Genomic DNA, 288,358 nt, shown 5'->3' on the forward strand with positions numbered 1-288,358 from the left:
TCTTCCCGCCATGCTTCACCCTCTGCTCTGGCAGCTCTCAGCAGTTCCAGGTCAAAGCTCTCAGCTTTAGCCACTAAGGGTAAATCTTTTCAAGCATTTGGCTCTGGTCACCCCAAACAGTAAAGCAAATCACTTTCTTGATTCATTTCTTTTTTATTTGTGTGTGTCGTGAACATGAAATACATGATGTTGCAACAACAAGATGATTGATGACTTAATGGGCTGAATTTAAATTTAAGTAATATTTCCATTAATCTAAAAACTCTCTCTTAAAAGTCTGTGAAATTAATTTATTGGAAAAATTTTAGCATAACTCTACCAGAAAATGTCCTCTGAATAATAATGCCATAGATTTTGTAGCTTTTTCTTCCTTTCTGATCAACTCATACTTTCTTCCTGCAGGTGTATTGCCAAAGATGTGACCGAAAATCTCAACACCTAAAGTTCAAGATACGTGTCTATAAACCTTGAAAACACACAGGGGCGTTTGGAGAAAGGCAGAACACAGGAAAGATAATGTGATACACAAGAGATTGATTGGAGAAGTTTCCAAAAAGGAAAGGCAGGCCATTCCTCTCTGGCCAAGGGTTGAAGGCTGTTTTGGTACCAGAAGAGAGCCATATGCCTGGAATGGAGCAAGGACAAAAAGTCACAGGTCTCACCTCTGCCCATTTAAACTAATCATTCTACCCTATAGACACATGAACATGAATGTTCACTGCAGCACTGTTCTCAGTAGCAAAGACATGGAATCAACTTAAATGCCCACCAATGACAGATTGGATAACAAAAATGTGGTACATATACACCGTGGAATACTATGCAGCCATAACAAGCATTGAGGTCATTCTTCCGCGGGAACGTGGATGGAGCTGGAGGCCATCATCTTTAGCAAACTGACACAGGAAAAGAAAACCAAATACCATATGTTCTCACTTATACGTGGGAGTTAAATGATGAGAACTTATGGACACAAAGAGGGGAACAACAGACATTGGGGCCCATCAGAGAGTGGAGGGTGGGAGTAGGGAGAGGAGCAGAAAAAATAACTACTGAGTACTAGGCTCAGTTCCTGGGTGACGAAATAATCTGTACAACAAACCCCTGTGACACGAGTTTACCTATATAAGAAACCTGCGTATGTACCCTTGAAACTAAAATAAAAGTAAAAAATAAAAATAAAAATAAAATCAATAAATGTTCATTAAAGTTTATCCAGTAGCCTGGGGCTACTGGAACAAATGACCATGAACCTGGGGTCTTGAAACAAGAGAAATTTATCCTCTCACAGTTCTGGAGGCCGGAAACCTGAAATCTTGGTGCCAGCTAGGTCACACTTCCTCCAAAGACTCTGGGGGGGATCTGCCCTTGCCTCTCATGTCACTGTGAGCCACCAGCTTCTGGTGGCGCCAGGTGTTCCTGGCTGCCGGCTGCCTCCCTCCAGTCTCCACCTCCATCGTCACATGACCTTTGCTTCTGCGTGAGTGTCTCCTGCTCTCCTGTCTGTTCTAAGAACACTTGTCACTGTATTTAGGGCCTGCCTGAATCATCTAGGAAGATCTTGTCGGAAAATCATTAACTAATTACATCTGCAAAGAAAGATCCTTTTTCCGAATAAGACCACATTCACAGGATCTAGGGGTTAGGATGTGGACATATCTTTTTTGGAGGCGGAGATGGAGTCTGGCTCTGTCACCCATGCTGGAGCACAATGGCGCGATCCCAACCCACTGCAACCTCCGCCTCCTGGGTTCAAGTGATTCTCCTGCCTCAGCCTCCTGTGCAACTGGCATTAGAGGTGCGCATCACTACACCTGGCTAATTTTTTTTGTATTTTTAGTAGAAACAGGGTTTCACCATGTTGGCCAGGCTGGTCTTGAACTCCTGACCTCAAGTGATCTGCCTGCCTCAGACTCCCACGGACATATCTTTTGGAGGGCCACCTTTCAGCAGGAAGAAAGCACACAGAGAACCTCATCTTCTCCACCTCTCTCCAAACACATTGACATGAGAGATTAAATATCTTACACATAAAGTACACAGGCTCACTCAAAACAAGAACCCCACTATGAGCCCAAACAGATTGAAGTCAAGACCACACAGCTCTCTGGGAGCCAGGAGCAGATCAAGGTTGGCACAACCCATCCTGAAGGAGTGTACATGCCTCCTGCTCCTCGGAGAAACCAACATCTCTCCACTAGTCAGAAACCATGAAACAGTCCCGAAAGGAAGCTGAGAGAGATGCACACAGGAGGAAACTCCAAAAACTACAAACTCTCAAACAGAAGTAACAGACGGTGCAAGGAAATTCAGCTGATGGAAGAAACCCAGTGAGACAGACCAAAGAAATAGGAAAAACAGCGGAGTAACACACGCATAGTGCTAGGGGAAAAGAGCTTCGCACCGAGAAGGCCACGTCCACTTGATTTCTTATTCAAGATTGAGCTGAGATTAAGGCACTTTCAGACATATGTAGACAAGAACTACTACCCATAGAAACCTTTGCTGAATGAAATGCTCAAGGACATACCTAACAAAGCAAAAAATGAACCCCAACAGTGGGGTCAGAAATCAATAAACATCGGCACATCCAAGTAGGAATTTAAGATTATATATACCTAAACTAAAAAAAGTCCTAGTGTCTATATCGATTTGCATCTAAAATTCTAGAAAAGAATATGAGATTCAAGGGTTACATTTCAAAGTGATATTAAAGAGTGGTAAATGTGTGTGTTTGTGTGTGTGTGTGTGTGTGTCTGTGTATTTTTCTGTAAGGGAAATCATAGCTTCCATAAGACTCTCAAAGGGGCCATGATCCCAGAAGAAAGTTAAAGGCCATTGTCCCAGTGACTCTGGAATCAGGCACAACACAGAAAAGCTCCAGGCTTTTCAGAGCCTCCCTACATCCAGGAGATACACTCCTTTTCACTCCATTTTTCTCCTGGTGTTCCAGGCTCGGGGCCATCAAACTCTCAGGGGTGGATGCAGAGCTATGCAGTCAGGGACGGGGCCCACCCTAATATTGTGCACCTGCAACAGGGAAAATAACGACGTCTTTCAACCCAGCCAATATTAGGCTGCTCACAGCCTAAGCCCAAGCCCTAAAAGAAGCTAAAAATGAAACAAATTAGCCCAACACAAATTGTTTCATCTAGCTCTTTTCAAACAGGTGGTATGATTTGTCTTTTGAAGTAACATCATAGATGTTTTTGCCCGAAACAATTCTCAGCTTTGGGGTCCTGTAGCCAGAACATGTGTATCCCAATTATGGTAAAACGAAAAGTCAGTAAATAGAGACTGAAAGGCCCTCTGGAGAACACACACTGTCTGCTTCAGGGATTTGCAAACTCCTGTGAATCAAAAGGAAAAATATCAAAACTACCAGAGTTCAACAACATCATCACCCTAGGGCTAGCTTTCTCCAGCAAGAAAGCAGCTATTAAGTAAGTTAAACTATGCAAATTACCAGTTTAATTTATTTCTCATTGAACTGATCAATTTTTTTTTTAATGGAACTGTAAGACATGGTAAGTTTGACAAGGTAGGTTATTGTTAAGCAAACATTCTCTTCCTCCTTCCACTGAGGGAGCATATAGTTCTTTGGTCCTTTGAAAAAGGCTCTGCCATGAGCATAGCTTGGCCTGGTGAATTCAGTGAGCATGAGGCAGCAGGTGCCTGGCATGTGATCCACTCATTCACCACGAGAAGAGCAAGACCGCAGGTGGCTGCTGCCTTAAGCTGCTCTGCCCCACCCAGCCTATGTCGGCCAGCCTGGGTGACCTGCAGCCCAGACAGTGTGAGAATAAAGCAACTGAATTTGTGGGGGCTTATTGTGTCTCTTTATTACGTCTCGGTGTGTCTTACTCTGTCTTGTGTTCCTATAAAAGAATACCTGAGGCTGGGAAATTTATAAAGAAAAAAGATTTATTTGGCTCACAATTCTGATGGTTGAAAAATTCAAAACTGAGCATTTGCATCTGGGGAGGGTCTCAGGCTGCTTCCACTCATGACTGAAGGCAAAAGGGACCTGGTATGTGCAGAGATCACGTGGTGAGAGAGAAAGCCAGAGAGAGAAGGGAGAGGGACCAGGCTCTCTTTAATTAGCAGGTCCCAAGGAAACTAAGAGTGAGAACTCAGCCACAAGTGAGGGCATTATTCTATTCATGAGGGATCCACCCCCATGAGTCACCTCCCATTAGGTCCCACCTCCAACAGTGGGGATCAAATTTCCACATGAGGTTTGGAGGGACAAACATCCAAACCGTAGCAGGGTATGATAGGCATACTCACTTACGTGCCTTTATTGCAGATTAGAAGAGTTGCCTGGCTAAAAGAATGCCTTTGCTTCCAAGGTGGGCTACATAGAGAAACTGGGCTCTATCGCTGGCGTTATTTTAGAGTTGTATTCCTTTAGCAATAATGGAGAGATTGTCCTCTGGTTGGAGACCATATTCAGAGTCTGAAAACAAAGCTTAATGATAAACAAGAAACCTCTGCAAGCACCTAGTGCAGATGTATAGCAGATGAAGGGCACTCTCGGGACTCCAACAAGTTCTAAAACATTTAAATTGTAAAGGACCCATTCCGTGTACTGGCTTGTAAAGTTTAAGTTCTCCTCCAGATGGTTTAAGGCTGACATTGAGATTAAATCTATCATTCAAGATTTTAAAAATTAAAACATAAGGCACTTAGAATGAAAATGTATGTATGAAATAGACCAATATTTAAATCCATTAGTAATGGTTAGTTATTGTGCTCTGAAAACTTACATTGTATGAGAGAATAGAAAGTTGAAAATAATTGCTTTTAGGCAAAACAGAATAGAAATAATGTTTGGTACCTTTCATTTATCTGAGCCCTCTTGCTAAAAAGAGCAGTCATGCCCATGAAACAAGTATGTCAGAGGATTCAAGTTTATTATTGGGCCATCAAGTACAGCTGCAAGCCCATTACTATCACTACTATCATTTGGTGCCCTGCGGGCTCCACGTGAGGAGAAAGCTTGTTATGATTATGAGAACACTGAGGGATTATAGGAACTCCAAGGGGTTATGAAAAACACTCAGGGATTATGGGAACACTGAGGGATTATGTGAACTCTAAAGGGTTATGAAAACACTGAGGGATTATGGGAACACTGAGGGATTATGGGAACTCTAAGGAGTTATGAAAACACTCAGGGATTATGGGAACACTGAGGGATTATGGGAACACAGAGATTATGGGAACACGAAGAGATTATGAAAACACTCAGGGATTATGAGAACAGTGAGGGATTATGGGAACTCTAAGGAGTTATAGGCACACTGAGGGATTATGGGAACACTGAGAGATTATGGGAACTCTAAAAAGTTATGGGAACACTAAGGGGTTATGGGAACTCTAAGGGGTTATGGGAACTCTAAGGGATTATGGGAACTCTAAGGTAGTTCTCAAAGACCGTGACCAAGTCTGGCTTTTAGAGGCCTCTTTAAACCCCACATATTTGGGGGCTCTAAGATGACACTTCAGGGCACAGCCACTTTTGCTGACCTCATGTGATGTTTGTGTCCTGTGGAGCATGTGGTCCCAGGCACACGCTTCAGAGGCAGACCCACTGGGATTGGAGTACTGGCAAGTTGCTTAAACCCTCTCTGTCTGAGCTATCTCAACTGTAAAATGGAGATAATAAGCACTGCCAGTTTATAGGCTTGTTATAAGGATTAAATTAATTAACGTAGATCAGTGGTTCTCAAAGTGTCATCCCTGAGTCAGCAACACCAGCATGACCTGGGAACTGGTTAAAAATGCAAATCCTCAGGCCCTGCCCCAAACCTGCTGAATCGGAAACTCTGGGGCTGGGCCGTGGCAGCCTGTGTTATCACCAGCCCACCAGGTGACTCTGATGCAGCCACACTTTGGGACACTGATGCAAATGAAGCGCTGGCTCGACACGTGCTATGCACTCAGCTCTTCATGGAGGGGCAACATGTCATCCGTCTTGACGGTGTTTATCACCTTTGTTATTATTAAATAGGATTCTATGTGTTATTATTGTGGTTGTGATGATGAGTATTATCACACAGCAGCAACCTGGGCTGCCCTGAGTGAGGCACGAAGTGGGATTCAGCTCCTGTGTTCACCTGCTCCTGGTGGATTTGGCAGAGCAATTGCTCACCACAGATGGCCCTTGGCCACGCCCTGAGGCGTGTGCATCTCCCAGCTGCAAAGTTAGCATTAGCCTCCTGTCACCACTCATACATACTGCTTTCTGAGTAAAGACAAAAAGGCACTTTCCTGTTCATTTCTCTGAATGCAGGCATGACACCCCTTTTCTCTTGGTCTTCCCTTGTCCCCTCCCGCTTTAGGAAGATTTTATGGATATGGTATCTGTAAAGACCTCATTTCCAAAGCAAGCAAGACTTTTGCACAAGACGTCCTCCTTGTACCCCTAGACAGCCATAGAAGGGGGCTGGCAGGTGTTCTGTCCTCAGCTGCAGGTGGGATGTCAGCTTCATTAGCTCCCGGTGTCTGCACCTGCTCTTTCCATTAATCTATACACTAAATAAAAGCAGCTTTCATTCTGTTTTCTTTAAAAACATTTATTTGTGAACGTGCCTCTTTCCTCTCCCCTCCGGTCATCCCTTCGTCACAGAGTCCCTGGAAAGGCCCTCGAGGTTGGCTGGATGTCCCAGAAGAGGAGAGGCTGCTAGGTGGGCCCTCTGCAAAATCCATGCCCCATGCTGCCTGGAATGAGCCCGCCCATCACTGACGCTGGAGCAGAACAGATAACAAGCAGCAACATCACAGGCAGGGGACACGAAGTTTTGCAGAGAAGTTTGTTTATGCGCTTTCATTCTTGCATGACATTCTGTTTATTAAAGATTTCCAAAGCACGATGTATGAAACCAGCAAGAGAAGGCGCTATCCTGCTTGGCTACCTTCTCCCAGGGGAGCACCCTTTAGGGCAGAAGTGGCAGCTGTGCAGCTCCAATGTAGAGTCCTTCTGCACCTGTGGCCCACCCACACCTGAGGCTCACCTGCACCCATAGTCTCCCCATGCCTGAGGCCACCTGCACCCATAGTCTCCCCATGCCTGAGGCCACCTGCACCCATAGTCTACCCATGCCTGAGGCCACCTGCACCCATGGTCTCCCCACACTTGAGGCCACCTTCACCTATAGTCTCCCCACACCTGAGGCCACCTGCACCCATAGCCCACCCATGCCTGGGTCCACTTGCTTCATGGGCTGCCTGCTCTTCCCGGAACTCTAGGTGTGCAGATCCAGGCAAAGGAAGTGAGGGCTACATACGCTTCCTAGAAGCTGATTCAATTGTCAGTAAATTTCATCTCCGCTAAATGCATACACAGTTTCTCAACCTGAAGCTACAGGCTATAAACAAAAATATGTTTTTTTGGCCTGGCGCAGTGGCTCACACCTGTAATCCCAGCACTTTGAGAGGCCGAGGCGGGCAGATCACAAGGTCAAGAGTTCAAGACCAGCCTGGCCAATATGGTGAAACCCTGTCTCTACCAAAAACACAAAAAAATTAGCTGAGTGTGGTGGCACATGCCTGTAATCCTGGCTACTCAAGAGGCTGAGGCAGGAGAATTGCTTGAACCTGGGAGGCAGAGGTTGCAGTGAGCCGAGATTGCACCACTGGGTGACACCACTGGTGCCTGGGTGCCAGAATGAGACTCCATCTCAAAAAATATATCTATTTTAAACATATATACTTAAATATACACACATATATAGTATATATGTATGCATGTATGTGTGCATATATGCATATATACATATATGTATATGTACATATAATGTACATATAAATTTTGTTTTTGTTATAAGTAGAAACAACAGGAAACAATTATAAAGATTTAAACCCAGCTACTTTCTGTCCTTGAGACTGTTAAAAGCATCAGTGGGCCCCAGGCAGGGCAGAGTTCCCAGGACACCTAAAATGGGCTCGGGGCGGAAGAAAGTTTGAGAAGACCAGTCCTCCCTTCTGTCTGCATTGCAGAGGCACGCGTCAGGTGTATCGGGGGTATTGTTCTCTTTGGAGTACAAGCTCCTCTTCTGGTGCCTCTGCTAATGTTCCTGGTGGCCATGCCCTCAGAGAGAGGAAAGGCTAAGTCCCTGGGGAGAAGAGCAGAGGCCTTCACAGTGATGGTTCAAATGGAGATTGTATGTTCCTATGAAAACACTTCTGTGGGAAATATGCAGTATTTTCATATTGATAAGCAAACAGCTAGTAAAAGAGCTCTGGTGGTTGTTTTTTATAGAGTCGTACTGCAGGGAGGACCCGGCCTGAGTACCTTTGCTGACTGCCTTCCACTTAACAGCTATCCTTGCTGGCGTCGGTAAAGAACCGGCGGAATGGAAGTGAGAAGTGCTGGGCCAGGCACAAACTAAGCCCAGTTCCTTTGACTGAGTCCTGAACTTAAGATGGTGGGATTTACCCTCTTTTCTTCAATCGGGTGTGCTTTTTAAAAAAAGCTGTAGCCTGGCCAGGTGCGGTGGCTCATGCCTGTAATCCCAGCACGTTGGGAGGCCGAGGCAGGTGGATCACGAGGTCACGAGATGGAGACCATCCTGGCTAACATGGTGAAACCCTGTCTCTACTAAAAACACAAAAAATCAGCCGGGCGTGGTGGTGGGCACTTGTAGTCCCAGCTATTCGGGAGGCTGAGGCAGGAGAATGGTGTGAACCTGGGAGGTAGAGCTTGCAGTGAGCCGAGATTGCACCACTGCACTCCAGCCTGGGCGACAGAGCGAGACTCTGTGTCAAAAAAAAAAAAAAAAAAAAAAAAGTTGCAGCCCACACACTATATGAATGATCAGGAGATCACTAAAGGGACTTACCTAATGCTAATATCAGGTGGGAAAAATACGTATCTCCCTCCTGCCTTACTCTGGAGGCGTTTATGTGAGTAATGCAATATGAAAGGGAAAGAAGATGGAATCAGGGAGAAATAAAGATGATTAAGCTTGTTAAAATAAGATCCACTGAAGAAATAAATAGTGCTAGCACCAAGTACAAATTGACATCTTTCTCAGACTCAGATATTCGCTAGAATGGTAATTCCACTATTGATCATATTGAATTATTAAAATCTTTTTCCCAAATGAAATGCAAACTGGTTTTCTAGATGACAGACTGTTATTAACTAATGCTGCTAAATAATTTTAGTGACTATCATGCATGAAAATGGAAAAACTATTTGGCTTTTTATATTAAAACAATACAAGTGAGACAAAAATGCTGACAAAAGCTGATTGTAAAATATAAGATGTAGTTTCATAGTGATGTTATCCTGTGGCTGAAGCTTCAAAGGGGAAGGTTCCAGATGAGAACAAGCAAACTAATGCAGGTGAAAGGCAGTGAACACAGCTGGAGGCCGGGCTTCCTTAGAGACGGTCAGCTGAGCAGGCTTGGTCCCCAGCCTCCCCTTCCCGAAATAGCACCCTGTGCTCAGCCTCCACTTGAAGAATGTCATGAGTAATAAAGATTAAAATATGTCCTCTCCCAGAGAATGCGCATTCTAATGAAAGACAGAACTTGACTCCACAGGAAGGGATCATAGAACAAGAAACTTCCAGAAACCAGAAAACCAAGGTGTTGGTGACGTGGAAATGGCGGTTGAGGTGCGGGAGCCAGAGAAGCCTTCTGGTGAACCACCCAGAACGTCTTCTTCCCTGAGGCTCCCCTCGTGATCCCGCTGCCTTCTCTAAACTGGGGGAAGGGAAGCCTTATTTTCATCTACAGGTCCAACTCGCACACACACACACACAAATGTGCCTGTGCAGACATTGATGCAATTTAACAGTAAAATGACCATGACATCAACCAACAGGAGGCCTGAGACCTGGATTTAAAAAGAAAACAAAGTGTGCTTTTATCATTCTGTGATATACCCCCCAAAATGCATTTTAAAACTTAACAGGATATACTTCGGTCTAGGACAGTCCCAGAGTCACCATAGAGGCTATCTAAAATTTTAATGTATGACTTTAAATATTCAAGGAAATCCCTACAAATCATTTTCATCAAATCTGTACATGAGTGATTCTCACCAGACCCACTAGTCACTACGACCTTGTGCTAAGAGGCCTGTTTCTCAGTGTTTTACTCAATTAACTTCATAAGCTGAAATTCGGCTTCACAGCAACAGCATTAATGAAATGAGAGCTCGTGCCCTGGTTCAATTGGCCACTTCCTGCCTAGACATTGCAGTTTTGCGTCAACCCTTTTCAGAAGCGGGTGACTCTTCAAATACTAACGTGAAACCCCCATTAATGTTATTGCTTGGAGTAATGCTGCAGGGAGTGCCGGGGCCCAGGTCACTCTCTCAGCAGACCAAGTCCCTGCAAAAGAAAATGAGCGATGCCAGCACACAGGGAAATGAGCGAGGAGCCGTATGCTGGCTCCTGCTGAAAAGGGATGCGAAGCTACAAAGCTGTAATCCTCAGAGTGATGGCAGAGGCTGGGGTGTCAAAGCTCGCTCGAGGTCACACCTGTGTGCTCACCTGCCCAGCCCTCTCCAGGTCTATTGCACAAGATCAGTAGCACCCCTTCAGCATCACACAGCTGCACTGAAACATGGCTCCTGCATGAGGTGCCACACCAGGATGATGTCCACGGGGACATAACACAGGTGTCGCACACGCGGGGGTCCCAGATGGCAAGCAGCACCTCCAGGTGAACATCTCACGCCCGTGTCCTGAGTGCATTTTCCCGGCTGCTGCTCTCTCTACCGGCAGCAGCTCAGGCCGCCTGCCCATCCCTGCCCCAGTAGATTGGACAACGCACTGACATTTGTAAGTAGCCTGTGCTCCACCCTTCATTAGAAACTATCTTTAATTAAAACACTACATCAGAATTCTGAGCCAGTTTCATCCTGGCTCTCCTAAGTGCTTTGTACAAAACATTAACTCTGGAATCTCATTATACATTTGCAAGCTCTGTGACAAACATAAATGATGATTTAGCTCTAATGCCTTCTTGAGCAAGCCTTTTTTTTTTTTTTTCTTTTTTCTTTTTTTTGAGACAGAGTCTCGCTCTGTCTCCCAGGCTAGAGTGCAGTGGCACAATCTCGGCTCACTGCAACTTTTGCCGCCAGGGTTCAAGCGTTTCTCCTGCCTCAGCCTTCCGAGCAACTGCCATTACAGGCGCCTGCCACTGCGCCTGGCTAATTTTTTTGTAGTGTTTAGTAGAGATGGGGTTTCATCATCTTGGCCAGGCTGATCTTGAATTCCTGACCTCATGATCCACCTGCCTCGGCCTCCCAAATTGCTGGGATTACAGGCATCGGCCACCGCACCCGGCCGAGCAAGCCATATTTTTAAAGGCTTGTGGATAATAGTAACTTACTGAGGAAAATGTGTAAGTGTTGGATTTAGCGTCTGTTTACTTTTTAAACCAAGAGTTGGAGTTAGTGTTGCAATGGGCTGAACAGATCGTCACAGAGCACCCATCTGACAGCTCTCGGAAGATGCTCACCTGGAAGCTAGCAACTCGCATTCAGTGCGGTTCCCTACAAGTCAAAGTCCTCGGGTACCAACAAGAGTGGGCTGGGCCATCCTCACTCTGGTACGCTGAAGGAGGCTAAGAGATCCTGAACTTCGTAGCTCCATTGCTCACAGGGGAACCTCAAGTTATTTGCATTGCGACGTTAGGGAACATCCTTACTGGAGAGGAAATACAGATTTCTTGGGACTGCAGATGAACAAGAACTTGAGGGTTCATGGCCACAGGGTCCAAATCTTCTGCGTGGCTTCTGAGCTAGGTCCATCGTGGCACTGGTTGTGCCTACAGCCCTTCCCAATGGGACAGCTTTGTTTTGCACCCCACGGTGCAATTCTCTCTGACCTTTGATGACTGGATCAAGGGTGGGCCCTTGACTTGAGCCAAGAAAGTGCAAGTCAGGGGACACAGAGCGGGGAGCAGTGAAGGCTGAAGCTGACCTGCTGTGTGGAGGCCAGGAAGGGGAGAATGAGCTATGGGAGGCATGAGGCAGCTGAGGCCGAGAGAAAACCAAACTCGGCTTGTGACAAAGCCACGAGGAGTGAAAAGATGAAGAGAGAGTGGTGGAACAGGCCCCCAGGAGAAGTGGGCGCCATGAGAAGCTCTGCTATGTTCCTAGAGAAACCAAGAGATACAATACACAAGCTTCTTAGATCCTGCGACCCCCCCAGACCTGGTCCCAGGAGACACGGGTTCTGTTTGGGGGTCTCATGAGATGTCAGCACCCTTGTTCCAAGTCTAGCCTCATAATTTATCACCCTACCTGGAGCAGGCACTAGTGTCTTCCTAAGCCTTGCAAGAAAAGACAAACAGAATATTCCAGAAACACTGGGTGTCAGTGAGGATGTCTTTGATCTTTCTCAATATGGCACTGGGGCCAAGCATGGTGGCCCACACTTGTAATCTCAGCCCTTTGGGAGGCCAAGGCAGGCAGATTGCTTGAGCTCAGGAGTTCGAGACCAGCCTGGGCAACAGAGCAAAACCCTATTTCTCCAAAATTTAAAAAGTTAGCCAGGCATGGTGGCATGTGCCTATAGTCCCAGCTATGCAGGAGGCTGAGGCAAGAGGATCACTTGAGCCTGGGAGGTCAAGGCTATAGGGAGCTACAGTCACATGACTGTACTTCAGCCTGGGCAATAGAACCAGGTCCTGTCAAATCAAAAAATAAATAAATAAGTAAATATGCCTAAATAAATAAATAAATAAGGTGCTAATGAAGAATAAAGACCCATTTGCAATCATAAAGCCATTTCCCCTACTGTCTTTCCCTCTCATCTAGGTATCTATGCTCTGTGTGTGGGTGCAGCAGTTTCAGGAAACACTTCTTCAGAGTTGTGGCTCCACTCACCTCTGCCCAGCCTGTGCTCTGAGTCTGAGACCTCAATGATGCCAACTAGCATCATGATTTCAGGCAAATGACCTCTGAGCCTCCCTCTGCCCTATATGAAAACGAGGAAAGCACTCTCTCCTTGTCTGCATTATTTAGAAGGTCAAATGAGAATAACAATAGAAAGATGTATTAATCTTTCTCACACTGCTATAATAGACCATCCAAGACTGGGTAATTTATAAAGGAAAGAGGTTTAACTGACTCACAGTTCTGCATGGGTGGGAAGGCCTCAGGAAACTTACAAGCATGGCAGAAGGGGAAGCAAACATGTCCTTCTTCACATACTGGCAGAAAGGAGAAGTGCTGAGTGAAAGGGAGAAAGCCTCACTCACCATCACAAGAACAGCAGCATGGGGGTAACTTCCCCCATGATTCAATGACCTCCCACTGGGTCCCTCCCACCAAGTCCCTCCCATGACACATGGGGATTATGGAAACTACAATTCAAGATGAGATTTGGGTGGGGACACAGCCAAATCATATCACTCTGCCTCGGCTCCTCCCAAATCTCATGCCCTCACATTTCAAAACACACTCAAACCCTTCCAACGGTCCCCCAAAGTCTTAACTCATTTCAGCATTAACCCAAAGTCCAAGTCCAAATTCTCATCTGAGACAAGGCAACTCCCTTCTGCCTATGAGCCTGTAAAATCAAAAGCAAGTTAGTTACTTCCTAGATACAATAGGGGTACAGGCATTGGGTAAATACACCCACTCCAAATGGGAGAAATTGACCAAAACAAAGGAACTACAGGCTCCATCCAAGTCCGAAATCCAATAGGGCAATCATTAAATCTTAAAGTTACAAAATGACCTCCTTTGACTCCATGTCTCACATTTAGGTCACGCTGAGGCAAGAAGTGGGCTCCCATGGCCTTGGGCAGCTCCACCTCTGTGGATTTGCAGGGTACAGCCCCACTCCTGGCTACTTTCACAGGCTGGTGTTGAGTGTCTGAGGCTTCTCCAGGAACATAGTGCAAGTTGTCAGTGGATCTACCATTCTGGGGTCTGGAGGACTGTGGCCCTCTTCTCACAGCTCCAGTAGGCAGTGACCCAGTGATTCTCATATTTCTTCTTTATCAGAAATAGAAAAGAAAAAAAGGAAATTTATGGACATATATTCTGCATGCTGTTAAAGCCAGTATTAGTATTAAATACATGTGAGATAGGTTTATAATTAGTCTATTTTCTATAATGCAAAACTTTTATTTCCATTTTCATAGCATTGCTTCCTTTTCTGGTGACCATTGGTCGTACATAGCCCCATTAGTTACTTTGATTTGACATCTTTCAGTACCCAGCAAATTTATATTCCTAAAAATATTCCTTGATTTTGACCTATCCAATTTGTACTTCTTATTTTCCAGAAACAGAACAACCTGGTTGTCAAAAGTCCTGTAAGTCAAATCATTGAAGTGGTTATCTTGGTGCTCCTGTTGTGCTGTGTTGTTCATGTATCAAATATTCCTTGGAATAAGCCATTACTGATTGAAACTCAGGAATGTTTTCATCCATTAAAGATATGACTAAGATAATACTTGCCATACCAAAAAAAAAAAGAAAGAAAGGAGGTCAAAAATACACAAAACAAATCAGGGATGTTTAGCTCTTTGAAGGACTTAACAGGCTAGAGAGAGACTTAGTGGCTCTAGCTCCAAAAAGCAGATCCTGGGCCAGTGGGAAGAAGACCCAGAGAGACAGTCTTCAATGAAGGTAAAGAAAGTTCAAGGTCGGGTGCGGTGGCTCACGCCTGTGATCCCAGCACTTTGGGAGGCTGAGATGGGTGGATCACCTGAGGTCAGGAGTTCGAGATCAGCCTGGCCAATGTGGTGAAACTCCATCTCTATTAAAAATACAAAAATTAGCCGAGCATGGTGGCAGGCACCTGTAGTCCCAGCTACTTGGGAGGTTGAGGCAGGAGAATTGCTTTAACCCAGGAGGCAGAAGTTGCAGTAAGCCGAGATGGCGCCACTGTACTCTAGCATGGGTGACAAGAGCAAAACTCCATCAGAAAGAGAAAGAAAGAAAGAAAGAAAAGAAAGAAAGAAGGAAAGAAAGAAAGAAAGAAAGAAAGAAAGAAAGAAAGAAAGAAAGAAAGAAAGAAAGAAAGAAAGAAAGAAAGAAAGAGAGAGAGAGAGAGAGAGGGAGGGAGGGAGGGAGGGAGGGAGGGAGGGAGGGAGGGAGAGAAAGAGAGAGAGAAAGAAAGAAAGATCAATTTATAATTGGGGCTGAATATGTATTGCTTGACGAAGTCCATTCTGTGTCACTACAAAGGTTTAAGAACAAAGGGAGTGGGAGTGGCTTGTGTTCTCTCTAAAGGCTTCTACAATCCCATACTGGATGAGAGGTTAGGCCACAGGAGACCCCTACATCCCTTGCAACTAGAGAACTTTCCTCATAATGCCATCACTTGGTACATAGCCAGTGACCACAGGCTGCCCCTATGTGTAGCTCAGGAATTCCTGCCACAAATCTTCACTGAAACCCACAGAATTGGCTGAATGGATTAGATCAAGAAAAGCTGGAGAGAAACGGTGGCTGCTGTCAATTCCACCAGGATAATAAGAGCTTAGCACCAATAATTACCTCTTTGTATTCCCACTGGGCTGCACATTTATAGCAACATGCAACACACACACACACACACACTTCCACCAGTTCCGTTTAGGACTCCAAATAAAATCTGAAAACAAGGAATCAAATTAGACCTCCGACCAACACCTGGAACTTTAGCCTAAAAAAGCACCAAATCACCCTCACACCAGAGTTCCGCTCTGAGCCTTCACCCCGGTTGACTCCCCACAAGCTTGTCATCTGTGCTCTGAGCTCTGCCCAAGCTCGGGTCTGGCTCTGACATCCCCCGCCATTTACCCACCTGCGCGGTTCCATGCCTGCCTCCCCAGCTCACCTGCTTCCTGTGGTCCTCCAGTTTCCTTCCACTGGGTCATTGGATCCCCATTCCATGGCAAGCCCACTTTCTACATGAGGGACAGCAGACAGGTTTCTAAGCAGAGGGTGGTCTAAAGTGAGGTCCGGGCGCTGCAGGGGGATGGATTCTGGCCGTGAGCTGGGATTCCAGGGGGAAGGTGCCCTTGCAACGCGATACACGTCCTTGTCCCAGGATGCTCCTGAACTAGAATTCTTTCATTGGTGGCCTCCATGAGAGTACTCTCCGTCTCAAGCATGAGAAAACGGTACCAGAAGGAAAAGAAATTTTTATTCTTAAAATTTTGTATGAATTAAAGAAAGGAAAAAGCTCACAGTCATCTTGCTCTTGGTTCCAGAAAATTTGAATTTCAAGAAAAGAGGATAAAAATAGGTATCTAATTTTTCTCCTAGGGATGCTCTAAGAATTTTATTTTAGGTGCTACTTTTTCTCAATCTTTAAAAGATACTCAGCTTTCGAAGGATCTTCCTAGCACCTGTCCATAGGCACACATCAGATAAAGCCAAGCTCGGTGGTTAGGCAGAGGATGTTCGATGAACACTAGATCAGAACAACTACAAAAAAAGAATTTCTGAGCCTATAATGAAGAGAGAGTAGCAGGTTTCTGTTCTAGAAAGGCAGCACCTTGGGAACTTTTTAAAAATAAAAATCCCATCCATGCCTTTACTTGCTTTTCTATTCTCAACAGGGGAACCGGAACTCGAACTATAAGAAAGGAAATCTAATTTTGAAACGCTTTCTCGTGAAATGCCTTTTCCTGCCCAGAGGCGTGAATGGATATACTATATTACATTTTTCCTCAAAAGTATCAAATCCTTTGCACCTCTTCCTCTTCCTCCTCCTTGTCCTACTCCTCACCCTCTTTCTTCTCTTTCTCAGCCTCCTCCTCCTCCTCTTCTTCGTTTTTTCAAATATTTTTCCCTTTTAAAAATTACTTTTTTACATACGCATACAATTTTTCTTAATAGACAAATGCTGAGGCTTTTTTGTTTTTTGGGTTTTTTGGTTTAATTTCTCCTCCCTCCTCCTTCCCCTCTTTCCCCTCTCTGTGGAGATGGAGTAATGGCTTCCCCCAAAGAGGTCCACATCCTCACCCCTGGAATTTGTGGCTGTCACCTTACAAGACAAACGACTTTGTAGATGGGATTAAATTAAGGGTCTGGGTGGGGAGATGATCCTGCATTATTCCAGGGGGCTCCATGTCGTCAGCAGGGTCTTGATGAGGACAGGACAGTCAGAGTCAGAGGGAAGTGTGATGGTGGGAGCAGGGGCAGGGAGGAGGGGAGAGGCCACAGGCTGACTTTGAACATGGAGGAAGAGGCCATGAGCCAAGGAGTGCGGCAGCCTTGAGATCCTGGAGAAAGCGAGGAGACATTCTCCCCCCAGAGCCTCTTGAAGGAACTCAGCCCTGCGCATTCGTTGTAGACTTCTGACCTCCAGAACTGAAAGCATACATTTGTGTCACTTTAAGCCACTAAATGTGTGGTACTTTGGTACAGCAACCATAAGAAATGAATATACCATCTCGTAAGTCACACTCTCCCTCCCCCAATAAACTATGTGTATTGTCAGGGTTACACCAGCTGTCATATCCAAAACAAAATAATGATGGCTCAAACTACATGGAGGTGTGCACCTTGTGCAACTAACTCAGTGCAGGTGTCTTAATGGGCAGGTGGCTCTCCTCGGCACCGTTATTCGGGGACCCAATGATGGAGGCTCTGCTGTCTGGTCTCTAGGCGTGGTCTCTAAGGCCATGCTCATTGTCACCATTTCAGCCTGGAGAGTGGATGAGCAGAAGCCCAAGAACATGAGACAGGGATTGTGCATCACCCTTTCCCTCACATCGCATTGGAGGAAGCCAAGTCAAGGAAACACACTTAGCTGTTGAGGGGGTGGGGGGGGATAGGGAGGCCTTAGAACACTGTTCCCACCTGGATTTCCACATCCCAGCCATCAGTTATTTGTGTGCACTCCCTTCGTCCACACGTAGATGGCCCTGACTGCCCTGCCCAAAGCAGACAGCCCTATGTCTAGGTCACATTCAGGAACTAGGTCGAACTCAGTGCAGAGGACATGCGGTGACTTCATCCTCCTCCTCAGGCATGGACATCACTCATGGTCTGGTGATCCATAAACTAAAAGGTAACACTGAGGCCTCCCACACATACACCTAACATGTGCTGGAGCAGACACGGGGCACTTCCGTAGAAATTCTCACGCAGAAAACGAGGAAAGAGAAACTAATGGCTGTCACTGTTCCACAGCAACAAGGGGTCCAGCTGGGCAGGAACTGTGATAACAACTGTCCCGGCCGAGGGAATGTGCCTTGATTTGACCTCAGTTTTTCCCTCTGGGAGGAAATCCCTGGTCCACTTTTTCCTGTGGGAAGCCTTGTCCTCAGGAGTGTGCCCTCCCGGGGCCACAGAGCTTGCACAGTCCATGTGGTGTTGGGACAAGCTTGGAATGCCATGCATCCTCCTGAGGCTCGGATTGGCACAGTTCCCTGCACACCCACTCAGCGCAGGCCAGGCTTCAGGTTCCTTTGACAATGTAATTCTCTCAGACTCTTCAGAGGTTTCTAGTGCATTTGCTTTTAGGCCACTCCATGTGCTGATAACTACAACCAATGCTTCACCTATTTGTAGTTCTTAAGTCAGCTTTGATTCTGTATTTTTTCCTTCCTTGTGCACCTGTCCTTCTCTCAGTGTAATGACAGCTGAACTGAGGCCAACTGACATAATGCACAACACCCTTCCCACACAGGACAGGTGAGCCTCACAGCTGGGGCTTAGCCTGGGAGGGTTCTTGGTTGTATCCAGGGAAGAATTAGATCTTTGATTGAACTGCACTGCAGCTTCAAGAGCTGGCTAACTAATATGCAGCAATCCCAGAGTCGGCAGCATATGGGCTATAGGCAGCTGTCTTTATAACCATGTAAACCCAGTTTAATTACATGCAAATTAAGGAGCAGGTCAATGGAAAGTAAGGGGCAGGTTACGTAGAACTTTCTAGGAAAGGGGCAGTGACTTTCAGGTCATTGCCATGGAAAGGTTCAGAAACTTCTGGTTTGCTGCCATGGAAAGGGGCATGACTTCCAGGTCACTGCCATGGCATTTGTCAACTATCATGGTGCTGGTGGTGGTATCTTATGCCAATGAGCAGTGAGGGCAGCTAGGGATCACCTTCTTAGCCATTTGCTGGTTCCTGTCAGTTTCTTCACTTTATCCTGTGTGGACTAGGTTCTGATTTGGTCAGCAGGGTTGTGACCAGAAAACAAATCCTGCTGGTCTCCTGCCTCACTTCCACCTTTACAATAAGCTTTTCTACAAGGATGGTTCCCCCTCCTTTTTTTTCTTAGCAAGAAGCAATTTGGAAAGGTTTTGAGCAATGGACATCATCTTATCACCTGCTGTTTGGGGTACAGACGCAGTGGCTGTTCCATCTGGTCTGGCCCCCAAATCTCTATATTCTGTTTGCTCCACTCCACCTCTTCCTACTCACCAGGTCATTCTTTTCTGAGTTCCCTCTTCCTTTTAATATCTCACTAAAAGCAGTCAAGAGTAGAGCACACACACCCAAATTCTGGTATTTGCCAGTTGCTTTTCCTGGATCTCTGGGCTGGGTAGGCTTGTGGTCCACCTTCCAAGTTCCTGCAGGAATAGTTTACAAATGTTTCACCACAGCATACAGGCCACCAGGTCTCTTGTGATCTATTTCCCAGAATTAGTGAACCTTGAACATGTGCCTTTGACGTTATGTCAGCAAGAAATAAACTCCTACCTAATTTGAGCCATTAGATTTCTTGGTCTCTTTTATAGCAGTTTGCGTTACCCAACCAGTACAGAAATTGTTATCTGGAAGTGCGGTACACAAAAAACTTTAAAATGTGGCATGGCTTTGATGGTCAGGTTCAGATGGCTAGGAAACCAGTGTGGCCAGCTGAGTTCTGGGTACCAGTAAACATGACCATCTCCAACATGTGATGCCAAACAATCTATTATACATATTGAAATATTTTTATCCATGTTCATACATAAACATATTTATGATGTGCATACACTTATACATATATAATGAAGGTCTGGTTATTTTTTAAATCAAAGTGAGATCACACCATAGAAAGTTTTCTGAATCTCACTTTTCCATACTCAACAATATCTGATAAAAATCCCTTTAACTCACCTGTTATAATTCCAATTCATTCTTTTTGTAACTGCTGCCTAAATTTCCAGGTGGTTGCACCATACATTATTCAATGATTTTTCTTATTCTGAAGCATTCATTAAATTTTGCCACTATGAAAAATGTTGTGATAAATATCCATGTACAAATATGCTTACGAATTGATGATCTAGTTTCCATGGGCCCAATTCTCAAGAGTGGGACTCTTACAGTAAATAAGCCATATCCATACAGCCTCACAGCAGCAGCCTCTCTCTTGTGTGCTCTCTCTCTCTCTCTCTTTTGCCAACTCTTTGATGGTTGAGAAAAAAATATCATGGGACCAGGATGCCACTATGCTGTTCCTTTGTTTCGCATTTTCATGCTTTTGACTTGGCCTTTGAATTTGATCCTTTGTGAACTGCGTCTGCAAATCTATTACCCACTTTTTTAGTGAGGGTTTATGCCCTTCTTGCCAATTCTTCAGACTCCTCTGTTTATTATACAGTTCAAACCCCTTTCTCAATAATGCTTATATTTTTATGTGTTTCTGTTCATGTTTAACTTCTTTTCCCATACAAAAGTGTCTAATTTCTACGTATTCACATGAGATTATTATTGTTTCAAAGTTGCCAGATAGGAATATCCCTCACCCCAGACTATAAATGTAGTACCTAGTTTTTCTTGAGAGATTTCATTGTTCTTCTTATTTTTAAAATTTAATTCCTAATTCACCCAAAATTTCTGCTGTGTGTAATATGAGGTCTTACATATTTTATTTACTTCCATTTTCTTACAAACAGATGGCTGGCAATGACAGAATCTGTATTAAATAATCCACTCTGGCTGGGTGTGGTGGTTCACACCTGTAATCCCAGCACTTCGGGAGGCTGAGGTGGGCAGATCACAAGGTCAGGAGATTGAGACCATCCTGGCTAACATGGTGAAACCCCGTCTCCACTAAGAATACAAAAAAAATAGCCAAGCATGGTGACGGGTGCCTGTAGTCCCAGCTACTCGGGAGGCTGAGGCAGGAGAATGGCATGAACCCGGGAGGTGGAGCTTGCAGTGAGCCAAGATCACACCACTACACTCCAGCCTGGGCGACAGAGCGAGACTCTGTCTCTAAAAAAAAAAAAAAAAAGGCCACTCCATCCACTGAATTAAAATAGTACTTTGTTACATATTAAATTCTTACATAATTGAGATCTATTTCTGGACACTCTAGCTGTTTCACTGATACAGTGTCTGTTATTATGCAGTTCCCACTCTGATTTGAATACAGTGATTTGCTAATTTCACTAGTTGTTAGGTCAAGCCCTCTCTTACTATTCTTTTTCTTAAACATTCTCAAGCATATATCTCTTCCATATGAACATTAAGTTCACTCTCCTCAATTAAAAAATCTTTATGGAAGTTTTCTTGAATTATAGTTTTAAACATCTGTTCTATTTCATTGTTTTATTTCTTTGGGCATGTCAATTATACAAATGTTGGATCTCTCTTGCTTATATTTAGTCTATCATTTTTTTTCTTGGATCCTTTTAATCTATTCTTCCCCATTTTCTTGACTTTTCTTATTTCTATCTGTTCTGTCCCTTACTCTTATTTCCATGATATTTAGTCTCCCTTGTGCACTTTGCAATATGAAATGATTTTGCATTTTTCTTCAGATTTTTTTCCAGAGTTCCAGTCATCTCTTCTCTGAATTTTTTCAATGCTATTTCTCATGATGTTCTTCCAGTGTTGCAGTTGCTTTACAGGATGTTTTTTCTTTAAAAATTCATTTTGGAATGTTATATGTCAATTATCCTCTTTTTGTGAATTTCTTGCTTTTTTGGTGTTGATTTTCTTCCCTTCTGCCAAGAAACTTTAATTTTCTTTTTCTTATAGTATCTACAGATGCAGAATTTTTTACTTCTAAAATTCATATTTTTGTGAGCTGGATTTTACTCAGCTGGCTCTTAATAGGAGAATATGAATTTGCTACAGAGCTGCTTTTCTTGGTTTCTCAGTTAAAGAGTTACTTCATTTGCTGCTAAAATGACAAATGTGTTAGTCTAAGGACCCTTGGCTCCATGCAGTTTCCACACTTTTTTCTTCCTTCTCCCCTAGTACTCATCTGTTGTTCTATTCATTCTCAGACCTGCCAGCAGAATTTCCATTCAAGTTGGTGTCTTCTTCTGGGATGAATATTTGCTGATGTTTTCTGGGTTGTGTCTCCCTTAAGCCTCTGGGAATACCTACTTATTTTCTGCCCCCACCATAATGGCTATCTGTATTGATTATTTCTGGCAGTGGTGTTCTTTTTTTTTTTTTTTTTCTTACCCAAAACTTACTGATGTTATGGAGTTTGCAGGTTTCCTCTACCTTCCAGTCTTTCAGAAAGGTGCATAGTATTAGTATTTTCATACATTTTCCTTGTTTCTCTGTACGGTTTTAGGAGGAGAAACATGAAGATGTGGCTGCCACCACATTACCACCAGCTCTGTCATTTGGCCTTTCTTGTTTTGTAATATAAATATCCAAAGTTATAACTTACACTCTATTTACAGCTTTCATTATTGCATACACATTTTAATATACAATTCTTCTGTTATCAATCAGTTCAAAATAGGTTTAATTTTCATTATGGTTCCTTCTTTGACCCACGACCTCAGTAGTGTGTTTGTTTTTTAGTTTCCCAACTTATGAGGGATTTCTAGTAATACATCTGTTAGTAATTGGACTTAATTGGACTATGGACAGAGAACACAGTCTAAATTATTTCAGTCCTTTTGAAGACTTGCTTTGACACAGTGTAAAGTTAATGTGTATCTAGCAGTTGTTGAGCAGTATTCTAAACAGGTAATACAGGTCAATAGTTTTAGTCATATTGTTTAAATATTCTATCTTCTCTTTTTATCACATTTGTGTACATGTTTTATTAATTATTTAAAAATTACATTAAAATTTCTCACAATGAAAGTGGTTTGGCTTAATTCTCCTTATAGTTCTGATAATTTTTTGTTTTATGTAGCTGCCTCAAATTTTAAAGTAGTTAAATACCGACAAATTAAACTTTCTACCATTATCTCGAGTAAATTTTTGTCTTAACTCTATCTTAATGTAGAAATTCTACTTTCTTTTGCTCATAATTTTGCTGGTAATTTTTTCCATCCTCTAACTTTCAATCTTTTTATATCTTGGTCTTTTGGATTTCTTTTTTTTTTTTTTTTTGAGATAGAGCCTGGCTCTGTTGCCCAGGCTGGAGTGCAGTACTGTGATCTCTGCTCACTGCAACCTCCACCTCCATGGTTCAAGTGATTCTCCTGCTTCAGCCTCCTGAGTAGCTGGGATTACAGGTGTGCACCACTACACCCAGCTAATTTTTGTATTTTTAGTAGAGACAGGGTTTCACCATGTTGACCAGGTTGGTCTTGAACTCCCGACCTCAAGTGATCTGCCCACTTCGGCCTCCCGACATGCTGGAATTACAGGCATGAGCCACCGTGCCTGGCCTGGATATATTTCTTATAAACAACATATAGTTAGATTTTTTAAAAGTCCAGTCTGTTTTTTGTGTTTTATCTAGAGCTTTTAGTTCACTTAAATTTATTATAACTGATATGCTTGCATTTATATGTACTACCTTATTTTGCGCTTATTTTTCCTGCCTTTTTATTTCTCTCTAATTTTTTGTCTTATTTGGATTGATGAAAATTTTTCTCATCCTATTTTTTCTTTCCTCAAGAATGGAGGTTATACACTGTAATTATTCTAATTGTAGTTGACTTATCATGTCCTATCATGTTTACAGAATAAACACAAATCCTCTTTGGAGAAATCCTGTTATCCTGTTCCCAAGAAACACAAGAACTTATCATTAGAGGTGTTCATAAATAATCCAGTGCTCTTCCTTTTGGTCTTATGGTAGGATTGTCCTTCCTCACCCCGATGTCTTGAATTTAGATATGGCCATGTGACATGCTTTGGCCAATAAGAGGTGAAGGGGGTCATATGTGTTTAAGAGTCAATGAATTAATTCATCTTATTCTTTTCCCTTTGCCATGATGAGCTTGGAAAGATGTGTTGAGATGAATACTCTGTCACTCTGGGTCGTTGAGGGTCATTTGATTACATGAGCACTGTAGCAACCTGCATGGGCCATGCAGTACAAGGGAAAATAAAGCTTCCCTGTGTTCAGCCACTGACACTTCAGGACTGCTTCTTACTGGAGAATAAACCAGCCTAATCTGAATGATTCAATATCTTAATTCCATTCCCCCTTGTCTAATGTATGCACTATTATTGGGTATTTAATTTTATCTTGCTTTTGGTAAACCCCCAAATATTATTTATATGACCAAAATGTATTTATGACTGTTTGTGAGCTTTACTTCTGTTTGCACATCAGATGTTTCATCAAGAATCACTTGTCTGAACAACATTATTTTTTTAGCATGGTTCCGTTAGCAAGCTGTCTTACTTTTGGTTAATCTGAAAATGTATTTTGCACTTATTCTTGAAATAGTTTGGTTGATTATAAAATTTAGTTTGATAGTCTAGATGTGGATTTCCCTTTATTCACTGATCTTCTTGAAACCATAATTTGGTGTTTTTCATTAGTTCTGGAAACTTCTCAGTCACTATCTACTTATTGCCTTTGCCTAATGATTTCTCTTTTTCCTTCTGGAAGCCTGACTAGGTGTATATTGGAAGTCAGTCTATCCTCATGTTCTTAAATCTCTCATTCATGTTGTCTACCTATTTATCTGTGCTACATTTGGGCAATTCTCTCTTTAGCTGTATCTAATCTTCCACCAAGCCCATACATTGGGATTTTCTTTTCAATTCTTACATTTGTCATTAATAGACATTCTGTTTGCCTGTTATTTATATGTGGTTGGTTATTTTTTATAGCTTCTTGTTCTCCATACATATTTTCAAGTTTGTCTTTTATTTAATTAAATTTATTAAACACAGTAATTTTATATCGGTGTCTGATACTTCTCATAATTGAAGTCTTTGTGACTCTACTTCTGCTGAATCTACATATCTGCTTCTGTATCTGTATCTATATCTGTATCTGTAGTCATATCCACACACATTCTAGTTTTCACTCATGGTGCCTTATTTCCTTGTTGTTTGTTGATTCACTCTGATTGCCATATGCCATTTGTCCTGGAACTGTATTTGCTAATATATTCCGAGGCCTGGGATGAAGAAGGATTTTTTTCCAGAGCAGATTTGTGTTTGTTTCTGAAAGGTGCTAGTAAGGTACTTCTTTAAACTAAATCTTTGGCTTGAGATTATTTTTTAGTCCAGCAAGGTGGTTTGAATTCTGGCTACAAATTGGCGTAAAGGCAGCTCTGGTTAAACTGTTTAATGTTTGCTTTCTTTTTTCTCTCTCTACCATTCAGACTAGAGGCTGCAAACAGGCACTTTCCTGGCAGTCCTTTGTGTGTCTCTGTGGATGGGCAAGTGCCTTCTAATTTGCCCTTATTCTGAGGAGTCCCAGCACTATGGGGTGAAGGCCTCTTACTGGAACCCCACCATGGGTTGACCCCAGGTATTGGCTCCTGTATTCCATGCCTCAAAAAATGATAAAAATTGAAGCTCACACTACACAGGTTGGCTAATACCTCCTTAGCAAAATCCAGTCTCAGTATTATGGTTATTGCTCTGCATTCATGACTTCATCTGAATTTTTAGCCAGAGGATTTCTTACTCTCTTGCTCTTTTGTTAATGCTTTTTAGAAAACTGACAATATATTTTATCCAACAAAACTGACAGCACATTTTATCCAATATTTTTTGCTGTTTTCAGTGGGAACATATTCTGAGTACCCAGTGTGCCATGTTACTCTAAACAGAAGCCACTCATTCACTTTTAGAACAAACATTTGTTAATGATCTTCACAGTGTCAGAACCTATTCTGAAGGCTGAGACATGAAGATGAATAACCCACAGCTCCTATCTCCAAGACGTCATGACAAGGTAGGGGAGAGAGACATGAGGACAGGCAACAGTGGAGAAAGCAAAGTGCTGCAAACATTCCCAGAGTGCTTCATTACAGCCATGAGGTACTTGAAGAGGCAACTAACCCATGTGTCAGTTCAGACAAGACTTTCTAACTAAGTGCTGAAAAACAAGAATCAGTTAGGCAGGCAAAAGGAGGGAGCAAGCAGTGGTCTTCGGAGGAATTAGGTGACATGCTGAAAGCATGCGGGGGAGAAAAGAACGTTTGTGGCCGGGCGGGCTCACACCTGTAATCCCAGCACTTTGGGAGGCCGAGGTGGGTGGATCACGAGGTCAGGAGTTCGAGATCAGCCTGACCAACGTGGTGAAACCCCGTCTATACTAAAAATACAAAAATTAGCCAGGTGTAGTGGCACGTGCCTGTAATCTCAGCTACTCCGGAGGCTGAGGCAGGAGAATCCCTTGAACCCAGGAGGTGGAGGTTGCAGTGAACCGAGATTGTGCCACTGCACTCCAGCCTGGGTGACAGAGTGAGACTGCGTCTCCAAAAAAAAAAAAAAAAAATTTCTCTAACAAATTATTAGAATTGATATGTGGAAAGGATTCTGTTTAACTTACCTAAAAAAATATCAGCCTGGCCAACAATGTTGAAACCCCATCTCTACTAAAGATACAAAAATTAGCCGGGCAAGGTGGCGGGCGCCTGTAGTCCCAGCTACTCGGGAGGTTGAGGCAGGAGAATGGCGTGAACCCAGGAGGCGGAGCTTGCAGTGAGCTGAGATCGCGCCACTGCACTCCAGCCTGGGGGACAGCGAGACTTCGGCTCCAACTCAAAAAAAAAAAAAAAAAGTTTGAGCAACAATCATTCAAACAGGACTGGAGCTTAAAGGGTGAAGGGCAGGGTAGGTGGGGAGAGATGAGGATGGAGAGACACGCAGGGAGGATGTTGAGGCGTTGCCGGGATTCTTCGATAAAATGGCCATGTCTCTGGTTGATTGAAGCCCTCCAAGAGTATGTTTCGGGGGGCAATGATAGGAAGAGTTGGTCTCTGTGCAGTGCTTTTGTTTCGTCGCGGTCATTTGGAGAAAAGCACACCATCATATAAAGTGAGGGCGTCTGGGGAGAGCTGCAGGAGAGGAGTGGCTGGAGAAGTTGGAATAGAGGGGTCTATAGAGGGGATAGGTAGACAAGGCGCCGCTGAAGGGGCTTTGTGGGAAAAAGAGTGTGTCCCCAGGGTCCATCCGGAAGAATGCTGCTTCAAGCACAGGTGGGCACCTTCAGTACCAACGTTTGTCCCCAAAGGGGCTGGGGAATGGCATGTTGGACCTTGCAGGAAGCAGGATCATCCAAAAAACAGGCTCTTTCTAGGCTCCCGACTCAAAAGGAAAGCAGAGACGGGAGTGGGAAGGCCCAAGTGTGAGCCCTGGTGAGTCTGGTAGGAATCCACCATATGGAGGAGCAGCTGAGGCTGCCAGAAGTAGAGCCCGGGGGGCTGCGGTGATTCCAGGCTGCGCTGGTTGAGAAGAGGGAGGAGCAGAGACCAACAGCAGGGAAAACCACAGTGTGTCCAGAGTTGGTTCCTGTCAGTGGATTCCTGGTCTGGCTGACTTGAAGAATGGAGCCACAGACCTTCCCGGTGAGTGTTACAGCTCTTAAAGATGGCACGGACCCACAGAGTAAGGGGCAGCAACGTTTATTGTGAAGAGCGAAAAGACACAGCTTCCACAGCCCGGAAGAGAAGCGAGCGTGTTGCCGCAGTTGGCTGAGGGGATCAGCTTTTATTCCCACATTGTCCCCACCCACGTTCCATTTCCAACCTATCAGAGTGTCCCTTTTTTTAATCCTCCCTGCGATTGGCTACTTTTATAATCCTGCTGATTGGTGTGTTTTAAAGAGCACTGATTGGTGTGTTTTATGCTGATTGGTGCATTTTATGCTGATTGGTGTGTTTCACAATCCTCTCCTAAGACAGGGAGGTTCTTGATTGGTGTGTTTCATAATCCTCTCCTAAGCCAGGGAAGTTCTTGATTGGTGCATTTTACAATCGTCTTGTAAGACAGGGAAGTTCTTGATTGGTGCGTTTTACAATCCTCTTGTAAGACAGAAAAGTTCCCCAAGTCCCCACTCGACCCAGGAAGTCCAGTTGGCCTCACCTCTCAACAGAGCAGAGGGAGGGCAGCTGGGATGGTGGCGGGGAGGCAAGGCTGACTTCCAGGGTTCCACCTTGTCCAGCGAATGGAAGGTGAGGGAGGAAATAGCAGAGGGGAAGGGAGTCTAGATGGAGAGACAGCTCAGTGCTGGGCTTGTTGGGTTCAAGCAATTTTGGAGCTTTGAGGGCACACCCACTACAGGGGAGGAGAAGATGTTAAATTAAATTCTAAATTGTGGCAAGAACGTCACATGGAAACAGCCTCTGGTGATGCACCTGGCAATTGTGACTGTAATGATCTCTTTTCCAGCCTACGTTCATGTCAGCTTCAGTCTGAAGCTCATTCCTTTCTTGTCCCTAAGGTTTCTTCATGACCAGGGAGGAAGCAGTCCTTTAACTTCATGAATGCTTTTAAATCCTGGGTCATGCAAAGCCTTCCTAAGATCCTGAGTAAAACATGAGGTTGCCCGGCACAATTCTGTGGCTGACTTTCAGTAGTTTTCCCAGCTTTATTCTCAATTCAATTGTATTATTCTAGTCAGCTCACCTATGGCATCACTATCACACCTCCATTATTTTAGAAATGGGATTTCCAACCTCAGCACGTCATTCATCTGAGCAACTTCCAGCGTGGTTTCCTGTTCATACAAGCGGCCCTCCTCCACGCCGCAATTCCACTCTGGTGCCAATTCTTCTTTTACAGTCAGGAGCCCAGAAAGCTTCTACAATGCCAGTTACAAGTCTCTTTGTGACAAGCATTCTAATCTACTCAAAAAAATACGTATTTATAGCATTTGTTCAACTAAAAAAGTATACTATATAAAGCCCAAGAATGGAAGAGTTTACGTGTAAAAAAAAACTGACATCAGCAATTTTACCTCCTCCTTATTTTCCTCCAGCTGCCCAGTTAGGAGGATTGTTTTCTTGGTCTATTCCTCTTCCCAGTCTTCTCACTGAATTATATCCTAGGGACCAAATCTCAATTCTTGTCTTCTGTTCATCCTTACTCGTTGTCTTTCTCCTCATCCTTACTCCTTTCTCTTCTTTTAAAGAAGCAGGCCTATGTAAAATTCCAGGGAGTATTACTGTTATTACTACATTTTCTGTCACATTCTTCAGAGGGGCTAGACTCCTCGCAAAGCAAAACCGTGGGCACACAGGCAACCGAAGACCTAGGATCCGCTCAACAGGGTCATGGTGCCCTGTGTGCGGTCACCCCGGAACCAAGTCAACGGTGCTTTCAAAGACTACAGCCAGCCTCTGTCTGCATCCCGGCCTGCGCCCCAGGGAAACAGTAAAGCAATAGGTATCTTACAATAGGGGGTGAGGAAAAGCCCGCCAAGCAGGTGGCATTCAGGTGAGATTGCTTACTCTACATGCCCTCAATTTAAAGGGAGGAGTGGCCCACCAAGCCTTCTAAGTCATCACGCACATTTCTCAAAAGAGGGCTGTCTGTGGGTTGCACACCAGTGTGACCGTAGAGAATAAGGGTGGCGCCAGTCACCTCCTGAGAAAGCGATGAATGTATCCTTGTGAACCGATCAAGGTTCTCCCTTGCAGGTGGCCTGACTCAAGGGCTTTGCAGGACACAGGGACACAAGAAGAAACTTTCAGCAAGTTTTACCATCAGGGAAAAAGGACATTAGGACCCACCGGTCATTGCAAGTCATGCCAGCGGAAGCTTGACCCGAGGGGGCAGGGCGCACGGACACAGCTGTGCTCTAAGAGTTTAAAAAGCATTTTGGCAGATGTTTCTTGGTGATCAGTTGGAGTCTTTGGCACGAGGCTGGCATCTGGCGTGTTTCCTGTTCATTACTGATGAAATTGTCTAACGTGTCTGTGTCTCATCCGAACACAACAGAAAAAAAAAAAAATGCCTGGGAATAAACACCCTCATCTAACCCTTGGAGGAATGTGTAGGTATTGTTTATCTTTGAAATAAATATTCAGGTCACATAAACTGCAGTTCAATGTACAAAGCAGAATTTAATATGAGGACATATAAGGTTTAAATATCTTTGCATAGTAGTGACTTTTTAGGTAATCACAATTTTATATGCCTGTTACATTTGTGGTAGGAGTTTAGCTAGATTTTATTTGAAAACTACAGCTTACTTATAAAGTACACACATTATTATAATCATGTACAAAAATGTGTAAAACATGTTACTATGTAACATGGGCATCCCAAAGTACATGAGTTTCTTAAGAAGGCACATGAAATCTTTTCAAGGCTATAAAGAGAGCGGGAAATGATTCACTTCCCAATGTCCCCAGGTGGATTAAATACACTTTTTTTTTTTTTAGACAGTGTCTCACTCTGTCACCCAGGCTGGAGTGCAGTGGCATGATGTTGGCCTGCTGCAACCTCCACCTCCTGGGTTCAAGCAATTCTCCTGCCTCAGCCTCCTCAGTAGCTGGGATTACAGGTGCACGCTGCCATGCCTAGCTAATTTTTGTATTTTTAGTAGAGACAGGGTTTCACCATGTTGGCCAGGCTGCTCTCAAACTCCTGGCCTCAAGTGATCCACCCACCTCAGTCTCCCAAAGTGCTGGGATTACAGGCGTGAGCTGCCGTGCCTGGCCTAAACACACATTCTGAATTTAGCAACAGGAAACAATTGAGAAAATAATGACCCATACTCACTGAACACACACCAGTTCCAGGCAATGTGCTGAGAGATTTACATTAATTAGCTCAGTTGACCCTCTTAGGAGCCCTGTGACGTAGGTACTTTATCCCCATTGTATAGATGAGAGACCTGAGGTTTCAGGTTGAAGTTACCTGTCTAAAATCTCCAGAGTAAGAAAGCAGTCATATTCCGGAGCGCCTATGTTATGCTGACAGAGAAATATGGCTACATGAGAAAGATTTATGCAGCACCTTAAAATTTGCACCTTACTAATTGGAAATTCTGAGTGTTTCACAAGTACAAGTACTTTCTTACCTCTTCAAAAGTATTAATTTTTTTGGAATAATGATAAAAGCTCAAACCTGTTCTGCTGAACAGGAGAAAGGGCAGCCAGGGGAGCACAGAGGGAAAGCCCCCGCTTTCTGTCTCTACTCCCCATGGTTAAAATGTTACTATTTGGCCAGGCTGGCCTCCAGACATGACTGTGGCCAGGCACAGAATGGGGTTTCACACTAGGGTAAACCCTCAGATCTTCAAGGTCTATTCCCAGGTCCTGCCAGGCAGTGTGGCAGGACTGGAGTGTGGGAGCCACTGCTCTGAGGGCTGCTGCCTAGATGGCAAGCTCCTGTTTGTTTGTTTTTTTGAGGCGGAGCCTTGCTCTGTTGCCCAGGCTGAAGTGTAGTGGTGTGATCTTGGCTCACTGCAACCTCCGCCTCCCAGGTTCAGGCAATTCTCTTGCCTCAGCCTCCCAAGTAGCTGGGATTACAGGCATCCACCACCACGTCCAATTAATTTTTGTATTTTTAGTAGAGATGGGGTTTTGCCATGTTGACCAGGCTAGTCTTGAACTCCTGGCCTCAAGTGAGGCCGGGTCTCCCAAAGTGCTTGGGATGACAGGTGTGAGCCACCATGCCTGGCCTGAATGTCTCGTTATTTAAAAGTGTGTTGGGGTGGTGGGGGGCCTTACTCCTAATACTTACAAGTTATACACTGATAGCCAAAAAGCACACTATCAGGAATGATTTAGGAATTGAGAACTCAAGAAGTTAACTTCAAGCACTTCTCCCCTTCCTAGGTAGAGGAGAAAACCGAACATCATATATATAGAGAGAGGATTCTAAGTTATGGTACAAACCTCCCCAAAGGAATTGTGAGAATCAACTTTTCTTAAAGATCTTAGCTTCCCCGTTTGCTAGCGCTTCTGAGTGATAACCAAGACTATCATTACCGGGACAGCACATGCAGTAAAGTCATCGACGTCATCAGCGCAATTTCTCACTAGACGCCCGGTGCTGAGCGATGCACTTTCAGTCTACGCTGTGCACCTCTTTATTACTGAAAGGTGGTTAAAGCTAGATTACAATAGTCCCCCCTTATTCACATTTCCCTTTCTGAAGTTTCGGTTACCTACGGTCAACTGTGTTAGAAAAATATTAAATGGACAGTTCCAGAAATAAACATTTCTTAAGTTTCACATTTCAAACTATTCTGAGTAGTGTGATGAAATCTTGCACCATTCCTCCTGGGACATGAGTCATCCCTCCGTCCAGCATATCCTTGCTGTAGACGCCGCCCTGGCCCCCAGTAGTCACTTGGCAGCCGTCTTAGTTATGAGATTGACTTCCTGTGTTCAAGTCATCCTTATTTCACTTAATAATGGACCCAAAGTGCAAGAGCAGTGATGCTTGCAACTTAGGACAAAGAGATTGTAAGTGCTGCCTTCAAGTGAAAAAGTGAAAGCTTATCATAGGTACAAATATATAAGAGAAAACATTGCCGGGCCTGATTGCTTACGCTTGTAATTCCAGCACTTTGGGAGGCTGAGGCAGGGGATCACTTGAGGCCAGGAGTTCGAGACCAGCCTGGCCAACAAAGTGAAACCCTGTCTGTATTAAAAATACAAAAAATTAGCTAGATGTGGTGGCGCGTGCCAGTAATCCCAGCTATTTGGGGGTCTGAGGCTGAAGAGTTGCTTGAATTCAGGAGGTGGAGGTTGGAGTGAGCCGAGATTGCGCCAGGAGTGAGATTCTGTCTCAGAATAAAAGAAAGAAAACAGAAAAAAAAATAATGTAATCAGGTTCTGTGTTATCTGTGGTTTCAGTCATCCACTGGGGATCTGAAAATGTATCCCCCATATATAAGCAGGGACCACTGTATTTCAGTTCTCTCAGTCCTAATCTTAGTCTATACTTTTCAAAGATTTATCAATGAAAGCAAGTCAAGATCAATTGATTTTTGTTGTTGTTAAAACAACTGTAGGACTCCCGCTAGGCCCGAAAAATTTTTAAGGCAAAAATTATGAGACACATATTTGGTAGTGTGCTTTTTTAGTATTCTGTAAGTAATTTCAAATATTAGCAGTAAGATAATTTTAAAATTTTGTTTTAGAGAACAGGCATTTGTATTCCCTAGTAATTATTGTTATGGATGATTTTTGGGTTAAATAAACCAAAGCTTGTGGTCTAGGCCTCAATTTAGATGTGATACAGTGTTCTAATAGTAGAAATTTCAGTTATGTTTAGATAGCCAGCTACACTATTTGGAGAAACCCACGTTGGATGTAAGAGATTTTAAAGTGCACAGGCCCAGCGAAGTCACAATTGTGCGATGGAAGCGTTACTATGAATGCCTCCACTAGGACTAAATTGTCAGTCAACAGAACATTGAATAGAGTGAAAGAAAAACCCTCCTGATTACTATGCTGGGTCATATAATCCATGGGGAACTAAATTCTGTGGGAAGAGAATCAGATAATGCTAGCTTCAAATAAACTGAAATCCCACAAAATTCAATGGTAAATCAGGTTACTTGGAGGGGGGGAACCTAGTTATTTCAGCATCATTGATACCAAGTGGAAATCGCCAGTCAACAATCCATATCCCTTGAAAAGGAGATTTGTAGTAGGTAGGGATCAAATAACTAGTTGACCCAAATAGTCTTTCAAATACCTGAAAATGTGAACATTATCACTGCCAAAGGAAGAAAATACACTCGTCTTACTACACTCAGAATGTTCTAAATCTTCAGTACTCTATAGTTTTCTCATCAACGTGTACAGTGGTGTAAAACAATTTTCCAGAGGTCAACTCTTGATAAAATGTTCTACTGCTATGAGTCATTAAGTAGGTGAACGATGATTTATGAACGGAACTTACATGTTGGATACCAAGAAGACTAAAACTCACATCTTGTAGATAGTACCTTATGTTTTCATAGAAAAAAAGATACAGATTAGCATCACTTCCTATTCACTAAAATGGTTCAAAATTTTAAGTAATGAAATACGTGACATTTGTCATATTGTTCTATACAGAAATGGGTAACAATCACGGTTTTACAATTATATTCAACTTCGGTGCAGTCACCTCTGATGCTACCTTTCCACAGAGTGGCGGGGATCCTGCTCTGCCCATTCCCCAGCCCTGGCATGAAGGGTATGGATTCCAAATGCATCTGAAATGTTCAGTCTGCTGCTAGGCCCTGAGCAGCTGCCTCCCGTTATGAGCAGCCTCATCAGTTGACCCCAGCCACCCATTCAAATACTATTTTGCGAGTGTACCATGATTAGAAAACCTCTGGGAAGCCCTCTTCTGGGGAGCCCACCTGACCCCAAGTTTTGGCAGGAGCCAGCACTCTCAATGTACCCCTTTCTTCTCTTTACCTTTCTCCTTTGTGGAGAAAAAGAATGGAAATGGCATTTGGGAGGGTCATAAAATGATGGAGGGAATTTTGTCAGTTGTGCAGGAGTTTGGTGGAAAGCATGAAGATGAATGGACTTGGGACCAGAGGTGGGAATGTGGGTGAGGCCATCGCAGTAATTGACAGGAAGTGACGGAAGTGCAGGCAGGCCCGTCACTCATCACTCACTCAGATGCTATTTATCAGGCACCTCTCCCACGCCAAGCACATTTGAGAAACGGGAAGAGCGAGCTCTCACTTTGCCCTGCAGAGGCTAGACACATTCTGTATGACCTCCAAAATAGTGCAATTCCAAAAGACACATTTTTGGAAAGGTGCCTTTTGAGACAGAGTCTCGCTCTGTCGCCCAGGCTGGACAGATCTGCAGTGGGGTGATCTCGGCTCACTGCAACCTCCGCTTCCTGGGTTCAAGCAATTCTCTGCCTTAGCCTCCCGAGTAGCTGGGATTACAGGTGCCACCACGCTCAGCTAATTTTTGTATTTTTAGTAGAGGCGGGGTTTCATCATCTTGGCCAGGTTGGTCTTGAACTCCTGACCTTGTGATCCACCCACCTCGGACTCCCAAAGTGCTGGGATTACAGGCATGAACCACCGCGCCCAGCTGGAAAGGTGCCTTTTTGTTTGCAGTGTTTTTTCTCTTTCTTTCAGCAAATACTGCCTGAAACAGTTATAAAGTGTGGAGGTGGCAGTACAGTAGAGAGCCACATGTTAATGAAGCTAGAGCCCAGGGAGAAAACCGTGCCTTTCCGTGTAGATGGTTCTGCTCACAGGATGCCAACTCTCAACACGTGGCAAGGGTTTGATACAAGAGAGTCTATTCCCAGTTTGTCAACCATGCATATGAACTTAGGACTATCATTTCCCGATATATCTCTCTGGGCATCTGATTTCTCATCTGTAATCAATAGAGTGTTAGTTCTTATGATCAACAAAACTGCTTTCACATCTAAGGGCTTTTGATCAAATTTTAAAATTCTACATCTTTTAATTTTGGATGCTTACAAAAAGATCCTGGGTTATCTCTCAGATACGGAAACTGGAATAAACCATTTTCTATACCCTACTTCTCCCACAATAACTTAATATAGATATATGCTTAAAGTGAATATCAAAGACAGTCTTGAAGATTAAAATATGAGTAACGAGTACAGTTTCAGTTTCACTTTTGCAGAAAGAAGAGCGGATGACGGGACAGCTAGCGCCGGCACGGCCTTGAGAACATGCACGAACCAGCTCTGGTGCACTTTAGAACCTGTGAGTGACTTGCTGCCCTCACCAGCCTTCCAGCCAGTCAATTGGCTTCTACACCAATTTCAGGGCTGAGTCTATCAGTTGACTTGACTATTCTCTAGGGACAGGTAGGAAACGGGATATAGTGGCATTTATTCACTCAACAAATATTTATTGAGCACTTCCATTCCAATTGCAATTAAACATTAGCGACACCGTGGCGCTCCCACCTTCAGGGGCACTCTGTATACTTTCACACAAACAAAAGGATGAACAGTCTGAAGGAAGAGGAATGTTATCCTAAATTTATAGAGACTGCAGAGATTAAGTGCAAACCTACTATTTTTAGATAAAATCCTTCTCAGACAAGACCACAGTACAAGGGTTAAAGGACAGTGGTTGAATTTCAATGTTAAATGGTATCTCATGGGAATATGAAAGACTTTGAGACTGGTAAAGGCGTTAGTACTAGGACTATGAGGATTGTACCCTTAGGGATACATCACACTAGGACTTGGCTTTGGATAAAGAAAGCCCCCAGGAAGGCCTAGAGGGAGAGGTGCCAGGGCTGGAGAAATGCCTTTCTCAGCAGCAGCCAAAGGTGGGTGAAAATAAATGGTAATTCCTCCTGGTAACCCAACAGCCAAAATATAGTGGCTTTCAAAAACTACTTTTGGAAAGTCATAGATCAATAAGATATGATATCAAGGAATAAGATTACTTCAAATATGGCTATACCAAGAAGCAAGATTTTCTACTAAAGTGTAGCCATCATTCTGAAATGAACAGACTGTGAGACATTTAGCTCCTATCTTCACAGAAGGGAATCATTTACTCAATGTTCTGCATAAAACTGGGGCTTGGAATTCTTCTGTATAATCCTCATACTACTTTTATATTCCATTTCTCTCCCCAACCTGGGACTGTAAGCTGTTTAAAGCAGGAATGGTATCATCACCCTTGTCTACCCAGAGGCCAGGCATGGTATTCAGCCCAATTACTTTAGCACATAAATACTGCTTGAATGAATAAAATCTCTTATTTTGAAAGTTCTTTGACTTGTATTTGGAATTTTGAAAAATCAGCATGAGTTCTAAATTGGATTTGTCTATTGAAACAATGTAAATTAACAGTTCAGTCTCAAAATTCCTATATATTTTTAATCTACTTCCTTAATCATCAACCCCTATTAAATTCTGTGATATGAAATAACTTAGGTGAAATTTACTCTATGTCCAAAAAGCGGAAACACATATACAATGGAAAAAAAATTTAGCTTAACAACAACAAAAAACTTCACCTGAATGACCAGTGTTTAAAAAACATAACAAAAAATAATATCTAGTAGTTTGGGATGTTTCCTATGATGAAAGAAAACAGACAAAAAACTGACATGGCCAGCAACCTTGCTAAAGGTAACTTGTCTCCATAAATACACATGTGCCAATTCAACCTGGCCTAATACACATGTGGAACTGAAATCTTCATTTGGATAGTGACCATAGAGTTTTCTAGCCCTACTGAAAAGCACAGACACTCCTCAAGAGCAGGTTCTGTTTTCCAGTTTGCTTTGCAATACACCAACCATTTAGATACCTGGATGCTTTTGACAGTCAGTCCTTGGTGCAACTGTGGAAAGCAAGCTTATATTGCTCTGAGAAAACAAAAAAACAAAACAACAAAACAAAACAAAAACAAAAACAGCACACTTATGTATACTTATCAAGTTAAAGTTTTTTTGACTTGTGGCTTCTCAAAAATATTTTACGTTGAAATTCTTTAGAGATGTCGAAGAGCATAAAGACGGGTGGGAGTAAAACACTTGGACACTTTGTTTAAAAGAGAGGCTAAAATTGTAAAATAAAAGATGCCCCTCCATTAAAATATCCTGTCTTTACTGTCTACCCAGACCATGTATTTGAACCTTGCCAGTTACAATAGCAATTTCTCCCCAGCAAGTCATTAAGGGAGTATTTTTGAGAACATGTACTCAAGGTATGTTGATCCCCCTTGGTTTCTGATTGTAAGAGATTAATCTATTACACAACTTTATCATATTTGACTAACATAAATCTGATGTACAAGTTTGATTTTCATACATTTTGATATACACAGAAATACTGATTGCATCATTTAATTAACACCAATTAAGCACTCAGAAATTTGACTGTGGTGCTAATTCATCAATATGAGTAACCCGCAAGTGCAAAGCATGCATGATTTCTGCTGGGTGCTTTCTAGTGGTTTTTCCCCCCTAATATTTGATTTCTATAGCCACTGATATACAACAGGGTATCACAACAACCCTTTTCTATATATGGCCTACAATTTTTTCCTCTGGTATTTCTGTTTTTAATTCCATTACAGAATTCTACAGTTTCTACTTTTGAGAAATATTCATATGAGAAACAGGTAGTAATTCAAACTGAAAAGGACTGGCATGAGAGCCTCCTGTGCATAAAACTCTTCAGGCATTCCTCACAGCCTGCTGAGGGCTCTCAGCAAGAAGGCTCATGTTGACACTATTACCAAATTCTTGGCAAGCAACCTGCTGGAGTGGATACAGATCTCACAGCAGGCAGGACCTTCATCACCTTTGGCTTTAGAAGAATGACAAATGAAAAAATACTTAAGAAATGGGAGGGGGGTGTGGTATCCAACTTCAGTTTTCAAGTTTGTATTTAGACTAAATTTACATTTGTCTCTATTTTTCTTTTCCATTAGCTCTGTTCAATGCAGTTTTGAAGGCAGTAGTACTCCTCTTTGAACTGACGGGAGAAAGTGGTAAGGAAAGCAGGAGCTTCCCAATATTCCCCTTAATAACATGAACTCTTCCCAGTTCATTGCATATGTACTTAAATGTGGGGTTCCACAGATAAAAATAAGGTGATCCACCCACCTTGGCTGAGCCCCTGCACCTGGCTTACTTCTTTCTTTTACATCAGGGACACTCTGCTTTCTGGTTCAGTAACTTTTCTTTGTTACAACCTCTCTAGGATGGAGCTAAGGATGGTGGTGGTGATTCTTTAGCAAAATACAAGCATTTTAGAAAAATTGGGTCGCACATTTTGCTGTGGTTTGGGTGGAGTCCGTCCCCAGGAAAACTCCGGTTGAAATTTGATCCCCAGTGTGGAAGTATTGGGAGGTGGGGGCTGATAGTTGGGTTACTGTGGTGGATCCCTCGTGGAAAGATTAATGCCCGCCCCCGGGATGGGGTGTTTTCCCTCTTGCAGGGAATGCATGAGTTCCTGTAAGACTGGGTTGAGTCTGGCCTCCTCGCTTTCTCTCTTGCCTTGTGATCTCTGTGCACCTGGTCCACACTCCCCTTTGGCTTTATACCATGAGTTAAAGCGGCATGAGGCTCTCACCAGATGCAGCTGCCCAATCTTGAACTTTCCAGCCACCAGAAATGTGGGCCAAATAAACCTTTTTTCATATAAATTACCCAGCCTCAGGCGTTCTGCTATAGCAACACTAAATGGACTAAAACACTTCTCTGAAGAATCCAAGGTATTCACACGGCCATCTCGGTATTTATTAGCTTAGCGGGATGTACATTATTGGTGGTGTCCACATTAGTGATGTTTTCCTTGTACAGTACAAAATCTCTCTGCCGAATACACTCATAGAGAATTCAGTGAAAAGGACATAACGTCAAGCTTACACTACATTTTTTCTTTCATGTCTCTCCATACCAGGTTGCTTTAATTCCATGAGTAATGGGAGGTTTCTAATGCATTTTAGAATCAACACCAATACTTACTGATGACAGACCACTTCTGGATGTGGTATCCAACTTTCCCAGTTTGTTTCATTTTAAACTAACTTTACTGCTAGTAGCCCAAAAACTGATGCCTGAATACTAGTTCTGGATGAGGCCTATGTATGTTTGATTTGCTAATCTAGCTTTCTTCCCTGAGAGTCACATTTAACTCTTAGTTTCAGGTGTTTTCACCCGCATTGTATTCCGCCCATGAACTTTAAAGTTTTACATTTTCCCACCACCTACGTAGGAATCTAGAAATCTAGGGTCAGTTTAAATTCTGGACAACTTTTTAATGCTGGTTTCCCTCAGTGAGCAGAGAACAAAAACAAAGCAATGAACAAAAACATAATTCGTTAACATATATCATTTAATTAAAATGTATTCAAACCAACTTTCAACTTGTACTACCAGTATGTCTTAATTTTATAAACCAACTTAAAACAATGAATGTAATAAGGGAAACACTAAAATTCAGGTTTCAAGCATAGTCAAGGCACTTTCATCACTCCCAACCTTGACAGTCCTAAGTTAAAGGAGTGATCATAAAATCTTTAATCAACTCAAATAGTTCTGCAAGAATTGTGGATTCACTTGCAAATATTTTCTTCTCCTTTTGCTCTTAATCATCTTTTTCTTGTCATAACTTTATTAATATTAATATCCAGTTAAGTAACCAATGAATATAGTATAGCATACTTTAAGAAACAAAGACTAGAGATTTTCATCCCAATTTTAGGAGATATTCTTTAAAATTGAAACTGTTGTATAGCATGTAAAAATAAGCACTTTCAGGTATACACTTCACAAAATAGCATTAAACTGGAATAATCTAATTTTAATAAACATTTTTTGGGGAAGATGTGATGTCAAACTTACCATGACTATTATTTTAGATATATGTATAACAACTATTAGATGGTCAATTAGTTTAACTGCTTTCTAAGAAGACCACAAATTATTGTATAAATGAGGTAATCATTAAAAATTACGTTGGGAAGGAAATCCAAATGTCTAGTGCTTCCACTCACTTAATAGAAGTCCTTCTTTAAACAGTAAGAAATACAATATGCATGAATAACAGTGACTAAAATATTCATCTGATTTTTCAGGAGGAAAAACATCAAAACCAATTTTACGTCATCCCTTTTGAAAAGTTGGTTTGAAAGTCAGATCACCATCCTGGACCAGGAGACAAGCAGAGAGATCCACAGGAGGCAGGGAGCGGAGGAGGAAGGATTAAAGCAAGACAAGAGTAAGAAAACCAACAGCCCAAGTGTGACACCAGAGACAGGAAGGAGTGGTGGGCTGGTGACTAACCAGGGAATGCTTGGCTCAAGGGGACAGTTGAATGACTCAGTTTCGGCTGGGGCCCTACTACATGAGAATACACGTTTGGGCTTTCTAGACACTTTGATCTTTCAGGAAGAGCAGATTTTGTGAAGAAACTTTTTTAAAAAAAATTCTAATATGGGCAATCACTTTTTTTTTTTTTTTAAGTCTAGTGTTGCCACCTTTAAATTATGGCAAGTAGTTTAAAAAGGCAAAACACTGTATAAGCCAAACCAAACACACCTTTCGGCTGCTAGTCTGTAGGACGGTGCTATGGATCCTCCACCTGTGGGCTACTTTAACAAAGCATTCTGTTGAGGAAAACTAAGGTTCCAGTGAGCAAGAGGAAAGGAGCCAGAGGTACTTGGAGATGATATAAATAAGACAGACTGGAAAACTTAAGGCACAAGGAGTCATAACGTTTAGATGTTAAAGAATCGTAAAGGTTTCACACTACTGGAAATGATTTTTTTAAATAAACCAATGCTTTGTTCAACAGGTTAATGACACTAGTCCTTTTCACGAAGCTGATGAAATCAAGTTTTGGTCAGCATTCCTTTCTTCTTTCTTACATTTAAAAACTACATAAAAATTGTACCATTAAAGACAAAAAAAAAATAACTATTTCGGATGCAGTCCAACTGTGGAACACTGTAGTAGTCTGTTTACTAATCTCCCTTAATGACTAAAATCGGAGTGAATGTTATGCTCATTTTCTAATGTTATTATAACTCCAGAATGTCAGATTCTTTTAGTGTTGCAAGCCTCAATAAAACTGAAAGTGTGCGTTCTTTATTCTGATATTGATACATGCATTTTCTGGGGGTGAAGGATAAGCAGTTCTTTTCAGCTGAGTTGGCTTGAGAGGATGAAGCACATGCACTTTTTCCAGTTGGTTTATTGCATTTCATGTACAGTCATATGCAGTTCTCCGTTCACATGTGATCTGCGAACACCTATTTCGACTTCTATAGATAGATATATATATACACGATTTCCACAGTAAAATTTTAAATGTTTCATACATACCACTATAAACCATAAAATATATATTTGGTAATAAAAACTTAATAGCACTTTAAGTTATAAATTAACTTTTACCCTGGAAGCTGAGATCTTCCCACAACGTGATGTCTTTTGCCAAGGGGCAACAAAATTGTAATGTGGAATCAATATTGTGGCTGCTCTTTGCTGCACCTATCACCTGCTTCTACTATGAATTCATTCATCTGCCTTCTCTCCCCCCCGACCCCCGGCAATTAGTGCAGCAGAAACACAGAAAGGAGAGGACTGTGCCGAGGTTAACCAGTTTGATTCCGCATTGAAGGCACGAGTGCATATAATGTTGGTAAATCTCTTCGTATCAAAGGCATCTCAATTTAGATCATTTAAAAGAAACTACAGATAAAATTAGATGTGTAGCACATATCTCTAAAATATTGTCCATATTTTTTCCATTTTAAATAAAGGTATTAAGGGATTCGTGACAATGTAAAAAACTACTCTAGGCACCTAGGAAATTTGCGAATTCGAAAAGTTGGAGAATAATTTTTGCTAAATAAATTACCATTTGGCAGTTAGTTCTGTTCTACCAAAAATAATTTGTTTGAAATGCTGTTAACAGCTACTTCTTATCAAGGAATAAAGACAGGCATCTTATCCTGGTCAAACACGCAAAACCACTCCCACTCCACCCCAAAACTAAAGAAACTTTAGGCTGTCACATGTGAAAGTGCTATGACATATATATACATGTATATATATTTATTAGAGTCTTGGTTTGGTAGTGAGCAATTTCATTTAAACCTATCATTCGCTTTTGGCACACTAAAAAACTCAGAACCTTATCTAGTGTTGAGAAAACCGTAACCAGACACCAATTGTGTGTACGTATACACATCCTGGTTTTATGGGCAGGGTGCCTTAACGACCTCTTACATGTGGAGCCACTGCACTGGGGCGTACAGGAGTAACTACTCTCACATTAAGTCTTCCCTGACATTTTGCCGAAAGGAAAAAAATGTTTAAGTACATTAATTTCACCAACTTCGTGACTGAAAGCTCAGCTTTCAATTGTTTTGTCAAATAGTTTCAATCAATGAACTGACTCTAGTATTCTACTATTCTAGGAATTTGGTAGTTTTATCTTTAATAATATTGTAACCTGTATAAAAATGAAATTTGTAATGTTATTTTCGCCTTTTAAAACTTTACATTTCCTACATAAAAGGTAGCAATGACTTAATTATACATAAAGTACCCTTAACTGAAAATGAGATGAGGCTGCATTCAGAGGCTTTAGAGAATAGTAAATTGCATAGAAATTCATCAATTTAAGTGACATGGTACCATGACAACTTGTACATTAGCAGCTTGACAGACAGCTTCGAATTTTCACAGACTACTACATGAACTGTTAGGGCAACGGAAACTTTTACAAATAGTAGCATGTTAAAGACCTGTCTACCTAACAACAGTACACTGCCCCACTGCTCCCATCAGAGAAATGACCCGGTTTGTTTACATGATCCAAGTGACCATCTCAATGGTGATTCGCTGTTATCACCCGAATCAGCTATCACTACTCTGTGTATTATGTATATGTACGTGTGTATATATATTTATGAATGAGAATACCTTGACAGTCTGATTGGTTAAGGGCGTATTGGTACAGTTTTTTCTTCTATTACATGTCACTCATTTCGGCCCCAAATTCTACAACTCTAAATAAATAAAATGTCATTTACAAAGATACATTGCTATGTACAAATGCAAAAATTCATCCTGAGGATTTTGTTATCTAGGAGAACTGTTTCACAGAAAGAAGGAAGTATCAATTTGTGAAATAAAAATGCACCTTGAGTTAAACTAAGTAATTCATAATTACAGGTTAATTTACCCAAGTTCCAGCCAAGAAAAGCATGAAGATATTTAGGAAATCTTAAATTGATTTGCATGCAAGAAATTGATCATATACAACTTTTCAAATCCCAGTGTTCTTCCCCCTTAAACTTCTTGTTTAACGTTTTAGTCTGACTGTATTTGTAAAGTAGGTGACAGGGAAAAAAATACCTGAGGAAAACTCAGTAATGTGCTGAGGGTTCTTTTCCTCATTGGAAAGCAATGGGGCTTCAGGCCACCATGAGAAACAGTCAGTGGGCCTTTGGCTTTACCCAAGTTAAGCTCCCCTAACAGGAGCAGTTAGCTAAACAAGTTCAATGCTTTCCAAAGGAAAAAGGTCAAGTTAAAATAAAAATCTAAATAAAGGTAAAATATCAACAGTTTCTCTGCTTTACAATGTGACCATAAGATTACTTATTTACAGAAATTAAAAGAAATGGTTCAACAAAGAATCAAACTGGTTTCTCCAGGTATATACCATTACAATATATCTTTTTACTCTTGATGCTGTGAGCAGACAGTGATTATTTTGGAGAAGGAAAAATAAGGTGTGGAATTAGTAATGCGGATGCTGAAAGGCAAGTGGCAAGAGGAGAAGAATGCCTCCAACAAAGGCCTCTTTGTTCCCATCTCTACTGCACCTACCCCCACCCCCCCACAAGGTACAAGACCAGAATAACCAAAGCCATTTTAACAGTAGTGTGCAAAACTGTCAGCTGACAAACAACATAAAAACAAGTCACGCCATGTTATCTGTGGTCACGTTCTTCAGGGTTAGTCCAGTAACTCAAGACTTTACATTCTTTTGTCTTTATTTGTTTATTTTAATTAAACATATAAAGGTTAATAAACAGACATAGTCCAGAGTTAGTAGGTTGGTATTATAACATTTATTAAAATAATGCTATGGGTTAATAGAAACAGCAAAGAACCAAAGAATTAAAATGCAAGCTATGTAAAATCCCAACTAAAACCCAAAAGTGTCTAATGTATTCATTCATTAGCTAACTAAAAGCCCAAAAAAGACAAGACACCCAATATAATAAAGTACTGCAAAACAATTGGCAATTTTCAGTTATCAAAATTGTGGATTTTGCATTTTGTATCCTTTTCTCAATCAAGAAAAAAATTCTTTTTGAATGTTATATAACATACATATAAAACAAGATAGAAAAATACATTATAAACTTGTAACAATGGCTGTAAATACATTATCTTACATGTTTCTCATAGGCAATAGGTTGGTTATGGTACATACACAGCATGAAACTAAGATAATAAAGAATAGACAAAAATACATGTCAGCTGTACGATAACATACAAGCGACACTCCCATCTACCCACGCTAAAAAATTACATAATACTGTCAGAAAAAAAGTCTTAAAAACTACATATTTTAATAAGAAATAAATTCAATAAAGAATGATAATACTGAGAACCAAGGCATTCAGAGATTTCAAAAGTCATGCTTTTTTCAGTTGATCCAAAATTTTGTCAACCAAGTTTTCAAAAGTTTGTTCAGAGCCAACATTACCCATAAATGTCACACATTTATTATTTCATACATTTACTTTCTTCCCCATAAAAGACCTTTGATAAACATCTAAAATGTCCAGGTATAACACAGTTGAGATGAAACTGGATCAAATACTGGTATTTTTTTTAACAACTATCACCTCAAGTGTTTGAGTGTCGCAAATTTATTAAAGCAACCAAACGATATAAAAATCAAAATGGCACAGCATATATTGTAAATAAATCAAAACTGTATGTGTAACAGAAAGACAAAGCAGTGGCATATTAAACCAAAGCTAGCTGGATACAAAACAATGAATGTCTATTGCATAGTAAATAAACTGACAACGGTTTCCAAGTGAGACAAGATGGCAGGGGAGGTCACCAAGAAGGTAATGACTCAGCTTCCTGCTGACCTCTGACTGTGATGCTGGGAAGGTGTGGAAGAGGGGACGAGTTGATAAGCTGGGGGGCGGGGGGAGTCCACTGTCACTTGAGATTTGCCACGTCTGGTACTGAGCAGTTAATGATTATTCACTCAAGTGTTTAGATGTAGGCTTTGCACACAAATTGCTTCAACTACATAACTAACTGTTTCAACTTCTAGAGAAATTAGAAGCTTAAGCTGAAATGTGGTTGAGTATTTATATGCACTATGATGCTAGTTTTTCACATTCTTTTAAAGTTAAGGGGTGGGGGAGGCAAAGGTTACTGAAACAGTAAGAGGATACACTACACCAGTTATCTGGTATGATATAAAGACATGTGATTAAATTTGGGTGATTTAAAACATTGTTTTTCAGAATGAAAATCACAAAGATTCACTTTTCTGAAAACATTTGCTAGGTATCCTATTATCTCCAATTAATTAAAAACAAAATAAAAATCAAAACCAAATGAATGTATCCCCCTTCTCCAAATAAAACAAAGTTCTAATTTGTCTGTAAACTGAAGTTCAGATGACACATAATTTTTATCTCAGAATCGTTTGGGTTAACACTGAAGATTGGAATAACCAAAAATATTAAATTATTTTTTTAAAGAATGATGTTTTAAAACTTACTAGTCAGGCATTAGAAAAGTTATCAAATCTTTTCACAGTATCAGATTTGGCAAATTTGCATCAAGGTAACGTGGCAAAAATCATATAATTCAAACCATCAACTCATTTGTCTCCCTCATATCTTCTTTCACATACTGGGCGACTGAGTAACATGCATTAACTTGTATTCTGAGGGAGGAGCTGATCCTTATGAGACACTTGACTAAATGACCATGAAGGAAAATAAGGCACTTTCTTTTCTTTAGACTTATTCCAATACTTAAAAAATAAAAAAGAAAGACAAAAAGGCTCTTTTGGTCTTTTGTTTCTTGACAACCACCAGAAAAAATCATTTAATGAAATAAAGGGTTTCTTTGTTCTTTTTCTTTTTTTTTTTATAACACTTGAAAGTATAAAATGCTACATTTCCAAAAATATATATATTTTTTTCTGCACCAGCACCCTTGTATAGTAAAAGTATCTACTTTTTGTTCATTTGTTTCAATGCACTACACTTTATCTACAATTTCATTACATGTATACAGCAAATAGGCAAGCATGGCTTTTACATCCTTAATGATTTTTTTCTATACAGGGAGGTTTAAAAAAAAAATACTTGAACAGTTTGCCCAGTAATGTGACACATAATGCATGTACCTTGTTCTCATATTTTTTTAGAAGGTGTAAAATATTCAGTAATTTTAACTTAGATATTTATCTTTTAAAAATAGTGTTGCAGTTTTGTTATTTGCATTACTTTTCAAAACTCCTTACGTTTTTCTCTCATGGCACACTTTCTTCTAATACTTCAAATTTTGGCAGGCAATATAAAAAAGGCTGCAACTTCTGCCCTTTGAGGGCACTGTAGTGACTAAACAGCATATCAAATTTTGAATACTTTTCGAAATCACTTCACCAATGATATCCCTGACCGAAGGTTCATGCATGATGCATCATCACACAGTACATTCAGAGAGAGCTTTGACTTCGCTATGAGAAGAAAAAGATTCCTAGAAGTCTCTCACAGTAACTGCCTCTGTCATTGAGTAGTTAAGGGCCATCTGTCTCCCCTTCTTAAGAGAGGCCTTCTTACCGTTCGCTTAGGGTGGGATATTAAAAAATGATCAGTGCTGTGGGATGAATTGGGCCTTATTGCTTTACTACTATTCAGTGCAGGTTCTAGAACCACTTTCACCCAAACAGGAAAAAAAAAAAAAAAGCTGAGTTGGAGGACAACAATTTCTTTGTCTTTTGTTTGGTTAGATGGTAAGACGAACGGACAAGTGCCTCAGCTCGCTGCACTGACGACAGGCAAGCAAAGGCGATTACCAGTTAACTGATCAGCAGGCAGGCATGGTCAGGTCATCATTGGGTGAAGAGTTCAGAGGTCAGAAGGTCATAGGTTAGTTGCCGGTGGCGGCTGGGTGGTTAGAAACAAAAAAAAACAAAACAAAAAAAAGAAAAGAAAAGATAGAGAAGAGATTAGTTTCAGCTAGTGACGGCTTAATGACAACATGAAAAACTAATCACAACTAATAAAAAAAAAAAAGCATGTTTAATTCTGACAAACTGATTGACACCATCTACAGAATACAATTAAAATCATGACAATTTCATATCATGATTTGAACAAATGAAGAAGAGCCCACTCCCACAAAAAAAAACCAAAAAACAAAAAACTGGTTAACAAGAAAAAATAGAAATAAAATACAACTAACAACTAATAGTTAGTAGCAGTCAATGAAGGAAATTGAAAAACAACAATGAATAGGTTTGGTATACAGAATTTTTAAACAGTCAGTGCAGTTATCAGTATCTGACTGCTATTAAGCATTAGTATTCTCTCAGATGCAAGCATTAAAGCAACTATTAATGATGGATGTGATTATTAATAACTGATGATTAACAGAAATGAATCTAAAGAAATTCAAAATTCTATGAACAATTTGGTTCAACATAAACTCTGGGCCAAACAAGGTTTCTTTTGTTCAATAAATGTTTATTGCTTTTTCAATTATTCTATTTACAAACAACATGGAATTTCTTGGCCTCATGATACAAAGCAATACTAAACTGTAGTCTAGCAGTGTAGGCAACATCATGGGAACCAGAAAATGGCCAGGCCTTTTGCACTAGCCAACACTTTCCAGTTGAAAATACTATTTTACACATATAGAACACTTATAAAATGCACTTGCATGTAAACACTGTAAAATCCTGCCATTTAAAATTCTACACTCAAAAAGCTCTAAGTACATCAAAAAATAGAAGAAATTTCTAATTGATACCAATAAGGCATTTTAAAACTACAAACAGCTTTCTTTATTCAATTTCAAAGCTAATACTCTGCAAATACAATAAAATCTGACATTTCATATACATTCCTGCTTTATATTTTTATATTTTAAAAGAAGCCACCTGTAAATACTATTTTCTTTTGCAAAATAACAAAAAGGACAAAAAATTTTTAAAAATTACAGTAAAACATAAAGTAGTTCTCAAGTGGAAAAGTTATCATTCCCAATGTCCTTGAGTTGTTCCTTCCTTAATCAACCTTTGTCACATTCTGCTTCACCAAACTTGGTCCACTTAACAGTAGTATAATTTTTAAGACTCATTCAACAGCTTAATTATTTCTACTATATTCTGAGGTTTGATAGAATTTTCTGTACTGTTGCCATTGTGACTAAGGCAGAGGAGATGTGAATGAAAAGATATTCAGTGCAAAGTTAGATTCTGTGCCACTTCATAAATCAAAGCCCAGAAGGTGTAATGTTCAGAGTTTAAATGATCTAAATAATGGACTGATTTACCTTCATATGACAAAAATGCTTTCTATAGTCTATCATTTAGAACAGTTTATAAATACTACAAAAATATTGTATCTTCAATGTGACCAAATCTTCCCTGAATTTCTTAAAAGTGGAATTTTATTTAAAATAAAAATTGCTGCCCCAAAATCATAGAAGAAAATAAATATTTAACATGATGTAGTCATACTACTTCACAGGTATTCCAAAATATAAAATCTTAAAGCATTTTTGATGTTATTCAGAATTTTGATTAAAACTGTTTAAAGTTTCTTATACAAATTATATAAGTGATGGTTTTTGTATTACTCAGAAAAACTTCTGACTTCTTTCTTGAGTGTGGAATATATAAACGAAGTGAGTGACCATATATATATACCAGGACACCTAGACTACATCCTCTGCCAAGTCTTGGCCTCCTACACAGGTGTGTCACCATACAAGACCATACAGTTCGTTACAACTAAAAGATCAGTTGGTCTCTAATAGGCTTCAAATTCAGTTTTGAAATATATATATAGAGGTGAGTTTACTTTTAGTAAAGAACTAGATATTGGTCAACCATGTAGGACTCTAAACGTTCATATAGAATTACATGGTTATATGTCCAAGGGCTGAGTTTCTTTGCATTAAATGAATGCTTACACTAATAAACTTCTCTTCAAAATAGTTTTTAAAAATAATTTTAACCTCAAAAATAGAGAAAACAGTAGTATCATAAAATAATTTAAGTGAAGGACTTCAGACATCTCCCTTAGACCCAATGAGTGCATACAGTGATAAGTATACGAATATTCTGTTACTAAAAAAGAAATGAGCATTTCGGTTTGCTGACACTGCATTTTAAATAAAAACAGTGACAGAACTAATCAAAACACATAACAACAAAAGATCTATGCATGGAATGTGTCGTAATTTTCCAAATACAATAAAATCTTCCTCAAATATGTCCAACTATCTCAAGGCACTGGAGTATTAAGTAGGCCAATAATTATCGTGTTAAAGCAAAAATGGTGAGAAATCTCCTAAAAGGGGGCATACAGGGAAAGATTAGCTGGGGGGAAAAAACTACTTTAAAATACTCTTTAGAACAATTGTAGACATAAGCAATATGAATAAAATCTCAAATTATTCATGGAATTGTCCCGTTTCTTTAAAACTAAAGTGACTTTCCAAAAAATTTCCCCATCCCTATGAGACGTGTTCGTACAGAACACTTACAAGGAATATCATCTTCATAGATGACTACGGAGCTGGGGTCTATTCTGTTCACTGAATAATCACTGTAAGTGACGTATACATTAGTTTGAAAGTCTTCGACATTCTTTATGTATTATGCTAAACAAATATTAACAGTGTCTTTGGGAAAGGCATGTTATTTCTGATGTGGACAACAGCTGTGTCTAGTATTTATCATCAGTACTCAAGGTAATCACATGAAGCAGGTAGGTCCTTCATAAATTCACAGAAGATGTACAATTGAAGTGCAAATCCAGCACTTTTTCCTCCACTAATATTTGAGACTTTGATCAGTTTAATTTGTAGGAAACAAATGTGCCATAACAGAAACTTGTAAAAAATCCTTTTTTACTACCATGCTTGAGATTCCTATCTTGTGATGGAAAAACTTAGAAAACGATTCAATGTCAATAAACCGAAAATACCATTCCTCAATAAGCAAAAATAATTTATAAAAGGGTCCAAGGGCATATACAGGACACAAATTATAAAAGTTGTAAAGGAGAAAAATGAAGACTTATTTTCCAGTCACAGGTTAGTCAAAAATGATATTCACACAGCTGGATCTCATATCACCACAGAAATTCAAGAGACAGTTTACCTTCAGATAATATATTTTAGCAGCAAATGACAAAAATCAAAGGATCCATTTTGGCAAGAGAATGTAAGAATAAAAGGGAATTGATGCTCTAATTTATATTAAAAAAAATCCAACTACATGAAAGTTATCTTCACAGTCCTCACTTTGTTGATTTTAGCTAAGTACTTGACATGTGCACCCTCACATTTATACAGTGGCTCAAATATTTTATTATAAAGAAAAATGGAAACTAAATCTTCAGTTTTCTCCAAAAGTACACAGGAGGCATATATTCCTTTACTTCTCTCATTAAAGCACCACCCGTTCAATTCATTTTGCAATACCAACCCCAAATTTCAGAATTTTTAAAAGGTAAATTTTAGCAAAAGTTATTAATGAAAATAACTGAGGCAACATCAAAATTAAATAGCTCCCCAAATTGACTAATTTATGTTTTAGTAGGAATAAATCATAGTACATAATAATAGAAGATTTAATAAGTTAAAATATGAAGGGAGAAAAAAACCAAACCAAAACAAAAAACCCAACCCTTATATCTGTCAGTGATCACAAACAAATTTAGAAAAGGAAAAAAAACTGTGTGCAGGTAAGCAATTACATTTTTCCATCAGGTGTGGTGTTGCAAATTTTATGGACACCCAACGCATTTCTTACAGACAAGAACTGCAGAACTAAACTAACCTCGGTCTGCGGTCACAATCCTTTGGTAAGGATGGACACGCATATCGTGCCTTCGAACTTTAGTAGCCACCGCACCTAGTTAAATTGCAATTACCAAGACAAAGTTAGAAAACATTCACAAGGGGGGAAAAAACATTAACAGCAGGTTTATCAAAATGGATTTCAAATGTTCATTTACTACAAAAGTTTAAGAAACACGTTAAGGCACAGTAGTTTTAAAATTAACCACAATATGTCATGTATATATGCATCTATTAATATTGCATTCATTTCAAACATCTTGGGCCTTAACCTATTTTATCCATTCATTTACAATCCCCAAGTTACAGTATTTCATGAACTCTATTAGATCCAAACATATTTAAGCTTTACTAGTCACATATTCACTGAAGTGCCTTTCTCGCAGCAGGACTACTTAAATAATGCCATGTTTAATACTGACAATTATTTGCTAACCTTAAGACCACTTCAAGAGTTTATCACTTAAAAAGGTTTAAAAGCAATTCTTAAAGCCTACAGATTGTGGTTTTAAACTCTGAGTCAATAAGTATGAACTGCAATGAATTAGGTGATTAGTAAAGCAAACAGTATAGTACACTTAGCAGTCAGTATACTACTATACACTCCTTTATAAATTACCATTACTGTGTAATATTACAGACTAAACCAAATTAATAACATAATTTTACTTTATATCTATGTGCAAAAAGTGCAAGTAAGTCACTGACTGCTAGGCTAAGCTTTTTTCCCCCGGAGGCTGCTGAGACTAAGCATTTGTTAAATTCAGATCTGATGAGGGTTCAGTTAAGACCGTTCTTGAATTCTTAGCCTTTCGTTGGGAAAGCCATACCTAAAGATAAAAGGAAGGGAATTAAAAATTAGTCATCAATGAAGACTTGATGCTAATACCAATCTCCTCACTACTACCAACACACATGTCTGCATCTGTTTTGAAGGGCACTGCTTATTTTAAAATAATTTAATGTGAGATGTGACATAAATAGCATGCATGTTATCTGTGTGCAAATTTATTATAACTTAGAAATTTAAAATCATTTTCTGAGTTCTCCAAGTGGTCAATATCATGTTTTACTGCTTAGGTGGCAAAGCAAGAAATAAAATTAACCATAGTAAGAGTTTTTCATTTGGCACTTATTATTATTCACCTTATGAATGCCAATTAGAAATCTGCATATTTTGGTCTTTATTTTACCAGTTTAACAATTAAGTTTTTGTAAGTAAAAATTTTTCAACAAACAAAAGACATGAAGCTTTACAATGAGAAACAAGTTTTACTGCAGTGCCTCTTGCTATTTCTAAGCAGTAAACTGGTCCATCACCCCTTATTCATTTTAGATAAGGTAATCATATATAAGTACAATTCCATGTGGCAAAATCAGGGAGATCTTGCACTGAAAGTGCTGGAACAGCAGCTGGTAGCTAAGAGCCCCAGCCCTGCAGGAAGTCAAGAGTCATAACTCCTCGGGAACAGATGCTGTGGGTGCAGCAGAGAGGAGTTCTGGGAAAAGGAGCATGCATGGGACCACAGGACAGAGTATTAATAGAAAAGAAAACTTAAACAACAAGGTTACAGGTTACATGTTATTTTAAAAATGCTTCAAGAAATGTGCAACAGAGACAAGCCTCTCATAAACAGTTCTGTGGTATAATTCTGACCTGCAATTACTTTATACAATGATTTAGAGATAAACAGAAAACATGTACAATGAAATGTATTTGTTCATGAAACAAAGGGCACCTGAGTGCATGCACACACACAGATAACATACAGAGCATCATGGCTTTCTTTACTTGAACAATGAATTTTCGAGTTTAAATCTTAGTGTCCTCCAGTTCAGTAAAGATTTTCAAATCCTTATAAATCAATATTAATGCTGGAAAAAAAAAAACCTTAAGAGATCAAAGTCCTAAAAGTCAACAGCATGCATGCAGCACCAAGGTCGTATACACTTCAGGAAAAAAAGTATTCAAATTTTGTCTGGTAAAACAAAGGGGTTGCACAGAAACAGTTTGTTCCACATTGACTGGTCGTGTTATAACAGCTGCTGTATTCTAGTCCTTCATCCAGCAAGTCAATGGGCTGAAATATCAGGCATGACTGGCATTTCAATCCACTCTATAAAAAAAAGGCATCAGTAATGTCTTTTTCGAGCACACCACTTTTTGTTCATGTAAAACCAAGCGTTTAGATTATGATTTTAATTTTTGCCTTAAGTGAGATTCTGAATTCAGTGATTTGGTATTTAACTATTCCATACTGTACTACTGAAATTAAGAGTATCTCTCATGTTTAATATGACTAGGACTCCAAAAGCCAAGAACTGAAAAATCTTAAGAATACAACTACAGTCATGCCTGCATAACATTTTGGTCAACAACGGACCACATATACTACGGTGGTCCCATAAGATTATAACGGCTATACCACACAGCCTAGGTGTGTAGTAAACAGTATCATGCATGTCTGTGTAAGTACACTTTATGATGTACACCAAATGATGAAACTGCCGGACAAGGCAATTCTTAGAAGGTATTCCCGTTGTTAAGCAATGCATGACTGTATTTATCTGGTCTCTTTCATATTTTAAGTGATCACAAATATTATAAAACACATACAATAATATGAATTTTATAAAGATCTCAAACTACTTTCACATAGAAGTTTAAAGTTTTTCCAACAATTACACAAATCTGTGAGATAAAATGAATCTAAGTTTGAGAAGTGGAGCTGATGGAGGTGACGGGCCAGTGGGGTGGGACCTCAAACTCAGAATGGCCTCAGTCATGTCAAATGTAAAAGTATTTGTTAAAACACACACAACAGATTTACCCAACCAAACTGAACCTGAGTTACCAAAGTGGATCTGAATAAACTTAAGGTGCAATTATTTCAAAGGGGAACCCTTATGAGAGGTTGCAATAAAATTTAGGGTTCAGGCTTTCCTAATGGAAACTTGTCTTGCCTCTCTAAAACTGATAAAACCATTTCAAAATCTAGGGGAGCAAAAATATTTATAAAGAGAATGTTGTCAACCCCGTGGGGAGAAGAACTTACCTAATACACCACTAGGTTCAATAGGATACTCAAGGATTGATGTAGCTGGTGCCAATGTGTAGGGGTACTCATAGGGTGTATAGATTAAACCAGCTTCGGGCCCTGGAGGAACTATTGCAGCAGTTGGGTGAGGAGTTCCGTTTGGCATGACAGCGGTCTGTATTTGTCTGATCAAAGGCATTATGGTAGGGCCAGCTGGCGTTGGAGTACGCAGGGCAGCTGGTGGGAGAACCGGCGCAGGCCCAGTAATGATCCTTGGAGCAGCCTGGGCTGTTGCTGCAAGAGAAAAGGCAAGGGCTGCTACAGTAAGCAAAGAAATTTAGAAAGAAGTATAGAGACAGCAGTATAAAATACGGGAAAATGAGAGGGGAGTAGGAAAAAGAAAGGAAAAAGCAGGAAAGAAGAAAAATAAAAGGAAATCATTAGTACATGCGCTGATCACACAAAAATGCCAAAGCACACCAATCAAATGCAAAGAGCTTTCCCTTTCCCAATGTGATTAAGAATGTGCAAAAATTAAAAAGCCATTGTAAAAAAATGAATGCCACCATTAAATAGGTTATATTTAGTTCATACATTTGATATACCTGTTTTTAAGATTTCATAAGACTAAAGTACATGCAGAAGCACAATGAAACACTTGCATTAACAGATGTTAAAAAATAATTTGTAACTGGAGTCCACAGAAACTCAGTTTTGGTATATTTCTAAAGTACAGCTTTAGTTTCAAAGTAAAGTAAGAATAATTTTTATTGCATTTAGCCAAGTAACCACTAGGTATATATGTACATTTCCTGCATCTTTAGGAACTATCATCACAGAAAATCTTAAAAAGCCCTATTTCTAAATTCCTATTAATGATATACTCACATTTTCATGAGTAAATTAAAGTTAACAATTTGTAAAGTAACTACTTCTAAACCCAGTAGGTTGCCTACATTTTGTAAAGCTGCCTAGAACTTTAAAATTCTATGTGTTTTAAATAATCACTAATTTAAATATGGTATGTTCATATAAATGATATGTATGAATCTTAAATTGTTTCAAAACAAAAATTTCACATTATTTCATTTTAAACATAAAAAAGCTATCCTCTTATGGCTTATAAAAACATGCACAGATACATATACAAACAAAATTAGGACGGAAAAAGAGTTATCACCCACTGATCTCTGTGAACTCACATATGAAATCAACAGGGAAAAATACTGGAGGGAAAACATGCAAGCAGAGTGAAAGGACAGAACTCAACAGAGAGTCATTTTATTCAGATATACTTCAAATTCACTTTTTCAAAGTAAGCTTTCAATATGCTGTCTTTTGCATACATTTAACAAGATAAGCTGGAAGCCTTACATCTGTATTTAACCAAACAGAAAATTTCTTAAACGCTTGAATTTAGAGATTGAGATTTCGTTAAAATAATGTAAGTTTGTCAACCCAAAACTTCAACATGCTGACATAAAATAAAATCAGGAGTGTCCTCAATTCATGAAAGCATTAAAAATAGGACTCTCAAAGTGACAGAATTACTATATCAAGTGACAGAATTACTTCAACTGTTCACTTTGTATAAACTGTTATTGTGTTGTGCTGCCAAAAGGAAAAGTCTGTAGACAAAAACAACAGAGAGAGCAGTAACCCTGGGCCTCAGGGTTCATTCTTACGTGATTTAATGTTGGCATCTCTGTAGGTGCCATTCAGAATCGCAAGCTCCATCAGCTGCATCTTCTTCAGGCTGTCTTCTCCTTCTGCCTATACACGGAAAACACACGAGATAAAAGCATTTGAGACTATCCACAAATATAATAGCTATATCCACACAAAAACCTTAAAGTATCATGTGACTACAGTCACCTGTTTCAATACGGGGAAAAAAAGATCACGAACTAAAACGTGCTAACATAATGGAGCCTGTTTTCTCAGTGATGGCGTGCTGATATACAGGATATTCTATTTGTACATTTTTATGTCAGCTACACCGATTTATTAAAGTTCTCCTAAAAAGCTCTGCTTTTAAATAGAAATGAATGAAAACGTGAGGTTAAGACTAAACATAGTATATCTCTTTGGCATCTATCATTTTAAAATTATTTTAATTAATTTCTTTCTTTTTCTTTAGATACAGGGTCTAGCTGTTACCCAGGCTAGAGTGCTGTGGCATGATCCTAGCTCACAGCCACCTGGAATTCCCAGGTTCAAGCCATCCTTCCACCTCAGCCTCCCAAACAGCCGGGACTAGAGGCATGCACCACCATGCCTGGCTTTTTAAAATTTTTTGTAGAGACAAGGTCTCGTTTTGTAGCCCAGGCTGGTCTCAAACTCCTGGCTTAAAGTGATCCTCCTGCCTCAGCCTTCCAAAGTGCTAAGATTACAAGTGAGAGCCACTGCGCCCAGCCAGCAACTATCATTTTGCTGAATATTCCAAAACTCAGATGTGTTCGTTAAACACACACACACACACGCACGCACACAAAGAATTTTAAACATAAAAGATTGGATTGCAGAATTTAGGTAAGGAAATTTTATGCTTAATTCTTCAAAAAAGGAAAACTCAGTGAAATAAGAACTTCTAAAAAACTGTATATTCTGCTCTCTTACACAATTCCTGTCTGCTTTCAGTCTAATTAGCGAGTGCTATCAATGCCACAGCAATCTATTAGGGTCACCATATGATTTATTGTCCAAAGCAAGAAACATTTAAAAGCAAAAAGGGGCATTAGTAATAACCATGCTTCAAACGTAAATCAGGATAGTCTCTAATCATCAAAATGTTTGGCCACCCCATTCACCTTGAATTCGTCCCACTCTTTCCATTTACTGTTCCAGTCATTTTTGGCAAAGCATCCAAACTACCAAAACAAGTTGCTAATGGTGTCTGTTCTCCAATCAATCTATACACAAAGGCCAGATTAATTGCCCAAATTACAATTTTCATGTTTCTCAACATTCTGTCTCAAAACACTTTCACGGTTTCTTACTATCTAAAAATACAAAAAATTTTAGTTGCCTACAATCTGGTCCCAAGATATCTTCTCAAGTTAAGCCCATTAACCTACTACTTTACACACATATGTAAGTAACATCCTAAGTCAAACCAGATTGCTCTCCACCATTCATCTCTGTGCATATTCCCACTTCCTCCATCCCAAGTGCTCCCCTGTGTACTGCTCTGTCCCTCTCTCTTTCCAAATCCTGCCTATCCCAATCCCCACAAACTTGAACCTAAATGCTACCTTCCTTTTCCAGGGGCCATCCCTAGATTACAGTATATCCTCAATGTGGTCAATACGTTCTTCAAAACTAACTTTAAGTGAAACAATGGATAGTAGGTCCTGAAATAATGCCATTGCTTTTAACATGATTTCATTATAACATTGATGGGAAGAAAAGGCTGCAATATACTCATTTCGTTTAAAGTTGTATCTCCAAGAACCTATCGACAAAGGTAATCGTTTCTACTTCAAATTACAGTCTGCTGAGTATCACCACTCCCAAAGAAAGCTCCATGAGAATAGGGCTTATTTCTTTGTTACCGCTGCCTAACCCCATGTTCCTACAGCCACCCCCAAGTTATTTGCTAGAACTTATAAGTGACTGGTATGAGAAGTCTTTAACTTTATTTCCAAATCCCAAATGTCTAAGTCCAACACAAACTTCAGCCACAGTCAAAGCAAGCAGTAGATGACGGTCCATCTATCAAAGTCTGTGTAGAGACAGAACTAAGTGCCCCCCACTTTTATGTATCATCTAATCCCAATAACTTTACATGACTTTGTGATATTTACAATGAAAGTAACCCAATGAAACAATTTTCTGATATAGTTTTGTTCCTCGCTGATTCATAAAAGGGTAAGGATGAACAGGACACAAGCTTCTCAGTGCTCCTTTCCATTAGAGCTGTAATGATACACAAAATTCTGTTTTTGGCATTACAATGGTGAATGGTGTACTATAATATATAGTAAACAGAACTGTTCAGTGAGCTTTTAGTAAATCACAAGAATTAAAGAAAAAGATGAGTGAAACATAAAGACAATGTTTTGATGTGCTACTGTCAAATTTTTAAAAACCTGCTTTGCAGCAGATTACAGGGAGTAGATACTTGCATGCCTGTGGAATTTTACTCCTATCAACTTGCACAAAGATGAACAAAAAATAAGTATGATCTTTGAAAGACAGAAATCATTTGTTAAAAACTAAATCAGTAAGCTACTACTGGAAGAGAAGAATCAAATCCATTATAATTAAACTTTTTAAGCTTATTTGCTAAAAACTAGCTATCTGAAAGTTGAAACTTAGCAAAAGTTTCAAATTTAAATTTATATATAAAAATGGAATACCAAAAGTATTATAAATTATATGATACATTTAAAAAAAAGACAAAGAAGAGCAGTAGGTTTACCTCCAGTCATCTACCATAGTAAGAAAGAAGTAGTACAAGTTTGAAAATGTCAGCAAATAAGAGGGCAAATTTACTTCCAACAAAGAGGAAATAAAGATCAAAGAGGACTTTCCTGCAGAAGGAACAGGTGCTTAAAAACATGTTGGCATTGAACTGCTCCTTTTGGATAGCAAAATAACTATTCACTATTTGGCAATGGAGTGTCAAACATGAGAGAAAGCCACAGAGAAAAAAGACAGAAGAAATGCGTGTGATCACCACTGTGTGTGCACACTTGTGTAATCTGCAGGGTACAGGATAATGAAAACAGAGGAGAGATCACCCCAAGAGAATAAAAATAAGAGTGGCATAGGAGGAGATCCTGGTGTAGACTATCATATGGTATTGTTGGAGATGATGGTATGTTACACCAGATCACAGCCATATTATGGCAGGGTACACTAATGCCTCCCAGAAATGCACAGGATTTAGTTGGCAGAGCTGGAATTTGATCCTAGGTGGTCTCAGCCCAGGATGGGCTTCACCCTCATGTCCTGACCACTCCCCACCACTCTGTATTCACACTTTGTGTGTCTTAAGAGACAACAGGGTTCACTGGCTGGGCGCGGTGGCTCACGCCTGTAATCCCAGCACTTTGGGAGGCTAAGGCAGGCAGATCATGAGGTTAGGAGTTCCAGTCCAGCCTGGTCAACATGGTGAAACCCTGTCTCTACTAAAAATACAAAAATTAGCTGGGCGTGGTGGCAGGCGCCTGTAATCCCAGCTACTTGGGAGGTTGAGGCAGAAGAATCGCTTGAACCCGGAAGGCGGAGGCTGCAGTGAGCCAAGATCGTGCCACTGCACTCTAGCCTGGGCAACAGGGCGAGACTCTGTCTCCAAAGGAAAAAAAAAAAAAGAGAGAGACAACAGGGTTAATTATAGAATTACTTTCACATGGAAGTGGTTATTTCAACCTTACTGTCCTGGTTTTGACAATGAGATTTAGTAGTGTGTACCTGCCTAAACACTGTTGAAGGTGTATGTCACCTCTTTTTCAAATATAAGTTCAGATGAGAAAACTAAGTTTCTTCTACAGTCTAGAGGCTCTAGAGCTTCTATGAGCCAGTCTTCAGACCAATTTGTCTGACCTTTTTCTCAAAAATTACAACTGATCAAACGGGACATCCTGATGTTGTACATGTCAACTCCAGATAGTTCACAAAGTACCTGCAGAATCTTGATCGGAAATGAGCAACCCTACAGAGACAGAACACTAACTTTTACATTTGTAACATGGGGCGTTAAAATCGTATTTTGTAATACTGAACTCAAGTGATTATCTGGAATCTCACAGCTTCTGATTTCCCAAGTATTTGCCCTATATTCAAGAAACATTTAAAAAATGGAAGCTAAATTCACATGCAGTGGACTCTCAAGATTTTAATTGCAATATCAAATCAGGGTATTTCTTCCTTTTTTTTTTTTAAAGTTTTTGTGGGCACATAGTAGGTGTATGTATTTATAAAGTACATGCCATATTTTGATACAGGCATACAACGCATATTAAATCAATGCATATAAAATGCATCAGGGTAAATGGAGTACTCATTAACTCAAGCATTTATCTTTTCTTTGTATTATAAACAATCCAATTACACTTATTCTTAAATATACGATAAATCATTGTTGACTGTAGTCACCCTGTTTTGCTATCGAACACTAGATCTCACTCATTTTAACTACATTATTGTACCCATTAACCATTCCCACTGCGCCCTCCCAACCACTCTTCCCAGCCTCTGGAACCATCACTCCACACTCTATCTCCATGAGTTCAATTGTCTTATTTTACCTCCCACAAAAAAAGTGAGAACATGTGCAGATTCTTTCTCTGCCTGACTTATTTCACTTAACATAATGACCTCCAATTTCATCCACGTTGTTGCAAATGACAGGATCTTATTCTTTTTTATGGCTAAATAGCACTCCATTGAAGACACAGGACATTTCCACAAACCCAGAAAGTCTCCTTGTACTGCAAGTCCTAACCATCCATCTGATTTTACTTGCCTAGATTTTCACATAATGAAGGCATATATACTTTTCTGTGTTCGATTTCTTTCCCTCAATATAACAGCTGTCAGACTCATCCACACTGCTGCATGTTGCTGTAGTTCATCTGTTTTAGTGGCTTGGTATGTTATTTATCTATTCTTCTGCTACAGACATTTGATTGTTTCTACCTTTTGGATATGTGAACAGAGCCACTCTGAAAATTCTCATACAAAGCTTCCTTGTGAATGTAAGTTTTCATTTATCTTGCATAAATACCTATCAGTAGAGTTGCTGGGTCATAGGGCAGATGAATATTTCCCTTGTATCTGTATGGAAAATATTATGGAAAGACTATTAAAGCACAACAAAGAATGCCTTTACTTTTGAAATGTAAAAGCTCAAAAATACAATACACTTCTGCTAATAGCTAAAACCTGTGGTATCAGGGAAGTGCCTTGAGAATTTCAGAATTTTTCAGATTTATAGAAAGATTAGAGACCATAGATTCTGTAACACCCACCAGAGTCTAGGGGATACTCCTATAATCCAATCTGTAACAAAAAGAAAAATACACTAAGTGGGGTGAAAAGACTATAAACACAGTTTTCCAAACTTCTGGAGGCTTGCAATTAAGGATGATGAATTATAGGTATTTATAAATATATATTTTAAAATTTATGCATATTAAGTAAGATACAGATGTATCATCAACTACGTTTTTTGTTGTTGTTGTTTGTTTTTGTTTTTTTTTGACATGGAGCTTTGCTTTTGTTGCCCAGGCTAGAAGGCAATGGTGCAATCTTGGCTCACTGCAACCTCCACCTCCTGGGTTCCAGGGATTCTCCTGCCTCAGCCTCCCAAGCAGGTGGGATTACAGGCTTCTGTCACCACGCCCGGCTAACTTTTTATATTTAGTAGAGATGGGATTTCACCATGTTGGTCAGGCTGGTCTCGAACTCCTGACCTCAGGTGATTCACCCGCCTCAGCCTCCCAAAGTGCCGGGATTACAGGCGTGAGCCACCACGCCCAGCCATCATCAACTATGTTTAACGGCTATGTTAAAAGGATACAAACAGGTCATGTTTAATGCAATTTATATATTGTTCAACTTTTCTAGATTTAGACACTAGATCTTCATTATCTAATCATTTATGCTTCCTAACAAATCTGTGGTATTGGCAGTGCATTATCCCTGAGGCTCAGGCAGGGTAGGCAGCTTATCCAAAGTTACAAAAGTTCACATTGCAAAACTGGCTTCCAACCCAGAATACCTGATTCAAAGTCCTCATGTTTTAACCGTTACATTATACTTTCTCCAGTCTTAGGATGCCTTTAAGTGGAAGTATCTTGAATTCATCAGACCTCATGTTAGAAAGAAAATCATGTTTATTTAGTATTTTTAGATCTGTATACTTTTTTAAAAAACTACAACAAAGTAATCACCAGAGAGCTGAAACAAATGTGTATTTCCAAATCATTAAAACTATGTCAACTAAAAAAATAATTCGAACCACTGCCTAACACAAAGTCCCAAACACTCTAGCATTCAGGGCATTGAACAGTTTATATGAGCAACCTTGCTTGCAAATGTTCTGCATTAGTCAAAATCATCTGTCCACAATTCCCCAGAGTAGACCTGGTACTTTCCTCTCCAAGTTAGGCTCCTACTAGAAGCATCCTATGTGTTCCTCAATAACACAGATCACTGTCTTCTCCCAGAGTGCAGGCTGTTTTTTTTTTTTTTTTTTTTTTTTTTTTTGAGACGGAGTCTCGCTCTGTTGCTAGGCTTGAGTGCTGTGACACGATCTTGGCTCACTGCAACCTCCGACTTCCTGGTTCAAGCGATTCTCCTGAGTGCAGGCTTTTCTAAGCACTCTCATGTATACTGGTCTTGCTTTTATAAATTCATGCTGCTTATTTTTGGGAGATCAATCATATGTAGCCAGGTGCTATCTCAGTTTTTCTATTTTTTGATGTTTTTAAGAAATTTCTCATGAATTGTATCCATAAATTAACCAATAACCAATTAAACCCATGCTCCCTGTAGTCCCCAAAGCCTTGCAAAAATGAATGTGATCAATATATTTTAAAAAATGAATGTTTTCTATAAATTTGAAACAATGGGTAGAAAAGGTTTTCCGAACAAAAAAATACATGACTAATTTACTTGGAGAATAACAAATATCAGAGAAAAGAAAAAATGAAGAGTGACCACATTTTATAATGAATTTTGATGCCAATTACCACCTTCATCTGCTCTGATGGCTTTGGCAGACAGAACATGACAAAGAATTTGATTGACTTAATTTAAACAAAGGGGTTTATGAGAGGGAACTGACAAAAAAGGATTTGTCTTTAAAGCCTCACTCTGCTATTTTGTGGATGAACTGCTGGGGGCGCCAGCGTGATTACTGAGATGGGTCATGAGCTTTAATATGGTCCAGGTAACAGAGAGGATGAACTGGACTGGGGTAGAGGTCATAACAGATATGAAAAGAGTTATGTTAACCTGACAGGGCCTGATGATCAGATGGACATAGAGGGTAAGGGAAAAGGAGAAATTAAACAATGTTGTTTGGGTTCTTGATTTAAGCAATAAAGTAGATGGTGGCTCCATGTAATGAGATAAAAGTTGAGGAATATAGAATCAGAAGTTCTCTCTTGAAAGGTTACATCTGAAATACTTATCTTAAACACCTAAGTGGAGATGTCAGATAGATAGCTGAATATTCATCTGGTTGATCAACTTACTCTAACTTATCCTATATAGCTGGTAGAAAAATACGCTTTCATATAATTTTCTGAATTTTTCTCCAAGATGATGTGGCAGTTACTAAGTTCCAAACTGACCTGCCATATGCCTTCCAATGCTTAATGTAGGGATCTACAACTACTACTTCGTTGCCAGCTGGTTTTCTGTGAGGTTCTCAGAACTGAGGCATGGTGTGGATGTTAAAGCGGCCCGCCCTGAAGAGCTGGATGAAGGTGAGAGATGTTCTTTTCAGCTATGCACGTGCCAGAGGCAGCTGTCTCCTGGCTCCATGATTCTTTCCCAGCACCTCTAGAACCAGTCTCATTGTGCAGCCCTCTTCCCTCCATGCATACCAGAAGCAGCCAGTCAGGGTTCTCTCCTCTGAGCTGCTGAGGCTCTTGAATTAGCTGAGAGACACCAAGTCAGGGTTTTGGTTCCATCATTACACAGGCTTTCTTCTCTTTTATTCCAGTCCTGGGGTAAAATATGCTTCTTTGAAGTCTCTAAATCTGTATTACAGCCTGTCTTTCTCCTTTTTCAGTTCTCAATAACTGTGTAACCAATCAACAACTTTCCACAGATAAAGCAAGGTAGAGAGAAAGTGGCAGGCACTTTATTTAACCAGAAAAGCTTAAAACACACAAATATGATGCTCCTCCTCCATTAAAACTATATAAAACAAAGATTTTTACTTTAGGACAACATGTTCTGCCTCTCTTCAACAAGGTATAAACAGATCCATTTAAAAGTAGTAATAATCTCAGAAAAACAAAAGCCAAGTCTCAATAATAAGTACTTACTTCTTCTAATGCTAAATACAATATGATACAATTTGTGATTTTATTAACAGTAATTAATAGTAATCTTAATAGGCATGATAAACTTTTGAAAGATTTATGTGATTCACAACTCGGGCTACATACTAGCATTAGTAGGGCCACATCATTTTATAGATTAAAAAAAAACCCTCCAAAGTTGATTGTTATTTCAGATGGATATTATTAGATGATATGGTTGGGCTGGAAGATGGGATATATAAATACCAATTGGGAGTTTAATACAGCCTTGTTCTACAAGAGAAGATAATAAATAGGAACCTGAGTTGGGCATAGTGGCTCACGCCTGTAATTCCAGCACTTTGGGAGGCCAGGGTGGATGGATCACTTGAGGTCAGGAGTTTGAGGCTTGCCTGACCAACATGGTGAAACCCTATCTCTACTAAAAATACAAAATTAGCTGGGCATAGTGGTGCACGCCTGTAATCCTAGCTACTTGGGAGGCTGAGGAAGGAAAAACGCTTGAACCCGGGAGGTGTAAGTTGCAGTGAGCCGAGATTGTGCCACTGCACTCCAGCCTAAGCAACAAGAGTGAAACTCCATCTCAAAAAAAAGGAACCTGAAAATTATGACTATCTAAAAATCTCTTAGTTTTGAGAGGTGGGACAGAGAGGCAGCACTTTGGGAGGCCGAGGCGGGCGGATCACGAGGTCAGGAGATCAAGACCATCCTGGCTAACACGGTGAAAACCCGTCTCTACTAAAAAATACAAAAAAAAAAAAAACTAGCCGGGCGAGGTGGCGGGCGCCTGTAGTCCCAGCTACTCAGGAGGCTGAGGCAGCAGAATGGCGCAAATCCAGGAGGCAGAGCTTGCAGTGAGCTGAGATCGCACCACTGTATGTACTCCAGCCTGGGCAACAAAGCGAGACTCTGTCTCAAAAAAAAAAAAAAAGAAAAAAAAGAAAAGAAAAGAAGAAGAAAAGAACTTTATGATGATCCACTTCTGCTTCAATAGCAAATATATTTTCTCTTCTGATTTTCTTAGTAACATTTTCTTTTCTGTAGCTTATTTTAAGAATACAGTATATAATATACCTAACATACAAAATATGTGTTGATCAATGGTTACCAGTAATGCTTCCAGTCAACAGCAGGCTAATTTTGGGGAGTCAAAATTAGATGTGGATTTTCAACTGCACGTGGGGGTGGTTCCCCTAACCCCTACTATGTTCAAGAGTCAACTGTGTAAGCAAAAACTGTTGCATACAATTTTAGGGAGTTAACTGTGAGTATTAAGCTTATCCCTGAAGATCTGTGATCAAACTGTTAATTCACTCCAACTGCTCTTGCAAGACTTCCAAGGTAATGCTGTGTAATGTATTCATCACAGTAATGAAGTACTTTTCAAAGTGACTCTGACTCCTCAAAGTAAATGCTTTTCACCAGGAGATATTCATGAGATTTCCAAGCTATCAAGCACAATCTTGACAACCTCACAGAAGAGTGGAGGTAGAAAACTACCTGGCATTTAAAGCAATTTTATGTCATGGCTGCTACTTTCACTTATACCCAAACTATTTTCAGATGTAGTCATGGTGGTAACACCAGAGGAGGTAATTAATTTTGGTTGCTGCCCATCTTAACTTCTTTTTCTTTGTTGTTTCATCAGATGTCTAATGATATGTTCAACATAAATTACTGACTAAAATCTTGAACCTCAGAGTTGGGCTAAGCTAGAATAAAGGTAAGGAAGGAAGTATAGGCTACCACCTACTACTTGTGACTGGTGCCTGAAAAGGGAGATGTCTTGTGGAACTGGAGCCCTCAGCCTGTGGGACCTAACGCTATCTCCAGGTGGACAGCGTCAACAGGATTAAATTAGAGGACACCCAGCTGGTGTCTGCTGAGGAATCTGGTGTCAGAACCGACGGGTTGCTGGTGGTGGGGAGAAATTCCTACATATTTTGATGACCACAGACCACAGAAGTACTCGGTGTCGTGAGAGTATAGTAGGAGAAACTGATTTTGTGTTTTCCTATATCCTTATACACACAGATATGCAAACACTGGTATTTTTCTAACATATGAGTTTTCATAAGAAATGGAATCAGGAATCAATGAATTAGATAACATTCACATTGGCTGGCTGTTATTGGTTAAAATTTGATTGCTGTCCCTGTCCTCCAACATAAGCAGCCTTTTTTTTTTTTTTTTTTGAGACAGAGTCTTGCTCTGTCGCCCAGGCTGGAATGCAGTGGTGCAATCTCAGCTCACTGCAAGCTCCACCTCCCGGGTTCACACCATTCTCCTGCCTCAGTCTCCCGAGTAGCTGGGACTACAGGCACCCGCCACCATGACTGGCTAATTTTTTGTATTTTTAGTATAGACGGGGTTTCACTGTGTTCGCCAGGATGGTCTCAATCGCCTGACCTCGTGATCCGCCCACCTCGGCCTCCTAAAATGCTGGGATTACAGGCGTGAGCCACCGCACCCAGCCATAAGCAGCTATTTGTTGAGGTGGCTGATGCTTTAAATATTTTGTACAAATATTTAAGAAACAGTTTGTTGGTGGTGAAAAAAAGGCAACTGCTCTGGGACCAGAGTTAGAAGTAATTCAACTCTGGATTTGCCCTGTTAGAATTCAGTTTTATAGTAATAGCCATACAGCTTCCCCCCAAATCTTTGATTACTGAAATTCCTATAGGAAAAAGTAGCTTTGTTACTATGTGCTATGGTTCAAATCTCCCCTCCAAAACTCACGTTGAAACTTAATGCTCAATGTGGGTCATGAGAGCTCTGCCATCAGTCCCTCAATTGATTAGTGGATTAACGGATTATTACAGGAGGAGAACTGGTGGCTTCATAAGGTGAGGAAGACAGACCTGGGCGAACACATTAGCTCACTTGCCCCCTTACCATGTAGTGCCTGCGCTGCCTCAGGACACTACAGAGTCTCCACCAGCAAGAAGGCTCTCACCAGATGCTGCCCTTTGACCTTGGACTTCTCGGCCTCCATAACTAAGAAATAAATTCCTTTTCTTTATTAATTACCCAGTTTCAGGTATTGTTACAAGGAACAGAAATCAAACTAAGACACTGTGAGTTTGAAACTCTCCTAATTTCCCACGGAAGAACTTTTAATGGATTTGACTGCATGGTATTAGGACTACATCTCTTCATTTATTGAAGAACAGATTGCACAGTTTAACTCTGAAAAGTATACAATTAGGTTCCTGGTATATATAATGTTAAGAAATATCTGTTCAACAAATACAAACGGATGCTTAAAACACCTGTTAAAACAGTAGTGTGTTAGATTGTAAAAGAAGGTAATTTTTTCTTTAAGAGGTAGAGAATAACAAAGTGACACATTACTATAATTGCATATTAATATATGTTCATTTAAAAAACCACAGACGGCCGGGTGCGGTGGCTCAAGCCTGTAATCCCAGCACTTTGGGAGGCCGAGACGGGCGGATCACGAGGTCAGGAGATCGAGACCATCCTGGCTAACACGGTGAAACCCCATCTCTACTAAAAAAAAAAACACACAAAAAAACTAGCCGGGCGAGGTGGCGGGCGCCTGTAGTCCCCGCTACTCGGGAGGCTGAGGCAGGAGAATGGCGTAAACCCGGGAGGCGGAGCTTGCAGTGAGCTGAGATCCGGCCACTGCACTCCAGCCCGGGCGACAGAGCAAGACTCCGTCTCAAAAAAAAAAAAAAAAAAAAAAAAAAAACCACAGACAAGTAAAGAACACCATGTAGTATGTTTTTGTTTTGCTTGTTTTTTTGAGACAGGTTCTCACTGTGTCACCCAGGCTGGAGTGCTGTGGCACGATCTCGGCTCACTGCAACCTCCACCTCCCGGGTTCAAATGATTATTGTGCCTCAGCTTTCTGAGTAGCTGGGATTACAGGTGTGTGTCACCACACCCAACTAATTTTTTGTACTTTTTGCAGAGATGGGGATTTACTATGCTGCCCAGGCTGGTATCAAACTCCTGGCTTCAAGAGATCCACCCGCCTCAGCCTCCCAAAGTGCTGGGATTACAGGTGTGAGCCACCATGCCCAGCGTAGTGTTTTCAGGAAGTAAGTTTTCTAGCTGCTGGTCTTTTATGGAGTCTTCAGTTATTCACAGCACTGGAGTGCAGGAGAACACTTTCTCTGGGATGTTCCCAAGCCTTTTCCTACCCTTTCCCGTCCACTTCCTGCATATCCTTTCCAGGACTGCTAGGGAAAATGAGACATTGGCTCTGCTCAAATTTCATCATCACCAACCTCAAGTCCCCCCCTCAGCCTCTATGGCCTCTCCTCCCACATTTCTCTGGTCAAATCTTCTTCAGTCGGCGCTCACTCTCTTTCCTGCTGCCCTGGGGAGACATGCCTTCCGCCATGATTGTAAGTTTCCTAAGGCCTCCGCAGTCATGTGGAACTATGAGTCAATTAAACCTCTTTTCTTTATAAATTACCCAGTCAGCAACCGTATTCTATAATTTCAGTGAATACAGCACTATCCATCCAGTTATACAAGTCAGAATTCTGGAGTTACAAACGATACCTTCTAGTCAATCACCATTCACGACATCCTGTCTACATTACCTCTTAAATAACTGCTTATTTCATTCACCCAGTTCTAACTCAACTCTTACCCTCTGGGTCTCCTTTCACACATCCACTCTGGCCCATTAAGATGTTCTCTTACCTCGTAGCCACAGTGATACTGACAAAATGAAAATAAACCTGGCTCACTTCTTACAACTCTTCAGTACTGCCCAGTGCTCTTCAGATAAGATCAATATCCTTAAACATGCTAGGTCTACTCATTGGGTAGCTTACCTCAATCTTTCTCTCACTCTCTGCACTTTGGCCACACATACCTTCTTTTAGTTCCTTATCAAACTGACCATGTTCTCTCATAATCTTTTAAAAAATAGCTTTACTGCCATAATTTATACACCACAATATTTACCTGCTTAAAGTGTAAAATTTAATAGTTTTGGGTATGCTTACATATGTGTATGACCATCACACATATATAGATATTAATTGATTTAGAACAGAGCAACCTAATAAGGTGATTTTAAGAATGAGGCAAAAAGGGGTAAGCGACTTGCGGAAGATTTTACATGAATGTGTTTTTAGGTTTCATTTTCACTATGAAAAGCAAACAACTAGTGCTTTGTTAAAGGACTAATATTCAATCATTAATTCAACGAACACTGATCACTTTCCATGTATGTAGAAGGCAGTGAGGGAGAGATACTAAGATGAAACAGACTTCATGCATGTCACTGAAATGCCCAATCAGGGGCAAGGGGATAAACAAACAAACAAACAAAAATTCAGTTCTAATAATTCTATACTATCGCAGACAACGCATTCTACTATAATACTAGTACAGAATACAAATCATGGAGGTCTTTCTGGAGATTGCCAAAATACACGACGTAAACAAAGGGTGTTCTGAAAACTGCGAGTTATTTAATATGTGTGGGTGTAAGTGTAAAGGAGCAACGACACAAAACACAGTTGGAAAGGTAGGCACATGTTAGATGAAGCTAAGCTATGAATGCCATGCATTTTTACCATGGGGTGATAGAAAGCCACTGAAAACCTAAAACAAGGAGTGTGATGACATTTCTATATATTAAAAAGATAGGAGAAAATGGATAGGAGGGAGCACCACCAGTAACAGACGTATTCCATCTGTGACAAAAGAAGAGATATGTGCTATTTGGAGGTAGAATCAGACAGAACTTGGTGATGATATAGATGGGAAGGAGTCAGGGCAGGAGAGAAAAAGGTGGAAGGAAGGTGGGTGAATCCTAGGCAACAAGTATCACTCTACAGAGAAAAGAAGGGAAGAACTGGGATACGGGGAGGGCAAGGAAGAATGTGATTTTAGTTTTCAAACTGTTATGTATGAGATGCCTATGTGGCATCCAGATGGAGGTATTGAATGGCTGGTTGATTTGGAATTCCAGATTAGGAGCACACTGAAAAATAATCACCACTGCAGTGGTAACTGGAGGCATGGTTATAGAAGAGACTGTCCAGGAAGAACAAATTGGAAATGAGATAGTTTAATTCTAGTGAGAGCATGACACTTCTGAAGAGCAGACATTAAGTGATCAAAAAAGCAATTAAGAACATAGTAATTTTGTTCTATTCTCATTTACATTACGAAATCTAAGTCTCTGTATATGTTGAAGTCTTGTTTTCTAGCCTTGTAAATGGCAGTTTTTCATTAGAAGTTTGTGACATGAATTTCTTTTGTCAGTCGTTCAATGCTTAACAGAAATATTCCCAGGTATGTTATAATACCACAAATGCTAAATTAAAAAATCCAAGTATTTTTATTTAAATTGACAGAAGTATTCATAAAATAAATTACTGTCACAAAGTAAGCTAATTCCTAAACTAGCCAACTTTCTCAGAAATATATTCTACAAAGAAGGTTACTAAAAATAAGCTGAGGCTATGTCACAGTTTAAAGGCATAACTAAAAATACTTTGATAAATACCTTTATATTTTATTTATACCTTAAAGATTAAGTTTTTCTCCACAAAGGTTTTAAAGGTTAAGAGAATTAAAACACATCTACTTATTTATATAATTTGGCAATATGGTTTCAGAGTTAATTCCCATAAAGGAGCCTTGTGATGAATAAGCAGGATAATTTAATAGTCACTTTCAAATTTTTCAAAATATGGTTATTAAAAATACAAACAAAAATCAAGCTATAATGAGCTACCAAAAGCTTACCTGAAATAATCTTAATACTAAAATGCTTATTTGAATCATTTAATATACTATTAAAATGTCACAATGGTAACTATCTTAATTTTACTTATAAATATCAAAACACTAAAACATTTGAAATGTAAAGAAAAATTAAATATGAGTTAAAATACAAGCAAATTAAATATAGTAAGGGGCATGGGATTTTTGAATCATTTAATATACTATTAAAACATCACAATGGTTACTATCCTAATTTTACTTATAAATATCAAAACACTAAAACATTTGAAATGTGGTAAAGAAAAATTAAATATGAGTTAAAATACAGGCACATTAAATATAGTAGGGGACGTGATTTTCTTAATGTTTTTATTAATTCAAGTTCAATACACACTAATATAAAGTGAATGATTACAAATACTTTGCCTATGTATAAGGAACATGATGCTACTTACCCACCATCAGAAGGGCATGCAAACAAATTAAAGGGATGTATGAAAATAATTGAACTAAAGAAAATATACTGAGAAATCACTCGCCTATTTTTCTAATAAATGATCATTATTTAAAAATATGCATTGAAATTAATTTTACAGTATCTGTGTAGAATATCATACATTTAATAAAGAAATTAAAAAAAACCCAACCACTGCATTATCCCAACCAATGAGAACTGTATGGGATATAAATATTAATATTTTATATAATTATATAAATATATAATTATATATTTATATTAATCATAAAATAGTTAACATTAATATTAAAATTAACAGGAATAAGCAATTATAAAATGTTATAAACTAAACATGCAAATTCTGAGGGTGCATGGAATACCAAGTTAAAGTAAAAGGACTTCCTTTATAAATGCAAAAGTATTTCCTGGGGATAAATATTTAATTTAATAAATATTTCCTAGGTCCTATTATTCTATGCCCAGGGTCCCTTTTTTTTTTTTATATTTGCAACTCCTAAAATTTAGAATTACAAGATGTCTAAACCTTTTGTCAACCTGAACAAAACCTTGTGCTGAAAGAAGCGGTTCCTCAATGAACCCTTACAAGAATCAGGAGGAGGATGTTATTCACACAGAGTCTCCTTTTGGGAAAGCTTGTTCACAGTTACCAGAAACAAGACATATTTTTTATCACCAAGAAGCCCGATCAAACTAAACCTCCAAGTTTAAGGAAAAGCTCTCTGTTGTGTGTAAGAAGCCAGAGTCACTGCCAGGCAACATTACGGCTGGGCAGACAGTAAGCAAAGCTTTATATAGCTGCTCAATGATTTAGGTAATTATGGTATGATGTTGAGGGAAGTCTTAAAACCTGTACCTTGGCAAACTTCTTAATCTGTCTGTATGGACTGGCACCCAAATAAAGGTACTTTTAATTATTTGTGAAAATTCTAGTTAGGACAATGTGCCTGCTGTCCTAAGGCAGAAAAAGCCACACACCTAAAACATGGAGATAGAATATAAAAATTGTGACCCTGATATAGAACTGGATTTTACTCAGAATTGTCCCTCTTCACAAGAAAGAAAATCAGCACATTTAAATTTCCGCAGTGCTTTTCTCCACCGTCATTTTTCCCAAAGCAGCATACACCCATGAGACTACCTTATACGCAGCACACAAAGGTGATGGCTGTGATTCCAAGGAGCTCTGCAGAAATTACAGAGCTCTCTGGTAAGGACTACATAGGTCTTTGTATTCTACACTTAAATGAGATTTTAGGATATTATCTGTCAATGAGTCAAGTTTTATTAATGGTTCAACAGTTATCTTAGAGCTATAGGATTTTAATCAGATTACACTGATGTGTGATTACACACTGACCAGTAAAGATTAATATATAAACAAAAAAAACTGTACTTTAAAAAATATTTTACTCTTTCTCACCTGAATTGAGCAACTGTTCTCTCCCCCAAAATACCCACATTTCCCTGGTGAAACATTTTTGAAAGACACATCCACATTTTCAGGCCACTAGGGTTAGCAACAACCAAATTATTATTTGCTTTATGAAACTGTACCCTAGTGGCTTGACAATGTTAAGACCTCCAAAAAGACCTTGTTTATTTTGTTAAAAGTATTTTACAGTCTCGAAATTTCTGGCATAAACTGTACTTCGGGTGTTTTTCTGAAGGGTAGACACAAACCACCAATGTAAGAACTACTATTACTGATATCTTGAGGATGAGTGAGGTCACACAAAGCGTAAGTGATGTTCATCACCTTAGACATGTGCAGGAACATTTTCTCACTAAAAAGTCACTACACCAAAATTTAATTCTTTTGAGAGACAGGGGAGAGCTGAAGCTCTCTCTGAAAGTACAGTTGTCCCTCATTATCTGCGGGGAATTGGTTCCAGAACAACAAAATCTACAGATACCAAAAATCCATGAATGCTCAAGTCCATGATATAAAATGGCATAGTATTTGTATATAACCTACGCACATGCTCCAGTCTACTTTAAATCATCTCTAGACTACTTGTAATACCTAATGCAATGCCCACATATCACTTCATTCATGTGGATTCAATATAGTGCTTGAAGGATGCAAATTTAAGTTTTGCTCTCTTTGGAACTCTGTGGAATTTCCTCATTGGTTGAATCCATGGGTGCGGAACCCATGTATATGCAGGTTGTATTTACATGTAACCTGAATAATCCAGTTTATAAACCTAAGTATCTTATTTATTTTCCAAAAGGGCTTTCAATGTTCTTACTTTGAGAGAAAAACTATGACAAAGGAAAAAATATATATGTATTACATGCAGTGAGTAAAATTAAAGTCAGTATCTGGCTAATGTTTGTTAAAGCAAAACAAAGAATCAGTATAATAGCATTATCTGAAAATATATTTAAATTAAGATGGGAAATTTACGCCTAGAGTTGTCACTTTTTTCCTCTAGAGACTTGGAACAAAATGTCTTTCCTCAAATGTGCTTATTGTACCATATTTAGTGAAAAAACAAGCCTGAACAAGCTGATCGCCTGCATGGGAACATGGATCAACGCATTCTCATTAAGAATTTAAGAAGCTATCAGCCTTCTATACAGTTTTGCCTATATGAGAGAAAGCAAGGACTGGCTTCTTTCAAACCTATAATTTATGAGTTTATTCAAACCCGCCAAAATGCTTTAAGTAAACGCCTCTCACATTTGAAAATTCCCATGGCAACTAATTTAGGCTGGCAGACAGGCAGTCCCAAATTCAATCCTTTTATCCTGCAGCTAAACCATTACAATGGTAATTCTGCTCTGACACTCTGAAGAGACTGCTAATTACCGCACTCTGGGTCCCCAGACAGATTTCCCATTCAGATTAAAACAGCTGTGCAAGGTAGAAACCAGTAACAACACCTTTCTTTACATGAGAGATGTTCTTTCCCATTACAGCTCTATCAAGGAGCCAGTACATTACCTCTAGATGTCTTTTAATATATCTTTTAATACCTCTCCTTCTCTCCCAATAAAATGAAAAGGAGGCCAACAATACCACAAATTTCAATTATCAATATTTGATCAAGAACTAAATAAATGCAGTACCACCAAATTTGGTTAAAGAACTAAATCAAAGATAAAATTACTATATCTCTATAGTCACGATGTCTGTTACCTTCTCATTCATTAACTCTTAACATTTCCAGGTTATAATTAATACTCAGCTAATTATGACTCAAATACATATGGCAGACAGAAAAGAACCTTTGGGGAACATGAAATGCAAACTTTTAAAAAGTGCATTTTGTGACAGATGCCTTTCTATTATCCTAAATTTCTATAACATGTAGTGTTATTTGAAAATGAATTAAAATTACTTTTGTTTTGATGAATACTTTCAAATGTCATAATATTCCTGACAACGTTAAATTTCAAAACCCGCAGGCGGAAATCTATCTTCATCTATTAGATCATTTACTTTTATAGTACTGACCTCCACATACATAAAGAGATCAGCTATATGTTAAAAATTAATCTATATTCAAGCTCTCAAATACCTATAAAGTAACATACAGAGAAAACAAGCACACAATTTTACTCACCATAAAGAAGAAGACCTGTTATTTCAACACTTGATGAAATGTCTAGGTCTGCAGGCATATTGTGTGCCAAAGTTTGTTTTAAATTATGAGACAACATCAATGAACTTCAGTTGCCTGAAATCACTTAATTTCTGTAATACAGGTAAACTGCTTCTCAGTCTAGCCCTTTCAGATTAGTATCCTATCTCCCCAGTGGAAATCTTTTACTTCCCCACTTCCTATTAAAACTGTGGGCAAGTTATAGTGAAAATAAGATACAGGATCCCTCATCTCTACTTTCTCAATTTTAATATCAGCATAATCCAGCATAATATTCCTCCAATTTTGCTCTTTTTTTTTTTTTTTTTTTGAGACGGAGTCTCACTCTGTCACCCAGGCTGGAGTGCGGTGGCAGGATCTCAGCTTACTGCAAGCTCTGCCTCCCGGGTTCACGCCATTCTCCTGCTTCAGCCTCCCGAGTAGCTGGGACTACAGGTGCCTGCCACCACGCCTGGCTAATTTTTTTGTATTCTTAGTAGAGATGGGGTTTCACCATGTTAGCCAGGATGGTCTTGATCTCCTGACCTTGTGATCCGCCTGCCTCGGCCTCCCAAAGTGCTGGGATTACAGGCGTGAGCCACCGCGCCCGGCCCCTTCTTGTGTTTTTAGGTCTCTTCTGAGAAGATCACAAAAGATAACAGAATATGTATCCATATAAAGTCTTGACTAAGAAATATCATGTATTACTTTCCAACTAGATGAATGAGGATTAATGGAAGGAGGAAGGATGGGATCTGATACCTGAGAAGCATTCCCATAATGTGTGCTCGTGTGTGGAGAGACAGTTTTATACATATTATTTTTTAAGTAATGTTATATAAATAATTACGTAGTTTTTGGGGGGCTACTATTCCTTGTAAATAAAAGCCTATATTGACAAGATGACGACTAGCAAACAGGGTATATTTTGTAGGGAGGGAACAGAAGTACTCTCTTTTGGTATGGTGCCTCTTGGGATCACAAATTGAATTTGCAAATGACATGCAGTTGCAAGTAACCAGCCCATATGTGGTTAAACACATAAAATGCAAAAAGAGGAAGAAGGAACGTGTATGTGCCTTGCAAGTCCACATAATTAAAATAATAATTACTACCTTTACAAAGTCTCTCTAAGGCAAGTAGACCATACTGTTTAGTACTATCTTTACAGAAAACATGCTGCATGAAATAACTGGTATTTGGGGAGAAAAAAATAAAGACCTCAAAATTAAAACAAGGAAAAAGTTAATACCATATGAAATGAAATAGAGTAAAACTTTTTAATGATGCCAAACCATGTTCATACAGGTTGTATAAGCTATAATAGACGGATTACATACATAGATACGCATGCATGTACGTGTACACCAGATTCTTTTGCCCTTTCAGTGCCACCAAGAAGAATACACTGGTATGTGTATCTTTACAATGAATGAATGGAGATTTTTGCACACCTCTTTCAGAAACTGACAAAACTAGAGAAAAGGAAAAAAAAAAAGGGTAGACACCGGAGAAGATCTGAGTGTTTTCAACTATCTTCATCTATAAATGATACAGAATATACACCCAACTACTGCAGAATACACATTAAGTGTATGTGAAACATTCATCAAAACAGACCATATGCTGGGCTATCAAAAAGTTATTACTAGATTAAAAAAAGACTACCATCTTACCATATACATACTGAGCATAATAAATTAGAAATCTACAACATGATAAATAGAAAAGTCTCAAATATTTGGAAACATTTGGAAATAAAACACAGATCAAAGAAGAAATTACAAAGAAAACTGGAAAAAACTTTTGCACTGAATGATAATGAAAATACAGCATAATAATATTTGTTGGCTATAGCTAAAGCATTACTCAGAGAGGAATGTATATCCTTAAAAGAATAGTCTCACAAGTACGAAAGACAGGTCTCAAATCACTGATCTTCTACCTTTAAGATGCCCCCAAGTAAAATTAAACCTTAGTAGAATAAAGATGTAAAAGCAGATATCAATAAAACAGGAAGAAAATGAGAAAAATCAACAAAACCAAAAGGTGATACTTACAAAAAGGTTGATAACACTGATAAAACTCTAGAACCAGATTGAATCAAGAAGAAAAAAAAAGTAGATTATTTGAAGTCAACCAATTTAGACCAGATAAAAACCTACATATAACTGGAGAAACAACTCTTGCCCAGTTATTGAATGTTTTGTTACCAGGAAACAAAAGGGATAAAAGTAAACTATCAAAATCAAAGAAACATCTGAAACTAAACTGGTGTCATTTTCAGAGTAAACATGTTCTCCAGGTAAAATATTATTTGACTCTAATAATAAATGGTGTGTGATTATCTCAAAACCCTTATTACTTTTGCAGTATAATTACAATACTGAACTGTTCTCTGAAAAGAAACAAGTATAATTGCCCTTATAATGTTCAAGCTTCTCTGGGTTTTTGCACACTTGTTGGTAAAAAAAACCAGAAAAGTCTACCATACTGTTTTGAAACCCAAATACGAATTGAAAAGATTTGAACTCATTTGCTAAACATTTAGTTACATGTAAAGTTATGCAAATTGATGAAACATTAAAATCTTCGAAATTATTTTAAAAATTAGAACTGTATCACAAAGAGAAGGAAGTACAATATTTAATCAGATTTCTTAGCCTTTTCAGCAGATGAAAAAATACAAAATATTTATTACATTTCCTTATGAAAGTATATGAAGCAAAAAGTCTACACCTCTCTACTCTCCACCCCGCTAGGACCCTCAAGCCTGGACTAGATGTTTTTTGCTATAAAACACCTAACAAAATGGGCCAAAAAAACATTAAAATACACAAAACTCTTTGTCTTTCTAAAAAAGAACTTACTCTATCTTTCCAAAAAAGAACTTTATATCATTCTTTATATGATAATGTAAATGGAATATTTCCCATTAAAAAAAGAAAAACAGTTCAAGATGTGAACATTAAAGATAAAAATAAAGTTCTTACGTTACAAAAGTATCTCGTTACATAAGTACCACAAAGCTCCTTAATATAAAAACTGACCTAAATAACAAATAGTTGTAAGAACCAAGAGATTTTACTCACATTTTTTTAAATTAAAGGGCTTAAAAAAAAAAAAAAAAGCCTATTAGAAAAAGGAAAGATCAAAGTTTGATAACATCCAGGGTTTGAGAGTGTGTTGAGAAATAGGCATTTTCGTGCAATACTGGCAGGACAGTAAATTGGTACAAACTTTCTGGAAGGCAACTTAGAAATTTTAACATGAAGAAAATAATAAAATTTAAAATGCACTTACCGTTTAACCTAGTAATTCTACTTCAAGAGACTGATCCTTCAAGTACATATGCACAAGTTAATTAACTCTGACAAATTGATGCAACATCTCTTCCACTGAAGAGAAGGGAAACGTTCACTACTGGACATTCTGCCGCTGCCTATTTAGGAAAGTGCCTTTAGTGGTAACGAACAGGTCTAAGGAACTACCATGAGGTTGAGTGACTGAGTTGGAGTGGAAGATACGATCACTGGAGGTGAAGCAATATAAAAGAACCGAGAGGCCAAAGTACTGGAAGGATTATTTATAAACACATTAAAATCTTTGGAGGGGAGGTGGAAATTTCGGTTCTTTTTCCTTTTGTGACATTCTTTCTTGAACCCATGCCTGTGACACTTTTAACCCCACTGTTCCCAAAAAAAAGCAAACTGACTGGCAAGGTCACCAATGACCACTACTTGCCAACTCCAATGGCTGATGATTTCCTGCTCCCACCTATAAGGTCTAAGCGTGACTTCCAGGACTGGCTCCCAGCTCTCCTCCAAACCCAGGGGCTCCCCGCTTTGCTCTCCCTTGCTGGATCCTCCTCCTCTTCCTGTTACATGGTGAAGCACCCGAGGCTTAGTCCTCAATTTTTCTTTTACACTTATATTCAATTTCTTGATGACACATCCAGTCTCATAGCTCAGAAAGCTTTTGATCTAATGACAATTCTTAATTCTATATATTCTAGGTTCCACTTTCTCACCTAATTCCTATTACAACCAAATGCCCATTCAACATTTGCTATCAACTTTTACACTTCCAAATCCAATTTTTTGACTTTCTTCCCAAACCTGCTTCTGTAAAAGTGTAAATAAATGACAACTCCAATTGCTTGAAGTTATCACATATCATATCACGCCAAGTCTGTCAAAATTCCTATCCGTTTTACCTTCAAAAAAAAATCTATGATCTGACTACTCAGCACCTTCAACACTACTCCAAGTCACTTTCATCTCTAACTCAACTGCAAAGACTTCCTTACTGGAATCTCTGCTTTCCCCACTGCCCTCAAAGTCTGTTCTAAGGCCAGCAGCTGGAATGATCCTTTGAAATGCAAATTACACTTTGTCCCTCCTTTCCTCAAATTCCTCCAATAAACAGCTTCTCATCTCAGACTAAAACCCAATCTCCTTACCAGGCCTACAGGCCTTGGATCTGCCAGTGCCTCCTGTCCCCACTGACTTCAACTCCCACTGCTCTTCAGCCTGCTCATTAAGCTCCTCACTGGACCCCGATACTCTCTGAACATGCCTCAGGGCCACCGCACTTTTCGGTTAGGTTTTTTCTTAGATGTCACCTTCTCTAACCAGCCCATATAAAATAGCAGTTCCCTAATCTCAGTTCTCTATTCCCTTATTCTGCTTTATTTTTCCTCACAGCACTTTGTTACAACAGAATATTGCTTGTATTTGTTTTCTTCATTGTCAGTAATCCAACCCCAATCAGAAGGTAAACTTCAGGATGGCAGGCACTTTGCTGGTCAGTTTTTATTTATCATTGGTGTATCCTCCACAGCTGTCCCAGTGTCTAACCTACAGCAGGCATTCAATTAACATTTGCTGAATGAACTACAAAGGCCCACAGGTGAGAAGACTGAAGGTTTAAGAAATTCCAATAAATACAGAACGACTCAAGCTGTGGTAGGATGCGGAAGATGTGTACATATGAGTGTGTGCTTCAGGTATAGCAAAAAGTAAAAAAAAAAAAAAAAAGAAACCTGAAAGGTAAGCTAAGGCAAATCACAAAGAAACTTGTAGGCTGTGCTAAGGAGTTTTGTATTTTTTTCTCAGAGTAAGGAGGAATCACTAAAAAATCTTCAAGCAGGGAAAGGTAATGACAGACTACAAAATAAAGATGGGTTTGAGAGGTCACAGAAGAAGGAATACCAATTGTGGGGTTCTGATACAGACATGGTTTGAAGTAGGTAAAGGCAATGGGGATGAAGGAAAGTAAGCAAATCTGAGAGAGACAGGAAGTAACCTGACTGAACTTGGTGTTTTTTCGGGATCATGGTAACAAGTTAGAAAGTCTAAACTGCCCAACAGAATACTGAAGGAGCAAGAAAAGGGTAACTGAGAATTCCAAAACAAAAGACCTGTAATTTCTGTTAATCCACAAGGTAACTGAGCATCTGCTACTTAAACTGTCATACAATACAAAATTATGAGCATCACTATTAAAGGTAAATTTCAAGATAAAATATCTGCCTTTGAAAATATTTAGGCAATGATAAACTAATGAGCCTTATGTTGCATTTTTATAGAAGTCCAAGCAACTTCTGTAAAAACAGTAACATTGAGTTGGCAAGGAACTGCTATTTCTGTACATTTTCTCTCCAACTTGAATTAATGCATTCATTTTATAATCAGCATTTGTAAAGAATACAATTGCAAAGCAGTATTAGACAACATCACAAAGAAACAACAAACTTTTATAAAGCAAGTATGTGCTAGGTATTATGCTAAGTATTCTCCATGTATCACCTCATTTAATCTTCACAAGAACGACAGGGGTTTATAATGCTCCAATCTTCTTTTTTCCCCACTAAGGGACAGGGTCTTATTCTGTCACCCAGGCTGGAGTATAGTGGTGCTATCATAGCGCAACTTCCTGGCCTCAGTGATCCTTCCACATTAGCCTCCCAAGTAGTTGGGACTACAGGCATGTGCTACCAAGCCCAGCTACTTTGTACATTTTTTTGTATAAAGGGGTCTTGCTATGTTGCCCAGGCTGGTCTCGAATTCCTAACCTCAAATGATCCTCCCACCACAGCCTCCCAAAGTGTTGGGATTACAGGCATGAGCCACCATGCCTGGCCATGTTCCAATCTCATAGATGAGACAATTAAGACGGTTAAAAGTCACAAAGCTGGGATTCAAAAACCAGGAAGTGAGTTCTCAAAAATACAATGTATTCTGTCTCCCACATTTATTTAAGTAAAAAACCAAATCGCTTGATGCTTCAGGAAAATTCAGTTATTTTATGCATTTCTATAGTGAAGATGAAGGAACTGATTTTACCTTATGACAAGATTCAATCATTTATTTTTCAGTTTACTAGGTTATTGCTATGTGCTGGGCACTATGCTAAACACTAGAAATAAAAATGGTAAGCAAGAGAAGAGATTATAGGTGACTGGGTAAATAGAAAATTTTAAAGATACTAACAATACCCAGTTGATCCTCAAACAACAAGGGAGGGTTAGGTTGTTAGGGACACAGATCGCATCAAAAATCCTTGTGTAACTTTCAGCTCTCCCCAAATGTAACTACTAATAGTCCACTGTTGTCTGGAAGCCTGACAGCTGATCAACATATATTTTGCATGTTTTGTATGTGTTATATACTGTATTCTTACAATAAAGTAAGCTACAGAAAAGAAAATGTTATTAAAGCGGGGTGTGGTTGCTCACACCTGTAATCCAAGCACTTTGGGAGCCAGAGGCAGGAGGATCACTTGAGCTCAGGAGTTTGAGACCAGCCTGGGCAACGTAGGGAGACCCTCTCTCTACAAAATAAAAAAAAAAATAAATTAAATTTAAAAAGAAAATGTTAAGAAAATCATAAGGAAGAGAAAATACATTTACTATTCATAAAATGGATCACCATAATGTCTTTATCTTTGTAGTCTTCACACTGAAGAGGAGGAGGAGTTGTTAGTATTGCTGTCCCATCAGTGGTAGAGGCAGAAGAGGTCGGGAGGTGGAAGGGGAGGCAGGAGAGGCAGACACACTTGATGTAAATTTACAGAAATACAATAATTTCTGCCTTTTATCTTTTTCATATCTCTAAAAGCATTTCTATACAATACCAATCCTTTTTCCACCATTTACTTTAGTTTCAATGCCCGTATCACCCATGTTGTAAAAGAATCCAAAGCAGTCTTGTATAATCGGAACCCTTCTGCCAGACAGTCTAACATCCACCTGCTTTCTGGTACTGTTTCCTCTATATCTGCCTCACTGTCTGGCACTGGTTAAGAAGCACTTATCTTCATCAAATCCTCTTCTGTTAATTCCTCTGGTGTGGCATCTATTAGCTCTTAAGATTTCTCCAAGATCCATATCTTAAAACCCTTCACCCACCACCTTTTCTGCCACATCCACAATCTCTTTCAGGACTTCCTTGACTGGCTCTGCACCAAATCCAGTGAAGTCATGTGCCAACACTGGACACAATTTTGCCCCCCCGCTAGGAATTTACTGTTTCGACCTTGACGTCTTTCATGGCTTTTTCTGTAATAATAACGGCGTCTTCAACGATGTAATCCTTCCAGACATTCATGATGTTCTATATGGGTTCTCTTCCCTAGCAATCCTTTCCATAGAGTATGATATGTAAAGAGCCTCAAAGGTCCCTATGACCCCCTGACCTGGAAGCTGAATTAGAGATGTGTTTAGGGGCAAGTACACCACTTTGATGCCTTCACTGTTGAATTCATGAGGCTCTGGGTGGCCAGGGGAATTGCCCAAAATTCAAAAGAACTTTAAAAGGTAGCCCCTTACTGACAATAGTACGCTGACTTCGGGGACAAAGCATCGATCAAACCAAACTAGAAAAAGGGTTCTCATTGTCCAGGCCATCTTGCTGTACAACTGAAAGACTGGAAGCTGGTGTTTATCTTTTCAAGACTCAGGAATTAGCAGGTTTATAGATATGGGCAGTCCTGATCATAAACCTGATTTATATTTGCATAAAACAGTAGTTAGCCTATCCACGCCTTAAATGCTGGTGCTCACTTCTTTTCCTTACTAATAAATGTCCTTTATGGCATCTTCCCCTCCCAGAATAGGGTGCTTTCATCCGCATTAAAGACCTGTTGACACAGATGAACTTTCTCCTCAATGATTTTCTTAATGGCATCTGGGAACTCATCTGTTGCCTCTTGCTTAGCAGCTGTTTTCCCTGTTATCTTGACACTTTTTAAAGCCAAACCTTTTTCTTAAACTATCAAACCATCCTTTGCTGGCAATAAATTCTCCAGCTTTAGATCTTTCACTTTCCTCTTGCTTTAAGTTGTCATATACTGACTTTGCTTTTACTCAAATCATATTAGAGTTTATAGGTATGCCTTTCTCATAGTAATCCTGCACCCACATAAAAGCTGCAACTTCAACAGGTGATAAACAGATAATTTGCAAAAGGTGCAAGGTTTTTGTAACTGGTGGCATAGCTGCAGAGGTGGCTTCACCAATTTCCTTTACTTCTTTCCTTTCCCTGTACCCGACCCCAATGATTTCACTTATCTTGAAATGGTGGTAACCACAACTGCAGAACCTCAATCTACATATGAAGCAATTCAACTTTTTCTCATAATGTCATGATTTATCTCTGTTTCTTGGAAGCACTTCCATCATCACTAGTGGAATTCCCATGGGTTCCCTGGTACTACTCAAGGTTTACAGTTCATACTAAACACGATAAAAAAAACACTTAAGAACTGTGAGAGATCACTTTTTACCGCAACAATGTAATTTACCACAGACACGAAAAGCTCATTTGAGACGATGAGAGTCACAATGCATTTAAAGTGAATACTCGCAACACTTGAGCTCACCATAATAGTAACAGGAGGCAGCTATGAAATTACTGCAGTAGTGCATTATGTATTACAGTTAAGGTTTAATACTGAATCTTGACATCTGTTGACACTTCTCTTGACTGTGAATGGCACCATGTACATTAAGTGTTTTCAAGTATAATGTTTGATACATTTTAACTTATAATTTTTTTGCTATATTTTATGGTAGTAAATGAGAAAACAGGCTAGCATACACATACATTTTTTGCATTGTATCTAATTTTTCCAATTTTTTTCAACATTTCAGGCTACATGGTTCATCTGTGCATTTTTTCAAATTGTTGCAAATCTCCAAAAAATTTTCCAACAGATTTAAAAAAAAATTCACTTCAAAAAGTGGACCTGCACAGTTCAAATCTGTGTAGTATGTGCTATGATCAGGGCAAAAGTGTACTTTGGAAGAACATATGTTGTGGGTGGTTAAGATTGGTCTTTTCAGTCAACTAGCCTATCATGGTATTCTCATAAAAAGAACTTAAATTAAGATAATTTGATACTACTACTGAATACACTGATACTACTGAATACTGAATACTACTACTGAATACACACATCAAACTACGAAGATTAATCCTATAAATATTTCTAGCAAAAAAAGCAAAAACAAATCAACCTCAAGGTATGTATTCAAAGACAAACAATTTTTAAAACAAAAGGATCCTTAGGTCATTTACACTAACTCCCTGGTTTTGTAAGTGTGGTAATAGATACAGAGAGGTCAGAACTAACTTTCTGAAAAACACAGCTTCTAACTCAGTGCTCTTTCCCAGTTTAACACCTTTTCAGAACTAAAGTGGCTTACAGAATGATCAGAATAAATCTAATAGGTCAGTAAAAGTTTCAATACTACACACTGATCTATTTGCTATATTAGGTGAACACATTTGCTTAGTATAAAATGAGCTGAATATTATTGGATACACTTAGCAATAAAAGTCAATGTTAACTTTTTCTGATCATGACACTAATAGCCCTGATCATGACACTAATACTTTCAAAAATCTCCTTTTCTGTACAGTTTTTCAATACCACACAATTAAGGAAAATGAGAAAGATTCCATGGTTTAATATTACACAAATATAGATTTTAGTTTAAAAATAAAATCTATCAACAGAATTTACACAAAACTTTTATTCCAAGGAATTAATTTCATCAAGTTAATGGGAAATGTTTATGATCTGTGAGTTTACTTGTTGAATAAACGACTAGGGTAATAAAGAATAGGCTATCTGGGAAATAAAAAGCAGCAGGTACCTTAACAAAATGCCAATACTTTTTGTTGGACACAATACTAACAATATTCCTAGTTTTTTCTTTTCGTTTTTGAGACATGGTCTCACTGTCACCCAGGCTGGAGTGCAGTGGCGCAATCTCAGCTCACTGCAACTTCTGCCTCCCAGGCTCGATTCTCGTGCCTCAGCCTCCCAAGTAGCTGGGATTACAGGCGACTGCACATTCCCAACTAATTTTTTGTATTTTTAGTAGAGATGCGGTTTCACCATGTTGGCCAGGCTGGTCTTAAACTCCTGACCTCAGGTGATTCACCCACCTCAGCCTCCCAAAGTGTTGGGATTACAGGCATGAGTCACCGCGCCCAGCCCTAGCTTTTTCAATAGCAAATTAGGGTCCACATTTCCATATAGTTTTACTAATATAAGAAAAAAAAAATTAATGGCCCAGAAAACCAGTAATTTATTTTTCATTTCCCGTTAAAAAAAAAAAACAAAAAACTCTAGGAGTAGTGCAATTACTATTTCTAAAAATATTAAAGGGTTAAGTAACAATAAGGAGCCAACCCAAGGAAGGGGGGCAGAGGGAAGAGATGGGGAAAGAGAAAACGGGAAGGAAGGAGAACTGAGAACACAAAAGTGTCTGGATAATTTCTTATGAGATGTCACCCTCCAAAATCCCTTTTAATGTCTATCTAAGGACCCCTAAATATGAACTTTACGTTTTTATTATCTTAGAAATATCAGTTAGGTGTTTTTAATTTTATGCTTAAATAAAATTTCTAACAACCAATAACCTATTCCTCATAAACATCACAATAACTTAAAATAAACTGACAAAAAAGGACAAGGCCCAAATCTAAGGTCTGGAAATTACTTACTGCAGGTACCAATAATTTCTTCACTTCTTCAACTGCTCTCTTCAATTTGATTTCTGCTCTGTTCTGAGCATCTTCCACAGTGATTAGTACATGTAAATCTTCATTTAGATGCTCCCAATTGGGCTTGCCTCTATTTTGCTCCTCCTACAAAATTTACAGAGTACACAATTAAAATTTTTCTCTTTAAAGAGAGTACATCTTTCATAATACTAACCTGTTGTCAATTATTTAAGCTGTGTTTGCATTATTTTTCTATGACGGCATTACAAGTCTTGGAATTATTTTCCTGGGTCCTCAAAGCTTGGTTGAATGTGATACTACTGGTCAAATGATAATTAATTCAACAAGTATTTGCTGAGCACGTACTTTCTACCAGGCACAGAACCAAATGCTACAAGATCAGCCCCTAGCATGCTCCTATGCACTAAGAAACATAGATCTGGTACTGTCCTTACATTACCATGAAAAACACTTTGAGAAACATATCATTATTTCTGCATTTTACTTATGAGTAAACAGAAGGTCATCAAGGTTAGGGGGGTTACTTCTCAATGTCACACAGCCAACAGGCTGTCAATTTAGGAGGTGAATCAAAGCTTTCATTCTCCAATTCAGTGATCTTTCCACTTCATTACAACTGCTTTTAATGATATTGGTTGTCTTCAGCATTAGAAAAGGTATTTTGCGTATAGATGTTATTGTGTAAGATGACTGCCACTTGTTTTAAGTACTTCATATGGTAATTATGAAAATAGTTTTATCTACATTCCCATCAGACCACACTTTAAAATTAACTGTAAGGCTACTCTTTAATTATATCAAGTCATAAACACTAGTTTCATAGAGAATATCTGTATTTCATTTCCTTAATGTCTTCTAGTAAGAAATATCCCCATGTTGAAAACCTGGTCAAGCTACAGGGAGGTTAAATAGAGTTGGTCATAATTTCAGAATCGCTGTTTTTAGAGAAAGTGTTTTTAAATAAAATAAGAAGTAGTATATAAATGGCATATATAAATGCACCTGGCACAGAGCAAGGTACCAGACAAACAATAAATATCTGCTGTTGCTGGACCTTTATTTCAGAAGTTACCATTTACCTAATTGCTAGATTCCAATAAAAGAAAATAAAGCAGGCATAATAAAACTGCTTTCTGCAACAATTCACATAGATTTTAACAGTAAATGCTTCTGCTTTATTTTTAATTAATATATCTTTAGGATGAAAATGTATCCACATATTTTAAGGGAATACAGAAAAAAAAAAAAAAAAATCAGACACAATCCTATGCTGGGCCGTCTATGGATTTCCAAAGAGTGAACTCTGAGTCAGCACAGTATTTTACAGGGGTACCATCCGTCCAACACTATGTGAACCACCAGCTCAGAATATCTGACTGTTTCAACATAAGGTCACATTACATTCTTTTTGATGATGTCATATCTTTACAAAGCTAGGTTTTTAGCGGTTGCTGTAATAAAAATCAAGTCCATACAAAAATCCATGTGGAATAAGATGGTGGCAGTATAAAAATCTGATTCAAAAGTTTGAGAATTTAAACAGCACTCAAGAAGATACAAATGCTATTAGTAAAAATGTGGTTATTTACAAATAAAATGTATAGTCTGTTTCAATTCACTATTTTTAATATAAATACTGTTTGTAGAGTAAATATTTAATAAACATAATTCTGAAATATTTATTTTTGACTAGGGTACACCATGCAAACTAACGGGGAAACCAAGGAGTCAATGAATCAAGAAATTGGAAACCTTGGGGTTATCTGTACGGCAAGAAATAAAATGTGTATTAACATCTCTACTGTGGCAAGAAATAAAATGTGTATTAACATCTCTACTGTGGCAAGAAATAAAATGTGTATTAACATCTCTACTGTGGCAAGAAACATCAGTTTCGTTATCCAGATTTCAATTGTTATGTTCAAGAATGCTAACAGTATTTTCTCACCAAAATTCATATTTCTATTTATTTATTTATTTTATTATTATTTTTTTTTTTGGAGAGAGACCTACAAAAGCTACTAGTCTGGCATTATTTGGTGGGCCTAGAAGTGCACCTATCTGCCTAAATGCATAGGTATGAGGAACTTCTGCTTCCAGGCAAGATACAGTAACAGGAACCAGATTCACGTTCCTGCTGAAACAACCAAAAAACTGGCAAAACACATAAACAAATTTCAAGCCACTGGACATCAGACAACTAAGGACAAATGATGCAAAGAGTTGGGAAAAACTGAGGTAAGTCTATGACTGCCCCCACTCACTGGCTTGAGAATCTCCAGACAACTCCATGAGAAGACTAAACAAGAGGGGGAAACCGAGGCAGCCAGAGCTCACAGGGTCCTGGAAGAGCTGCCACTCAAATATTCAGCTGAACACTGATCATTGCATACTCAAGAGGAAATTCCAGAGGCCAGGGAAGGAACCACCCAAAAGGATTCCAGGTCAAAGTGCCTGGCTCTAGAAAAGAACAAGACTGAAAGACTTGAATGATTCCCCGTGGGTAAGGTACACAGGAAGGTCTTGCCTCAGTGGTAGGAAATAACTAAACCTAATCTGAGCATTGTTCCAGTATAACTAAATACATTTTAAAAGTAAGACCAAATGCCTCAAATTATTTCCAACTAACTTAAATGTGTCCCAGGACAAAGCTCAAAGATATTTATACGAATATAAAAATATCCATCCAACAACATAAAAGTCTGGCATACAATTAGAAATTAACAGGCATGCAAAGCAGCAAGAAAAATGCAATACATAATGAGAACGTCCCCCCCACCAATCAAGCCACTCAAACCAATCTAGAAGTGATACAGATGTTATTACAAAGACATTAAAAGCTCTATGTGTGTCAAACACTAATGCATATAAACACTAATACAATGAAAATGGAGGAACATTTATAATAAAATATATTTGAGAAAAGCTTAAGAATAAAAACTAAAATTGTGACTTGCCACAGAAACCTTTATACGTGGAGAAAAGCCAGAGAATTTAAAAGGAATAATTATTTTCATGATAGAAACAAAGTTGCAGTATTTGCCATTTTGCTTTATTGCAGGAATACATTTTTAAGGTGTAAAACACCTTGGCCAATGCATACTCTTATTAACTCAACAACTTAAATGATAATTAAAAATATAAAAACAGGAGAAAGCTACATCTACCCTGTTGGCTTCAAACTAAACATTTTTGCCTACACTTTTAAAAACAATTGAAAAAGCAAAAACTTTCAAAGATGGAGAAATTAATGGGAATTGTGTACTTCCACTCCCACCAAAAATTTTTCTACAACACTGTAGAGTTTAATACGTACAAACTCGGCCAGGCACGGTGGCTCATGCCTGTAATCCCAGCACTTTGCAGGGCCGAGGCAGGAGGACTGCTTGAGCCCAGGAGTTCAAGGCCAGCCTGGGAAACACAGTGAGACCCTGTGTCTATTATAAATAAATAAGATGTCCAAATTCATAAGAAATAAGAAAATGGGAAAGGAAACCATTTAAAAATTAAGAATCTAGAAAGAAAGCAGATGGTTAACTTAAAATTTTGCAGACTCTAGTTAAGAAACGTATTTCCTTGCAATCCCCCTAATCCCCTCCCCCCCCCGCCAAAATACGGAGGAAATGGGCAGCAGTGAAAATCGGGGTGAGAGGGTGGGGCTGAGATTGCAGGACTAGATGAACTCTCACTGAAACAGCAGCTCAATCCCCATATCCCCTATCCACAAATGGCTATCAAGCACCCCCTAATTCCCAGCAACAGACCAGAAACTGATTCCAAAAGGAAGTAAAACACTTGCTGAAACTGCATTAGAAGAACAGTTGACAGGGTAACTTCCACACTGACGGCTGGGCTGGCCGGCCATCTCCCCTGCTCCACATGCAGAACAAGGGAACCCAGGCCCACATCTTGGGGACAGGAGACTTGAACAACTTACCCTGGCTTCAGAGAGTTAAGAAAAAACACTACAATGCTGAAACAAGTAAAGAATGCTCTATTTAAAAATTCTGAATACAAATAGAAACTCCTGTAACTAAAAATATGAGAGAAAAGATGAAACACTTGATAGAAAGTTGGAAGACAAACTGAGGAACTCTCCCTCTAAGTAGCAAAAGACAGAGAGAAAAAACAAATGGTGCAGAACTGTGTAATAGTAGAGGACTAGTCCAAGAGGTTCAGAAACTGAAATGACAGATGTCCAACTACCAATATAAAGAAAAAGAAAGCAGAGGGAGAAAAATCATCAATGTTACACATTTTACGCAAAACTGAGGGATCTGAGCTTCCAGATGAAAAGGACCCCGAGTTTTCACCACAAGGAAATGAAGTGGACACTTCAAAATCAAACAATGTAGCAACTGAAAGTAAACACTAAAAGCACCTCTTTTAGTGTTTTGGAGGGTGTGAGGTGTGAAGAGAGAGACTGACCAACCCGTTTTCCAAATCAGGCCTCAGAAAATCTTTCATCCATGCAAGTGTCACACAAAAAAAGGCTTTGAGGTCATGCTACCCAGAAGCCACATTTATTCTGCTGTGTGTCCATTCCAGCTCAAGAAGAGTTAAATTCCTTCAGTGAATTTGGAGCTTAGTAATTATTTAATACAAACACTATTTCTCCCTGTGATTTCATTCTGTTTCTTAAGCAGATTATAAAGGCAATCTGGGATTGGCAAATTTTATAGAGAAATCAATAAATCACACCCCAAAAGGTCCTCTTTTAGTCATAAAGTAAGTATAGATACAATTATAGGATGGTTACTTCTGAACTCAAAATATCCATAGTAACAATCCACTCGCAAACCCCATTTTCTCACTTTAATAAATAAATCAGGACACAGAAAAGGTTGAAATAAGCAGACAGGAGGCATGACGATATGGACGCACACCAAAAATGCTGTATTTATCAGTAACTGTGTTCTATGAGGCATTTGTTTCTTTTTACAATTATGTTTCAAATTATCTTTCAGGGGTTAATAGCTGAGATATTGATGTGGAAAAAAATAGCTCATGACTACCATAATGTCTGTTTTACAGTTACTAAAAAGCAGTATCATTTCATAATATATGTGACACTAAATCTTCAGCAATATAGAAGAACACAGTTTTGCATCAATATAATCCCAAATTTACATTTTCCAGCACAGTACTGTCCCCTGATTTCTGTACCTCCAAATTCAACTGCCAACTAGAAATGTGTACTTCAATCTCTAAAGCAGCCTGAACTCCACATGTCCAAACTGGGGTTCATACCTCTCTGCTTCAAATCTGTCCACAATTATGTCTTAGCTATTACTCATCCTGAATGAATTTTCTGAATCAGGGTGGATTTTTAGAACTTGTGGCTTTATAGGAAATCTCTGAAACACAGTCTTGGCTTACTTGTGCTTTGACAGAGACGGGCTGCTGCACATGCACCCATTCATGTCTATCCACACTAACTTGAAGTGCTGTGTTCATTCACTTCCCATGACAGGCTCAGATTTGCTCCATGCTGTATATTGGCCATTCCCCAAACATGGATTTTGATACCCATAAGTTTATGGAAGCTATCACCTACATCTACAATGCCTCCTTTCCCCTTCTTTAATACTTACTTTTCTTTTTTTTTTTTTTTGTATCATATAGTAACTTATCTGTGCATTGTCTTTTTCTAGCTATTAGAAAGTTGCTCCAAGTTGAATATCAGAATCGTCTCATTGATTTTCATCCTCTTGACAGTAGGTACACATTGATTTTACACATACATGGCTCTAAACAAGTATTTACCGAATTGAATAATTTAACTTTTATGATTGAAGAGCATCATTAAAATCAAGTATCAAACTGTGCATGAATATGCTGCAGCTTTCCCATAGTGCTCTGCTGTACTCATGATTATTGTGTCTGTTTAGATAATCCTTCATATATTCGCCCTTGCTCATGTATCTTGGTTTCTGGGACTGCTTCTTTCTTTCTCCTTGGTGACCAGTTGTACATGACAATTTTTACCCCATTTCTTGTTCTCTTACTTCTAGTCAATTCTCCCAGATTTTCTACAGTAACACTTACGAGGTCCGGTTTTCACACCCCATCAAAGACTGCTTTTCTTTTACTCTAAAACCTCAGTGCTACCTTGTTTTGATGTATCAGAAGAACAGGAAACAAGATGGGTCAAAAGTATTTTTAAAACTGCAAGACTCATGGCCGGGCGCGGTGGCTCAAGCCTGTAATCCCAGCACTTTGGGAGGCCGAAGCGGGTGGATCACGAGGTCAGGAGATCGAGACCATCCTGGCTAACATGGTGAAACCCCGTCTCTACTAAAAAATACAAAAAACTAGCCGGGCGTGGTGGCGGGCGCCTGTAGTCCCAGCTACTCGGAGGCTGAGGCAGGAGAATGGCGTAAACCTGGGAGGCGGAGCTTACAGTGAGCCGAGATCCCGCCACTGCACTCCAGCCTGGGTGACACAGCGAGACTCCGTCTCAAAAAAAAAAAAAAAAAAACCTCCAAGACTCAAGTTCTATCTCAATATAACAGCAAAGTGACAGCAAAGGCAAATTACATACAAATACTATATGTATAAATATGTTCAGAGCTCAAACTACTAATCTTCCATATTTTAAGGTAGAGTGCAATAACAAGAGAGGTTCCAAGGAAATGGAAAATAGCTTTATTTATACAGCAAATTAAAATTTAGTAGCATTTAATATGCTACTATGCAACTTTATAATTCATTCACACTTGATGGCAGAGCAGATAGTCACAATTATTAATGATTCTTTATTATGGTCTATATTCTTGACAAGTATACTATGGTGAGATAAATTAGCCTAAGGTGATGATAAACAAACTTAAAAATGAAAATGATGATGGCAATTAAGCTTTTATCAAACACTGCTTGCCAAGGACAATGCTAAGCAATATAAATACATCACCTCATTCAATCCTCGTAAGTTACATGAACATGGGACTATCGGTCTTACCAACATTTCACATGATTTAGTCAAGTCAGGCAGTAAGTGTTGTACCACCAAGCTACCATACCTAGCCAGAGTAACTTTAGAGCATGCACCCTCAACAACTAATTCCTAGCACAACATATCACCTACATGAGAAATTGTTCTAAAACAGCATCATAAAATAGTGAAAAATCAGAAACAGAACATAGAATAGTGGAATCTCTAGAATTTTTTACTTTACCTTTTTACCTTTAAATATTTTTGTGTAGAATTCTAAGCACATCTTGTCCTCACAGAATTCTAGAGCTGGTGGGGACTTTGAAGGCAGATAAAGGGGTAGATGAGATTATTTAGTAGATTTGGTTTTGTCTTTCTGTATTCATCCTATCTCCTAACTTCATGCCAAGTATTCTTTCTCCATAAATGAATTTCTGAGTAAGTCACATCCAGAATAATGTCAAGAACTGGGAGAAAAACATCTGCTATAACAGATCTCTTTGCACCTACAAAAATGTTTTCTCCCTAAATGAGAGATTCACCTATCAAATTACAACGATACATATATACAAAAAGGATAAATCTGTAGCTATTTCACTTACATAAAATTCCTCTAGTCTTTAAAGTTTTGAATAGGTGAGGTTGTTAAAACTAAAATTAGATCTTAATATACAATGCATATTTCCAACATTATTACTAAGTTAGGACTAATTAACCCCATTGTTTATAACTAAATTTTACTACTTTTCAATAAAATAGCCTCCATTTCATTTTTGAAGCCACTGTATATAGTGATGTAAAACTACGAAGTAAAAAAATAATCTCAATATTTAAGAAACTACTTTTGTTTTGAATTTTTGAAAAACTTTATGAGTCACTGCCCTATGAAGTTTAAAAGTATGCTCTAATTACAGTATCTGTTTGAACAACGGCATTCTATAACATGAAGCATTAGAGCATACTGACTGTCCCACCCCTGCTGACAGACTCTTTTAGTTATGCATTTGTAGTCAAGCAAACGAGCATAAGACTTCTGCTCCTACTGTGCTCTTGTGAAAGTTCACACACCAAAACTTCTCCAAACAGAATTCAAAAGTGTTACATACTGACGCAAACCAAAGTTCCAATAACATGCTTGTTGTGAATATATACATTTTAAGACAAATATTAACGCTTAGACATATTACCATGTCCAGTTGTACATATAATCTTAGATTAGTTTAAGAAATGTTCATTGAGAAACTGGGCATAAAGTAGATTTCACACAATTTAATTCCTCACTGACTCAGTTATAAAAGTAGACCTCAAAAAACTTTTAAAAACTTGAACATGAGTCCAACAAAAACTACATTTTCAAAGCAAATTATTTTTTAATAAAATATAAAAATTAGGATAATTTTATATTCAGTCTGTTGAAATCATCATCTAGGAAAGTCATTCAGCAAGCATTCAACAAATACTTATTAAATGAAGCACAAAGGAACAAGTTGCTAAATTCAAGTAACTTTTATTGTGTTAAGTCAAATAATTTCCAAGTTAAAAACAACAGGACTATAACATCTACCTCCTACAGACACAGTACTTACTGACTGCCAGGTCTGTTTTCCAATGTTCATACATTAATTCTTCTAATTTAATTGTTAATTACTTTATGTCTAAACTAAATTTATGTAACCCCAGTACTAGCCAAATAATACTATTCTGGCCCCACGATGACCAAAATGAGTGAGATTTCTCTGATATGAGCTAGTTTTAGCATGCAGAAACTGGACAAGATCAGTTGAAAAGTTGAGTATGATCTTGATGAAACACAGTTAAGGCTGAGAAGAGTGAATTAAATATATACAAAAAGTTTCCCATAAAAAGACAAAAATCATCAAATGATTTGTTATTTCCCAACAACTTTAAAGCTGACTAATATTTAACAAAAATAGTGATGATAGAAATAAATGATTGTTGGGAAATCTTTTTATAATAGAAACTTTGGGCTGAGTTCCTATTGCTAACAAGCACCCATATAAAATTAGTTACTGTCCATCGAAGCACAAAATATTTCCTCACAGTATTAAAATAATCCTTTCACTAATTCATATGTGAGATTTTGTACACTAGGTCTTATTTTCACCATTATCTAGGGACACAAGATAATTAAAAGGCACAGAAAAATGAAATAACTTTTAGAATGTGATGTTTTAAAATACTCAACTGAATATTTACTGATAGTATACCAGGGGAAAAATACATAAATAAAAGACTAACATTTCTACCTATACTCATTTTCCTCCCTAAATCATCAAAATCCCAGTTTCAATAATCATCTTTCAATCAAATTTACCCCTTCCAGGTTCTCCCAGACAGGATGTTCCCTGAATACTCCCATTCTATTATTTTTTCTTTTGACATAATCAGTATGGTATGTATGATTCCTAAAAAGTTTCAAGAAGTATGGAATCAGACTCCTCTCCATATCCTTTAGCACAGACTTTTTAATAAGTGCTCCCTAGAGCACAGCATGAGACACAAAAATAAAGTTAGTGCAGTCAATATCAACCAAAACAAAAAAATAACATATAGGGCTTTACACTCAGCACTTGATATTCATAAAATAACTAACCCTTTCAACAATCTTAGAGGTAGGCATTATTATAATCACCTATTTCTCATTTAAAAATGAGATAAACTAATGGGCAGAAACCTAATGCAATGTACTCAGTTAAACCGACTTCAGATGACACTGTCTGCCTTTGAAGACCTGACAACTACCTATTAAGAAGAAAGGCTAAATACAATAGTTAAAAGCCAACATAATGAAGATTATAACTATTTCATTGAAAATGATAAAAAGAAACAAGATGGCCAGGTGCGGTGGCTCACGTCTGTAATCCCAGCACTTTGGGTGGCTGAGGCGGGGGGATCACGAGGTCAGGAGTTTGAGACCAGCCTGGCCAACATGGCAAAACCCCATTTCTATCAAAAATACAAAAATTAGCCAGGCGTGGTGGCAGGCGCCTGTAATTCCAGCTACTTGGGAGGCTGAGGCAGGAGAACTGCTTGAATTCGGGAGGCAGAGGCTACAGTGAGCTGCGCCACTGCACTCCAGCCTGGGTGACAAGAGCAAGACTCCGTCAAGAAAGAAAGGAAGGGAAAGAAGGGAAAGGAGGGAAAGGAGGGGGAGAGAGAGAGAGAGAGAGAGAGAGAGAGAGAGAGAGAGAGAAAGAGGGAGGAAGAGGGAAGAAGGAGGAGGAGGGAGAGAGGGAGAGAGAAAAGGAAAAAAAAAAAAGGAAACAAGATGTTTTGAAAAATCCAGATACAGCCTGTCTCAAGCAAAGGTCATTAACAGGTTCATGTACTGATGTTTTAAGGAGAGAGTGAGAATGGCAGCACATGGTTCACTGTGCAAATGCTCCATTTTTCAAAGGGAATTTTATTTAGGTATAAATCCCACAGAGATTCAACACAAAACAATTGTTTTACAGTAGTATTTTAAAAATGCGAATGTTTAATATTCATTTTCTGATACTCTAAGGAATTTATGATACCACACTTACTAACCACTTAATAGCTGTTTAGTGTTAGGCAAAATGCTTGAACTCATCTATGCCTCACTTTCCTCATCTACAAAAGAGAGTACTAACATCTCAGAGCTACGATGAGTTTTAAGTGTTCGGATAGCACATAGAGTAGTACCCATCATATAAGAGCTCTGAAATTAATATTATCATAATGTAACTATGGTATGGACAGACTGGAATCTAGAATAGATGATTGTAGAAAATTAAACAGAAACACTGGGAAGGGATGACTGAACAACAAATGACATGACATGACTGGCGGTTATAATTTAGAAAAATAAAATTGGAAATGCACTTTCAGAATAAAAAGTGCTAGCTTAATTTATTTTTTAACCAACTTAGTTAATAAAAATATATTAACCATTACATGAAAATAAAATTATTTTTAAATATAAAAAAAGCTTAATAAAGACACAACTGTAATCTTTGGGGTTTTAGACTGGAAGAGAGCTCGGTTGATCAAAGCACTAAACTGCCCTCCACGAAGGGTCTGGATCAGAAATGACACATAAAGGAGGACCGCTACAGTTTCCCGGAAAGTGGGATAAACCGTGACTATTATTATGTCACAAGCAGTACACAACGAACAGTAAAGGGAATTTATAAAAACTTAATGATATTGAAGGATGAGTTCAAATACTACCTATTCCTTAACTGTTTTCCACTACCCTACTCTACCCAAATTCATTCTCCCTAAGCCCCGCTTTGCTTCCATTGAATCTTATGGCTCTAAAATAATACTTACGATCATACTTTAATATTCCAGTGTACATAACAGTAAGCTCTAGAAAAATTGCTCCTTTTAATTTTTTGTATTATTCACAAGGCATTAAAAAAGAAAAGTTTGGTACATAACCAGTAGCTATTTCTCTTCTGTCCTGCACAGATCTGAACCTGCACTTCTTTTATATTTTCATCAGTTTTTAAAATATTAATTTCTGTATTTGTCTCATTTTTGTATAAACAAAGTAGCTCTGAATTCTACAAATGAAATCATGTCAAATACAAATATACTAGTTTCTCAACATATATGCATACTACCATAATTAACATATTACAAACTCATTTAAAAAGAACTATAGAATCCATGGTGTCTGTAATTACGCATTTATTCAACAAATGCTAAACTGTCCTTCTATATTAGGAACCATTTCCCTAAAATATCCACCATTTGTTATTAAATTTCTATTTGATTTGTTATTTGTTATTAAATTTCTAGAACATAAACTGAAAATAGCAAGTAACATAAAATATACTGATTACATGATTACTATGCTCCTAAGCCATATGATGCTTTCTCATGCATTCTACATACGTATTTTTCTACATTAGTTAGGGAAAATAAATACCTGAAAAATTCAAGATTTACTTTAAAAACTCAGGCAATACTGAAAGAGAGTATTTTACCTGCCTTCTGTGAAATTAAAATGAAAAACACACAACTAAAGAACTGAACCAGAGTCCCATGATCTACCACCACAAGCAAAGTAAGAATTATGCTGAAGGATCCACATACTGTCTGCCCTACTTCCTCCTCAAGCAAAAGATCACAGCCTAATGTTATATACCAGGATTTCCAAAATGTAAGAGAGCAACAGTGCATAGCTCATTACGTTACAAAAGGTGTTTCATCCTTGGAATATTAAGATAGAAGACTAACAGGAGTTCTTTCCATTATTTGCAGTTGGTAGGTTGCAATGTCCTATTCAACCTAGCGGCACTGTGGATATCTGTAGTGTTCGTACTGCCCAAATATTAATTCACAGCTGTCTTCATGTAATCGTGCACACATCAGTGAAAAGCAGTGACAGAAACACAACCGTGTAGAATAATGACTCTAGCTTATGACAATGTCCAGGAATATGTATGTGTGTATGGAAGAGCTATGTTGGCATAAATGAACTTGGAGATCCTCGGCAAGGAAACAGGCACATAATTTATAATTCCACGGGGCTTACCACAGTGCTAAACACTTATCCAGTACTCATATTTGCTGACTGATAAGCGGAATGTCAAAAGTTTGCTCCAAACCCTGAATTTTCATTTGCTCACTGGAGAACAGAGACAAAATGAAAAGAATTGGTTACTCACAAACACACACACAAAAAGGTCTCTCCCCACACTCCATACTCCCCAAAAATCAGACAAGAGTAGAAAATAGAGTGGGGGAAAGAACACGGACTCAAATGCCAGTCTTATTTCAGTGCCCCTGTAATCTTGAGCAACTCACTCATGTACTCATTATTTAATAAATATATAAATAATAATTGAGTTTCTACTACATCCTGTGAGTGAACAAGGTTTATGACAGGCAAGTGAACAGACATGCAAGCTCTCAAGGAGCCTACAGACTAGTAACTATTTATTTGCAATTGAGGGAGTGACACCAAAGTTCACTGTTATATAAAAGCACATATGAGAACTGACTGATCAAGGTTATATGACAAAATGTTAACTATTTTTTGAAATCTTATTTTCTCATTTGTAAAGGTTACAAGGTTGCAAGGATTAAAGAAAGTATGTTGAAGACAGTGACTAGTTCATAATACTTGACACTTTTACTATGTAACTCCCATCCCTGTTCTTTCCAGTATCTTCCTTAAAAGATGGCTTTTTAGCTAACAGGGATTCCCCTTAATTCCACTGCAGGATGTCCTTTCTGTCATTATATTAACATAATCAAGCATAAGCACATCCTGCTTCCTCAATTAAGAAGCCTCAAAATCAAAGCCACAGTAAAAAAGAAATTAGCAATTAATCAATGATCCCTTTGGGTTAAAAAATATACAGGCCTGACACGGTGGCTCACACCTGTAATCCCAGCACTTTGGGAGGCTAACGTGGGCAGATCACTTGAGGTCAGGAGTTCAAGACCAGCCTGGCCAACATGGTAAAATCCTGTCTCCACTAAAAGTACAAAAATTAGCTGGGCCTTGTAGTGTGCGCCTGTAATCCCAGCTACCCGGGAGGCTGAGGCAGGAGAATCCCTTGAATCCAGGAGGCACAGGTTGCAGTGAGCCGAGATCGTGCCACTGCACCCCAGCCTGGGTGACAGAGTGAGACTCTGTCTCAAAAAATATATATGTAAGTGCCTGCCCCAAATTATTTGGGATGTCATAGTAATGACTTTCAACCTTTGAAAGTTCTAGAATTAAGATTAGAGTAGTAAGAGCGAATCAAACACAATGTTAATAGTCTATATATGTTTATCTAAAATATTTGTTACATTTAAGGTTTAACACATTTAAATATCTGAAAGATTATCCTTCTAATTTCAATTGAAAAATATATAGACAGGTACCTACAACACATCCCATGATTCTCATAGGGATGGACCCAAAGCATGGTATTCCTTGTGCACATTCAGGTGGCGGCAGGTATAGCTACTAAGAAGAGCATACCTCTATACTCATGGGCTAGTATCTGGACGAAATAACGTCTGATGCAGGTGAAAAATCTAATACTGGATGGTGCAAATGCTTAGTGTATTAAAGGGAGTTCTTTCTTCACTTAAACTCCAAAGCGTTGATATGTATTTCATACACCCATTCTTCTCAGCAGAAAAAAAGCAAGGGTAGTTTTACATCATTAGAAAAACTGACTGACTTTAGGTCCTCTAGGCATACATTTCTCCTACACTTACACCACCTCCGTCATCCAAAACCCATAATCATCCTAGACTTTTCTTCCAATCTTTTATTAAAGTTTGACTAACAAGATAACTATAAAAACTGATATATTTCTTATAACCCTTCAACATAATTTGATTAGCAAAACTACAAAAAGTGATAGTTAATGCAGCAGAGTATATTAAATAATGTAGTTTTTCTATTTTCTTGAAGATACTGATATCTTCACTTCCTTTGGGTAAGACTGATATGTACATTCAACTATGTTAATAACTTGAAAGTATTAAAAAGAAACATTCTTCAATGATGTTGCCAGCATGATTTGGACATAGGTCATATGAACCTAGCTAACAGCACCACTGCAAAGCCTTGTAGCTAATAGTTGGCAGTTAAGCTAAAACGAGATTGTCCTAAAAATTATCCTATCGTACCACCTTTTTTTATTCTATAGTTTTGAAAACAGGTAAAAAATAGCTGTATGAATGTCTTCCTTCATGAGTTACAATTATGTAACCGACATTTATAATTTCCCCGAACACTATTTAAAAAAAATTCCTGCTAGCTAAAACCTAGACTGTTACACTCATGATTTTTTTTACTAAATGCCACTTTTTACATAGTCTATACATTATCCAGTGTTATGATGATGAGCTTGTTAAATGTTAACCATTTTATTATCTTATACTTTACTGTAAATACCTAAGAATTCAACTACATCAGCCAAGAAAACAGTAATCTCTCAGAGGAATACAAAATAAGAGTTCAGAGAATCCATGTTTTGTTTCTTTCATTAGAAATCATTTCAAGTATGTTCAAGTTTCAGAGAGATGGAACTAAATTGAAATTCTTCAACTTCTCTCCCTGTTATCAACCCATTATAAAATCAGAAATTATTTGCTTCAGTCTTTGATAATAGCTCTAAAATGTTTCACTGGTAACAAGAAAGTATTTTCAAAGGGTACGTTACTTGTCCACTAGTGATTAAAGACATCTTTCCTAAGACAAAAAGTAAGTCTGCTCTTTCAGAGTATCTTTGGCCCACTTGCCCTTAATTAAGAAACAGATGTAATATGCCATTCTCAACACTAAAATGTGAATGCAATGAAAAACATTTTCTGAGATATTAAACACATTTTATATAACAACCATATAAAATCCCTGTAATGCTTAAAAAGCTATCATTAATAATTATTGTAGTTAATTTTGAGAGCAAGGGTTAATTTAAATGTTAATCGTAATCATTATAATTGGAGAAAACATCTTTTTGAAAATGACCATAGATACCTGAGGATCTATCAACTGCCTGCTTTCTAAAATAGTATTAAAGAATACTAAAATTAATACCTTTAATATCTAGTAACCCTGAATGGTAGATATTAACTTATTTTACAGATGTGAAAATTTCGACAGCAAAAGTAATTTGTCTTAAGTCCTTCAATCAGTAAGTAGAAGGCCCAGAACCTGAACTCAAATGTGACTCCTTATTTCATCTCTGTCGCCACTATGCCACATAAAAATATCATCACACCTATTCTTTTCAAGGCCCACAGGAAATCTGGCATGATCTCTGAGGTCCCCTTTTGTCAAGCTGTCTTAAGAGCTCTTTTGTCCTGAATTTCTCTAACCGTCCTACTCATGTGTTCTTATTAATGACATATTTTTATAAGGAACTTTGTATGTCTACATATCTTTTCATTTCATAGTACTATGTGCCACTTAGGGTTAGGATTCCTGCCCAGCACTTCTTGAAATAACCTTCATACTCAGGTGTTTATTCAGTGAAATAAAAAGAATCTGATTGGGGAAAGGGAGAGGACGTATCATGTTCAATGAGTATCAGCTCTCTAGCTCAGCTCTGTACGTTTATTAATAAAGTAGAACACATATCAACAGATCTTCACACTGAACAGAAAGCCCAGTGACTACTTTTGTCACTATGCTACTCTAAAGACTATAAATAAATTCATGTAGCCACACAAGGTGTGTAACTCTAAATACCTATTTACATTTTGGAAGAGTTGGAAATGGCAGAATTGTTATGTGCCTTCCTAGGCTTACCTCACAGGTACTCTTGCCAAAATACAAAATTGACATTCTATGGAAAAGGGCAATCTATAAATTGAATTAGTTTTATTTTCTTTGCAAGTCATGCTGAAAGAGTAGTTACTACAATCTACTACAGAATAAATGAAACCTCAGCCTCAATGTCGGCAGTTCATAAACTACAATTTACTTACATGTATAAAACTTGACCTTAATGACAACACTTAGTAACACCTGAATTTGTATCTCTTGCTCATCAGTGAAATATATTATTATTTAATATCAACAGCCAAAATAAAGCTTTCTTCACAAAAAGGTAGAAAATACTCTCTTAAAATGTTCATAAAGTTTTTAAGAATTTTGAAAATTATATGCAAGAAGCCTGAATTACTTTAGAAATGAGTCTGTGGCTCTTCTCAATTATACCCGTTACTGGAAAAAACTAAGAGCACGTGACCCACAAAAAAACGGTATCTATGTAAAACACGTGATTTCCAACTTTGCTTATCTCGGCCCCTTCTAGCTAAAATTTGTGTCTGTCCATCCTGACTACAAAAGGGCAGGCATTGATTGTATCTTATATCTGACTGGATATTCAAACACAGCACACGGCCTACCACAAAGGCAAAATTTTATAAGTCTGTTGAATAAAGAAATAAAGAAATGAACTCAACTATCTTCCGTTGATGTGAGTTTTTCCTGAAAAACAAGATTTCCCTAACCAGCTTCTATAGCTTTTTTCCATTTAAGAATCAGACATCTCTCTAGATTATGCAATGTCTAATAAACTAGAATCTTACTTTGGCAAAAACCTCCTGTATTACCACTTTCCTTCACAATAAATATTAAAAGGAGTTTGTACACTAAACATATAAAATTGGTGCCAGGGAGGAAATCAAAGAACATGTAGGGCAGGGGCAGGTAAACCCATTTAGTAAACATAAGCTAAATATAAGTCAAAAAAGGACCAGGTTACCGGATTGACCTTAACTTTCTAGAAAATAGCTGTGTATCATCTAATAACACCTAAATTTATATCCCTCACTCATCAATGAAAATATCCTTTAATACCAATCAACACAATAAAGGGAGATACTATTTAGGAAAAAGAGTTAGTTAGTTATCTAGTGTGATGGCTTCACGGTGTGTCAGCTTAGCTAGGCTAAACTAGAGTTTCCAGAATTTCGTTTCTTGTATATTTCCAGTTGGGATGGTCTATACGGTAAACTTTTTCAAGAGGTGGACTATAAATGGGAAACAGTGGCCATTTGGTAGCATACACATACCTTCTCCACTTGATGCCGGGAGGCAGAGGTTGCAATGAACCAAGATCAAGCCACTGCAATCCAGCCTGAGCCAAAGAGCTAGAGAATGTCTCAAAACCCCCCACCAAAAAAAAAAAAAAAAAAAAAAAAAAAAAAAATCTAGATACTGTTGTGAGAAATTCTGCAGATGTAATTAAGAAAAGTAATCAACTGAATTTAAGTTAAGTTAATCAACAGGGAGATTACCCTGGGTTAACCTGACTTATTTTGTTAGAAGTCTTTAAAAGAGGGCTTTGGTCTTTTCTAAGCTCAGATATTCCAAACACCAACTGGGTTTACAACTGTGCCCTCTGGATCTTCCTTCCTTACTGCCTGCTTTGTGGACTCTAAACTAGTCAGCATGAACTATGCAAGCAAATTCCTCATAATAAGGGAGACAGAGCGAGAGAGAGCTTGAGTGAGTGAGTGTGTGTGTATGTATGTGTGTGTATGTCTCCTACTGCTTCTCTGGTTGAAACATGATAAGCTTTTCTTTAAAGCTTCACCTTCATAAAAATTCTAAAATAAAACTTAAAACATCCCATTAAGCCACTAACATCATAATTACAGCTCATGGCATGAACCCAAGAGGCTAACCTTATGATATGTGTTTCAAAAGTTATAGTATGGAGTATTTTTAAGCCAAGTAAGTTAAAATCTATTCCAGAATGTCAAATACTCTAGCCTACACCTCTACACTAGTAAGAACACAAGTAGTATTCATTTCAGTATGAAAACATATTTTATTTAATAAACATATTAATCCAATAAATATGATGGAAAATAGTTAAGACCAGAAAAATAAAAAGCATTCTTGAAGTAAGTCATCAATGTATTAAAGGTATATTGAAAGACCATAAAAGCCCTCAAGCTTAATTTGAAATGAAGCTTTAGGCCGGGCGTGATGGCTCAATGCCCGTAATCCCAGCACTTTGGGAGGCCAAGGAGGGGGATCATGAGGTCAAGAGATCAAGACCATCCTGGCCAACATGGTGAAACCCTGTCTCTACTAAAAATACAAAAATCAGCAGGGCATGGTGGCGCGTGCCTGTAGTCCCAGCTACTCGGGAGGCTGAGGCAGGAGAATCACTTGAACCCAGCAGGTGGAAGTTGCAGTGACCAAAGATGACACTACTACATTCCAGTCTGGGCGACAGAGTCAGACTCCGTCTCAAAAAAATAATAAAATAAGCTTTAGAAACTCTACATTTTTCCCAAAAAAGGCCCCATAATTGAGTTGCAAGCAACAGGTAGACACTGAGGGGTACAACGTATGTATGTCGTTGAGAGTCATGTGTGCACATATGTATTTTAGATTTTCTAAAAATAGCCTGCACTCCTAAGGAAAGACGTTAATAAAGGACCTATAGAACAATATTAATCTTAGTTTACCTTAACACCGTAGAATATAACCACATTTAGTTACTACCCCATCAAAAGGTATTCTCTTTAAAAATAATCAGATTACATCACAATGAGGTGACAGATTTGAAAGATAAATAATCAGATTATATCACAAAGAGGTGACAGATTTGAGATAAAAATAAAAAGTGAAAAGCTTTGATTACATAGCAAATGTCAATTGCTGGACTTATTTTGCATCTTATATAGAAAACAGTCATTAATTACCTATGCCAGAAAAAGTCAAATATTCAATATTTAAAGTGCTTCCTGAAAGTTTAATAAACTAGAAAGAAGATCACTTGAAATTCCACTTCACATATAGAATGACCTATTACTATTATCATTATGTCTAAGTTTCCCTATTGTTATAACACATCAATACATTTTTATCACTAATCAAAAATATATAGAATAATTTAAAACTATTTTTATGAATGTTACAGTATCAAGATGTAGCATGCATTAAATCAAGTGTATTTGATCAAATTTAATCATTTCCATTGCCCCAAAATATTCCACTACACGAAGAACCACAACTTATACTTCCATCTCTCCATTTATGGCCATTTATATTGATTCCAATTTATTATTATTATAAACAATCCTGCAGTGAATATCCTCATACCCATCTTCCAAAACACATGTGACAAGAGTTTAAGAAACTGACACACAATGAAATTTCCACAAACAGGACCTTCTTAAAAAAACAAACACACTATTAGCAGACAGTGCCAAACTGCTTTCCAACATGGCTGTGTCTATTTACACTGACCTCACTGTGTGGGAGTTCATATTTCTCCATATCCTAGACATAGCTTTGATAATGTAACATTGAAGGCATCAAATGGTACATTATTCTCATTAAACATAAATGTGCATTCCCTTGAGTATTAACAAGGTAAAGCATCTTTTCAAATGTTCATTGTTAATTCAGGTTTTCTGTCCTGTGAATTGCCTATTCACATACTTTGTTCATTTTTAACTGAATTTGTGATCTTTTAAAATTGTTTTTGAATGAATTTTTAATATAGTCTAAATACACACATTTTGTTACATATATTGCAAATACACTTCCACTCTGTGGCTTGTCTTTTAAATGGGGTATGGTGACTTTTGCATAAAAAGGATTTTTAAAATATATTTCAATGTAGTTATAGCTACTGATATGCCTTTGTAAATTTTCTAGTCAGTAATCCTGCTTTACACTGAAGTCACAAATGTACTCCTATGTTTTCTTCCAGTGGTTGAGTTTTTTGCTCTTCATTTTTGGGTGTGTGATCCATCAAAAGATTTTTGCATATCCAAATTCAGCTACCCTAGTATCATTTATTAAATTCATGCTTCCCACTTCTCATGTACATTTCTCTCCATCTACCTCTTTCACAATATACACATACATATCCTAGTAAAATAGCGTAGTCTAATTCCATTGGTCAACATGCTTATCCCTCAGTCATATAGACAATTATGAAACTGATAAGAATTAAATGCTCTGAAAGCACTCCTCCATTTTTCTTTTAGAACTGTCCCAATTACCAATGGGCAATTTTACTATCTTAAGAATTCTGTAATCAATTTATTAAATTCCACCAGAAAAAAAGTTAGGATTTCTAACTAGATTTTACTACATAGATTCGAAAATATATATCTTTAAGATAAAAAGTTGTATCAGTTTTCAAATTTATAGCTCAAAAGCTGCTTGTTGCATTTTCCATGATTTTTAAAATACTTACAGTATTTCAAAAATTTGGCCCTTGATTTCACTTACTTACAGTGTGTCACCTATTCTAAGACATTTCTTAAAAAGTATTTTAAGGTTTTCTTGAAACCTGATATGTCTCACTAATGCCATAAGCTAGGCAGCAGTAGGCCACAGGTGTTCCTGTCTAACCACTGTTGGGTGAGCTCTGAGCAGCCCTCAATGTTCCCACTGAGTGTGCCAGAGTGCAAGGGTTATCCATCTCCTCTGGCTGAGCAGTTTCTGCAGTGACACAGGCAACTTTGAGGAGGTCAAGGGTATAAGACTGTCTTGTCTGCTTCTTGCTCAGAAAGTGCAGGACCTTGGTCCTGGGCTCCTCTTCTGAAATCCAGCCCACCAAGAGCAGGTGTTGTCTGGCCTCTGCATTTCCTGTGCACACCGGGGCTCAGGGCATCAGTACAAGTATGCTGACACTCTGCTACTACTTTTGCTGTAAATAATAAAACATGGCTTCTGATTCAGGAGTCCTGGGTCTTCTGCCAGCATCCATGAAACTGTGGTGGCAAGCTAGTTTATCTTACAAGTAAGACAAAAATCTCAACCGCTTCACATTTCTTGACGACAATGTGTATGAAAACTTGCAATGGCCTGGGACAAAATTCTAGAGGAGAATAGTGAGTCACTCTCTTAAAAATGCTGCATCATCAAACATTCCTGGTAGTATAGATTGCTGTATGTTATGAAGAACATGACTAAAAATTGATACTGAACTCTGCGAAAAAGTCTTAGGCATTCACTAATTTCACTTACATTTTTCTTTTAATGTATACCATCAGATACAATGAAATGACAGGACTAAATAAGTTTAGAAAAAGTCTATTTCATATATAAATAAAAACTCTGTGAACTGCAAGTTCTCTGTCAATTTATCTGCTTTTTTGTTTTGTGTGTTTTATGTATCATCAAGTTTAGTTCTACTTGCTTTTTCTTATCAGTTTTATAAAGGTTGTCTCATTTGTACATTTTCAAAGAAACTTCCTTCACTTTAGTTAATCAATACATAGTCGTCCTCCTCTTATCCACAAGTGATATGTTCCAAGACCTGCAGTGGACGCTTGAAGCCGTGGACAGTACCAAACACTATATATGCTACATTTTTTCCTATAAACACATGCCTACGATAAAGTTTGATTTATAAATTAAGCACAGTAAGAGATGAACAACAATAAAATAGAGAATAACAATACACTGTAATGAAAGTTGTGTGAATGTGATCTCTCAAAATATCTTGTACCCTACCACAGGTAATTCAAACCATGAAAAGCAAAACTGTGGATAAGGAAGGACTACTATATAATTTTCAATACATTTTCTATTTATTAATTTTTCCTCTTTGCTTTTAATCTACTCTACTGTTCTTTCCAGATTCTTAAGTTAAAACATACATCCTTTATGGCCAACTCTTAGTTTTTAATTTCCAGCTCCATTCCACTACGATTAAAGAATATATTGTGAATAATTTCAGATATCTGAAATTTCCTGAAGCTTTACGGACCAGCACATGGTCAACTGGACAACATGTTCCATGTACACTTTAAAAGAATGTAAATTGTGTCATTGTTGGATGCAATGTTCTTTTTGATAATTAGATAAATGAAGTATGGTACTTGTGTAGTTCAGACCATCTTTATCCTTACTGAGTTTCTGTCTGCTTGTTTTATCAGTTATTAGGAGTTGTGTGAACAGTATTGACTGTGGACTTGTGAGTTTCTACTTTTAGTTCTGGTAATTTTTGCTTTATATATTTTCAAGTTATGTTACTTGATACACAGAGACTTAGGATCATGATCTCTTCCTGCTGGAATGACCTTTTTAAATACTTTAGAACTTTCTATATTAAAAAATAAGAAAGTCTTCTTCCTTTCCATTCTGTATGCCTTTTGTTTTATTGCTTTAGTGCATTTGTTAGGACCTTTAGTATAAGTTGGAATAGAAAGGGTAAAATCAAACATCCTTGGCTTGTTTGTGACCTTAGGAGGAACACACTGAGAATTTTACTGCTGAGTATATGTCTTTTCATAAACTGAATTTATCAAACTGAGGAAGTTTCCTTCTATTCTTGGTTTGCTGGGAGGTTTTATCATATATATGTATTGAACTTTGTCAAATACTTTTTGATGCTCCTATATATAATCATGCAGTTTTTCACCTTTATTCTATTGTTACGATGAACTGCACTGATTAGTTTCAAGATGTTAAACTTGCATTCTCAAAATATACCTCTCTTGGTAATGCAGTATCTTATTTATCGTTAATTTAATTTGCTCAAATTTTGTTTAAAACTTTTATATCTATATCCATGAAGAATACTGATTCTTTGTTTTGCTGTTATCTTTGTTGAATTTTGGCATAACAGTAACAATGGCAGTTATCAATTTGTGATAATGAGTTAAGAAGTACTCTCATTTTTTTTGTCTTAATGGAAGACTTTACATAAGATTCACAATATTTCTTTCTTGAAGTTCGATAACATTTATTAGTGTGGTCATTTACGCTTTACATTTTCCTGGTGGAATAATTTTTAACTGCAAACTCAAGTTCTCTAATCGATATAGGGATACTAAAACTTACTATTACTCCTTGGTAATAATTTCTGTTTTCCAAAGAACTTATTCTTTTCAACTAAGTTGTCTAATTTACTGGCTTAAAACTGTTTATGATATTCTCTTAAAAAGCCTTTTAATGTCCATATGATCGACAGTGATGTCTCCTATTTTATTATAGATGCTGGTAATGTCTCCTATTTTATTATAGATGCTGGTAATTAGTCTCTTCTCTCTTGTTCTGGACTAGTCTAATTAGAGCTTTATCTTAATTATCTTTTCCAAAAACTCTTTGTAGTTTCATTATTTTTCTCTACTTGTCCGTATTCTATTTCAATAATTTATTATTATTTACTTTTTTTACGTTATATTGGGTTTACCTTGTTGTTTTCTTTACACGTGTAAATTAGGTAGGAAATTAGATAATTGTAGTTTTATTCCAACATAAACATTTATGTATATAAATTTCCTCCAAACACTGCTTTAGCTTCATCTCATAAATTGTTATCTTGCATTTCCACAATCACTGGGTCCAAAATATTTTCTGATTTCCCTTTGACATATCTTGACCAACTGATTACAAAACAGTGTGTCACTTTCCAAATACTTGAAATTTAATTCCACTGTGGTCGAAGTTCACATTCTATATAATCTTAATCCTTTGTACCTTACGGCCCAGCATGTGCTCTGTTTTGGTGAATGTACCATATGCATGTGAAAAGAATGAGAATTCTCTAGCTCTAAGGTATAATGTTTTATAAACATCAGCAAGGTCAAGAATGGCTGATAATAAAGTTAAAATCTTCTGAGTAACTGATTTTTTATTAGTTGCTGAGTTACATTAAAATCTCAATCTGATTGTGGAACTATTTCTGCCTTCAGTCACATATTAAGTCACTCTGCATTAAATACATATATATTTATGATTAATATGTCCTCCTGATAACTTTTGTTACTATGAAGAATCCACATTACCTGATATAAAATTTTTCTGTTGCAATCTATTTTACCTGATATTAATACAGTCATTCAATCTTTTACTGTTTTCTTAAAAATATGCTTTTCAATCTATTTATTTTCAACTTACCTGTGTCTAATATTTCTCTGTAAACTGTACATAGTTGGGCCTTTTTTTTATTTTTTATTTTTTTGAGACGAGTCTGGCTCTGTCACTCAGGCTAGAGTGCAGTGCATGATCTTGGCTCACTACAACCTATACCTCCCAGGTTGAAGCAATTCTCCTGCCTCCCAAGTAGCTGGGGTTATATGGATGCACCACCATGCCTGGATAATTTTTGTATTTTTTAAGTAGAGGCAGGGTTTCACCAAGTTGGCCAGGCTGGTCTCAAACTCCTGACCTCAAGTGATCCACTTCCCTCAGCCTCCCAAAGTGTTAGGATTATGGGTGTGAACCACCACCCTGGCCTGCTTTTTATTTTACTTATTATTATTATTTTGAGATAGAATCTCGCTCTGTTGCTCAGGCTGGAGTGCAGGAGCATGATCTTGGCTCACTGCAACCTCCGCCTCCCAGGTTCAAGTGATTCTCCTGCCTCAGCCTCCTGAGTAGCTGGCACTACAGAAGCGCACCACCACATCCAGCTAATTTTTTTATTTTTAGTAGACATGGGGTTTCAACATATTGCCCAGGCTGGTTTCAAACTCCTGAGCTCAGGGCGATTGGCCCATCTTAGCCTCCGGAAGTGCTAGGATTACAGGCGTGAGCCATCACGGCCAGCTTGCTTTTTATTTTTAATCCATGATGACAATCTGACAATCTCTGTCATTTAATTGAAGTAGTTCTTCCATTTCTATTTAATGCAATTTTTGTATGATTAGGTGTGTATCTACCATTTTTACTACTATTTTTCTATTTATAGCCTCTGTATTTTGTTCCTTAGCTTCCCTTCCAGACTTTGAAAAATATATCTATATATACATTATTTCAATGTATTTTATAATTCCATTTTAGTTTTTAAGTTATACTTAAAGGCTCTTTACATACACCTTCTGGCATTGCTTTTCCAGTTATTGCTATGGGGGATACAATACAAATCTTTAACTTTTCAAGGTCTACTTAAAATTAATATTACACTGTTTCACATAATATGAAGAAACTTGTAACCTTATAGGTCCACATATACACATACAAGAGTCAAAAACTCCACAGGACAATACTACTTCTCCCACTTTATTAAATGGTCATATGTAATATAAAGAAATTAAGAAAGCAGAAAGAGCAAAAAAAATGTTATTTTCCTCTTTATGAAGATATTTACCAGTATCAGGGTAAAAATTTCTATGTAATGAACTTTCCATCTCCTCTCATTTCTCTCTAGCCTGTAAAATTCCCTTTAACGTTACCTGGTGTACTTATGTGCTGGCAATTAGTTCTCTCTGTTATCTTTCATTTCAAAATGGCTTTACTTTGCCTTCATTTTTAAGACATTTTTACTGGTTATAGAATTCAGGGTTCACAATTTCTTTTTTTTTTTTTTGAGAAGGGTTCACAATTTCTTACTTTTACCATTGACTGGTTGATTGATTGATTGACTGAGACGGAGTCTCACTCTGTCACCCAGGCTGGAGTGCAGTAGCACAATCTTGGCTCACTGTAACTCTGTCTCCCAAATTCAAGCGATTCTCGTGGCTCAGCCTCCTAAGAAGCTAGGATTACAGCCACTCGCCACCACATCTGGTTAATTTTTCTATTTTTAGTAGAGTTGGGGTTTCTCCATGTTGGCCGGGCTGGTCTCGAACTCCTGACCTCAGGTGATTCACCCACCTCGGCCTCCCAAAGTGCTGGGATTACAGGTATGAGCCACCGCGCCCAGCCAGTGAAACATCTTTTAAAAGATAAAAGTGCCCAAGCGCGATGGCTCATGCCTATAATCCCAGCACTCTGGGAGGCCAAGGTGGGTGTATCACCTCAGGTCAGGAGTTTGAGACCAGCCTGGGCAACATGGTGAAACCCAATCTCTACTAAAAATACAAAAATTAGCTGGGCCTGGTGGTGCACGTCTATAATCCCAGCTACTCGGGAGGCTGAGGAAGGAGAATCACTTGAGCCCAGGAGGTGGAGGTTGCAGTAAGCCAAGATTGCACCACTGCACTCTAGCTTGGGCAACAAGAGTGAAACGTCATCTCAAAAAAAAGGAAAGGAAAGGAAAAAGAAAAGAAAACAAAGAGGAGAGGGAAAGGAAAAGAAAAAGGAAAGGAAAAAAGGATATTTTACTCTCTTCTGGCTCTTTACTATGTTCTGATAAGAAGTGGGCCATTAATATCATTATTCCCCTATACATGATGTGTAATTTTCTCTTGCTGCTTTCATGATTGGTTCTTTCCATCTTTAGCTTTTCAGTTTTACTCTCTGATGTAACTCAGTGTAGGCTTCCTTGTGTTCATTCTACTGGCTGTTTCTTAAGCATCTTGAATTTATACATGTATGTCTTTCATCAAATTTGTAAGATTTTTCAGCCATTAGTTCTTTAAGTACTTTTTCAGTCTTATTTACTAATTTTCTGAGACTCCAATTATACATATGTCAGACCACTTCACATGCTATTCCTACCTCTCAATTTTTTTCTCTTTGTTCTTTACAATGGAACATTTCTATTGCTCTTTCTTCAAATTCACATACTCTTTCTTCAGCAATTGTGTCATCTAGTGAATTTTTTATATCAGATATTCTATTTTTCAGTTTTAAATTTTCCATTGGTTCCTTTTATTACTTCTATTTCTCTGTAAGAATTGTCTTTTTGTATTTTGTCCTTATGAGAATCGTTAACAGCTGCTATTAATAAAAAAAAAAATCTGTCTCAGTTCCAAAATGTAATGGTTGGTATCAGCTGATTTTCTTTTGAGAGTATGATTTACTTTCAGAGTTTAATTTTAAACTGCATCCTGATTCTAGATTATTTTGACGGATTTTTTTCTTTTGTTTTTGGTTCTGGTTTTGTTTTTGTTTTGTTTTGTAGTAGGCAATATCTTGATTCAATTGAGGGCTGCAAACTTTGTTACTCAGGTGCCAACTCTGGTCTCAGTTCACATCTTTAGATGAGATGCTTTATGTCCACTCTGCACGTATAATCCTGGAGTCAGCTACAGTTCAGGGATTCCTGCTCTCTTCTCTTTCCCTTCTTTTTACCTTTCTCCATCAGCAGAGATTTCCCTGGGTTGGAATTAGTGCCACCTAATGTGCTTTGCCTCAGGCTAAAAGCCAGGAAAACTAGTATTCAGTGTACTAACTTCCTTCCTCCAAGGACCAACTCTATTTCAGACTGCTTATATTCATCCTACAGAGTTCCTTGGAGTAGCTGGTTTTTATTGCGCATATTTTAGAGCTGCTTATTGCAGGGGATTAAGTATGATAGAAATTTACTCATTCATTACTGGAAACAGAAACCCTCAAGTTCTTATTTTGGCAGTTCAAAGCCCATTCTTCCATGGAAATATCAATAATCCAGTATTCAGGCCATCTGGAGGCTTGGCCTTAGTTCTAGTTACAATACTATCTCCAGTCCTCCTGCAACCAGAAACATTCCCTAGGTGACAGGCAAACTTTTAGGCTGTATTCACAGGTGATACAGCACACCCAAAGCATAGTTTACTCCTTTGAGACTGGCTTCAGTGGTCATTACTCATGTTCAAAGTCAGTCCATTTCCTAGCCATTTTTCCCTTAATCATTCCAGAATCAAGTTGGTCTTCTAATTCAGTCCTTGCTTACAGCGATGTGTTTGTGGCCAAAGGACTACTATACACAAACATGTTCACCAAAGTTGCCATTGGTGGATGAGGATGAGGGTGAGGGATGGGAGGAATGACGTGGGTAATATAATCTTAAAACACAACACTGAAAGGGGGGTACTTATGTATGAAAATAGTATTAATAAATTCAATAGTAGATATTAAAAATTCCAGCAATTAACTCAAATATACAATACTAAGGATCATATTAAGCATTCCTAAGTGTCCACAATGTGCCAGGCACTATGCACATTATAGAGGTTAAGATAAGAGTTACTACTCTTAAAGAACTCTGTAACCCACTGTAGCAGACTAAGTGCTTACGTAATGATGTGATTATGTTATGGGATCAAAGGAATAGGAAAGAACTAACTTTTCTGAAAACATTGCCTAAGACCTAGAAAATACACTGAAAAATCTAAATAAAATCCAGAAACCAGGTGCTTGGGAGATTTTCCAGAGACCACAAATCATGTGATGTAAAAGGGTATTCTTCCTCATTTGTACAATGAAATTTCCTGTGGTTACAAAATACAGAAATATTCTTAACCGTAAAAGTCCCATACATGGATTTTACTGATGGATCTTGATCCCTTATTTTTTTATTTTAACAACCATTTTTATAGTGCATTCATTATTCAACAGACCAACAACTGAAATGTCAATTCAATTGGGAAAATCTCACAAGAATAATGAAAATCTCTCTGATACCTCAATTAGTCAGCTCTCACACTGCTATAAAGATACCATCTGAGACTGGGTAATTTAAAAACAAAAGTAGTTTAATTGACTCACAGTTCTGCAAGGCTGGAGAGGCCTCAGAAACCTTACAATCATGGTGGAAGGGAAAAGGGCACCTTCTTCACAAGGTGATGGGGCAGGCGGGGTGGGAACACATCTGCCAAACACTTTTAAACCACCAGATCTCGTGAGAACACACTCACTTTCACAAGAACAGCATGGGGAAAATGGCCCCTATGATCCAATCACCTCCCACCAGGTCCCTCCCTCAACACATGGGAATTACAATTCAAGATGAGATTTGGGTGGAGACACAGAGCCAATCCATATTACTCCACCCCTGAGCCTCCCAAATTTCACGTCCTTTTCACATTTCATAACCAACCATAACATACCACTATTTAGTTCCCCAAAGTCTTAACTCATTCCAGCATTAACCCAAAAGTCAAAGTAAAAAGTCTCATCTGAGACAAGGAAAATTCCTTCTCCTATGAACCTGCAGAATCAAAAACAGGTTAGTTATTTCCAAGACAGAATGGGCGTACAGGCATTGGGTAAATGTTCCCATTCCAAATGGGAGAAATTGGCGAAAACAAAGGGGCCACAAGCCCTATGCAAGTCCAAAACTCGGCTAGGCAGTTGTAAGATCTTAAAGCTCCAAAATCTTTGACTCCATGTCTCACATCCAGGACACACTGTTGCAAGGGGTGGAGCGGCTCCCACAGCACTGGGCAGCACTGTCCCTGTGGCTCTCCAAGGTTCAGCCCTCTTGGCTGCTTTCATGGGCTGACCATGAGTGCCTGCAGCTTTTCTAGGAACATGGTGCAAGCTGCTGGATCGGTGGATCCACTTTTCTGGGGTCTGGAGGATGGTGGCCCTGTTCTCACAGTTCCATTAGGCCATGCCCCAGTGGGGACTGTGTGGGGGTTTCAACCCTACATTTCCCTTCTGCAGTGCCCTGGCAGAGGTTCTCCATGAGGGGTCCACCCCTGCAGCAGACTTCTGCCTGGACATCCAGGTGTTTCCATACATTCCCCGAAATCTAGGCAAAGATTCTCAAACTCAACTCTTGTGTTCTGTGCACCCGCGAGCCCAACACCACCTGGAAGCTCCCAAGGCTTGGGGCTTGTGTCCTCTGAAGTAACAGCCCAAGCTGTACCTTGGGCCCTTTAAGCTACAGCTGGAGCTGGAGATGCTGGGATGCAGGGCACCATTTTTTCCTAAAAATATTAGGAAACATATTCAGAAGGCAAAGAAATGTAAGCAATGTTTTAAAAATGGGATTAATAGTATGTTTGGATTCAGAGCTAACAAACATTTTTAAAAAGAAGAGGAGCAAGTCCCACCCAGATGAATCAGGTAAAAGAAAGAAAAAGCATCCAAATAGGAAAAGAAGTCGAACTCTCTCTCTTTGCTAACAATATGATTTGATACCTAGAAAACACTACTCTGCCAAAAGGCTCCTGGAACTGATAAATGACTTCAGTAAAGTTTCAGGATCAAAACCAATGTACAAAAATCAGTAGCATTTCTATACACCAGTAACATTCAAGCTGACAGCCAATGCATCCCATTTATAACAGCCACACTCACACCCTCAAAACCTAGAAATACATCTAGCCAAGAATGTAAAAGATCTCTGTAAGGAGAACTACAAAACAAAACACTGCCAAAAGAAATCAGAGATGACACAAACAAACGAAAAAACATCCCATGCTCATGGACTGGAAAAATCAGTATCATTAAAATGACCATACTGCCCAAAGTAATCTACAGATTGAATGCTATTTCTATCAAACTACCAACACCACTTATCACAGAATTAGAAAAAACTATTTTAAAATTCACATGTAACCAAAACAGAGCTCAAATAGGAAAAGCAACCCTAAGCAAAAGGAACAAACCTAGAAGTATTACATTACCCACCTTCAAACTATAATACAAGGCTACAGTAACCAAAACATTATGATATAAAAACAGACATAAAGACCAATGGAACAGAATACAAAACCAGAACATCTACAGCCATCTGAATTGTGACAGAAATAAGCAATGGGGAAAAGATCCCCCATTCAATAAATAGTGCTGGGAGAGCTGGCTAGCCACACACAGGAGAATGAAATTAGAATCACATCTTTCACTATATACAAAAATTAACTGCTGGAGGCGGTGGCTCACACCTGTAAATCCTAGCACTCTGGGAGGCAGAGGCAGGCAGACTGCCTGAGCTCACGAGTTCGAGACCAGCCTGGGCAACATGGTAAAACCCCATCTCTCCTAAAATACAAAAAAAAAAAAAAATTAGCCAGGCGTGGTGGTGGGTGCCTGTAGTCCCAGCTACTCAGGAGGCTGAGCCAGGAGAATTGCTTGAACCCAGGAGGCGGAAGCTGCAGTGAGCCAACATCGAGCCACTGTACTCCAGCCTGAGTGACAGAGTGAGACTCTGTCTCTAAAAAATAATAACAATTAAAAAAACCTCAAGACAGATTAAAGATTAAAATGTAAGACCTCAAACTGTAAGAATCCTAGAAGAAAACCTAGAAACCATCATTATGGACACCAGCCTTGGGAAAGAATTTATAGCTAAACCCTCAAAAGCAAATGCAACAAAAACAAAAATTGACAAGTGAGACTTAATTAAACTAAAGAGCTTCTGCACAAAAAAAGAAACTATCAAGACAGTAAACAGACAACCTACAGAATGGGAGAAAATATTCACAAGCTACGCATCAACAAGGGTCTAATATCTAGAATCTATAAGGAACTTAATTCAACAAGCAAAAAACAACTCCATTAAAAACTGGGTTTTCAATAAAAGGTGCTGGGAGACACAGCTAGCCACACGCAGAAAAATGAAATTAGACCCACATCTTTCACTATATACAAAAATTAACAGCCGGGCGTGGTGGCTCACGCCTGTAATCCTAGCACTTTGGGAGACAGAGGCAGGCAGATTGCCTGAGCTCGTGAGTTGAAGACCAGCCTCATCCCGTTTCTTTTGAGAAGTGTCTTCTCAAAAGAAAACATACAAGGAGCCAAGAAACACGAAAAAATGCTCAACATTACTAATCATCACAGAAATGCAAATCAAAACCACAATTAGATACCATCTCACACAAGTCAGAATGGCTATTATAAAAAAGGCAAAAAACCCCCCACAAACATAGATGCTATTGAGGCTATGAGGAAAAGAGAACACTTATATACTGTTGGTGGGAAGGTAAATTAGTTCAGTCACTGTGGAAAAGAGTTTGGAGATTTCTCCAAGAACTTAAAACAGAACTACCACTTGACCCAGCAATCCCATTACTGGGTATACATTCAAAAGAAAACAAATCACCCTACCAAAAAGACACATGCAACCTGCATGTTCATCACAGCACTACTGACAACAGCAAAGACATGGAACCACCAAGGTGACTATCAACAGTGAAGTGGATGAAGAAAATGCAGCAAATACACACCATGGAATACCACCAAAGAGCGTGTGGAAATTAGTGAATTCGTGTATAAAATAAGTTCAAAATGACAATATAAATTTCAAGTTCATCATAAACACAATCGCTATTTTTCTCTTAGATTCAACCTACAATGGAGCCCCTTTTTGAAGGATGAAAATTGTAGCAGGAGGGTAAACATTCACTTTATCTTAATTTTGGTCCAGTTTGCTCTCTCAGAGTTTAAGTCATCAAGAAGTGCTTACTGATTCAACATTAGGTTCAAATGGGTTAACATAGAAAAAGCTTTAACTAGTCTACAAGGCTTCTAAATGACACTTAACAAATATTAAGAATATAAATTTTTTTTTTTTTTTTTGAGACAGGGTCTCACTCTTTCACCCAGGCTGGAGGGCAGTGGTGCGATCTCAGCTCACTGCAATCTCCACTTCCCCAGTTCAAGCGATCCTCCCTCCTCAGCCTCCCAAGTAGCTGGGACCACAAGCACATGCCACGATGCCTGGCTAATTTCTGTATTTTTTGTAGAGATGGGGTTTCGCCGCGTTGCCCAGTCTGGTCTTCAACTCCTGAGCTCAAATGATCCACCCACCTCAACCTCCCAAAGTGCTGGGATTACAGGTGTGAGGCACCATGCCTAGCAAGAATATAAAATATTTCTTAATAACCTTTTTGTGAGGCAGCAAAAATAAATAAAATATTTAAAGTCTATGAAAGCATACAGGACACATAACAAACAGTTTTTAATCCTCAAAGGATTTACCAAAAACAAAGCTGCCAACAAACAGCTGGAAAAAACAAAGTTAATTTTCTTCACCTCATGTCTTCCAAACAGATAAATAAAGGCATTATAGCTGCTTAATACAAGTTTTAATTGAGTGCTGTCACTGGTGGAAAGAAAGTGCAGAACCACTACTTTCCTTATCACACAAAGTAGGTAATTAACAGCCATTCTGGCACAATTCCTTATCACCCAAATACACAATGGATGCTAACTTCTCTCAAAGCCAATGCTCAGTTACAACAAAGCTGAGCTGGTGTTTCAGGGTCACATTCACTTCTTTATTACACAAGCATAAATTTACTGCTCAGTCAGACACCTATAATTAAACACAAGAAGACTATAATGCTAATATTCAGGCTAGCTTGCATGGAATGGGGTTCCCCCTCCTCCCCATAAGATGATTGCCTTTCATGTTAGAGTTTCAAGTAGCTACAGTTCACTTAGTTTTGATTACATAGCAATTAGATATGCAAATGCATAAGATCCAGAAAAATACTTTTCAAACATCAGATTGTGAGCAATCAGGCCCATTCTCTTCTCTTGTATATACAAGCAGCTCATTAAACAACTATTGTCTAAAAAAATCTCTGCCTCAAACGCTTTGGGTTTTTTTTTTCTTTTTTTTTTGAATGTTAAAACATTCAAAACACACCCATAAACGAAATCTCTTTTGGCCACCTAGTGAGCAGTCCATGCCAGTGTTGGGTGGGGAGCACTTTGAGTGGCCAAAGAACACGCCTTAATTCACATTATCCATTTAAGTTTGAGTATTTCACAGCTTGCCATAAAGCTTTTAAAAATTTCTTTTAATATATAATTTAAAAGTCACTGTATTAAATGACATCTATTATTAACAAAATAAAAAATACTGCCAAGTATTACTAAATATTCCAACTATTTGACTGAGAAGCTATTTTCATCTTACTTTATGGGTTTATATCAGAAGCTACATGTGGGTGTTACTGTGGAGAATCATGCACATATTGGAGGGAAGAATTTGTACTTCAAAAGTATCAAAAATTGTCAGTTATGTGTGAGGGTGTGGCTTGAAAACCTAATACAGCCACCAACAGTCTTGGCAAAATATGCTCACATATTGTCTCTAGCTTAGCAATTAATTTTAGTTTTAGGTTTTACATTTCAACTTTCCTTCTTAACTTCGACTCCAACTAATTCGTAAAGTATTTGTTGGTTTTTTTCTCTCTTCCGTAATTTAAGTCTTATTCAGGTATTTAAATTTCTAAGTATCTTCATTATTTGATGCTCCTATACTTCAGAAAATAAATTTCCTGTAAAATTCTGTAGTAAGAAGAACATAATTTTTTTTAGTAGGCACCAATTATGTCCACACTTCATTGAGGAAATCAGAAATATAAATTACTCATCCTGAAGAAGACAGCCTGGGTAAGGAAACAAAAGCAAACAATAAATACAAACATTACGTTGCATATTTAGAGAACAAGTGCTTTGGAAATTCTGCCAAGATGAGCAAATGTTGAAGAACTCTAACAGCATGGAAATAAAATGAATCTGAAGAAGATTCCTAGTCCACACCACCATCTCTTGCCTCAACAACTGCAACAGCCAACTAATGAATCCCCTTCCTTCAACTCTTCCCCAACTCCCTGCACACATACATGTCTCTAATTGCTAAAGACAACTCTTGCTAAAAATAAGTATCATGTCACTCCTCTGCTTAAAACCATCAACTGACTTCCTGGTAAAAGGAATAAAATAAAATTTGCAATAAAATTTTACCAAGCCTATAGAGAAGCATATGGACAGGGACACAAACGTCTTCTCTTCCCACTTTCCACCCATGCTGACTTTGCTATTCCTTAGACAGTTCCACCACATTCACAACTGAGTGCTTTTGCTCTAACTTCACCCAGAAACATTCAGTCTGCAGATCTTCCCATGTCAACCACCCATCAGAGTCTCTGTTTAGATGTAACTTCCTCAGAGTCCTTCACCAGCCCTCCTAGTTAAAAGCCTTCCACCTAGCCCACACTTATACTGCCTGGCATTATTATTTTCATGGCACTTATCCCTATCCAAAACTATCTCGTTCATTTAATTGTATAGCTTCTGTCTTCCTAAATTATGCTCCATGAGAGCAAGAACCTCCCAGTTTTGTGTCTAGTCCAGAGCAGGAAATAAAAAACACTTACTAAACTATTTAACAAACTTTGAAAAGTAGAAGAAAAACAGTCTGGGGGTGGAGGGTGGGTAGGACATGTGAAAAGAATAAAGATAGCTTGATTTTTTAGAACGTGAGGACAGGACTGACAACACAGAAGGTACTGGAAATATTGTATGAGAGACACAAGGGACTTGGCTGAATTATTTTGCCATTTAATGTTAAACTGAACGTACACTGTCAGTGATGCTAATGAAACAAATTCACATGTTTTAGCATATATTTAATCAAGTCTAGCACAATGTCACAATGTGTCCTAGTCTTCCTTGCCAATTTGATAAAATGTTCTTCTTTTTCATTTAATCGTATCATCAAAGGAGAATTCCTCAAAAGTGGTAAGTCAACGACCATCTTCATCTCTTTATCACCAAAAAACTCACTTGCTGTGTCTAAATTAGGTTTGGTTTATCAGTGGCCTATCTAAATATTACAAACTGGTCCAAGATATGTCATATATATAGATAAATATGAATAAAAGCCAAACAAGTTCAATCATCACTATTCCTGAATTATTTTTAATACTACAAGAGTTTTACGGAAAGAGAAAACACATTGAAACCAGTGACTGAGCCCAGATTGAGCATCCTTAATCCAAAAAAACAAAACGCTCCAAAATGACACATTTTGAGGACTGACATGATGCCACAGTGTAAAACTGCATATCTGACAACCTTGTTCTCTGATACTTCAATACACATAAAACTGTTTCATGCACAAAATTTAAAATATTGTATGAAATTACCTTCAGGCTATGTGCACATGAAAGAATTTCGTGTTTAGTATTCGGTCTCATCCACCAGATATCTCATTGTATATATGCAAATATTTCAAAATCCAAAAAAACCCGAACTCCGAAACATTCCTGATCCCAAGCATTTCAGATGCTCCATCTGTATAACTAAATTCATATGATATCAAAGGCAATGGAAAAATAAAATGAGCACACTTAGAATCTAGTTTTATATTCTAACAGCAGATACACGTACAAATCTGTCAAATATCTAGAATCAGTTTTTAAGTGTTTTTAATCATAAGAAATTATTCCTAAAAACTAGTGTAATATTCTTCAAAACAATGTGAGGAAAAAAACAAACTAAGTCTGGGGAATTACTCCAACTTAAAAGGGGAGAGGAGGGAAAGAGGGAGACAGACATAAGAACAAGAGGAAGAAGGGAGGGACTAAAGTGAAGGGGGATGAGGGACACAAACATGGCGGCCAATGCACCAGGAGCCACATATGGTAAAATGCTACACATGGGTAACTGAGGTGAAAGGTGTGTAGGAGAGCTTTGTACTATTTTTATAATTCTGCAAGTTTAAAATTATTTCAAAACATGAAATTAGAAACAGGAATTATTTGTCCACCAACTTTTATTTCTTCAAATTTTCTGTATAAATGTGCTCTGCCTAAACCAACATTGTCCAATACAACTTTCTTTAACAATGGGAATGGTCTTTATCTGTGCTGCACAAAACGGTAGCTAAAACCACATGTCAGTATTGAGGATGTCAATGTCACTATGTGACTGAGTGACTTTTTTCTTTTATTCAGTTTTCATTTAAATATCTATATATTGTCGTGGTGACCTGCTATGGCCTCAATGTGTCCCCGAAAATTCATGTGTTAGAAACTTAACCCCCAATGCAACAGTGTTGGCAGCCAGGGCCTTTTGGGAAGCCTTCAGGTCAAGAAGCAGAGCCTCTTGTATGAATTAATGCTTTGATAGAAAGGGCTTGATGGGGACAGTTTGGTCCCTTCCTTGCCCCTCTGTCCCTTAAGGACACAGAATTGCCTCCCTCTGGAGGATGCAGAAGTAAGGCACCATTGTGCAAGGGGAGGCTGAGTTCTCACCAGGTAAGACCTGTCAGTGACACCATGATCTTGGGACTTCCCAGACTCCAGGGCTGTCAGAAATGTATTTCTGCTCTTTATAAATTACCCAATCTCAGATATTGTTAAAGCAGAACAAACGAACTGATACAGTACTCTAATTGACAGCACAGGTCCAAATATTTCACTTATATACAAGTAATGCTAAGACTAGTTTATTGGGAAATGATAATACTCTTTCTCATACCTTTTGGGTATGCTTAAAGCAGTTTCAATTAAACAAACCCAGGGCTCAAGGCTTGGGTTGAGGTGAAAGAGGTTAGGGATGGCAAGTGTCCTGAACTTGGTCCCAGAGATTCCCATAAGGAATCCTCTAACTACCAGAGACAAAGGACATTGAAATCATTCCAGAGTATTTATATGCACTTCAGCCTTGACCGTGCAGAATGTTGCACTTTGAAAAATTTCTATCAAAGATCTGATTAGGACAATAATCAGTGTTTAATTCCTGCCAAATGATTTCTGCCATCATGTCAAGTATACAGAATGTATTTTTTATTTAAAAGCTCTTCCACTAGTTAGTTTAATACATGTATAATGCTCTAAACATAAATTCATGTACTGTTCTCGATGGTGACTTCATTATCTTCTGTTGATAATTACAATGAGCTATAAAAACTACATTTTTAAAAAATTTTAAACTCTAAAGCAATGTGGTCTGAGATGTTTCTAAATAGCTACAAGTTCCTACTAAAGTTTTAAGATACATGCAAAGTTCTGAACAAGGGTTAAAACAGCCTTGATACAAAACTTTTAGGCTGTTTTATATCAAGTAAAAGAAAACCGCCCTCTACATAATGGATAGTCCAAAAGCAGATAAGTGAAATTATGTTTATTTTATAAATTATCTATACAGCTTAAATAAAGAACTGAAAGTGACTAAGACAAATCAAGTAATGGAAACAAGTCATTTAACTGCTTGGCAATGAGAAGAAACCATTGTTTTATTTCTCAGAACAGAGGACTACAAACTTACACATACCTAAACAGACGGACACTCACAAACAAATATACCAATAAGATACTAACCTTTCTGTGTGGAAACAAACAAACAAAAAACTAACTGAAAAATACATTAAAATTGTGCAAATTATTTGGAGTGGGATGAGGAGGAGAGCAAGTAAGAGATGACTATAGAAAGTACAGGCAAAAAATAATCCCCACACAAATTCAGCCAATGCTGGTGGGGAAGCAGTGAGAGCACCAGAGGGTCTTGAGCTGCACAACTGTGCAAACTTGTTGAACGACTGAGGGCAGAAAGGAGTTGAGGATGCCTCCCACATACATATTTTTTACCATGGCTGCAGTAGGAGCAAACTAATGAAGAACATGAATTAAATTCTGTAAGCAAACAAGACTACTGGAGGACAAAAAGATCCACTGATTTACATAATTTTCCATAATTTATTTTCTTCAAGGATCATACAAAATTTAGTTCTTATTCTAACAGCAACACAGTAACAGAAATTTTTAAAGTAGTATTTTAATTTTCTATCAAAAACTTCATAAGGCCACAGTATCACTCCTTAACAAATCCCATGATAGCTAGTAACAAAAGTAGATTTAAGAGTGACACTAGTGTTTTGTAGAAGTCACAAACACTAAAACAACACCCAAATCTGAAGGTGACTATATAAGTTTTCATCCCAACCAGAATGTTTTGAACGTGAATGGAGATGCTACTAGTAATTACAACTAGACAATAAATATAGCTAAAACTATCCTAAGCAAATCAAAACTTAATGTCACTCTTCCAAAAAGCTATACTGAGAAGAAGAATTTGGCATGCTTTCAAAATATGAAGGCAATAGGGTTTTTAAAAAAACATGGATTTTTCTTTTTTAACAAACAATATCTACTCTTATTTCTTCCCAGGCCATTAGGTAATAAATATAGGACATCTAGATAAAATAAAACTAATAGACTGAATAAATTCTTACTTATACAGTAAGAGCAAATTCCCCCAAAGACTAAAACACTGTACCAAAAAATTCTTTAAGAAGTTAAAAAAAATTTCCTACTAAATTAAGAATTTCAAAAGTGTGAATTTTACATTTTTAACATACAGAAAAAAGTAAACTATACAATCATTAAAAGCAATTTTAAAAATTTTAAGTCAATAAAATTGTTTTAAAAAGGAAAATAATTGATAAACAGCGAAATTTCCTGTCTTCCCTTAGATAAATGAATTTCCAAAAGAATTTAAGATTTAATTGAACAAACGCTAGAACAAAACTAACGACGGCACAAAATGGCAAATATCCATATAAACTACTGAACAAGGTAAAGGCCTTAAAGCACGACACTGAAGACAGAATCCACAAAATCACAATAAAATATACTTTAAAATTATTCAATTAATAATGTCTTTATGCAAAATAATTATAAGCAAAACTAAAAGACAAACTACTCCTTTCTTCAACACATATTTACTGAGTACCAACTACACGGCAGGTATGTACAATTGTATTACTGAGGACAGAACAACGAACAAAAGCGACAATTCTGCTCTCAATGAACATATTCCCTTAAGTGAGGGTGGTAGTAATATGTATGTAGAACATGTCAGGGCTGTTGATGGTAAGATGAAAAAATACAAGAGAGCAAAAGGGCATGAAGGTTTACTCTATGGGGGCCAAGTGGTTATGGAAAGTCTCTCTGAAAAGTGAGATTCAACATCTGAAATGAAGGGACAAATCAAGTTTACACATATATAAGGGCAGAGTATTCCAGGCAGAGGGAGTAGCAACACCAAAGCAATATGATGAGAGAATGTGTATGTTTGAAGAATACACAAAGAGGAGGCAAAGAGTAGAAAAGTCTAGGGAGGAGCAAGCTACAAGGCCACGTAGGGCCTTTAGCCACAGTAAAGACCTGACTCCAACTGAATACATGAAAATATGCTTGAAGATTATTCTTTAAATTCATTCTGGTTGCTGAAAAGAGAAAAGAGCAGAAGAATGGAAATAAGGAAATCAGAAGACTACTTAGAGGAAAGACACAACGTAGTAGTTAAACTCAAGCCGGCCTGGGTTCGTATCTCGGGACCAAGCAACTCACTAGCCACAGAAGGTACTTTACCTCCTTAACGCTTCATTTCCTCATCTATAAAATTAAAACAATAACTGTCTCATAGGGCTTTCAGAGGATTCAATGAGTTAATTCACATGGACTGATAACAATGGCTAAATCACAGCTCAGTGTGTTCAAGCCCTTAACAATAACAATATCAACTTCTCGTTGTCACCACAACCATTACTACCACCATCTAACCAAGTAAAGGTATCAAGCAGCGTAAAAGTCCAAAGAAGGACTCTAAAATCAACAAACGAAAGGGATATGGAAGAATACATATAATACAGAAAGAGCTCTTAACCTATTAGAAATGACAGGCAATATATTCATTACAATTAAATGTTAACTAACAAATGTAAAGGGAATGACAGGAAAATTGGACAAGAGACATTGCAATCCTAAATTTGTTAGGAAAGAATATTTACAAAGTTTCAAAGTATTTCTCCTTAGATTAGTTATGACTTAAAAGGGGGTAAAGTTACCTTTACAATGACAATACATAACTCATGCTATTTTAACCAAATGATCAGCTACCGACATCAAAAATGAGGCAAATTAACATCATCTAACTGCTAATGTGATGCCTGAGAAGGACACATCACTTTTTGAAACATTCTTGCCACAAATGCATGGCCTGAATCTAGTCATGAAGAAACAAGACACACCCAAATTATAAAAGATAATGAAAGTCTGAGGAACTGTTCCAAATTACACGGTAAGAGACAGGGCGGATAAATGTAATCTGTGGTCTGGACTAGAGTCTGAATCAGAAAGAACTCACAACGAATGAAACATTGGAAAAATCTGAATTAGGATGACCACCAAATAACAATATTGTAATGATATTTAATTTTCAGAATTTGATAAAGTAATTTTATGTAAAAGAATGCCCTTGGTTTTAGGAAATGCACTCTAAGACAGGGATGAAGGATCATAATGTCTGCAAGTTGCTCTCAAATGATTCAGCAAACAGTAATAATTATCTTATACACACACACACACACACACACACGCACGCAAGCCAACTCTCATTATTTGTGGTAAAGTCACCAGGAACACTGAATGAGCCAATACTGCTCCTCAGGGAAACACAGGGTTGGTTCCCACAAGCCTTTGGTTACATTTTCATCAACAATCAATGCATAATTTCGTTTTATATGGGTTTCTGTTCAAAGACACCTTATTTAGGCCAGGCGCAGTGGCTCACACCTGTAATCCCAGCACTTTGGGAGGGCGAGGCAGGCAGATCACTTGAGGTCAGGAGTTTGAGACCAGCGTGGCCAACATGGTGAAACCTTGACTTTACTAAAAACAGAAAAATTAGCCAGGTGTTTTGACTCGCTCCTATAATCCCAGATACTTGGGAGGCTGAGGCAGGAGAATGGCTTGAACCCAGGAGGCAGAGGTTAACGTGAGCCAAGATCACACCACTGTACTCCAGCCTGGACGACAGACTGTGACTCTGTCTCAATAAGAATAAATAATAAAAAAGACATGTTATTTAATACATAACTGTTGTTTCTTTAACATTCAACAGCCAACAGCACTAATTCATGCCTGAGCTAAGCTTCTCTAACACAAGTATATTCTCCATAAGGCACAACACACAGTCTTCTTGCTGTTAGGAATTCTAAATCCTAGACAGCACCTCAGCACTATGTTTGAGGGACATTTTAAACAGCAAAATCATAATAAAAAGTCGAAAAACGCGCGCAAAAAAAAAAAGTGACACTAAGCAGACCATGAAAAGAACTTTTTTTTTTTTTTTTTAAATAGTATATGAACTCAAGTAAAAAGGTGGTAATGTGTCATCTTGCTCTATCTCAACAGCACACAAGAGCATTTGGATGACTCAGATTTTTATTGCCACCGTGTGCGTGTCCATGAATGACCGTGAAAGTGTCACCAGTAATGATTTGAGGGTTACAGATAAGTTTCAGCAAATAGGTGAACTTCCAAATACAAAATCAACACTGTGTGTACACACAAATGAACAAAACATTAATACAGTTGTCCCTTAGTATCGGGATTGGTTCCAGGACCGCCTCCCTACCAGTGCTCAAGTCACTGATATAGGAAGGTGCAGTATTTGCACAGAACTCAGGCGCACCCTCCATATACTTTAAATAATCACTAATTACTTATAACACTGAATACAATGTAAAGACTATATAAATCGTTGTACTATGTTTTTTATTATTTTCTATTGTTGTATTATTTTTTATTATTCCCCTCCTCGGAATATTTTTGATCTGTGCTTGGCTGAATTGGAGGATGCGGGGCCTGCAGTATGAAGGGCCAAGGTATATGGCAAATCTAGGTTGAGGGTATACATGAATTCACTTTGCTAGCCTTGTAATTACTCTGTACATATGTATAATTATTTATTTTTTCAAAATGCAGATTAAAAGGAAATACAAAGTGTGGGTTTAGAGTTGGCAGCAACGTCAGGCAATAAAAAAGTGAACATTAATATATCCAAATAGATAAGCTTTAACTTTGTTAACCAGAGGTATGTTTCTGTTATATTTTTGTCTATATTCCTGTCCCTCTAAAAAAAAGTGATTTTTTAAAGATTCATTACATAAGCATTTTCATTTTCTGAGGGAGCTTACGATTTCAAACAGTGAAGTTGAAAGGCAATTTTGAAATGCATTTTCAACCAATCAATTCTACACATTTACCTTTTTTTGTCGTACTTTTAAGTTAGAGAAGGGTGCAGGGTGGTCTCGAACTCCTAAGCTCAAATGATCCTCCCACCTCAGTGGTGGAATCCCACCCACAGTACTGGAATTACAAGCATGAGCCATGGTGACGGCGCCCAGTCACATTTATCTTAATGATAATGTACAGATATTCTTCACAGCATTTTCATAGTAAAAACAATTATCTTAAAACTACAGTAAACAATATACCTCAATACACATATGTACAATTAAATGCTACTTATAACCATTAAAAAGTATTGTAGGCTGGGCACTGTGGTTCACGCCTATAATCCCAGCACTTTGGGAGGCTGAGGCAGGTGGATCACCTGACGTTAGGAGTTCAAGAACAGCCTGACCAACATTAAAACCCCATCTCTATTACAAATGCAAAAAATTAGCTGGGAGTAGTAGGAGGCGCCTGTAATCCCAGCTACTCAGGAGGCTGAGGCAGGAGACTCGCTTGAACCCAGGAGGCGAAGGTTGCAGTGGGCGGAGATCGCACCATTGCACTCCAGCCTGAGCGACAAGAGCAAAACTCCATCTCAAAAAAAAAAGGTATTGTAGATAAGTCTTTAGTAAGTAATATACATAAACAAAATATATCGGGTCACAAATACACAGGGTGTCGAAATATGTATTAACACACAAGTAACAATGCTAAATGGGGAAGATTACATTTTTAAAATACCAGAATTGTCTGATTTTTTTCTACATTAAACATGAAAGGCTTTCATAATTAAGAAAAATTCATTTTTATGTTATAAAAGATGAGCTTTGGTATTTGCTTTCACTTCTTTTGACTCCTTTTAAAGTACTTACTTGGCTTAAATCTTAAAACTTTCTAAACAATGTGCTATTGTAACACTTGATCATATTACACATTCTGAAGCATCCATAGACATCCGTTTACTCGTTTTCTTATTATTCAATAATCTCACTTAGATAACACAAATTACTACTCAAACATCTATCTTATTAGTTACAAAGATAAAATCACTCAAAATTTTCTTCATATTAGATTTTTTAAGAAATTTTTTTTCTATTTGAAGTGACTAGTCCTCTACATTTAGACTACCTTATAGTTATTTTAATTCACCAAAAATCTTAAGTTAAAAAGCAGACCTTTAAAAAAACATTCTTCACTATCTGCTACAATTTCTATTACTGTTTTTTAAAATAATTAAACATATAACAATTCACAAAATGAAGAGTAATTTCAATAGTCTGAGATTCACAATTGTTAAACATTAAACACAACCCCACAAACTGTGTCCTATAACAACCTGTGATTTAAAAACACCAAATTAAAAATTATGTCTTTAAAATCAAGAGTTAACAATTATATGTTTTAAAATCTACAGAACAACAAAATAATTTAATAGTGGTCTCTCATAACTGAAGAAATAAACAGAAAACTAAAACTAGTGGGATAGAATAGGATGGCTCCCTAGGCTTATGAAACTGCCTAATAATTTGTTGTTAATATGACTGGAAAAGCATTTCCAACTAAGGTTTGTCAAAGTGTTTTGAAAAAATCAATTGCTGCAGCATAAATACAAATCAACAACATTCCACTACTCGTTCTGTCAACAGAGAGCTGAATCCTCTAAAAAGAAAATTTGTTACATAAGACACAACTACAAGATGCTCAAATATTCCTTAACTAAATAGACTGCAATCCAATCAAGACTTAATTTTAAAAGGCTCATTAAGAGCATCTAGTGATAAAATGGACTCTCCCTTTTCACTGCAACTCATGTCTCATTTCATTAGACATGGACAATTAACTTACCCTGGAGTTATATCTATGGCTGAGGAATTAGATGAAGTTTTACAGGTTAAAGTATTACTTTACTAAAAAAAACAAAGGTTTACTCTCATTGGGTCCATCTTTTTACCTCTCAAAAGGTGTCTCATAAATTTTAATAAATGTATTTTCAAATAAATTAAATTTTTTATTTCAAGTCTTCCCAATCTTTCTTAACAATGAGCAAAAAGCAGTGACTCCATTCTATAAATGTATTGAGATATTATCCAATCAGAAATAAACATTTAATTTTTATTGTACTGTTTTGTACTCTTCTATCTTAAAACAAAGCTAAGTCATTTGAGTCCTTAATGAACATGTAACCAGAAATCAAATTTAAAAACAATCTAGTCAATAATCTAAAATGAATTTTATTTTATAAACACAGAGCAAAAAAAATAAAAATAAAAAAATGAAGGGGTGAGGAGAACAAAAGTAGAGGAGGAGGGGCACCAGGGAGCTAGTTTACAATCCTGAAACAAACACACCATGTCACAGCTGGCATTTAAACCAGTGCCGCCAGAAGTGCAGCCGACAAGTACAGAAATCAAGCCTGTTCAGAAACTCTTTGAGCATTCTGACAGGATAATTTTATGTCTCTTGATAAAAGAAAGTTTTAAATGAGGTTAAATATATGTCTTTTTGAAATCTGACTTCTCTGATAACTCATTTTATTATATTTCACCAAAAGATATAATGGATTGAATTTTTTTAGTGGGTCTCTTACCATAGACAGTTTGAAAAGCACTGAAAGAATGGCAGGTCTTCTTCTCTCTTTAAAAACAAACCAATCTACCACTTTTGAAGTTGAATCCAACACCATATATCACATGACATCTTAACAAAAAAGAGAACTAAAGCTACTAGGCAATAAACTTTTAGCTAGGGCAGAACACCTGTAAGACAAGCACTGTAATTAAATATGTCAAAGTCTCTTAAGTTTATTATGTTTGTTTTGAATTCAAAGTAGATTAAGATCAGAGGATTGAAGTTTCAAAGATTTTATCCTAACACAAGAAAGAACTTTCTAAGGCAGAGTTGTCTGAGACTTGATCATTTGTCTTCTGCCCACTTCTGTCCACCTCTTCCACTACTGTCAAGTTACCTTTCCAAAACAATATGTCATATAACTTCTCATCTTTAAAAGAAAAGAGTGTCAGTGCATGGCTTTCAAAATGAAATCAATTTGGATATAAGGTTCAAGGTCCTTTATCCTCAGACCTCAGCCTTATCTCCAATACCAACATTCCACTGTGCCCCATATCTTCCACTGAGACACACCGAGCATCCACATAGCAACATACCCTGGTTGATTCTACTTCTGATGTCTAGAATACCATTTTACTTATTTGACTGGTAAACTCCTACTTCAGTCAATCTTCTCTAGCTTCCTTTAAAAACCTTCAACTTTCAAAGAACACATTACTTCTTGACGTCCTGTGGCACGATGTATATATTATCTCCGTTGTATTAGTTCACTGTCAATATATCAGTCTCCCAGGGGTGAAAGTTCCTTGAGGGCAAAAAATCATAGGCATTCAAAAAAATAACTGCTGCCTCAGATTGTATTAAATTAACTATGGCAGAAGGTATTGAAAACTGACTAACAGTCATTTGTAGTACTACTTACTGAAATATCACAGAATTAAGTATCACAAAGATGGTTTAGACTTCGTGACTTAATAAGGTTCCCTCTAGACCACGTTATATAAGAGTACACATTTCATTGCCACTTCTCTAAAGCAGCTCATCTGTTTTTATAGCTAATTCTACTATTCAATTGGATTCATAAAAGTTGGTAAAGAGGCAATTTGTAAGATTAACCCTTTAACAAAGAATCTGTAACAGTTCCTACTCCCTAATTCATCTCATCAAATGGTACCAATAAGGGAGACCGAAGGAAGAGGGGGATATATATATGGTTTGATGGTGAGGCAGTAATATAAAATGCAAGAAAAAACCATTTCTCACAGGGGACACCTCTCTCAACTAAGAATTCCACATGAGAATCAAATTTCAATGCCCAGCCCAAGACATAAATTACATATGGTTAACTTATCTCCTGTGTAACAATAACAATAATGGCTCTCTTGATGAATCATCCTTAATAAAATGAAATAACTCCTACGTTCTGTGGTTCAGATGAGGAACCCTAGCTGAGAAAAGCTTGTAAGCTTATGGAAAATCAAAGTATATTTCCACTTAAAAACATTTAAATAGTAAGTAGTTTATTAAGCCCAATCAGAAGTTATTACAATTACAATGTGCCTTAAGACATGCTGTAATGGTACCATTTCAAGTAAGCCTAACCATTATTTATAAACTGCTTCAGTCAGAAAATTTAAAAAAACACTACAAACAATAGTTGGGAAACTGAAGATGGTAACAGTGTTCATAACAGTAATGACTTTTACACACACACACAGCATAACTTCTTTGAAAGTGCCTTTAACAGATGCTCAATCTATTGCAAAACAGAGCAAAGTTTTGTGAAGCTGTGGGGAAACTGCTACTCTCTCTCATACACTGCTGATGGTAATGCAAACCACCACCCCAAGACAGTGGAATTTAGCACTAACTAACAAAATCACACACCACAATCCTACTTCTACAATTCTATCCCACATATAAACTAGCAACTTCAAGAAACGCTTGTCAACACAGCACTATTCCTATTTGTAACGGCAAAAAAAGGAATAAAGGCTGTTCTTTATACACTCCCATTAAATGATCACAATACACTGTTAAGTGAAACAAATAATAAAGGTATGAAAAAGTGCTGAGTATAATAATCTATGAAAGGAGAAATTACACACACACATACACACAGAAAAAACTGTTACATAACTGCTTATGTTTTAAAAAAAAAGAAAGAAATGGAAGGATAAACCAAAAACTACAAATAAAAAATCTACCCAAACAGAAAGGGAGGACTAGGTAAACAAATGGGCCAGAGATAAAAGTCATACTTTATAAAAATTCTCTGCTTTGTATATTTTGCTTTGGAGCCATGTAAATATTTTAAAGTAGAAAACAGGAAAATATTTTATGCAATTTCCACAACTAGAAAATCAAGTGCAACAAACGAACCTAACCATGGATCTGTATACTAGCATAACTGTTACATATAAAAATTATTCCAAGTGCTTTAAAAGATGGTAACTTGTATCTAGTGGATATACCCTCAAAAGAGTAAGAGCTCAGTGTAAAACTGTTGTCACCAACTATATAATTGGTAGTAGATTCCTTTTTGAAATAAAGCAAATGAACCATTATTTTGTGTCATTAGGAACCAGAATTTTCAGTAAGAAAGAAGATACAGATAGAAGATTAAATAAAAACATTATAGTCCTAAATTTAATGAGAATGAATTTGTGAAAATATTCGTGTGTATTTCACAGCTCTGAAAAGCCTACAATAATGAGCATCACTAGAGCCCAGATTATAATCTCTGCACTATTTCTCTCTGTTTTTGTTTTGTTTTCAGTCAGTGTTTTTTGTTAACAAAGATTCCCTGAAAAATTGGCTGATGCCAAGTCTGAGGAAGAATTCTTATAAGAAGAGTGCAGGGTATCGTATCACACTACACTAGAAAGCAAAGTTACTATTCCCATCTACTAGGTTTATATTGAAAAGATTTAGAAGTCAATGCGAAGAAGTCCCTCCAATGGCCAAACAACTTGAGCACCAGTGAAAAATAATAACTTCAATGAACGAAACATATACAACTGTTTCAATGCATTCGTAGTGATACCCAAAGCGGGGGAAGAAAAACACTCATTCTTTCGGTCTGTAGGATTTCTGGGAACCAATTCACTATTTAAAAACTAGCAAATAATTAAACATTTATTCTACCTTTCTGCTAAAAACTGTATCTAGCTAATATGAATGAAGAAATAGAATATAGCTATTCTGCAACTCCCACTGAGAAAAAAAAAGGACCTAGAAAACAATCAACAATGATTGCTAAAATCACAGAGAGGAAATGAGACTTTATGTACTACTATCACAACACTAGTTATGAAATATTCCTTCAAAAAAGAATAGAAATGAGGAAGAGAAGGTGGCAGAGCTGAATCTAATTAAACCTTTGTCACTACCAATTTACAAGAAATATGGCGAACAGAGATAAATGTTAACCACCACCATGAAAATGCCACCAGCAAAATCCACGGGAATTCAAGACAAATCACCCAGTGACGCCAAGAGGGAGAAATGGCCGTCTGGAAAGTGGCTTAAGAGATCTATCAATTACAATGTAGATGACCCTCATTTGTATGCTCATTAAAACAAATCATTTTAAAAGTATATTTATGAGACACCAGGGAAGCTATTAACACTGACTACATATTTGATGATAAAGAATTTTCTAGAGATTAAAACACAAACACATTATCATTAGAGTTCTTCTATTTCAGAGATAGCTAATAAAACATTTACAGTTGAAATTATACATCTGAATTTGCTTCCAAAACAATCTGTGAGGCAAAAGGTGGAGAGAGGCAATGGGGAACGAGAGAGTTCCCTCTTCAAAAGAGAGAGGTAATGCTGACCGTGGGTGATGGGTAAATGAGAATTCACTACTCTACTTGTTGTCTTTCCATTGCTTAAAACTGTGCATAATGAAAAGTTAAAACAAAAAACAAAAAACCATACCCATGCTAGAGCTTGTCAGAGAGCTAAGTATTCAACAAGATGGATAAAACAGGCTGTTTGGAACCCTACTTTCCTACTTGTACTTGATGTTATGCTACCAACTGCCAAAGCCACTCTGGTGTATCAATCACAAGACTGAATTAATTTATCTCTTTCAAAGTGTTGACACAGCAGTAACATATTTCATAAAAAAAACTTGCAAGTTCCCCCACCCAAAAATTCAAGGAAATTTATTTTTGCATATCACTATGAAGGCTGCCTTGAAATGTCCTTTAAGTGCACGTTCCTATCACCTAGCACAAAGTCTTAGGCATAAAGCTCTACTATTTGGTGAACTGACATAGGACAGAATATAGAGTTGCAGGAAAAAATGCTGATTATAAAGCAGCAAATATAATATGATCCACTTAATACACCACATGTGTATATATGTATAACTGCATGAAGAACAACCTACAAGACATACCAAACTATAAACAAGGGTAGTGTCTAAACTAATGGAATGTCAGGAGCCTTTATTTTTCTTGAGACCCTCTGGGACTTCCTCACTTTTCTTTTCTTTTCTTTTTTTTTTTTTTTTGAGATGGAGTTTCGCTCTCCTTGCCTAGGCTGGAGTGCAATGGCGTAATCTCAGCTCACCCCAACCTCCGCCCCCTGGGTTCAAGCGATTCTCCTGCCTCGGCCTCCAGAGTAGGTGAGATTACAGGCATGCACCAGCATGCCTGGCTAATTTTGTATTTTTAGTAGAGACAGGGTTTCCACATGTTGGTCAGGTTGGTCTCGAACTCCCGACCTCAGGTGATCTGCCCGCCTCGGCCTCCCAAAGTGCTGGGATTACAGGTATGAGCCACCGTGCCTGGCCTACTTTCTCACTTTTCTAAAAATGTAACACATTGACCAATTAAAATATATTTTAAGCACAACAAATAGGGCTAAGAAATCTCTGCTATTAAGAGATACTTAACGATTTGTAATGTATATGAAAAGTATCATGTGAAAAAAGTTATTAATTGCTCTACCTAAATAAGTTCTGTAAAACAAAATTCAAAAATTCCACCTATGTCTGCAACTATACAATATGACTCTAATAACATTTCATAAGCCATGTTCCACAAAACACTGTAGCTCTTCAGGAAGTTATAGAGACATCTTTAAAAAAGGAGAGACTACGGCCAAATATATTTGGGAAACAAGTATTGTTAAAAACTATTACCAATTGATTTCAAAGCCCACATTCTGATAAGAATGATTTACACAACTGAATTTGAGTATCCAGTGAGAGATAGAAGTTTCTATTTTGTGCACTCTTTAGGTAGAAATGAGGAACCCGGTGGCATACTTCACTTCTTTAAGGCTCCATTTCTGTTAGAAGAGTGTGACTCTTTTCCAAGGTTGTCCCATGGTCTGAACATGATGTGGCACAGACAGTGAAAGTGGTTGAAACCATCCAGCCCAACCTTGTCCAACCCCCGGTCCATGGGCCGCATGCAGCCCAGGAAGGCTTTGAGTGTGGCCCCACACAAATGCGTAAACTTTCTTAGAACATTATGGTTTTTTAGTTTTGTTTTTTGTTTCTTTGTTTTTTTTTCAGCTCATCTGCTATTGTTAGTGTATTTCATGTGTGGCCCATGACAATTTGTCATCTTCCAATGTGGTCCAGAGAAGCCAGAAGATCGGACACCCCTGCTCTAGCCACTGCAGCAGCAGCCCTAGAATGGCTAGAAGAAGAGTGCACATCCCTTCATTTTGAGCAAAGAATTTGAACTGGAATTGCTGAGTCTTTGCACATTTCCAGATGATGCAACATCTGGCCTGACATGGCTTTTGATAAACTGCACACATTTCACCGCTCAACACATTGGGAGAGAAGGGAGGCAAGAAAAAGAGGTGAGAAGGAGGAACCCACAAGCATTGCTACTTAGTCTCCTCTTGTTTATGAGAAGGGAGATCTCAGAAGAGCTGACAAATTGCAGACTGATAAGACAAATCCATAAATGGCACCACCTACAATGACAATGCATATGTATTCCCGAAGGGTGAACTTCAAGGTACTACTTGTCACTCCACAACAATTTGCCAAGTACCTAATGATGTGCAAAACACTGTTCTGTTTTAATGGTTTATATATTCTCATTTGCTACATTAGAACCAGCTGACTCCCACCTGTTTCTAAAGGCGGACCACGCCTCCTAGCATGAATACATTTCTTTCACAGCCCTGGATACGGCCTCTGCAACCTCAAGCGAAACACCATAATTACTTTCTTTTCCTAAAATTACTCCTCTAGTCTGCCATACCACCCTGAATGCACCCAGTCTCATCTAAAATTACTCCTCTAGCATTTGTAATCTGCTCAAGTATATAGATTTCCATTAAGAACATGGGATTAAAACCTCTAGGGAGAATTCCTGAAACATCAAAGGAATGATAGTATGATATTGTGATTTATGATAAAATAAATATAATTGGTCTTTGTTTCCTGGCACAAATCTCCTAAAACCCTTGAATCTCCCAAGTAATACAGGCATACCTCCTTTTATTGTATTTCACATATACTGTAGTTTTACAGATTGAGGGCTTATGGCAACCCTGCATCAAACAAACCTTGTGGCACTATTTTTTCCAACAGCATGTGCTCAATTCGTGTCTCCAAGCAGCATTTTGGTAATTCTCACAATATTTCAAACTCTTACATTACTATTATTATTATGTCTGCCATGGTGACCCGTAGACAGTAATCTCTGAAATTATTACTGTAATTGTTCTGGGGTACACCAACCATGTCCATATAAGACAGTGAACTTAAGTGATAAGTAGTGTGTGTGTCTGGACTACTACTGGAAGAAAATGACATCTAAAACTTTCATAGCTAGAGAGAAGTCAAAGCCTGGCTTCAAACCTTCCAAAGACAGGCTGATTCTCTTGTTAGGGGCTAATGCAACTGGTGACTTTATGTTGAAGCCAATGCTGATTTACCATTCCAAAAATACTACGGCACTTAAAAATTATGCTAAACGGGACAGGTGCAGTGGCTCACACCTGTAATCCCAGCATTTTGGAAGGCCAAGGTGGGCAGATCACTTGAGGCCAGGAGTTCGAGACTAGCCTGGCCAACACGGCGAAACCTCATCTCTACTAAAAATACAAAAAAATTAGCTGGGTGTGGTGGTGCATGCTTGTAACTCCACCTACTCAGCAGGCTGAGGCACAATCGCTTGAATCCAGAAGGCGGAGGTTGCAGTGACCTGAGATTGCACCACTGCACACCAGTCTGGGTGGTACAGTGAGACTCTGTCTTTGGGGCGGGGGGGGGAAGCTGAGGTACCCTGCCTGTGCTCCATAACTGGAACAACAAAGCCTGGATGTCAGCAGAGAAAGGTTTACTGAATATTTTAAGCCTACTGTTGAGACATATTGCTCAGAAAAAGAGATTTCTTTCCAAATATCACTGCTCATTGTCAATGCACCTGGTAACCCAAAATCTCCGGTAGAGACATACAAGGAGATAGATGTTGTATCATGCCTGCTAACACAGCATTCATTCTGTAGCCCATGGATCAAGGGGTAATTTAGACTTTCAAGCCTTATTATTTAAGAACTGTCTTTCATAGGCCTACAGCTGCCACAGATAGTGATTCCTCTGATAAATCTGGGCAAAGTATATTGAAAATCTTCTGGAAAGGAATTACCATTCTTAATGCCACTGAGAACATTCATGATTCATGGAGAGAGGCCAAAATATCAACATTAGCAGGAGTCTGGAAAAAGTTAACTACAACCCTCAAGAAAGACTCTGAGGGGTTCAGGAGTATGATGGGGGAAGAAACTGCAGATGTGGTGGAAAGAGCAAGAGAACTAGAATTGGAAGTGGAGCCTGAAGATGTGACTGAATTGCTGCAATGGCATGATCAAACTTGATCAGGAGTTGCTTCTTATGGATGAGCAGAGGAAGTGATTTCTTAAGATGAAATGTATTTGTGGTGAAGATACTGTGAACACTGTTGAAGACAATAAAAAAATTTAGAATATTACATAAACTTAGTTTATAAAGCAACAGCAAAAGTTCTGTGGGTAAAATGCTATCAAAGAGCACTGCATGCTACAGAGACATCTTTTGGGAAAGGAAGAGTAAATCTATGAGGCAAACTTCGTTGTTCTTATTTTAAGCAATCATCACACTCACCCCAACCATTGGCAACCACCACCCTGATCAGTCAGCGACCATCAACATCCAGGCAAGGTCTTCCACCAGCAAAAGAGTAAAACTCCCTGACGGCTCAGATGATCATTAGCAATTTTTAGCAATAAACTATTTTTAAACTAAAGTATATATATATTTTTTAGACAAAATGCTGTTACACACTTAATAGACTACAGTATGGTATAAACATAACTTGTATATGCACTAGGAAACTAAAAAAATGTGTGACTAGCTTTATTGCAATATTCCCTTATTGTGGTGGTCTGGAACGTGTTTGTGTCTTTTTGTATAATGAGGTAACAAATGGGTGGGGGTCCTGGATAGTCTCAAGATCAAGGCTGATTGCCAGAGAAACCCCAACCAAATAAAATAGAGAGCTGAGACTTTCAGCCTCATTCCCCAACCTCTAAGGAATGGAGAAAGGCTGAATGTTGAGTCGAACACCAATGGCCAATGATGAACATCAGTCATGCCTACATAATGCAACCTCCGTTAAAAAAACCCAGAGGGACAGGGTTTGGAGAGATTCCAAATAGCTGAACACATGGAGGAACATAGAGGGTGGCACACTGGAGAAGGGATGGAAGTTCTGAGCCCCTTTCCACATGTCTTGCCCTATTCATCTTCTCCATCTGCTGTTCATCGGTATCCTTTGTAATATCCTTTATAATAAGTAAGTAAAGTGTTTCCCTGAGTTCGGTGAACTACTCTAGCAAATTAATTGAACCTGAGGAGGGGCTTGCAAAAAAAACACATTTATAGCTGGTCGGTCAAAAGCACAGGTCATCACTGGGGCTTGCAACTGGCATCTGAAGTGGAGACAGTCTTATGGGACTGAGCCCTCAACCTGTGGTATGTGACATCATTCCCAGTTTTGAATTGAATTAGAGGACATCCAGATGGTGCTTCCTGGAGATTTGTTTGGTTTGTGGGGAGAAACCCTCACAGCATCTGGTGTCAGAAGTGTACTGAGTGGTGTATATGAAATGGTAGTCAAAGTTTATAATGCTCAATATTCAAGTTGTTCTAATACGTCTGAAGTTATCACTCTTAGAAATGGTTTATAATTAGAAAATAATGTACAACAGCATAGAACTTAGACTTGTTTTTTTGTTTTTCTTCTCCCAAGACAGAGTCTCGTTCTGTAGCCCAAGCTGGAGTGCACCGGCACACAATCATAGCTCACTGTTCCTCAGCTCCTGGGCTCAAGCATCCTCCCACCTCAGCCTACCTAGCAGCTGGGACTACAGGTGCACACCACCACACCTGGCTAATTTTTTTTAAAGTTTTATTGTAGAGATGGGGGTCTCACTATGTTGCCCAGGTTGGTCTTCAACTCCTGGGATCCTCCTGCCTCAGTCTCCCAAAGTGCTGAGATTACAGGTGTGAGCCACTGCACCCAGCCTAGTTTCAAATTTGACTGCCACATTTTGGTGTGTGACCTTTGGCAAATTACTCAACTTCCCCGAAGCTTTGGTCTCTTCATTTACAAAACAGGAATAATAAAACTTAGCCAATACAGACAAGAAGTTCATAATAGTTTTCAAGCCCTGGTTCTGTGATCTTAACCAGTACCATTCCACTGGGTATTTATGCACTAAACCAATGCTGTTGAGCCCATCAATAATGCTGAAATAACAATCCAAGAAAATGAAAATTAAAGTGGCATATTAACTTATTTGCTTAAAACCAGCAGCTTAGAATAATATAGTACTATCTTCCCCAAAGCATTAGAAGTACACAGCATTTACAATTTTCTTTATTTACCAAACCTTTTCAGGGAACATGAGGGAAGGTGCACCTAAGCCTTTCATTTATTACCTGAACTAGTCACTCCTTTCACAGATATTTTTTCAAGGCCTGCACTCTGTCAGGTACTCACCAAACACCAAGGAAATTAATACTCCATAAAATAGCCATGGTAGGCTCTCACTGAGTTTACCAGTGTAGGGAAGGATTCAGACCAGCACACAACATTCCCATCATAACCTTTTTTGTTAAAAGTAAAACAGGCAATCAGTAAATTAAGATTTTCTAGCTTTCTTAGTGTGTGTAGATATACATATATCTATACACACATTATATATACACACATATATATATACACACACACGTCTATATATATATGGAAAACACTGTAGAAAAGTTTAAAGCAAACGGCTTTTTCTCTTGAACTCCTGAAATACATCTCAATGAGCTATCTTTATTACTTACATCAATACTTCTTTTTGTTTCCATCTCTTTTCATGTTCTTTACCAAATGGTCAAGCATTCCATTCTGACTTTACTTTTATTATAAACACTTATAAGAACACAACAGTATAATCACACAATTACAAGCTCTAATGCTCACTGTCTGGGAGGGCTTGAAAGAGTGAGAAAGGTGAGTGGAGGGTCATTACTACAGAATTCACAGAAACTCAGAAGAGGGGGAAAGGGGTTTCGTTAACTGGCTGACAGAACAGCTTAACTGATGAATATATACTAACCTTTTTGTACAGATTTATATATCTGTCAGTTGTCAAGACTTCATTCACTGTCCATAGGCAATTAAACAGTATTACTTAATGCCCACATAATCCTAAGTCCAAACATGAGAACCAAAACTTTATGGCAACATTCATCTGAAAAGGTTATCACTCAACTGATTCGAAATACACACAATTCTTTTAAGATTCTAATAAAAAAATTTAATACATCTAAAAATGCTCAAGAACTCATAGACGCCCATGAAAATATCTTTAAACACAGCTGACAAAGAATACATTATAAGATTTTTAAATAATCAATATTATGAGAACTTTTTGCCCAAATTTCTTGGCTACTAAATCACTGATGAGGAGCAAAAATGAATGAGACCCAGTCAGCTTATGTGAGGGCTTAAAAGACATGAGGCGGAGGGCTCAGAAAACACGTTTATCAGATACCCTGTGGGTCTGGCGTTCATTCCGTAAGTTCCACAAAGCGATTCAGTGGACATGGTCTAACACCGTTAACCACGCACCATTCCTAGATAGCCCCTTCAAGTCAATGGAAAGAAAGGAAGAAAGGAAGGAAGAAAGAAAGAGACAGACAGACAGAAAGACAGATAGACCAAACCTTCCTAAAATACTTTCAATCTTTGGCCATCAAAATCTAGTTTTTTAAATCCGCCAATTTTTACAAGAACAGAAATTCAAAACTATCCTACCTCACAGTATTGCTGGATAAAACAAACTAGGTTAATAAAATCTTCCTAAAAATAATATTTAGATAGTTGGGTCTTTACTAGTTGAACCAGCAAAAGAAGAAATGGCAGGAGAAAAAAACCCACAGAAACAGAAACAAAATACTTTAAAATGTAAAATCAACACAAAATGTGGATGAAACCCGCAACATATCTCACATGGCTAGTGACCGCCTTCCTTTCAATAGAGTTGTCTTCTAACTCTCCCAGTGATGTGACATACATCCAAAGTTATCTGACCATTCTTACTTAAATCTCATCAAAAGAAATATTTCAGATTTTTCAAACTTTTAGTTATATACTTTTACACACATTACAGTCTGACTAATTTCCAAAATGGCAGCTTCCCAAAAGTAAATAACAAAGGAAAGTAACATGATGAACTGATATTTTAATTTGCTAAGTAAAAAAATGATAATGAACAAGGGAAAATTGCCAGGCGTGGTGTTTCATGCCTATAACCCCAGGTCTTTGGGAGGCTGAGGTGAGTGGATCACGAGGTCATGAGTTCGAGACCAGATTGACCAACATGGTGAAACTCCATCTCTACTAAAATTACAAAAATTAGCTGGGCATGGTGGCGAGCACCTGTAATCCCAGCTACTCAGGAGGCTGAAGCAGGAGACTCACTTGAACCCAGAAGGCGGAGGCTGCAGTGAGCCAAGACTGCACCACTGCACTCCAGCCTGGGCGACAGAGTGAGACTCCATCTCAAAAATAACAAACAAACAAAAAAGAAAAACAAGGGAAAATCATGACAACACCTTTAAAAAGTTTTAAAGGTTCCTGACATGGAACATAGTGGGTTTGTTTGTTCGTTTTTGAGACGGAGTTTTACTCCTGTCGCCCAGGCTGGAGTGCAGTGGCACGATCTGCAACCTCTGCCTCCCAGGTTCAAGCGATTCTCCTGCCTCAGCCTCCTGAGTAGCTGAGATTACAAGCACCCGCCACCACATCTAGCTAATTTTTGTATTTTTTTAGTAAAGACAGGGTTTCACCATGTTCGCCAGGCTGGTCTCAAACTCCTGACCTCAGACGATCCGCCTGCCCCGGCCTCCCAAAGTGCTGGCATTACAGGCATGAGCCACAGTGCCCGGCCTGGAATATAGTGTTTTAAGCACAAAAATATCTGGAAATTTTATTATTGAGATGTAAAAGTATAGTAAGTTACTCACATAAAGACACAAGCCATTTTCAAGGACTTACCTTTTTTTTATCCCTCATTGAGCCTTTGCCTCGGACCATGATTTTACATCCGGTTTCTGCTTCAAGTTGTTTGGCTGTAAGTCCTCTAGGTCCAAGGATTCTCCCAACAAAATTAAACTGAAAAAAAAAAAAAGGAGGGGGTCACAATATATTATTCACTTGCTGGAACTTACAGCTCTTAAAATATAAAGTATATCTACATTTACTTACTCAGGTTAAATGTCTTTTTAATACTAAGTTGAAATAAAATCTATAGCCCTTATGAATTTCTTGCTAAGTCTCAGATTTAATTACAATAGCTCATCGTTTAGCAATACATTTTCACAAGTATTAACACAAACTATGAACTGGGAGCAGTATACAGCTAGAACAGGTACAACTGTCCAACAACATATAACCTAAAACAGACAGTATTAAAGAGTTTGACAAAATATTAGATGCCAGTCAAGAATGCAAGTCCCTTCCACAAAATGTCCAACTTCTCTTTGTAATGACAGTGTTGAAGAAATTGTTAGGGACTACCCTTTCTACCAAAATCCTTGGGGGAAAGTCCTCTTTGATTTACCTAAGAAAAATTATACTTTCTCCAAAGCAACTGTTCAGAAATACGTTACCGAAAATCATAGGTTGGCTATGCTAAATGTGTCTTAAGAGTACATATTCCTTTCTACCTTTAACTGGTAAGAAACCTAAACTCTGAATATCACTAAATAGGACAGTGATATCAATAATTGTATAAATAAAAAATTGTACAATAAAAAATTACCATCCCTCAACAGAAATTCCTAGTATTCATATATACAAATTATTTCTTTAAGGCCAATAGGAAAAACGAGCTAAATCGTGAAAAGTAAATTTTCCTCATTTGCATGTCATCTGCATAAAAGACCAAAATATAAGAGTTTGCTATCAGTTCCACAAAATTCCACTGGTGGTTTTCATTTATTTATTCAATCAAATAGGTACTGATTCTTATGTATATGGTCTCCTATTTTTTCTGGCATTTATCCAACTGTTAGTATATCATTACATAAAAGTAACATGCTAGAAAACCCACTGCCATCAGGGCTTTAGAAGCTGGGTACTTCTGGTATCTTCTGTACTCCACTGGCTCTTATTTTGCATTGCCACACCTTAGAAACGTGATTCTCAGATGAAAGGTGGTAGGTAGTATGCCTATATCATTAGAAGAAAGTCTCTGAGGGGATTTTCATACATCTTCTTTCACCCTATGTTGAGACTCACAGACTGATCTATAAGCACTTAATTTAGCTCTTCAAGATCCTAGATTCTGAAATCTGCTAATAGCTCTTTATATTCAAAGAAAGTCCCTTATCTTTGCCCAGTGCTTCAGTATATAGTAATTTTACCTCTTTACCCAACCTAAACCCCCACCATGATCCATTTTAACAAAGGACTTCCAATTTAGAAACTCATCAACTTAACCTCCCCACATCTCCAATTTAAATAAACTCAAGTAGTATACTACAGTAATGTGCTTAAACTCTGAAAGCACACAGATTCCAGCTGGTATCCCAGTTCAAATACGAAAATAGTAATTAGGAATCTGAAAACTGACCTGGCGCAGCGGTTCAGGCCTGTAATCCCAACACTTTGGGAGGCCGCGGCGGGTGGATCACTTTAGGTCAGGCGTTCAAGACCAGCCTGGCCAACATGGTGAAACCCCATCTCCACTAAAAATACAAAAATTAGCCGGGCTTGGTGGTGCATGCCTGTAATTCCAGCTACTTGGGTGGCCGAGGCATGAGAATCGCTTGAACCCAGGAGGTGGAGGTTGCCGTGAGCTGAAATCATGCCACTGCACTCCAGCCTAGGTGACAAAGAGGGACTCTATCTCCAAAAAAAAAAAAAAAAAAAAAAAAAAAAAAAGGGAATCTGAAAATCACATCAAATAAGCCTCAATTACAGAATGGGGACAATACTATCTGATAGAGCTACAGTGATGGCATGTACAGATATGTGTGTGTATAGCTACACAATACATACACAAAGTCCATTAAAAAGTGTGCCATATAGTTGACAAGAGCCTACCAAGTCTAATGCAAATCCTTTTCTTAAAATCTCAGGCTCTTACTCTTAATTAAGCTTGGAATGTCATTTCTAGAAGGAGGTGTGATCAGTAGCAAATTTTGCCCTACAGAACTCCAGAGAGACTTGACGCTCAGAGACTTGAGTTTTGCAGAAAACAAGAATGAAAAGGTGGAACTAATACATAGAACAAGCGACCATCACTGCCCACAGAACACCAAAAGCCAGGCTTCTGACTTGTAGGTAATAGGCTAGTTTTTTCTCTAGAAAAACTGAAATAACCCATGAAAAGAATTCTGTGTTCCATTATATGGCTTCCATCTCAAAGACTGGCACTTTAGGTGGTCACCCCAAATTAAGGTAGGCAGTGGACAGCTCTGTTCCTGAACACAAGCTCCTAATTCAAATTTTCATTGTTTCACACTTAAACAACGTTCACCAAAGGTTCATGAAGGGCTCTATTAACCATTCTAGTATATGTATTAAATGCTTCAATTAGCATTCCTCCGACTACTAATGAAGCTAAGCATTTTTTCATATTTGTTGGCCATTTGGATAAGCATTTTTTTGAAGGACATTTGAAGTTTCCTGTGTTTTTCTATTGTGTTAGCTTTTCCTTATTGATTTCTGCTTTGGGGTTACACAGCTGGCAGGTATTTTTCCCATCTGTGGCTTGTCTTCTCCCTCTTTAATGGTGTCTTATGATGACTGAAAGTTTTTAATTTTAACGTAGTTCAAATTTTCAACCTTATCTTCATGGTTAGTGTTTTGTGTCCTGTTTAAAAGAAGTCTCTCCCCACCCTAAGGTCACCAAGATACCCTCTGGTGTTATCTTCTAGAAGCTTTATTGTTAAGTCTTTCGAATTTACATCTACAGTGTACCAGGAATTGATGTCTGTGCATGAGATAATTTTCTTTTTTTCTCTCACATGAATATCCAAATGTTATTAAATATCCGAATGTTACTGAATACAAATGTTATTGAAAAGACTACCCATTTCCAATTGCTCCACAGTGTCATTACTGTCATAAATGTTGATCTACACAATCGTCCCTTAGTATCCGGGGTGGGGGGGATTGGTTACAGGTCCCCACACAAATACCAAAATCCACAGATGCTCAACTCCCTCATATAAAACGGTGTCATATTTGCACATAACCTATGCACAACCTCCAATATAATTTATATCATCTTCGGATTACTCAAAATACCTAATACAATGTAAATACTATGTAAATCACTGTTATGCTACATTGCTTAGGGAAAAAAAATTGTATATTTCAGTACAAATGCAACCAGTTGAAATATTTCCCCTAAATATTTTGATCCTAGGTTGGTTGAATCCACAGATGTGGAACCTGAGGATACAAAGAGCTGACAGTACTTAGGTCTGTTTTGGAGCTCTCTAGTTTATTCCACTTATTTATCTTTGCTTTAATATCACACTGTATTAATTATGGTAAATTATATGGTACACCAAGTTCTTCCTTCTTGCTGTTCCTCAAGAGTGTCTTAGCTATTCCTGGCCCTTTACATTTCCACATATTTTAGAACAAGTTGGTCAATTTCTAAAATAATACTTGCAACAATTTTCACTGAGATCATATTATAATATAGACTCTTCAAAACCATAAACACTGTACAATTTTTCCATTTGGTTAGGTTATCTCTCATCTCTCTCAGTAACGTCAAGTTTATTTTTGTTTAGGCTGAAGTGCAAGTGGCACAATCATAGCTCACTGTAGCCTTGAATTCTTGGCCTCAAGCAATCCTCCCACCTCAGCCTCACCATGCCTGGCTTTTTTATTTTTTAACTTTTTTGTAGACTTCGGGTCTCGCTATGTTGCCCAGGCTGATCTCAAACCCCTGGACTCAGGCCATCCTTACCCCAACCCCACCCCAGTGCCTAAGCCTTCCAAAGAGCTGGGATTACAGGCTGGAGACACCATGTCCAGTCTCCAAAATGTAGAGTTTTTTTATTGTGCCTTTACTTGTTTTTACTTTTGTTGTTGTTAGATTCACTCCTAGAAATTCACAGGGCTTTTTCTGCTATTGTATGTCATAATTTTAAGTTTTCATTTTCTGTTTCTGGTATATGAACATATAATTGGTTTTTGTTTTCTATCAACCTTATAACCCGCATTTCTTCATTACTGACTCTCACGAATTTTTTGTAGATTCTTTTGGATGCTAAACAATTACATCACAAACAATGACAGTTCTCTATTTCTTTTCCTTTCCTATCATATATTTTTATTTCTTTTTCTTGCTATCCTTACAGTACTGGTCAGCATACCCTGAGTTCAAAGCCAAATAAAAGTGTATCATCCTTGACTTGTTCCAAATTTCAAGACTAAAGGTTTCAACAGTTCACCATAAAGTTTAAAGTAATCTTAAACTTTTTGAAGATACACTTTATCACATTAAAACTCCCTTCTATTTCTTAGTTTGCTAAGACTTTTCAACTACAAGTGGATATCTAAATTTATTATTCTTCACTATCTATTAAAACAACAATATTTCTCCTTAATTCTGTTATAGCAGTGGATTTCAACTAATTGTCAAATGTTAAACCAACGTAAAGCAAACTCGAGCAAATTGTTTCCTGGCATTTTGGTGATTTTTTTTTTAAAGAAATGTTGATTCATAAATAGAACTGGCCTGTAATTTCTCTTTCTCGCGTCTCAGGTTTTGGTATCAAAGTTATTCTGGTCACAAAACATGTTGGAATGTATTCCTTCTTTTTCTACTCTCCAGATAAGCTTGTATATGGCTGTTATTTCTTCCTTAAATAATAAATAAAATTCACTGGTGAAGCTACCTGAGCCTAGAGATTTTTCTATAGAAGGTTTTAAATTATGGATTCAGATTTTCTACTCCTTCGTATGTCAATTTTTAAGTTGTGTCCATTTTGTCTAAATTTTCAAATTTGTTCATTTAAAGTAGATGTCTACTTTAACTTTTAATACCTATAAGATCGGAAATAATGTCCCATTTTTTTATTCTTGACTGGTTACCTCTATTTTCCTTTTTTCTTGATCAGTCTTCAAAAGTGTTTTAAAAGAACCTGCTTTTGTTGACTGAGGTAGACTGATTTCAAAAATGGCCACAATTCTCTGCCCCTCATTGTGTCCATGCTATCTGCAAAGGGAATCTGCACCTCCTCCTACCTCCTGAATCTAGCCTAGCATTGTGACTTGCTTTAGCCAATACAATGTAGTGGTAGGAATGATATGCCTCAGTGTCAGTCTTACGTGGTTCTACTCTCTTAGAGCCCCCTTCCCCCATGTAAATAAGCTTGGACTAAAACTTGTTGGGGAATGAAAGACAGTGATCCAGTCATCATCAATGTCTGCAACCAGGCAACTCCCAGAAGTAGAACCACCTGGCTGACCTTACAGCTGACTGAAACAAGGACTCAGGAGCTCAACAAGTGGTTTAAGTTTCTGGAGAAATTTATTATAATAAAGAGATAGCTAGCTGAAATACTGAATTATTTCATTCTGTGTTTATCTTTAATTGATCTCTACTCTTCATTAACTACTTCCTTCCTTCTACTTCCTTCGTTTAATGTGCTGTTCTTTTTCCAAATTTTTGAAATGAATATTTTGCTTATTGTATTCCTTCTTTTCTAACATAAACATCTAAAGCTTTACATATACCTCTCTAAGCTGGTTTTAGATGTATCCCACAAATTCAGATAGGGAGCAGTTTCATTTTCATTCAAAGTCAAGGTAATCTGGCATCTACTAAATATTTTAAATATATTATTCTCATTTCAACATATAATAATTTTCTAGTTATATTTTTTGATTTCTAGCTTTCTACAGTGTAATCAGCAAACATATTACATGTAATAGCCATCCTCAATATTTGTTCAAACTTGCTTTTCAGCATAGTACATGGTCAATTTTTGTAAATATTCCATAGGTGCTTAAAAAGAATGCAAAGTCTGGTGTGATTAAATTTTATGTGTTTTGCCTTTTACTTCTAATTTTGCTGTATATGTGTAAAGGCTATTACAACCGACCCTTAAACAAGAGGTCTGAACTATGTGGGTCTACTTACACACAGATTTTTTTCCCATAAATATTACATCACGTATGACACCCCTCCCACCTCCACCACTTCTTCTGCCTCTGCCATCCTTGAGACAGTAAGACCAAACCCAAATCTTCCTCCTCTTCCTCAGCCTACTCAATGTAAAGACCACCAGAATGAAGACCTTTACGGTGATCTATTTCTGCTTAATGAATAATAAATATAGTTTTTCTTCCTTATTCCTATATTATTTTCTTCCATTTTCTTCTCTATGGCTTATTTTATTGTAAGAATACAGTGTTAATATATGTAACATACAAAATGTGTTGATCAACTGTTTATGTTATCAGTAAGGCTTCCAGTCGACAGCAGGCTATCAGTAGTTAAGTTTGGAGGTAGTTAAAAGTTATACGTGGAATTTTTTACTGCAAAGGGGGTCAGTGCCCCTCACCCCTACGTTGTTTAAGGGTTAAGTGTGTATCTTCCTGTCATTATGAAGTGGCCTTCTTCATCTCTAGAGATGCCTTTTGCCATTAAGCTTACACTGATACTAATATAGAATTTTCTGTTAATTTTTCTTATGTGTCTTTTCTTGATCCTATCTATTACTTTCAAACTTTTGTTATCCTTATTTTAAACAGGACTCCTGTAAAAATCATCTAAATGAGTTGCTTCTTCATTGAACTTTAATAGGAACAGCCCACTTATACTACATGGTTTACTAAATCTTTTTACTAAGTGTTTTCTATGTACTCTACTTCTTTTCTTTTTCTTTTCTTTCTTGCCTCTTTTTCCTGGATGTGGGCAGAGGGAGGGTTGCATATGAATGTATTTTCTTGGTTCTTTTTTCTTCTATCAGTTTGGAAGTTATATGCTTGTTCACCCTAGTATTTACAACATGCTTCCTTGACTTATCAAACATTAATGTGCACTTGTACTTTTACCCTTTTCCCATATAAATACAAGGACCTCAGAAAGTGTAATATTTATCCTCAATCCAGTTTATATGCCTGTTTTTTTCAAATTCTATATATTTTAAACTCAACAGGCCATTATTTTCACTTTGTACAAATATGCATTTAGGTTTATCAACATATTTTACCATTTTTGTTGCTCTTTATTCCTTTATGCATCTTCAACTTTTCAAAGTCATCATTCTTCTGCCTGAAAAACAACCTTCAGCATTTCCTTTAGTGAACGTCTTCTAGTAATGAACTCTCTTCATTTTTCCTTATCTCAAAATGTCTTATTTTTGAAGGGCACCTTAAAGGTTTATACACTGTCTCCTGGATTCATTCCACTGTTACTAACAGAAGTGAACCGAGTCTTCCCATTGCTCCTTTGAAGGTGATCTTTTCTCTCTTCTAGCTACTTTAAGATTTCCTCATCATTACTTTTCAGTAGTTTTATTATGATATGCCAAGGTGTGGTTTCCTTTATCATGTTTATCAGTAAGTATGATAAATAGAAAAAAAACCACAGTTTCACAAATCTGTGACTTTCTTTCTTTCTATGGTTTTATAGTTCTGAAACACACTTCCCTCAAACTCTGCTTCTGTCCCATTCCATGTCTCCTCTTCTTCTAATACCACAACTACATATATTAAATTTTCTCACTATATTCCTTTTACTTTTCACACTCCCTTCTACTTTTTTCCATCCCTCTGCATCTCCATGCTGAAAATTTTCTTCTGAGCTATCTTCCAGTTTACTAATTCTCTCTTCAAATGCTTCCAATCTTCTGTTAAACCCACCTGTTGAGTTAATAGTAGGTAAGTAATTTTCCGGCTTAGTTTCTCTCTTATAGCTTCCATTTCTCTTCCTTTTCTTCTGTCTCCTTCCACACTGAAAACTTACAGATCTTACAAAGTCTGGGTCTGAAATTCTAAAATCTAGAGTCTCCATGCATTTGTTTCTATTGTTTGTCAGATTGTTTCTTCAGATTTTTGTTAATATCATCTTGTCTCCTTGTGTGCTTAGTTATTTTCTAGTGTGTGTCAGACAATACACTTGCACCTACTTTTACAAGCAACCCAGGATCAATGCAATTTCACTTACAGAGATAGACAATTTTGAGCTGAGATATTGTCTCTGTGGGGACCTGCAACCTCCTGGTTCATTCTTACTCCTAAAGTACATATCCATCAGTGTCCCTACTCCCAAGCAAAGACTAGGCTGGGCATGGCAACAGAAATTGACACAGACAAATTATAGACTCCAAATGCTGTCCCCCAAAGTTCAGCCTTTCATCTGCCCTCTCCAGATTCTGCAAACATGCTCAGCAGAAAAAGAGATCCCCTAAAACAGGCTTATATCCTTGATCATCTCACCTCCTGAAGACCCTGAACTAGTAATTCTTCACAATCTTGCTGGGTCTCTGATGTGTTCAGTTTTTTTTTCCTGTTCTATCCTATTTTACTAGAATTGCTCAGCTGGTCTGCATTACCTTGTCAGTCCTTAACAAACACAAGTCTACTGGCATTTTCGAGCAGTTGCTTTTTAATCTGAAGAGGTCTAGAACTGACATAAGGTAGTATGGTGTAACAATGTGTTGAAATGAGGATCTGAAGAAAAAAAAACATAACAGAAAAATCTATCAACACGCCTGGTCTTATGTTCATCTCCAATAAGCTCTTCCTACTTTTCTACAACATCATCACTTAACCAGTTTATGTAAGTCACAGATTCCATCAAATTTCACTTCCCTGCTCCTCCAAACAACCTGAACAGAGATAACAATCTTTATACCCCATCACTCACCCACTTTGTTTTTCAGTAAAATAGAGAACAGTCTTTCATTTTCAAATTCAATTCAACAAAACATTTACTTAAAGCTTATTATGTGGCAAGGAGTGAAGTAAATGTGAAGGATTGAGAATAAAGAAACTCTGCTCTCAAAAAGTCTGTGAAAATGTCTGTACTGTATTTGTTACCTTGGCTATTTCTTTAAATAAGTAACCTTGCCAGCAACTCTTCAATAATAGTAGTACTCTATACAGATCTTGTTCCAAATTGTCACATACTAGATACACATCATATACTTCACATATGGCCCAAAAATGTCTGGAAAAATGCATTATGAACAGAGATACTTTAGTACAAATAACTAATATGTAACTGGTTTCAAGCCGTACCCTTTGTGAAGCCCGTTGCCCTACACTCTGTGACCACATACAGAGCCCTGTTTGGCGTACCTCACCCTTTTCATGTCTTAAACCTCCTTGGCTGGAACCACACCAAGATTACATAGAAAAGGGCTTCTACCACAGCTACTTAACCTTCACAATTATTTACTAAATTAAAAATGTTTGTAAAACAGTTACAATCACAGCATTAAATCTGTGACACAAAATTTTACTAACCTTAAAAATGAAACAACCACTATTGCCCCAAGAAACAGCTCAAGGATGTTAAGTTGCATGCCATCAGGACTCTAGTACAGCTGAAATTGTCAAGGTCATCCTTCTCAAAATGTTGTAAGTAGAGAATGAAAAAAAAAAAAAAAACTAATCATAGCAGCTGCTTTGTCTACTGCAACCAATTTCCAAGTTAATATCGTTTGCCTTGCATTAAAATTCATTCTGTGTTGATTTATCACGCCAGTTCTGCAGCTTCATTCAATTAAAACAATGTCACAACACTTTCAAAGAAAATCATTTCAAACAGCCTGAGCTAAGTGCAACTTTCAAGGCCAAAAGAAGGGAAAGAAAAAGGGGGAAAAAAGATGTTCATTAACCCTACTGTTTAAATACAGACCTTCTCTGTGGCTCACCAATTATATTTCTGCCAAGTGGCACGTTAATTTACAAAGAAGAGGTTTACCAACAATTATGTCTAATGTTATTCATTGCTGCTCACACTTCATTTTAAATGGAAATGATAGATTTGTCCCAATGACAAAATGTAAAGCATTATAGAAAACCCTTCCATTAACCTTTTTAAAATTCCATAAACTTCTGCGACACATTATCAAAATAGATAATAAAAAATGGATTTCCAAAAGCACCTCAAGTGAAACACTTCTAAGAACTCATAAAGTGTAATCTCTGCCTAAAATGTGGGGGCGATGGGAGAAACCAAGATTTCATTTTAAAAATGCACTTTTTTGGATTGCTTCTTGCACAACAGATTGATAATCTGTTTTTAAATATTGTGTCTAGTTCTAATTTCTAGGGTGATTTCAGCTAGATGCCTTACACATCTTCCATTATATCACATAAGCAACACACTGGGTATGAAACAAATACAGTCACAGAAGCATATATGTGTATTTGTTAAAGTCTTTCACTTAGCAGAAGACAAAAAATGGACCACACCCAATCTAGTCAACACCAGTGGACCTATCTTATACAAGTATGTGAGAGGAGAGAAGAGTTGTGGCTATATATTAACAGCACAACTGTTTTTAATTAAAAATACAGAATGAATACAGATGCTCCTTGACTTACAATGGAGTTAAGTCCCAATAAACCCACCATTGAGTTGAAAGTGCAGTTTTAAATTTATGATATTTTCAATTCCAATGGTTTTATCTGGAGATGGCCCCACCATAAATTGAGAAGCATACTGAAAACATACCACTTTCGAACCACTGTAAACAATCCTAAGCCAGACCATTGTAAGTTGGGGACTATAGATCAAAGTGTCTTGTGTTTTGAGGGAAAATGAGCATCTTATGCCTTGCTACCTTCATATTAATTCTTATAAATTAGTAAGTGGCCAAATATATCTCCTGGAGAAATAGCTAATTTATAAAACATAATTAACATTACAGGAAACATTTGGCAAAACCTTTCACATATTGGGCCTTTATAAACATTTTTGTTCATGGCACACATGGCACATGTTATGTACCAGTGCTGTGTAAGAAAAGTTTCTTACAAGGCTATGTAAAAACAAAACAAAAATTTAAAACTGCATACTTCCATGCTGAAATAGAAAGTGGAAATAACAACTGTTTTGTTTTTATTACTGACTTTGTCCTTTGGGATTTATCCTGGGAACAGCCAGTCAGGCTTATTATATGAGAAATTTCTAAACGTATGAGTTCCAGTGCTGCATGCAAGTTACAATTCAGTGACTGAATCCCTCCCTCCAGCTGTACTGAGATATAATGAACGAGGTTTAACTGGTGATGATTTAATCTGGGTATACTTTGGGAAATGGTTACCACAATCAAGCTGATTAACACACCTATCACCCACACAGCTACTGCGCTCAGACACGCACATGCACGCATGTGTGTGTGTCATGTTAAGCACCTTTTCAGAAGCCTTTTGGACATCTGTATATTTTCTTTTGAAAAAATGTCTATTCAAGTTACTTGTCTATTTTTAAATTGGGTTATGTGATTTTTTTGTTTTGTTTTGCTGTTTTGGGCTGAGTTAATATTCTGATATTTTTTGGATATTAAACCCTTATCAGATATAAGGTTTGCAGATACTTCCTCCCATTCTGCAGGTTGCCTTTTCATTTTGTTGATTGTTTCTTTGCTGTGCAGAAGCATGTTAATTTGATGTAGTCCTGCTTATTTTTGCTTTTGTTGCTTGTGTTTTATGGGTGTAATATCTAGAAAAATTATTACCAAGACCAGTATCAAATACCTTTATATTTCAGTGTTTTTTTCCTACATATTTTACAGTTTCAGGGAATTCATTTAGGTCTTTAATCCATTTTGACTAAATTTTTACGTATGGTGTAAGATAAGGGTCCACTTTCATCTTTGGAATGTGAATATCCAGTTTTCCCAGCACCAATTGTTTAAGAGACGATTCTTTCTCCATTGTGTAGTCCTGGAACCCTTGTCAAAGATTAGTTGACCATACATTCATAGATTTATTTCTGAGATTCTGTTCTGTTTCACTGGTCTATGTGTCTGTTTTCATGCCAGAAGCAAATTATTTTAAATATAATTTGAAATCAGGAACTGCAATGCCTCAGCTTTGTTCTTTCTCAAGATAGTTTTGGTGTTAGGTGTTTTTTGTGGTTCCACATGGATTTTAGGATTGTTTTTTCTTATTTCTATGAAAAATGCCATTGGAATTTTGACAGAAATTGTATTGAATCTATAGATTGCTTTGGGAAGTATGGAAATGTTAACAATAATCTTCCAATCCATGAACATGGCATATTTTTCCATTTATTTGCATCTTTAATGTATTTGATTAGTGTTATAGTTTTCAGCGAGCAGACTTTTACCTCCTTGATATTATTTCTAATTATATTATTATTTTTTTTTTTTTTTTTGAGACGGAGTCTCGCTCTGTGGCCCACATTGGAGTGCAGTGGCGCAATTTCAGCTCACTGCAAGCTCCGCCTCCCCAGTTCACGCCATTCTCCTGCTTCAGCCTCCAGAGTAGCTGGGACTACAGGCACCCACAACCACGCCCGGCTAATTTTTCGTATTTTCAGTAGAGACGGAGTTTCACCGTGTTAGCCAGGATGGTCTTGATCTCCTGACCTCATGATCCGCCTGCCTTGGCCTCCCAAAGTGCTGGGATTATAGGCGTGAGCCACCGCACTCGGCCTATTTTTAATTATATTATTCTTTCTGATGCTACTGTAAATGAGATTGCCAATTTTTTTTTTTTTTTTTTTTTTTGAGATGCAGTTTCGCTCTTGTCACCCAGGCTGGAGTGCAGTGACGCGATCTCAGCTCACTGCACCCACCGTCTCCCAGGCTCAAGTGATTCTCCTGTCTCAGCCTTTCAAGTAGCTGGTATTACAGGCCTGGGCCACCACACCCAGTTGACTTTTTTGTATTTTTTGTAGAGACAGGGTTTCACCATGTTGGCCAGACTGGTCTCGAACTCCTGACCTCAGATGATTCGCCCGCTTCGGCCTCCCAAAGTTCTGGGATTACAGGCATGAACCACCATACCTGACCTCTTAATCTCTTTTTTGAACAGTTTGTTGCTACTGTATAGACAGAAGACTGATTTTTGCATGTTGATTTTTATATCCCAGAACTTTACTAACTGAACAGATTTTTTGATGGTGTCTTGGGTTTTTCTATAATCAAGATTATGCCATTGCAAACAGAGATAATTTTACTCCTTCCTTTATGATTTAGGTGTCTTTTACTTTTTTTTTTGAGACAGTCTTGCTCTGTTGCCCTGGCTGGAGTGCAATGGTGCAATCTCAGCTCACTGCAACCTCCACCTCTTGGACTCAAGTGATTCTCCTGCCTCAGCCTGCTGAGTAAGCTGGGATTACAGGCATGCATCACCATGCCCGGCTAATTTTTGTATTTTTTTGTAGAGACAGGGTTTCATGTTGGCCAGGCTGGTATCCAACTCTTGACCTCAAGTGATCCGCCCACCTCAGCCTCCCAAAGTGCTGGGAATCAGAGGCATGAGCCACCACTCCTGGCTGCCTTTATTTTTTTTCCCTTGGCCTAACTGCTCTGGCTAGCAACTTACTATATTTAATGGAAGAGGCAAGGGTGGGCATCCATGTCTGTTTCCTGATCTTAGAGGAAAAGCTTTCAGCTTTTCACCATTAAGTATGATGTTAGCTGTGGGCTTGTCACACATAGCCTTTATTACGTTGAGGCATAGTGCTTCTACACCTTATTTGGTTTATCGTGAAAGGATGTTACATTTTGTCAAATGCCTTTTCTGCATCTTTTAAGATGATCTTATGGGTTTTATCTTTCATTCTGTTAATTTGGTGTAGCTCAGTTAATGATTTGCATATGTTGAACCATTTTTACACTCGGGGAAAATCTCACTTGATCATGGTGTATGCTCCTTTTAATGTGCTATTCAATTCAGTTTGCTAGTATTTTGTTGAGTATTTTTGCATCTGTTCATCAAGGATACTGGCCTATAACTTTATTTTCTTATAATGTCCTTATCTGGCTTTGGTTAAGGGCAATGCTGGCCTCATAAAATGAATCTGGGAAGTGTTCTCTCCTGCTCAGTTTTTTGGAAGTTTGAGAAGCGTTGGTGGTAATTCGTCTTTAAATGTTCGGAGGAATTTGACAGTGAAGCCATCAGCTCTTGGGCTTTTATTTGTTGGGAGGTTTTCACTTAATGATTCAATCTCCTTACTCATTACGGGGCTGTTCAGATTTTCTGTTCCTTCATCATGTGGTCCTGATAGGTTGTATGTTTTAGGAATTTATCCATTTCTTCTAGTTTACTCAATTTTTTGGCATGTATTTATGCACAGTAGTCTTTTATGATCTTATTATTTCTATGGTATCAGTTGTAATGTCTCCTCTTTCATTTATTTTGACTTTTTTCCTCTTGGTTAGTCCAGCTAAAGGTGTGTCAATTTTGTTTACCTTTTCAAAAACCAACTCTCAGTTTTGCTGACCTTTTCAGTTGTATTCCTGGCCTCTATTTCATTTATTTCTGCTCTGATCTTTATTATTTTAAGCCTCTGGCACCCACTATTTCCAGGTAGTTTCCCACCCATTCAAAAAAAAAAAAAAAAAAAAAAATCCCAGGAAATTTTTACCGAGAGAATGAAAACTCACTATGTAATTTCACTACACAGTTTCTTCTACGGACTATGCATTGTGTGAGATATCATAGATTTAGTAAAAAATAAAACACTAACAGTGAGTTTCTGACTTCAGGAATGACCTGCAAGAGTCATGAAGATTACTGCATACCATGTGATAAGAGCTTAAGAGGTGGGTACAAAGTGTTCTAAGGGGAACCAACTGTCTGTAGGAGTCGAAGCACACACACATAGCAAAAGGAGCACTAGAGCTCAATATTGTGGGATGAGGGAGAGCTGGGCATGTTTGGTGGGAAGGAAGAAATAAGAAAGAGGTGTCACAGAGAGGAAAAATTAAAAGTACCTGCCATTTTTACAGAAGAGTGAATTGCTTAGGTGGCTGGGAAACATCGGTAGCAGCAAATAAAGCTTGAAAAGTAGTTTGGTATCTTTTAAAAGGCCTTGTGCATTGGACCTCATATTCTCACAAATACTGTCTTCTGCTCTTGTCATAAAACACTTGTTGACTTGTATTGCCTTCATATTGTTATTAATTGGTTAAATAATCTTTTTTCTAATTGTTACTTAACATCTGGAGTGATAATCTATCTTCTTCACCTGAATTTGTTTTGAATGGTTTCAGCTTATTATCCAGTTATATCAGTACTCAAAGAATGATACATTGTAATTTAGGATATCCAAATGAGCATACCACAGATTTCAAATTTTGGTTTTAACTGGTTATTAATTTTTCCCCTTTGCTGCTGGTGTCAAATGGGGGTATCACGAGTGCAAGGACTACGTCATTCAACATTTCTTAGGCGTTGACTATGCTGCAGTATGTTTTGAGTGTTGAAGTATGAGCCAACTTCTGGCCTGGGTATTTTACATGCATTAAGTCACTTAATCCTCAACACAACACTGTACAGTGCTTACCACTACCACCTACATCTAATACATGAGAGGTAACATCAGCAGCCCAAATCCTAGAACACCTAGATTGATTCTTCTAGAGTTCAGACACTTAAAACAGCCTCTCTTCTAAAGACCTTAACATATACCCTGATAACAACAAAAATTCATGGTTAGTTTTCTCATTGTTGTTAATCTTTCAAAATGTTTAGTACTCAGTTTATAGAAACTCTATTCAAATCCAAGTTTACTTTCAGAATTAGTCCAGTTGTGTTTTTATAATTTCTTCCCCAACTACATACATACCAAACATATCATTACTATATCATTTCAGATCATCACATCTTGATTTCTCAATATTTTCATATCTTTTGCTGACTGTCACCACTTTAACAATCATCACATATATCTTTATTCTCAATGAATGGCAATACCAGCAAGGCCCTTCCCTCATTCTTAGCCTTCACATGTGAAAGATAAAGAAATCTTAAGATTCTCCCTATTTAATCTGTGCTCTTCATTTCAACTGCCACTGCCTGAGTTCAAGCTCTCATTATTCCATACCTGGATTGTGGCTATATCAGTACCATGAGAGCAATTATGTCTCTTCATATTCCTGAGCCCTGTTACCTAGCATGGAACACATACTAACATTTCTAGGATGAAGAAATGATACTAAGATTTTGCTGTTTTATATTCAGATATCATTTTTAGTGTTCAAGTTCTAATTACTTTTCAAATTTTAAGAGGTTTGTTTTAATCTGTCCTTAACATGGCAAATTTATACTATTTATATACTATCTTAAAAGTACAAAGGAAAGAAACTATCAAAACAATCATTGTTCTATAACCGCAAACAATACAGCATTGAAGTTTTCAAAGTCAATCAATTCCCTACCAGATAATAAAGAAAATATTTAACAATATGAAACAAGGAGATGCTCAAGTTTATGACGGACAGGCTGCTTACTGATGACACTGATTTTGGACTTGGGAAAAGCAGTGTTCTATGGTAGACAAAACAAGATTTCCGGAAATCCCCAATTTATTTGGAAGCTACCTTGTTGTAAATCCTGGGTTTATTAAGATATAAAATATGTTTTCTGGCTGGGCGCGATGGCTCCCCAGCACTTTGGGAGGCTGAGGTAGGAAGACTGCTTGAGCCCAGGAGTTCAAGACCAGCCTGGGCAACACAGTGAGACCTTGTCTCTAAGATAAAACAAAACAAAAATCACTTAAATATATATGTATTTTTTCCCAATGAAATGATTAACTGAATTTAGCTCAAAAGCTAGTAGCTGAAAAGCTCAACCTCAACATCCCTAAAGTAAAGGCAAGTGATCTCAAAAACTAAGGTACTTTTCTGCCCAAATTGAAATCAAAAGAAAACATAATCTCATTAATTTACAAAATAAATTTAGGTCACCTACTTATAAACAGGAACTGAAATGCGTGGAAGAGTTCAAGCGGTATAACCTTTGACTGTTTCACAGCCCATTTCATGTGTGACAATTTTGAGGGGTTAGGAGGAGGAAGATTCTGTTATTAGCCATTTTACTCCCAGAGACACTGCTCTCTCAAATTGTGATGAAAGGAGACCATCACCTTGAGCTTTCCTTTAATCTTTATCAGAAATAGCTCAATGTTCCTGGAATATGCATAGCACTGAGAAGCAGATTTCTCCTCGATTTCTATATTATATACTTTGGCTATTTCAGCAAGAATCTCAGAGATATGGAGATTGAATATCTATGAGTAGATATCAAATTATTATCAAATTATACATAAGTCCTTTGTAGCAGTAATTTTAACAGAGTAGATTCTAACTCTTTTTAGATACATCATAGACAAACGTTTCTGTCTAATCTGAATAATTCTTCCCTAATAACCCCATCTTTTCTTTTGTTCTTCTAAGCACTAGTTCCTATCAAATATTAAAACATAATACTTACAAAAGAAAGTGCCTGCATTTTTAAAACTCGGAAAGGCCTTATTAAAGAAATGTTAAACTTTGGAAAAATATCAGCTATGTATTGTTTTCAGACTGTCTTGTAATCCTTTCTGTAATTATTTATTCACATCCTAAGAAATGTAGTATATCCCAAACCATAAAAAGCCTATGAAATATTTGGTACACAACAGGCCCTAAATACACCCTTACAGAGTGAAATAAAGAGGAAACTTCAAAACACAACGAAGAGTCATAAATTGACTTTTACTAAACCAATCTAGTTGAAATTATATATCAACAGTAAGTTTCCCTACCTAAAATGTAAAGATATGCCCTACATTATCAAATCACACTGCTAAATTAAAACTTCAACAGGTTAATATGTAATCTGAATCACTTCACAACTCCACTGAATAAAAATATATACTAACCTTATGAGAAAAACTACCTTTAAGTAGATTCCTGTACAAACTGTCAAAGAGAGACGTGCAGATCTTACTTTTAAAGATTATTTTCACTCATAAAATTATGATCATATTCAGGCAAAAATAAAGTGTTAACCTGGGTACTGAAAAAGGAGACTTTGAATATCATTAAATTTTGATTTAATATCATTTGTTATTCAGAAGAATGAAAGTGAAAGTAGTGTACAATCAAGACTCCTGAGGTTCTTGATTCATCCTTCGTCAAAGGAACAAAGCCTTTAAGGAAAGATAACACTGAATTGGCCCCTCTCCCCATAATCCCTCTAAAACAAATGCCAGCTCAACACCCAATTTGACACCAGCTTCTCAAGACTGGTGACAAATAACAACCCTATGCTAACTAACTCAGAAGCTATGACTAGCCTAAGCTGATTTGCAAACCCAGGAAAATGAAACAGAAAGAGAACTTATAACTCATGTTCCATTATCAACATATATTATTATAAGAGTGTACTGTGAATAACATTATGAATCTAAACTACTCACAACAGCAACCAGGCTGGGATCCTACAGGCTGAAAACACAATCCTTGAAGAGACATTTGTCTATCTTACAAAACCTTTGACAATATGGGTATTCATGATGGCCTAGACCCAAGAGATGCCTTTCAAAGCTATTATTCAAAATTAAAGCCCATTTTAAAAACATCAGGAAATCAGAACTATATTCACATAACTCCAAGAAGTCTCACTACAATTTAATCATCAAATCATTTCCAAAGGAAGCAGTTTACCAATCTAAACTGTTCATGCATTTAACAAGACGACTAGTATCGGCAACAGCTAGACCTCACCAATATTTATCAAATCTACTACTCTGGCAGATCCTATAGATTAATTTCCAGCAACTTGAAATTGATAACTAGGCAAATTTAATGACAAAATTATTACTGGCTCATTCAAAATACAACACTTTTTACTTATGTAAATCCGTTAACTCTATTCATAATCATTTATAACATTTCCATGGATTCAAACAAGAAAACTTGACCAGCCAAATAAACAGTTTGATGGTCTAAATATAACTTCAATGCTCTTTCATGTCTATAGTTTTATGAATGCACGAGAAACTTAAAGTCTTAAATAATTTAATCTTTTATCTTTCATACAAGACTGAGCCCCTTCAAGAACAGGATTATTTTTCTTATGTGTAATCACAAAAACCACAGAGTGCCTGCTCTATCAGGTGTCACATATTTGTTACCTTCACTCCTCCAAACAATCCTATGAAGTGAACCTTGTAACTTCATAGACAAACAGATTCTAAAAAGCAGCCATATGCTCAAAGCCAATGTGATCATCTCAATTATTTTTCGGCAAATATTTATTTCAGTCCCCTTCTCGCTGTAAATGAAGTGAATGTCAGTAGTGCTGACTTTGAGGTTTCTCAATGTCAGCACTACTGACATTTGGGGCCAGGTAATTCTTAGTTGGGGGGCTGGAGGTGCACGGAGGCTGACTGTCCTGTGCATTATAGGATGTTTAACAGTATCCCTGGACTCTACCCACTAGATGCCAATAGTACCCCCTCTCCCAAGTTTAGACACTGAAAGTATCTCTAGCCATTGCCAAATGTCCCCACAGGTAAAACTGCCACCAGCTGAGAATCACTGGGCTAATGGAAAGGAACAAGAGCAGAGGCCTTACACATGCTCATGCAGTTTGGCTTGGATCTTGCATTCCAGTGGCCTGACATAACAGCATGCCCTAAGCGGCCACTGCCCGCTTTAGCCTGGGTCCAGCAGGAACATAAATGGAGAAGACCTAAACCCACCCACAGTTAGCCTCAATCAAGCTAGGCTCCACCTTAATCAGTATACCCTCAGCCAGCATACAGACCCATGAGCACAGAAATAAATGATTATTATTTTAAGCCACCCAGTTTTAGAGTGTTTTATCATGGAGCATTATTGTGGCAATTGTTGACAAATACAGCCAATAAGGGGAGAAGCCAGAATTCAAAAGCTAGGCTTATCTGACTAAAAAACCTACTGTCTTTACTATATCAAAGAGTTTTTTCAAAAGAATTAAATATTCTCACCCAGAATGTGCTTGGTACACAGTAGAGATGCAACAGAAGTCTGCTTTATTCGCAAGTATTAATTCTGTAAAAATTTTAATACATTTTCAGTGGCCTACTCATATCAGCTTCTCATTCTTACATCATGAGGTCAAACTTCAAAAACGTTGCATAGGGCACTACAGCACTGCTTCATTTCTCAGACCTTGAGTCTGAGACTTTCTTCTCGTATCAGTTTCAGAGCTCTGCACAGTTAAGTCCAAAACACTATCTCTAACATAACACTGACTTCTGTACGTAACGTGCTATGTGCAAATGCAAAAGACAACAGGTTTAAAGAAAAAGAAAAGTTGAACAATATTTGAAAGAATGAGTTTCATACAAATATGCACAAATACTTACTGTGCATACACCATTTACCAGACACATTCTAAGCACTGGAAATACGGTACTGAAAGACAAAAGATTCCTGCCCTGAAAGAGCTTACATTCTTGTGACACACAGCATAAAGACATTTTCCAAGTGCTTCACTCATATGAACTCTTTCGTCTTCATTATCTTGTGAGAAGTTTAATATCTCCATTACGGAAATGAGAAAACTGAACACCAGGAATGAAAAGTCACAAAACACCACCACTTCCCAGGCTTTTGGTTAAGATCAAGTGTAACACGAAAGCCACAAAACAAGCAGCAAAACTAGCTAGAAGTCTTGACTCTGAGTTCCTACTTTTGACCACGGCATGACACTGCCCCTCTGCTAACTCTCTAACCTCACATCTTACACTTCCCAAGCACGTTCCTGCCTGAGTCAGCTGTACTTGCTGTTCACTCTGCCTGGAATGTTTTCCTCCCAGATGGTTTTCATGCCTTCCTCCCATCATTCTGTTCCTGTCTGTCCATTCCCATCATATTATAAGAGATTTCTTTCCTGATTACCCTTAAAAATGAAATACCTCCTTCCATACACAGTCACTATTCATCTGTCTACCCCACTTTATGTTTCTCCGTAACACTGATTACAGCTATAGATTCATTTGTTTACTGTTTGTCTTTGCCACTGAGATGTCCACTCCACAAGACCAGTGACACTGTTTAATTCATCACGTCACCACTTACCGTTTCAGGCCTCCTGAAATGATGCCTGGCAAAATAACCAGGTACATGATCACCTACCTCTCAGCCTGGCTGACCCTGCCCCCGCACTTCAGCAAGCATCAGAATTATCTACAGGGTTTAACAGGCAGATTGCTAGGCCTCACCCTTACCCCAGAGTTTCTGATTCAATAAGTATGGAAAGGGGCTTGAACATTTACAGTTCCCAGAAAGCATAGAAACTATGGTCCAAGGAGTGTGTTTTGAGAATCACCGATCAAGACAAATGTCATGCTCCAACACACCTGTCAGTAACAGTAGTTCACTGTGGCAAGAAGTCACAACTGGAGGAGGAAGGAAAGGAATATAGTGAAGAGTTGCCCTCTAGACTCAAGTCCTGACTTAGAAGACTATATGAAACATATGTCTTTTAAATAATGCATAAATATCCCTTCCTTGAATAGGATTTCCTTTTTTAAGAGATGGAACCAGACAGATCAACATTATATTCTCTATCAAGGTCTTACATATTCTATGTTAATGCCCACTGCAGAAACATTATCCCTTAAGGTTTAAATAAGCAAAACAGACAGTTGCTAACCTTTCTGGGATAGTGAAAAACCTAACAGCAGTAGACCCCAATTGGAACAGCTGCCCAAATCACAATTTCCCATCTCTACAAATAATCCTAATACCCAGGGTAGGCTCACAGTGGTCGTGTCTAGGTAATGGTAGGTAACTTCACTTCCCCAGTCAGAAAGGCCCAGAACACATTCACTCTTCTAAGAATTTTAAAGATAAAGTCTGGGAGGCACCGATGCCAAGTTATGTCAGCAAGGCTCTCAACCGAGAAGCTCCACAAACTCCTGCTGCTCAAGTTCTCAGATGCCCTCGTTCCTAGCCCAACATGGCACTTTGTTTTCCAGCTATTCTTTTAATCCTCTATGTTACTCAATAATCTTCCAACCAACTCCTCTTTTCCTACATTATCCAAGACTATTTGTGTATTTGCAACCAAATACCTATAAAACCAGAATAAACGTATATAACCTTTAAAAAAAAAAAAAAAGGGTTATATAGATCAATTTTTGCAAATTGTAATGTAACCGCAAAGTATCAAAGCTTTTTCCTATTAATTCAACTTAAGACATTTCTCATCTACAGACTAGTATTCTGTCCATATAACCAATGAATCATAGAGCACAACATCGTATTTCTGACATTATAACAACTCCTTTTTTCATCTGCTTTCATAAAAGTCCTCTGAAATTTAGCAAAAAGCCACCATCTTTTCTTGGTTTATTCAACAACTATTGTTACCTATTATGTGCCAATATGACGAGGGATACAGCAGTGAATAACAAAGACAAGATTCTTGCTTTATGTACACCTTACACTCTTCTGGGGAGACACAGAGAGAGAGAAAATAAACCAGAGAAATGCCCGATTATAAGTGCTATTGCAAAGAAAAAAAAAGACAATGTGAAACAGTGAGTAGCTAGACAGATGGCTTTTAAATAAAAAGGTCAGGGGAAGCCTCTCTGAAGTGACATTTGAGCTAAATTCTTAATGACAAGAAGCAGCCAGCCAGAGATCAGAGCACAGCTAACATAAAGGTCCCTAAGACTGGGAACAGACTTGACTTGCTCTAAAAGCCAAAAGAGGGCCAATGTGACTACAGTGTGGTAAAGAAGAGGGAAAATCATTTAAGATGAGTTCAGAGAAATAGAATGGACCGTATCACATAGGGTTTTGTAACAAAAAGCAAAGAATCTGGATTTATTTAGAAATTAACAGATATAGGAAAAGGAGGCTATTTGCAAGATGTTTATAGAGAATAGTTGAACAATGGACTAAGATGGGGGGAAATCAGATTACAAACAGTGGTTTCAAAAAAAATTTTAGAGCTGAAAGGAACCTTGTAGTCCAACACCTTCATTTTACAGAAAGAATGCTGTGGCCCAAGCTGTGGCTTCTTGAAGGTCAGATTAAAGATGAGCAGAGTTGTGGTTGGTGCTCTGTGACAGTCAGGCCAGAGTGCTTTCCACAATTCCTCATTCAGTTTTGAAACCCAAGAGTCTATACCATGTGCATTTCCAAAGTGACATAGCAGCAATCAAATGGAAACATATTTAGAAAGAAACTTTTTAAATTATCCATGCCAAATTATTCACACTTCAGTTGATGACTGCATTTTTTTAAAGTCGCTAATAATGCTTAAGTATTTACCACCAAATATATCTCTTCCCAAAATATGTGAAGCAGAACAAAATTGAATAAAACAACAAAATATACTTACATCTGGGTATTCTTTTACAGGCACATAAAGTTTCTCTTGTAACTGAACAATAGGTCCCACAGCATCAGGCAATTCTGCACTCCTTTTCTCTGTACTGCCATTTAATGTGTCATTGTACATGTCTTTCCGTACTCTGCTAATTTCTGTTAAAAGTAAAAATTTTAAATGTGTTAGACAAAAAAAATATTCTTGCTAGTCCAGGGGAAAAAGAGAGGGCAGGGGAGGTTTCATTGATAAAGCGTTAAAACTCAAATAAAGAGCTCCTGGCCTATTCTGTCATTCTCTGGATTAAGCCCATGTTTAACAGGACTACAGCCTTAATTAATTTCTACTACAAACCAATTTTTATACCAATCAAATAACATATCTTATTAAATTAACTTCAAAGCCCAAGCTCCTTCCTAACCAGTATAATATGGACTTGTTAGTTTATCTAATTTTTCCAAATCTAAATGAGGCCAGTCATTCCAAATGATAGCTTCAGTAAACAACTGTAAGAATGCCTGTCAGACAAAACTAATACCAAAGCCTCTTTTGTACTTCAGAACTAATCTGTCTGAAGAACATTTAAATGGGACCACTTCGATTATTTTTAGATATCTTTAGAATACCCAAACAGAGATGTTCAAAAGACAACAGACTGCAAGTTCAGCAGAAGTCTGAGTTTCATATACAAATTTAATGGTTAAAGCTATCAGAAGAGACGTCTTAGAGCAAGTAACGGGAGAAAGAAGGACGGAATGCACTTGAGAAAAAGGAAGGGGTAAGGAAAAGAAGATCCAAATCAAGAAGAAATGGAGGTAGGAAGGAGAACTAGAGAAGAGGGGTGTTATAGAAGCTAAGAAATGACAGATTCAAGGACAGGGTGATCAACAGTATCAAATACTACAAAAGAATGTAAGATAAACAGCAAAAGATGGTACCTTGGATTTGACTACTAAGCCACTGGTGATCAGAGAAGTTTCAAGGGAAAAAGATGGTAACAGATCAAACTACACTGGGTTAATAACTGAAATATTAAATATAAAAAGAGGAAGCAGTGATACCTAAAATCAATGACCTGTTTTTAAAAACCTGTATTACTGTTCTTGGATATACATATACATTTTTTTTTAAGTAGGAGAATTCTATTTTAATGAGCCAAGTACTATAAAGAAAACGGATCCTTTCAAAAATTACTAAGCTTCTAGTATGCACCAGACGACAGGCTCCTGTCCATTGGAACACACTGCCTAGTAAGAGTTGCCATTATTAAGGTTAGCCGGATGTATATGTAATGTCTCTCTATCCTATAGACTGTGTCCTACTTGGGAGAAAGGCTTGCATTCATTAGTATTTAAAAATGTCTTTTATTTTTTAAATGTATTTTGTATGCTTTCCAAACATGGGGAAGTTCAATCTATTGACAGTTCCTTAGGAACTATCAAATATGAAGGCATTCTTTAATTTTTCAAACTAGTTATTTAAATCAGTTTCGGTTAAATAAAATGCAACACAGCAAAAAGGCAGGATCAAAGCTATTCTTACTCAGTTATAAAATCTTAATCAATTAAAAAAAGGCACTGTAATACATTTTCTGCTTCAGTGATACCAATATTCATTTTATAACAAATTTTATCTCTTAAATAACAATTTGCTTATAAAAGCTTACCAAATGCTTTTCTCTGAATAGCAAATAAAATAAACAAAAATCAAGAGATTACCTTGGATTTGACTACATGATACGGGCAGAATTTTATTATTTCCTAAGGTTTTTATATTTCTGGCTTTATAATTAAATCTTTCCTAATAATGTCCAGTATCAAATTGGTGTTTATCTTAAGTTAGCATATGACAGCAATTCTCAAATCAAGTTTTCAACAACCAAATAATAATTTAAACACAAATGCTCATTTACATAATTTATATAACTACAGCAAGTAATTAACCAAGGGGCATTAGAAAAATTTATCTAATTAAAATCACACATATATCCTTTAGCCAGGTCTCTGGACCAATAAAGCACTTTGCGTATAATTATCATTTAAATATCTTCTTCAGAAAATACCTATTCTTACTATATAGTTAGCATCACACCAATATCAAAGCCTGAGAATAACAGGAAAGAAAACTATAGATAAAATTTGCCTAAAAATATAGATGCAAACATCTGAAATAGAAAAATAAAAATGCACTAAGACATAGTAGAATTTATACCCTGAGTGCAAGAATAGTTCAATATTGAAGAATCTACTATTATAAGTAACCATAGTAATATAACAAATCTAGGGAAGAACAGTGACTTTCCAGGTAAACAAATTTATCAAACTTAAAAAAAAAAAAAGAATCTATTGCAAGTTATCCAAAAATTCATATAAGATGACTAGATTAAAAAATATATAAACGTGCCAGGTGCAGTGGCCCATGCCTGTAATCCCAGCACTTTGGGAGGCCGAGGCAGGCAGATCACTTGAGGTGAGGAGTTCAAGACCTGCCTAGCCAACATAGTGAAACCCCGTCTCTACCAAAAACATAAAAATTAGCTGGGAGTAGTGGCGGACGCCTGTAATCCCAGCTACTTGGGAGGCTGAGGAAGGAGAATCACTTGTACTCAGGAGGTAGAGGTTTCAGTGAGCCGAGATGGTGCCACTGCACTCCAGCCTGGGCAACAAGAGCAAAAAACTGTCTAAAAATAAAAAATAAATAAATAAATAATGCATAAAACCAACAGTCCTCATATATGAGCATCTATCTGGTTAGAGAATACAATTCATTTACCACTTAAGTTGTACTTCTATAAATACCTATGTGACTCTGATTAATAACACAAAGTTCCATGAGATTCTATTACCCAGCGTGTCCCCAGGTGCCTGGAACACAGCTGGCCCTCAATAAATACCTGGTGGAGGTAAACAAAGGGAAGAAACAGCTGGGTTTCTGCAGCATTAAAGTTAAACAAGTCATGGTTCCAGCTCTCAAAGAACTTACTCTAATAAGGAAGACAGATAAGTCTTTCTACCATCTTTTTTTCAGTCTCTAAGATGTATCACTCAATTTCATAACAGAACACAATGTACATTAATGTACAAGATAGTAATGATGGGAATGAAAAGGTGACCAAGACATAGTTCCGGTCCACAAGGGCTTTATAATCTTATTCACTGTTGAGTTTGGCCAATTATTATAAACAGGAAAAAAAAAAAGTAGAAAATCATCAGCACTTCCTCTGTGTTACTCAGAACAAGTTCTGATTCCAGTTCTAACAGTAACTGTGATTTTAGACAAGTCTCTTTCTTACAACCTCTCTGTGCCTGTGCTTCATATGCTTACTCAATAAAGAAACTGAATCCATTGTTTTCCAATCTTAGTATGCAAGAGCTCCATTTATTCTTTTCCTCCGTAATCCTGTTTTAAAAAGTTTTGTCTTTAAAGCTTTCCATTTGTAAGTCCTGGCAATCAGAGCTTCTGGGAATGTTATCCTAGCAGGAGGATACAATTATAGCCAAACTACTATACAAACATGCAACAAGTATGGGTTTGGGAAATGCTTTAGTCCTTTTGTAAGTAATAGCTTCACAGGTGTTCTCATGAAACATAGGAATTCTTCTTAACTAATATATTGTACACACTATTTTGCTGTATCAAACATTATGACACTCAAATGCCCCACTACCACCGCGCTACCTTCATCAACGCGCAGCAGTTGTTCAGAGAACTAAACATTCGGAACCGTTTGCTTAATCACATGTAGTACAAAAACTCTCCCAACATGAACCCCAGGCATGTATTTTCTATCTAAATATCCCCAATATCAAGATAAATTTTTAGGTATCTCTAAAGATCTTAAATATTATAAATTTGTTTTAATAAACCAAAATCTGCTCTCCTAAAATTTCTACCACTGGCCACCACTCAGCAGCCCCACAAACATTTGAAAAATTCTAAAATGTCTAAGTGTCCTCTTCCCTAAACCAACGACATGGGAGGCTGTTTAGACGAACTCTGTTTAGACGAACTCTGATTTGTCTAGGTCCCTTTTTAATATGTAAAACCCTACACTGTACACAACATTCCATAATGATCAACGGGTAAGGCAACTGAGGTTATCAACTTCTAGTCCCAAACCCTGCCCTGTCCATAATCACTGTTTAAGAGCTGATGATGCTTAAGAATATTTTTGCTGACATTTTGCTAATGGTGTTAAGACAAGTCTCCACCATTCCATAATTCTACACCTGTTTGTTTAGACACCAACAGAAGATTTCAATTTTTTTTTCCTGGATATTTTCTGCAACACATACCCCTTCAGCAGACTGACACTAATCTATCAGCTGATACTCTTTAAGCATGAATAGTCTCCGAGTCAGGAATCCAACTAACTGCAACTTTATAGAGCACACATTTCTTTGGCCCAGACCCCAAAATACAGGCACACCTTGGTGAAGAGTGAAACATCGTTTCAAAAATAAATAAATAAATAAATAATACATACTCTAGTAACTTGCTTTTTAATCTAGTTGCTCTCTGTACCTTGCGAATTTGGCCTCCTAAATAGAGCACAGTGAAGTTAAATTCCATGGGTTGTTCTTAGCTCAAAAATAACTTTTTTTCGTCAACTACTTGATGAAATCCAAAGCTACAATGGGACCAGAACCTCCTTGTGGAGCCACCAGTTTAAATAGGAAATCATCTGTTTAGGAATCTACAGGTTATGCCATCAAGTTCAGAATATACATTTTTCAAGTTTTGGGAGTACTTGCCTTTACAGAACTTAGGCTCCTCCCATTTTCTACAATCTTTGGAATTTACTTTTTTTTTTTTTTTCCAAATTTCACTATGCTGAAAACTATTGTGTAGGCCTGAAAACGTGTTACTACTTACTGTCTCATCACATTTCTCTGCTTTAATTATCTTGATTTTTTTCTTTTCCAAACTAAAGTTCAACTGTCAGTTAATTCTGCTCCGATGTCACTGCACAGTTCTGTTTCATGTGACCTTTACTCCTTTTTCTTTCCCCTTAATTTACCCAACTATAGATTTCACTAAAAGGTTTTAAAGTCATTCTTATGTTTCAACAGCCTCAGCTCACGTTTGTCTTTGGCTTTTCCATCACCACTACTCTTTTATTGCATCCAAATTATTGTACATGTACTCTGCCACTTTTGTACACATCCTTTTAATATCTGAATTACTGGGCCGGGCGTGGTGAGTCACCCCTGTAATCCCAGCAATTTGGGAGGCTAAGGTGGCCAGATCACTTGAAGTCAGGAGTTCAAGACCAGCCTGGCCAACATGGCGAAACCCCATCTCTACTAAAAATACAAAAATTAGCCAGGTGTGGTGGCAGGCACCTGTCATCCCAGCTACTCAGGAGGCTGAGGAAGGAGAATTGCTTAAACTCGGGAGGCAGAGGCTGCAGTGAGTTGAGAACGTGCCACCGCACTACAGTCTGGGTGACAGAGTGAGACTCCATCTCAAAAAATATATATATATATGAATTATTGGATTTAACAGATCAATCACTCTGAAAAACTAGAACACTGGAATTAAGGACAACAGGAAAATCTGTTAAGAGAATAAAAAAATATGGCATAAGAAATCTTACAGCATTTAGCAGTCATTTCCCGAAATATATAAATACATAGCTAAGGCTGTGTATAAAATCAATACTGCAATGTTGGAAAGCCAAAGAATCAAATACAGCTCTACGTTACTTTCTGGTTTATAAATTTTTCAGCAAATTTAAACTAAGAAAATGAAAATTAGGAAATGAAACATGAAAAATATTTACTGACTCAATCATAAGCAACAAAATATTAATGAAAAGTAAAATTCAAAACCAAAATGCATCAAAGAATTACTTTCAGGATTTGTAAACAAACGAAACAGTTTTAAAACACTGAAGAAAAACTCACATAAAATGCATCTTACACTTAGTGTTGTGGTAGCTGATTCAACTGCTCAGCCTGCAATGCTGATGTTATAGACACATATATTTTTTCACTGGGTATCTATCCGCTGTTTCTTTGTACATTACATTTGAATCCATCAACAAAATTTGCCTTATCATTGTACTAGAACAGGAGCTAATAAAGGAATAAAAAGGTTACTGTGTCGTTTGACCATAAATGTGCTTTTCAAATTTAACATTTTCCATTAACTTAAGGAAAATCTTAGTTGTCAGTAAAATGACAACTATAAACACATATATAATTTGATATACATAGTATAAATTTTATGAGGTAGCTTAAAATGAGTGCTTTCATCTGACGCTTAAATAGGCTCCAGTATTTCCACACTGTCTGCAATCCCTACCTCTTGCTAGACATTAAAGTAGTACACTAACACAAAGAGCAAAGTAAGATTTAGTTATTTTAGGTCTTAATAACAAATACTTGTTTTTATTTATATAATACTTATTAAATCTTAAAACAATAATATTAGTAATCTATTTAAAACTGAAGAACAACTGCCACTTCATAAAAAGGTGGCTGTCATGTAACCTCATGTATTTAGGGTTAACAACGATCTCTTCTGTAAAAAGAAACAAACTTTAATTAAGGGTTGACTAAATACAGAAAAAGTTTTAAAGTAATTTTTGAGCTAAGAACCCATGGAATTTACCTTCACTGTGCTCTTTTTAAGAGGCCAAATTCACAAGGTACAGAGAGCAACTAGATTAAAAAGCAAGTTACTAGAGTATATATTACTTATTTATTTATTTATTTATAAGACAAAGTTTCACTCTTTTCACCAAGGCTAGAGTGCAATGGCACAATCTCAGCTCACTGCAACCTCCGCCTCCTGGGTTCAAGCAATTCTCCTGCCTCAGCCTCCCAAGTAGCTGGGATTACAGGTGCCCGCCACCACAGCCAGCTAATTTTTTTTTTTTCTAGTAAACATGGGGTTTCACCATGTCGGCCAGACTGGTCTCGAACTCCTGACCTCAGGTGATCCACCCGCCTCGACCTCACAAAGTGCTGGGATTACAGGCATGAGTCACTGCGCCTGGGCCTAGAGTATGCACTATTAAGTGAAATGTGTTTTGCTTACTCTAACAACCAAATAAATCCGATTTAATTTCAAAGTGACCGCTTTCAAACTGGAAAGAAAAAAAAAAACAAAAAAACCCAAGCTATCAGTAACTCTCTAGATGGAACCTTATTCCAGGGGTTAAATTGTACTCTGTACTTCACAATTCTAAGTCCAAAAACCAAAACTACAAAATTAATCATAACTCCTCTTTGTATTACCAAAATTAACAATGGTCCAAAATTGTCAATAAATTTCACATGCAAACATTTGAAACAGCAAAAACCTTGTAACAATGTTAATTCGATTTCCCTGATTGTTCTCAGCAGCAGTTCTGTATTACAGAAGTACCTAACAGTAAGTTGCACACGTTCCAGGGGTTATAGAAAAGAACCTCTATCATACGGATCAGATTTATACTTAAGTATACATTTTTTTGGTAAACACAACAAAGTCGAAAAAGATACAACTATTAACAGTAATCATCTCTGGGAGATGAATTTACAAGGACTATTTAGCTTTCATGTTATTATACAAATTTTTCTTACAATAATCACCTATTAGGAGAGTAGAAAGCAGAAAGCTTATGTCAAAACACTGCAAGCATGGGATTGCCTATATAAAAACAGCATAATAAAGACGTTATAATTCATTGCCTCCCAACTCTAAAAATAAAGCGATCTAGTTCTTTTTTACATGACTCAACTGGTCTTCACCAGAATCTGAAGGAGGATATATTACAATACCCTTTTTACTGTCCTCCCAAAATAAAAAGAAAAAACAACTAATGCTCAGTGATTAAAGAATTACAAATATCGTTATGTTCTCACTCATACATGGGAGCTAAAAAAGTTAGCTCATAAAGGCAGAGTAGAATTATAGATACCAAAGGCTGGGAAGGATGAATGAGTGGGAGAAGAGATGAAGAGAAGAACGTTAATAGGTACAAACATATAATTAGATAAAGGTATGAATTCTACTGTTCAACAGCAGATTAGAGAGACTATAGTTAACTAATATATTGTATATTTCAAAGTAGCTAGAAGAGAGAACTTGAATTATTCCCAACACACAGAATATAATAAATACTCAATGTGATGGAGACCTCAAACACTCTGACTTAATCATTATACACGCTATGTAGGAAAAAAAATCACATGTACCTCATAAGATGTAAAATATGTATCAATAAAAATAAAGAAAAGGTAAATCAAAAAAATAAAAGAAACTGGACCAAGTCACAGCTAGTCTAATCCGCTTTACTTAGTTTCACAGAGGATTTCCTGGCATAAGAAACTCTTAAAATTCATTTTAAGAAATGGTAATTAGAGAATGGAAATAAAATGGAACAAGCCACCTTTTGATGTATTGCTGGCTGTACTATAATAAGTGTAGACCAGTATGTTCACTGTTTTAATAGTGAGTGAAAAAAAGTCTTCTCAGCCCTTTCTTTCACTCCATTTTAACAAAACACAGTTCTGTGGATGAACTCCAGGTCTAGGTTCCTAAAGTGACATCCTGAATGAATAAATGGATACTGCCGGTAGACAGAGAAAGTAAAATAGGTCACTGAAAAGAACAGAACAGAGTGTGGGACTTGGTGGGGAGGTCCTTCACTCACTTTTGAAAAACCAGTTACTTAATTGGATAGGCAGCCTTTCTCATTTAAATTGACTTTTGTTTCAACTTACCAAAAAAGAGTTTACTTTTAAACCTGTTTAGCTTTACACGTTAATATTTAACTATTATTTATCTAATAGAAAATGTTGTCTTCTGGTCATGTTGTTTCTTAGAATACTCAGGGGAAGCCAGTCCCTATCTACATAGTCACTGTATTAAAATGTAAATTTAAATCTAATGGCGAACTAGTTAAGAAACATTTTAATGAATATCAGAAGAAGATGCAACAGTAAGCTGGTTCAGTATCATCAGAATCCAGGTAAAAAGAAATACCTGAGAATCCAGCAATTATTATTAACAACTCTTTTCCCAATCCTTTTCATATTTCTGAAAGAATAAAAATAAACTCTTAGCAATGGAAATGGGTACCCAAGATAACAGGGATATAAGAAAATGTACTCTTACATGTCTCTGAATTTTGAATTATCTCAATGTATTAACTTTTCAGGAACTTTTCTTAAAAGTGTTTACTTATATAGTGATAATAATGAATTACAACCCATAAGATATAAATAACTGAATAAATAAATACAATGGGGAAAGGGGACAGATCTTCCTTAAATAATTTTAATTAGTAACAATCAATGCAGACAAAAATCATTCAAGAATGCTAAATTAGTGAGCAAAAATATGAAAGGATAGCTGTACAGTTTCAGAGTATCTCCCTTTGAAGGCATTCATTAATGACTAAGGAAAAAGGAGGAACTACAGTGGAGAAATCTGACAGACATCACCTTAACCAACTAATCAAAGTTAGTATCACCAGTATTAAGACATATACCCCACAGCATGATCCACTGAGATGCGCACAACAGCGCTTGTGTGTGATTGTTTTGCCAAAAATGATACTCATTCTAATCATGAGAACACACCAAACACACCCAAATTCAAGAACATTTTTATAAAATAACTAGCATTCTTCAAAAGTGTCAAGGTCATGAAAGAATGTGAAATGGAAACAGATTGGAGGAAACGAAACAGACATCACTACTAATGCAATGTGGAATCCTGGACCAGAAAAACCAAATGAGTAGGAAAACAGGTAAAATTTGAGAAAGATTTGCATATTAGTGATAGTACTGTATCAATACTCATTTCCTGCTTCCCATAACTGTATGATTTTATGAGTTGTTAACGCCCATATTATTTTTTCCACTATTATGTAAGACTAAATTTATTTCAAAATAAAGAATTAAAATTTAAACAGTGAGCCTGGGCAACATGGCAAACTCCATCTCTACAAAAATTAACCAGGTGTGGTGGTATGCCTGTAGTCCCAGCTACTCCAGACTGAGGGAGGAAGATCACGTGAACCCAGGAAGTAGAGGCTGCAGTGGTCCATGATTACTCCACTGCACTCACCTGGGTGACAGAGCAGGACCCTGTTGCAAAAATAATAATAATAATTAAAAAGTGTCTGCTTTGGACTTTGGGGTTATTTATTCTAATGAGGGAAGGGGGGAAATAATTGTGACAAAGTATGAAAGCCACGAAAAAAGAAAGAAACCTGAGGGGAAAAAAATCACTCAAAATAGTATCTTCCACGGTTTAAACAATGCTAAAAATTTAATTATACATATTTGCTTTCTTCAAATAAGCAATCATTACTAATCATCCAAAATATACGTTAAATGTAAGTGCTTAATATGTTCGTTATTCTTCTCCAAAATAGATATCCACAGATAAAAAATCTAATATTTAACCTCAACTACAGATGACTTTTCTTGCAAAAGCTTTGTAAATTTTATCTATAAATTTTAATTAGATTTTCTTTAATATACTGCTTTAAAAGAAAACACACACACTTTAAACCTTCCTTAAAGAAGGTAGAGAAAGATTACAATCCATAAACAATGACCTTTCTATAAAAAGCCTATCTTCCTAATACATGTGGTAAGGCAAAAAGCACAGGCCTTGAGTTTACACAACCTGGATTTTACTCCTGTTTCCCAGGCATGATTTAGCTGAGCTGTGTGCCTTCGAACTGAACCTTCTGGGTCTCATTTTCTTCATCTGCGAAATGAGCACGTTAGACCACATCATATTTATAGCTTGTATCTGCCCTAAAATGCATCTCCTTGTCTTCTTACAGAGAAGTCCATTTTGTGCTCCTTCTGTACTGACCTCCGATAGGCAAGGGCTGTATATATACTCAATGACTGGTTGAGAATTCCAGGCCAGTCAATCCTACTCCTGCCAGAACTACATATTCTAAAATGTCTTAAACTACTACTGGCCACCAAAATTTACTTTAAATTACATCCTCGTAAAGCATCAAATCCTCATGTGATCAGATGCCTCCACACTTGTTCTTGAAGAAGTGGGGAAAGGTCTGTACCTATGCATTTTGCCCTCCTGAAGCTCCAAATCCCTTAGGGCTTTAAAAGGAATTTGGTAAATCAGAGTGAAAAAGAAACAGATGCCCCAAAAATTCTGAAGGAGTTACATCTGTGTAGGAGATAGGGGTAAACTGCTTTTTCCTAGGTAATAATTCATTTGATTTTTAATTAACCTTTTCGATTATATTCAAAATTTCACCTAAGTTCAATACAGAAAGAATCTAAGGTTTATAATCATGTAGCACAGGTTTACCTTAGTATCACCTTAATTCCATAACAAAGCAAATACATGTCTGTCACTTCATGACATTTTTAGGAAAGAAAATACATGTCAAAAGACATTCACAGGTGTTGTAAGAGAATTCTCTCATACTATGAAAAAGCCAAGAGGAGCTGTTGTTGCTGTTGTTGTTTTGAGACAAAGTCTTGCACTGTAGCCCAGGCTGGAGTGCAGTGGCGCAATCTTGGCTCACTGCAACCTCTGCCTCCTGGGTTCAAGGAATTATCTGCCTCAGTCTCCCAAGTAGCTGGGAATACAGGCACCCGCCATCACGCCAACTAATTTTTGTATTTTTAGTAGAGACAGGGTTTCACCATCTTGGCCAGGCTGGTCTTGAACTCCCGACCTCGTAATCCACCCGCCTTGGCCTCCCAACATGCTGGGATTACAGGCGTGAGCCACCACACCCGGCAAAGAAGAGTTTTTTAAAGGCTTAAGAAACAATCTACTATACACAATATTCCAAAAGAACCTCTACAGCAACCACTGACATTGAATTAGAAAGAAAAATAAAACTTCAGCAAAAATATCTTGGTCTGTAACAAGAGCAACATATTACAGTGCCTTCAAATGTCACAGTAATTGGTATTGAAAACAGTATTTTAATATGGTAAGCAATATGATCTCCTTTAATTAAACCACAGTTGGCTTACTTTACAAAGATTCAGAAAATCTAAGTTATGTCATGCTACTGGCAAATCTACATTTACTACTTTTTTACTGCCTCTTCGAGTGTACATTCTATCATATAACATTCTTGGAAAGCAAATTTAATCAGTTTTTCAATGGAGAACACAGCACTCTGTGTTGAGATTATAAAAATATAACTGATTAGAATAGAAGCTAAATACTGTATTTAAAATATATATATTACTAATACAATCCAACAAAAACCCTGGTAAAGGACATTCCAGACCAACCCTCCACACTGAAATCCTATCACCAACTCCCTTCTCAACCTATTTGACACATTCAAGACCAAACTCCCAGGCCTTCCCAAAAACTTGTTCCTCCTGATCTTGGAAAATGGCACAATGTCAAGTCCATTCTCACACTTCATACTCCATCCACTAGCAAATACTGTGTACCCAACTTTCAGACTATATCCCCAATTTCACTTCACCACCACAACCCCTAACATCACAGCTCCAATCACAATCATTTCCTACCTAATCTTAACCTAACTGATCTACCTGCTTCCACCACCTTGGTCAGTCTATTCTTCATTCTTTGGAGTTAGCCCGCTGAAATCCAAGTGAAATGTCACTCCTCTGCTCAAACTTTTTGGTTTCAGGACTCCACTCTCTAAAAATTAATTGGAGGAGTCCAAAGAGATCCTTGTTCATGAAAGTTGTATCTAATAAAACTTACCATACTAGAAATTAAAACTAAAAATGTTTAAATTATTTTTATTCATTTTAAAATGAGTAAACTTATTACATATTAACCAGAAACGCACATTTTACAGAAAATAACATATTTTCCAACTAAAGAAATTACTGAAAAAGTCAATTTTATACTTTTGCAATCTTTTAAATGTCTGTTTATTAAAGACAGCTAGATTCTCTTATCTCTTTTTTTTAAATTTATTTATTTATTATTATTATTATACTTTAAGTTCTAGGGTACATGTGCATAACGTGCAGGTTTGTTACATATGTATACCTGTGCCATGTTGGTGTGCTGCACCCATCAACTCGTCAGCACCCATCAACTCGTCATTTACATCACGTATAACTCCCAATGCAATCCCTCCCCCCTCCCCCCTCCCCATGATAGGCCCCGGTGTGTGATGTTCCCCTTCCCGAGTCCAAGTGATCTCATTGTTCAGTTCCCACCTATGAGTGAGAACATGCGGTGTTTGGTTTTCTGTTCTTGTGATAGTTTGCTAAGAATGATGGTTTCCAGCTGCATCCATGTCCCTACAAAGGACACAAACTCATCCTTTTTTATGGCTGCATAGTATTCCATGGTGTATATGTGCCACATTTTCTTAATCCAGTCTGTCACTGATGGACATCTGGGTTGATTCCAAGTCTTTGCTATTGTGAATAGTGCCGCAATAAACATACGTGTGCATGTGTCTTTACAGCAGCATGATTTATAATCCTTTGGGTATATACCCAGTAATGGGATGGCTGGGTCATATGGTACATCTAGTTCTAGATCCTTGAGGAATCGCCATACTGTTTTCCATAATAGTTGAACTAGTTTACAATCCCACCAACAATGTAAAAGTGTTCCTCTTTCTCCACATCCTCTCCAGCACCTGTTGTTTCCTGACTTTTTAATGATTGCCATTCTAACTGGTGTGAGATGGTATCTCATTGTGGTTTTGATTTGCATTCCTCTGATGGCCAGTGACGATGAGCATTTTTTCATGTGTCTGTTGGCTGTATGAATGTCTTCTTTTGAGAAATGTCTGTTCATATCCTTTGCCCACTTTTTGATGGGGTTGTTTGTTTTTTTCTTGTAAATTTGTTTGAGTTCTTTGTAGGTTCTGGATATTAGCCCTTTGTCAGAAGAGTAGATTGCAAAAATTTTCTCCCATTCTGTAGGTTGCCTGTTCACTCTGATGGTAGTTTCTTTTGCTGTGCAGAAGCTCTTTAGTTTAATGAGATCCCACTTGTCAATTTAGGTAATCGGTGAAATCAGACTATCTTTGTGATAATAAGATGTTGCTTTTGGTGTTTTAGACATGAAAGGCAACGGCAGATTCTCTTATCTCTTGAATTCAATCTGTTGCAATATCACATAGCACGCAGTCTCTGGAAAACTCCACTGTACATTCACATGTAAATGCTGGTGAAAATGGCAAATAACATCTTATCATCACAAAGATAGTCTGATTTCACCGATTCCCTAAAAGGACGCCCAGACCCACTGCTCTAATAATTTTCCATCTCAGTTGGTATAAAAGCCCAGGTCCTCACAAAGATAAACAATAGCCGACAGCATCCACACAGGCTCCCCTCCCTTGTCCTCACCTCTAGTCTCCTTAACCAACCTAACCTCTGTCCCTGGCTACAGTCCACACAAGGAATTGCTAGTTCTACCCTCAAGGTTTTGCACTACCATTTTCCCTGCCTTGGAAAGCTCTTCCCCAGAAAGCAGTATGGCTCACACTAACACCTCCGTCAGATCTCTGCTCCAATTTTTCAAAGAGTCCAACCTTGATCTTCCTATTTTAAATGGCAACTTGCCTCAATCCATAGGAACACTCCAGATCCCCTTTATCCTTCAATTTATTTCTATAATTCATATTTCCAAATACGTTACTGTACTTGTTTATTGATTATTGCCTGTTGACATTAGAATGTTAACTGAGAGGGCAGATGGCTGTTTTTGCCCCTTGCTATATATGTAACATCTACATCATTGGATGAAAAACACCTTTTGAACAAATATTAGGACTATTAGCACAAAAACATGCAAAGCTACAAAAACATTTCTTATAACTTCACTCAAGCACCAATATGGCATCTGCTCGACAATTCTAGCTAGCTTACTCCTCTTCCCTTTAAAGTAATATAAATGCACAGTGCTCTTCTGCAAATGGCTTGGTCTCTTTATTCTGGACTTGTGAAGTTTAGAACACTTTGCTAATAACATGTTCATTACATCAATGCTACATTCTTCTAGTGTATCTTACATCAGATGAGAAAATAAAATGTACAGGCATCTAAATATATGATTAGTCTTGACTTTAAGAAAAAAAACCTAGCCAATAAGGAAAAGGCTGCTCCTGCCAGGATTGCACAAAAGGACTGCAATCATCCACTCCTACTGAGCTTTATCATAACCCTATACTCACAGCCAGCACAGTCCTGATTAACCCTGTACTCAAAGTATATTTAGTAAAAATATGTTCAGAATATAATAAAAGCTTTTTAATTTCCTAAAAGAAAAACTTAACAAAATTGAACTGACCTGAAAAAAGTATAACCTATGTTTAAAAAAGACTGTCTTATCAATGACACAATATAATGATTTTTTCATATATGCATTCAACAACTATGTATTTTACACCTACTATGTACTAGGCACTGGCCAAGGCCCTAGGAAAACAGTCATGTGCAAATACAGACATGGTCCCAGTTCTATAACAACTAAATGAACAAAAACTATAGTTGAAGCAGAGTAGCAAAATATGGCCTCTTAAAAGAAACCTCTAAACATACTTCACAACACAAAGAATAATTTTACCTTTTATTGAGTTTCTATATCTCATAATCATCCTATAACTTAAACTAAGGAAGTTATGCCAATATTAAAAGCATTATGTTGGATTCTATGGTCATTCAGTCTATATGGCTAGGAGACACAAATCCAGAATTCAGAATAATGAAGTCTAACATCTTTCCACGTAAAGAGCCTCCCCAAGAACTCTGTGGTGGAAGTCAGCATTTTATTACAGTATGATCAGGTAGATTCCCTTACAGGTAAGTAGTATTTTCACCTTCATTTCATAGTTAGGAAAGAGAGATTTGGGGATTAAGTACTTTCACCAAAGACCACATAAAGATGAAAATCTAGCTCTGACTCCAAAAGCTGTATTATTTTACTCATACCATTTGGCCTCTCCAGCACTACTGCTCCATCCCCAAAGTTAAATTTGGTTGCTGCTAGAGTGAGTGATCATGATAGTGGGAAAAACAGTGATGACAGATGGTAAGAGCTAGATAGAGAAAAGGGAAAAGATGGGGCAGTGAGTAGAAATTAGAACTATGAATAAAGAAAAGAACAAAAAAGTAGAGACATATACAATGAGGGGGGAAAGGAAATGGTATATTCAAATTAAAAGTGGAATGAAAATCAGACAAGACATTCTCATTTAAGCTTTTCACCATCCATATTTACTCATCCATGAGGACTTCTAAGATTATTCTAGGCCAGGCACAGTAGCTCACATCTGTAATTCCAGCACTTTGGGAGGCCAAAGCAGGCAGATCACTTGAGGTCAGGAGTTCGAGATCAGCCCGGTCAACATGGCAAAACCCCATCTTTACCAAAAATACACAAATTAGCTGGGCATGGTGGCACACACTCGTAATACCTGCTACTCAGGAGGCTGAGACATGAGAATTGCTTGTACCCTGGAGACAGAGGTTGCAGTGAGCCAAGTCACTGTACTACAGCCTGGGCAACTGAGTGAAACTCTGTTTCAAAAAAAAAAAAAGGATTATTCAGCAGGGCGTGGTGGCTCACGCCTGTAATCCCAACACTCTGGGCGGCCAAGACAGGTGGACCACCTGAAGTCAGCAGTTAAAAAGGATTATTCTAGAGCGAAACTTCTGAGTTTGATAAAATAAACTCTTTCACTTCAACAACAAATATTTGTAGGTGTCTGGCACGTAATAGATGCTCAAGAATCGGTTATTATTAATACAACTGTTCCTATCTTTCTATGGTATCAGACACTGTGCTGGAGACACACTGGTAACCAACATGGCCCTTGTCCATGAAGACCTGGCAGTGGGCCAAGCTGTAGAGGTGAAAGAAGATGAAACTGATGATCTGAACCCGTGTAGGCCTAGGTTACTGTGCGTGTTTGTCTTCAACAGAAAGGTCTAAGAAGTAAAAATTAAATAGAAAATTTTAAAAACAGAAAAGAGCTTATAGAATAAGGATATAAAGAAAATATTTTTTAAAGTATAATAATAAATTTAAAAAAAAATATTTTTGTACAGTTGTATAATGTATTTTTGTTTTAAGCTGTAATTGTAGTCAAAGGTTTAAAAATTTTAAAAGTTTATGAAGTTATATAGTAAGTTAAGGTTAATTTATTACTGAAGAAAAATATCTTGTATAAATTCAGTGCAGCCTAAGAATACAATGCTTATTACATCCACAGTAGTATCCTAGGACTTTCACACATTCACTCACCACTCACTCACTGACTCACCCAGAGCAACTTCCAGTCCTGCAAGCCCCATTTATGGTAAGTGCTTTATACAAGTATACCATTTTTCATCTTTTATAACATATTTTTACTGTACCTTTTCTATCTTTAGAATGTTTCTATGTTTACACAAATACCATTGTGTTATAACTGCCTACAGTATTCAGTACAGTAGCATGCTGTACAAGTTTGCAGCCTGGGAACAAAAAAGGCTATACCATATAGCTGAGGTGTGTAGTAGGCTATACCATCTAGATTTATGCAAGTACACCCTATGACGTTCGCAAAAGAAGGAAATAGCATAATGATGCATTTATCAGAATCTATCACTGTCTTTAAGCAACGCATGACTGTGTGTGTGTGTGTGTGTGTGTGTGTACATATCTTTCTCTTTAAAATAATAGTACTGGTCATCAGTATCATTATAAATGATGATGGTGATGTAAAATTATATATTCTGGAAATACTGTGTTCTGACAGATCTGAAAGATAGTATCTACTGATCTGATAATTATTTATCTGAAATCTGAAAATGGTCTTTTCCCAGATTTTGTAGGCATAAAGAATACTTAGAAAAAACACTTAACAAATGCTGTTTGCAAATTACTTCTCACGTGTAGATTTACTATACATAGTAAAAGGAAGGTAGAATGTAACAGCTTAACTTTTCCAACTCATTTTTCCTAAGTTCCTCCTCAAAATTCGACCATATAATCCAGAAAACCTTAAAAGCTACTCAAACACAAACCTCACAGTACATTTAGCTTATGAAAATGACCGTCAAATACTTTTCCAACACTCTTTTTAAAAGGTCAGAACTTTTGCTTCCAGGATCTGACCTTTTTTGGCTTAACCACTTTTCCGGAGTTTAAAATTAGTTTAACCTCAAATGAATAATTTGAGGGAAACAGAGATGGGAGAGGAGGGCATTTTAGCTTCTAATACATATTGGCATAAATTCAGAATGTATATTTGCATTACTGTAATGTAAACTTGCATAACTGTAACTCAAACCCTAAAATAGTTATCTAAACAAAAACAAAAATCTGAAACTGTCAATGTGAAACAGCAACATTACTATGGCTAATTTAGTGATGGAACTGTTCAACACACGATTCTAAAATCCATTCACAACCACTCAAAAATCTCAATTCAGGTGTTTTTCAGACTCTGGCATAAACAATCTTGAACTAAATTATGGCTACATTTCGGGTGTGGATTTAAGCATGTAACAAGAAAAACTCTTTTTAAAAAGTAAATCACCACCAGTATCTATGGGAACTGAATTTAGTATCATCTCATAAACAAATTATTCAGCTAATTATACTTTCATAATCAATACACTAGAAAAACAGTAAAATTTTAATATAAGTACTATACATACACATACATCACTTATATCATTTAAATTATATACATATATAGCTTACATATACAATGTATATAATGTGTAACATGAAGCTTATTCTAGCTTATATAGAATATGTAAAATATGTATTCTAGCTTATATAGAATATATAGAATAAGCTTCATGTTATAACAAATTTTAGTTTTCATCTGAAAGTAAAAATAAAGCTTTCCTGGATCAGGAGAATTAGAGTTAAGATAATTAAACTACATCTCTCTCACAAAGGTTTTACCTCTGAATTCTCAACTTGCCACAGCTTCCTTCAGCCAAATAAAACCAATGACCAAGTATCTATGTCACCAATAAGGGAATAAAAGAGTTGATTTATTTTGAACTCTCCTTTTGATGCAAATTTAGAGATGGCTAAACATTCAAATGTATCTTCAACATTACATGCTCTTCTCCTACGAATGTAATCATTCTCCAAAAAGTCTAGCTCTTAAAAGTAATTTAGATGGAACTACTTTCAATGAAACAGATACAATTTACTGGTTCTTTCTTTAGCAAGAAAAGGAACACTTCTATTTCTTCTTCCTTTGTTTTTTTTTTTTTAATGGAGATGGAGTCTGGCTGGCTCTGTCGCCCAGGCTGGAAAGCAATGGCATGATCTTGGCTCACTGCAACCTCGGCCTCCCAGGTTCAAAAGATTCTCCTGCTACAGGCACGCACCACCACGCCCAGCTAATTCCTGTAGTTTTAGTAGAGATGGAGTTTCACCATGTTGGCCTGGCTGGTCTTGAACTCCTGGCCTCAAGTGATCTGCCCACCTCGGCCTCCCAAAGTGCTGGGATTACAGATGTCAGTCACTGCACCTAGCCTCTTCTTCCTTTTCATACCTTCAGTCTCATGACCACCTCAATAAGTTGTTCCCTGAATAGAGAATTTGTAAAACGTTTTTCTTGCTTTCTCCATCAAAATACTAAGCTTTCATACTTGCTTTAAACTAAACACTTCCATAATTCTATACCTAAAGAGAACAAAGATTTACCACAGCTATACCCTTTTTACGTAATGTACCATTTTGCCCAAAAATACAGTCAAAGGAATCAGGGTTATGTATGGAAGCAAAATCTAATAACCTTCTAGAAGTAACACTTCTTGCCCTTTAAACCCAAGTAGTTTCAATAAGCATAATGAGAAATGTTATTTTTATATTTTACATCAGCATTTTTACATTTTAAACATTTACCTTGCTTGGATGGGTAAATGTTTCCAATAGCCACAAATAATTCTCTGAATTTGGACATCAGCTATCTGTTAACAAGCATGTATACTGTGGGAGAGAACAGGCATCTCAAAATACACACTACAATGCACCTAAATTCTGGATTAAACACTTTAAATAGTGTGTACTGAATCAAGAGTTTGGTTATTCCTAAGAAATTACAAACATTAGTCACTTGGAGTAAAAAATGACAAAAATCCAGATTTTCCCATAATAGAAATTTTCTACCATTCTGTGTTTAAATATTATAATATAAATGGCTTAAATACAATAGAAAATAGTAAAGACTGATCATTTATATGACAAACATTCTGTCAATAGTGTGTTAATTATAAGCCCACATTTTAAGAATGCAGTTCCTCATATACACAGCAGAAACATGAAATACATGGCAGGTGACTAGAAACGTGGCAAATGGATTTCATTAGGCATATCATCTACTAAAATATTAAAAACCAGCAAAATTTTAAATACTTTATAAAATACAAAATGCATGTGCTAAAGGCTTTAATATGTATAAAATTTAACTTTAAACCATCTCTAACACTTAAATAGAATACTCAGTGTCATTCATCTGAACTAAGCAGGCCAAGCAAAATATCCTATGATTCCAATGTTCTCCTCAATGTCGAAATGGGTGGATAAATTTAAAGCCTGTTCTCTCAAGAGTTGCTTTATAGGCAATTTTCTCCCAGTATCAAGGTCTGCAATTTCCATTTGGCTGCCAGTTTGCGATTAAATTCATCACCTTTATTATAAAAATGTGCTTTACTCCATGCCCTGCTGCACAAGAACTATAAGGAAAACATTTTTCACTGCTACTGGCAAAACCATTCTAAGGCAGCCACCACATTCACTCCAACATTAGCTTCTTCAACCTGATGTAGCAGCCTATCCTTCACAGGAGAAATCTGTAACAACTGTGTCACTTACAGAAACTAACTTCTATAGAAATGCCATGCTTTATGTTTTTTGGATAATATGCAACTAATTTACTAAATTCTAGATTCAGTATTATTGTGAATTTGCCGTGGGGGGATAAATCAATGTACAGAATATACTCAAGTTGCAATTTTAAAAACAAATCATTTTTAAGTGTTGGATAATGAAGTATCCATCTTTTATTCCATTATTTAAAAGTTAATGGTTTATTTTAGTTTAATTTACCATCTGTGTAAATAATCAAATACATTTTTATATTAAACTTCTATCTGACTTTATCTTTCTTAACAAGTCACAATACTGGGGGGGGGGGGAGTCAGGAAAAAAGTACTTCTCCAATAATAATATTAAAGCTAGTTCCTATGACATATTTAGGAAAATATTACTCATTTGTAAAATTTAATTTTATTAAAGATTACCTATATAATTAACATTTTATTGATTGATTGATTGATTGATTGGAGATGGAGTCTCACATTGTTGCCCAGGCTGGAGTGCAATGGCGCGATCTCAGCTCACTGCAAGCTCCACCTCCCGGGTTCATGCCATTCTCCTGCCTCAACCTCCCGAGTAGCTGGGACTACAGGTGCCTGCCACCACGCCTGGCTAATTTTTTGTATTTTTAGTAGAGATGGGGTTTTACTGTGTTAGTCAGGATGGTCTCTATCTCCTGACCTCGTGATCCGCCCGCCTCAGCCTCCCAAAGTGCCAGGATTAATATTTATTTTTTAACAAACTTGTCCAGTAAGCTAAAAGTTCAAACACATCTTATTTTCAAGTAAACCTGATACTGTTTAGTTTTTACAAAATCTAGGTAAAAAACTAACTTTCCCAACAAGGTAAGCCCGTCATAAGAGGGATTATCAGATTATATACGGTAATCTGCAAACCTAGAAGAAACTGCCATCTTCCTGCTAGGAAATGATGTGGTCCCTTCCATTCTCAGGCTGGGCATGCCTCTGTTAGAGCAGTTACAGCATTGCAGCTTCTTATTTTCATCACTCTCCATACCATTGTGAGGCTCCTTGAGCACTAGACTATGTCTTATTCATCTCTGTATCCCCTTAGCACCCAGCGAAGTGCTGGATTAAAAAAAAAAAAAGTTTGTTGAAAACTAAATTACAGCAGGAGTCGACATCAATTTTGCTAAGACTACACAGCACACAAGCCACTAAATCAACATTATCAATCACAACCAACCTTTTTAAAAATGAAATAGAATAGAAAAATACTATACTGCATCATAGGTAGTACAGACAAGTATTATTTCACGAAACTTTGAATGGTTGAGTTACATAAATGTGTACGTACATATTTTAAGTTCATAACAAAATATTTATCCTTATAGATACCATTTCAAAAGTTCAAGACATGCTACCTTTTGTGGTTCATTCTTTATTTTTGAGACAGAGCCTCACTCTGTTGCCCAGGCTGGAGAGGAATGGCATGGTCTCAGCTCACTGCAACCTCCACCTCCCGGGTTCAAGTGATTCTCCCGCCTCAGCCTCCCCAGTAGCTGGGACTACAGGTGCCCGCCACCTAATTTTTGTGTTCTTAGTAGAAACAGGGTTTCACTATGTTGGCCAGGTTGGCCTCAAACTCCTGACCTCATGATCCGCCCACCTCAGTCTCCCAAAATGCTGGGATTACAGGTGTGAGCCACCGTGCCCAGTCTGTGGTTCATTCTTATTTTTCTGGTTCGTATTTATACTGTTAGAATATATGTACCTGTTATTTAATAATAGTAACATTAACAATCAAAGAGACTCTGAAATCACAAAATCAGACTTCTACTTGAGGATCTTCTTAAATTACCACCACTTGCTCCTATACCTGCACTCTTTTCCCCGTCTCAGGCTTCAAGCCATCTGTCTTTAAATACCCACAAAGTAATGTGTAATATTCAAATGTGGTCAACTTGAGACCTATCTGCAGTTACCATGTAACTAAACAATGTCACTATGACATATCCTATGACATTCAGTTAATGTGTTCCAATTTAAAAATCAAAAAAAAGTTTCACTTTGATGAAAGTAAAATGTGAAAAAGAAGCCTCTTGTGCCTTTTACCAACGTGTAAAATAAATCAATTTTCCTATAACCTAAAACAAATCTAAGATTTTCTAACTCTGATCTTACTTCCACCTGCATTTATTACTATCATTCTCTTAAGAGATTCATTTATCTCTCTACTCACTACCCCGTTTGGTTATTTTCTTTTACTCAAGATTTACAAAAGAACAACATAAAGTCTTTTCAGACACTTGTTAACTAATCACCAATCAAAATTTAGTCTATTCTAGCCTATAAAACTACAACCTGTACAGAACATCAACACAAACATGTCTAAATATTAGTCTAGCAATCCTTTATCTTACACTTTTATCATATTATTCCAAAGCAAATTACTCAGATCTATAAGGAAGTGGGGAAATAAAGAGACTACTCTAACAAAACATTTTAAATTACTGGCTGACACCTGACACAGGAGAATCACTTGAGGACTTACGTTTAAGACCAGGCTGGGCAGTATTAGGAGACCCTGTCTCTTACAAAAAAAAAAAACAACCTACTGTTTTAACTACCCAGGTGTGGTGGCTCACCCCTGCAATCCTACCTCTCTGGAGGCTGAGGCAGGAGGGTCGCTTGAGCCCAGGAGTTAGAGGATGCAGTGAGTTATGATAGCACCACTGCACTCTAGTCTAGAAAGGGTGAAACCCCATCTCTTTAAAAAAAAAAAAAAAAAAAAAGGATTTTAAATTATTCATATTGTGTAAAACACAGACAGTGAAAACCTTAGGCAAATATACAGTGAACTGTTCCTAAATCTAGATTCACCCTGCTGGAAAATGCTAATGGACACTACCTAGGAGAGACTCTGTCTTTAGTTTAACCTCAATTTACTGATAATATGACTGTGCATTAGATGCTTGATTATATTCTTATTTGGAGGAAGTGTTTAAAATACTTTGGGTAGATATTTCAAGCAACAAAACAGAATTAAATTAATAAGACCCAAGGATCCACAGGTCTTTAACAATCCCCTAACATTTCCCATAACGTATCCTCAAAACTAGTACCAAGAAAAGAAAGAAAAACCAAGTAATTTCAGAAAATGCTCAGTTAAACCAAGTTAACTTTCTTGACTACAAATCCTGGAGACTTAACATGGCAACACATTCTGAATTCATGGAAGGTGTGTGCAGAACTTCCTGGACTACAGAACCCTTCTTTTCTCAGACTACCTCAGGAAACCTGTATTCCATGGAACACACTTTTCAAACATTAACCTAAAGCCTCCCTTGTTCAGAGTTAAATTAGCAGGTTTTGTTCTCTCACTTCCAACCTAACCTATGCTTTTTCAAGCCATCAGAGTAAAAAGCAAACTGGGAAGACGGAGAAAAGAAGGCATACTGGTAAAAACTATGCCATACTATCTAGACCAGAATATGCTGGCAACTAATCTAGCCTTTAGAGCTTAGACCCATCAGCTCAAGAATTTACACACTCACTAATCCAGATGTACCTCTTCCTTCCTGCTCCTGGATGAATTCATAAGACCATACAATCACCTACACATACAGAAAAAAACTGAAACACTTGGCTTCATAATAAAAGCTAAGTAAAATCCAAATGCACTAGGCAAACAAAAAAATAAAAAGCCAAATTAAGCCTATAGATAAACAATAGCTAAAATAAAAAGTTAGGCAGTAAGATACCCCTCTTCTCCAAAAAACTAAAGAAGCAAGAGAGACAAAGTCAAGAAAAAATAACATCTGAAAATGAAGGGAAGGGAAGGACAGCAGCAAGCATAGCAATCTCCCACATTAATACACCACTCTATAATGTAATGCCTGTACAGGATAGAGATCGGAAAACCTGGACTAAAAACAGAAATATGGAGGCAGATAAAGGAAAACGCTAAGACAAAAGGTATAAAAAGCTCTAACAGAGAATTATTTACCTCCCTACTCAGAATGTTCCCACATTCAAGAACACTGTTCCCTGTGTCTAGAACACCACTCCCTTACCTGTTCTCTACTTCAATCCTATCTGTCCTTCAAGAGCCAGGTGACATTTTACTTCTTCTACTGAAACATTCCATAGCCTCCTCAGCCTAAAGCACCCTCTTTAGCACCAGTCTTTAGTCTTCTTGGTATGTTTATATTTCCTTTGTTACTTTTACTTTTACATTCTTTACAACTACTGACCTAACTTGAAGAAATGAACTTGAAGCTTTAGTGTACCCCTCATAACATCCCACACATATTAATAGCATACAACCAAATAGCCTAGTATAGAAAAGTTTCAATTAAGTATGTTAAATCACTAAAAACTAGTATGTGAAATATGCAATTCTAACATTATTCAAAAATCACATGTTGCCTCCTAACAACCATTTTCTACTGCAATGCAACATAAAATGCTTATTTCAGATTAACTGTATTGCAAAAATAAGAGTTTGGTATTCATAATGCCCAGTTACAATACTTTGTAACTCAAGGCTTTTAAAAAAATAACTTCTGAAGCCACTTAATGCTATCATTACACACATTTCCTGAAAGCAAAGTGGATGTCCAACAGATTAGTTAAGTAAACTATAATATACCTCGACAGCATGAAATATATTACTATAAACATTATATCTGCAAAGAATATCAAAGGGCAAGGAAAAATGCTCATGTAATTTTTTTTAAAAACCCATAATTTCAATTTTGCTACATCCATAAACACTGGTGGGGGGGACCAGAAGGAAATACTAAGAGCAGCTATCAGTGAATGATGAGCACTTTTAACTTTTTAATTGATACATTTTAGTTTTTCCCAATGAGATAAGGAATACGTCTTACGATAAATGTGAAGTTATTTATAACAGTTTTTTAGGATTACTGAAAGAAATTCAAGCTTCTCATACTCTCTAACAACTATAAGAAACAATCTTAAAATGTACAAACAAAATTGGCCATCACTATATTTCCCTGAAAAGAAGTAATTCCCATTAAGGTTCAAAGACAATGTGCTATACACTGTCTCTGTGCCCTCACCACTGCCTCTCCCAGGACTGAAAGAAGTTACAAATCATGCTACCACCAAAGATGAACTGAAAATGTGTGGATCAATCTCCAATTCTCTACATTTTGGGAATAACAGAAAAGGAAAAACGTGGGGCTAGCGAGCAGGGACTAAAACGCAAATTATTATCAGTTACAAAGGTGGCAAAGTCAATCTCTTCCTCCCTGGTTCTCTATATAGAAACAAGACAAATTCTCTCCTGTACAGAGTTCAATTTCAAGTCATTGAAGGCAAGAGTATTTTAAACTGCCTTGACAGTTGCAAAAAAAAAAAAAAAAAAAAAAAAAAAAGCAGCTCAATATAACTGAACTAGGAAAATATAACTTAAATACACTAAATAAAAGTACACGTCTGAATCACATCTAAGAAGGAACTTAAATGAGCAGTATTTCTTCAACAATTGCAAAGCATATGTTAAAGCAATCTATGTAGTATTTACCTACCAAAAAAACTAACAAAGTATGTCGTAATGCTATAAACTATAATAAAAAGTGAGATAAGATTATCTTTCTACTGCTGATAATTTTTTATTACTATGATAAAACTATGATCCCCAAAAGAACTTTCTCTTCATATAACATATAGTAAACTATGACACATTTTCTTGATTTATTTTAATAAACAGAAATAAACTGCCTGGTTAAAGACTTTATAATTACACAGAAAATGTACAAACAGGATACCTCTCAATGTAAGTGACTCGGTCACCCACCAAAATAAAAACCTTTCAAACAACTGAGCTGTAAAGGCAGAAACTATTTCGGAAAATAGCTGCAATGAATCTGATGTCCTAAACTAGTTATATTTAATACGGTCAACATACCAACATATAGTCTCTTAAAGAGACACATTCTTTAAAGAACTATCACAACTTTTTCACATGCCAATCAAAATATTCCAGTCAGTAACTGTTATTTGTCATATTCCTGAGCAACTCTTCCCCTACAATTTAAAGAACATTTTCCTATTCTGGCAAAAGGGTTATTTCTCAACACATTTTAATCACTAAGTGCTCTCTTTCGTGTACTAATATCCCCATCTGCTGGAACATAAGTTCCTTACTACTAAAAGTTCTTAATGACAACAAGTTTGCAGTAGAGATTTTGCAACTACTAAGAAATACAATTTTAAGACTTAGGTTCTACCTATGAGGTCTCCCCCACTTCATATGACTTTAAAAGCTGTAAAGATCTATCTATATTCTTTTACTGATACTATTCAGAAGAATTCGCTCAATTGAAACATCTTGCCTGTCATATTCTTTTTTCCCTACCCTTCGTGCTTAAGATACAAAGCATTCGTATAAACAACCATCTCCTTGTAAGTTATCTTTCTGGATCACATTGCCATAACACACACACACACACACACACACACACACGCATGCACCTGACTTTAAAACATATTTGTATTTTCCACTTCTGCTGAGCATAAAGTAAAAGCTAGTAGAAGCAGTAAGTACAACAAAAGAACACAGCTAATAGATGACGGCATCAGAAAGTCAAAAATAAGATTTAGTAGAAATTAAAACTTGGTATACACAGAATAAGGGTCCCCCCACCAAAAAAAAGGAAAATAATTGTCATCAACCAGAAGAATGGGTCACTGGCTATATTATTGGTAACATGTCTAAAACAAATTAAAAAAAATTTTTTTAAGATAGTTTTACTATTAGTAATATTATTAATTTTGTTATTTTGAAAGTATTTTCCTTAATATCATAGAATAAAACAAATAAGTATGTCACCATCAAGAACAACATTAGTTTAGCTGTGGTCAGCAAAAAAAAATAAAGACATGACTATAAAATTAACAATGTTAAAATTGAATTGAAAATATAAAAATGAACGAATGAATTTTAAAATCAATATTGTCCATAGAAAATGGCTCAGAAGTAAAATGGCTCACATTCTGAGAGTAATGAACATGTTTAACATCTAAATTCAAGTATTTCATACCATTCCTGTTGGAGAAATGGCCAAGTCTACCTCCAGAACAGGTAAGGCAGGCAAGGCACAAGGGGAGCCTGGGGCATAATGTTGCCCCAGAAAGCAAGTAGGAGTTCAACAGACACAGAAGCCAGTTTAATTATCCATGGCTAAAGCTGTAATAATTTTAACATCAAAATTAATTATAGTTGACTTAAGTACATTGAATCTATGAAATCCATGAGTCTACAATGATGACTAGAAAAGAGAGAAAAAATTCATTGGTCTCCATTTGAGGCAGTCAGCAAACCAACACTTTACTTTGAGAACCAAATAATAATAAGCAGCAGCATATATCCGGCTTGCCCTATTAGAAACTTACTCCAAAATAGCAATGTATTTCCGTGTTGGTGTGAGAAAGCTGTACCTTTCAAAGGATGCCAAGTAATTGCAGAAACAATGGCCGAATTAAAATACCATCATGGTGCAAGCTCTAATGAAACTGATTCAGGCAAAAAACTGGTTAAAACCATGGTGTGAATGTTGATGGGGCACCCTTCGTTGATGGGGCACCTTCTGATTCCAAGAGGAAAAAAACCAAAAAAACGACCTTTAAAGTACAAGGATTCATCTATCACCACTCTAATCCAGCTATCAATCTTTCCTTCTCTGAAGGCAGAACCAGTTACTGTGCCTCCTGATGTGATATAACATAAAGTACACAGCAGCACCTATGACGTCCTCTAGTGGAAGATGCTATATTTGAACCTACTTTAGATCTAGCTTCCAAAGTAATAGATACATAGCGCATAAAGGAACAAGTCCTAAACAAGTTAAATCAATGCCATTTAAAAAAAAAAAAAAAAGAGAGATGGTTCTAGATTTTAAAAAGTGTAACAACCAGATTTAATGAGTGGTGTTGAGCAAGATTCTGGTTTGGACAATCCAGTTATAAAGAATATCTGCGGATCCACTAGAGAAATCTGAATATGGACTGGTTATTACATCATCTGTAGGATTAACCCATCCTGTTCAGTGTAATGTCACTATGTAGGGAAGTGTTAATTTTCAAAGATACACAAATATGTATCTCTCTTCGGATAGAATGTCAAGATATCTCTCATTTACTTAAAATAACTAAATACAAAAATTAATACAATTAATTTTTAAAAGTCCACATCCACATCGAACTTGGTAAAACATATTTAATCGATCTCTGAAACTGGGACAAAATTTTCTTCAAGGCAAATTAATTCAAGAACTCCAAAGATTCTCTCCAAGAGTCTCTTCAATTGTCTTTAGCTCATATAGAAATGAAAGCTCAATTCTCTAACTAAAAATTGGGCTGACAGCTAAACAGATGAGCCCCACACGTTCTCCATCTTTCAGAGTGAATACAATAACCTGTAGGTAAGGAAAAGAAAGACTTGTTTCTAGTTAAAATACACTTTAAAAAATCTTTAGAGTTTAAAATACAGAACACTCAATATAAATATTTTTATTAATACTATCTTGAGAAAATATCACTATTCAAAAAATTTTCCTAATGGGTTAACCACATATATAATAGTCTGACTCTTCACACTTCATCCAATGTCTACTTTAAACCCACATATATTCTACACATTCTCAGTTTATGCACAAAGAGTTCATTCTGACATTCCCAAATAATCCAAGCCTTGAAGATTCCCTACAACCTTCAGAATAAAATTCAGACTATGTATTCTGGCCTTCAAGGCCCACCACAATCTAGCCCTAACCTGGTCTGCTTTCTGTAGTCTCCCTTAATTCCCACTACTTCTATCTATGCATTTGCCATTTCAACTAACTAAATCCGTACCTATTTCCTAAGCCTTGCCCATCACCATGGTGCTGGCACTGCTGCACCTTCCCTTCTCCTGGAACATCCTCCACCTTCCCATTCACCTCATTAAATCATACCAACTGTTAAAACCAACTCAGGTTCCACTTCTCAAATAAACATAACTAGATAGTTCAGCTTAAAGTGACGTCCTCTAAACTACCAGAGTGTTAGTAGTGATTCTCATGCACATAAAAACTAGCTGAACCTACATGGATAGATTACCTTTCTTTTTCTTTTCTCATCCTCTAAAAGCTGCTTTGCTTATCTAATTGTTTACCCTATCATAAACAATTTTAAAATGTTGATAGACAGCAGATGATACAGGCCGGGGGCAGTGGCTAACACCTGTAATCCCAGCAGTTTGGGAGGCTGAGGCAGCCATATTACCTGAGGTCAGGAGTTTGAGACCATCCTGGATAACATGGTGAAACCCTGTCTCTACTAAAAATACAGCAATTAGCCGGGTGTGGAGGTGTGCACCTATAATCCCAGCTACTGGGGAGGCTGAGGCAGGAGAATCGCTTGAACCTGGGAGACAGAGGTTGTAGTGAGCCAAGATCCAGCGCCCGGGTGACAGAGCAAGACTTAAACAAAAAAAAAAAAAAAAAAGCAAGCAGGTGATGCTGCTACTTTATAGTATGAGAGGCTCTTCTGAATACCCATCAACTTCAGGGTATTTGGATTTCAGGTTGGCAGGGCAGTTAATAATTTCATTCACAGATGAAGAAGCTTGAGGTTCAGAGAGATTAGTTATCTCGCCCAAGATCGCCAAACTAGTTAATTGCAAGGTCATGATTAGATCCCAGGTCTATAGTCCAAGAATGCTTACCACTTCACCACAGGGTCTCATTAGCATATGCACAAAAACATAAATTTCATCTTTATGCTGGCTCACGCATGTGCACGCGCACACACACAGAGTTAAAACTTGAATACTCTCATGATAACGGGGCATCACTGCAACCACGGTAGAATCAGTGACAATAGACAATTAGGTGCAGTTTCAGGGTAATTTTTTCGATCCCAGTTTGAAATTTTTTTCTTAAAAAAATGTATTCACCTGCCATGTAACAACTATATCAAAGGGATACAATTACTGTAACAGCAAAGAACTGTGGATTACGTTTAATTTGCTTGAATTTTTTGAAATGAGCAATCATCCTCCAGATGCTGGCATCAGGAATATGATGTGGTGGCTACTTGGTGCAGCACCGTTTCCATTCAATTCATAACCATCCACCTCATGGGTGTCACTCTCCAGTTATCTACCTGATATATTACTGGCTGTTTACCCCAGGCTGATCTAAAACTGATACAAGTATACATTCCTGACTTGAATCACTTAGCAATAGTATACTTCTCTATTAAATCACCGAATCAAAAATGTTTCCTCTTCAGTAGTTAGTAAAAATTACAGCAGCAACAATTTTTACTACATTATTCAAAAAACTGAGGCTCTAGTCTTTGCTTACAAAGAAGTGAATGAGCTGAAATTCTCTAAAACTGCCTTTCTCGCTTTTAGCCTTTCAATTAGTTATCATTAAAAATAAATTCTAGTTCTAAGAATTTGACCATCATTTGTTCAAAACCAGCATATCACAGAATTAGCAAAAAACCATTTGCTTTTTCTTCTTTACCTTCACAACTTGAGGCAACAGCAGCAGCTTTTTAGCACATGGAAACATTCCAGGTTTTTCCCTCCAGTTCCCCTTGTGGAGAGGCATGCCACAAAATGGAACAGAGGGGAGAAGTGAGCATCTCGCTCCAGCTCTGCTGCTAACTTGTCCTGAGACATAGGCAAGTCACAACCGCTTCAGGTCTTAGTCTCTGCACCTATGAGAAGCCCCCAACTCTCAGGAAACCTGCAGCTCTAAAACACAATTCTCTGATATAATCTGCAAGGCAATTTTGAGACCCTGTAAAATTATGACATTGAAGAGTTTACGAAAAGGTCCCAAATTTTATTTGTTTTTAAGATTGGAATCTCACTCTGTCGCTCAGGCTGGAGTGCAGTGACACAATCTCCTCCCTGCAACCGCCGCCTCCCAGGTTCAAGCAATTCTTCTGCTTCAGCCTCCCAAGTAGTTGGGACTACAGGCACACACTACCATGCCCGGCTAATTTTTAGTAGAGACAGGGTTTCACCATACTGGCCAGGCTGGTTTCGAAATCCTGACCTCATGATCCGCCTGTCTCGGCCTCCCAAAGTGCTGGGATTACAGGCGTGAGCCACCTCGCCTGGCTCGGTTTCAAATTTTAAAATTGTATGTTTGTTTTTTTACCATGCATTTTCCTAATTCTACTCTTAAAATGTACTATTATTTTGTTGTTTTTTCCTATATATTTCAAACTAAAATCAGCTTAAAAGCCAAGGGCTCCCCAATGATTTGCTACTGACCAGATCAGGTCCAGTTTCCACAATGACCTCTCCTGCGCTAAAGCAAAAGCAAGGTGCTTATTTAAGTCCTGCTACTTATTCAATCCCCGGGCCAACTAGATATTTCATCATTTTGAAAACCTTTCTCAGCTGGAACTTAACCAGCCCCAGTACTCACAAAGCCCAGCTCACATTCACCGCATGTCTCCACTTACAGATATAAATGCCTACACACACATGCCCTTTACTTACACTGTGGCCATAATGTGGAGCCACTTAAGGAGGTAACTGCACTTCAATGTTTTATTCTATTTTATTTTTTTAAGAGAGGGTCCCACCGTTGCCCAAGGTGGAGTGCAGTGGCACGATCATAACACTGCAGCCTTGACCTCCCAGGCTCAAGCAATCCTCGCACCTTAGCCTCCCAAGTAGCTGGGGTTACAAGCACAAGCCACCACACCCGACTAATTATGTTCTTTCTGATACTTCAATATCTGTTTATCTGCCAAGCAGAATATGACACATTCTGCTTATAATAAATAATGTGATCGAAATCTTACAATCAATTCATTTCCCCAACCTCAAAATTTAGTTCTATAAAAATATTAGACTAATACATGAAGCAACTTTTTGAACATATTTTGTTAGACTTGATAGGATTGCTGGATTTTCAAACTAGTTTCCACATCAAGAAACTGAAGACGAAAACATTAAGTGCAGTCCTTTTCTTGCTAATTACAAGAACTCTAGATAAATCAGTTCTGCAATATATTTTTTAAAAATTCATCACAGACTTTCAAACACTGTTACTGCTAAAGCACAGTAATAGACATTTTAGAAATAAAAGAGCTGGCCACACGTGGTGGCTCACGCCTGTAATCCCAGTGGGATTACACTGGGAGGCCGAGGTGGTCAGATCACAGGGTGGCCAAGGTGGTCAGATCACAGGGTCAAGAGTTCAAGACCAGCCTGGCCAACATGATGAAACCCTGTCTCTACTAAAAATACAAAAAATTGGCGGGCACCTGTAATCTCAGCTACTCAGGAGGCTGAGGGAGGAGAATTGCTTGAACCCAGGAGGTGGAGGTTGCAATGAGCCGAGAGCACGCCACTGCACTCCAGCCTGGGTGACAGAGTGAAACTCCGACTAAAAAAAAAAAAGAAAAAAAAAAAAAAGAAAAAGAAAAGAAAAAGAAAAAAGAAATAAAAGAACTAAGTTTCAGCTAAGTGAAAGCTTCAATTTATCAGTTTTCTAAGTAATGGCACTGTTTAAAATTAAAGACACACCTGTGTTTAAAAACATAGCTATTTGTGTTAAATGACAATCAGCTACATATGATTATACTCAGCTTCCTTTTAAATTGAAGTCACTCAAATACAGTCTTTATCCTGAACACACCAAAGCAGCACCTAGGGACAAGAAATCATTCCTATCCATTGTGCCCTGCATGGAGTACAAGAACTTTATAGATATATATGGACTTTTAAAAGGGTAACTAACAGGGTGGGGAAAGTTTACCTAAATAATTCCATAAATGCCAAAATTTTCCAAGAGCTAAGATAAGCACTGGTAGTTTCTCTCTGCTTATGAACTGATACCCTTTGGTATAAAGACTGACAAGAAACTATACTGCTTAAGCAAAGCAATTTTATCTTTCTAAATCTCCTTCCAAATAATAACAGTAAAGTAACATTAAGCACCTTGACAGCAAGTACTACAAACAACATGACATTTTTTTAAGTTATTTTTAAGAAAAAATACAAATGTCTTTTCTTCTAAGGGCATAAAACTATCAACAATCACACAACTGCTTCATTTCCTAAAATTATTAGACACTATTTCTAATGTCACCTCTGGATTTTCATTTTTTCAAACCATGTGCACATACCCTATCTTTAAGAAACTAGAAATCAAAAAAAGAGGTAAGATGTAACATGTTTAATTCAACAAGCATCTGAGAAGTGTATGCCAGGCTCTAAGGTAGGTACCTTCAAGAAAGTAATTTTAAGAGGGCAGACAGGCAATAATATTCCAATGCTAACTACAATGATCACTCCACAGAAGGGAGTACCTAACACAGACTGAGATTATAAACAAATTTCTTAACAGTCCCACTAACATAACAAACTATATTCACTATAAAAGTTTATTGTTAGTTGTGCTTCTCTGTTAAGTAAAAATATAACTGTAAAACATCAAATAATCTAGCTATTTTGGACCCAAAATTGATATGCCAATTTTCAAAAGGGGTATAAATATTCCCTAAAAGTTATCAGTAAGGGTAAACAACACATTATTGCACTTAGAATTCACATTAAGCTGTCTTAATGTCAAATAGAGGAGGGGTTGCAGGAAAAAAATGAAGTCCCGTTCATCATGTAAATAAAAAGCTAGTGTATATCTCTGTGACCTCCTAACACAGGCCCACTCACCACTCCCCATCCCATGGCCTTAAAATAGAACCTTGGATATGTTCATAACAGCTGACATACCAATAGCAGAAACTTGCTCAGTGGGCTGCCTTTTAAGTTATCAACAAACAAAAACCCACAATGTCATAGCATTTTCCATCTCCAACAGAGAAGAGCAAGTTTTGCTTACAACTGCAACATCAAACAAATAAATCAAACACATGTATTAGCTACACTGAATTTCTCAAGTAAATTAAACTGTAGTTCCAGTCAGTTTATAAAAAGTTGCTCCTATGATCACACTGGTGTAATTCCCTTGATATAAAAACCAAACCAAACTGTAAAAAAAAGGGGGAAAAAAACCACACACACAAAAAAGCCCTTACATGTCTAAGTATATTGGCCTCAAAAAAAAAAAGAATCTGAATCATGCTTCAGTGAAGGCCAGGTCAAAGCAAGAGGGTTTTATTATACTTCACTTCTTTCATCACAGAAATCTATTTCCCTGAAAAAGGAAACCAAAAACCATTTGCTCTTATGAGAAACTGACCAATTTCAATCAGCTCCAGGACAGTGACAGTGACTAGTGAAGCATTAACAGAAATATAATGTGCATAAAGCATTTAAGAAGTCAAATTAACTTGATTTAACTTGACATTCTCAGTCATTTAAGAAAAAGCGTTCATCCCAAATATGCTAGTCAATGTGACTAGCAAAGAGACCTATTTCCATCAACTCAACTGTGTTACAGTTGGATACAACTTTTACTACAAAACATGCAAACTGGATACAGTTTACAAAGGAATCACCTTCCACCTACAGGGAAATTTAGCTTTAAAAGTACAGAATGAATGTTGTATAAATGACCCATAATGATACAACTGATCTTTCCCATGACTGCCAATATATAGCTGCTGACACCTCCTGGGGGAGAAAAGATAATGGAAAGAAGGGTGATTATAAATAGTAGCTTCCTTCTTACTACAACTAATTCAAGGGCTGTGTACAAAAGCAAAATCCTAAAGAGGAGATTATTTCACCTTAAAATCTGTTTGTTACAGATGATGATTACTGACAACAATAATTGCTTCTTCAGACTAAAAGAAAAACTTTTTTTTAAGAAATCTCTATAGCAAGAGTCCTCTCAATACCAACAACCACGTAATTCTTAAGTCAAAGCTTTTGTAAATGAATTCTCAGGGAAAAAAAAAATGATGGTAAGAAAACCTTATGATACATCCAATAACAAAGGCAAACAAAATGAAAATAAACATTAACATGAAAAAATATCAACTATTTAAGCAAGTTTTAAGAAAATATTTTTACTCATATATTTAAAGGAGAGGGAGCAGACAGGGTACAAACTAAACTGAGGTCAGACAGAAAGTTTATTATAAACACAAACAGACCATCAGAAAATGGAAATGTATTTTTCAAATCAGTAATAAGGCATTCTAATGCATCTGCTCTCTTTTTCTGAGCCACACACTAATTTTTCTGATATCCACGATAAAAAGATTTAGACTGTCCTTCCTCATTATACATTTTTTATTTCCATATCAGCAGCTTTAACCCCTCCTCCATCCAAAAAACTGAAAACTCAAAATCTGCTTTAAAAATACTAGTTCTCCACTTTTCCCTAATACAGGATTGCTAAGTCTGACTGTACTCTTCACCTTCTCAATTCTAAATTACAAAACTTTATTAAAACAATTCGCATTCAACTACTGTTGTTTCATTTTCATGACAAAAAAAGTTTTTTAAAAAACTATATACTAACTGCTCTAAGGGTTCAGTTGAAAACTTCTCTCTAAAGGTAGAGCAGTTTAAGACCTAGGTTTTATGTGTAATCCTATGATCATCTCTATCTTCAATAAAAGGTTTCAAACTCAAGTTTATGTCCTTTATATGACGGGCCCAACCCAATACGTATTATAACTTTAACAAACAACCGTGTTGAAGATACTTGAGTGGAAGAGCTGGTACACACACCGCCACCACCAGCAACAGCAAAAAACAAAACAAAAACAAAAACAAGCAGTAAAACAAAAGGACTGTCCACAATCAAGATACAGGCTAAAGGTTAACTTGGCAAGGAATTAAAATACTTATTCTAAAACATCCAAGTCTTAATCGATTAACTAGGAAAACCAGCACACTTAATCCTCAAATTTGTAACTAGCCAAATGGAAATTCTTAGGCTGACAAGTTAATTTTTTAAAAGCGTATTCTTTGAAAAATATTTTAAAATAAAAAATTTAAAATCTCATTTAAAATTCCTAATTATCAAAAATACATCTACCCTAAGTACAATGTTAACTTCATTAAACCAATCACTAAAGTAAAATTTTTAGTAAATTTTATCTAAATTTAAAAGTAATTTTTTCGGACAAGCATTATAGGCAAAAAAAAAAAAGTAATGCCTAACCAGAAACAAAAGTCATGATTAATTTGTTTCGAACAATGACAAACCACAAAGGGGTAAAGCACAAGATGCCAAATTTCACAATTAAATCCTCTAGAAAAAAAAAAATGTGATGGACTTCAGAAACCAATATTTTTCTTAAATCAAATTAAGTTTATAGTAAGACTAACAATTACAGGAAGCAGCTTATTCCACACTAAGGAATAGCCCTTTTTCCTGCATGTTTGTACTGGTCTGATAAAAAACAATCAAGCTTCCTTGTCATTACATTGCCCATTTTAAACACACTATATGTCATACAGAAGCAATCTTTACACTGGGGAGTTGACAAGGCAAAAAGTAAAGACAGAGTAAGATGAGAGATGGAGTAAACCACATTAAAAGGGGAAGGGGAAACAAACATTATCTAGGCGATATCATAGTGATCTCCTACATTTAAAACGCAAATGAGAACTATTTCCAACCAGAAAGAAATAAGCCTTTGTTAGAGATAATGACATAATTAACATTTCTGGATTTGAAAGATTAAAAATTATTAAAGCCTAAGGTTGGAAACTTGATAACAAGGAATCAGCTCTAAATTTAGAGATTTTAGATCAACATAAAAGCACAAGAAGCCTTTTAAAACTAAAGAAACTCAAAAGTATGCAGTTTTTTAAATAGTATACATAAGGTGAAAGTATTTTCACATTTTTGGAATCTCCTATAGTCTTTGAATTCAACATTTCAAGAATGCAATTTAATTTTAATTAACCCTAAATATTGTCAAGGCCTATTTTCATTTTATCGTCGATAAAGGATTCCTTCTAAACAACTGCACTCAAGAAAAAAAACTTTCACCAGAAATTGTTACTAATACTACTAAAACTTTAACTTAACAGAAATATGCCAAGGAGAAAATATTAAGAGTGTTATTTTTGAAACGTCATGAAGCTGTGCTAATAATTTTAAGGAAAGTGTTTTCAATGTTCGAAAACACTATATAAACACATGATGACAAATCAAATAATCTATAATTTAAGTTTCAACTAAATTTAATATAGGTCAGATTGAGTATCTTACACATTTGGTTCCAACCATTTCCATGGTTAAAAAATAACTGGCGCCCCTTAGCGCTCACATTTGGAAATACTCAATTTAAGAGTTCCAGCAATTTTTTTTTTTTTTTTTTTTTTTTTTTTTTTGACATTCCAGAAAGTTTTCTGCCTCCACAATCTTTCAAATGCCAACACAAATAGGAAAAGCAGAACCCTTTAAAGGGACAGCTCAAGTTTTCTCTGGAGCAACTTGAAATTAACAGATTTGCTGTTCCAACAGTGGAAAATGCCCATTTCAATGCTGGTGAGTGCTGTATGTTTAACATATGGAAGCAAAACGACGAGAAAGCCGTAACACCTAACCATTTTCTACTTTTGTTTCTTTGGCTTTCAAGACAATAAAACTCCAGGGATTTTTCTTTAATCATCTTTTTATCATGGAAACATTTCCGGCCTTTTGTTCTCTAATGACATTCCAACTCCCCAAGCTTCAAACTCCTGTTCCCCGACTCTATTTTTAAAATCTCGAAATTCTTGCGAAAAATCTAAACTCCATTGTTCATCTCTTCAACCTACAGTTTTCAGTTTCCTTTACACAGTCCTCCGGTGATGCCTCTGAGCAGGAAAAAAAAAAAAAAAAACAACTCCTGGCTAGTCGATTTTCGAAACACTTTTTTGTGGTCTTTTTTTTTTTTCTCTAGGCGTCCACAGAAACCCACAGCTACTAGAAATTAATACTCCAGATACTGCTATGAGAACTTCTTAAGGAAATTCCAGAGTTGGTCAACATTAATCTTCTTGTCATTCTTCGCTCCCCACAGCGCTCCATAAAGCTTTTTGAAAACTTCGGCTCAATTTTATTTCGCCCTTTCCAAACGTCTCGATTCCCTGTCCTACAAACTCGGGCGGCTGCGTCTCCGGGAGCAAACCCTCCGCCCAAGTTCTTCCTAACTCAGGCTGCGCTCCGATCTGTCATCGCGTTATTTCGCACTCCACCCCCCCCCCCACCCCCGAAAAGTGAAGTTCAACTCCCTAACAGTTCTCGCTTCCCCAAACAAAAGGGAAAAAAGTGCTCTTCGCCGTCACTTCGTCCTCCTTGTCGGCTACGCCAGCATAATTTCGGTCTCCTATGGAATTTCTTTAAACTAACGAACCCCACTCTGACTTCCACTTAGTATTTACCAGCTGCACCAACTCCCCAAGCACGAAACCCCGCTTTAGTCCTCATGGGAGGGGGAGAGCTCCCGAACGCGGGGCAGCGGGGGTCCGCGCAGAGCAAGCTCAGGAGGTCGAGGGGAGGAGCGGGGCCCGCGCCGGGGACACGCGCGTCCTCCAGGCCGGCGACGCGGCGTGGGCCTGCTCTCGGGAGGGCTTGGCGAGGACCACCGAGCCCGCGCAGCCCCCGCTGGCCTCTCGGAAATGTGACCGCCAAAGCCAGAGGGGCCACAGGGTTCGCCCCGCAGCCCTCCGCAGCGCACAAACTTGGGCGCCAGCGGCGCAGGGTCCCGGCCGGGCAGGGGGCGCCCGGCCCCGGCGGGTCCACCCCGGCCCGCCCGCCCGCCGCCGCCGCAAGCCCGGCCCGGCGCCTCCTTTGTGCGCCCTCCCGGCCTCCCAGTCCCCCCGGCGCGCGGTCCCGCCCGGCCGTGACCTTCCCGCCCTCCCTACCATCCCAAGCAGGGAAAGGGGCCGCCCCGGCGGGGATCGGGCCGGGGCCGGGGCCCCGGAGACGCTCACCTTCGTCCAGCAGCCGCTCGAGGTGGTTGAAGATCCCGCAGAAGTTGGGCAGGCTGCTCATGAGCTTCTTGTCGTTCATCAGCTGCATCAGGTAATCTGGGGTGGGCTTCGGCTTCTCCTTCGTTTCCATTTCCCCGACCATATTCCAGGCTCCGCAGCTCACTCCGCCCGCCGCCGCCGCCGCCGCCGGAGAGGAGGGAGGGGCGGGGGCGAGCCCCGGCCGCGGGCCGCTCGGGACCCGGCGTCCCGCTCCGCGCCGGCTCCCGCTCTGGCTCCCGCGCCGAGCCCCGGGGCGGCCGGCACCGCGCGCTCGCCCGCCCCCCGCAGGCACTTTCCGCCCGGGCCCGACGCGCTCCCAGCCGCCGCCGCTGCTCTCGGCCGCCCGGCTCGGCGCGTCCCTCACGAGGCCGGCGGGCGGGCGGGAGGCGGGTCTCGGCTGGCCGAGTGCGGGCGCAGGGCGCGGGCCGCTGGCGCCGGACGAGGAGGAGCCGGGGCCGCCGCTCGCTCGGCTGGTCGCGCCCGCTCAGCGCCGCCGCCGCCTGTGCCGCGGGCTCGGGGGTCTCTCTGGGCTGGTCCCCGCCGCGGCGCCTCTGCCGCTGCCGCTGCCGCCGCGCTCTGACTGCGCTCCTCCTCTTCCTCCTCCTCCTTCTCCTCCTCCTCCTCACTCACTTGGCGGCGGAGTTCGCCTCAGTTCAGGCGGCGCTGCCAGCGGCGGCGGCAGCAGCGGCGGGGGGGGAGGGGCCGCGGCGCGGGGAGGGCCGGGGGCGGGCGGCGGGCGGGGCCGCGCAGGGCGGCCGTTAGCGGGGCCCGGCCGGCGCGCTCCCGCTGCCCGCCGCCCCCCGACCCGGGCAGCAGCCGGCGCCGTGCCCCCTCCTCCCTGCCTCCCCGGCGGGGCGGGCGACGGGGGCGACGGGAGCGTGACGGGCGGCGGCGCTCGGCGGGCCCGGGCCTGGGCGCAGGGACTGGGTCGCCGCCGTGTGGGGCGCCCGGGGCGGGTGGGTGTGGGCTGCGGGGCCGACGGCCGCGGGGGGGCGCGGGGCTTTCCACGGTACTGGGCGGGCGGGGCACGGGCGCGGTTGGGGCTGGTGCGGCAGGCGGGAGGAATTCCAGCGGGACGCGCCAGCGCTGCCTCCGCCTCGCCTCCCGTTACTATAGTTTTTTCAGAACCTCTCATCCACCCCGCAGAAAAGAAATTTTTTTTAACGTCCTGTTGCTTCACGGGGGACTTTCGGGGTGGGCGTCACGTGGCCCGACACGTAGCCGTGGGGCTCCAAAGCGCGTGCGCGCGTCGAGCCCCGTGGCCACGCCCCTTCCGAGGGTCGCTCCGCCCCCGCCGGGCCCCGCGAGCGCGCGGTGGGGGAGGGAAGGAGCCCGCAGCGCGCCTGCGTGGGGCGTGGGCGGGGCTGGGGGCGGCAGCCGCCTAGGGTCTGGGGCTGCCAGTTTAGGGCCGGGTGCTGGCCAGTCGCCCATGGTGCGGAGGGCTGGTGGGCTTGCCGTGGCCGTCGGGCCTGCCACCTCGCGGGTCTTGGCTGCGGGGCGGGGATGTGGCTGGGGAGCCGAGGACTGGAGTTTGAGGCTTTCTGAGGCGCGTGCCGCGGCGTCCGCCTCTGCGGGGTAGGGCGCCCGTCGTGCCGGGCTCCCGCTTTGTCGCCGAGGGAACCACGCGCGACGCCCCTCCCGTCGCCGCCGTGGCTCCCTTCCGTGTTCGTGATTTGCTGAGAGGCTGGAAAGCAGCACGGCGGAGAGAAGCCTCGCGCTCGCCAGGCGGGGAAGCGTGCGCGGACACGCGTGCGCACCCACGGGGCGGTGGGTGGGCGTGGGGGGTCTGGGCCAAGCGGTTGACGCGCCGCTAGGGAAGCGATCTTGTTGCACCTTCTCGTTATACTGAAAGCAAATCGTAGCGAAACCCGAGCGCAGCGGCTTAGCAAATAATAAGGGGAGCATTAGTCGTGCTCGAAATGCTGCTTTCGCGATGGCATCAGTGTTCCGTGAGGGAATGAAGCCGCAGTAGGAAAGAGCTTGTGCGCGTAGTCTGAAAAGCAGAAGTCAACATTTTTACAGATGAAGAAAGAATACGGGGGCAAGAGGTCTTTCTCTGCAGTGTGGTGGATTTCCAACATTTAGATTTGTTTGGAAGAATTTTCTGAGCTGCAACAATGAAGTCCTCCTTGATCTATAGAAGTCGACAGTCCCTAAATCTACATCTGCATCTGCATTTTGTTGCAAATCCTTTATAACATTCCATTAAAATAATGCAGTTATTTAATATCCAGTTGATACTGAGTAATTCGCGGCTGAAATTTACTGTTAATCATTCTGACTTCTGACTTAACAGTGAACGTAGGTGATTTTTTTTGTGAAATGTTGCTTCACACGAATTCTGAGAATCACCTCTAAGTTTGAGTTGTACTGAAGGTACTATAAGAATTTCAAACGAACGCTGAGTGGCCAGTAGCTTCTGGCCTTTTCATTTAACAAGCACAGAGTTCGTTTGTAAAATTAAGTTACTTTGACAGAGGAAATGTAATAACCTTGGTAGACAACGTTAAAAATGTAAAACTCAGATATTTTAAATTCTCCAACAGCCGTATCTGTTTTAGAGCCATAGAATATTTACTTACTGAATTGCCTATTTAAAGATGAACTTTCTAAATGCAGGGAATAGTAACTTGAAAAAAAGCTCTGGTCTCTGAGTAATGAATGCTGTTTCAGTACCTAGAAAAATAGTTACACAAGGTTTTGATGCTGCTAATATAAAATGCAACCCCCTTCTTAATGGCCTGCTTATTTCTTAAGCTCCTAGGCACTATGCCGAATGTTCTACATACATATCTCATTTAATCATCAGTACAAGTTGGGCTCAGGTTAGACTGTTATGCCAATTTTACAAATAAGGGGAAACCCAAGGAAGATGAAGTTAAGTGCCTTGTGCAAGAATACAGCTTATGAGTCCTGTGTCTGGGATTATAATACAATTATATTTTATTGTAAAGCTTGATGTTTTTTTTCTTTTTTTCCTCGCCCTATCGTTTAAGTCAGGTTGAATTTTATGACAATATTCCACCATTTTTGACCCGTAGAAACGGCAGTGTCATAAGGCTCAACCACTTAAACCAGATTAAAGAACAATGATAGGCAATTTTCATTTCCTATGTATTAAATCTCTTATGGTTACAGCATTAGATAATAGCTACTGTGTGTTACTGGGTTTTTTTTTTTTTTTTTTTTTTTGTGAAACGGAATTTCGCTCTTGTCGCCCAGGCTGGAGTGCAACGGTGCGATCTCGGCTCACTGCAACCTCAGCCTCCTGGGTTCAAGCGATTCTCCTGCCCCAGCCTCCCGAGTAGCTGGGATTACAGGCGTGTGTCACCACGCCTAGCTAATTTTGTATTTTTAGTAGAGACGGGGGTTTCTCCGTGTTGTTCAAGCTGATCTTGAACTTCCGACCTCAAGTGATCTGCCCGCCTCAGCCTCCCAAAGTGCTGGGATTACAGGCGTGAGCCACCGTGCCCAGCAGGTTACGTTTTCAAATCTATGTAGATCACTTCACTAACTGACAGTTCCTGAATGGTTTCTTCTCTCAAAAAAGAAAAAGAAAAATCCGAAGAGTTTACCAAGGCCTGCAAGAGGACAGGTGTGGCCCCTGGTGCATCGCTGACCTTATGTCCTTCCTGTCCTCCCACAGCCCACTTGGCTGCACCCCCATGGAATCCCGCTGGATCCTTAAACATTCCAAGTATGCTTACCCTCCCCAGGACTCTGCCCTTGGTGTTTGCTCTCCTTGGAAAGCTTTTCCCCATGCACTGGTGACCCCTGCTCCTATTTATCTTTAGAAGGTGTCCCTTAACACCCTATGTAAAATGGCACTTTTGTTCACGCACACACCTCCTCCCTTCTTCCATCTGCTTACCCCAGGTTCTTTCCATACCATTTGTTTCCACCTGACATAACTATGGGTCAACTTGTTTGCCACTGGCAGCAATATTGTAAGCTCCATGAGAAAAAGGAGTTTCTTCTATTAGGGATTTCCAGCACCTACATCAGCATATGGTACATGTAGGCACTTATTAAATATGTGTCCAAATGAAGTATTAAGTACTTGTTATGGACCAGAAGCTCTGCAAAACCCTTATCTTCATTGTTTATTTTCATCTGTACAGCCAATATTTGAGGTAGGCAGGAAGAACTATATTTCAGAGATGAGAGAGCTGATGCTTAGGAGTAGTAAGTAGCTGCAGAGGGTCGGGTGCTGTGCTTGTGACAGTAATCCCAGCATTTTGGGAGGCCAAGGCAGGTGGATCACTTGAGCCCGGGATTTTGAAACCAGTCTAGGCAACATAGTGAGACCCTGTCTCTACAGAAAATACAAAAATTAACAGAGTCTGGTGCCACATACCTGTAGACCCAGCTACTTGCGAGGTTGAGGTGGGAGGATCAGGGAGGCAGAGGTTTCAGTGAGCTGTGATCACACCACCACACTCCAGCCTGGGCAACAGAGCAAGACCCTGTCTCAAAAAAAAAAAAAAATTAATGTAGAAAGACTAACTTTGTAACAATTACATTATTACAAAAATGTTATCTTAATACAGCATTCAAAATAAATTACAAGATGTACTGAATATATATACAGAATGAGCTTCCAGTTGAGCCCTATAATAGGTTTTTTCACTCTGAAAAATTGTCATCTAATATGTTGACACTAAAAATGGTTCCACATTCTAACATCAGTAATTAACCAAGAGTGGAAACATATTTTCTGTTCTCTTAAATTTGATTGGCTCTATTTGCTTATTGCTATTCTTGACATTTAAAATAGAAATTTGCAGTATTCCAAACCTTTCTTTATCACCACAGAGTTCTTGAAAGCACTAAAATGTTCCTTGGATATAAGATTCAGGGTTTTATGGCTTATTGTCCCAATGTTCTTTTTAAAAATCTTAGTCTTCAGATTTTTCTAAAAGGGATTGGGGCATTCTTGGTATCTTTGCAAATAATTGTTTATTGTCTTAATAGATTTGAGCATCCTTTTAAATTGTGAGATGACCTTTTTTTTTTTTTTTTACCTTTTTTTACTTTTAAGTTGTGAGATGGCTTATCAGGCACTGTTTAAAAGATTGAAAATGAAACATTTCAAGTGAGAATATCTTAAATATTTCCAGTACCTGTTACATGTAAATGCATATCATTAACTCCAAGGCATTTACAGGCTGATTTGGGAGTTAATAGCATGTGCAGGTACTTTTAAAAAGTTAACTAATAACTGCCAAGTGAAGGCTAAAGACAAAAATGCTGTAAAAACACCAGTGAGCACCAACATTGCCTGCCCGAAAGCCGTTGCGGGACCACACCGGGGAGGTGGGTTTGATCGGAGTAAAGAGTGTTGGCAGAGAGCAGTGACAGAACTTGGGGAGTGGAAAAGTACCAGCTGTTAGGGTAGGAGTTTCCACAGAGTGTATTTGATGCCAGATTTTGGTTGGTCTCGAACATCAAGCTAGAGTGTTTGTAGGGGAAGATACTTGGGATTTGCGTGTGTGTTGGGGTGGGGAGTGGGGCGGAGATGGTGGCCAGGGTCGGGGCGGTCAGGAGGAAGGTGGTCTTCCTGTGTTGTTGCCCAGGCTGGTCTCAAAAAGAATTTTTTTTAATATAAGGAAATGAACAAATCAGTTAGTAACATGGATTCCTCTCAGTGAAGTTTATTTATATCTACCAGTACGAATACAACATTTGTAAAATGAAAGGCATTGCTCTTCACAGCTGTTCTAATGTTAGTTTGCTGCTTTTTTAAACCACTGACATGAGTACTAACCTTTAGCTTAAACTACCTCACAATGGTTGAACGCTAACTGACAGTGTAAGGGTTCTACTCATTTGACCCTAAATGAAACTTTAGAGGTAAAAACGTTCTCAGCCAGGATGCAGGTCCTTGTGCTATATAATCCAAACTTCATTCTATATTTAAATAGAAACCACCTAAAAAATAACTGTCAGATACAGGAAGGTGAGAGTGAGTTACAAATGCATTTTGTTTTGATCTACTCCCAGACTGATGCTTGTTTTTATGATTGCAGGACAATTTCAGAGGTGCTCTCCTGGATTGGGTTAATCGTTATTTTTTTTTTTTTTTTCCTTCAGGATCGGGACCCTTTAGAATGAATCCGTGATTCGATTTTTTTTTTTTTGACATACTAAATGGATACTCTTGGATTCATAGTCTGTGAGTTAGTTTTAAAAGTTGATATGGGTGACCATTTTACCACCAAGGGAAATAACTATTCATGTCCCAGACATTTAATCAAATGCCATTATCCTTTACTAAAATTTAACTTAGAGTCTAAATGTACTTTTCCAGTAATTTCTGTATATTCATGCATCCTTAACTGAGTTCCCAGTGAGACCAAGGAAAGACCGAAAAAAGGACTGACATTTAGAGTCCCGATCAACCTTCGGGCGCTTCAGTTACTGAGTACACGGCAACTCTGAGTTAATAATTATCCTCATTTTACTGCTGAAGAAGCAGAGGCTGAGAGGGTTAACTACATAATGCGACTCATGTGGCAGCTACTGAATTCAGGACAGGATTCAAGGCAGACCTTCGGAGTCCTGAGTGATGGAAGGCACACTGTGGACCTTTCTATAAGTTAAACTTGGGTACCTCAGGAGCTGTAATTTAATAAGTAAAATACCTGTGGCGTTTGATTCTCTTTTTTCCAGTATTCTAGCTGATGGTGTATAGAGAAAGGATTGCTGTGCTAGGTATAAAAAAACCTTATTCGTTCTATGCTAATAAGTTGTGTAGCACTGTGTAAGTAACCCTGAATCAGAGTTGAACTAAGTGATCTCCAAAGTCGTTCAAAGGTCCAAAATTCTGTGATTCCAAATAAAATATCCTCATCAAGATTAGCGAATTGATCTTGTTGTAATTTTATTTCTGCACCCAGGATAACCCCGTATACAGATGGATGGTCATGTAATAGCAATAAGAAATTAATATAAAAACCTTTAGGTGTCCAATTTTGCACAACTTGTTGAAATAAGTAATATGTATATATATAAAATATATATTTTATATTTTATATTATGTATATATAATTTTATATTATGTATATATTTTATAATATGTATATATGATGTACATATTATATATGTATATATTTTATATAATATGTATTATATATAATTATATATAATATATTTTATATATATATACACACACACACTAAGAATTTTTATTTCCCTTAGGCAACACAATATATTTGGCTGAAAATGTTACATTTTTGTAATTTCCAAAGAATTAAAATCACATCTTTCTTATTTTTTTAAACATATTACAACTTAATAGAAAGTGGAGCACTAAAAAATTTCATCTAGAGCTCTTCATGAAGAAACTTACTACAAGTAGAGCATCAAAATTCCTTGAAGGTAGTATTCAGGTCTTATTCTTCTTTCTGCTCTTAAAATGCTTTCCAAGTAGTCTACTTTAAATAATCACTTCTTTGAATGAACAAAAGAAAAAAAGGAAGAAACACAGAGACATACTTGGACTGTAAGGAGAGGAAGCAGCCCTGTAAGCTGCTCATAGCATCTGAAAATCCAAAAGATTTCTTTGCCTTCCGTGACAGGTAGTGTTTGATGCTGTGTGTTCATATTTTGCAATGTAATTCAGTGATTCTTGCGAAGTATTTTGGAGTGTAAGCGATGTCTTACTCAGCAGGAAACATAGCATTTGTGGCAACTAGGCCAGGGAATCCATAGTCCTCTGAATCTGCAACAGGTTAGAAAATGAGCACCTCTGGTTTTAACATTAAAGAGTTTGCATAGCAATGATATTTTATCAGAATCGTTCACTACTTATTCAGATATAAGATTAAAAGCAGGCAGGGCACAGTGGCTCACGCCTGTAATCCCAGCACTTTGGGAGGCTGAGTCCAGTGGGTCACTTGAGGTCAGGAGTTTGAGACCAGCCTGGCCAATATGGCGAAACCCCATCTCTACCAAAAAATACAAAAATTAGCCAGGCGCGGTGGGGTGCACACCTGTAATCCCAGCTACTCGGGAAGCTGAGGCACAAGAATGGCTTGAACCCAGGAGATGGAGGTTGCAGTGAGCTGAGATTGCACCACTGCACTCCAGCCTGGGCAACAGAGCGAGACCCTGTCTCAAAAAAAAAAAAAAAAAAAAGATTAAAAGCAATTCTTTGTAGCACTGAGATTCAAGCAGTACACACCAGTACAGCCTTTTCAGTTTTTAAATTTTGAAAGTTTCCCACACCACTCAGTGAGCCGTCACTGCTCTGAGCCATACTACCCAGGCCCTCTTCCGGAGCCCCTGGGACCCCCCAACCTAGCAACCAAAGGCAAGATGCTTGGCACCCAGCCCCCATCAGGGCTGGCAGACACGGATCATTTATGCCTGTGCTGGGCCAATTGTTACAACCTTTTGATTGTTACTTCTGTTTGTGTGGGCTTCTTTGCATATTTAGAAAGTTATTTTATTTCATTTCTTTATGTCCATTAAACTCTGGGCTTATGAGTTTTTACTAAATGTAAGGAAAGTGGATACTTTTTTTCTAAGATACGTATAGGTTCTTTGGGTATATATCCAAATTTAGAAAGGTTTATACAAATGACATTTATCCAGTGACAATGAAATACCAAAGGCTTCAGTTTTGCTTTCTATTTTCCCTAAATAATATGTTTAAAAAAAACAGGATGCTGCCAGAGCTGAAAAGTGATTCATTCTCTTCCTTATGATAAACTCTGTATTTCACACAAAGAAATAGCTCTGTTCTGTTCTTCCCCAGTCCTGTGTAGCCATTCACGTTCCTTTGCTGAGCCGTACAAGTAATACTGATGATGCTAGCATTTATTATTTCCTAGTTATTCTGTCTAAGCCAATCTGTAAAATGTGTTACAGTTACATTTTATAGATCTTCAAGGGCCACCAGCTTGATTAACTGACATTAATGACACTGTATTTTTCTCGGTATCCATTGGGAGTGAGCGTCCTCTTTAGTTGGGAAAAAATGTGGCATAGTAAAATGAGTAGCCCTTTCTGTTTAACAGTTCTAAAATGCGTGCCCTATATTGATAGTGTGAGCTGGGAATTAAGCAGCCGTGAGAAACTGAAAGCTGAAGCTGTGATCAACAGAGGGAGATGGCTCTGCTCCTGCCTCTGTCCTTTCTCTGTCCAGGTGAAGCTATTAAAAGAGCAGAAAGAATGTGAGGGGATCAGGAAAGCAAACTGAAATGTGAATCAAGAAGGAGAAGAAGGGCTTGCATGCAAGAAGTTCAGAGACAGTCTTGTAAACTCTCCCATCAGCTGACCTGCCAACAGCCAGCCACCTTCTCCTCCAGTTCCTCTGGGTGCCTGGCTGTTGGTGGCAGAGGCAGCAGGCCCTGCTCTGTGCCAGGTCCTTGACCTCTGTAGACCGACAGCCAGACTTGACTCTCTCCTGTCCCTCAGCTGACCAGATTTCAACATTTCAGTTGGTCCCATGCCTGATTTCATGAAGGCGCACTGGCACTTCATCAGATGGCCCCAACCAGGCCCTGCCTCTGTGTTTGGGAAGAGGGAGCAGACACAAGTCTCAGGCTGTAAGAGGCAGGCTGGCCTGGCGTCAGGGCCACTCAGTACCCAGGCCGGTGCGGGAAGGAGGCCTTTCATCTCTAGGCTCAGACAACTGGTTGGGGCCTTTTAATAAGTACTTCCTTCTGCACTGAAATATGAAATAATAATACCTTAGCCCCACAGCATAACCATGTGCCACGTCTATAGAAACGCTTCTCACAGATAATGCAGAGGAACAGTCCTTAAATCCCGAGCAAGGACGGAAAGTCCTGAAACAGTTTTCCTGAAGAATTTGCTGGTCCTCCGAGGCAGCTGCAGAGCAGGAGGATCCAGAAAAGTCACTGAAGAGGTCCCAGGTTCGAATCTCGACCCTGTCACTTACCAAAAGCAACGTAAACTCTCTGCACCTCTCTTTCCTTGCCTGTAAGGTAAGGTGGTGCAGCATAATGGCATGAGTGGCTCGCTGCATGCCTGGCACACAGTAAACTTTCAATAAATAGCATCATTTTAAGAATTGAAAAGGAGGCCTGGATAGGGCCCCAGTTCATGCACACGTATTTTGGAATCTGTGCAATCTCTCTACGTTGAAATTTTCTCCACAGAGCTCAAAAGCATTTAGTCATCAGTTTTCTGCTGCTTCCTGTTACACAAACCATTTCCTGTTCCCAGGACTGCTGACACTAGGAAGTAAAGGGACAGACAGCCTGATGAAAAGGAGCCTCAGTCTTAGGCTCCTTTTGTCAAAAGGAGCCCTATTGTCAGTCAGCAGCAACAACACTTGCTCTCAAGCTGGCCAGGGGTCACCACACCCTCCAAGACCCAGTGTTGAAAGCCACAGTGTCATTGTGGGACCAAGTGGAAAAGGAGCGGCTGCCTACCTCCTGCCCCTGCCCTAGAAACAATGGGCCTGGCAGTTAGCTGGGGGAGCTTAGGGGATCCCATCTTCTGGAAGGCCTAGGAGCTCACCATGCCTGCTAGATTTCCATGATGATATTCTAGCACAGAGAGTTGTGGGCTGACCCAGGGTTTAAACTGTGATGTCCAAGCAACTGTTGGGCTGCATTACGCCAGCTCAAGGGCTTTCTCCAATCCCTGCCCCGAGGTGGCCACAGCAGCAAGTGTAGGAGAGTGAAGGAGCCGGAAGAGGGTCTGCTCCACCTGCCCACTCAGCAGACCATGTTTTGGCCTATTTCACTAGACACTTGGAAAGCAATAGCAACAAGCTTTAATCAGATAACATGGGAAAACATAGCCCTCGTTTTGAAGCACTTAAAGTCTGAAAGTGGAGAGACAAAAATATACGTACTTCACTAGTGGCTTCTGCAAGTTTGTTTTACTAGATCACACAGGAAGCAGCTAGACAGCAGTGGCTCCTTCTATCTTCCCTGCACCTGCCTTGAAATGACCTTCATCTCTCCTGGTAACCCCCTAGAAATTTTGCTTCAACGAGACTTGGTTCCTAAAGACTTCTTCACCTGCTAGTATTGTCACCACCTCCCAGCCACTGGGCCACACCTGTAGCCTCCAGAAAGCTTATCAGTGGAGTCAGGACCTTCTCAGTGGTTTTCAAGAGCCTCATCTCCAGATGAAGGCCAGGACACACACAATTAAATCAAGGTAGTTGAAAGGAAAAAAGGAGCTTTCAAATGAACATTTCTGAGATTCAAGTATGAGTCTTACTTCACTGCGAATCACATACCTTATTGTAATACTAATCTTGAACAACATTTCTATTTGCATCATATGTTTTCTTGCTCACCAAAAGGGCGACACGTTACCAATAGATACCTGGGGACGTGATACAGTCTGAACTATAATTGAATCCCTGACATTATAAGGAACTTGGTAAGAATTTTCCTCTTGAAATCTATTTTTACAAAAGTGACTTATTGTGTACCTTGTATGCGGTAATAATGCACTAAGTAAGGGTAATGCCAGTGACCACAGCAAAAACTTAGATGATCTGGTTTTACACCAGATTTCTCCAAAGCAAGATCACCATCACATCACTGGGCTGCCGTTCACTCTGTAAGCCGCACAAATCTGAATTCACCACAAAGCCTTCCCTCTACGTGCTTCCCCCTGCCTCAAGCCTCAAGTTGAGCAGCTCCTGACTCAGCCCTCTCCCATTCTCTCTGTCCTCATCATGGCCTGTGGGTCCTTTCCCATCCTCCCCACAGCCTCTCCATGCAGAGTTTCTGAGGGGCCCTGAGTTACACGAAGCTTGAAACCTGCTGTGTGATGTGATAGAATTTCTATTGTGTCATATAACATATGCATATGAGTGCAACATGAACACCCCATAACCTTGTTCTTGATGTCTACCGTAAACTTCCTGGATGTAAGACTTTCCTAGCATCTTAATACAGCTTTTAAAAAAATTGCCAACATACCGGCTGGGCATGGTAGCTCACACCTGTAATCCCAGCCCTTTGGGAGGACAAGGCAGGCGGATCACCGGAGGTCAGGAGTTCGAGAACAGCCTGGCCAAGATGGCAAAACCCATCTCTACTACAAATACAAAAATTAGCTGGGCGTGGGTGGCGGGTGCCTGTAATCCCAGCTACGCAGGAAGCTGAGACAGAAGAATCGCTTAAACCAAGTGGGCGGTGGCTGCAGTGAGCTGAGATCACGCCACTGCACTCTAGCCTGAGCAACAGAGTGAGGCCTCATGTCAAAAAATATATATATATTGCTAACATACAATTTCTCATTGTTATTTACCCTTCATTTGACATTGTATTCCATAGTCTCAACTTTATCTTTACAGCATTCATTCAAGAAAGGAAATGAGGATTGCATGAGGAAAAAGAGAGCAAAGGAAAAAATTTCAATAAAGGAAATTGTCTTCCCTTCCCTCCACCTCCAAAAAAAAATTCTCCTTTGCTGGAAAGTGGACCTAAAAGCGTCTTTGCTTTTCAAAACAGTTTTCTAAACACACACACACACACACACACACACACACACACACAGTATTTCATGGCCTGTGCACCACTTCTTGCCTGCTGGCTCAAGGTCTAGCTTGTTTTTCCACCCCACAGTGTCAGGCAGGTCCAGCCCTCCTTTATGTCCTAGAGTTCGTGTTGGTGCCAGGCAGCTTCAGATTCTGTGCCCCGTTTGAAATCATTCACAAGATCTGAATTGTTAAAGAAAATATGCTGGCTTCTGAGTAATGCTAACCACTGGAAAATATTAGAAAACATTTCAAAATAAGAGAGTCCTTGGATCTGTTATTTATTTTTTATTGGAATTGAATTAAATTACTGGTCAACATCACAAAAGTAAAAAACTCTGTCATTCACCATTATCTTTTCTCCCTTTAAGAATCAAAAGGAAGCCCCAGGGCTGGGGGAAAAATCTTTCAGCTCAGTGAACCTCACTGTTTGTTCTACCTGGGCCTGACCTGCACGGTAACCAGAAGCTTCCTGGGCCTAGCAGTTTCAACCAAGTATTTCAGGAACCCGTGCTCACCCTTGGCAATAACAAGCCTCGGGTGATTTCAGCTGTCAAGTGTCTCTGATCCTCAGATTCTTACAAGGGAGCTTTGCAAAGCTTGTAGTCTCTCCTTCCTGATTTAATTTAAACTGCACTTGTGATAAAGAGGTAAGTGCGCAGCTTCTCCCCAATGCTACCACGAATTTCTTTATGACACAGATCCTCCTTGGGGCTGAGAGTGAAGTGCTGGGAGTCTAAGAAGAACCATAGCCATCCCCTGGGTCCCATGGTGTCTCCAGGGAGCTGCCATCCTCCCAGCCCCCTCCCACCTGTCTCTTTTCTCCTCAGCTGGCCCCCAGCGTGGAGGTGCCCACTGCTCCCACAGTGTCTCTGCCAGACTCTTCCAGGGCCCACTGCAGAGCCAGGCACAGCTTCCCCAATCTCTCCTCATCCCTGCTGCCTCCAAAACAAACACAAATTAGAAAAAGGACAAAGGAGTTTTGGTTATAGAAAGGTCAAAGAGTTTTAAAAATTACCGACATTGGGAAAATTACAAGGTTGCTAAAGAATCTGAAAAAACTACCAGCAGTGGTTCCCAGAGCCTGACCTCATTTATGTTTCAATGGAGACCTGGGTCAACTGCTCTGAATATTTCCCAAGCATTCTTATTAATCCTTTGTGTAGCTAGAGGTTGGTCTTGTGGGCACCTTCACTGTTACCAAGCTGTGCCTAGCTCTTGGGTCCAGGCCCAATCCCTGACCCTTTAACCAAGAAGACATTTCTCCTTCTCCCCTACAAAGGCCTCTCCCTTGGGCTTTAGGCTACTTGTTTTGACCTTCAGTTTGCCACCAGGATCCATCATGGAGGGCTCTTGGTTGAAGTCTTAGGAATCTGCCCTCCTACCCCTCCCCCACAAAGACATCCCCTCCGGGCCATTGTTGCCGTGCAGTTGTCTTCCGTGTTCCTCCCAGACAGCTCTGTGCCTCTGGCATACAGCACCATACGGGTCTCTGTCGTTGAATTAAAACTGGCCCGGTGAGGCAATACAACACAATGAGGAAAAGGTGTGTCTCGACAGGGTGCCATCCGGCAGGCAGCTTGAGCTCAGCAGTCCTCAGTCTTCTCAGCTGCAAAATGGGGTTGCTAATTGTGAAAGGGAAATTAAAAATTGGGATCACAATTCACTCTGCCAGAAGAAAAATTAAGCTGAAAGCTGAATCATGCGAGATGCGGCCTTTCCTTTTGTTCCTAAGCAGAGAGCTACAGATAAAAGCTTCAACCTCTCCACAGGTAAATTCTCCGTGTTCACCTTATGTTACATAAATTGCCAATTTACTGAGCACGATTTACTGAGTAGAGAGGAATATGTAACGACGATTGCCCTACCTGTCCCTTTTCTCTTTTCCGCTTTAAATATTGAAGCCCTCAAAATTCATGATTGGAGAAAGGCACAGACCACAGATTGTTTCTGTGATTCCATGTTAATTGCTTCTGGGCATGTCCTTAACCTTGGGAAAATCAACTTCTAAATTGATTGATACCTGTCTCCAAAACTTTTTGGTTTACATAATCCCACTTTATCATGCTACCGTGAGGATGACATTGGACAATCATAAGCCCCTGACCGGTACCTGGAATACGGTGATTGCTCAGTAAACACTGGTTCTGATTATAATTCTTATTAATGTCTTTTTTTAAATCAATTTGCTCACTGATTTTTATTCTTTCTTAAAAAAAAAATAAACCACCTTTAGACTGCCTCCTTTCGTCAGGCACAGTGTGAGGCGCTGGGGGTACAACGGGAAGTAACTGTCTCTGCCTTCCAGGAATTCCGCAGAGTGGTAAAGAGGACAAATACCAACAATTACAGAGCAATGAGCTAGGTCTTGCAACGGGAATATCCTCGGTCTCCTGTGGGAATGTTGGATGAGAAGCAACTAACTCTGCCTGAGGACTAGAACAGGGAGAGGCTGTGCAGAGAAGACCTCCTAGAGGAGCTGACGAGAGTCAGACTGAACAAGACCAGAAGGGAATTGCCACAGCCGGAAGCAGGAAAGAAGGTCCTGCCCGGGGAAACTGAGGTACAGTCAGCAGGGATGGCTGGTCCTGCCCCTCCATGGTCCTGGGCTGGTACAACAGTTGTTCTCATTTAATCTGTGGATCCAGTCTCCTTAGTAGCCATGCAGACCCAGTAGAGAACAACGTTCTGGAGCCTGCTTCTGTGAACATCCATCTCTCAGCTTCAAAGCGCTACCTCCAGACCAGCCTGCCTTCGCGGCACAGTGTTTCACCTGAGGAACACATTAATAATATGACTCGCACTGTTTGAGCGCTTTCCATGTGCTCCGCACGATCTGGGCCTTTCAAACATCACCTCGTGCAGTCCTCTCCAAAGCAACCCTGTGTGGTCATCTTGTTCCGTGTCAAATCCTGGCTCCTAACAGTTTCTACGCTGGCCCTTGGGCAAGTAACCTCACTTTGCCTCTGTTTCTTCATCTTCCAAAGGGGATGCCCAGCCCACCTCACAGGTTGACAAGGGGGCGATAGGAGTTAATATAAGCAGAACCCTTAGAACAGTCACCGGCACATGGTAAGAACTCAGTAACTGCTATTCCTGTGCCACTGCATGTGCCTCTAGGGTTTTTTGTTTGTTTGAGATGGAGTCTCGCTCTGTCACCCAGGCTGGAGTGCAGTGGCGTGGTCTTGGCTCACTGCAACCTCCGACTCTCTGGTTCAACCAATCCTCCTGCCTCAGTCTCCCAAGTAGCTGTAGGTTACCACCACCACATTGGCCCAATTTTTGTATTTTTAGTACAGACAAGGTTTCACCATGTTTGTCAAGCTGGTCCCGAACTCCTGACCTCAGGTGATCAGCCTGCCTCACCCTCCCAAAGTGTTGAGATTACAGGCGTGAGCCACCATGCCTGGCCAAGTGCCTCTAGATTTTTGACCCATTTGCAGAGTAGTGGGAAGAGGCAAAGATTGACAGCAGTTCGAAATTGGTTTTCTCTTGCTCTTGGGCACATAACTAATTTCCGTTTCCCACCTCCCATATGGCAATGCGCCTGAGTGTCAGCCAACGGAACAGGAGCTGTACTCCTTCCAGCCTGGCCTACAAATCCAGCCCCTGCATTCACCATCAGCTATCTCATTCAGGCCAGAGGGAAGGGAGATGTGTTGAAGATGTGAATCCCAAAATGAAGACATGGAGAAGGTCATCCTTCAGGCCTGTCCACTGCACAGTTCCATTTTCTAAATAAGAAACAAGCCTTCACACACTTGATGAGCAGCCTAGCCAGCTTCTACTAACGCGTATGTGTCCAGAGCTCAGGGAAGGGCCAACCTTGCAGTGCACTGTGGGAGATACAGCTGTGGTCTGCCCAGCAGGTTCTACTTCCTCCTCCTCCTCCCAGTAAGAAACTCTCTCTCTTATGTGAGAATTTACAACATGATTTGCTGTGGCTTAATTTCTGCACCACCGAGTCGGCAGGCAGTGCACACCCAGCCCAGGCTCCGAGCCCTTGGCCGCATGATCAGTTCTGGGGCAGCCTCTTGACCCACAGTTATTGTGGCCTAATCAGTTATTGCCAAAGGGTTCAGGAGAAGCGGATCTCTCCTTTTGGGTGAGATTGCTGGCTTTAGAGGATGTAGATATCCTAGGGATCCTTTCAAAGAAAGAAGCCAGCACAGGGGAAGCAGAGCCCATGTGGACAGCGATGTGTATGCCTTAGGGCACCATTTCAACTCCAGCATCCATTAACATTTGATTCACCTTCCTCAGTTACCTGGGTAATAAGCCTCCTTTGTGTTTAAGCTGATTAAAGCCAGTTTTCCCAGTACTTCCCAACTTACCAGCTTTGCCCATTACCTCCAGTTCCCTGGACCTCAGCCCCACTCCCTCTAACACCTGCCTTGAGAGCTGTCTTGATAATCTCATCTTCACATTACATAAATATTAAAATTGCTTAAATAATCAGTGACTGTAACAGGCACGGCTTCCACTGAGGGGAGAAGAGTATTAGTCACTCACATGTGGTCTCCATGGATAATACTCCTCCTTAGGAAGGGAGTCTTGCTATATACACTGGAACAAACAAGGTCCCATTAGCACCAACTCAGTAGAACTGCCCCTTTGTTTTATTGTGCTGAACTTTTGTCCTATTAAAGATTTTTAAAAGTAAATGGTGAATTTCAGGAGTTTGGAAATCTTTGCAAATTTCCTTCACAATGTGTTTCCTTATACTAGAATTTAATTAATGATACTTTTATCTGTTTTTCATTTAAAGCAACATAGTTGCAACCCCAGAGATTTACAAAATCAGAAATATAAATTAATTCTTACCATTAGTTGTACAGACTATCCTCCCAGCCTTCGCTTTAGTCTTTTGATTAAATATAGGCTATCCCCAAATATTTGATGGGATAGTTCTGTAAAGTGTATATTCCATTTGTATCTCAAACACTAGAATACCAAGCTTGTATTTTTGAATTTTATTTTGGATTTTATTTTGAAATTCTTACTTGTATAAACCAATCCCTTATCAAAATAGAGAATTTTCCAAAGTTGCTTAACTTTGTCACTCTTGTTGCCTTTCATTCTGGTGAAAACCAGCCTGACCATTTTACATTCAGGCTTTCTTTCTCCATATTCATTTCCAGGCTCTGAGTTCATTATTCCAGTGAAACCATACTAAGGAAAAAAGACTTTTCTACCCTCTTCTCATTTGCTGAACTTTGGCTTCCTTCACTCTCCCTTGCTCTGCACACCCCAGCTCCTCCGAAATCGAATGTCAGGAGACTAACCCCGTGAAGAGTCTCTAAGAATGGAGTTCTCATCAATATTGTTCATGTTGCCGGGAGGGGTGGACGGGGAGTTCCTGTTTAAAGTATTCAGAATTTCTTCTGGGGATAATGACAAAGTTCTGGAAATCGTTGGTGATTACACAACATTGTGTATGTGGTTAATGAATGAATTGTACATTTTAAAATGGTCACATGGTAATTTTTAAGTATATTTTATCACAATGAAAAAATCTTCATGCTTTCTGTCTTGTATATTTGTATAAATTACTAAATCTAGGTGCATCACTCATATGGAGGGCAGCAGCTAAGAAGCCTGAAGAAGTCAGTTAAAATTGAACGGGTAAAGAAATTTTGTTTCTTAAAAAAATGCCCGACAGAACAAAGCATACGCACCCTTTGCCAACTGTCTTTGGGAAAAGGCTCTGTTCGCTCATGCGCAGAAGGAAGCCAGGCAGCGAGGATGTCGACTAGGGAAAGATGAATGACCCCCTGGAGACCGCAGGGTTTGTGTTCGAGTTTCCACCACCTTTTCATCCTTTTGTCCCCCTTCTGATTCACATGCAGATTAGCCCAGACCAACTCCTCTCTAAATACTCTTTTCACGCTGGTTGGAAGGTAGAAGGCTCAACTAAATATGCATGAGGTTTTTTCTCCCGGGTTTCTGATGCGCTCTTGTTGGGTGTTGAGGAATTACGTTAATGAATGCGTGCCTGCAACACACCGACACAGAAACCAGGCACGCACATGCACACACACACGCGCGCATGCACACACACACAAACACACACACAATCAGCTTTGTCAGATCCTCCTTCGGCACTCACCAAACAGTTCCCATGAAAAGGAAGAAAGGAGAGAGGGGGAGGAGGAGAGATTTAAAATCTGTTGCCAGGGGAGAAATAAATGGTACAGCTTGATACAAAGGAAAGAACAAAGTTTCATCTTTGCTTTCTGGAGTTGCAAATGTAACTCTTGTTTCCAGTCAGTCCCAGTGTAAAATAAGACAAGGCCATTGCAGAAGCAGAACTAGCTGGCCTGGCTCTTCCCAGTGGAGAAGAAAAAGTTAAGGACAGAGTTTAAATGTTGGAAATAAGTTGTAAATTTGAAAACAAAGAACTCATCAATAGTTTCTTTAAGCAGGGCTTTATGCAAATTCCTTCACCACAGATCGTGAGTCTGGATCCCAGAAGGAGTTATTAGGGTTTATATAATACTGCCGTTTACGCTGTCTTTTTTTTTTTCCTGTCTTTTCTGTGGCTTTTAGATGCTGTTTTCATTAGGCTAGCTAAATTCCACTTTAAGATGAATTCACCCTAAATGTGTTTGCATGAAATTATATCGAGTTATGGCTTAGAGTGTAAATCATCTTTAATTATAGGTAGTCTTTCTGATGTTTTAACGGATAGGATAATATATTAGCACACTGGAACTGAGGTGCAGATATATTAATGGCCTTAATATCACACTACCAGAAACAGTCATCTTTCCAACCTTTAATCATCTCCCTCGCCTGCCTCTTCCTTTCTGTTCTTAGTGAACGCAGAATGGCCAAGCAGCCCATCAGACCCTGTCCGAAAGGGCCCGGGGGCTCTGTCACTATCTTTCACACTTGTGTGTCAGGACAGTAGGTTGAAAAGTGTATTTTTTCTGTGTGTGTGTTTCTAATGTAACCCATCAACGGATACTGGTTTTCATTTGCAGATTTTAATATACTAAAATATAAAGATTTTGTTATTTTCAAAAATTCCTTCTGGATCCAAGCAACAAATAATTAGCGTAGCTCTCTTCATCCATCCTCACAGGGTACAAAAAGATGGGGAAATCCTCCTTCAGGCCCACACTGCTTCTCTAGCTGAAGGGACGCAAAGCAGAAACAAATCTCCAACTTCCCTGAAGCATACGGAAGGCTTCCCTGTGCATTTTGTGACAGACTGAAAATTAGTTGTTGATAATATTTCTTTCACATGAAAGCACAGAACATACTCTATTTTCCATCCCAGCCCCCACCCCAAACAGAATCTGGTTATTTGAAGTCCACATAAATAACCGACCCTGGTCTATTTATGTAACTATTGTTGTAATCAGCATTACACATTCTTAGCTTATAACCAGGGTGTCTTTCTGTTTCATCAATAAAAACTAAGATGGAAAGTTCACGTGGAAAGCGTTCAGTCTTTCATCTGCTACACTGACAAGAAATTATCATACTCAGCATTATTTCCTAGTCATTTATTACTGACTTGTCTGAATGAATAGGTACCTGGCTCTATCTAAGTGTAAAGAAAACTGTATCTACATTTTTTAAAGAAAAATTTAGTGAAAGAGTTCAAAAAATTGTTCCAGATTCCTCCTGGGGGAGGAAATGCATTGCTTGGAAGCTATTTCAGAAGGGCATTTTGTAGAAAACCCTGGGAATCAGTGTGGGTATTCAGTAAATATTTTTGAGTGAATGTTGGATGGCTTTGACCAAGTAAATTAAATGCACATGTATACACTTAGTCATCATTTTATGAATAAATAAATAAATACCTATACATAAACAGAACTATTATCTCTACTGATGGTGGATTACTGAACTCAGCTGTGTCCCACACTTCAAGTGGGTCTTGGTCTCTGGGGGAGGCATTGCTACCTGGTGTGAGGTGACTACCCCACATCTATCGCCAGGTCTAGACAGAGACTGGCTCCCTCCCTGCTGACACTCAACAGAAAACAGTGGAGCTGGCCTTTTAACCGTGCCCAGTGGATGGTCCTGATCTGCGTGGAGTAAGCTAAGGGTCTCCAAGAAGGGTTTCTTCGCTAAAAATATGTTCCGAGCCAGTGGACTTTACTTCTTTTAACCAAAATATTAGTCATGGAAATTTTAAGAAGAAAATTAAAGTTTAATTTTGCTGAGTTAAAGTTATTAACCTTTAATATATAGATAATATAGTTATATGTATATATAGATATATAACTCTTCTGGTAAATGGCATTATCAAGTGCTAACCTCTGACTAAAATTAGCATGTTGGAATAACCTGAGCAGGAAAGAATAAAGAAGGCTATTTTTTGTTTTTCATTTTTGTTTGTTTGTTTGTTTTTGAGACAGAGTCTTGCTCTGTTCTCCAGACTGGAGTGCAGTGGCGCAATCATGGTTTACTGCAGCCGCTGCCTCCCAGGCTCACGTGATCCTCCTGCCTCAGTCTCCCGAGTAGCTGGGACTGCAGGCACACATCACCAAACCTGGCTAATTTTTGTAGAGTCGCAGTTTTGCCATGTTGCCCAGGCTCGTCTGGAACTCCTGAGGTCAAGTGACCTGCCTGCCTCTGCCTCCCAAAGTGCCGGAATTACAGGCGTGAGCCACCGCGCCCAGCCCAGCTCTATTTTAAAACACAGAATCCCCAAAGGAAGGAAAAGGTCAGGCCCTTGCAACAGTGTTCTGTGGAGGCACATACTACAATGTACTGGAATAGGGTTCCCTGAAAGCCAAAATACAGGTTTTTTTTTTGAAGGGGCACGGAGGTGTGAGGTAGCACACAAGAGAAAGGACCAGCAGGGCAGAGGGAGCTGGGGACAAACTTTGTTCGGTGTCGAAGTTTATCCAGGAAAATGAAACTAACGCAAAAACTTTTTTTTTTTACATATAAAATTGAAAAGTATGTTTTAATTATATTATCCATGGTTAACAAGGTGAGGAAACAGACCTTCTCATATACTGATGATAATACTATAAATTGATAGAAGGTTTCTGCAAGGCAGTTTGGTAATAGTTATCAAGAGATTTAGGTTGTTGTGTTGGGGGGCTATAATTTCACTTCTGGGAATTTATTTTGTAGAAATAATCATGAAAGGGTAAAGTTATAGCAATATTTTTATTTTAAATAGAAAAATGTAGAATTTTAATTTTATTAATGTTATTTCATTTTATTTTGCTTAGCTATAATTTCTATAATGAATTGATTATGTGATGAGACATCAGCGATAATATTTGTTAAGAAAAAAAGTGTGCCCATGGTCAGTGGGCTCCTTTGGTGTTTGTTGATTGAAAATTTCCCTCCCAGGACCTTCATGGAAACTACTCCAGTGTCACAGAAATACATCCAAGGATGACCGTAAATCCCATGTGCGAATACTGTGAAAACACTGCCTCTCCTGACACCAAAACAAAACGTGAGAATTTCAGTGAAATAGTCATCATTGAGTAAAGCACACAAAATCTGAAAGTTTTCATAAATTCAAATACGTCTTTCAGAAACCAGTATACAAATGGTTTCCCACTTACCTTTTTAAGCACAACTAAATGCACACAAAATATAAGCAACATTTAGCATTTTCACTCTACAACTGGGAGACTTCATCTTTTATCTAACCACTCTTTTTTCTAATACAGCACCATTACCATGGAGTTTCATGTAAGTGGAAAAGCTTTGCAGAACCTCTTCTCAAACCAGAACCTATCCGAATCTGTATTAAAACAGCATTTTCATTAGCATTTCATTTCATTAAAATGAAAATATCTATATGACGTCTTAACTCAAAACTGAAATATTAAAAGTGGCCGTTTTGCATTGTCTCTTTCTCACAAAGCTTTATCTTATGGCATGATTTTTGCTCCTCAGACATTTTCAAATATTTGATCTCTGAAGTTTTCGCCCAACTCACTGCAAAGTTTAAAAATACTGCCTATTGGCCGGGCGCAGTGGCTCAAGCCTGTAATCCCAGCACTTTGGGAGGCTGAGACGGGTGGATCACGAGGTCAGGAGATCAAGACCATCCTGGCTAACCCGGTGAAACCCCGTCTCTACTAAAAAATACAAAAATCTAGCCGGGCGAGGTGGCGGGCGCCTGTAGTCCCAGCTACTTGGGAGGCTGAGGCAGGAGAATGGCGTGAACCCGGGAGGCGGAGCTTGCAGTGAGCTGAGATCCGGCCACTGCACTCCAGCCTGGGCGACAGAGCGAGACTCCGCCTCAAAAAAAAAAAATAAAATAATAAATAAATAAAAATAAAAATACTGCCTATTACACAGTGATTACACATGGTTCTCAAGCATGATAGGAACTGGCAGACCAGCCCCCAGCTGTTTCCATGGAGACACTGGGAGCGGCAGTTACACATTGTGAGATTTCTCCAGCCTAAAACTGTTACTGCCTTACACTGAGACATACATGTTTCACAGCTAAGCCTGAATCCAAAATGAAATTAAAAGTTTACTGGTGAAGCGCCAAATTCAAAACTACCCTGACCTGTCTTCCTCTGTTCTCTGACAGTGTGTACGTGTACAAGCTCGTCTGAAAAGAGCTGGCTTGTAAACAGGGGAGAAACTATCCAAGAAGTATTCTCACAGTGAAATAATCATTTTATTTTGTCCATGCTGACAACCAACCAGTCAATTCAGCAGGAGGAAACAAACAAACAAATGTTTTCTTTTCCAAATTTGTAATGAGTTCACTTAATTATTTTTGGTTAATTGTGGTGTCTAAATAGTTGAATCTTAAATGTGAATTTTCAGAACCTAAAGAAGGAGTCCCACTGAGTGATGTTTTACGTTACAATCATTTTACTGTAATCAAGCGTATGGTAAATGCAGCTAATATTGTGTCATAAACACTTCAAGTGAGTCACAGAACTCATTTCACCTGGAGGCTATGGCAGATTCCTGGGCTTCCGCATTCCCTCCCTGACTCCTACAGTGGCCGCCAGTCCACCTTTAATAGTTTTGTGTGTGTCACTCCCTAAAACAACAACAACAAAGATGCAACTTGAAAACCACAGATCCAGTCTAGCCCTTTACTCAGTTCACCCCTGTACAGCATTGCACAAAGACTTGGAAACCAGCACAGGTCACATTTGGAGACTACCAACCTTGGCTACTTGCCTTCAAGGAGCATTTACGTCGTTTAAAGAGTTGCTGTACTTTAGCTTGGTGGCAGCCTTCTTTCCACCATTTCAGTATCTGCCATCGATTTTTCCATAAAAAAACGAGTGCCAGATCTTGGCTTTTCTTGACTGTTTAAGCTCATTGATAGCAGGAAGAAAATGAGGAGTAAGATTTACATAACCTTACATTTTAAGGATAATTCAGCTATAAAATCATTCAGTTTCCCCAAACTATGTGAATGGAATTTGTTTGCATAAATGGAATTCCACCAAAGGCTTCTAAACTATGAACTAATTACATGGTCTAATTCTGGAGCTTTCCCAAAATTAATCTTTGCATTAGTTATCTTTCACTCTCTTTTTATGTGTCATCTTGCTTTTTCACATTACATTAGGTATCAAAACCAAGAGAGACAAAGTACAAGCTATTTATATTTTATCAAGTCTCAAGATAATGGAAAATATTTTATACCAGTTAGTACTGCAGAGGAGCCAGGTGAATCCTACACCAATATTTTGGCAGGATGCGAAAGAACAAATAATTACGGGCGATACCTTAAAACACTTATTAAACATAATCTTGAGAAGGATAGTGATTTCAATAAATTTTAATTTTATTCTTTTTTTTTTTTTTTTTTTGAGACAGAGTCTCGCTCTGTCACGCAGGCTGGAGTGCAGTAGCACAGTCTCGGCTCACTGCAACCTCCGCCTTCTGGGTTCAAGTGATTCTTTTGCATCAGCCTCCTGAGTAGCTGGGGCTACAGGTGCCCACCACCACACCTGGCTAATTTTTGTATTTTTAGTAGAGACGGGGTTTCACCATGTTGTCCAGGCTGGTCTCAAATTCCTGAGCTCGTGATCCACCTGCCTCGGCCTCCCAAAGTGCTGGGATTACAGGCATGAGCCACCACGCCCGGCCTTTATTTTTATTCTCAATTGAAATGAACCTCTGTGTGCACACGTGTCTATGTGTGTTTGTGTGTATGTACAGACGTATAGTGAGGTATGGTTAGAATGAACATTGCTTCAAGCCCTGTTTCTTCACCCCACTGATTGACAGTGGGGAAGTCACCTCACTTCTCGGAACCTTACTTTTCTCACCTAGAATTACAGCTAACAATGCTTGTTCCATCTGTTTCCATTTTGTCATAAAAATCAAAGGAGGTAGTGGATGTGAAATTTTACTAATTACATATATAGGTCCAAATAACATGTAGTGGTGAATAACATAATTATACCAATAACTCAACATAGGAGTTACGGTGACCTGTTTGTCTTTAATGAGCCTATATTTCTTCATATATGAAAATGGTATTGAAGTGGATAGAAGTGATAATGTAGCATAACCTTGAGATAGATTTCTTACAGCTCTCTTCTTTTCTTTTTTTTATTTTCTTTTTTTTTTTTTTTGAGACGGAGTTTCACTCTTGTTGCCCAGGCTGGAGTGCAATGGCGCGATCTCGGCTCACCACAACCTCCACCTCCCAGGTTCAAGTGCTTCTCCTGCCTCAGCCTCCTGAGTAGCTGGGACTATAGGCAAGGGCCACCATGCCCAGCTAATTTTGTATTTTTAGTAGAAACAGGGTTTCTCCATGTTGGTCAGGCTGGTCTTGAACTCCCGACCTCAGGTGATCCACCCGTCTCAGCCTCCCAAAGTGCTGGGATTACAGGGGTGAGCCACTGCGCCCAGCCTTTTGTTTTCCTAAGTAATCAAAATTCAACTTGAAATAGTGTTTTTTGTTTGTTTGTTTGTTTGTTTTTCTCTGTCGGCCAGGCTGGAGTGCAGTGGCACGATCTTGGCTTACTGCAACCTCCACCTCCAGGGTTCAAGTGATTCTCCTGCCTCAGCCTCCCAAGTAGCTGGAATTAAAACAGGCGCCCACCACCATGCTGGGCTGATTTTTGTATTTTTAATAGAGATGGGGGTTTCGCCGTGTTAGCCAGGCTAGTCTCAAACTCCTGACCTCAGGTGATCTGCCCGCTTCAGCCTCCCACAATGTCAACTTGAAATAGCTTAAGCAAAGAAAGAAAGGTTTTTATTGAAAGTCTCAAATAACCATGGAAAGGGCAAGGAAGCAACTGGGCCTTAGAAACCACTGGAACCAGGGGCTGTAATGCTAACAAGACTTTCTCTTTTCTCTTCTCCCTGCATGTTATTTCATTTTTCTCAGACAAACTTCCTGCACAGGGCTGGATGCATTGCCACCAGCTACTCCTGCCCTCACATCTCACAACTTTGCTACAAGAAAACACAAAACATCTTGGCTAAAATTGCCCCCCCCGCCCAAGCTTGATGCCAGCTGAAGAGTCCCCGGAGAAGACCAGCTGGCTTAGCCCAGGCCAGAGGCCCTGGATGAGAGTGGAGGATTGGCAGCCATCATTTACACCGGATGGTTAGAGTGTGCAAGAAGCAGTTTTCCTGAAGAAGAGAGGTGGTGTCCTCGGAAAAGAGGAAGGGTCCAAGGTTGTGAAAGCAACAAATGCTCACGCAAAAGAGGGTTGACCTAAGATCTGGCCTTCTTCTTGCCACTCTTCAGTGAGGGTGCCCTTAGCAAATTGATTAAGCTCTGTGTCAAGCGGGAAAAATACAGCCTACCCCTGCCTTGTGTGGTGATGTGAGGAACAGATTACAGAACAGATTTCAAGTGGCCTTTCAAAGCCTAAAGTGCGATACCAATGAAAGGTAAACTAAGTTATTCTGGTTCTCTCCCCGCATTTGGTCAGTTCCTGTAACACAAACCATTCTAGGTTATAATCTCATCAAAGTTGGCTGGGCGCGGTGGCTCAAGCCTGTAATCCCAGCACTTTGGGAGGCCGAGACGGGCGGATCACGAGGTCAGGAGATCGAGACCATCCTGGCTAGCACGGTGAAACCCCGTCTCTACTAAAAAATACAAAAAACTAGCCGGGCGAGGTGGCAGCGCCTGTAGTCCCAGCTACTTGGGAGGCTGAGGCAGGAGAATGGCATGAACCTGGGAGGCGGAGCTTGCAGTGAGCTGAGATCCGGCCACTGCACTCCAGCCTGGGCAACAGAGCGAGACTCCGTCTCAAAAAACAAACAAACAAACAAACAAAAATCTCATCAAAGTTCAGAAGCGAGGATTAACGCCACTCTCTAGCTCTATTTGGTCGAGAAACCACACTATTTCAGAGATTTTTTTTATAGTTAAAATTTTATCCATCACCTGTTAAATCATGCATGAGATTTACTTGGGGCAATCCCTGAAATTTTTTCAATTAGAAAAATGTAAATTACACAATACATTATTTATAATGCACACACGGTTGACTATGTTTTAGAATATTACCTAAAGAAACCACAGAAGAATAACAACACAAATGCAGACTCTTTGATACTATACTAGTCTACATGTCCTGCTTCTTCCTTTCAGGTCTATTTGCCGAGTCTTCCATTCTTGAGCAATTTTCTCTGGGGTGCTTCTCCTCTACTGTGAAACCTGTGTCTGTTTGACAATGTCTTTGCCCATTGTGCAGAGTTCTTTGCGGTCCTATCATGGGGGACTTCCATTCTGTATGTGGTTACTTCAGAGTGTCAGCTGGATCTAGCTGCTCTGCGCTGGTTCATGTGGGTGCCATCTACCTGCAGTGCATCTCCATTTGTCTCACTGCCCATCCAGGTCCATTGTCCCCTTTAAGACCAATTGAAGCCCACTGCTGTAGGACATCAGTTCCTCTGGCCTTGTTCCTTTGTGGAGCCTTTTTGTATTGTGTGTGACTATGTGATCTGACTGCATTCACAGACACTTCTCACGCATAGCTTTGTGCATCTTCTCAAATTGCTACATGTGTATGTTTGTCCCTCCAAAGGATTAAAACCTGAGTAAGCGCCAAGTTTCTCTGCAGAAACAGGCTGTGACCTTTGGTGCCTCCAGAGGAAAAGCGTGCAGAACATCATGGTAAAAGTGGGACGCACAGCAGAAACACACTGGCAACTTCATCCCGCTGCCCACTTCCCACCCGGGTCCCTGACCTCACTGGAAATTGGGGTCCAGGAACTGGAATCCATTTGCCCTGGCCTTTGTCTCTCTGGGCTGGGTGTGGGGCTGTGAAAGGATGGGTGCCTCCTGCCCGTAGTTGCAATGGGAGATCCAGAGGATACATCCTGAAAATAATATCCTGGGGTGAGGGCCAAGGTCATGGCCAGTGAGTGAGTCCAAACCATCTCATAAATCAATGCAACTCTTAGAAACTGGGAGCTGACTTCATGAAGCCAAAATCAGTGGTGTGGAGCCATGGGGAGAGCCACGAGTGTCCAGAGGTAGCCGGTGCCACCGGCCATGCTGCCCAAGGTCTTCCAGGTCTTTCCCTTCATGGTCTTGCAGGGAGCTGGGCCCCTCAGACACAGCTGGGGAAAGCTTGGCTGCTCGTGTGCTAGATCAGTCCACAGGTCCCCAGGGATTCCCCAGGTTAATTCTGTCCTCTAATTTAAAGCTCGTCACAAACAGGTAGGAAATTCCACTCTTTAGTTATCCTAATCCCAAACAAGTCACGATACTCACAGAGTCAATTTCAGGTTTAATCGTGTTACCTTTATCCAAGTAGAAATCAATTCCCATTTTTGTGTAGCCTGCAGAACATCCAGAGTGCTTCAGCACAGAGCAAAGCCCCAGCAGTTACGAGTGCTATCATCATATGGGAAAAAGAAGTTGGTCACTCTGTGTGTGTGTGGAGTGGGAAGGGATGGGAGGCGAGTTTATGACAATTTCCATACTTTATCTGACTATCCATACACTTCCTCCTCTTCCCTCCTCTTCCTGTTGGGACATTTTTGTACATGCCACATGCCATAAGATTCCAAAGGAAATACGAGTCCTTTATGATTGTCTAAATCAGAGTCCAATTGCAGGGCTGGGCTTTCTGTTACAAATTCAATCACAGTTTAGAAATTAATCATACATTTGGCTGGGTGCGGTGGCTCTCACCTGTAATCCCAGCACCTTGGGAGGCTGAGGCGGGCGGATCACAAGGTCAGGAGTTCAAGACCAGCCTAGCCAATGTGGTGAAACCCCATCTCTACTGAAAATACAAAAATTAGCCAGGCGTGGTGGCACGTGCCTATAATCCCAGCTACTCTGGAGGCTGAGGCAAAAGAATCACTGGAACCCAGGAGACAGAGGTTGCAGTGAGCCAAGACTGTGCCACTGCACTCAAGCCTGAGCAACAGAGCGAGGGTCCGTCTTAGAAAAGAAAAGAATAGAAAAGAAAAGAAAAGAAAAGAAAAGAAAAGAAAAGAAAAGAAAGTAACTGTACACTTAAAAAAAATGCAACATTTCAAACCCAAGTATGACTCCACTCACTTCTACAAAGCTGTTGGTCTGTAACTGCATGCCTGACTCCTACAGAGGCAGAACTGTATTGCTGCCTGCTACTCACACACTAGATTGTTTAATTCTTAAAAAATAATTTCTGACAGATACATTGAATATGTGTGTGGCTATCTGAGGTTTGCACACAGTAGTAATTTCGATCGATTGGTGATTGAGGGACTGTTTCTCTATTATTAGGCTTTGAAATGCCACAGTTCAGGGGGAAATGTCCTTCCCGCTGTTCACGTTTCTCCTCCCTCCCTTCGTCTGCCAGAGAAGGATGGGGGCGAGGAGAGGGAACCTTATCTCTCCCAGGCCTGAGCTCTGCAACTGGATGGAGACTCGGGAGATGTCAGTGAATGAAGAAGATCCAGGCGGTCTCTGACTAATCCAGAGTCGGCTGTAATTTTCATTCTCTGTGCTTTCTAATGGGAATATAAAGAAAGTTTTGGACTCTGAAGGAGAGGAAAGCAAGAAAAAGTCCTTGTTTAAGGAAAAAAAAAAGGTTTTCTTTATTCACAACCTCATTTTCCATTAAGTAAAATTTATCACTTTTGTAAAACCTTTTATTTTCTGATAGGAAAGTTCAAACACAGTTGAGGATTTTATTCCCTCCCTTGTACCCAAATGTGATTTCTCTTAATGTCAATTCCCTTTCTATCAAAATTTGAACGTGTCAAAAATTTCACTAAAAATGTGAGTGAAGCACAAGATTCTTTTCTATCCAATGACCAGAAGAAAAAGGGGACCGTCTGCCTCATCTTCTTTTAGATGACATGAAACACTCTCCATATGGAATAACAGAAAGGGGAAAACAATATCCTTCCAGGATGTGACTTTAGGGAGAAAAGAGGTAACAGACCAAAACAGGGGAGGTGAATGGCTTGTGGGCCGTGGGGCTGTCACAGTTAGCAGGATTCATGCAGTAAACCCAAGTGCTTTCCCAGGAATTGCCTTCTATGCTATTTTGATGTTTTGTGTTTTTGAGACAGAGTCTTGCTCAGCTGCCTAGGCTGGACCCAGGCTGAAGTGCAGTGGTGCAATCACAGCTCACTACAGCCTCTGCCTCCTAGGTTCAAGTGATTCTCCGACCTCAGCCTCCCAAGTAGCTGGGACACAGGGGCCTGGTGAATTTTTTTGATTTTTTTGTAGAGATGGGATTTCACCATGTTACCCAGGCTGGTCTCTAACTCCTGAGCTCAAATGATCCGCCCACCTCTGCCTCCCAAAGTGCTGGGATTACAGGCAGAGCTGCCGTACCTGGCCCTCTTCTGTGTTGTTTTAAATGAACACCCACTTTGGCATCCAGAGATGAGGAAGCTTTATTTGCCTTATCGATGACCAAGAGTTTATTGTAACTTTCCTTTGGGAGGCAGAGCAGCTGCCAAGCAGCTAGAGAGTGAAGAGACTTTGTTGAAATGCTAAGACTTTGTGTTTGGTGATTGGAGACCCGGGTTCTAGTCCTTGTGCCACTAAATAGCTGTGTGACTTTAGGCAAATCACTCCCTCTCCCTGAGTTTCACTTTCTTTATAAGAGGTGAATTCAACTATTTTTCCCCTATTTCTTCAAACTCCAAGACTCTGTAATTATAGCAATCAACACCAGCAAGAATGTTAAAATTATTATGTGAGCAGTTAATGGTAAAATGTGAATTAAGGAATGAATTCCTATGGCACCTTGAGCATGACTAGTAGCATCTTACCAAATCACCTCTACGAACATCCTGAGATGGAGACTTAATAGCTAATCAATAAATTCCAGACAGCAGGGGACATATCCTAGCATATGAACAAACTAGCAATTGGTGAACTGATTCTTATCTTAATAAGGAGAGCCTAGCTTTTTGAACACCTACTGTGCCAGGCATTGTGTTAAGCCCTTTACGTCAATTTCCTCATTAAGTTTTTGCAGTCCTGTGAAGTTGCTAGCGTACCCATTTTACAGATGAGGAAACTAAGACTCAGACTGAGTAGGTACATTTACCCATATCATTCAAATCAGACTCAAAGACACGTGGCTCTGACTCCATACTAACATCCTTGAGCAATGTACTCTACGTCCTCATTCATTAGAAAACTCACGAAGACCCAAAATATTAATAGTAACACATCCTTAAGGGTAAGAATTTTGTTTTGATTACAAATCCTCTCTTGTGCTTAGATCAGGACTTGCACATAGTTCGTTCTCATTCAAAGTCTGTTCAATGGAAAATAGCCCCTGCTTGCCGACATGGCCCATGTCTTCTTGAGGCTTCCAGTCTTTAAATCCGTGCTACCAGCAGAATGTTCTGTGTTGAGAGAAAATTCTTTTTCTGCACTGTCCCACTGGTACCCACCATCCACCTGTGGCTATTGAGTACCTGAAATGTGTTTAGGATGCCTGAGGAACTACATTTTAAATTTCATTTAATTTTAATGACCGTTCATGTAAATAGCAGCATGTGACTTGTGATTACCATAACTGAATGGTGTGGGCCTAGGGTCAAATAGGTGTAGAATGCTGGACATGAAGTAGGCATTTGGATTTACCACTGAAAAAAACAGACTCTTTGAAATTCAATACCTTGCCCAAGGAGTCATGCACTGAAAGGCGTGGACCCATGATTCAGCCCTGAGTTCTGCTGATGTAACCCAAATTCATACTTTCTCCACCTTCTTCTTGTACCACATTACAGAAAAAAGGGTCAAGAACCTTGGGCTAAAGAAGCCCTAAAACATAAACAAACGGAAGTATCAAATGGTTGTTTCCACAATTTGAGATGATATCACGTGGGGAATTTGACCGCCGTTTAGAGGAGGGAATCTACTGCCTTTTGACAAAGGTCTGCCGAATAAGAAACTTTCCACAGTCCGATAAAATTTGCAGACCAGCACTGGCACTCGGTTCTGCTATCATTGGGTGCTAACAATTAGTTCACATTCTGTATTAGTCCATTTTCACACTGCTGATAAAGACATACCCAAGACTGGGTAATTTATAAAGAAAAAGAGGTTTAATGGACTCACAGTTCCATGTGGCTGGGGAGACCTCACAATCATGGTAGAAGGTGAAAGACACATCTTACATGGCGGCAGACAAGGGAGAGAATGAGAGAGCCAGGAGATGGGGGAAACCCCTGATAAAACCGTCAGATCTCATGAGACTCGTTCACTACCATGAGAACAGTATGGGGGAAACCGCCCCCATGATTCAATTATCTCCCACCAGGTCCTTCCCACAACAGGAGGGAATTATGGGAGCTACAATTCGAGATGAGATTTGGGTGGGGACACGGCCAAACCGTATCACATCTCATGTGTCTGAGCTGTAAATATAAAATAATAGCAGGAACGGGAATGCAGGATGGTGATGCCTGCTGCTGTGCCTGAGGATGAGTGAGTGAGTGTGGGGGCAGCGTGCCACTGCAGATGCTCTAGAACAGTGTTTCCCAGCCTTTCTCACGGGCAGCTTCCCAAAGTGCCTTTTCAGACATGTTTTTATTTTTGTCTTCGTTTTGAGACAGGGTCTCACTCTGTGGCCCAGGCTGGACTGCAGTAGCATGATCATGGCTCACTGCAACCTCGACCTCCCAGGCTCAAGAGATCCTCCTGCCTCAGCCTTCCAAGAAGCTGGGAACATAGGCACACACCACCATGCCCAGGTAATTTTTTTTTTTTTGGATTGTTTTGTAGACATAAAGTCTCACTATGTTGCCAGGCTGGTCTTAAACTCCTGGGCTCAAGTGATCCTCCCACCTCAGCCTCACAAAGTGCTGAGAGTGCTGGCATGAGTCACTGCACCCAGCCCCCAATGTCTTTTTCTAAACGACCCCTCTCTTGAAGTTTTAATACTATATCAGATATCCTTTGTGTACATCTGTTACGTATACCTGTGCTTTATACATAAAAAGAATGTGACTTTTTTGCTCCCAAAGAACCAATTTTCATCACCTTGAGGGGGAAGGGAGCACCATCTAGGGAGAGATTGAGGATGTTCTAGAATGGATGGACTCTTCTTGGCAATGAATAGGGACAAAATGGAAAAAGTGGGTGCCCCCATCAGGCAGGCTTCAATTTGAGTCCTGGCCCTGCCTCTTAGGCAAAGGACTTCAACTCTGTAAGCCTGTTTTGCTCATCTGCAAAATGGGGATAAAAATATCCCCCTTGGCCGGGCACAGAGGCTCACGCCTGTAATCCCAGTGCTTTGAGAGGCTGAGGCAGGCTGATTACCTGAGTTCAAGATGGCCTGACCAACATGGAGAAACCCCATCTCTACTAAAAATACAAAATTAGCCGGGCATGGTGGTACGTGCCTGTAATCCCAGCTACTCAGGAGGCTGAGGCAGGAGAATCGCTTGAACTCGGGAGGCAAAGGTTGCAGTGAGCCGAGATCACGCCATTGCACTCCAGCCTGGGCAACAAAAGTGAAACTCCATCTGAAAAAAAAAAAATTAGCTGGACATCGTGGCTAACACCTATAATCCCAGCTACTCAGGAGGCTGAGGCAGGAGAATCACTTGAACCCAGGAGGCGGAGGTTGCAGGTGAGCTGAGATCACACCACTGCACTCCAGCCTGGGCAATAAGAGCAAAACTCCATCTCAACAACAACAACAACAACAACAAAAATACCACCCTCCCATTTGGCTTGTTTTGAGGATGACATGAGGTAATAAATCCATCTAGAAGTCGGTGGTCTCTAATGTTAGCTAGTTAATTTATTATTATTATTATTATTATTATTATTATTATTATTTTTTGATACGAAGTCTCACTCTGTCGCCCAGGCTGGAGTGCAGTGGCATGATCTTGGCTCACTGCAAGCTCCGCCTCCCGGGTTCACGCCATTCTCCTGCCTCAGCCTCCCGAGTAGCTGGGACTACAGGCGCCCGCCACCAAGCCCGGCTAATTTTTTGTATTTTTGGTAGGAACGAGGTATCACCGTGTTAGCCAGGATGGTCTCGATCTCCTGACCTCGTGATCCGCCTGCCTCGTCCTCCCAAAGTGCTGGGATTACAGGCTTGAGCCACCACACTCAGCCTAGTTAGTTTATTTTTATGAACACAAGCATTCTGGTAGTGCAGCCAATTTCTAAATCTTTTGTTTCCTGGAGGTTTCCATTACGAATTCTTTGACTTTAAGAGGAGGCTTTACGGTGTCTAGGAACAGCTACATCTTCATGGTACAGGCCCTGAAGAAATTAATGTTCAGAAGATACAGGCTGTCCTCCTCCTCCAGCCCCAGTCACATCTTCCAAACACTTACTAAGGCCCTTCAGAGCTGATTAGACTGAAATCACAGGCAGCATTTGCCTAATATAAAATATGCACAGGAACACTATCTTAATTAGATGTACATGTCTCTGAAGATATAAATAAATGCTTCCTTTCTGATATGTCTGATTTAATAGCCTAATAGCAGGGGAATGCTGCTGAAATATAATTCAGGGGGTGAGGGAGAAATTAATAAACTCAAATATTTAAAGCTCAACAGCAATTAACAACCCATTTAAAGCAAATTTCCGAATTTTAATTTTATTTATCCTTATCCAACCAGGACTAAGCCTGGGGTTCATCATTATTCACTTTCACACCTAACAGGGTGCTCTGCCCTTTGGCTGGGAGGCCCTCTCCAGTTCCATTAGGCAGGAGCAGCAGAGCGTGGCGCCCAAGGCATGGAGGGAAATGTGGGAGTCCCACCTGAGTTGCCACAGGCACAGTGCTTCCCATTTCCCCGTTGACTATTTTTGCTTCTCTCCCTTCATTGGGAACTTGGGCTTTTATTTTTGTGCTCTGTGTTTAACTGCACACCTATGCTCATGCACAAAGCCAGGATCGTTTTTTTCTTTACAGTTCCGCGGAATGAAAGAACATCCACGTCAGTGACCTCCAGTCGGCTAAGGCAGAGCCCGGGGCCCGGAGCCCCTCTGTGCTCATATTGAGGGGATATGAACAGGAGTCTCCAGGCATGTGTACCTAGAAATCAGCTTAGAATGAGAACCCTCATTCTTTTTAATAAAAATATTTCTTAGCATTTTAATTATTTATCAAATTATAGTATGGCAGTAAAAAGCACTTTACACAAAGACATTACATGTATATTAACAAATCAATCTTCATTCATGTATTTTTTTTTTTTTTTTTAGATGGAGTCTTGCTCTGTCACCCAGGCTGGAGCACTGCGGAGCTATCTCGGCTCACTGCAACCTCTGCCTCCCAAGTTCAAGTGATTCTCCTGCCTCAGCCTCCTCCCGTGTAGCTGGGATTATAGGCGCCTGCCACCACCCCTGGCTAATTTTTGGGTTTTGTTTGTTTGTTGACAGAAGTTTGCTCTTGTTCCCCAGGCTGGAGTGCAATGGTGCCTCGGTTCACTGCAACCTCTGCCTCCCGGGTTCAAGCGATTCTTCTGCCTCAGCCTCCCAAGTAGCTGGGATTACAGGCATGTGCCTCAGCCTCCCAAGTAGCTGGGATTACAGGCATGTTCCACCATGCCCGGCTAATTTTGTATTTTTAGTAGAGACAGAGTTTCACCATGTTGATCAGACTGGTCTCAAACTCCTGACCTCAGGTGATCTGCCCGTCTCAGCCTCCCAAAGTGCTGGGATTACAGACGTGAGCCACCACGCCCGGCTGTATTTTTTTTAGTAGAGACGGGGATTTCACCATGTTGGCCAGGCTGATCTCAAACTCCTGACCTTAAGTGATCCACCCGCCTTGGCCTCCCAAAGTATTGGGATCATAGGCGTGCGCCACTGTGCCCAGCCCCATCATGTATTTTGCCTTTCCGTTTCTCCTGGCAGCTTTGTAAGAATGCATGACTTCAGTTTTTCTAGCTCAGTTTTGCTTAGCTCGTCATACACATCTGGGAAGCTATGAAAGTTCTGCTCGCTCCAGAGATTTTAACTTTGAGTCTGTCCCTTCCGTCCAAGACTGATGAACTAACTGATGCCCCTGGGATGGGGAGAAGTGTGGTGGCTTAGCACGTTGGTGTTTTCCTTGTTTGTACCTGTGTCTGACGAGACGAATCACAGGGCACTGGTCGGGGCACAGGGGGCAGGGCTGGTTAGCACACGTGCTTTTTCGGGGACTCTTGACTAACAGATGCTCAGCCTGATCTGGGGCTGCTGGGAGGTTGCAGGTTTGGAAGAAGTTAAAGAAGCCAAGGGCAGTTTCTTCAACAATTTCTTATGCATGTGCCTAGCAGGGAACAACTCAAAGGGACTGGAAAGTGAGGAACGACACTGTGTGGTCGGAGATGGACGCTTCCAGGTTGGCCTCTGTGTGCAGAGGTTCAAGGCAAGGAGGTCCTTGATGAGGCCCCATATTCAAGGGTTGCAGCTTCTAGAAACATCGCCATCACCATCCTGTCCCTCGGCACAATTTTGTTACATCTAACACTTCCACAGACCCCCTTCCTGAGAGCCACCCTGCTCCCCCACCAACAGGCCCCAGAAGCCATGTTTATACTATATGTCTCTGCCCATTTGGCCTCATCTGGGGCCTCTCCCAGTGGGAATGTCTCCACCATTTTGGAATTGGAATTTCCAGGTGCTGACTCCCTAATGCTTAATTGAGCCGAGGGAAAATCGGGATGTGGTGGGGTGGCCATCGTTACATGTGGGACAGAGGTTAGGGAAGCTGGGACACAGAGAGGGAACAGCGCTCTGAGGGGAACCCAGGGACTGGGCCTGGGAGGCGCCTCCCTGTTGGCTCTCCGGCCTTGGAAGGCCTGGTGGGGCTTCCGGCCCTCAGCTCCTGTTTATCTCAAGAAGAAATTCCCCTTTGTTCTTTGCTGAAACTCACATGGATTGTGATAGTTGTACCCAAATAATAATAATAATAATACTGAAAGCAAAGGTTAGATAGTCATTCTAACTAATGAATCTGTGGGCGTCACTGGGCAACTCCAGAGCATTGCAGAAAGCAGTAAAATGGAGAGGAGTTTTATGTTCATCAGGAGAAGGTGGCCACATGGCAGGGTTTGTCCTCTTAGCAGCTATGAGGAAGGAAGGGGACGGGACCATCCTGTGTCAGTGAGGGAGTGCTGCAGTGGAATGGCCAGGGTTGCCCAGAGCACTGCATGCCAGTGTGGGGGCACCGCGTAGAAGCAGAGGGTCGACCAGCAGGTGGGCGTGCCTGGAGTCACAAGCCTCCACCAATCTCAGAGGGTGCGTTATTTCCTTGGGCTGCCGTAACTAACACTACAAACTTGGTGGTTTGAAACAACAGAAATTTATTTATTTATTTATTTATTTATTTATTTATTTATTTGGATACAGAGTCTCACTCTGTCACCCAGACTGGAGTGCAGTGGTATGATCTCGGCTCACTGCAGCTTCAACTTCCCAGGCTGAAGTCATCCTGCCAGCCTCAGCCTCTCAAGTAGCCGGGACCACAGGCACCTGCCACAACGCCCAGCTAATCAAAAAAAATAATTTATTTGTAGAGATGGAGTCTCACTGTGTCACCCAGGCTGGTCTGGAAATGCTGGGCTCAAGCAGTCCTTCTCTCCTCGGCCTCCTAAAATGCTGGGATTACCGGTGTGAGCCACTGTGTTAGGCCTAGACAACAGCAATCTAGCTTCTCACAGTTCTGGAAGGCAGAAGTCTGAAATCAAGGTGTCGGCAGGGCTGAGCTTCCCTCAGAGGCTCTAACAGAGATTCCGTTCCTGCCTCTTCTCACTTCTGGGGCTGCAAGCGTTCCCTGTGTTGTGGCCACCCCACTCCAGGCTGTCTCCATCTTCACATGGGCTTCTCCTCTTCTGTCTGTCCTCTGTGTGCCTCTGATAAGGACACTGGTCATTGGATTTAGAGCCCACCTGGGTAACCCACCATGATTTCATCACCCTTAATTTCATGACGTCTGCAAGGGCACTTTTTCCAACTAAGGCCATATTCACAGGCTCCTGAGATGAGGAAATGGAATCTTTTGGGAGTCACCATTCAACAGCTCCTACCCTCCACAGTAAAGAGCAGGAAGGGAGCACTCATGACGGATCACTCGAGGTCAGGAGTTCGAAACCAGCCTGGCCAACATGGTGAAACCCCATCTGTGCTAAAAATACAAAACGTTAGCCAGGCGTAGTGGAGGTGCCTGTAATCCCAGCTACTCCAGAGGCTGAAGCAGGAGAATCACTTGAACCTGGGAGGTGGAGGTTGCAGTGAGCCAAGATGACGCCATTGCGCTCCAGCCTAGGCAACAAGAGCAAAACTCAGCCAGGCGTGGTGGCTCATGCCTGTAATCCCAGCATTTTGGGAGGCCAAGGCAGGTGGATCACGAGGTCAGGAGATCGAGACCATCCTGGCTAACATGGTGAAACCCCGTCTCTACTAAAAATACAAAAAATAGCTGGGCATGGCGGCAGGCACCTGTAGTCCCAGCTACTCGAGAGGCTGAGGCAGGAGAATGGCGTGAACCTGGGAGGCGGAGTTTGCAGTGAGCCGAGATTGTGCCACTGCACTCCAGCCTGGGCGACAGAGCGAGACTCCGTCTCAAAAACAACAACAACAAACAAACAAAAAAAGAAACAACTTCCTCTAGCTGTATAAGGGCCAGCTTGTTTCCAGGGGAGGATTTTGTGCCAGTCACCTGCGCTGCTCCGGGGAAGGAGGTGCTCAGTTTTCTCGGTGGGAGGTTGGGCCAAATGAATACATTATTCTAAGGGCCACGTAGATCAGTCATACCGAAGGCTTCCCAGTCTCATCCTAACACCCTTGCAGGTGGCCCCATGTTTCCTTTCAGGACATGTGGGATGGGCAAGGAGGAGGAGGAGGCCGACCACCGCGAGGGCAGGCAGGCCTGACGTGCCGCGAGGCTAGTGCGGGACTTGCGGCCGTGTGGGTAGTGCCAGTGACAGACACACATGGTGCTTCTGGGCGGGAGATGAGGGATTTGGCAGGTGACAGGGTCCAACAGTAAATTCGTAGATTATAATAAGGAGAGAGAATGGGAAGATATACTAATTTTTTCCTATTAGTTAAGCTTCCCTCCCCCATTTTTCCCCCAAGCAACCTGAAGTGATAAAAGGATAATGTGAAACTAACAGGATAGCTCAGAGAATTCACAGCGGAGCTGCACAATCCACTACAGGAACCAACACAGAAGCCAGAGCCAGATAGGAGGTAGGTTAGATTCTGCTGCTTTCGGCGGTGCTGCTGTTACCGCGCTGCCACACCAAGGATGTCCAGGCTCTCTCCCCATTCAAGGTGCAGATTCCTAAGACAGGGACTGTAATTGGCTCAGGACTGATCAGCTTGGCATAGACATGGACACTTTGGACATATTTGGAAGCTGGAGATGTCACCACCAACTGGGGTCTAGGACAGCGTTCTCAAGAGTCAGGTGGGCAGGAGGTGGCCCAAGGGCACAGGGCTTCAGCAAAGGCCTGGGACTGGGAACTGGGCTTCAGGCCTCAGGGCCTGGAGGCAGGAAGGCTGGGACGGGTGACATGGGCCAGAGAAGGAGCAGGTCTGGAGGTGAGCAACACAGAGCCTCAGCTCTCAAACCTCTCTGTCGAGGGACCTCTTTACACTCTTCAAAATTACTGAGGACCCCAAGGTGGTAGGTGAATATCTATCAATATTCACCTCATTCGAAATGAAGACTGAGACATTTTAAAGATACAAGAACACACAAGCACACATTCTGTTAGTTGTTGGATGTGACCATTCTTCTAGCAGCTGGGGAGACGCCAGGCTACCCCCGAGAGTAGTGAATGAAGATAGATGGCAAGTGACATTTTAGTGTGACTTAGCAGGTGTTTTGACCTTGAAGACCCTCTGAAAGGGCCGTGCCTAGGCTCCCCACACCACACCTGGGGAACTGTTGGCATGGTGGCCCGGAACCTGTGCTTGAGAGCAAGACTGCCTAAGTTTAAAACTTGTTCTACTGTGGCCAGTCCCGCAGGTCTCTTATTTGGTGCCTCCATATCTTCAGCTGAAAATGAAGTGATAATAGTGTCTTCCTCATTGAGCCACTGGGAGGATGAAACAGACAATCCCTCTTTCTCCTCCTCCTTGTTCCTAGAACAGGGCCTCGCAGGTAGTATGTAGTCAAAACACTTCCAGGATGATGCACATAGAACGCTGCCAGGAGAAGCCCGAAGGCACCGGATGCCAGGTGTGGCAGCTGGACAGGACCTGCCCGGGACTGTCCCCAGGACCCAGAGCTCCCCACTAAGGCTCTGGCTCCATGAGGGGGACTAAAACTGAGTTACCCCCACTGGGAGGGGCCTGAGCTGGCTGGGCTGTGCTGCTAGGGGCTCCGTGGGCTTTGTTCTCAGGAGCTGCTGAGGTAACAGTCCGTGGAATGAGATGCAGTCTGGTAGCTCAGCAAAGATGATTATCAGAAAAATATCTTTTTAATGGGAAAAATAACTGGTATTGCTGAGATACATCTTTCTCTGCATCAATCAATAAAAATGTGAAATTAAGCCAATCTATGAATATTTCATATATAATAAATCCAAGTTGTTAATGCTCAAAAATGATCAAAAGTGGCCAGGCATGGTGGCTCATGCCTGTAATCCTAGTACTTTGAGATGCTGAGGCAAGTGGATCACCTGAGGTCAGGAGTTCAAGACCAGCCTGGTCAACATGGTGAAACCCTGTCTCTACTAAAAATACAAAAATTAGCTGGGCGTGGTGGTGTACACCTGTAGTCCCCAGCTACTCGGGAGACTGAGGCAGGAGAATCACTTAAACCTGGGAGGCAGAGGTTGCAGTGAGTCAAGATTATGCCACTGCACTCCAGCCTGGGTGATGGAACAAGACTCCGTCTCAAAAAAAAAAAAAAAAGAAAAAAGAAGAAAGAAAAAGAGGAAGGAAAAAAGATCAAAAGTCCATCAATATGCATTTGACTTGAATCTCTCTCTGGCATCAGTTCAGTTGGAGTCCCCAGAACCCAGGGGCAGCTCTGCAGCCGGCAGTGCACACATCTCCTTAGGGGCCAGCTCCAGGGCCAGCTCATGGGGACGCGTGGACCCAGCTTCCTTCCACTAAGAGCCGATCGGGCTCATCCATCCAGGGCTGTTCTGAGGTTGGGGTGTGTAGGACCAACTTACCAGCAGATCCAATTAAAGGAGCAATGCTAGATGCGCTGATGCACACATGGAGGACACGAAACCACGCACTCAGCCTGTGTGCGCCGCCCTTGAAAACTGCCCTGATGTGATCAGGCGTTTCTTACTTGAAGAATAACCACAGCAACACATGGATGAAAAGAGAAGAACGCATTTTACAAAACTCTCCTGGGGACAGAATGGTTGTGAGTGCAAGGGGCAACCCTGATGTAAAGAGGCTGTCTTCTCAAGCCACCCTGGGGCCTCATTCTCCTCCTTGTTCCTCCTGGGACTCCGCCCACTTCCACACAAGGCGCTCTGGGTTTCTTTCTTTAATGCCGTAGTTTTCTTTTCTTTTCTTTTTTGAGACAAAATCTCACTCTGTTGCCAGGCTGGAGTGCTGTGGCGCAATCTGGGCTCACTGCAACCTCTGCTTCCCGGGTTCCAGAGATTCTCCTGCCTCAGCCTCCCGCAATGCTGTAATGTTCAGTGTGGGGCCATCCTTCCTCTTCATCACCCCAGTGCCATGGGCACATATTTCCTGAACAGTGGCAGCTCTTTCACTCAGAGATGCCTGAGTCTAATTTTCCCGCTGCATCAGCATTGCTTTTGCTAACCAGAGCGACATTCTGGGTGGACCTTTGAGGCCCGCCCCCCAGTTTTTAACCACAGAGCCAGTTCTCAGCCACTGGCTCGCCTCTTACAGTCTTCGAAATTTAGGCCGGGCACGGTGGCTCACGCCTGTAATCCCAGCACTTTGGGAGGCCGAGGTGGGCGGATCACAAGGTCAGGATATCAAGACTATCCTGGCGAACACGGTGAAACCCCATCTCTACTAAAAAATACAAAAAAAAAAATTAGCTGGGTGTGGTGGCGGGCGCCTGTAGTCCCAGCTACTCGGGAGGCTGAGGCAGAAGAATAGTGTGAACCCAGAAAGCAGAGCATGCCGTGAGCCAAGACTGCTCCAGCCTGGGCGACAGAGCGAGACTCCATCTCAAAAAAAAAAAAAAAAAAAAGAAAGAAAGAAATTTAGAGCTGAAGGAGCTGTACAGGTCGCCGCTTTCAACTCCTGGATATGGAGTTGAGGAACTAGGCTGGAAAGAGTGAAGGACTTTGTGACTATTATGTGGACAGCAAGGAAGATGTTTCTGAACCTGTGACACCGCTGGGAAGGAGGAACACAGGCACATGATTCCATGACTCTTCTCTCTTCCAGTGCCTTCTGCTCAACCCTGTAGCTCTGCGGACAGGTAACAAAGATCTACTTCTCATCAAGTAAAATGCCTTAGAAGCCCAGAGAAAGAGCCTTACCTGAATAAATCGGTAAATAAAGATATTTGTAGAGATACTAATGGTATTTGTACTTTTGTAAAGCAAACTGCCTTTTCTCTTCTGTTCTAGGTTCATTTTTGTTAATCCATATTAGAGGGTACTCTGAGGCCTAAAATGTTGCCTGATAAGGGATTTGGGAGGTCTGTATCATAAGGGATTCTTGAAGGCCAAAACAGCTGCCAAGACTCAAAGGAATGAACTTGAGGAAGTGGAAAATCAATCTCACTGCCTGTTCAATTCCACCAGACCTCCTTCCAGCCCAGAACTGTGCTGTTGGTGTGCCAGTCAGGGCTCGGTTGACTCCTCAGCTGACATCATCATGTGATCACCTACCGGAAAGGCTCAGAGCCAGGAGCCTCGGGGTCCTCCGCACCCCGGTCTTCAGAGCTCCCGGCATCTCAGTACAGTGTTCTTTCTAGTAATGCACCCACTCCTCTGGTCCCACTGCTGCTGGGAACAGCTCAAAGGTGGAGCTGTGACCATGGATCTCAAAGGCGCCCAACCAGGAGTCAGTCCTTGGGGGACATGGATTTTGTCAGCTCTCCTGAGCTGGCCCACTCTGGTGCTGCCTGTGGGAAGAAGGACACGAACCCACACATCTGCTCACGCCAGCCCCTTGTTCCAAACCCTTCTGGACTTTTCTGTGCCTGTTCACGCATCTTATCCTGGGTTCCATGTGAGCACTTGTCTTCCTGAAAGATTGATTTTATTTCAACTTCTAGTGGAAAAAGACTACACCGTTATTTTTCATTTTAATTATGAAAAAAGCAAAATGTCCTTGAATTCTAGGATAATACAGGAACGTTGGCTCTTCGTGTTATTGCTACCTGTTAAGTGAGACCAAGTTTAGTTCTTTCCGCTAACAATGGGGTTCCTTTAGGGGAAGTGTAAGGAGAAACAGGACAAAATCTTCACTCCTGATGGCCTCCAGGCCCTCCAAGGTTTGACCTTGCCACATGCACAGCCTCCTCTCCCTGCACTGGAAGGCCTCGGGGCCACACTGAGTCCCTGAGACGTCCTGTGTGCCCTCAGACCTGCGGCTCCTGCACGCCTGGCACAGCCTCCTCTCCCTGCACTGGAAGGCCTCGGGGCCACACTGAGTCCCTGAGATGTCCTGTGCGCCCTCGGACCTGCGGCTGCTGCACACCTGGCTCCTGTAACTCAGGGTGTCTCTGCCTGGGCACTGTTGACATTGGGACTGGATGACTCTTCTCGCACAGGGGCTGTCCTGTGCATTGCAGCCGTGTCCCTGACTGGCCTTGACTCACTGGAGGCCAGTAGCACCCCCAAGTCAGGACAATCAAAAATGTCTGTAGACAATGCCAAATGTCCTCTGTGGTCAAACTGCCCCTGTCTCTAGCCCTGCTCGGGTGGGGACAGACTTCTTGAGGCTCTCTGTCTAGTGACCTGACTCCTCTTTTATGCCTCAGCGCAAACATCACCTCCCCCGTCAGGTTTTCTGTGACTGCCCCAGACAGGTTAATTGTCCTCGCCTTGCCAGCTATGGAACTTGATTGGTTTGCACCCATTTGGTGCTTATTCATGGGAACGTAATTTGTTTGTCCACCCCCATTAGATTATGAATGCCTAGAGGTCAAGGAGTATGCCTGCAATTGTACATGCTTCCATCCTCAGCACTTGGCACACTGTCTGATCCACTGAAGGAGCTGAGGAAATGCAGAAGGAATGGGTGGATGGGTGATCGGCCATTGGACGCTGGGATTCCCCTGGCGAGGACTCCTCAAAGAAGCATCATGATTGTCCCATCCTCTCAGATCACCCAAGAGTTCAGCTACTGTCATAATCTCAGCATCACTACACCACGTGATACTTGTTTGAAACCTAACTTTGCTGGCCAGGCACAGTGGCTCACGCCTGTAATCCCAGCACTTTGGGAGGCTGAGGTTGGTGGATCACCTGAGGTCAGGAGTTCAAGACCAGCCTGGCCAACATGGTGAAACCCCGTCTCTACTAAAAATACAAAAATTAGCTGGGTGTGGTGGCTCAGGCGTGTAATCTCAGCTACTTGGGAGGCTGAGACAGGAGAATCGCTCGAACCCAGGAGGCGAAGGTTGCAGTGAGCCAAGATCGCACCACTGCACTCCAACCTGGGCAACAAGAGTGAAACTCTGCTTGAAAAAAAAAGAAGAAAAAAAAGAAACCTAACTTTGCCAAGGAATTTCCAAGGAAATAACCCAGATTTTTATTAGTTGTTGTACACATAGTAGTAGCCGTGGGGGCCATATGAGCGTCTTTTCCGTATCCTGCCAGGTGTTTTTACTCTAACTGCTAATCCTCACCACTATTCTGTTAGCTACAGCTTATTATTTCCATTTTACAGGTGGGGAAACGGAGGCTCTGAGAGTCTCATTTACAAGCTCACCATTTTGGTAGTCTTTGGATCAGAATGGAAGGCAATTTTCTCCAAACACAAGTTATCACCCTGCCTTCGGTTTCTAAACTTTTATTCTTTTTATTTATTTATGTATTTATTTATTTATTTATTTTTGAGATGGAGACTCACTCTTTCTTCAGGCTGGAGTGCAGTGGCACTGTCTCGGCTCACTGCAACCTCCTCCTCCCTGGTTCAAGTGATTCTCCTGCCTCAGCCTCCTGAGTAGCTGAGATTACAGGCACGTGCCACCACACCCAGCTGATTTGTGTATTTTTAGTAGAGATGGGATTTCACCATGTTGGCCAGGATGGTCTCTCGTGATCTGCCCGCCTTGGCCTCCCAAAGTGCTGGGATTACAGGTGTGAGCCACTGCACCTGGCCTAAATTTTTATTCTTAAGGGTGATTCTCAACAAGCAGGCATTGAAAATCTGAATGTCCAAAATGTGCCAGATGAATGGGTTACTGATGCTTTGCTGCAATTTGTGTCACTTCTTATCACTGCAACGAACATCAAATTCTATCAAAATATGGGAAAAAATCATTTTGATGTCGCATTTGCATATCCAAGGATTGCAGGATGGTTTGTATAATCAAATTATGTAGAGTTGTAAAAAGGGAGCATCATTTAAATAGCTTACAAAATTACTTTGAAGATGCACATTAAAATCTAAAGAACCCATCGCCTCCAAGATCTTTACAAAAAGTTAAATGCTAATTGATTATGACAGCTTTGTCTTTATCACTGGCACCATTCTCCATTTCCACTCTGTCAATATCGCAGCTCAAATATCACTCTGTCCTCTGTTCCTCTTCTAACCACATTCATTCCATGCTGTAATAGCAGATGGAAGTTTATGCACGACTAGCTTTTCCCCCCTCTCCCCATTGCTGATCAAAAGGAGCAGCCTGAAAAAAAACCAGAATTTGCTGAAATTCTGATTTCTTTCAGCAGTTTTATAGATTTTATAACTTATCTTTTATTGACTATGCGAGGTCTCTGCTCCCCAGCATCTGTTTGTTGCATCTGGGGAGAAAGATAAATTCCCTTTTTTTATGCCACTGAACCAAATTTAAGAGACAGACAAACAAACAGGTCTCAGTGGAAGAGGACAGCATCACATCCACAGCCCAGCTGTCCTCTTTCCCAGTCCCTGTGTGCGCAGGACAGGAGGAGGAGGAGGAGGAAGAGGAGGAGGAGAAAGTGCCTTGTAGTCCATGGAATTTGCCAGCCCATCAGGGATAAGGGTAGCAAGACTGGATGATCGGACTTAGGGAGGTACTCCCCACAGAGAGGGGACCTGGATCATGCCACACAAGCTTTGAAGAGGCTGCTTTGTAAACTTTGTAAAAAATTCATATCATTTACAATTTCTCAAACTTAAAGAATTGTGCCTGGTCACCCAGAGACATGATTATACATCACTGAACTTCATTATAATAATGGCCCTGGTACTCCAACTTCTTGAAAGCCTCAGCTGTTCAATTCAGCCTCTTCAGCTCCATAACTGTTTATAAGATTAATAGACTCTGATGCATAATTGACTCTCCCACCAGGAGGAGAAAAAAAAAAAAAAAGAGAGAGAGAGAGAGAGTCTAATCGTAGCCCTGGCAAAAGTAACACTCCCATAAAGAGATGGTGTCTGTTCATATTGACTGAATCAGGGATAGGGGAGAATGGCTAGCACCAACCAAGTCAGGAGAGAAGGGGAGATGGATGAGGAGTCAGCCTCGGGGAAGGGAGTCTGAGAAAGTCGATGGGACATGTCCCATCATTTAGAGGCTTCAGTGGACACCCTAAAAGATAGGCTTTATTGCAGAACTGGATGGGATCCAGTTCCACAGCAGGGAGCAAGGGAGCTAGGAATAGGAAAGAAAGAGGACAGGAAGGTCCCCACCATACAGGAAGTGGAAGGAAGAGGAAAGAAAGAGGACAGGAAGGTCCCCACCATATACAGGAAGTGGAAGGAAGAGGAAAGAAAGAGGACAGGAAGGTTCCCCGCCACACAGCAAGTGGAAGGAAATAGAAAGGGAATCCACAGAGCAGCGGGATGGGGTGAGGGCTTGACATCTGGTGACAGGGAGCTTAGAGAGAGAACGAGTGCTCTGGCCCCCCTTTCCCTTGCTGAGGTTATGGGTCACAGGGTGTCACACCAGGTCCTGCAGGAGACCAGACACGTGCTAGGAACGATGGCAGGGCAGGCCTTTCTCAAGGCAGAGGAGCAAGGGCATCACCTAGCAGGCTGGAGGGAATGGAGGCCTTGAGTGAGCACGTGGCAGGGAAGCCACTGCCGCACAGGGGTAGGGTCGTAGCTGGGGCTCAGAGGCTGGGCGGGTTCCAGAAGGCTGGGAGGGGGGACAGAGCCGGACTGAGGCAGGCCCTAGATGGCCAGGATGAGAGCACCCCTGAGCTTCTAGGCTTCCATTAGAGAGGTCCCTGTATAAAACAGGCACTCGGTGGACCCGATGACTCAAATAAAGGAGTGAGTCTAACCAAAAGGTGGAAACGAGAAGTGGAGTGTTCGATGCTAGCTTGTCTTTCTCTTGCTCTCCTATACCTGCTCCTCTTCTCAGGGCTTATTTTACTCTTGCGGAAAAAGACCAGGTGTCTTGCAATCTTCCTGGAAAACAAACAACAAACAAAACAGAAAAAGCAGAGCAAGATGAGGGAAGACTGACATGGAGACAGGGTCTTCTTTTCTACTCTGTAGAGTGAGACACCCACACCTAAAAGACCTCATCCTGTTGTTAGAGGGAAGAGAAATGTGGGTTACTCTTTCATTGTCATCAGATTTGTGCTTCTTCCTCTTTGCTTAAGTAACTGCCTTTAGTTGGACTTCCGCAGAGTGTGTGCCTGCTTCTCCAGCTCCTGGAAAACCCTAAGGGGGTTGCAAAGATAAGTCTTATCTCTGCCCCAGTTTTCCTTTGAGTTGACCACCAAGTGACCCCAGAGTGAAGAAGACGCGTCAGGCTCCTATTAGTGTGGCCACAGATCCACACATTTGCTTGATGAAAGCCTGGTGCAAAGGAATGAAGTCATATTGTGGACTTGTAAACCTCCTAGTTATTTAGATGTGAACTCATGCTTTTGTTCATCTCTGGGAGAAACAGCACGTTTTTTTTTTTTTTTTGAGACGGAGTCTTGCTCTGTAGCCCGGGCTGGACTGCAGTGGCCGGATCTCAGCTCACTGCAAGCTCCGCCTCCCGGGTTTACGCCATTCTCCTGCCTCAGCCTCCCAAGTAGCTGGGACCACAGGCGCCCGCCACCTCGCCCAGCTAGTTTTTTGTATTTTTAGTAGAGACGGGGTTTCACCGTGTTAGCCAGGATGGTCTCGATCTCCTGACCTCGTGATCCACCCGTCTCGGCCTCCCAAAGTGCTGGGATTACAGGCTTGAGCCACCGCGCCCGGCCAGCACATTTTTTTTAAAGTGCATCTTGCATCACGGATTGAAAGGCTAAGACCTTACCATTAGATCTAGCATAAAGCCCTCACCCTCGCCAGGTAACTCTACATTTACTCCTTCCTTCCATCACAAGCAGAGAAGGCCCAGGGTCAGTTTATTGACTTCTAAGGACTATTGGTCTTTTGCAGTGAAGGAAAAAAAAAAAAAAAATCCCTTAGGGCCTGCTAGGTGCTAATTTGACCTGGCAATGGGATAAAGTTAGGCTTTGGCTGTCTTCAACCTCCTAGGATGGAATGCCTTCTACTTAACATAAGAGTCAAACAATTCCCTGGCAATAGATTGCTTTCCACTTGTAGAGCTACTGAATAAACAGAAAAGTAATTAACAGTGTGCTATGGCTGGATGTATCAGGTGGAATTTCATTATAGCAGAAAGAACTGAGAGAATCAAGAAGTCATTTTGTGTCCACTGTCAGACAAATCGTTTGTGCTTTCTTTTGCTAGGATGGACACGTTATCTCTGCTTTTCTTCAAGAAGAGAAATTTCTGAATTCCCTATCATATCTTCACTTTGATCAAGGGGAAAAGAAGAAAAGAAAAATCTTAAGTGCCTAAACTTAGTCCAAATATAAAGAATTCTTCTCATTTTTCCATTTAATGATTTTGTTCCTGAGACCTATGGATGATTCTCTTTCCTTGTAGTTTTTGTTTTTTATTGTTTCTCAACTATTAAATATCTGAATTTTGAAATGTGAACTGAAGGTCTCATTATTATGATTTCCCCTCCCTTCGAAAAATAAACGGCATTATGTCATTTATAACAGCAGAAAGAGATGGAGTTTCACAGGAAGGAAATTTATGCTCAGTTGGAAAAAGAAAAGACATCTAAGCCATTTATTTTTAGCCGCCTTTAAAAAAATATATTTGAAAGTACTAAACTCAATTTCACATGTCCAGAATGGTATAACCTAATTTTAGTATATTAATTAACAATAAAAGTAGTGTTTTGCCTCATACGAAGGAATAAAATAACTAACTTACTGAGGAAATGGGGTCATATGATTTTACTTTGGGAGGGTAATGGATGACATTGAGTAACTGTAACAGTAGGGTTTGCAGAGCCGCTGTGGCGGTGGAACCTGTTTGGAATTCTCTGTTGAACGCCTGACTGAGAGCCAGGTTTCTCCCGTGCAAGCCTCCCCTGTTTTGACTCAGACTAAGTGCACACACGTCCGCAAGGCCGGCCAGTGCTCCTTAGGAAGAACAGCGGGTGTGGGGGCAGACATGCGTTTGAGGACTTTCCAGGCTTAGTTGAGTGTCCACACGCTCCCCGAATCAACAAGTCCTTGGGCTGGCTTGAGCACCAAGGTGCTTTCTACTTGAGGAAGGAATTCTAGCATTTTACATTTTACATATTTGGACCTTTGAACTTGAAATATTTTGTTACACTTCACATAGCTTCATTCCCTGGGGGGGAGAAACCTAGTCTTTCAAGTGGTTATTATAAAGCTAAGTACATAAATATGCATGAGAGGTCATTATTACCACAAGATGATACTTAAAAATGTTCGAGTGTCTCTTACTAAGATTTTTCGACTTGTTCAGTGACTGCAAATCAAAGTCTCCAGCTTTTAGTTGCTGAATTTTGCCTTTGATTGTTCTTTCAAAGTTTTCAAGGAAAGGGAATGGTTTTTGGAGCCTTGACTGGCTCGCTCTTTCTTTCTTTCTTTCTTTCTTTCTTTCTTTCTTTCTTTCTTTCTTTCTTTCTTTCTTTCTTTCTTTCTTTCTTTTCTTTCTTTCTTTCTTCTTTCTCTTTCTTTCTTTCTTTCTTTCTTTCTTTCTTTCTTTCTTTCTTTCTTTCTTTCTTTCTTTCTTTCTTTCTTTCTTTCCTTCCTTCCTTCATTCTACAGATATGTAATGAGGTGTTTCATTACCCATGTCCATGTCTAATGCAGAATGCCATATTTAAAGCATTGTAGCTGGAGCTCTGGACGTTAGCTAATGGAATTTCCAGATTTTAGATCTGGAACTGAGAGGCACAGAGAGGCTAAGTGACTTTTCCCATGTCACATTGTGACATACAGTCGAGGCTGGCAGTCAGACCTGGCACCCCGGGCCAGGTTAGGGCTGGTGAGTCAAGGCCTCTGAAAGGCTCGAGGGCCCAAAGTATAGGGTTCCCATGGGAACCATGATATTGAAGAGTTGCATTTTGACCCATTTTTTACTTCTAGAATTTGATATTACAATGTGGAAATATATAATGTTATCAGAACCTTCAAGACTCTTAAACATGACTTTCGCATTCAGAATTGACTCCAGTTCAACCCTTCTTGCAGCAAGTTCTCACTGGGAGAAGATACAAATTTTCATCTCTAGAACTAATAACCCAGGCTGCCCTGTTCTCCTTGGGAAAGGAGAAATGGCAACGGAAACCAAAATGGAGCCGGAGGGAGGAAAACAGGTCTACCAGAAGCCTCGGATTTTCCCTCTCTGGGAGCAGGGACACCAGGCAATAGCCCCTTGGGTTCTGACAACTGTTTTAGTCCCAAATTAACAGAGTAAAGAAATCCTTTAAAACATTTTTGCTTCTGGGATCCCAATCTCCGATTCACGGGCAGAATCTTTGGAAAGTGGAATAGGAGGAACCCCCCAGGGTGTGCTGTCTTCCCTGTTCAAACCCAGTGTGACCAGTGCACCTGCAGTGTTTCCCACCAGGCTTCCCCTGGGTCCTCGGGCGGATCTTGCTTGAGGACGCTGTAGTAAAAGAAAGCCGTCCTGAAGACCAGGGCTAGTGCTCTGTCTTACTGCAGGATGACTAGAGTCAACAATAATATATTATGCACTTGCAAGCAGCTGGAAGAAGAATATTGACCACTCTCAACACAAAAAAAGATAAATGTTTGAGATGATGCATATGCTAATTACCCTGATCTGATCACTATGCATGAGAGGTATTGAAATACCACTATGTCCCCCCATGAATATGTACAAGGATTATTTGTCAAATTTTTAAAAATTAAAATGAAAAGGAATCAGGGCAAATCTGCCAGTGAACTCGCAGCCCATGGGCAGAGCTCCCCGAATGCCGCATTTGAAATTGACTTCCCACGGGAAGCTTTCTTAGGTTACATCTCGCGGCTTCTCATTTGCCATTGTCCACAGCTGGCACATTCTGAAATCAGTTTCTATTTGACCCCATCATTTAGGTGCATCATGTGGCCATGGAGATTGGTGGGAGGGGCTTGCCGTGGGAAGCCAGTCTGGATTTGAATCTGTGCCCCTTCACTCATTAGCTGTAACGTGAGCAAGTGGCTAACTTCTCTGGGCTGTTCCCTCATCTGCAAACCAGGACTGATCCTACTTACCTTGCTTCCAGGACTCCTGGGGTTACAAAAGACCACACACAGGATATCTGGTCTTGCAAGGTGCTTAACAAAGCCCTGCTTCCACACTCAGCCTTCCAAACTCCTTCCCAACGAAAACTCTTCCACTGTGTTTGAACTCACCCTGGGCACCCCAGAATGTCCAATAAGCATGTACCATGTTTGCAAATCAGTTCTGTACATCGCTTTGTTTTGTTATTTTAACGAGTTATGTTGTGATCTGAGTTTCAAAAGAACACGGCTTTTCTTTTTTCAACCCCTTCATTAATTCAGTATTTTGTCCACCTTAAAAGCTCAAGAAGTTTGCTGACAGACTAACAGAATGATCACAATTTCCCAAACCTAAGCCTTTCCTTTCACTCCTTCCCCAAATGCTAGAGTTGCAAGGTCAGGAAGGAGCTGTTGAGGTCACCAACGCCTCCTTGCTCATTGCCACAGCCTGATCACACAGATGGTCAACATCATAGACCTATGGAGACCAGGAAGGACCACGAAGCAGCTCTGGCCAAACTCCTGGGTTTGAGAAGGATTATTCCCACCACGTGCAAATGGAATGGTTTTTGACGGTGCTCTTGGTAATCCTTCTGGCAGATCATCTCACCATTCCCCGGTAACCAGTGTGCACTTTCTGTTTGTGATTCTGGATACATTTACTTTTATCTAAATTTTTTTTTTTTTTTTTTTGAGACGGAGTCTCACTCTGTCGCCCAGGCTGGAGTGCAGTGGCCGGATCTCAGCCCACTGCAAGCTCCGCCTCCCGGGTCTATGCCATTCTCCTGCCTCAGCCTCCCAAGTAGCTGGGACTACAGGCGCCCGCCACCTTGCCCGGCTAGTTTTTTGTATTTTTTAGTAGAGACGGGGTTTCACCGGGTTAGCCAGGATGGTCTCGATCTCCTGACCTCGTGATCCGCCCGTCTCGGCCTCCCAAAGTGCTGGGATTACAGGCTTGAGCCACCGCGCCTGGCCTATCTAAAATCTTTTGTTCCGAATCTTGGTCCAGGAGTTGGCCTTACAGTTTCCCAATGACTAATATGTTTCTGTTGACCGGGCTGGTCTCACCCTGGACATATGTGTAGTCACATTTCACAAAGTAAGCATTTCCTCACCTGCCAGTCACTCCTGTGCACTGTTCATTCTGAGTTACTTATTCTGGCTGCACACCTCTGAAGCGCCAGGCTTGGGCTCACCCTCCTTATACGTCAGCCCCTGTGCTGGTTCTTGGCTTTCTGTCCTTTTGTCACCCCTCAGGAGTCCTTCTGGCTCCTGCACTCAGAGGTGCCCACACAGAATATAATATCCCGTGACAGGATGTCTCTCCACGTGCAAACCAAAATAGCACCAGCCTCTGTGTGCCATGTTCCTTTCTAAATGCACACTGACATCATGTCTAGTCTCACCTCTCGTCCGTCCCGGCCTCTTTATGGCACACACTGTGAAGGACTGTGAGAGATCTAAGGTGACTTTTTTGGCTCCTTTATTTGTAAGCTTTGAATCCATTCATATTTTTTCTCCTCATCGCTATTTGAACTCTGTCCCTGGTGGGGAGCCAGATGTAGACGGCTGTCTTGTGTTTTTCAATCCCTTTTCCTTTTGCTAAAAAAGATATTTAAGGAACTATAGCCAGGGTTGGAAAAGGGGCTCCATTACATTCTAGGAAAATAACACTGTGTAGTCTTGTCTTGGGTGGCGGACTGTCTCCTCAAAAAATTTCAAAACGAGATGAGACCTTAGAAATCTCCTGGTCCAGTCCCTATAGTTAACAGCTTAAGAAGTCAAGGTTCAGAGAAGCAAGCAATTGGCCTGAGATCGAGGAGTCTAATCCTGAGTCAGAATTATAATTCTGGACTCCTTATTGGGCGAGGTGGCTCATGCCTGTAATCCTGACACTTTGGGAGGTCGAGGTGGGAGGACTGCTTGAGGCCAGGAGTTTGAATCACCAGCCTGGGCAACATAGTGAGACCCTGGCTCTACAAAAATTAAGAAAAAATTAACTGGGCACGGTGTCGCACACCTGTAGTCCTAGCTACCCAGGAGGCTGAGGTGGGAGGATTGCTTGAGGCAAGGAGTTCCAGGCTGCAGTGAGATGCGATGGTGCCACTGCAGTCCAGCTTGGGTGACACAGCAAGGCCTGTCTCTCAAAATAAAAACTAAAAACATAATAAATAAAAAGAATTCTAGGCTCCTGGCCTCAACTTAGTGTGTGGGTTTTTATAGGGTTTTTGTTGTTGTTCGTTTGTTTTTTGAGATGGAGTTTCACTCTTGTTGCCCAGGCTAGAGTGCAATGGCTTCATCTCGGCTCACTGCAACCTCTCCACCTGCTGGTTTCAAGCAATTCTCTTGCCTCACCCTTCCGAGTAGCTGGGATTACAGCTGCACACTACCATGCCCAGCTAATTTTTTGTGTTTTTAGTAGAGACAGGGTTTCACCATGTTGGCCAGGCTGGTCTTGAACTCCTGACCTCAGGTGATCCACTGTCTCAGCCTCCCAACATGCTGGGATTACAGGCATGAGCCACCGTGCCCAGCCAGTTACTTATTTATTCACATAAATTAACCCATTTATTATAGGCTAGTGATGTCTCAAAGAGGAAAGGAGCGTCTACTGGTCTTTTTATCCTTTAGTCGTCCGATGGCGGACTTTCTTGTGACAGCAGAAGTGGTGTTAGAGGTCCGGGCACTGCCAGTTGCTGTCTTCATGCAGAGACCACAGTGCAGATCCCCACAGCTCATCTCTTCATCTCAGTTTTATCACGGAAAGAGCAAGTGTACTTGGCGTGCTGGCTGATTTCAATTTTCTTTGCCGTTTTCTGGAGGGAGGCACTGTAGCGGGTCCTGTATTCACCAACCATTCCAACTCTCTTGGTGCATTCGACTATGTTACGGTCAACTAGGTTCGAACCCGGAGAGCTGAGGTTATCTTTTTTTTTTTTTTTTTTTGAGACAGAGTCTTGCTCTGTCGCCCAGGCTGGAGTGCAGGTGCAGTGGCCCGATCTCAGCTCACTGCAAGCTCCACCTCCCGGGTTCACGCCATTCTCCTGCCTCAACCTCCCGAGTAGCTGGGACAACAGGCGCCCGCCACCTCGCCCAGCTAGCTTTTTTTGTATTTTTTTAGTAGAGCCAGGGTTTCACCGGGTTAGCCAGGATGGTCTCGATCTCCTGACCTCGTGACCCGCCCGTCTCGGCCTCCCAAAGTGCTGGGATTACAGGCTTGAGCCACCGTGCCCGGCCGAGGTTATCTTTTTAAATTAAAAATGTGTATGTCAAAGAAAGAACAAAAGCAACTTCTAATGTCAAGTCGAATCATACATGTTTCCAGTGTCGTATGGCATCTGAGCATGCTAATTCATCCCAGGCATCTTGAATCTCTATTATTATTTACTTCCTCAGGGACCCTCTCTGTTCAGCCCATTTTAGTTGCCCTCCAAAGCCAACAGAGCCCAGAGTGGCTCCGGCCAGGATGTGCTGATCTCTTACAGTCACGCTGTGTCTGCACTAGACGGTCACTGGCCGTCACCACTGCTAGCGCTGCCTGTCCCACTCCGTTTGAAACGCTTTCTGGATAGGGGTTAGATTTTAGTTTTTGACAACTGTACTTGTTAGAAAATTTATCTTCTAATCAAACAAGCTCTGTCTTCTCATCATCCTCATTATGCCCATTTTGCTTTGTGCCCTTCAAGCAGACACAGCTCAAGGGCAAACTATAACTGGCATTGAACAGAAGGTGGGATTTTTATCCTCAGGCATCTCCTCCTGGCCACTTCTCCCCCTGACCCTTGATCTCAGCTTTCCTAGTCTCTTGAGCTGCCTTATTTTGGTTCCTCACTTCATTTGCATTGTCACTGAAACTTTGTCATTCACCACCTCGAGGGACTGTCTTCTGTAGCTTTTTCTTGAAGCTTTCTCTAGGGTATGACTCCCAGTGTTGCCCTCTGGTCTTGTGAATCTTAATTGTGCAGACAGTGGGCTGTCCCCGCTATCAGGAATGTATGGGACTGGTCAGTTGCCACATCCTTGCTCAGCCCCATCAGGTAGGGAGTGACCCTTAGGCTCGCTGGCCTCAGTTCCGTTCTCTGGAGTGGAGTAGGGTACATCTCACTACTGCTAGTCTTTTCAGAGTGTGGTCCTGTCCCTCCTGTACAGTTCTTCACTCTCTCCTACACACCCTTTCTTTTTTCTTTTCTTTTCTTTTCTTTGAGACAGGGTCTCACTCTGTAGTCTAGGCTGGAGTGCAGTGGTGTGATCTTGGCTCATTGCAATCCTCACTTCCCAGATTCAAGCAATTCTCCTGCCTCAGCCTCCCGAGTAACTGGGACTACAGGCACCCACCACTACATCTGGCTAATTTTTTTTTTTTTTTTTTTTTTGGTAGAGACGGGGTTTTATCATGTTAGCCAGGCTGGTCTTGAACTCCTGAAATCAGGTGATCTGCCCTCCTCGGCCTCCCAAAATGCTGGAATTATAGGCATGAGCCACTGTGCCTGGCCTCCTATGCACTCTTTCAAAGGATGGACATAAATGTATCGGTAGAGATGTTGTCTGTCCTGTACGCAGGCCAGTGGGGCATTTTCTTTCCTTTACTGGAATATTCTATTTTCATCAGTGCAGACTCAGATCCCTTGGCTGTCTTTAGCATTAACTCATACCTTGAGCTTGGGGTCAACAAAATTCCTCTACCCTTCTCCCCCTTTCGCTTGGTCTCTATTCTCTTCTGCCTGTGTCATTTAGTTATTTTTGAACTCTTGCATCTTGTGTTTATTTGTATTTTTACTTGGATTCATTATTCTAGCCGATCACTGGAATTCTTTTGAATCCTGATTCTTTCATGTACATTTATGCTGACTTCATGCTTTTATTGTGTACAAATTAATATGTGAACATTTTGTGTGTCAAAAGCGCAGGTGAAGGTGCTCAATGGGGTACAGGTTAGCAATTCTGTGTCAGCTTGACACATACACTGAGGTCAAGCAAAGAAGTGAGTGAGTGGCAGATGCTGGAAGCCAGCTTTCTCCCCACTGGAGAGGGAAGCTACAGATGCAGAAGGGGAGAGGCTGCTGGATTGAAGTCAGAGACATCGGGGTGAACTCAAGTGTATCTTAGTATAGACGCCAGGGAAGAACACACAAATAGTTGAAGCGGTGTGTATACACCGATGGGTGTGCAGAATCGATGTCCAGCTCTGTCTGCCCAGAGGGCCTGGAAGCAAAGAAGCTGCAGCCGCCTCAAGCACATCTTGAGTCCACATCTTGGTTTCCAAACACAATTCTCCAGTGAAAGGAACCAGGGTTTTTTGGAGAAATGGCTCATTCTAGGGCTGGGTCAGGGAAAATACAGGATGAGCCTGCAGGATCTTGAAGTGGCAAAAAGGAAGAAGGCCCTCAGATAACACGAGGATGGGGGCACGTCACAGGGGCGCAAGAGCCAACCTGAAAAATCTCCCCACGGCCAACGCTGTAAGAATTTGAGCAAAAAAGTAAGTAACAAAGTACTGTGTCGTAACGTAAAGAATACAACAAATACATGAGCTCACATTGACATAAATACATGATTGAATAAATAAATGGGAGAGAAGGAACACATATTTCTTATAATAGAATTCCAAATTATTTACATAGATATTTCCCTGTCCAAGTTGTGGAGTGCGATTTCACCCACCATCTTACCTGCGCCCTGGGGGTAGCTGGACTTAGTGACTTGCTTCCAAAGATAGCGGAAGGAGGAGGAAAAAAGCAGCTACTCTGGACAAACCTGGCAAACACTTCCTCAGCCAGAGGACCAAGGCCCATGTCATCAGTGGCCAACCACACAGAGAGCATGTACCCTTAGTGTGACTTGACAAGAATGACACTTTACCTCTGCATCTTCCCCCAAACCCATTTACTGCAGTCTATTCATGAGAAAAACATCAGAAAAGAAAAACAAGTTGAGGCACATTCTACACGGTAACTGACCAGTAGTGCTCAAGGTTGTCAAGGTCATCCAAAAGAAGGGCAGTTGAAAAGTCACAGAGCAGGGGAGACTATGGAAACATGACAACAAATGTAGAATGTTTGTGATTATTCTGTATATCTAAGATTATTCCCCCCAAAATGATTAAAAATAAGAAGAAGCTGGGTGCAGTGGCTCATGTGTATAATCCCAGCACTTTTGGAGGCTGAGGTGGAAAGATCACTTGAGCCCAAGAGTCTCTACAACAATTTAAAAAATTAGCCGGGTGTGGTGATGCACACCTATAGTCCCAACTACTTGGGAGGCTGAGGTGGGAGGATCACTCGAGCCCAGGAGTTTGAGGTTACAGTGAGCCGAGATGGTGCCACTGCACTCCAGCCTGGACAACAGAGTGAGACCCTGCCTCAAAAGAGAGAGAGAGAGAGAAGGGAGCATAAAGAACATATATATATGTGTGTGTGTGTATATATGTGTGTGTGTGTGTGTGTGTGTATATATATGTGTGTATATATGTGTGTGTATATATATGTGTATATATGTGTGTGTATATGTATGTGTGTGTATATATGTGTGTGTGTATATATGTGTGTGTATATATGTGTGTATATATGTGTATATATATGTGTGTATATATATGTGTGTGTATATGTGTGTGTATATATGTGTATATATATGTGTGTATATATATATGTATATATGTGTATATATGTGTGTGTATATATATGTGTATATATGTGTGTATATATATGTGTGTATATATATGTGTGTGTATATATATGTGTGTGTATATATGTGTGTGTGTATATGTCTGTGTGTATATGTATGTGTGTGTGTATGTGTGTGTGTGTGTGTGTGTATATATATATATTCCCCCCCCCACAAAAAGTATCCCATAGGACAAGAGCAAGAATCCAGTGGAATTCTACTAGTGACCTCTGTCAGTAGGGATCAATGCAATAATCAGCATTCTTCCACTGAATTGGACCAACCATGGATCTTCCTACTTGTGGGCTAGACAACCCCCAGGCTGGGCTTCTCCAGCTGTCGAAGCTGTGTCTTGGATACCCAAGTCTCTTCTGCCACAGTGTGAGGGCAAATGCAGTGCCAGAGCCTGGTACTTCCAAGGCCTTGGTTTCTACTCTACTCATCTACATTGAGCCCAGCCATAATTTATACTTTTTTTTTTTTTTTTTGCAGGGGTAGGTAGGAAATCTCCACTTAGAAATCCATTCGCATTTCAAGCTATACACATCTAAATCCAAGATCCACATTAGGCTGCCCTCGTGTGCCCATCTTTTCCCTGTGTCTCTGTTACCAGACTCCTGCCACCCCCGCAGTCTGGATTAATGACTTCCGGGCTATCTGCGAGTTTCTTTTGTCCCCAGGATTCAGCCCATCTCTGACCTGCCCGTGAAGCTGCTTCCTGTCACCTGTTTCCATCTCCCGTTCGCACAGCAGGTGATTCCACTTCCAGAACTTCCGAAAGTGACGCCCTCCCCCATCCTGTGTCCACAGGACTTCCCTGGCCCTTGGACCATTTTCCTTGGAAGCCTCAATGTCTGTCATTTCCACTGAAATAAAACCTGCAGCTCTTGACCCAGACCTCCACAACTTTCCACCGGGGTCCCTTCCCACCTAAGGTGCAGATGAAGTCCAAGCTCGCTCTTCTGTCTTCTCCCGAAACGCGTCCTGTCATGGGGCCCTGGCCACTCTTGCCTCTCAGCTTGCTTCATGCAAGATGTTCTGTTTGGCATTCCCTCCTTTCTGGACACAAACCTACATCCCTCCCACTCTTCTTCACACTCCTTGAAGAGGCTTTTGATTCAAATTGTCTTGAGGCCTCCACGTCACCCCAGCTATTTTAGCGACTCCTTGACATTTCTGAACAGCCATAAAGAATATGTTTCTTCTGTTTCTGTAATTCTTGTTTTCAGTACCTTATTTGAATGTAAGCTTTTTGAGTTCAGGCTCTGCATCCTCTAACATCTCCTTATTTATACACATGGAGTTTGGTAAAGTGTTATTTGAACAACTTTTTTTCTAAACACGAAGCTTGATAAAGTGTTACTTGAACACAATGAGTGTCCAGTTAAAGATGTTAGCTTTTCAGTTTGTTAAACGTGCAACCTTCACGGTGGACTAACTGAAAGTTGGTGCTGCCTGATCAGGATTTGATCTTTCTCTACAGTTGACAGTTTCAAACGCACACCCCGCGGTACCCCTGGAGCCACCTCTTTAGGATACCAGGACTCACACCGTCTGCGTGATCAACAGCCACGTGACCTCCTCTCACCTGAAGGCCTGATCCACCAGCCTGAGACGCACCTAAGCCAATGTGAGCTAACTGTGCAAAGGGAGCCCCACAAGACCCTATAGGAGAGGCCCTGCCGAAGAAGTATAAAATAGAATATCGACATTGTTCCCTTGATCTGTGAATTCTATAACACTATCAAAAAAGCCTTTACGTTTTCAGAGCACAGTTTGTGCTTGGTAAACCCAATCCACACTTCAAAGATCTACCCTTCTCCAGATACAAGCTTTAAAAGAAACTGTCTGGCCAGGCGCAGTGGTTCATGCCTGTAATCCTAGCACTTTGGAAGGCCGAGGTGGGTGGATCGCCTGAGGTCAGGAGTTCAAGACCAGCCAGGTCAACAGGGTGAAATCTCGTCTCTACTAAAAATACAAAAATTAGTCGGGTATGGTGGCGGGCACCTGTAATCCCAGCTACTCAGGAGGGTGAAGCAGGAGAATCGCTTGAACCCGGGAGGCGGAAGTTGCAGTGAGCCGAGATGGCGCCACTGCACTCCAGCCTGGGCGACAGAACAAGACTCTGTCTCAAAAAAAGAAGCTGTCATAGTATTTCCTTTTCTTCTTGACGATTGGTCGCCACTCTTACCAAGCTCCCTCAAGCAATGTCTTTTCCTTTAATACACAGAAAGGCCATTCTCAGAATCTAGTACTTTTCCATTTATTTATTTATTTATTTATTTATTTATTTATTTATTTTTGAAATGGTGTCTCGCTCCTGTCGCCCAGGCTGGAGTGCAGTGGTGCAATCTCGGCTCACTGCAACCTCCTTCCCCCGGGTTCAAGCAATTCTCCTGCCTCAGCCTCCCTAGTAGCTGGGATTACAGGCATGCGCCACCTTGCCCGGTCAATTTTTGTATTTTTAGTGGAGGCGGGGTTTTTCCATGTTGGCCAGGCTGCTCTCAAACTCCTGACCTGAAGTGATCCACCCACCTGGGCCTTCCAAAGGGCTGGGATTACAGGCATGAGCCACCACGCCCAGTAGAATCTAGCACTTTTTCTTATTTCAATATTGCCACTGTGTACCCTGTACTAACATTCTCTGTTCCTCTCTGAATGTTCACATGAAAATGGCGTTTTTCAATCTCTGCATTGTCACCTAAGCCTGCTGCGCAGGAGGGCGGGATGGGGTGAGCGTGAGGAGCGGGATGCAGCCCCGCAGTCTTCACTGAGTGCTGCTGGAATGGCCCTGTGTCCTCTGTGTGTGAGAGAGTGTCCGTGTCTGTGTGTGTTTATGTGTGTGAGTGTATGAGTGTATCTCTGTGTGTGCTTTTGTGTATGTCTGTGAGTGTGTGTTTATGTGTCTATGTATGTCTCTGTGTGTATGTTTATGTATGTGTGAGTGTATGTTTTTATGTGTGTGTGTATGTATGCGTGTTTATGTGTATGTTAGTGTGTATGTATGTGATGATGTCTGTGAATGTATGATTGTGTGTGGGTTATGTATTTGTGTGTGTGTTAGTGTATATGTCTGTGGTGTGTGAATATGATTTTGTGTGTGTGTGTATGTGTGTTTTTATGTGGTTTTTTGTGTGTGTGTATGTGTGTTTTTATGTGGTTTTTTGTGTGTGTGTTTTTATGTGGTTTTGTGTGTGTGTGTGTTTTTATGTGGTTTTGTGTGTGTGTGTGTGTGATTATGTATGGGAGTGTGTGATGATGCATGTGAGTGTGTGATTACATGTGGGAGTGTGTGTTTGTGTGTTTGTGTGTGTGCATGTGTGTATGTCTATGTGTGTGTGAGCGTGTGTTTCTGTGTGTGCACACATGTGCTGTGTGTATGTAGAGAAACAGTTCCCAGCTGGCTCTATCCTAGAGGCCTGGGGAGGAGGGTGGCACCAGGCGGGGAGCGGGAGGTGGTGGGGCCAACCCGGAGGTGATTCTAAGTCTGCAGCTTCCGATCCAGTGCGTAGCCATGGGGAACTCCTGCCTGCGTGCAACACTGCGGCCTTCCTTGGCTGGAAGTTTGTGATTCATGCCCACATTTGTGCTTCACGTTTCTTCCTCCCATTTCAAGTATGGTCACTTAGCCCCTCCAGGAACCTCAACTTTCTAATCTGTATAAGGGTGACAAATCACAAATGTGAATATTGAAGGAGGTAGGAAGGTGCCTGGAGGGGCGTTGCTGATGTAAAGCACTTGAACTTCACGGAGAGCTTCTCTCCCCAGGATCCAGCAGTGCCTATGACATCTTTAAACAACGGATGTGCACATAGATAGCTGCACAATACAGCGTGTTTCTACTTTTCTCTGAAACTGAAGGAATGAGAGGAGAAAGGAAAAGAATGTGGTGTTTAACTTTCTGCAAATTCACAGGCTGCCTCCGCTGGTCGCAAGCTGCCGTTTCGTGGGGAGTCGACCTTTCAGTTCCCTGGGTTATCCATGGGTTTGATCAATCTCTGGAAGTTCACTTACTGGCTTTAAATTGATCTATTGATTTAATAAAAGTCACATATCATCGTCCCTGGTTCAGGACAAAGCACTCAATTTATCTCCAGTTTGGCGAATGTCATCAATAATAGATGTTTTGCTGATTCTGTTGGGTGACTAATTTCCGTGGCTCACGGGAAACTTGTTCCTGTCACAGTCCAGTCTCCCTGCATAGAACTTACGACCCCAGCCTGTTGGCTGGATCCTGTCTGCTTAGGCCCCTCTTTACTTGGGCTGACTATCACCTGAGTCCCTCGTCTTAAGAATGACAAGGACAGCTGCAGTCCGTGATGGGAGAGGTGGGAGTGGGGGTTGGCAGAGTGGAATTGGGGTGCAGCTGCAGGCCCGCTCTCCCCACTCTCCATTCCTGTCAGTCCCCAGTGGCTGGCTGAGTAAGCCTCCCCCTGAGAGGCTGGCCGAGTTGCTGGGAAGCGGTGGAAATGAGGTCATCAGCAAGTGTGGATTCACTTCCTCTGGACTTTTGTAGCCAAGCAGGCAAAAAAGAAGAAGAAGAAGAAGAAGGAGAAGAAGAAGAAGAAGAAAAAGCTGCATGTCCAGCTGAAGGGCGTCTGAATGCTCTCCGTGATCTTCTTTCTTCTTGCTCACAGAGCACAGCTTACATAGTCACACGCAGATGGGTGTGCAAACCAGCACTTCTGCACACATGCATGCCCGCACAGGCTTCCTTCAGTCTGTCCCCTACCCGGTCCTCTCATGCTGTTGGAGTGAGTGGCCAGGAGGCAGAATGCCAGCAGGTCTGGAGGAGTTATCAGCATTTGCTGTTTCTGCACATTTAGCCCCAAATCTCAGAGTTTTGTCCACAGCTCCTGCCAGGGGCTGGCCAGGCCGGGAACCTCCATGCCAACTCCGCATGTCCTTTGGGGAAATGAGAGTCGGCCTGCCGAAAGTCAAAAAGGGAAATGAATCTAGCAAGCTGCATTCCTTTCTTCACCCCTTCATACACCGCATGCCACCCCTTTTGGGCACCGTCTAGACCCTTTAGCGTCTCTGCTAATGAGGAGACAGTTTCTCCTGTGTCTGGCACATGTTTTCTGCAAACCACAGAGAGGAGCTACACGGAGCAAGTGTCTGATCTTCCTCCTCTTCCCCCAGCATTGGGTAGCACCAGTTAAAAGAAAAGCACAGCATTTCCTTCTTCATGACTTTGTGAGCGCAACAACGTCTCCTGGAGACACTTCCTCAAAAGTGACATCTCCATTCCTAAAACGCTGACTGATATTAATCCCATTTAAAGCTCCAGTGCCTTAGAAGAGATCACGTACCGACATCTCCTATTTCTTTCCTTACGGTTTTAGTCTCTACATGTAAAGGAAGACTACGTGTCTTAATAATTAATTATGATCGCTATTTAAAGCATGTGTAGCTATAATCGGAAACCTCAGCCTCGTCACCATTTTCCAAAGAGAGCTCCATTATTCTACATGTTGATGCCTACTAGTCTGAAAGAAATTCAAGGAAAAAGGAATGCAATGTGTTGTCAGTCTTTACTTAAGCTCCACAACACATTTTTACTCTGAAAAAAATTTCCTTAGTTATTGTATGGAGTTGCTGATATTCCTTAGATTCCTATGCAAATCGTATAAGATGGGCGAGGCCCGTTCTTACAGACACGTGCAGCCTTGGCGTGAAATGCACAGGCTGTGTCGTCAAGTTTGTTGCTGCTGCATTCAGTGAAGACTTCGGTTCATTTCTTGCCCCAGATCCTCTGACTCTTGCTGGGTTGCCAACTACAGGACAGAAATGATCTCATTAGCACCCCACATGCTTCATCCTCTTCCGGTTTCCTCACTCCTGACCCTGAAGAGCCCTGAGTTCTTCAGGCAGAAAAATAAGGGCTGAGACTCGTTGCTGACGATGTTTAGGAAAGGTCAGGAATTCCAGTTTACCAGATTTTTCTTAGATTTTTTAAAACTTGGGTTTTGGCAAAGATTTTTGGTCTGAGAATGTGCCTCACCTTCAAACATTCAAAGGATGGTATAGAAAGTATAGAGAATGAGGTGAGGGCCCAGTGCAGTGGTTCATGCCTATAATCCAAGCACTTTGGGAGGCCAAGGTGGGCAGATCACCTGAGGTCAGGAGTTCAAGACCAGCCTGGCCAACATGGCAAAACCCTGTCTCAACTAAAAATACAAAAATTAGCCAGGTGTGGTGGCATGCGCCTGTAATCCCAGCTACTGGGGAGGCTGAGGCAGGAGAATTGCTTGAACCCGGGCGGTAGAGGTTGCAGTGAGATGAGATTGTGTCAGTGCACTGCAGCCTGGGTGACAGCAAGACACTGTTTAAAAAAAAAGAAGAAAAAAAAGAAAAAAAAAGGAAGAAAGGAAAGAAAGAGGTGAGCTGAAGTGTGTTTTTAAAAATTACACAAAGTTCATTTTCCAAGAGTTTGCCACCACAGTGGATTTAAGAGTATGTCATTAATTCCAAAGTACTTACAATTTGATTTGCAAAACTTCTTTCAATGTAGATATTTCTAGGGAAAGTGAAGCGCGAAGTTACAGCCCGGCCACAGGTTTTTGATTCTGAGGGTCCCCCGGTTCCCCTGTCACAAATGCTGAAGGATACTCTCTATGGATTTTCTTGGGAGGGCTGAGGGGTGGGACTGAAAAGGAGCCTGCAGGCACAGTGGTCCCCCAGTTTCCTGGAGCCTCTTCCTGGGCTGCAGAACTCAGAGTTTCAGTCTGAATGTTGAGATGTAGAGGCAGAAGAGCTGTGGTGCCGGCGAATCTGTTCTAGCACTGAATGATGTCTTTCTTCCCTGAACATCTTAGCAAGTCTTCTCTTAGTAACTGCAGATGAGACATTGGGATGTGGCCATGGACGCAGCAGTTCCTCCAGGGACTGTCCATGAGAGACAAGGAGGGAGACTGCAGAAGGCCTGTGGCTGACAGGGCCCTTCTTCCGCAACCTGGAAGTAGCTACTGTGATCTCCTCCTGGGCTGGCTGGACACATGCATGTCTACTCTCCAAGGGCTGTGGTCCCCTAGAACATGGTGGGAGGCCAGTGGGATATAAGGAGGGGTAGGGAGGTTGCATGGGGTAAAAGAGAAGACTCCAGGTTTGGACCTCAGGGCTGGTTCTTATTTGTTTTCTTGCCTTGAGGAAGAAAATTGTTTAACCTCTGTGACCCTCTGCTCCTAATTTGCAAAATGCAGATGCTAATGTCCATCTTTTAGGGTCTTTGTGAGGCTGTGCCACTGTACATGCATATCATGGGGTCTGGCACACAGAGGTGCTCAACACATGGGGATTACTATGAAGATTTGGTGAGTCCTGGGTAAGGCCCCATATTAAAACGATAAACGATCTTCCCCACTGACCTGTGTCCATGAATAAAACTCCTGCCACCACTGGGTCATTAGATTTTGTCCTTGGAATGCTCCTGTTAAGACACAAACCATCCTCCAGGGGCTGGGGGGAGAGAGTTGGGAAAGAAACAAATTGCCTGGGGGGAAAGGCCTTTGGTGGAACAAGTTTATCAAGTCGGCCAGTCAGCCCTGACAACTGGACAGACTGACAGACCAGTTTGGAGGGGTGGTGTGAGAACAGAAAGGAAGAGGCCTGGCCCGGGATGGGCTGGGCGGGTGGAAGTGAGCAGGGGGTAGGGGTTTAAACACTAAATTACAAAATACTCACAGTGCCCAAAGAGCTGAGAGACAGGGGACACATTTATCTTTAAACAATGTCAGTTGTTTGCAAATAATAAGATCATTGTATTCTTTGTTTTTTGGAGTCAGGATCTTGCTCTGTCACCCAGACTGGAGTGCAGTGGCTGATCTGGGTCAGTGCAACCTCCGCCTCCTGAGTTTGAGCAATCCTCCTGCCTCAGCCTCCCAAGTAGCTGGGATTACAGGCATGCGCCACCACACCCAGCTAATTTCTGTATTTTTTGTAGAAACATAGTTTTTGCGTAGGCTGAACTCCTGAGCTCAAGCGATCCACCTGCCTTGGCCTCGGAAAGTGCTGGGATTACAGGCGAAAGTCACTGAGCTCAGCCTGTATTTTTATTTAACTTCTGATAACTTTCTAGGTAAGGAACTTTACATTTGAAGCAATAGGTCCAAATGTTAGTGTGAAAAAAAAAAAAAAAAACTACAGTAAATATGCTGCAGGTGTCAAAGAATTCTGGAAACCCAGAAAAGAAAAAGTAGTAAATATATCTGGAGCAGGTGTGAGTGGAAGGCACTTACCACATGGTACTGGACCGATATTTGTAGATTGATAGGGAAGAGGGGCCTTGCTAACCATCCAGCACCTGGGGCTCCTGGATAAATGATATGATGTCACAGGTCCTCAGATACAGAGCATTTTGCTATTTTCTCCTCATCTTAACCACCCCTCAATTGTTCACTGAGCACTTATAGTTTGCAAGGCACTGTGCTGGGTGCTAGGAAGAATAAAAACTGAGAAAATGTGTCCCCCCTTGAACAAGACACCTACTGGGCAGCCTTCTCAGCCAGTGACCCCCATGTTTAGCAAACTCCTTCTCCTAGCCTCTCCTTCCACCCCCTAAGCCAGGGACATAGCAGCCACATTTAGCTACATGACCTGCTTCCCCAAGCAAAGTTAATTTGCCTGACTCAAGATGGACCAATCAAACTCTGTATTCCAGGAATTAGGCATCTGGATTCAGACATACAAGTCAGTTTCAACTGCAGTTTCAACGGAGGACACATACACTCAAGGGATCCAGGAACATTGCATTTGGCTACAGACTTACCGAGGAGCAAAGAGCCCTGGTCAGCAGAGAAAAGAATAGCATAGGCTTGCAGAGAGAAATGAAAAGGGGAGGCTGGGTGACCCTGGAGAACAGGAGAAAATCCAGTTTCATTCCCAATGCCTCCAGCTCCTGCTGCCAGTTCTTCTTCTGGCCCTGCTGTACTCCCTCTCCCTGTTTGGATTTCATGTATAAAAACCTGTCAGCAGTGACTTCAGCCAGGGTCTTCCCACCACAGCACGATTGCATGTGGGGCTGGATAATTCTTTGTTCTGGGGGCTGTCCTGTGTGCCGCAGGGCGTTAAGGAGCATCCCTGCCTCCACCTACTAGATACCAGTAGGACCGTCCCTAATGGTGACAACCAAACATGTCTCCATACATTCCACCTGTCTCCTGGGGGCGGGAAATTGTTCCTGGTTGACAACCACTGACTTAAATGAAGAACAGTTTATTCTTCTCAGGTGAAAAGGAATTAGTTTAGAGATAGTGTAGTGGCTCAAAAAAGTCACTCTGAGCCTGGATTCCTTCTGGCTCCTGCTTCCATTTATAGCTTGTGGCTTCAGCCTCATTGAGGCTGCTCTGCCTCCCGCATCACATCCATGCTGAGGAGGGAGGAAGGGGCGAGGGAAACAGGTACATGAGTCTTTTTATCCAGAAGCCCCACCCAATAGCATTTCACTTACATCTCATTTGTTAGAGCTGGGTTCTTTTTTTTTCTTTCTTTTTTTTTTTTTTTGAGACAGGGTCTCACTCTGTCACCCAGGCTGGAGCGTAGTGGTGAAATTACAGCTCATTGCAGCCTCACCCTCCTGGGCTCAAGCAATTATCCCACTTCAGCCTCTAAGTAGCTAGGACCACAGGCGTGTGGCCATGATGTCTGGCTAATTCTTGTAAACCATAGGGTTTTGCCATGCTGCCCAGGCTGGTCTCGAACTCCTGGCTTCAAGTGATCTGCCTGCCTTGGCCTCCCAAAGTGCTGAGATTACAGGCACGAACCACGATGCCCAGCCAGAGCTGAGTTTTGAGAAGCATTTCTGGGTGGCCACAATGCCACCTCAATCAAAAAGAAGGTTCTGTTACAAAGTGTCACGGATTGAATTATGTTCCGCTTCCTGCCCTCTGCCAAATGCACATGTTGTCCTAACCCCCAGTACCTCAGACGGTGACCTTATGGGGATCTAGGGCTGCTGCAGGTGTAATTAGTTAAGTTAGGATGAGGTCATGCAGGAGTAGGGTGGGCCCCTAATCCACTATGCCTGGTGTCCTATAGAAAGAAGAAATGTGGACACAGATCCGCATGCAGGGAGACAATGTGTGAAAAGGAAGACAGACCCCAGGGTGATGCTTCTATGAGCCAAGGAACACCGAAGACGGCTGGTCACCCCTAGGAGCCAGGCGGAGGCCTGGGCCGCACCTTCCTCGGGGCCTCAGCAGGTACCAGCCCCACTTGCACTTTGGCCTGGGACTTCCAGCTTCCAGACCCGGGAGAGTTCTGTCATTTAAACCACTGAGTCCAGGGTACTTTGCTAGGACAGCCCCAGGAAACCAATGCACTCAGGAAGACAAGCATGAGAGATGCCGCGCAACCAGGCAGTGAAGTCCGCGCTGGGCCTCAGAAACAACCGGAATGCTTTGAGCATGTTTCCTTCGTAAGGTAGACTGTGTTCCTGGCAGGTGCAATGCAAAGGACCCTGATGAGGACAAACCCTCCCTGGACATAGGACCGGAGGAAGGAGGCAGGGCATGCACGTAACTGAGGTACCCCCAGAGAGACCAGGGCCTGCCATGACTCACTGCTCCAGGGAGCCAAAGATTGTTACTGGTTGAGCCGGGGCAGCCTGTTGGAGGCACAGGCCTTGGAGACGGCAGGCCTTGGATGGGTGGAGGTTGGGGCGAGTGTTCCAAAGGGAACAATGAGCCCAGAGACTTGGGGGCAGGCGCACAATGGGGCCAGTGTGTGACACTGCGCACTGTGTCACTCGGGTGGATGGTCCCTGCAGAACAGTACATTGTAACTGCTTCCAAAGCAAGTGAACTACGGGTTTCAACAAACTCCTGAATTTCTGTATGAAAGACCCAGCAGGTGAAGAATAAAGAACGTGGAGGTATTCTGACTCAGCAATTTCATTTCTGATGCAGGTCTCCTTTGCAGAACTTTTCGCAGGATGGTTTTATGCTTCTTACATTTTTTTTTTTCAACCTCTCTGACCTTTATATGAAAACAGCCATCAGGGGCTTGTTCTGAGAATCTTGGTCACTTTGATTCTTGGCCCCAAACACCGACACAGAACTGGTTTCCCAAAGGATTGTCTGGAGAAGGCTGAGAAGTGTGACAGTGTCTCTTTAATTAGATTTGCCCCTGAACTATGAGAAGGCCAGGATGTTCACGGCAGGGCCCTTACGTCTTAGAGACTCATCACTCCTGGGCAGAACACTGGCAGGTGCTCTTCCCAGCTGTGTCCCCTCGGAGGAGACTTTTCACAGTTTTGTTTTGGGCCAGCCATGAAAACAAGAGCTCAGCCCCTTAGTCTCAGCTCTATGGGACGAGCGTTTGAGAAAAAGAGGTAATAACAGACACTGGTTTATTCAAGGATGCGATCCTTCAACAGCTTTTACCATATCCACAAACACAAACACCAGGAGGGCCTGAAGCTGAGAAGCAGATGGGCTGCTTAGGACACATATTCACGGTGTGTGATCATTAAGCAGAGGTGTCCTCACTTCCCAAATTCTAGTAATCAATACGTATTTCCTATGGCTGCCGTAACAAATTACCACAAACGTAGCAGCTCAGACCAACACAAATGGGTTTTCTTAGCGTTCTGGAGGCCAGAACTCTAAAACAGGTCCTAAAATCAAGGTGTCAGCAGGGCTGTGTTCCTCACAGAGATGCCAAAAGAGAACCCATTTCCCTGATTTTTCCAGCTTCTGGAGGCCACCCACATTCTTTGATTTGTGGCCTCTTTCTCCATCTTCAAAACTCGTCCTGTAGTCATCGTCCTGTCTTTTTTGACTTTAATCTTCACGCCTCTCTCTTAAAGATCCTTGTGAGTAGATTAGGCCCATCGGAATCGTCTAGGACAATCCCTCTATCCCCAAATCCTTAACGGAATCAAACCAACAAAATTCCTTTTGCCAAGTAAGGTAACATATTCACAGGTTCTGGGGATTAGGACGTGGACGTCTTTGGTGGAGGAGGGGGCATTGTTCTCTCTACCACACTGACACTTTGCAAAAACGTGTTCTTCTTGGACAAGTGAATTTTGAACATGTTGGGTTAAATAAAAAACAAACCAACCAACCAGGTTTCTTCATTGCAGGACTTTTTAGTTTTCAGTGTTCGTGAATGTTATAAAATCCAAGACGGAAACGGAGTATATAGTTTTTCCTAATCTTGTTTGACAAGATCCCCCCTCCTTCCTTTCCCTCCGTGAAACCAACGGACATTTCAGGATCGAGTGGGGACACAGTCTCAAGGAACACATTTTGGCCCCACTGTGGAAGTCGAGGCCTGGAGGAGCAGGTTTACATCTCACCACGGTTTGGGGATGAAACAGATTACAGGGGAGAATCGTCCTCCCCTGGCCACCACGTGCCGTGCGGTGCAGTGAGCACTGCGGAAGAGGAATTCTTCATTTAGGATCTGATATTTCATGTCTGAAATTTCTGAATAGGATTTGGTTGACCTCAACTCCACCCTCCATGGCAGATAGAGAAGTCAGTCCCTCACTTATTCATTCACCCGTCCATGCGCTTAGCAAGTGTGTATAAGGCAACATTATACTGGGAATTCCATGTCCACAGGTTCCCTGTCGACGTTCACCGGCTCTAGTTCCTGCGCCCAGCCCCATTTTTGCCATAGCCACGCTTAACTGTCAAGTTGAATCACAAACAGCTGTCTCCCAAAAATATCCCGAGGAATCTCCCCCAACTCTATCTATTCCCTGAAGGTCGCACGAAACAGGACTATAGGCAGGAGGGGCGGGGCCCAGGCAGAGGATGTGAGTCACCAGGCAAGTGCTGCCGCGTATTTTTGGCCTTCGGGTGGGGTGGCTGGGTGGGTTGGGCAGCGCGTGTGCTCATGGTCGGGTGAATTTATGGGATTTATCCAAGTTAATGGTAGTGCTGGAGGCAGCCCCAGGGAGCGAGGCAATCGGAATGTGCCTCTTACCACTCCATTAAGCCGCTCTCTGGACATGGAGTCATCCCACTCGGCCTGTGCTTTTAATGCCAAGATCCGCATTGCCCAGCCCTGGCCTGTGGGTCTCCTCCTCCTGCGCCCCAGTTCTACCTGCGGTCTTTGCAAACAGCGCCCCGGACGAGGAGGTCACACGGACCCGATCCGCTTCCCCAAAGCCTGTGGAGCACTTATCAGTCCTATTTAAAGCTCCAGTTAAGGATTCGGATTCGGGACTATGTCATTAAATGACCACATTCACGAGCCCTCAGAGAAAAGCTCTCACAAAGCTTTTGAGCTCATAGCCTCTTGGCTGCTTTAGGAGCTTCCAGTGGGTTAACATTCAGAAAATCAAAATATTCCGAGCGCTGGCGCTGCAGCATTTCCAGGCCTTTGCGGACTGGAAGCTGCTCTGTCTGCTGTGTGGACAGAGCAGCAGGAGCCAGGGAGTCCTGGGCAGCCTCGGGGCCACCTGGTCACAACCCCACTCTGTCCCTCTGTCCCAGGGGCCCTGTCCTCTCGGCGGGGCTCCAGACCTCTGGCGGCTGCTTTTGTGCTCTTTCGCGGGGCATCTGTGAGAACAGTCTGGAAGATAATGACAGAGTGCTTGCCTGGGGAGTCAGAGGAGCTCTGGTTATGTCCGAGCCGAACCCCCGGAGCCTCCGGACCGCCTAGCACTGAGGGAGCGGGAACTGGAGGGCGGGTGTGAGGCCGGGAGGAGCCTTCCAGTGGGAGGAAACCAAGTTTTAAAGTTTCCTGCTGTGTCATCTGAACTGGAAAGTAGGCATATCGGAGTATTTCTGAAGGTGAAGGGCACCGTTTGCTTGTACTCTGTTCCTCGGCGTCCCCAGAAAAAGAAGCTTTGATGTGACCAGGGCTCCTGGGCTGTGCTTTTCCTTTCTGTGTCCATGTCAGGGTTTCTCTCTGCCAGCCCTTATTTTCAGGGATGTTCAGACCTGAGGGTTCGGCCTGTGCAGCCAAGAAGTCCTTGAGCCGATTCATGGTGTGGATCCCTGTCCTTGTGACTCAACGATGGGAGGCTGGAGGTGGAGCTACAGGGCTGCTGGAGGGGAATGGGGCAAGGGCCATGAGTCTGACTCAGTGGCCCCAGCGAGGCCAGGGCTTCCAGTCTTCACAGGAGGCCAAGCTTTGTGGACGTGCCCTGGCGCCCATGTCTGAATCTCATGGAGGTGGCCCCTTTTGCACACTAAGAAAGATTCCCAGAGTTCCTGCTGTCCTCTCCTTTCTATCGTCTGAGCTGACGTAGGGGCTTTTGTCCACTGGGGAGGAGCCCATCACCTCTGAGGCTGACTGGGATTCCCTCCCTGGATGCAATTAGAAGTTGAACTTAATTTTCTTTCTTTCTTTTTTTTTTTTTTGAGACAGAGTCTCACTCAGTCGCCCAGGCTGGAGTGTAGTGGCGCATTCTTGGCTCACTGCAACCACTTCCTCCTGGGTTCAAGCAATTTTCGTGCCTCAGCCTCCTGAGTAGCTGGGATTACAGGCACCCGCCTCCATACCTGGCTAATTTTTTGTATTTTTAATATACACAGGGTTTCGCCATGTTGGCCAGGCTGGTCTCGAACTCTTAAGCTCAGGCAATCCACCCGCCTTGGCCTCCCAAAGTGCTGGGATTATAGGAATGAGCCACCACACCTGACCTTGAGCCTAATTTTCAACGTAGTTTGATCCTGTCTGTACTTTGAAGCAGAAGTGGCACCGACTGGATGCGGCCGAGGAGGGACACCTGGGTTGCATTGGCTCCCATTAATGGCCAAAGGCAAGGAGGGGAGAAGATGGTTCCTTTTTAGAAAGAAGCTTAAAAAGCAGCAAAACAAAACACAAGCACACCCCCACCAAAGTGTCTTGGCTGTGGTGACTGTGGACCTGCGCCCCTGGGATGGCCCTGTCATCCTTCAAAATGCTGCTGGCACCTCTACAACCTGCTCAGCTCTAGGCCATGGCCACACTCTTCCTGGGCTGCCCCTGTCAGATGGAGCTCAGTGGAGCCATGAGGTCTGGGGACCTGGATGCCCCAGCGTATCCCTGGATTCCTCCAATGGGCCATCTTGCCCCAGGGCCCCTCACTAGGTTGGCCGAGGCTTGGTCGGATCTGCACCACACTTTTAGGCTTTCCTTGCCGATCCTCCCCTTCATCTCTTACAGGTATTGTCCCCCAGGAAGTCTCTTGCCCTCCCCTTCTGCACGGGCAGCCGCTTCCCACTCTGTCCTTTGATGGACACGCCAATGCAGCTGGGAATGAGCTTGGAAATTCTAAATGACCAGAGTGATTTCTGGGCCCTGAGTGTATTACAGATGGAGAAAGCTTCAGAATTCTCTATGGAACTCCAGGCCCGACCTTGGGATGGGAGGTGGGCGGCTGGGCCCACAAGGAAAGAGGCCTTGTCCTGCGCCACAGAGGAGGAGGGGAGCAATCAGCCGGCCCCAGGCTGGAACCTGAGGAAACCCAAACACCAAACACGGGGAAACTTTCCCTGCCTTTTTTCCAAACATATGTTCAAGCCGGGGGTCTGAATATGCAGTGGGCTGCTCTATTTCCCACCTGGCTTTGGGGAAGCAAGTCAACACAGGCAGTTGCTGAGTTTGCTCCAGGAGCTCTGCCTGGAGGGGTAGTGCCAGCGGGGGCAGGCATTTGGAGGGACTGGGGCTGGCAGCAGGTCCAGGAGGCTGCATGTAGACTATGCCTAGGCACAGCTTTAGTTTTAGTCATCAGATGTTTCTTTCTATGTCTGATAAATGGTGCGTGATTAATACAGAAGAGCAAACAATTTCCTTGATACGGCAAGCGATGTTATTTCTGTATACACCCGATGGCCTCATATGCAGGTGTTGCTTACTCTGTGCAACTTGTGTAGTAACCAGCAGCTATCAATATACTTTACAGATGTGCTGGAAGATAGTTATTTAAAGACAAACAATGATTCTTTTTAGAAAGTAAAATTCTGAAGGAGGCATCAAAACTTTGAATTTTGATGCAGCATTTTTTTTTTTTTTTGAGGGGCGGTCTTGCTCTGTTGCCCAGCCTGGAGTGCAGTGGTGCAATCTCGGCTCACTGCAAATTCCGCCTCCTGGCTCACTGCAACTTCTGCTTTCCGGGTTCAAGCGATTCTCCTGCCTCAGCCTCCTGAGTAGCTAGGATTACAGGCACCCACCATCATGCCCGGCTAATTTTTGTATTTTTATAGAGATGGGGTTTCATCATGTTGGCCAGGCTGGTCTTGGACTCCTGACCTTAGGTGATCCACTCACCTTGGCCTCCCAAAGTGCTGGGATTACAGCCATGAGCCACTGCACCTGGCCTGATGCAACATATTTTTGAAGACAGGATGCACATGTAATTTGGAGAGAGATGGCATATTCCAAAGTATTGCAGGTATGATGACATCCTCCAATGATAAATACTTCCCAAATGGTCCTGTGAGAGCTCCCAACTTCCTCCTCTGGCCAGTAGCCTTTCAAGCCAAGACTTCAAGCCGGCAGAATTTTATTTTAACTGTAAGGAGAGGACAAAGGCCATGGAATGATGCCATCCAGGCTGCCCTTGGCCGGCCTCACTGACCCCATCTGCAGGAGGCTCAGGAAGGTTTCCATATGCCCAGAGTAGTGTGGTTCAGGTGCTTCTCAGAGTCATTCTCACCCCAGTCACTGGAAGTGGGAAGGACAGGAGATCTGTCAGTCAGGTCGGCCATGGAGGTCAAAGGCAGCTCTGTTGAGAATGTGCGGATGTTTGTCCTTCCAGGTCCAGAGAAGGGATGGCACAGATTTCATTCATCGTCTTTTGACCGCAGGTGCTACCCTGAGCACTGTCGGGGGAGGATTTCAAGGCCGCCCCCGGCCACCCTTGATGGATGTATCAGTCATTTCAGCCGTGGTGCTGGGGAGACCCGAAGCGCAGGAGCATCCTCCGTCGTCCTCCCGGCTGGAACCCTCTCACTTCCTGTCTGCACTGCAGCCCCAGTGTGTTCCTCTGGGAGCATGGGGGCGATGCCATCTGGGCCTGCCGCTGGTCCTTCAGTGACCTTTGACCTCCCCATCACCTGTGCTCTGCAAGTCTGGGGTCATTTCCTGCTCAGATATCTTCTCTCCCTGATGATCGATTCCCCCTGGAGGGGTGAGCCACTGTCGGGAGGGGAGATGATGCTGCCTTGGGAGCTGATCACGCAAGGAGGGGCAACCCCAGCCCAGATCCTGGAGGTCTTTGGGCTTCCCGGTAGAAGCCGGCCTTTGTGTCAGCAAACCAAGAAAATGCCTCCCCGAAATGGTCTCCAGGTCCCCCCAAACGCCTACCTCCCCCTCCAGCCTTCTCCACTGATGCCTGCAGCTCCATCAGTAGCGTTTCATTCCACCCCAACAGGAGCTGGTACTGGTTCTTCCCTTGCCTCATACTGGGGTAGATTTTAAATAGGATTGGGAGCAGGGAAAGGAGCTAGAGAAAGGAAGGGTTCCAGGAAGTTGGGGAGGGAGATGTCGGGTGGGGTGACGGGAAAGGAGGCCAAGGACCACCTTTGCCTGTAGGGTGGGCTGAACTGTGTTCCCACAAAAGACAGGGAGTTCTAACCCCAGCTACCTGTGAATGTGACCTTATTTGGGAATAGAGTTTTTGCAGATGGAATCAAGTCACAATGAGGTCGCTAGCGTGAGCCTTAATGTCATAGGATTGATGTCCTTTTAAGAAGAGAAGACAGGGACACACGGGAGAAGGCCATGTGACGAAGGAGGCAGAAGCTACCTTCATGTGATGAACGTAGCGACGCTACCACAGGCCAAGGAACACCGGGGCTACCAGGAACTGGAAGAGGCGAGGAGGGGCCATCCCCTAAAGACTTTGGAGAGAGTATGGCTCTCCAAACACCTTGTCAACACCTTGATTTCAGACCTGTAGCCCCTAAACGGTGAGAGAATAATTGTCTATTGTTTTAAGCCCTCCAGCTTATAGTACATTGTAAAGGCAGCCCTAGGAAGCCCTCGCCAGTTTCACTCATTATGATAAATATCATAGATGATGACTGTCATATATTGGATGTGCTGGAGATCTTAACAGCCACAGAATAAACTGCAGGCCAAAAAAAGAACATTCATATGAGGTCCCCAGGAGGGGCTGGCTGTGCCAGTCAGAGACAGCAGAACCAGGTAGGCAGACAAAGTGAAATTGCCTGGAGGTGGACACATATGTACACCACTGGGAAATAAATAGACTTGCAGTGGAAATGACCAACGTGGATGGCCAGGGAAATGCCGGCAGCAATAAAAGAAAAGAGTGCACAAGGCCTGTAAATCAGCAGATGCAAGAGCTCCTGAAAAGTAGCGAAGTCTGAAATAAAAGGCAGGCTCAGGCTTGGGGTCCAAGAAGTTGAAGCAGGATATGAGAGCGCGGGCACTGTATGTGCTGGGCTCCCAAAGACCGCAGGGAGTGGCCAGAAGTCTCCAGAAGCAGCGTCATGCAAGGCAAGGGGGACCTGAGGAGTGTCAGCATCCTCGGTCACCTCCTTCTTCGAACCAGCTATTCGAAATCTGGTCTCTTATTTAGGATAATTGTAGGAACTGACTTTTTTTTTTTCTCACCTGTTGGCTGACTGAAAGAACCGACTTTTTAATGAGCACCTCCCTCATTAGAATTGTTCAAATGACAACAGCTGCAGCAGTGGGAGCAGCAGCAAGGTTGAAAATCCAACAGTCTGCATTCCACAGCGACAGTACTCTTGGTCACCTCGGAGACATGGCATCCGAGAGCCATAGCTCTCATCGCTTGTGGTTGCCAGCCCTAGGGCTACAGAATGTAGCTAAAAGAGAGGCTTGGCTGGCAGCTAAGAGGGGCGCAGAACACCAGGATGGGGTTCATGTGGCAAGAGTGGGTGGAGCCAGTGGTCCAGTAGGGATGAGATGGCACAGTTCCAATGGGCAGGACAAACCCCAGTCACTATCTCAGGGTAGTGTCGGAATTTGACAGGAGGTAAACAGCAGACAAAATCCTGGAGCACAAGAGGGCAAGAGTGTCTCGTTCCTGTGAATGGCAATATTGGAGGACCGACCCCCAAGAGCATCAGCCTCCAAGGCAGGGCTTTCTGTCTGGCGTTGGCAGCAGCCACTTAGCACCATAGGCAGGGAGAAGCAGCCCAAGTCCCTCACGTTTGCTTCACTTCGACTCTTTTGACCAAAGCACCACTGTTTAAGGCCTCATTTTTCTTCTCCCACGTGGAAAATCATATTGCTTAAATTTAAAAATGACGATAGATAGGTTGATTAAAAAAATCCCCATAGAGCAAAATTCTGCCTGTGACAAAATGGTATCTATGTCTGAGGTGACGGTCTACTTCGAGCGACGCCAAGAACGTCAAAATCGCTCTATAAAAAAAAGAACAGGAACCAATAGCGCTCATGAAAATGCCACATCAAGAAAAGTCAACAAATACATACTTAGTGGTAATTATGGTTGCAGAGAAAGAGAAAACTTAAAACAATATGAACATATATGGTTACATAGATTGAAAACCCACCATGTCATAGAACCCCCAGGACACAGAATGCGTCAGCGTAGACGGCAGCCGTACAGACAATGCTGGGGCAGTTGTGGAGTGGGACTGGAGGGCGGGAGGAGGCATCAAGTCAGGTCCAAGGCCATTAGCCTTGTGATGCCAACAAAATGTGTGAGTGGTGAGCCTCTATGTTCTCTACTGTAAAATGGGGGTGACAGTACTTCCTTACAGGGTTGTGGTAATGAAGTTACTTGGCACAGAATTTGGCATGTGGTCATAATGAGTGGTGGATAATAATAATATGGTAACAGTGGACATCATTGTGAGAAGGGACAGAGACTCAATGTGAAAAGTATAGAAAGGGTTCTTACAAATCTCCAAGCACATAAAAGTCCCTAAAAGACAAATGGCGAAGGGTTCACAGTTCACAGAAATGGAAAAAAAGGAAATGAATGAATTCAATGAATATTAGGGGAAGAAAACCGTTACTAATTAGTGACGAAGCACAAAGAAATGCAAGTATCCAACACCATTTTGACAATGCTTGAGAAATCATCGAGAATTGAGAAACATTGTAAAGACTGACGCTGGCTCTGGTGGTTAAGCAGGAGTATCCTGACGGTAGGAGTTCCTGATGATAGTGCAAATGTGTCTGATTACTTTGGAAGACCATTTGGTAATTCTCATCCAAAGCCATAATATGCCACACTTTGATCCCATCATTCTCTTCCTGAGAATGAAATAATTCAAATTAAGAGAAAACTATACTTATAATGAGACATGTGGTTAGAATTATGAGAGTAAAAATAGGTTAGCATCCCATAATACAGAAATGGTTACTTTGTCATAAGAATCTTAATTCTATAACATATTACATTGTGATTAAAATGAGGGTGTATATAAAATAATGTTAAGTGCAATACAATTTATTGAAATAATTAATGACAGGTATTTTTAAAATATGTGGTTAAAGATGAGATGAAGCTATCAGTTAATGCAATTTATTTGATGTAGGTAGAGGAACTTAGATACAACTATGTGTGTCATTTTATTAATAAGTATATTAAAAGACATGTAACTAAATTATCTTAATTTCTCTGTATCACTAGTTATGAATACATGACTCCTCGTGATTCATTTTGTACTGACCTATACGAGGGTATACAAATCTAAATCAGGCACTGAATTAAGGCACAAGCTAGCTGTGTCCTCCCTGGAACATTTCCTGACTCAATTTAGAAATATCAGCTGAGCATGTAGAGTCGTCTCTTTGAGGAAAGCTTTATTCTCTCAAGACTACTTGGTTCCCTGATACTCTCTTTAATGTTATTATAAGAACTCTAATCTTTTAATCTGCTAAATCACTCTCTATTATTCTTATATCTCAAAAACAGCTTCAAAAGTCACTGGATTTTTCAATGAGAAGGAAAAGTTAGGCAGCTACCAAATAGCTGAAAGAATATTAAATCTGATGGATCCAGCCAAATAAAAATGTTCAGTCATTTATGGGATTTGCGGTTGTTGAGGAATCTTCTAAGTTTTATAAATGGCAAAAACTCTTTCTCAGAGTTACAGATCAGACCTCACATATGCATGAGAAGAGAAGCTATTTTTGTCTCTGGGTTCCAGTTACACATCCACAGCCTGGAAGCTTTGTTCTCAGAATTCATGCTGTCATCAAAAGGACTCAATACAAACACTGCAGCCAGCCTGCCATGGCTTAGCTGTGACCGCAGCTGCAAACTCTTCCGTCATGTGAAAAGCTTTGGGCTTTTTCCGGGTGTGGAGTGCCTGTTGGTCCCAGCTCCGCCTGCCTTTCCTCCTCCTGGAATTGTGTCCGTCCTTTCAGTCAACTCAGTTTTTCCGCATCTTCCAGGCCTCATACCTCCACCTGATCTGCATGGCAGTGGTGGGCTGGCTCTTTGTGCTTTGACACCGTGATCATGTTTAGCGGGTCAGCTTCTACAGAATCGACCTGCACCTGTGTGATGTCTTTCCCTAGGTGGATGCAGCTCTTTTTTTTTTTTTTTTTTTTGAGACGGAGTCTCGCTCTGTTGCCCAGGCTGGAGTGCAGTGGTGCGATCTCAGCTCACTGCAAGCTCCGCCTCCCGGGTTCACGCCATTCTCCTGCCTCAGCCTCCTGAGTAGCTGGGACTACAGGCGCCCGCCACCTCGCCCGGCTAGTTTTTTCGCCCGGCTAGTTTTTTTTTTTTTTTTTTGTATTTTTTTTTAGTAGAGACGGGGTTTCACTGTGTTAGCCAGGATGGTCTCGATCTCCTGACCTCGTGATCCACCCGTCTCGGCCTCCCAAAGTGCTGGGATTACAGGCTTGAGCCACCGCGCCCGGCTGGATGCAGCTTCTCCATGGGCTAAGTTCATCATGTTAACAATGCCTGCCCCACAGGCCCTCAGGGGATCTTAATGGGTGGTCTATGGAGAGACTTTAGCAGGTATATGAATCCCCAAAATTGTAGGCAAAGTTTGTGTGCGCCGTTGCCTGTTGATAGCGGGGACTCTGCGGCTGCTTTCTTCTAGAAGCCTCCTGTGAGTTTGAGTGAATCATGGCAGTCTCCTTCCCTCTAGAGTGATTAGTTTCAGCTTTGGCTCAACGTGGTGCAGACCATGGGATCCACAGGGAAGTTTGCCGGGCATTTCTGGGAAGGAGGGCTCTTCTTCTGATTTCTGAGTGAGAGCAGGGAGCCCTCTTTTTCATCCAACGCCACGGCTCTCACATGAATGCTGCCTGGAGCAGACACAGCCCTTCCAGGACCAGAGGCCAAGGCTGATAATGGGACAAGAGGGTAGAGGAAGAAGGGGGGAGCACCTAGGCCTTCCTCTTTGACCAAGCACCGTCCTAACCAGTCCTGATTTGTTCGCTTCTAGTTACATGATATAATAAATGTCCTATTTCTTAAGGCACTTTTAACACGAGTGCAGCATTTTAGAGTGTCATCAGGAGTTCCACAGGACCCGAGTCTCCTCTCAGGCTTAAGGATGCCCATAAAAGGTGCCCAATTAAATGTGGATTGGTTGATTGGCACACAGAGAATCGCTGGAAGTGCCTCTGAGTCATCCAGGTGCCCAGGGAGCTTGCCAGGCTTGTCTAGAGGAGGTTGGCCAACTGGGGTGTGTTGTTCTCCCACTCAAGTCCACTGCCCAGTGCTGCCAGGCGTGGGAGAGCAACTCAGAGAGGGCTGGATGTTACAGCAAGCGAGGCCTTGAGAGTGTCATGCTCAGGGAGATGCCCAAGAGGGGATCAGCTGGCTGTTTGTGTGGGTGTTGCTTCACTGGGTAGACAGGAGAGAATCCTCCTCATCAAGGGCCTGTAGAGTAGATGGACTTAAGCTTTTGCACCCACTCTGGCTGAGCTGTGGTGTTAAGAAGGATTCTGAAGCTGTGTCCATATTTAGCTGGAAACTGTGCCTTGATTATTAGTTAAGTGTCCCATGG

At 40.2% G+C, this 288,358-nt stretch overlaps 1 protein-coding gene across 7 annotated transcripts; it reads right to left on the reverse strand.

Moving 5' to 3' along the window:
- Positions 1 to 44,548: 44,548 nt before the first annotated feature.
- On the reverse strand, positions 44,549 to 207,991 carry QKI (QKI, KH domain containing RNA binding). Of its 7 annotated transcripts, none has more exons than XR_005241348.2 (8): positions 207,284 to 207,988; positions 167,648 to 167,790; positions 144,347 to 144,463; positions 86,441 to 86,584; positions 56,310 to 56,397; positions 54,643 to 54,942; positions 51,567 to 52,416; positions 44,549 to 47,655 (listed from the first exon to the last, which is right to left on the reverse strand). XR_005241348.2 is itself a non-coding variant. In XM_038001188.2 (8 exons), exons 1-8 carry the CDS (start codon positions 207,423 to 207,425, stop codon positions 47,639 to 47,641), a joined length of 1,002 nt encoding a protein of 333 aa, XP_037857116.1. In that variant the 5' UTR covers positions 207,426 to 207,991; the 3' UTR covers positions 44,549 to 47,638. The 7 variants fall into 7 exon arrangements, 6 of the variants coding, with proteins under 6 accessions (XP_037857116.1, XP_037857115.1, XP_072878389.1 ...); XM_038001188.2 differs by having other exon boundaries at positions 51,567 to 51,641; positions 54,643 to 54,918; positions 207,284 to 207,991; XM_038001187.2 differs by having other exon boundaries at positions 51,567 to 51,641; positions 207,284 to 207,989.
- Between the last annotated feature and the right edge of the window lie 80,367 nt (positions 207,992 to 288,358).

Source organism: Chlorocebus sabaeus, chromosome 13 (genome assembly GCF_047675955.1).
Source record: "Chlorocebus sabaeus isolate Y175 chromosome 13, mChlSab1.0.hap1, whole genome shotgun sequence".
Taxonomy (NCBI): Eukaryota; Metazoa; Chordata; class Mammalia; order Primates; family Cercopithecidae; genus Chlorocebus; species Chlorocebus sabaeus.

Coding starts and splice junctions, on each gene's coding strand:
- QKI (XM_038001187.2), bottom strand. CDS start 207,425: ATGGTCGGGGAAATGGAAACGAAGGAGAAGCCGAAGCCCACCCCAGAT. Junction 144,464..167,647: donor CTGTAAAAGAATACCCAGAT/GTAAGTATATTT, acceptor TTTTTTTTTCAG/TTTAATTTTGTTGGGAGAAT. Junction 86,585..144,346: donor CAATGAGGGATAAAAAAAAG/GTAAGTCCTTGA, acceptor TAAATTTTGTAG/GAGGAGCAAAATAGAGGCAA.